At 40.3% G+C, this 288,358-nt stretch overlaps 5 protein-coding genes, 1 long non-coding RNA gene and 1 pseudogene across 6 annotated transcripts; 5 read left to right on the plus strand and 2 right to left on the minus strand.

Annotated features, from left to right (window-relative positions):
• Positions 1-4,346: 4,346 nt before the first annotated feature.
• On the plus strand, positions 4,347-9,933 carry LOC148874578 (uncharacterized). Its single transcript, XM_088962144.1, has 6 exons — positions 4,347-4,481; positions 6,906-7,013; positions 7,900-8,004; positions 8,098-8,736; positions 9,516-9,602; positions 9,700-9,933. The coding sequence occupies exons 1-6, from the start codon at positions 4,347-4,349 to the stop codon at positions 9,931-9,933; spliced, it is 1,308 nt and encodes a 435-aa protein (XP_088818270.1).
• Positions 9,934-18,323: 8,390 nt separating this feature from the next.
• LOC148874579 (uncharacterized) lies at positions 18,324-129,232 on the minus strand. The gene is made up of 14 exons (XM_088966913.1): positions 128,426-129,232; positions 127,355-127,718; positions 127,157-127,243; positions 126,960-127,050; positions 126,409-126,475; positions 107,055-107,098; positions 83,287-83,457; positions 83,047-83,145; positions 50,751-50,819; positions 46,878-47,016; positions 20,273-20,480; positions 19,976-20,133; positions 19,863-19,899; positions 18,324-18,738 (listed from the first exon to the last, which is right to left on the minus strand). The coding sequence occupies exons 1-14, from the start codon at positions 128,558-128,560 to the stop codon at positions 18,563-18,565; spliced, it is 1,845 nt and encodes a 614-aa protein (XP_088823039.1). The 5' UTR covers positions 128,561-129,232; the 3' UTR covers positions 18,324-18,562.
• On the plus strand, positions 129,133-144,168 carry LOC148874580 (pyrroline-5-carboxylate reductase pseudogene; annotated as a pseudogene).
• A 1,340-nt stretch (positions 144,169-145,508) lies between these two features.
• Positions 145,509-151,902, plus strand: LOC148874581 (uncharacterized). Its single transcript, XR_016105433.1, has 2 exons — positions 145,509-146,086; positions 151,215-151,902. It is a non-coding gene; the product is annotated as an uncharacterized LOC148874581 (long non-coding RNA).
• Positions 151,903-167,269: 15,367 nt separating this feature from the next.
• LOC148874582 (adenosylhomocysteinase-like) lies at positions 167,270-169,510 on the minus strand. Its single transcript, XM_088980315.1, has 2 exons — positions 168,679-169,510; positions 167,270-168,306 (listed from the first exon to the last, which is right to left on the minus strand). The coding sequence occupies exons 1-2, from the start codon at positions 169,387-169,389 to the stop codon at positions 167,560-167,562; spliced, it is 1,458 nt and encodes a 485-aa protein (XP_088836441.1). The 5' UTR covers positions 169,390-169,510; the 3' UTR covers positions 167,270-167,559.
• Positions 169,511-230,521: 61,011 nt separating this feature from the next.
• On the plus strand, positions 230,522-231,498 carry LOC148874583 (ubiquitin domain-containing protein 7SL RNA1-like). Its single transcript, XM_088966923.1, has one exon. The coding sequence runs from the start codon at positions 230,542-230,544 to the stop codon at positions 231,496-231,498; it is 957 nt and encodes a 318-aa protein (XP_088823049.1). The 5' UTR covers positions 230,522-230,541.
• Positions 231,499-253,019: 21,521 nt separating this feature from the next.
• LOC148874584 (protein RALF-like 12) lies at positions 253,020-253,482 on the plus strand. The gene has a single exon (XM_088964802.1). It carries the CDS (start codon positions 253,103-253,105, stop codon positions 253,325-253,327), a length of 225 nt encoding a protein of 74 aa, XP_088820928.1. The 5' UTR covers positions 253,020-253,102; the 3' UTR covers positions 253,328-253,482.
• Positions 253,483-288,358: the final 34,876 nt, after the last annotated feature.

The raw sequence follows: 288,358 nt of genomic DNA on the forward strand, positions 1-288,358 counted from the left end.
AGCAGAGACAATGCTGTGATGGAGAGGTATTGGAGGGCGCCAACAGTACGGTGATATAGTTCTCCAGCAAAGAACGGTTCCCCATGAATTTTGGAAACACTAGCATCGGCTTGAGCCAGGGTGGAAACCGGTTTGATGCCATTGAGCTGCGCTTTTGTAAGAAGATAAGTAATGTATTTTCTCTGCGAAAGAAATAAGACGGAGGATGTACGGATAATCTCAACACCCAGAAAATAACTGAGAGGACCAAGGTCCTTGATAGCAAAATGATGTCTCATATCATGGATTACAGACTGAATGTGAGAGGAAGAGGAGCCGGTAATTATAATGTCATTGACATATACGAGAACGAAGATAGTATAGTCAACCATGCGGTTAATGAAGAGAGAAGTGTCGGATCGAGAGCCAATGAACCCAATGGAGAGAAGATACGAGCTCGGCTTAAACCACGAGCGAGGGGCCTGGCGCAAATCATATAAAATATTTTTTGAGGAGACAAACATAATCAGGATGTGTAGATTCAACAAAGCCATAGGGTTGTTGCATGTAAACAAGTTCATCCAAGTCTCCATGTAAGAAAGCGTTCTGAACACCAAGCTGGTGCAATGGCCAATATTTTGAGCAACAATAATAACAAGAATGATGCGAATTGTGGTTAGTTTTACAACAGGACTGAAGGTTTCAATGATATCTGATGTGTGCGCATGTTACACATCATTTTTATTGCTTTATACATGGTTTTGATGATGATTTTCAATGGTTTTACCCTAATTGAGCAGAATTTCAGGAAACTAGGAGTTTGGGATAGTCTAGGGCGAAGAGAATCATGAAGACATGCTGATATGGTGAAAAGGGAAGCACTTCGGCCCACCAAGGAAAGAGGCCCAACTGCAGCCCAACTGAAACCCTATGGGAGAACAGCAGTTCAGCCCACCAAGAACAGCAGCCCAACAACAGCCCTAAGGGAGGCTCCAAAAAGGCGGCTGACTTTAGAGAATGGGAAGAAGGTTGAAAGGAATAGTATAAAAAGAAAACAAAAAGAGGAAATTAGGGTTTGGACCCTTAAAGACAAAACCAAAGAGAAGAAGTGCGGGAGAAGGAGAGAAGGCTGCTGAATGCGAATTGAAGAGAAGATTGAAGATTGATGCTGAAATCCTAGGTTGTCTTCTTCTTTGATTCAGCAAATTCGGTAACCTAGATTTAATTAGGGTTTCATGATTTTTCTTTGTTGAATATTTCCTTTCTATTATGCGAACCATGATGGGTTTCAATTCTGATATGTAAATAATATTTTAAGCAGATCCGATTGATTGTGATTCATTCTTGGGATTTCTTGATTAGGGTTTTCGATTAATAGAGTAATGGATGAGATTAAAAAGAATCCTATTTTTATCCCCTAATTTTCATCTTTTTACATTACTTTAGCACTTAAGTGGACTCATTACTCTTGTATTTCGATTCAGGGCAATAAAGAAGGCAATTGGAAGAAAACCGGGCAAATCGGGTGATTTTGCACAATTTTGGCGATAGTCAGTAATCTGGGCATAACTCTCAATTCCGGACTCAGAATTGGACAATTCAAGAAGATTTAGAAATACGAAAGGAATTCCCACAACTATTAAGTTTTGGGTTTTGGCATATTCGGTCCGTAGTGAGTACGAAACCGGGCCAGAAGTCAGAGCAAGTTCGTAGCTAGGCCCATTTCACAGCTGAAGCCCAACTCGCAAAAGAACTTGGAAGCAGCCCAAGTTATCAGAGATGCCCAACTAGGATGCAAGAGCCAAGAGTCCTAATTCGAATGTAACCTCCAATGAGGGAGAGAGTCTTATTAGATCTGAATTTTGAATGCAATCCTATAAAGATAAGAAGGTTGGGGATTAGATAAGAGATAGGATAGGATTAGTTCAAAGAAGATCAGGACTCCCTGAAGATAAGATGATCTCCTAGAAGGAGTTGGAAAACAGCCCTCTCCTTTGGCTATATAAAGAGGAGGGCGGACCAGCTCTAGCATCACTCACCCCAAGATCCAAGAGATCACCAAGCAACTCAAGCTACCAAGAGAGCAGTTCGGCCATAGAGAAGAAACGCATGGAGGGTTCGAAGATCATGAGCAGCTAAACTTCTCTTTTCTGGTTCAAGGGGGGAGGTTCGATTGAGTCATTGTGAGGTTCTGTATTTAATTTCAGTTCTTGTTTTCTAATTCAAGTATTAATTGATTCTGGTGCATATTTTCATTGGATGTTAATGTTAATTAGTCTGACAAACTGAATTAATGTTGTTTTTCCTATTGCTATTCATGATTTCGGTGATCCGTAATTGTCACGAATAGTGGTACAAGTAGCAATTTGGTTAATATCTTTTTGGGTCAATTGTTCGTGACAACCTTTGACCAATGTATTGACATGGTTTAACCTAAAAGGAATCGATGGAACAAGATGCAATAATTGCAGCTATCTCAATTATTGTTGTTTTGGTTTAACTGTTTTCACAAATCTTAATGCTATCACTGGTTAATATGGAACGCTATTGTACCCAGTTGAGTAGTGATAAGTGTTGATTGAATGCTGGGTTTGATCAGCTGTATTAGGAAAACACAAGGTTTATTATGGCTATCCTAATAAATCTAAGGTCAAATGCTTGAATTGCAAGATTTTCAGGGATACCTATGATCGATGGCCAATTGGCTAAACCGAACCCCTAAACCAGAATTCGATAAGGCTGATTTCTCTTGTTAGTTTGCTATTTCTTCTTTTAATTTTAGAATTTAATTTTCCAACTCAATAATATTATCCATTCGGATAAGAGATTACTGTTAGATCCCTGTGGGATTCGACCTAGTACTACTTTTACTGCAAATATCTTATTGTGGGACTAGCATTAATTTTGAGGGATTCGACAAACCTATCAAAATTTTGGCGCCGTTGTCGGGGAGCAACTTTAATTTCTTATCTATTTTCTTCTATTTGTGTTAACCTTCTTGTTTTATGACTCGTGCTTCTCAACGAGGTGAACTCGAGTACAACCCCGAAATTGAGAAGACTACCCGTTGTTTAAGAAGGAGGCGAAGCAAAGGAAGGATCGTTCACCTAAAAGGGTGAATTCAGATTTCGATCTACCAGCTTGTGATCTTCCCAATTTCGAAAAGGAGAAAGAATGGCTAACAGAGAGAGGACATTGAGGGATTTGACTGCACCGATTATGAACCAACAGCCCTTATGTATAACATATCCCACTCTTGAGGTAGCTTTTGAACTAAAATCTGGTTTGATACAACTATTGCCTATATTTCATGGTTTTTCAGGTGAGGACCCTCATAAGCATCTAAAGGAATTCCATTTTGTCTGTTCGAGCATAAAGCACCAAGGTATGACCGAGGACCAGGTAAAACTCATAGCCTTTCCATTTACTTTACAAGATAAAGCAAATGATTTGTTGTATATTCTTCTTCCCAGTTCAATACACACATGGGATGAGATGAATAGGATATTTTTGGATAAATATTTTCCTGCATCCCAGGCTGCTAACATAAGAAAAGAAATATGTGGAGTTCGGCAATTTGGTGGTGAGACACTATATGAATATTGGGAAAGATTTAAACAACTTGTTGTTAGCTGTCCACACCACCAAATACCCGAACAACTATTAATCCAATACTTCTATGAAGGGCTCCAGCCCATGGATAGAAGTATGGTCGATGCAGCCAGTGGAGGAGCTCTAGTAAACAAGACACCCGAAGTGGCCAGGGAATTAATTTCCAACATGGCCGAAATTCACAGCAGTTTGATGCAAGGACAGATGGTACCATTAGACGAGTTAATGAGGTAAGCAATGTTAAATTTAGAAAATCAGATTTCAGATTTAACTGCTTTGGTTAAGTAACTCGCTACAGGACAATGACAAACAACCAGGGTGTGTGGTATCTATTCGATCCCTGGACATCCTACGGACATGTGTCCATCACTACAGGATGGATCGATGCAGCAAATAAGTGTCGTAGGAGGATTCCTAGGCCAGCCCCAGTGAAAGTATGATCCCTACTCCAATTACTACAATCCGGGGGGGAGAGATCATCCAAATCTAAGCTAAGGGAACCAAGGAGGACAGCAAAAATATCAGCCTCACTTTTTCAGTCGACAGCCCCAATTTTCAACACCCATCATAGCGCAAGGCCAACCCCAAATTCAGGTATGTCATTAGATGATATAGTCAAGGCTCTAGCTAATAATACTCAGCAATTTCAGTAGGAAACAAGAGCCAACATTCAGAATTTGGGGAACCACATCAGCCAACTTGCCACTTCCATTAGCAAGTTGGAGGCGTAGAGCTCGGGGAAACTACCCTCATAAATGGTAGTTAACCCAAAAGAGAATGCAAGTGTGGTGGTGTTGAGAAGTGGAAGAGAGTTGCAGCCCCAACCAAGCTCACCATCGAAGGCAGCCAAGGAAGAGGAAAGACAAGGGTCAAACGACAGCCCCAATGAGGTAAAATCCGACCCCCTCTCCCTAAAGTTACTAATGTTGTTGTACCACCTTTTCCTAGCAGGTTAGAAAAGTCTAAGAAAGAGGAATATGAGCAAGAAGTGCTAGAAACCTTTAGGAAGGTGGAGATCAACATTCTTTTGTTAGATGCAATAAAACAAATCCCAAAATATTCAAAATTTTTGAAGGAATTATGCACTAACAAGAGAAGGCTGCGAATTGATGAAAAGGTAAGAGTTTGAGAGAATGTTTCAGCCGTGATCAAGAGGACCCTGCCAAAAAAACATGCTGATCCAGGTATGTTTACTCTACCTTGTGTGATTGGCAATAAACAAATCGAGCGTGCCATGCTGGACTTAGGTGCATCTATTAATGTCATGCCATACTCGATTTACTGTGCATTGAGATTAGGTCCTTTGAAGGAGATTAGAGTTGTTATTCAATTAGCTGACCGTTCTAATGCCTACCCAGAAAGGATTGTTGAGGATGTATTGGTGCAGGTTAACGATTTAATATTTCCAGCTGATTTTTACATCCTGAAGATGGAGGTAAGGGGATGAGAGATCCATCATATGGACGCCCAAAGATTGCGGAATAAAGGGGGTGAATTTCAAAAATTTTTCTCTCCCTTCAACTGGGAATCGCATTCCCTATTTTAGAAAATCATATTTTCAATGATCATTCTTGAACCATAAACTGAACCAAATCTGAATCAAAAGGAGTAGGAGAGAATTATACCTGATCCGGAGAAATAGTATCTCCCAACGAAGGTGTTCACGCCCAAGGAAGGATCCAAAGACTGCTCCCACTGAAGATGGCGTAGTGCAGGATGGAGCAGAATCAGTAGTGTTCTTCTCCAAGAACTCTGTCCTTCGCAAGAATCAGTAGGATGGTACGTGAGCACAACTTCCTTTCAATCATTTCTCAAAGAACTGATGTCAAGATCCAATCTTGACTTCTCCCACAACTGGAGATCGAACTGGCAGACAGGGCGGCAAGAACAGGGAGGTGGCAAGAGAGTATTCGCAGGGTGCAAAATTCTCTCTTCTTGTTTTCAGCACTAAAGAAAATCTGATGCGTGTCTCTAAAGGCTGCCACCCCCTTCTTTCTTTTGTTAACCTAAAAGATCAGCTCCTAATCTCATTAGGAGCTACTTATCCAAATCATATTTGGATCAGCCTTCTCTTCAGGTGATAAGGATAGACCTTTATCTTATCTGCAGATTACATTAGCTTTCTCCTAATCTCATTAGGAGGTTTCTAGATCTGAATCACATTCAGATCTGGACTCTCTGAGTGGATAGGGTCAAGACCCTATCCTATTTGCTAATCCATCTCAGAATTCGCCCCATCAGTAACTAAATAAATGGCCCAGTTCGAAATGAGCTTTAGGCCCATTAAGCTTATGTACTCACTTAACCTTCCTAACTGCTGCCCAGTTGGGCTTCCTTATATGGCGTGGGACCAGGACCTCTCCCTCAGCTACAAGGAACAGTGTTGCACTCTCTACTTGTATGGATCCCGGGAATTAAAACCATTTTGCAAACATTTGAGAAACCATAATATAAATTCTTTTATATCTCATATAAAATATACTTTGCAAAACAAATCTCAATGGTTGAAATCGGCTGCCGACAGTCTTGGTTTCTATCAGTGAGAGTGCATCCCCGATCATTACCTTTGTCCGACAAAGGGGTTGATCATGTCACTATGATCACCCACTTAGATGAATTCTCGGACTGTCCCAACATACCCAGGTTTTGACCCCGCTAAGGATCTCATTGATTGGTACATCAAAGACAGCCCAATCGGACACCTAGTGCAGTATCATAATCGAGTCTAGGGGTCGGGTGTAACTTTTCTGTTTTGCCCATCAATCTCCAAGGTCCAGGGCAATACTGGAAATCTGGTCCAGTTCATAGATTCAATTAATCCTACACTGTATGTGCCTAGGGTCTCACCCTGGCAGCTGAGACAGGCCATCCCAACCGACTTGGTGGCACCAAAGTGTCAGCCTTGTTTGGATAGGTCTCCCCAGACCGACCCACTGGCTGTGAACATTCTAAACTAACACGAGTCTCATTAAGTGTCCAGTTTAAGGGTATTACACAGAAACATACCAAGGGAACATGAATCAAATATGCACTTTTATTCATGTACAATAAACTCATAAAGTACATCATTCTGATTAAAGCTAAGGGCATACAAAACTGTCTAACAGGAGGAGGACACATCCACGAGTTCAGCCCCACTTCTATTAGGAAGGCCATTCATGAAAACGGCCAAAACCAAAATAGATGTGGATGAGGGTACCCTCTCCGTCGAAATCGACGGAGAGATTGTAAAATTTAATATTTTTGAAGCAATAAAATATCCTAGTGAATGTCATTCGATCTGCTCTATTGATACCATTGATTTGATTGTGTAGGAAGTCTTTGGAGAGGAGGACATGGATGATGAACTGGAATACAAGGCACAATCGAACAGGGAAGAGGAGTTCGATGCATCCTGTGATACTCCGGAACAGGAACAAGTGGTAAGTACTTTTGATATTCCATCAAAAATTTCACCCACAAAATTGATGCCTTCTATTTTTCAAGCTCCGGAGTTGTAACTGAAGACCCTACCTGATCATCTAAAATATGCATACTTGGGCAAGAAAGACACTGCCCGTGATCATTGCAAAAGGGTTGACTGAGGAGAAAGAGGAGAGGCTCATCAAAGTCCTAAAGGACCATAAGGCGGCGATTGACTGGACCCTAGCCGACATAAAGGGGGTCAGCCCCTCGATTTTCATGCATAGGATCCTTTTGGAAGATGGTGCCAAACCGGTTAGAGAACCACAAAGAAAACTCAACCCGGTAATGAAAGAGGTAGTAATGAAAGAAGTGCTTAAACTATTAGATGAAGGGATAATTTATCTAATTTCAGATAGTAAATGGGTAATTCCTATTCATGTTGTACCTAAGAAAACTGTGATTACTGTAGTAAAAAATCAAAATTATGAACTAATTCCCATGAGGGTACAAGGTGGTTGGCGAATGGTAATAGATTTTCGAAAACTTAACCTGGCCACTCGAAAGGACCATTTTCCCCTACCCTTCATCGATCAGATGCTAGAGTGATTAGCAGGTAAGGTTTTTTCTGTTTTCTCGATGGGTTCTCAGGATATTATCAGATTGTTATTGCGCAGGAGGACCAAGAGAAAACAACATTCACTTGCCCATTCGACACCTTTTCAAAGATGCATGATGAGTATATTTTCTGCTTTTATTGAAAAATGCATTGAAGTGTTCATGGATGATTTTACTGTTTATGGTGATTCGTTTGATGATTGCCTAAATAGTTTAAGTAAAATTCTAAATATGTGTGTGGAAACAAATCTTGTCTTAAACTATGAAAAATGTCATTTTATGGTGAAGGAAGGCATTGTGTTGGGACATGTAATTTCAGCTAGAGGAATAGAGGTCGACAAGGCCAAAATTGATTTGATTGTGAGCTTACCCTACCCTACAAATGTTAGGGAGGTTTGTTCTTTTCTTGGACATGCAGGCTTTTATCGCAGGTTCATCAAAGATTTTTCAAAAATTGCCCTGCCATTGTCCAATTTGTTGCAAAAGGATGTGCCTTTCGATTTTGGTGATGAGTGCAAGGAAGCATTTGACAAGCTTAAGAATTTATTAACAATTACACCCATTATTCAACCACCCGATTGGAACTTGCCCTTCGAGATCATGACCGATGCAAGCAACTATGCAATAGGGGCTGTTCTATGTCAACGAATAGATGGGAAGAGCCACATCATTTACTATGCTTCCAAAACATTGAATGCTGCCCAAAGCAACTACACAATTACTGAAAATGAGCTACTAGTTATTGTATTTGCTTTAGACAAATTTAGATCATATTTGCTTGGCTCTAAAGTACTTGTATTTTCTGACCATGCAGCTTTGAAATACCTACTAGCGAAGGAATCAAAACCGAGACTAATAAGGTGGATACTCTTGCTCCAAGAGTTTGATTTAGAGATCAAGGATCGAAAGGGAGCTGAAAACTCGGGGGCGGATCACCTAAGTAGGTTGGTGAAAGATGAGGACTCCTCACCCATCAGTGAGTTGTTTCTTGATGAGCAGTTGTTTCACATGAGAGGTATGGTTCCATGGTATGCTGATATTGTGAACTACTTGGTCACCGGATTCTTGCCTAATGACCTTAGCAAATCCATGAAGAACAAAATCAAGTATGAGGCAAAATATTATGTATGGGACGAACCCTATCTATGGAAATTTTGTTCTGATCAAATGATTAGGTGGTGTATCCCTGAGGAAGAGCAGATGTCGATTCTAATTTTTTGTCATAATTATGCTTGTGGTGGCCATTTTGGGCCAAGGAGGACTGCTCAAAAAGTCTTGGATAGTGGGCTGTATTGGGCAACCCTATTTAGAGATGCATACTTGTTTTGTAAAAATTGTGAAAGATGTTAGCGAATAGGTACACCATCTCGTAGGAATGATATTCCCCAAACCCCCATTCTTATATGTGAAATATTTGATGTTTGGGGTATTGATTTCATGGAACCCTTTCCTCCCTCTTGTGGTTTTTCTTATATACTTTTGGCAGTCAATTATGTCTCAAAATGGGTGGAAGCCAAAGCCACCAAGACTGATGATTCTAAATATGTTGTAGGATTTATCAAGTCTAACATCTTCGGTAGGATTGGCATTCGTCGAGCCATCGTAAGCGATCAAGGGACCCACCTTTGCAATAGAACCGTCGAAGCCTTGTTGAGAAGGTATGGGGTGCATCACCGAATCGCCACTGCCTATCACCCGTAGACTAACGGGCAAGCTGAAATTTACAATAGAGAGGTAAAATCCATCTTGGAAAAGACGGTGAATCCAGGAAGGAAGGATTGGAGCCTACGTCTAGATGATGCTCTCTGGGCATATCGAACAGCTTATAAGACCCCAATAGTTATGTCCCCTTACAGGTTAATTTTTGGCAAATCTTGCCACTTGCCGGTCAAAATTGAACATAGGGCCTATTGGGCAATCAAGCGATGCATCATGATGGAAGAAGCAGGGAAAGAAAGGAAGCTCTAGTTGCAAAAGCTGGAAGAGTTGAGGTTAGAGGCATATGAAAATTCAAGAATCTACAAAGAAAAGACCAAATTATTCCATGACAATGTACTCTTAAGAAAACAATTTAAAATTGGACAAAAGGTCTTATTGTACAATTCTCGACTCCAACTCATGCCAAGTAAGATGCGTTCCAAGTGGCTGGGTGCACTTATTGTGACTAATGTATTTCCTTATGGTGCAGTAGAGATCAAAAGTCTAGACATAGGTAAGATCTTCAAGGTGAATGGGCATCGATTGAAGTTGTTCCACGATGATGCAAATGTCTCCTCTACGGTAGACATCTCGTTGGACATTCATCGGTATTCATTGGATTAAAGGAGTAGAGAAGAACGTCGAGCATAACGACGTTAAACAATTGCGCTTGTGGGAGGCAACCCATTGTGTTTAGTTAGTTTTGTTATTTTGTTTGGTTTTGACTTTTGTGTTTAGTAGGAACCCAACAATATGAATAGGGAAGTACCCCCAAATCCTTCTACTTCATGCATAATCACATACATTGGGGACAATGTATAAGTTAAGTGTGGGGGGATTAGGGAAACCTGATGGAAATTTGCGATAACCCTAGCATGCTTTGATCATCACTTCTTAACCTTACCTTTTAAAATTTCTTCTCCTGGAAGCTTATTATTGAACGATTTCAACTTATTAGAAATCATGCGCCTAGGCTGAATAGATAGGATAGGATGCAAGTATGACTAACTAAATCTCTCTTGGCTGCATATGGTACCTCATTATTTTAATCGATCAATAGGCAAGATGCATAAGGGTTTGATTGATTTTCACATAATTATCTATAAAACATGGTAAGTTTATTCTAGAACTTGCTGTGTTAGGCATATTGAGATCACGATCAATAAATTCATGGATCAAGCGGCGAGACCCTGTGATTCTTATCCAAAAAAAAAAAAAAAAAGAGAGAAGGAAATATTTCGTGACTAATGTGAGATGGAGCATAAAATGCACTCACATCTAGAAGCGAAGGGAAAATGTGAGATGGAGCATAAAATGCACTCACATCTAGAAGTGAAAGGAAAGGGTGAGATGGAGAATAAAATGCACTCACCCTAGAACTCCAACCCAATTCTCACCTTCAGATCCTTGGAATTCATACTAAGTGGTGGAGATGTGATGCATAGCAAGTTTATGGCAATAACACACCTTGTTTTGACCTAAGAAACAAGAAAGATAATTGAATCTGGCTGAATTGGTTTGTTAAAGCAATGGGTACTTCTTCAGTCCAAGAAGGTTCAGCCGGTGGAAGGCTTGTTTCCTTGACTATCGATTTAACCTGGGACCATGAGGAATGGTGGTTTGCGATCACTCTTCGACGAGAAAAAGGGGAGAAAGAGATGAAAGGGGGAAGGTTACCAAGACTGGACTGAAGCATGCAATGGACCAGGCCTCGTATAGAGAAGAAGAAAAGAAATTCAATAGTTAGTTTCTCTTGTATTGGTTGAGTTTTGCCTTGCCCGAGGACGGGCAAAGTTTAAGAGTGGGGGGATTTGATGAGACCAAAAAGAACCCTATTTTTATCCCCTAATTTTCATATTTTCACATTACTTTAGCACTTAAATGGACTAATTACTCTTGTATTTCGATTCAGGGCAATAAAGAAGGCAATTGGAAGAAAACTGGGCAAATCGGGTGATTTTTCACAGTTTTGGCGATAGTCAGTAATCTGGGAATAACTCTCAATTCCAGACTCCGAATTAGATAATTCAAGAAGTTTTAGAAAGATGAAAGAAAGGCCCACAACTTTTATGTTTTGGGTTTTGGCAGATTCGCTCCGCATCGAGTAGGAAACCGGGATTGAAATCGGAGCAAGTTTGTAGCCAGACCCATTTCACAACTGAAGCCCAACTCGTAGAAGAACCTGGAAGCAGCCCAAATTATCAGAGATGCCCAACTTGGATGCAAGAGCCTAGAGTCCTAATTCTAATGTAACCTCCAAGGAGGGAGAGAGTCTTATTAGATCTGAATTTTTAATGTAATCCTATAAAGATAAGAAGGTTGGGGATTAGATAAGAGATAGGATAGGATTAGTTCAAAGAAAATCAGGACTCCCTGAAGATAAGATGATCTCCTAGAAGGAGTTGGAAAACAACCATCTCCTTTGGCTATATAAAGAGGGGGCGGACCAGCTCTAGCATCACTCACCCCAAGATCCAAGAGATCACCAAGCAACTCAAGCTACCAAGAGAGCAGTTCGGCCATCGAGAAGAAACGCATGGAGGGTTCGAAGATCATGAGCAGCTAAACTTCTCTTTTCTGGTTCAAGGGGAGGTCCGATTGAGTCATTGTGAGGTTCTGTATTTAATTTCAGTTCTTGTTTTCTAATTCAAGTATTCATTGATTTTGGTGCATATTTTCATTGGATTTTAATGTTAATTAGTCTGACAAACTGAATTAATGTTGATTTTCCTATTGCTATTCATGATTTCGGTGATCCGTAATTGTCACGAATAGTGGTACAAGTAGCAATTAGGTTAATATCTTTTTGGGTCAATTGTTCGTGACAACCTTTGACCAATGTATTGACATGGTTTAACCTAAAAGGAATCGATGGAACAAGATGCAATAATTGTAGCTATCTCAATTATTGTTGTTTTGGTTTAACTGTTTTCACAAATCTTAATGCCATTACTGGTTAATATGGAACGCTATCGCACCCAGTTGAGTAGTGATAAGTATTGATCGAATGCTGGGTTTGATAAGCTGTATTAGGAAAACACAAGGTTTATTATGGCTATCCTAATAAATCTAAGGTTAAATGCTTGAATTGCAAGATTTGCTGGGATACCTATGATTGATGGCCAATTGGCAAAACCGAACCCCTGAACCAGAATTCGGTATGGCTGATTTCTCTTGTTTGCTTGCTATTTCTTCTTTTAATTTCAGTATTTAATTTTCCCACTCAGTAATATTATCCATTCGGCTAAGAGACTACTGTTAGCTCCCTGTGGGATTTGACCTAGTACCACTTTTACTACAAATATCTTATTGTGGTACTAGCATTAATTTTGAGGGCTTCGACAAACCCGTCAGTAATCTTGGCCGAATTATTCTTGTTTCTTGGATTGTTTGAATTGCTTGAGAAAGGGTTTAGGTAATCAGATCAACTAATCAAGAAAACAGATTGAATGCATTTTAGAGATAACATGCATGATTCGTTTGGCATTCATTCAACAAGAATGGGTTTCCTACGAATTCTTTGTTTTTAATGCATCTATGGCGATTAAATTTCTGATAGAGATATAGGAATTATTGCTCATAGATAGAGTGGGCTGTGCTCAAGAGAGGCTGCTCATACAATTAGGGTTTAGCCAACCCAAGACTAAATTCACTTTTATGTTTATTAAATTTCAAATTATTTAGTAAATTGTTATTGATTCGTAATTTATGTATGATATTATGCTAAGTTTATTATTGTTTAAAATTTTTAATCTTGTTATAATTTGTTATTATAAATTAAGTATAATATTATTGTAATTAAATTTTACAATTATTATGATTTTTTTTATTAATTTGATCATTTTTAAATTAAAATTATTATAATAATATAAAATTATTATAATTAATTATTAAATTTTCAATGACAACATGAAAAATATTACATGTAATTGTAATAGGTATTCTAATTGTTAAATTTTAATACATTTATTATTTTACTTATTATATTATTTATTTTATTCTTATTAGTCTTTTAGATATATTTTACTCATCTTAATATTATTTGAGATAGAGAAGGAGAGATAGGGGGTTTGGAAAGAGGCATTAGAATTAGGTCGCTTATTGTGAGATAGGTTAGGAGATGTTTTAGGATGAAGTTTTAGCTGGGGAGATATTTTAGGAGAATTTTCAGGAGAAGAGAGGATTTAGTTGATTGGGAATGTGTGTGTATGTGTGTATGTGTGTGTGTGTGTGTGAGAGAGAGAGAGAGAGAGAGAGAGAGATTTTAGGGATAAGTAAGGGGATTATTGCCCTATATATGTTGTTTCCTTGTTGACTACCATGCTATATATATATATACGATTGGTTGTGTACATCAAGCTGCTCTTGACTGTTTTTTTAATGGTTTTTGAATAATTGTTGATCTGGATGGTCGTATTTTCCACCTAGAAAATCATCTGGGCAACTGCTTCCATTTCATTCCCGAATAAGAATTTTAACCAAAACCATTGACCTAGGCGGTTGAACCATTGACCCATTCAACCCGGATGGCTAAAGTAATTTTGGCTCCGGGTCTTTTTCAAAACATTTTTGTTTTGACCCATAACCCTCCGAATAGACCAATAAATGCAGGCAGAATTGATCGCAAAGTCTCCACTATAACCAGCAAGAGACTTCATCAACCAACCAGTTGGCACTCTGCAGCGGCTAAAACAAAAAAAAAAAAAGAAAAAAAAAACAAAAGTCATAGCCTTTTATTTATTGTTGTGGCCTCACCAAGATGTTAGTTCAAGGTGGGGTCACATCTATATATCAAAGGCTTTGATATTGTTGTTTCAGCACAGCACTAGGACAATGTTGTAGTAAATCTGGTTTGGTTTCTCCATTCAACAATGCTGCTTCCTTCAATCTTGGAACTATGCAAAGAATGAATAGAAAAATTTAGAGTTGGACTATGATACAAAAGGGACATGATATTTATCAAAATTCATCATGCCTCTACAACAACATAGATTTTCCCATAAATTTAATATGAACTTAAATTAATTATAATATCAATTTTATATTAGTCCTTTTTGGTTTGACAGAGAATACGAGATAGAAAGTTGAACAAATTTTGTATAATTCTTTAAGAACTTTCCCTCACTTTCTATTCTCTTATTTTTCTTTCAAACTAAACACAACCTTAATGTCAATGACATGCAAATTATATGATTCTTGAGTGCTACGCTACGTGTTGTTTAGTTAATTTGATTGAGTTGAGTAATTACTTGACTACATATCGTAGATCCAGCATGCATTGGAAACATCTCCCATACTTGTCATTGGGACATGTCCACAATACACGGTTGGGATGTGCTGTGTAGCGTTTGTGGGGCACACAATGTGGAGTGCAGATGTAAAATCCAGGATCAAACCCATGGAACTACAAGCTATTCCTTATATGGCTAGTGGGTCTCATTTGCACCCTGCTCTATCTTCACACCTCTTGGTAATCACTAATCCTGTTAGACAGTTTTGTATGCCCTTAGCTTCAATCAAAATTGATGTACTTTATGAGTTTATTGTAAATGAATAAAAGTACATATTTGATTCATGTTCCCTTGGTATGTTTTTGTGTATTACCCTTAAACTAGACACTTATTGAGACTCGTGTTAGTTTTGAATATTCACAGCCAGTGGGTCGGTCTGGGGAGACCTATCCTGACAAGGCTGACACTGTGGTGCAACCAAATCGGTTGGGGTGGCTTGTCTCAACTACCAGGGTGAGACCTACCCACATACAGTGTAGGATTAATTGAATCTTTGAACTGGACCAGATTTCTAGTATTGCCCTGGACCTTGGAGATTGATAGGCAAAACTGAAAAGTTACACCCGACCCCTAGACTCGATTTGATACTGCACTAAGTGTCGGATCGGACTGTCTTTGACGCACCAATCAGTGAGATCCTTAGTGGGGGTCAAAACTTGGGTATGTTGGGACAATTCGAGAATTCATCTAAGTGGGTGACCATAGTGACATGATCAACCCCTTTGTCGGACAAAGGTAATGATCGGGGATGCACTCTCACTGTTGGAAACCAAGACTGCCGGCAGCCGATTTCAACCGTTGAAATTTGTTTTGCAAAATATATTTTATATGAAATATGAAAGTATATATATTATGGTTTCTAAAATGTTTGCAAAAGGGTTTTAATTCCCGGGATCCATATAAGTGGAGAGTGCAACACTGTTCCTTGCAGCCGAGGGAGAGGTCCTCTCTTGTCGGACAGTGTATGATCATTATGGGCTGAGAGGTTAAGTGTAAGACCATTGAGGATAATACCTGATGGGCTAATCTTGCATTTGCCCACAGTCCCTGGGTGTTACAAGGTGGCTTGGCCCAGGGACCACTTAGGGTAAGTGTTGGGCCCTTAGAGCCCATTTGATGGGTTTCAGGGGGTGCACTGTTTTTAACAATGTATTCAACCAGGCCTTGTAATAAAAGCTGGGCCGAACCCATGTGGCTGATGTGTAGATTAATGCTAGGGTCCCACGCCATACAAGGAAGCCCAACTGGGCAGCAGTTAGGAAGGTTAAGTGAGCACATAAGCTTGATGGGCCTAAAGCCCATTTCGAACTGGGCTATTAATTTAGTTAATTAAATGGGCGAATTCTGAGATGGATTAGCAGTCAGGATAGGGTCTTAATCCTATCCACTCAGAGAGTCCAGATCTGAATGTGATTCAGCTCTAGAAACCTCCTAATAAGATTAGGATAAAGTTAATCTAATCTACAAATAAGATAAGGGTTTATCCTTATCATTAGAAGAGAAGACTAATCTAAATATGATTTGGATAAGCACCTCCTAATGGGATTAGGAGCTTATCTTTTCAAGTTAACAAAAGAAAGGAGGGGGCGACAGCCTAGAGAGAGAGAGACTAAGAAACACATCAGATCCTCTTTAGTGCTGAAATCAAGAAGAGAGAATTCTGCACCCTGCGAATACTCTCTTGTCGCCTCCCTGCTCTTGCCGCCCTGTTTACCAGTTTGATCTCCAACTGAGGGAGAAATCAAGATTGGATCTTGACATCAATTCTTTGAGAAATGATTGAAAAGGAAGCTGTACTCACGTTCCATCCTACTGTTTCTTGCGAAGGATAGAGTTCTTGGAAAGAACACTGTTGATTCTACTCCATCCTGCACTACGCCATTTTCAGTGGGAGCAATCTTTGGATCCTTCCTTGGGTGTGAACACCTTCGTTGGGAGATATTGCTTCTCCGTATCAGGTATCATTCTCTCCAATTCCTTTGGGTTCAGATCTGGTTCAGTTTATGGTTCAAGATTTATCATTGAAAATATCATTTTCTAAATAGGGAATGTGATTCCCAATTGAAGGGAGAGAAAAATTTTTGAAATTTGCCCCTTATTTCGCAATCTTTGGGCGTCTATGTGATGGCTTTCTCAACCCTTCAAATCCATCCTATGTAATACTAAGGGGGTGCACTCCAGGCACGGTGGACAGGTTTATGGTAAACCCAAGCCCAACCCAACCACTTAAAACATAGGACCTAGTCCGAGGTGAAGCCCAAACTTCCAAACCCTATTTAGGGTTTGAGAGTTAAAGTAAAATATGAATCACCTTAATAAAAGATGCACAGTAACCTAATTACCTATACACCTTTATAGTAACATATAATTGATTTAGGCACCAGTTAGTGTGCTTAAATAAGAATCGGTCCGGGTTAGGATTCTTCAAGGGTTAAACCCAAGCCAAACCTAAATATTGGAAAAGCCTGAATTTCTTGGCCCAAGCCCAGCCTGGGAACTGAAAATGCAAGCCCATCCCCTGTAATATTTTAGTCTCGGGTTGGGCTATCCCAAGTTGCAGGCTTGCAGCCATAAAAAATTAATAAAAAAGATACAGAAGAGGATAGAAGGCCATCTTATTTAACTTCTATAGGTAAATCACCCAAGTTGCTCTACTTTGTTTGGTACCTACATCAGTAAACTGTTTCGTATGATATATGCCCATTTTCAGGGCCACCAAAACACTACATACAGAATTACAGAGGGCCCCATGGATTTAAACGTCAAAAACTGTCCGAATATAACTATCCTTGAATTATTGAACTGAAACAGAAATAAAAAAAGAAAAAGAAAAACGAGTATCGATGGTTTTAGTTTAGACGCCCATACTGAAAATTGAACATACCAGTACTTTAAGTTTAAACCATGGTACAGATCTCATCCCCAGCAATAATATTTCCGGACAAAACTTTCAGACAAACCCCTGTTCTTATATCTGACAGAACAAGATCTTATTGCCATCCGAAGCGGCGGCCTATAATCATGTACTAAGATGAGTCCTTTTTCTCTTCACATAAATATACGCACAATATATAACTAATACACAATGGGCAGAATACTAATGAAAATATGTACAGTGAAAATACAGGTTTAGAAATACAAAATATTTATATTTGCACTCTTTCCAAACTAAGATTCAGTTTGGAAGGAGTACAAATACAAATATGTACAGTGCCACTACATACAAAATACAAGGTTTTGCACTCCACATATTTGCATTATACTCTTTCCAAACTGAGCTTTGAAGGGTGCCCACTTTAACCTCTTTGAATAACTTATCTAGAGCACTTCAAAACAGCTGAATCTTCAGCTCAGCCTTCCTGAACGGACCATTAGATGTGTTGGCTGTGAATGTTCAAAAGCTTAGACGTTTGAAATCTTGATGATGCATATCCAATAGTCCGTATCCTCAGTTTGAAGATATACACATTACAATTAACAAAGAACCACCTAATCAAAGGCTACAGCTCGTAAGTAGTCACCTAAAACACAATAAGTCCCTAGTTTAACCTTGAAGGTCAATCACCTAGCTTTGGAAAATTGTCGTTAGGTACCTTTGCAAACATTGAGCACAACCATGAACTATCTGATTGATATTTGAGCCAATCACATTTGGGGGCTCTTGCTTTCTATATACCTTTGATCAACTTGCAAGATACAAATTTCAACAAAAGAGAAAAGATAGGAATCAAAAATTTAGATGGGTTTTCACCAATATGCATGATTTTGTTTTTTCAAGACAAGAACAAGTTCCATGCCAGCATTTTTGTCATATTTTATATACTTAACTAGCAAACAACCCCTAGGTCCACTTAGATTTACAAAATAGAACAATGACAACGGCATTTGAATAAAAAATTGGATATGAAACAATTACAGAACAAAAATCTACCTGAATAAATTACTGGGAACCTAAACCCACGCTAGTAATCATCATCATCAAAATGGTCATCATTGTCACCACTATCTTGCTCGTATATCTGATATTCACCATCACTAATATCAGCATCTTGCCCCTTGCTTCTACCTGCTTCAGCTGATGGAAAACTGCCAAAGAGCTCTTGTAGGTAGTTCTTGGAAATGTTTTCTCCATTGGTATCTAATATAAATATAGGAAAAACAAATTCTTCTGACATGAATAAATCAAAGGGAAGTTTCAAGAACTTTGGTGGTATTTTAACCTAATCCCACATGACATATAAGTCATCAAAATGAAAAGAACTGATCATGTTATGGAAGCCACTACTATAAGGGCAGCGCAGTGCACAAGGCTCCAGCCAATGCAGGGTCTGGGGAGGGAGAGATGTACACAGCCTTGCCCCTGCACATACACAGCCATTGTGCCAAAGCCCGCCCTCTTATGGAAGCAACTACTCTAAATATAAAATCAGATTCTAATGAACTCAAAGACAAAAACACAAAATGATGCTAAGTTTACCAAGTAAACTGGATCCTCTTACACCTGCAGGTCATTCTCAAAGATGTATTCCATTTTATCTGCTGCATGACTAAGTGAGCCTAATGAAGTCCAAACACCACTATAATCATGTTGATCAAAATTATTCCAAACACTTCCATGTCTCCAATTAATATTTATTAAACCCACTGAACTATTAAACTGTTTAAGCCTATTTTGCTTAACTTTTAAGCTTGAAAGATGTGAACACCAAGAAACATACAGGGAGGTAATGTTGGCAGAACCAATGATGGATGCCCCATAAGAAACCTAGGGTCCTCAGGTATTGCTGAGGCACACAAAGACCACAAGGTACAAGTTATCAGTCTACTCCGGGCCCATTGGTCATGGGTATGTTCAACTTATTCCTTAAAGATTGGACTGGTAGAAGAGACTTTGGGAGACCCCCCATAATAATGCAAAACTGCCCCAACAGTCCATGGCCATTGTGTTGTCAAATCTTGGAGGGCAAGCATCAGCTTCCAGTGGTGAATATAGTTTGGTCATGTGGATTCCATGATCAACTAATCTTCTGGCTGATGGTCTTGCGAATAGAGGGAGTTGAGAGATGGACTTACTGTGGCACTTACCTCCCTGGCAACCACATGATTGGTGTAATGATAAAGCTGATAAGTTTGAGAACCTAGGTTCAAGTATGAGAGCAACCACTTTGTGAAAAAAAATGCCAAGGTTAGGTCCATATCGAGTCCACCACTCCACAAGCGCGCGCAGACACACACACATCATTAGGATGTTTAGAAAGATACAACAAGATTGCAGAGAGAAATCACCATCCTCACCAGCCTACAAGAAAAGAGGATATAATTAAAATTAAATAAGAAAAAGGTCAATGCAGGGACCTAAAGTTGAAAATAATTACCATGTGAAGCAATTCATAATCCTCTAATTCCTCATCATCTTCTTCATCTTCAATTTCATCATCCTCATCTTCATCATCACCATCATCATCATCATCTGGTTCATCTTTGCCATCATTGCTTACAAGTTCTGAATGATTACATTTTGTAGGTGACACTCCTGGAAGATTAATGTGTAAAGTTTGATTTAGACACTAATAGTAACATAACTAGTTGCATTATGCACAAAAGACAGACTTGAAACCCAAACTGCAGTGCTAAAAAAGTTATAATACTTTTTTACAAAATGCAAAATTAACCTGCATTTTGTTGATTCTCTTCCTTTTCTTCCTCACCAGATCTTGAGTCTTTTCTTAGGACTTGCATCCATTTGGATTTTTCAAAACGCTCAGACACAGATTTCAACAAGTCTTTTGCACCCAGTTTAGGATATACAGATAGGAACCTGGTTGCAACACGTAGTCTCAAGCTATCTAGCAAATGTGAAGAGAACCATCCTGTTGAAGACTACCAATATACAATATCAAATATGGAAATGATAACTGATTATCAAATTTTTTAATGAAAAACAGCACTTTAAATATCAGAAACATAGGAACTATAAGGTAAAACTCATTCCAAAGGGAATACAAGCACACCTACAAAATGGCAACAGAAAAGTCATGTAAGGGCCAAAAAATCCTTGTAACCTGTAGTTCTGTAAGGAGAATGGGCCGAATGGACCTTAGTATTCTTTATTTCTTTTAAGTAGTATTTAAAAGTTATGTTTCTTAGTTATGGGCCTTATGGACCTTTTATTTTCTTTAATTATTTCTTTAGTGCTGGCCGCCCCATTAAGGGCATCCAAGTAATTGTACTCAGATTTAGAATTATTAATAAAAGTGATGAAAGGAGGCTAGAGAGAGAGGTTCGAATTCTTTTCTCAAGTTGCTAAGATGACTTTGGTGAGAGTTCTTTTATCCTTAGCAGTGAGTTATGATTGGCCTTTGTATCAATTTGATGTTAAGAATGCATTCATAAATGGTGATCTCACTGAAGAGGTATATATGTCCCTTCTTCCTGGTATATATGGCAAGGAAATGCAGGGTAAGGTGTTGAAGAAATCACTTTATGGATTGAAACAACTTCCACGTGCTTGGTTTGATAGACTCAATCAAATCATACCCTCTTTGTTAGGAGAAAAGGCACTCTGGTGACATTTCTTATAGTTTATGTAGATGATATTGTGGTTATTGGCAGTGATACAGAAGAAGTTAGTGCTCTCAATAAATTTCTCAGTTCTGAATTTGAAATTAAAGATTTAGGGGAGTTACAGTATTTTTTGGGTATTGAGGTTGCTAGGTCCAACGAAGGTATCTTTATTTCTCAACAGAAGTATGTGCTAGACCTTCTTACTGAGACGGGAAAACTTGGTGCTAAACTTGCCTCTACCCCTATTGATGTGAATCATAGACTCTCAGCTAATGATGGAGAACTTTTAGCTAACAGGGGAGTGTTTCAGAGGTTACTGGGGAAACTTCTTTATCTATGTATGACTCGTCCAGACATTTCATATAGTGTGAGTGTCATCATCCAATTCATGCATGCTCCCAGAGACACACATATGGCTGCTAGAAGAAAGGTGTTATGCTACCTTAAGGGAACCCCCAGGAAGGGTATATTATTTGCTAAACATGGACACATGAAGGTAGAAGCATATACAAATGTTGATTGGGCAGGAAATGTAGATGACAAAAGATCCACATCAGGATATTGTGCTATGGTAGCCAAAAATATTGTTTCCTAGAGAAGCAAAAAACAATCAATGGTTGCTAGATCTTCAGCTGAAGCAAAGTATAGAGCTATAGCCCATGGTGTTTCTGAGTTGTTATTGGCTTAGATCTCTCCTTAATGAGATGGGTATTTCATGTGACGAACCATTAATGTTGTATTGTGATAACCAATCTGCTATTAACATTGCTCAAAATGCAGTTCAACATGATAGAGCTAAGCACATTGAGGTAGACAAACATTTTATATGGGAGAGAGTGGCTTCAGGAGAGGTGTGCCTACCTTTCATTGCATCAGAAGAACTAGCAAATTTTTTAACTAAGGAAGTCCCAAAGGCAAAGCTTCAACATTATGTAAGCAAGCTAGGCATGATTGACATCTATGCTCAGCTCAAGGGGGAGTGTAGTGAGAATGGGCTGAATGGGCCTTAGTATTCTTTATTTCTTTTAAGTAGTATTTAAAAGTTATGGTTCTTAGTTATGGCCCTTATGGGCCTTCTTTTATTTTCCTTAATTATTTCTTTAGTGTAGGCTGCCCCATTAAGGGCATCCAAGTAATTGTGCTCAGACTTAGAGTAGTACTTAAAAACAATGTTTTAAAAACTGACCCAAAGGCTATATGTGTATATATATATATATGTGAGTGTGTGTACAAATACATATTTTATCAATAAGTAATGTATAATTATGTTTTAGATATGTTAAATGTATTATTTTATGTTTAATATATATTTTTAATTCAATTTTTAATTTTTTTATATATAAAAATATTAAAAATTGCAATTTGAGGCCAAAAAAGGTTTTCTTTTCGCAAAAATAGCGGGGCAAGGCACCTACAGCACCTTGGGACACATAAATCTTGAAAAGTTACCTAAAATAAAAAAAAAAAAAAGATCATCCAAATCGGACATCAGAGTGCAAATTTATGGCCTCCGAAAGTTTGCATGCATTGAGTCTACAACCTGCAACCGGTGACCAGGTCAAATGGGTAAACGGTTGAACTAGCTGGGTTGAATGGTTTTTTACCAAGCCAACAGTTTTGACCGACTAATAGGTTTTCACAGAACCAGACCCAAAATCCTAGTCGGGTGACGGTTCGAACAGTTAAACCAGTCGGGTCAACGATGGGTTGAAAACATTGCTTAAAAGTATCAATAGAAGGAAGAACAATAAGCTAGTGGAGAAGGGGGTAAAGGAGCAAGTTCTGAAACAGCCATTTGCTTCCTTACATACTAGCAAATAGACTCCAAGAGGGTAGAGGTGGAGTTCATAGTACCTGTAGAATCAAATGAATGCAAAACAGAGACAAAGGAGTGTACAATTTAACAATGTGAACAAAGAAAAAGACATTCTCAAGAAAGACAACATTTCTAGAAATCCTAATCCACTAAGCTTGAGGGTCATTGTAGAGGAACTCCTTATGATCCAAGCTATATCCAGAGAAAGCACACAAAGCTAATGGAGGAGTGAAATTCATGCTTTCACAAGGAGGAAGATGAATGAAGCAAGCACTGCCAAAATATGAAGCAAGCACTACCCAAATCTGATTTGGGTAAGTCTCTAATTACATTAGATAATATGGATATTATCCATACAGTTTTCATGTGACTAGTCTAACTAGTTTAGTTAATGGGCTAAGGCCCATTTCCTTTTTAAGTGGTTCATTAAAATAACCATTGTAAACCTTATTGGGCTTGGCTTGGATAATGTATGGCATGAGACCCACAAAGGTCTTATATCAATCCACATGGGTTTAGCCCATGTCAAGACAAAGCGTGGGCCAAATTCACTAAACAAAGTCAGTTAGCCCCTGAGCCAATCGAATTGGGCTCAATCTAGGGCCAACACTTAAGAATAAGTGACCCTTGGTTTCAGCCACCCTATGAAACTCAAGGGCAATGGATTGACATAAGATGAAGACCATCAGGTTTCAGCCCTATAATGGTCTTCTGCTCTCGATCTCTTAGCCCTAAATGATCAATGAAGGGATGAGAGATCCATCCCATGGACGCCCAAAGAATGTGGAATAAGGGGCGAATTTCAAAAATTTTTTTTTTTCTCTCCCTTCAACTGGGAATCACATTCCCTATTTAGAAAATCATATTTTCAAGGATCATTCTTGAACCTTAAACTGAATCAGATTTGAACCAAAAGGAATAGGAGAGATTTATACCTGATACGGAGAAGTAATATCTCCCAATGGAGGTGTTCACGCCCAAGGAAGGATCCAAAATCTGCTCCCACTGAACATGGCGCAGTGAAGGATGGAGAAGAATCAGCAACGTTCTTCAAAAGAACTTGACCCTTCGCAAGAATCAACTAGATGGCTTGTGGGTACAGCTCCAACCAACCTTTTCCCAAAAGATTGGAATCAAGATCAAATCTTGATTTCTCCCAAGAACTGGAGATCGAACTAAAAGGAATGGCAATGACAGGAAGGAGGCGGCAGGAGAAAATTCGCAGTATGCAGGAAATCTATCTCTCTTTGCTCTAAAGAGAAAATATGTTGTGTGTTTCTTTCTAAAAGGGCTGCCGCCCCTTTCTTCTTTTGTAATCTTAAAGGGATCAGCTCCTAATCAGATTAGGAGTTGCTAATCCAAATCATATTTGGGTTAGAAGTCCCTTTAAGTGATAAGGGATAGTCCTTATCTTATCTGCAGATCAGATTAGCCATCTCCTAATCTAATTAGGAGGTTTCCAGATCTAAATCTCATTTAGATCTTGGACTCTCTAAGTGGATAGGGTCTAAGACCAATCCCATTAGCTGATCCACTTCAGAATTCGCCCCCTTTAATTGACTGATCAAATTAGCCCAGTTCGAAATGGGCTTAAGGCCCATTTAAGGTTACGTACTGAAAAAGCCTTCCAAACTGCTGCCCAGTTGGACTTCCTTATATGGCGTGGGACCCAAGCATTGATCTACACATCAGCCACATGGGTTCAGCCTATCCTTTGCTACAAGGCCTGCCCGAATACACTGTTAAAGACAGAGCACCCCCTGAAACCCATCGAATGGGCTCTAAGGGCCCAACACTTACCCTAAGTGGTCCCTGGGCCAAGCCACCTTGTAACACCCAAGGACCGTGGGCAGATGCAAGATTAGCCCATCAGGTATTATCCTCAATGGTCTTACACTTAACCTCTTAGCCCATAATGATCATACACAGCCCGACAAGAGAGGACCTCTCCCTCGGCTGCAAGGAACAGTGTTGCACTCTCCACTTATATGGATCCCGGGAATTAAAACCTTTTGCAAACATTTTAGAAACCATAATATATATACTTTTATATCTCATATAAAATATACTTCGCAAAAACAAATTTCAACGGTTGAAATCGGTTGCCGGCAGTCTTGGTTTCCAACAGTGAGAGTGCATCCCCGATCGGATTGTCCCAACATACACAGGTTTTGACCCTTGCTAAGGATCTCACTGATTGGTACATCAAAGACAGTCCGATCAGACACCTAGTGCAGTATCATAATCGAGTCTAGGGGTCGGGTGTAACTTTCCAGTTTTGCCCATCAATCTCCAAGGTCCAGGGCAATACTGGAAATCTGGTCTAGTTCAAAGATTCAATTAATCCTACACTGTATGTGCCTAGGGTCTCACCCTGGCAGCTAAGACAGGCCACCCCAACCGACTTGGTGGCACCACAGTGTCAGCCTTGTCAGGATAGGTCTCCCCAGACCGACCCACTGGCTGTGAACATTCTAAACTAACACGAGTCTCATTAGGTGTCCAGTTTAAGGGTATTACACAGAAACATACCAAGGGAACATGAATCAAATATGCACCTTTATTCATTTACAATAAACTCGTAAATTACATCATTCTGATTGAAGCTAAGGGCATACAAAACTGTCTAACAATCAAACACTACTCAAAGGGAAGGACCTCTTCCCCAACTGCTAAATGTAGTGTCACACCCTCTTCTTAGATGGATCCCAAGATTAAAACCTTTTGCAAACATTTTTCATAAAATAATATCATAAATATAAACCCTGATCTTCTCTTTGTCTAACAAAGGGGCTGATCACATCACAATGATCACCCACTCACTGATTGGCATATCAAAAGTAGTTCAGTCCAAGACCTAGTGTAGTATCATTATTAACTCTAGGGTTAAGTGCAACTTTCCAATTTTGCTCCAGGGTATAACTAGAAATTGGTCCATATTCAGTATTTCATACTGTTTTGACAGCTCTGTTTAAGTAGTTCGAACCACTAGAGAGTAAGGGAGAAAGAAGAAGAATTGTCAAATCTGATAGCATAAACCCTATCAGTCGACCTCTAATATGGATTAGCCTCTAATTAGTTGTACAAAGACTAAACTGCCCCTCACTTAAGTATGGGACAGGAAGTCTCTATTAAAACAGCCACATAAGCACATAACTTAACAGAAATAAAATGACTAATCTTGTCAGACAGTATATGCCCTTAACTCCAATCAGAATGATGTACCTTATGACATTTAATGTAAATGAATAAAGTACATATTTGATTCATGTTATTGTGGTGTGCTTCTGTGTAATACCCTTAAACTGGACACATATGAGACTCGTGTTAGTTTAGAATCTTCACAGTCGTTGGATAGATCTGGGGAGATTTATCCTGCCAAGGCTGACACTAATATGCCGCCAAGTTAGTTGGGGTGGCTTGTCTCAACTGCCAGGGTCAGACCTGAGGTACATGCAGTGTGGGTTTTCTTGAAACCCTGAACCGGACCAGAATTCCAGTATTGCTCTCGACCTTGGAGACTGGTGGCCCACCAGTAGTGGGCAAAACTGGAATGTTACACCTGACCCCTAGACTCGATTATGATACTGCACTAGGTATCGGATTCAACTGTCTTTGATATGCCAATCAGTGAGATCCTTAGAGGGGGTCAAAACCTGGGTATGTTGGGACGGTCCAAGAATTCATCTGAGTGGGTGATCATAGTGACAGGATCAGCCCCTTTGTCGGACAAAGGTAATGATCGGGGATGCACTCTCTCTGATGGAAACCAAAGCTGCCGGCAGCCGATTTCAATCGTTGAAATTTGTCTTTTGCAAAATATATTTATATAGAGATATGCATATATATATTACGGTTTCAAAATGTTTGCAAAAGGTTTTAATTCCTGGGATCCATGTGAGTACAGAGTGCAACACTGTTCCTTGCAGCCGAGGGAGAGGTCCTTTCTTGTCGGGCAGTGTTTGATCATTATGGGCTGAGAGGTTAAGTGTAAGACCATTGAGGGTAATACCTGATGGGCTAATCTTGCATCTGCCCATAGTCCCTGGGTTTTTATAAGGTGGCTTGGCCCAAGGACAATTTAGTGTAAGTGTTGGGCCCATTAAGAGCCCATGGTGATGGGCTCAGGGGCTCACTGCCCATAACAGTGAATTCGGCGATGCCTTGTAACAGAGGCTAGGCTAAACCCATGTGGCTGATGTGTAGATCAATGTTTGGGTCCCACACCATACAAGGAAACCCAACTGGGCAGCAGTTTGTAGTTTGGAAGGTTAGTGAACACGTGGACTTAAAGGGACTAAAGCCCAAATCGAACTAGTCTAATTTGATTAGTTAAAGAAGGGGGCGGATCTTGGATTTGGTTCAGCATATAGGATAGGGAGTTATCCCTATCCACTCAGAGAGTCCAGATCCAAATACAGATTTGGATTTGGAAATTCCTAATAAGATTAGGAGGGCTGATCTAATCTACAAATAAGATAAGGGCTTATCCTTATCTCTTAAAGAGAAGTCTTGATCCAAATACAGTTTTGGATTAGGAAACTCTTAATGAGATTAGGAGCTCTCTTTAAGGCTATAAAAGGAGGTGGAGGGCAAACCTCCATTCATCTGAACACAACTGATCTTAGATCACAGAAAGAGAGAAGACAGTTACAGTAAGACTACGCCATCTTCTGCTCTTGCGCCCTCCTCCTGCTGCCGCCATTGCCAGTTCGATCTCCACTATAGGAGCGATCAAGAAGTGTTCTTGATATCAGTTTTTGGAGAAAAACTTATCTGAAGTCGTGCTCACATTCCCTTTATCGAAATCTTGTTGAAGGATTCGGTTCTTGTGAAGAACCTGCTGATTCTGCTCCACCCTACGCTGTGTTATCTTCAGTGGGAGCAGTCTTTGGAGTTTTCCTTGGGTGTGAACACCTTCATTGGGAGATATTGTTTCTTCGTATCAGGTACCTCCCTCTCCTACCTTTTGGTTTCAGATCTGGTTCGGTTCTTGGTTCAAGATTGATCCTTGAAAAATGTAGATTATCTAAAACAATGAATGTGATTCCCATAAATAGTCAAAAGATACAGCATGGAGAACTCCAAGAAAAAAAACGTTCCTTTCAGACATGGAGTCACTCTCTCCAAGAAGATGTCTCCAAAGACTCTTGAGGAGATTGAGGGCATGAGAGATGTTCCCTATGCCTCAGCCGTAGGGAGCATCATGTATGCCATGTTGTGCACTCGCCTGGACATTGCTCAGGCGGTGAGTGTGGTAAGCAGTTTCCTAATAGGATAAGGGATTATCCCTATCAAATCAAAGAGTCCAGATCCAAATAAAGATTTGGATCACGAAACACCTAATTTGATTAGGAAGGCTTATCCTTATCTACAGATAAGATAAGGGATTATCCTTATCTCTTAAAGAGAGTCCAGATCCAAATAAAAGATTTGGATTAGGAAACTCCCAATGGGATTAGGAGAACCTCTCTTTAAGGCTATAAATAGGAGAGCAAGGCTAACCTACAGATACAATAACAAAAGGAGAAACAATAGATAGTTTGCTGATTTAAGAGAAAAGAAAATATATAGTTCAATTGCTTCTGTCTTCTGCTCTTGTTCCTGCTCTTTCCGCCCTACCTAGTTTGATCTCCACTAGTGGGAGTGATCAAGAACGGTTCTTGATATTGCCTTTTGCTAGAAAAGGCAATCTGAAGTCATGCTCACCAGCCCTCCTGCTGATTCTACTTCACCTCGCACCGTGTCATCTTTGGTGGAAGCAGTCTTTGGCCTTCTCCTTAGGTGTGAACACCTTCATTGGGGGTTTACTATTACTCCGTATCAAGTATATCCCTCTACTCCCTTTTGGTTTCAGATATGGTAATGGTTTGGTTTCAAGATTGATCCTTCAAAATGTAGTTTTTTAAAATAAGGAATGTGATTCCCACATGGGAGAGAGAAATTTTTTAAATTTCACCCAACCTTCCTGCAAGGTCTAGCCATCCATATGATGGATCTCTCATCCCTTCACCACTAGCTTATGCGACCCGGCCGCGCGAATGTGCACACCGGTCAAACCGGAAAACTGACTCATGCACAGGTCCTTGGGCTTCATAGGCCTTCAGCCTAAAATAGCCTTCGACTTCATAGGTCTTCGGCCTAAAACAGCCTTCGACTTCACAGGTCTTCGGCCTAAACAGCCTTCGGCTCCACAGGTCTTCGGCCTAAATAGCCTTCGACCCCCTATGCTCTCAGCACAAATGACGGCACCAAAACATCAGCACTGAGCGCACCTCCCGAATCACTTGTCCGAAGCAGAAATGTCGTAAACCACTCGCAGCCTCGGCCCAACTCATAAAGACGAACCAGGTAGAGACACAAAAGAAGACTCCACTACAGGGTACACCTCAGCTGTCGGGTCCACTGGCGCTCACCATTATTACTCCCATCAGCCGAAGCCAAATTTTCCTCTTCAGCCTTGGGAGTGGGGGGCAAATGATGTGGGGTGACCCAACCCAGCCCATTTGAGGCTAGGAGGCCCAGCCCACGAGAGCCAGATCAGGGAACGAGATCCTCTACAACAGGGATTACCATGCCCCCATCGTAAGGAGCCAACCGCGATGCGCCCACATGACCCTGCCAAACCCACTGCAATCCCTCGTACGGCTCCCATCTCAGGCGTTCATCTCCACCTACCTCCAAGCAACTCAAGTATAAATAGGGGTACACCCCTCCAGGTAAAGGGGGTTACAAAAACTCAAGACCTACAGCTACTGTCATAATAGCTATTGCAATAACTGCTATTGTGACTTTAGTCTAGAACTATCTACCAGGATCCTGTCCTGGTACTCTCCCTTCATACCCTGTACTAACTTGACCATCGGAGACTCTACCTCGGGTTCTCACCCGAGGCCTCTGATGAGTTTCTTCCTTGCAACACTTCAGCCATCTACCCTCGACTTCTACCGTACTCGGATTCCACCCCACCTCAGCCTACACACCTTAGCCTCAATAGCGACCTCTCCGAGTCCTCAAAGCCTTCGGCCAGCCTTTGGAGTCTAGGGGCGGAATTTTTTAGATAGTTTCGTATGCCCTTAGCTTCAATCCGATTTGATGTACTTTTGATATTTAGTGTAAATAAATAAAGTGCATGTTTGATTCATGTTGTTTGGTATAATTCTGTGTAAGACCCTAAAACTGGACACTTAATGAGACACGTGTTAATTTTAAATGTTCACAGCCACTGGATAAGTCTGGGGATATTTATCCTGCCAAGGCTGATACTGGTGTGCCGCCAAGTGATGGGATGGCCTGTATCGGCCACCAGGGTAAGACCCAAGGCACATGCAGTATGGGATTACTCGAATCCTTGAACCGGACCAAATTTCCAGTATTGCCCTGGACCTTGGAGACAGATGGGCAAAACTGGAAAGTTACACCTGACCCCTACACTCGATTATAATACTTCACTGTCGGATCGGACTGTCTTTGATATGCCAATCAGTGAGATCCTTAGCAGGGGTCAAAACCTGGGCATGTTGGGGCAGTCTGAGAATTCATCTGAGTGGAGGATCATAGTGACAGGATCAGCCCCTTTGTCGGACAAAGGTAATGATCGAGAATGCACTCTCTCTGATGGAAACCAAACTGCCGACAGTTGATTTCAATCATTAGAATTTTGTTTTTGCAAAATTTATATTATATGTTATATATATATATATATATATATATATATATATATATACGGTTTCAAAATGTTTGCAAATGGTTTTAATTCCCGGGATCCATGTGAGTGGAGAGTGCAGCATTGTTCCTTGCAGCCGAGGGAGAGGTCCTCTCTTGTCGGGCAGTGCTTGATCATTATGGGCTGAGAGGTTAAGTGTAAGACCATTTAGGATAGTACCTGATGGGCTAATCTTGCACCTGCCCACAATCCCTGGGTTTTTATAAGATGGCTTGGCCCAAGGACCACTTAATGTAAGTGTTGGGCCCATAGGATCCATGTGATGGGCTCAGGGGTTCACTGAGCTTTTCAGTGAATTCGGTTGGGCCTTGTGATAAAGGCTGAGCCGAACCCATGTGGCTGGTGTGTAGATCAATGCTTGGGTCCCACGCCATACAAAGAAGCCCAACTGGGCAGCAGATTGGAAACTAGTTAAGCATTGAACACTTAATGGGCCAAAAGCCCATTTCGAGCTGGGCTGATATGATCACCCATCTATGGGGCGAATCTGGGATTAAAGTTGGCAAAAGGATTGGGCCTTTAACCTTATCCACTCTGGGAGACCAAATTCAAATCAGATTTGAATCTGGTAACCTCCTGATAAGTTTAGGAGTAAGCTGACTTAATCTGCATATAGGATTAAGATCATCCCCTATCCAAATACTGATTTGGATTGGGGTAACTCCTAATTAGGAGGTTTCCTAATCAAGAAGAAAAGAGGAGAAACCCTAAGAGATCATAATCAGATTTCGAACTTAGGGTTGTGTGCAAGAAATCATCCTGTGAATTGAGATTGGATCTCATACACACTCCAGAAAGAAGAGAAGAAAATTCAACAATCTTCACTTCAGTTCTCCTCCAACCACCGCCATTCTTTCTTTCAAGACTCGATCTTTGAAGTATAAAGAAATCAAGAAATTGGTTCTTGACATCAGTTTTACAGAAAATACTGAAAAGATTTGGTGCTCAGAATTTCCAGTGGATTCCTGCGAAGGATTCAGTGTGTGGGACGCACTCTACTGGTTCCGTTCCATTCATTGCTGTGTCATCTTCAGCAGGTGCGGTTCTTGGTGTCCTCTTTGGGCGTGAACACCAACTTTGGGAGATATTGCTTCTCTGGATCAGGTATAATTCCCTCCTTGTTTTTTTGGTTCAGATCTGGTTCGATTATGGTTCAAGTAGGATCATTGAATATTGTATTCTAAATTTAGGGAATACGATTCCCAGTTGGAAGAAGGTAGGAAAATTTTTGAAATTCGCCCACCCATTCCGCAACCTTTTTGGCGTCCATGCGATGGATCCTACCATTCTTTCACCAAGATCATCAAATATTTCCCATGTATCACTACTCAACTTAGCATTTGTCTCCATGGGAGTTTCAGCCGGTTTTGCACCTAATAGTCATGTTTCATCTAGCAGATCAAGAACATATTTTCTTTGGCACAAGTTTACACCTTGTTTTGATCTAGCAACTTCTATACCCAAGAAATAGTTCAATGTCCCAAGGTCTTTTGTTTGAAAATGGTTTTGTAGAAAAACCTTTAGTTTATCAATCCCCAATTTGTCACTACCAGTTATGACAATATCATCCACATAGACCACTGGTAAAATCTTTCCAGCTTTTGAATCATAGCTAAACACCGAGTGGTCAACCTGGCATTGTTTCATTCCCAAACCAAGCACAAGGCGATTGTTTCAGCCCATAAATTGCCTTTTTCAATCTGCACACCTTACCATCCTCCCCCTGAGCAACAAACCCAGGTGGTTGCTCCATATATACCTCCTCCATAAGGTCACCATGAAGGAAGGCATTTTTAATGTCATGTTGAAACAAGGGCCAATCATACATAACTGCCAGGGAAATTAAGACATGGACAGAGCCAATCTTAGCCACTGGAGAGAAGGTCTCTATTGACAGTTGTTTGTGTACTCAGGTTTAGTACTACAAGGGTACTGTTGCAATTTTTCTCTTGTTTATATTGTACGACTGGGCTAGTATAAATAATAATTCTTTCACTCGCCCCCTGTATTCTGGAGGGCTTTCAGACCAGTCGACTCTCCTCTCTTCTCTCTTCTCCTCACCTCTCTTCTCTTGCTCTTGCTCAACATGGTATCAGAGCAAGTCGTCCAATCCTGAAGGGTGGTGTCAAGCAAACTGTTGTTGCATCCAGTTCGACCCAGAAGTTATAGTGACCTTTCATCTCCCATAGCTGTCTCCATCGAACTCCTAATCTGGTGTAATCAGTTCAATCCAGAAGTTACAGAATCTTTTCATCTTCCAGCCCAGAAGTTGCACCTCTTGTCTGCTCGACTGTAGAGAGGCTATTGTTTGAGGTTCGTAGAGGGAGTTCTGGTTTACAGAGAGACTATCATCTGAAACTAAAAGAGGTACTGGTCATCTTCTGTTCGACTGCCTATTGTTTGAGGTTCGTTGAGGGATTTCTGGTTTACAGGGAGACTATCATCTGAAACTAAAAGAGGTACTGGTCATCTTCTATTCGGCTGCCCTACTGATTGTCTATTAAGCCGATTGATGAACTGTTGAGTGACTGTATTCCTTAACAAAGTAACTGTACTCAACTCTTTTTTTTTCTTGGTATTATGGACTGTTGATTGTCTGTTCAGCCGATTGAATGTCCGTTCAATATTAATCTTATTGATTGACTGTTCGGCTACCCTGTTGATCTTCTCAACTGGTTGGCTATCAGGCCTACTGATTTAGGTCATTCAGACCTAGTGATGTACTGCAACTGCAGTGTTTTTTTGTTTTGATTAATAAAACAATCGTAGGTCATACAGACTTGTTCTTGTACTGCAACAGCAGTGTTCAGACTTGTTCTCAAAGAAACCGTAGGTCAGAAGGACCTGTTTCAGTACTGCAACAGCAGTGTTCATTTTTTTTGTTTGTTCTCAGTGAAACTGTAGGTCAGAAGGACCTGTTCTTGTATTGCAACAACAGTGTTCTGTTTTCTGCTCTCAGTGAAACCAGAGGTCAGGACCTATTTCTGCAATAGCCTTGTACGGCTGTACTCAATTGGTTGCTGTTTCGTTTTTATTCTGATATCATGGGCAGTGAAGATTCAGCCACATCTAGAGTTTCCTCAATGCTGAATGGAATGGGTGGGGGTGACCTATCCTTTCCTATGGCTGTTGTCCCTCTTGACGGTTTAAATTACCTGGAGTGGTCAAGAAGGATCAAATTATACATCACTACAAGGGGGAAGATAGGCTATATTAATGGGAGGATAAAAGAACCATCCTCTAGGAGTGCTGAATATGATAGATGGAATCAGGAGAACAGTATTGTTATGTCTTAGCTCTTGGTTTCCATGCAACCTCAAATAAGGAAGAATTTCATGTGGGCTGAAACTGCAAATGAAATCTGGGAACAAGCAAAGTCTACATATTCAGAATTGCGACACTATGCCAAAATTTATCAACTGCAAGCAGCATCTTCTACTTGTAGACAGGGGGAGAGGTGTTTATCGGTTTATTACTCTGACTTAACATATGTCTGGAAGGAGTTGAACCACTACCAGAGTGTGGATTGGAAGTGTGATGAGGATGCTAAGAAGTACAAGCAGCTTGTCTCCCAGCAAAGGGTGTTTGCATTCTTACATGGTTTGAATCCTATGTATGAATCTATAAGGGTTCAGATTCTCACCTCTACGGATCTCCCATCTGTTCAGGAAGTCTATGCTCTTGTACAGTCTGAAGAAAGCAAGAGAAATTTGATGAATAGCCCTGGTGGGGATGCTGTTGTGTTGGTAGCAAAAGGGGGTGTCTCTACTGGTGTGGGATCTTCCTCCCGGAAAGGAGATCTCCAGAAAAAAACAGAAGATAAGGACAAATTATGGTGCACTCATTGCCAGAAACCCCGACACACCAAAGATCCCTGTTGGGATCTTCATGGGAAACCAAAATGGGCTCAAGAGTTTACTAAGAAGCAAGGTTCAGAGGTGAATAAGAAGTCCAGACAGCAAGGTACAAAGAAACATCACATGGCCAACATGGCTACTCGGGAGAATCAGCCCCCCATTTCTACTGTGACTCAGACACATCTCACTGGACCTGACCCGAGAGAGGACATTATGAATTCCTTCTGTGACCATTTAGAGTTCTATGGTAGAGCAATTCGTCAGATGGATGCTCCTCCCTCAACCTCATTTGCATCTACGTCAAGTAACCCTGCCACTGCTTTCCATGTTGCTTCTCACACCCTTGACTCTCCATGGATCATTGATTCTGGAGCATCAAAACACATGACAGGTACGTCCTCTTACTTTCAAACCTATCACCCTCTTTCTAGAAGAGACAAGGTGAGACTAGCCGATGGATCATACACTTCCATAGCTGGTCAAGGAACTCTCTCTCTTCCTCTTGGTCTTACCCTTTCTGATGTCCTTCATGTTCCAAAATTTCTCATTCATTTGTTCTTTGTTAGTAGTGTTACTAAGTCCTTGAATTGCTCAGTGACTTTTTTCCCTTCTCATTGTGTGATTCAGGATCTGGCCTCGGGGAGGACGATTGGTCATTTGTCTTTTGAGTCTTTGAAAGTTGTATTCCCATAACTGTTTAAGTTAATGTTTGTTTCTGATTTTTCTGTCAAACGTGTTAGTTAAGTTAACATTGTAGAACTCATTTTCTTCAAAGAAATGGTAAATCTGAATCTCCTTTTCACATTGTTCATTCTGATGTATGGGGCCCTGTTACCTTACCATCTGAGAGTGGCTACAAGTATTTCATTACCCTCATTGATGATTATTCTAGATATACTTGGGTTTACCCGATGCGAACCAGGGAAGAAGTACCAAAAATCATTCAAGATTTCCAGCGGATGGTCTTCACTCAATTTCAAACTAAAATCCAAAATTTTCAATCAGACAATGCAAAAGAATTTTTTCATAGTGACCTCACAGAGTTTTTTGCTTCGCGTGGTTCCCTTCACTGTAGCTCTTGTGCCCACACGCCACAACAAAATGGTGTGGTCGAATAGAAGAACCGACATCTCCTTGAAGTGGCTCGGAGTTTACTACTTCATATGAATGTTTCCAAACGTTTTTGGCTTGAAGCTGTTCTTTGTTCCACCTACCTTATAAACCGTATGCCCTCTCGTCGATTAGAGTACAAAGCCCCACACCAACTTCTCTTTCCTAAGGCTCCTCTTCTTTCTATTCCTCCGCGTGTCTTTGGTTGCTGGTGTTTTGTACAAAATCTGTCCCTATCCCTAAGAATGTGGCAGAAGCTCTTTCAGTTCCTGAATGGACAAATGCCATGAAGGAAGAAATTAATGCCCTTCACAAAAATGGCACATGGGAACTTGTTGATCTTCCTAAGGGAAAGGTTCCAGTTGGATGTAAATGGGTGTTCACAGTCAAGCATAAGGCTGATGGAACAGTGGAAAGGTATAAAGCTCGCTTAGTGGCAAAGGGATTTACTAAAGTGTATGGAGTTGATTATGCAGAAACTTTTGCCCCCGTTGCCAAGATGAACTCCATTAGAGTCCTTTTCTCTATTGCGACTAATCTGGATTGGGTTTTACACCAGCTTGACATCAAGAATGCATTCTTGAATGGTGACCTTGAAGAGGAAATGTACATGATTCAACCTCCTGGTTTTCTAGCTCAAGGCAATGAACAGAAAGTGTGCAAGTTGAAGAAGCCCTTATATGAGCTGAAACAATCACCAAGAGCTTGGTTCAGCAAATTCCAAGTGGCAGTTCAGCAGAAAGGATACATGCAATGTCAATCAGATCACACACTGTTTGTGAAAAGAGAAGGTAAAATTGCTACTCTAATTGTATATGTGGATGACATAATTGTTACTGGTGACTGGGAGGATGAAATTCAGAGATTGAAGTTTTTTCTTGCCACTCAGTTTGAAGTGAAGGATCTAGGACCTGCCAGGTACTTCCTTGGAATTGAAGTCGCCCAATCAAAAAAGGGTATCTTCATTTCTCAAAGGAAATATGTCCTAGATTTACTTCAGGACACTGGGAAGATGGGGGTGAAGCCAATTGACTCTCCCATTGACCCCAACCATAAATTAGGTGACAGTCGTGGTAAACTTCTCAAGGATGTGAAACAGTTTCAGAGGCTTGTAGGGAGATTGTTATACCTTTCTATGACTCGCCCAGACATTGCATATGTTATTGGTGTCCTCAGTCAGTTCATGCATGCTCCTAGGTCCTCCCATCTTGAAGCAGCAGAGAGAATCCTCCGATATCTAAAGAAGTATCCAGGTACTGGCTTGTTATTTCAAAAGCACGGACATTTGAAAGTTGAAGTTTATACAGATGCAGATTAGGCTGGATCCCAAAGTGATAGAAAGTCTACCAGTGGCTACTGCACCTTTATAGGAGGGAACCTTGTTACATGGAGGAGTAAAAAGAAAAATGTGGTGGCTAGATCCAGTGCTGAAGCTGAATATCGTGCTATGGCCCACGGGGTTGCTGAAGGCATGTGGATAAAGAATTTGTTGGGGGAGTTGGTTTCTATAACACAAGTTTCGAAATTACCTTTCTTGGATTCCAGGCAGGCAGGTCAGTTCATTTTCCAGTGGCCGGTCTTCTTGTAGAAGTGACAGGCATCCGATGCTTTGTCTTTCTTCTGCTTCTTGCCCTTAGTGGCTTTCTTCTGAGGCTTCTTTGCCTTCCTCTTTCTCTTGCCTGTCTTGCTAGCTTTAACAAGCATAGCTACAGGCTCATTCTTTTTAATCAGTTCTTCAGCTCTTTACAACATATTGCTGAGCTCTTGCAAACTGGCATTCAGCTTGTTCATGTTATATTTCATGATGAACGGATTAAAGGAAGGAGGGAAAGAATTAAGGATAGCATCTATCTGGGTTGCAAGTGAAGGGAATGAGAGATCCATCACATAGATGCCCAAATATTGCGGAATAAGGGGCGAATTTCAAAAATATTTCTCTCCCTTCAACTGGGAATCACATTCCCTATTTAGAAAATCATATTTTCAAGGATAAATCTTGAACCTTAAACTGAACCAGATCTGAACCAAAAGGAATGGGAGAGAATAATACCTGATACAGAGAAGCAATATCTCCCAACGAAGGTGTTCACGCCCAAGGAATGATCCAAAGACTGCTCCCACTGAACTCTGTCCTACGCAATAAACAGCAGGATGGAACGTGAGCACAGCTTCCTTTTCAATCCTTCCTCAAAGAATTGATGTCAAGATCCAATCTTGACTTCTCCCACAGCTGGAGATCGAACTGGCAAACAGGGCGGCAAGAGAGTATTCGCAGGGTGCAGAAATCTCTCTTCTTGATTTCAGCACTAAAGAGGATCTGATGTGTTTCTTGGTCTCTCTCAAGGCTGTCGCCCCCTCCTTCCTTTTGTTAACTTGAAAAGATCAGCTCCTAATCCCATTAGGAGGTGCTTATCCAAATCATATTTGGATCAGCCTTCTCTTCAAATGATAAGGATAAACCCTTATCTTATCTGCAGATTAGATTAGCTTTATCCTAATCTTATTAGGAGGTTTCTAGATCTGAATCACATTCAGATCTGGACTCTCTGAGTGGATAGGATTAAGACCCTATCCTAACTGCTAATCCATCTCAGAATTCGCCCCTTTAATTAACTAAATTAATAGCCCAGTTCGAAATGGGCTTTAGGCCCATTAAGCTTATGTGCTCACTTAACCTTCCTAACTGCTGCCCAGTTGGGCTTCCTTGTATGGCGTGGGACCCAAGCATTGATCTACACATCAGCCACATGGGTTCGGCCCAGCCTTTGTTACAAGGCCTGGTCGAATACACTGTTAAAGACAATGCACCCCCTGAAACCCATCAAATGGGCTCTATGGGCCCAACACTTACCCTAAGTGGTCCCTGGGCCAAGCCACCTTGTAACACCCAGGGACTGTGGGCAGATGCAAGATTAGCCCATCAGGTATTATCCTCAATGGTCTTACACTCAACCTCTCAGCCCATAATGATCATACACTGCTCGACAAGAGAGGACCTCTCCCTCGGCTGCAAGGAACAGTGTTGCACTCTCCACTTATATGGATCCCGGGAATTAAAACCTTTTGCAAACATTTTAGAAACCATAATGTATATACTTTTATATCTCATATAAAATATACTTCGCAAAAACAAATTTGAACGGTTGAAATCGGTTGCCGGCAGTCTTGGTTTCCAACAGTGAGAGTGCATCCCCGATCATTACCTTTGTCCGATAAAGGGGCTGATCCTGTCACTATGATCACCCACTCAGATGAATTCTCAGATTGTCCCAACATACCCAGGTTTTGACCACCGCTAAGGATCTCACTGATTGGTACATCAAAAACAGCCCGATCCGACACCTAGTGCAGTATCATAATCGAGTCTAGGGGTCGGGTGTAACTTTCCAGTTTTGCCTATCAATCTCCAAGGTCCAGGGCAATACTGGAAATCTGGTCCAGTTCAAAGATTCAATTAATCCCACACTGTATGTGCCTAGGGTCTCACCCCGGTAGCTGAGACAAGCCACCCCAACCGACTTGGTGGCATCACAGTGTCAGCCTTGTCAGGATAGGTCTCCCCAGACCGACCCACTGGCTGTGAACATTCAAAATTAACACGAGTCTCAATAAGTGTCCAGTTTAAGGGTAATACACAGAAACATACCAAGGGAACATGAATCAAATATGTACTTTTATTCATTTACAATAAACTCATAAAGTACATTAATTTTGATTGAAGCTAAGGGCATACAAAACTGTCTAACAGCAAGGTCCAGCCCGGATCCAAGAGCCTCCAGTTCGTTGATGTATCCCATCATCCGAAGACAATGGTCGTGAACTTGTTGGCCCTTGGACATTTGTGCGGTCAAGAACTGTTTCAAGACCTTTTGTCAAGTAGAACGATTCTGCTCTTCATACATCGTCCTGAGACTGTCCAATATGTCCTTGGCAAGTTCGATCTGATCGAATTGCCTCTGTATTGGGTTGTCTAAGGAAGCAGTGATGTAGCACCGGGCAAGGGAGTTTTTCTCCCATTCCTGATAGTCTCTCTCCTTCGGGCCTCAAAAACCCTATCACCCGGACGCTCCGGAGCAGGATTTTTTGCCACTTTATCTAACTTTTCAGAAATTAGAACCAGCATAAGGTTCCTGTACCAGTCGGCATAGTTTGGGGCCTTCAACTTGTTGTCATCAAGCAATTTCGCAAATGATCCGTTTGCCATTTTCTGATAAAAGAGCAAACATCAGTCCACAACCATATTTGATTCATGTTCATTTCATAGATATGGATTTTAATCTACGTTCCATTTCCATTTATTCATCTCTGAGATTTCCCTCATTCCTCAGTGACGGAGACTACGGGTTGTCTCTAGAAATGTGGGAAATCACATAGGGTGCATGGAGCCAACTGTTTCAGCTGCATAACCCCACCACCTTTCTGTGAAGGATCATATCCACTCATCATATGAGTTTTCCGTTTGGCCTCTGCAGAAAAGGTTCAGAGCCGTTTTCAGGTAAACTTTTCTGTCCAGTGAATGCTTACCCATCATATTCGTGAACGCCAAGGTACCATGAGAGAGTTCCCATTTTCTGGTGAAGCCCCTCCCACATCGGTCTATGACGCCCTATCATCTTATGAAACACTTAGACAAGCCCAACAGCAAATGGATAGCCCATTTTCTGGTGCATTTCCTCATTACTGAAGGACCCATCCTCATGCTAATGATGGAAGGCCTTTAGAGAGTTCATCATATGAATCTCCCTATCACATGCACTCATATTAGTTGGAGGGAATAGTTAATTACGCCCTATATTGATCTAGGTCAAACCAAAGTGGCTCCCACTGACATCATAAAGCCAGGTTTCGGTGGGCCTAAATCGGCTAGGGTTCTGCGCGTAACCTCTTGAGGAGGTGTGGGGCCCACCATTGAGGGAGGTCATCCAATGACCAAAAGGGACACCATGGCAATGATGTGCATTCAGCCATGGTGTGCGCAAGAGCCATTATCGATTGAGCATGGGCCAAGCACTTATGGCCCATGTACGTAGCACATCACACATCCATACATCACATGCAAGGATAAATTGATCCAATCAATTAATTATCTGTAAAGCCCATTTGAAGCCCATTTTGAATCCATAATATTCACCATTAATATTATCTAGTTATATGGTTCAGCCCATATAGCTTTATGTGTTAAGTGGGCTTTTAGCAGTTTTAACTATTTAAAACTGGGCCTTTACAGGTTGGGCCGAATTAACCATTTAATTAAATATCAATCCTCAGGCCCATTAGTGGGAAAATTAGGGCTGACTTTCAGCCTTGATTAAACCCTAGATTTGGTCCAAACAATTTGAACCTATCTTGGTTCGAATAGGTCTAGGGTTTGATTTTTAATTAAATCTTTAATTCAAGAAAAATAATCTGAAATTAAATACTGATAAAAGAGCAATCAAGAATCAGTCTATCAGGGTTGTTCGCACAATCCTTCCTGCAAAACAGAGGTTAGATCACTGGTTGCAGTTGCAAATCGCAGATTGCAATTCTCCCATTTGCGAGATCTCCTTTTCTGCGAAATCTCCTTCTCTGCTCCGCCTTCTTCGATCCAAAATAAAATAAATAGAAATCCTAATTTCTATTAATAATTACATCAGATCGAATACCTATACATTCAGTCAAAAAAATAAAAAGAAAATATTTTACAGACCAAATGCAACAAAATAATCCATAATCTGCAAAAACGCAGGTTCCCTACGCAAAACAAGATTTCGATCTCCTCTTGTACGAACAACCCATAAATCAAGAAAATCATAAAGAATAGTTCTAAATAATAATCAGATTTATATAAAATTAATTTCAGATTATTCGCCCATAATTTTGGGAACAAATTTCCCAAAACCCATATCTGCGCAAATTGGGTAGAACGCCTTCTGCCCATTTGCACAGGTTTAGATCTGAAACAAATTGATTCAAGATTTGAAACATGGCTTTGATACCACTGAAGGAATGAGAGATTCATCGTATGGACGCCCAAATCTTGCGGAATAAAGGGGCGAATTTCAAAAATTTTTCTCTCCCTTTCAACTGGGAATCGCATTCCCTATTTAGAAAATCATATTTTCAATGATCAATCTTGAACCATAAACTGAACAAGATCTTAACCAAAAGGAGTAGGAGAGGATTATACCTGATACGGAGAAATAATATCTCCCAACGAAGGTGTTCACGCCCAAGGAAGGATCCAAAGACTGCTCCCACTGAAATTGGCGCAGTGTAGGATGGAGCAGAATCAGCAGTTTTCTTCTCCAAGAACTATGTCCTTCGCAAGAAACAGCAGAATGGCACGTGAGCACAGCTTCCTGTCAATTCTTTCTCAAAGAACTGACATCAAGATCGAATCTTGACTTCTCCCACAACTGGAGATCGAACTGGATGTCGGGCGGCTGCAGGAAGGAGGCGGCAAGAAAGATCTATGCAGGGATTGCAGAAATCTTTATTCTGTGGTTTCAACTCTGAAGAGGATCTGATTATGTGATTTTTCTAAAGGTTGCCGCCCCCTCCTTTTGTAACCTTAAAAGATCAGCTCCTAATCCAATTAGGAGCTGCTAATCCAAATCATATTTGGATCAGACCTCTCTTTAGGTGATAAGGATAAACCCTTATCTTATCTGCAGATTAGATCAGTCTTCTCCTAATCTCATTAGGAGGTTTCTAGATCTGAATCATATTCAGATCTAGACTCTCTGAGTGGATAGGGTTAAGACCCTATCCTATCTGCTGATCCATCTCAGAATTCGCCCATATTTAACTTGTTAAATAAGTCCAGTTCGAAATGGGCTTTAGGCCCATTAAGCTTATGTGCTCACTTAACCTTCCTAACTGCTGCCCAGTTGGGCTTCCTTGTATGGCGTGGGACCCAAGCATTGATCTACACATCAGCCACATGGGTCCGGCCCAGCCTTTGTTACAAGGCCTGGTCGAATACACTGTTATGGACAGTGCACCTCCTGGAACCCATCAAATGGGCTCTATGGGCCCAACACTTACCCTAAGTGGTCCCTAGGCCAAGCCACCTTGTAACACCCAGGGACTATAGGCAGATGCAAGATTAGCCCATCAAATATTATCCTCAATTGTCTTACACTTAACCTCTCAGCCCATAATGATCATACACTGCCCGACAAGAGAGGACCTCTCCCTCGACTGCAAGGAACAGTGTTGCACTCTCTGCTTATATGGATCCCGGGAATTAAAACCTTCTTGAAAACATTTTAGAAACAATAATATATATATATATATATATTTATATCTCATATAAAATATACTTTGCAAAACAAATCTCAACGAATGAAATCAGCTGCCGGCAGTCTTGGTTTCCATCAGTGAGAGTGCATCCCCAATCATTACCTTTGTCCGACAAAGGGGCTGATCCTGTCACTATGATCACCCACTCAGATGAATTCTTAGATTGTCCCAACATACCCAGGTTTTGACCCCCCGCTAAGGATCTCACTGATTGGTACATCAAAGACAGCCCAATCCGGCACCTAATGCAGTGTCATAATCGAGTCTAGGGGTCGGGTGTAACTTTCCAGTTTTGCCCATTAATCTCCAAGGTCCAGGGCAATACTGGAAATCTGGTCCAGTTCAAGATTCAATTAATCCCACACTGTATGTGCCTAGGGTCTCACCCTGGCAGCTGAGACAGGCCACATCAACCGACTTGGTGGCACCATAGTGTCAGCCTTATCAGGATAGGTCTCCCCAGACCGACCCACTAGCTATGAACAATCTAAACTAACACGAGTCTCATTAAGTGTCCAGTTTAAGGGTATTACACAGAAACATACCAAGGGAACATGAATCAAATATGCATTTTTATTCATTTACAATAAACTCATAAAGTACATCATTCTGATTGAAGCTAAGGGCATACAAAACTATCTAACACCGGTCATGTGATCAGAGGCTCCAAAGTCAATAATCCAAGGAGAGGGTTTGGATGCCAGACAAGCTATACCTGAGTGGGCAAGGGTGGCTGTAGTATGCTGTGAAGTAGCCTGGGGAAACCTCTCATACTCATCACGCGATACACTCACCATCTCCTTCCCAAAAACAGATGTAGATGTGGAAGGTGTTAGATCTGCCTGTTGGTTATCACTGACATCAACCCCACCAGCTACTGCATGATTAGCCCATGTAGAAGGAGGGCCATGGAGATCATAATAGAAATTCACCGAATGTTCGTCCCTGCCACAATGGGTACACTTCCTTGTAGAGTTACTTTTTCCTTTACCACGGCCTCCCCCTGAGTCACGACCACCACCACGGCCAAATACGGAACCACAACGACCTCCTCGGGAGACATGTCCTCCCCCTCTAGTACCACGTCAACCACCTCTAGCTATCACAAATGCTGATCTGTCAGACTGTGTGGGATTCTCTGTAGATCCCAAAGAAATCCTACGAAACTGTGCAAAAACTTCCTCAAGTGTAGGAAGAGTAGAGCCTCCCAATATTTCGACCCTAACTGGTCCATATTCTGATTTCAACCCCACTAAGAACCTAGTGACATCTAGTTGTTCCCTTTGTTGCTGAACCTTAACATCTGGAATGAGGGGATGATAGACATTGAGTTCATTTTTGAGGTTCTTCATACTGGCATAGTACTCTTCTAGGGTTTTATTCCCTTGCTGCAGATCGAAATACTCCTGATAGAGATGATATACCCTTGTAGAATTTTCTTGCCCAGAATAAAGCTTCTTGGCATGTTCCCATATGTCCTTAATTGTATCTAAGAACATAAAGTTGGCACTTATTTTGGGTTCCATACTATTCCATAACCATGTCATAATTTGGGCATCTTCCTGTTCCCAGTCATCAAACCCTAGAGAGTCAGCTGATGGTTTATCTTCCTTCACGTGTTTCACTTTCCTCTTTGCCTTGAGGAAAACTTCCACTAACTTGGCCCATGGCACATAATTCTCACCATTAAGTTTAATGGAGGTCATCTGCACACCCAAATAGTCGGAGGGGATCATCACACTCGGTTTCTAATCACTAGAACCATCTCCCGTCGCAGCCATTATGTCCCCCACTGCTATCTCTAATGCTGAACTCTCAGACACCAACCAAATACTGTTGTCAAGGCAACACTACAGCACACTGATAACAATCTCACAACTAGTCACAACCAACAACTTGATGTAGACTAACATTAAGGTTAAGAACTGGATGTTTTGACCAGATTCGGCTACCATCCAAATTAGAACATTGATGAAAGCTAGGCTGAGGTATTCGGCCACTTCTTTCAGCACAAATTTTTTTCTGTTCACACCACTACTAACAACCCAGAAATAGTAGTCACCATTACAACAACACAACACTCGAGCAACCACACACAAACCCTCTTGAAATTGTTCAGTAGAGGGTAAACACCACACGACCAGGGTTGTCACACATGCTGACAGCAATATTAGGCTGATATCCTAGGGTTGCCGCACCTTCCTAATACTTGTAATAGGGATTGGGGCAGTCCTAAAACAAAAAATAAATAACAAATTCCACAGCTATCAGATTGTGTACCTCAGATTCGCAGCCCAGAGAAGAAGAGAAAAAAAAGAGAGAGAACTTGAAGTCATAGGATGGAAATCTTGAAGCTGCAGCCTTCTCCTTCGTTTATGGCTCTGATACCATGTTTTGATAGCTCTGTTTAAGTAGTTCGAACCGGTAGAGAGTAAGGGAGAAAGAAGAAGAAGAACTGTCGAATCTGATAGCATAAACCCTATCAGTCGTCTCTAATATGGATTAGCCTCTAATTAGTTGTACAAAGACTAAACTGCCCCCCACTTAAGTATGGGACAGGAAGTCTCTATTAAAACTGCCACATAAGCACATAACTTAACAGAAATAAAATGACTAATCTACCCTTATTCGGCTAGCTCTAACACATACAAACACCCATTGAATATACTTAGTCTAACCCCAACAACTGAGACAAGTAGCTCCACCATTTCAACAGTACACCAATGTCAACCTTATCAGGATAAAAACACCCCAATTTTTTACAATGGCTGAGAACTTTCTAAACTAGCACAAGTCTCATTAATGTCTAATTTAAGGGGTAATTCAAATAAACACACCAATCAAAACATAAAACAATAATGAATTGATTTAATTAATACATAAAACTCAGTATACATCAATCTGATTGGAGCTAAGGGCATATATTGTCTAATAGATGATATCATTATCACTAGGGACTAGGACTGATAAAAAGATTGAAAGACCTAGCCACACAGTTTGAAATGAATGATTTAACTCCATTTGCTATTCCCTTGGAATTGAGGTTGCCCATTCATAAAAAGGCATCTTTGTTCTTAGAGGAAATATGCACTAGATCCTTTCAAGGATATAAGTAAGTTGGGAGCAAAGCCAACTAATACATTTATTGGTGTTAAGCATAAGCTAATTGGGTTGGATTTATTGATGATAGAAGTCCACTAGTAGGAACCACACCTTTATGAGAGCTAATCTAGTTACATGAAATAGCAAGAAACAAAGTGTAGTGGCCAAATCAAATCCTGAAGCAGGAACATAGGGCCCCAGCACATGGAGTTGCAAAAGTGTTATGGATACAGAACCTGTTAAGAGAGTTGCATTTGCAATAAACAGTCCCCATGTCACTTACTAGTAACAATAAAGCAGCCATCAACATAGCTGCCAACCCAATCCTCCATGACCAAACCAAGCACATTGAAGTTAACAAGTACTTCATCAGAGAAAAACTTGAGAAAAAGTGTTTACTCTATATGTTAATTCCAATGAGCAACTTGCTGATGTACTCACAAAGAGCATAAACTGTAAACAACAAAATGAGTTATGTAACAACTAACAAGTTGGGTGTGATTGACACTTATGACCCAACTTGAGGGGCTGTGTGGTTATTCTGTTATCTACATTTTATTATTCTGTTGCCCTAATATAAATAAGAACAGGCATTGCCCGCCTCAATTTCTAGAACCTCCAAACAGTCTCTTCTCTTCCCTCCTCTTCTCTTCTATCTTGTTTCTTTCTACTTCTACTTGGATAATAAGTTGTAATGTGAAATCATAAGGGGAAGATAAGAGACTATGCCCTTCAAGTATGAAAACATTGTCTATATTGCTTGCCATCTATACTTGATAAACTTCATTGTTACTCATAAAAAAAAAGGTACTTACTGTACAAGTAGTCTGTTCAATCGGCTTTCTGATCTCTTCTTGGATGTAATCATCAACAAGATCAAAAACTTGAAAGGACGTTTGATTCTTAGATGGAAAAACTTGAAATGCACATATCTCCTTCCATCTATCTTTCAGCCTATGAAAAATAATAAGTTAGGAAGAAATAACCTGAACAAGTTCAGATATTTTGCTAAACTAAACTTAAAAGTAGTAACATAATCATGAAAAATTACTTAGAAGTTTATTTTCAGTGAGAAGTAACACACAAACAGAAACCCTGTAGAGGTTACATATGAATTGAAATGCCTAATATATTTGACCATCTTAGATCACAAATGCACAAACAATTCATGAGGAAAAAAATGAAATGTCCTTTCTCAAACAAATAGTTCTGGCCGATAAGTTTACTTGCCCATAAACCTTCCAATGGTGGGTTTGTGGTATCAAGATAAAGTCATACAACCTGAAAGCTAAAGAACCCAAATATGCAATCCATATGACATAACCGAGAGAAACTTCCTACTCACTTCAAACTATCAAGTCACACCTGATATGGCAAGACTGAGAGCATTGGCTGATCTTCATAACCAAGAGAAAAAGATTTTCACTCTAATTGCAAGAAGTCTAACCCCTCAAATTTGGTGACAAAGCTATCGAGTCCCCTCCTCACCCCTAATCCAATTAACTACCATCTGCCAGTCTCCCTCCAACCCCTGTATGTCTAGTGAAAACATCAGCCTCAATGGTTCAGGTGTGGAAGCAAGGAAACAAACCATGGAAGAAGAAATCAAGTTTCCTCATATTCCTTTTTTATCAGTAAATTTCTTCATATTCTTCAAGTGATAAAAATTTCATAATTTTTAGGTTATTTTATTTAATTTATTTTCTAGTTTATTAAATCGGGTTAGCTTTTTTTTTGTTTCTTTCTTGATCAGTAGCAAAGAAGAATTCATTCAATAAATAAATAGCAAGTACAACAAGAGTTGTGAATTACAAACAGAAATTAGTGTGAGCATATGGTCCCTACCATCTCACCCCTTCCCAATAATGCAAACAGAAAATTAATGTTAGCTGACTTTTGTACCATTGAATTTCAACCAGCATGTCACTTGAATACCATTTAAATTTTGACTTTATTTCTAAAGTTCCATGCTGCACTCTCATCCTCTGCTAGACAACAGATCACCAATTTGGAATCACCTTCAACAACCAGCCTTTCCACTCCCATTTCTTTAGCCTTCTGCACCCCATAAACTGCTGTCATTACTTCTTCCCTAACTGAACCTCCTTCACCAAGTGCAGCTGAATATAATAACCATATGGTTTCATTTTTGTAGTGAGAATGGGCCTTTGTTTCTTTATTATTCTTTAAGTTATGTTTACGACTTGTGTCAGTAGGTAGTGGGCCTTAGTTTTGGGCCTGTTTTTATTTATTGTTTTTTATTGCTGCCTTTAGTGATGGATGCCCTACTAAGGGCACTCATGCAATTGTCTTCAATTTTTTACAACAAAAGAATAAAAGAGATCATTGGGGATTGAAGAGAGGTTTAGAACTCTCTCTTCTTTTTCTTCCCTTTCTTCCATCTTCTTCCTCTTTACTTTTCTCTCTCCCATCTTCTCCAATCTTCTTCTTCTCTTCTGTTTTTCTTTTCTTTATTGCAGATTATTGCAGGTGTGTTTCACAACTTGGTATCAAAGTGGGTTCTCACCTTCAACATCTTTCTCCTTTCTTAGCCCATAAAGTGTGTATGGAGGATTGTTAGCAACTTATGTAGCCCAGTTAGGAGGATTTTTGGAGAGGTTTTGTGGAGACTTTCACCCTTATTTGAAGCCCAAGGCAGGTTCTTGAAGTTTTTTCTCGAAAACCCTAGATAATTGGAGAAATCTTGTTATAGGTCCTAGAGACACTTTGAAGCTAGAGCTTGGGGATCAAAGGGGAGTTCTTTCATTTCTATCAAGGGAGGTTTGTGTTGGACAAGATTCTGAAACCTCTGGTAGGAGCAGTTGAACTTTCTCTCCTTCTCCCATCTTGTCGAGTCCTGTGAAACCCTAGTTTTGGGTGATTGAAGAGCAGTTATTTGCTTGAAATAGAAAATCCAGCCTAGTAAAACCTTAATTTGATTTTTGTTTGCATCCATTTCACTCAATGGAGTAAACTGGAGGAGAAGCAAAATACCCCCATAGATTCTGGGTTTGGACATGGGGGGCTTGTGAAGACTATTAGGGGCAGTGACCACTGTGAAGTTGGACGGAATCAATTATTTAGCCTGGTCTTAATCAATTAAAATAAGTGTGTATAGTAGAGGGAAATGGGGGTACATTACTAGGAGCAAGAAGAAACTGAAGGAGGATGACCCTACCTATGAAAGGTGTATGCAGGAAAACTACACAGTAGTGGGTTGGTTAGTGAACTCTATGCAGCCACATATTAATCAGCACTACTTGTGGAAGGAAACTGCAAAGGAAGTGTTGGATAGCATCATAGAGACCTATTCCCAAAAGCTAAATGTTACCTGGGCCTACAAATTGAAGAATGATGTGAATAATCTAAGACAAGGGGAGAAGCCCTTAGCCGTCTACTTCTCCATGTGGAAATCTCTGTGGCAGGAGATTGATTGATGGAAACTTTGGTTTGGGGTTGTACAAAGGATGCAAAAACACATAGGAAGTTGGTGGAGAGAAACCGGGTCTTTGAATTCCTCACCGGGCTCAACCCAGAGTATGATATTGTGAGGCAGAATGTTTTGGCAAAGGATCAGGTGACTTTGTCTCAAGCTTATTCTAGGATGAGTAGTGAGGAGAGTATAAGACAGGTTCAATCTATAGAGCCACAGGTTGATCATTATTCTAATGTCAGGATAAAGCCGAAGGCCAACAATGGGAAGAAAGACGTTATCTATGAGTACTACAAGAAACCTAAACATACTAAAAGCACCTATTGGAACTTGCACCTAGAGCTTATACCTACCAAACTCAAGAAGAAAAATAGTGGAAAAAGGATTGAGAATGTAAGTTCAAATATGGTTGATGGCGTGACTAGGATTGCTAATTCTTGTGCTTCTCCTCATATGGAACAGACCATCAATGCTCCTAAAAGCTTCCCTAACTTCAAAGCTAAAGAGGTAGACATCCTCAATCGAGCTATGGCTCGACTAAAATGGTCCTCTGTTGCTTCCTCATCTTTTGCCAAGACATGCATTGTGTCTGTCGTGAGTGCTATACAGTCTTGTTCCTCCAACTCATGGGTTATTGACTCGAGAGATTCTGAGCACGTGACTAATGACCCTTCCTTTCTTTCATAACACCATCTTGCTTCTACCCAAGATAAAGGGAAAGTAGCTGATGGCAACTTTTTAGGCCCATGTAATTGAGATAGCTTCACATGGATTTGTGAAAACCACTATAGCCGGCCCATCATGAAGTCACATGAACAAGAAAAGAAAGGGATTGCTACCCCTTTCTTAGACTTTGTCCCCACATTATTAGGTCGATGTAATTTTGCTTTGTTATCACATTCTAGTTAATATGGCAGTTAAGAGAACAGAATGAAAAAATAGGATTCATTCAGCCAACCACATATAGTTGGGAGTTGGGACTTTGGAAAAGGCTTGGATGAAAATGATGAAGTCTAGTTCCATATTAAGTCAAAATTATACTGCTGCTTCCACCAGTTCTTGTTTTTCACTTTCTTTTTTTTTTTTTTGATCAATAATTGTTTTTCACTTTCTCTTTTCTATTTTTTGCTATTATCCTCTCATTTCCAATAAAAACACAGTATCAAAATGATCAACCGCCAAAATGCATTTCCATCATAACAAACAGATGCATACAAATGAACTAAAACAACACAAAATAAAAACAAAAACTCACTCATTGGTTGTGTCAATATTGCCAAAACTTCTTAGCGGTGGTGGCACTCGAAAATCAATTGTTTGATATCTATAAAACAGAAAACCTCAAGATTACACTAATACAATTACAAAGCTTAAATCAATAACATATGAAATAAAAAGAAAAATGTCATTTTAGAACAATCATACTATCAGGCACAAAATAGAATATGATGTAGCTTTGGTTTTACATGCAACTATCAAGGGACAAGTAGAATAACATTTACTTCACTTGTTAGACATTCAACTACTTTTCTTGTCTCCTCAAAGTGAATAATAAAAAAGAAAAAAAATATTAAATATCAAACAAACACAAATATAGAGAAAAATATTTTACCATAGATCCTTTTACGATTTCTTAACATTTTTTACCTTAAAATCTTGTAGGCCTAAGTTTTTCCTTATTACATTGATGAAAGAGTTTTGTACTTGTCGAAAAAAATGATGAAAGAGTTTTTTCATCCTAATGTACAATTGTTTTAGAGTTTTTTTACAAGCATGGGTCACAATAATGGCAAGATTTAGTGAAATTTCCCCAAAACCTCCCCATTTTTCCAGGTTGCAATACTAAATTTTTCCAAGAATCATTTTTTCTAATATATCTGATATTTTATCCATATGCCAGTGATATTTCAGATTTCATTAATAAACTATACATTTAAGGTTTAAAACTTTAGAATATTAATAGAAAATTTTCAATATTTCATTAAATCATCTAAATTTAAAAAAAAAATTCTCAAATGAACAAATGAGTATTCAATGATTGGATGATTGGTTTACTATATTGATATGATTCTTACTTAGTAAGTCACTATAATTCAAAAGAAAAAGAAAACAGGCAAACAAAAAGAGGAATCCCAATCTAATCAAAATGTATGGTAACGAAAAAAAAAAGAAAAAAAAAATCTAAATGACAAGTAAATGACGTACATAATGAAAAGATGAATAGACAAAAATAGAGACATAGAGAAGAATACCTTTTCTTGGTATTTGGTGGCACACCTAGATCCCCCATAGGAGCCATTTGAATAGCACATCACCACACAATTACACCCCCCCCCCAAAGTCAGTGGTAGCAGGAATCAAATCCACGCCTCTGCTGGGACAAACTAGCTAATGTACCAACTGAGCGACCCCTCAGTTGGCTAGAAGAATACCTATTTAAGTCTCTTAATCTTCTCTTGTTGTTCTATATGGTTGTTTGCTATGGTTTCTAAGCCTAAAATTTCAATGATACTTTTAACAATTCCTTAATGTTTATTAACGACTAACTCCATTTTTTTAGAAAATTTCCTCAACTTTTTATGTTTTACAAATGTTTTAGCAAAATAAGCAAAATATCCCCGAAATTTCCCCAGCAATGCATGGGGAATTGTCTCCATTGATATCAAAATTTCAAACCGTCCTTACAAGCATTCCTCCCTAAAACTATTTGTTTACATTTAGGGGAGCTCATTCTTAAACAAGCCCGAAAGCCCGACCTGGGAAATTTGTGGTCTAGGCCTGAGAATGAGAGTAGTACCAGAAATTGTAAATGAATAAAGTACATAATTGATTCATGTCATTGTGGTGTGTTTCTATGTAATACCCTTAAATTGGACACTTAATGAGACTCGTGTTAGTTTAGAATCTTCACAGCCATTGGATAGATCTGGGGAGATTTATCCTGCCAATGCTGACACTGATGTATCACCAAGTTGGTTGGGGTGGCTTGTCTCAACTGCCAGGGTGAGACCTGAGGTACATGCAGTGTGGGTTTTCTTGAAACCCTGAACCGAACCAAAATTCCAGTATTACCCTGAACCTTGGATATAGATGGGCAAAACTGGAATGTTACACCTAACCCCTAGACTCGATTATGGTACTGCACTAGGTGTCGGATCGGGCTGTCTTTGATATGCCAATCAGTGAGATCCTTAAAGGGGGTCAAAACCTAGGTATGTTGGGACAATTTGAGAATTCATCTGAGTGGGTGATCATAGTGACGAGATCAGCCCCTTTGTCGGACAAAGTGAATGATCGGGGATGCACTATCTCTTATAGAAACCTAAACTACCGGTAGTTGATTTCAACCGTTGAAATTTGTTTTGCAAAATATATTTTATACATATATATTATGGTTTCAAAATGTTTGCAAAATGTTTTAATTCCCGGGATCCATGTGAGTAGAGAGTGCAGCACTATTCCTTGCAGCCGAGGGAGAGGTCCTCTCTTGTCGGGCAGTGTTTGATCAATATGGGCTGAGAGGTTAAGTGTAAGACCATTGAGGGTAATATCTGATGAGCTAATCTTGCATCTGCCCACAGTCCTTGGGTTTTCATAAGGTGGCTGGACCCAATGACCATTTAGTGTAAATGTTGGGCCCGTTAAGAGCCCATGGTGGACTCAGGGGTTCACTGTCTCCTATAGTGAATTCGGCCAAACCTTGTAACAAAGGCTGAGCTGAACCCATGTGGCTGATGTGTAGATCAATGTTTGGGTCCCACGCCATACAAGGAGAGCCAACTGGGCAACAGGTTAAGAGGTTAAGTGAGCACATAAACTTAATGGGCCTAAAGCCCAAATCGAACTGGGTTAATTAGATTAATTAAATAAGGACAGATCTGGGTTTGGATCAGTAGATAAGGATAAGAGGATAAGTCTTATCCACTTAAAGAGTCCAGATTCAAATAAAGATTTGGATCAGGAAACTCCTAATTTGATTAGGATTAAGATGATCTTAAACTGCAAATAAGATAAGGGATTAACCTTATCACCTAAAGAGTCCAGATCCAAATAAAGATTTGGATCAGGAAACTCCTAATCAGATTAGGAGGTTGTCTCTTTAAGGTTATAAATAAGAGAGCAGGGAGGACATGCAATAGACACCAGACAGACACAAAAAAGTGCAGAGTTCTTCCCTGTTCTTGCCGCCCCTACCCAGTTCGATCTCCACTTGTGGGAGTGATCAAGAATTTGTTCTTGATATTGCTTCTTGGCAGAAGAAGCAATCTGAAGTCGTGCTCACCAGCCCTCAACTCCATTCTTGCTGAAGAATTCGGTTCTTGCTGAAGATTCTGAAAGAATGGTAGGATCCATCTAATGAACGCCACAAAGGTTGTGGAATTGGTGGGCGAATTTCAAAAATTTTCCTACCTTCCCCCAACTGGGAATCGTATTCCCTAAATTTATAATACAATATTCAAGGATCCTACTTGAACCATAATCGAACCAGATCTGAACCAAAAAGAAACAGGGAGGATTATACCTGATCCGGAGAAACAGTATCTCCCAAAGTTGGTGTTCACGCCCAAAGAAGACACCAAGATCCGCTCCTGCTGAAGATGACACAACTGTGGGTGGAACGGAACCAACAGGGTGCGTCCTACACATTGGATCCTTTGCAAGAATCCTCTGGAAACTCTGAACACTGAATCTTTTTCAGTCTTTTCTGCAAGACTGGTGTCAAGAACTGATTTCTTGACTTTTTTCCCACCAATCTCCAAGTTCCAGGGCAATACTGGAAATCTGGTCCGGTTCAAGGATTCAAGTAGTCCCATACTGCATGTGCCTTGGGTCTTACCCTGGTGGCCGAGACAAGCCATCCCAACACTTGATGGCACACCAGTATCAGCCTTGGCAGGATAAATCTCCCTAGACTTATCAAATGGCTGTGAACATTTAAAACTAACACGAGTCTCTATAAGTGTCCAATTTTAGGGTCTTACACAGAATTATACCAAACATCATGAATCAAACATGCACTTTATTTATTTTCACTAAATAACAAAAGTACATCAACTCGGATTGAAGCTAAGGGCATTCAAAACTGTCTAACAGATTCGTCCTGCTGATCCTGTTTCACCTCACACTATCATATTTAGTGGAAGCAGTTTTTGGTTTTCTCTTTGGGCGTGAACACCTTCATTGGGAGTTACTGCTACTCCGTATCAAGTATATCCATCTCCTCCCTTTTGGTTTCAGATCTGGTCTGGTTTGGTTCAAGATTGATCCTTGAAAATGCAATTTTCTAAAATAGCAAATGCGATTCCCATATGGGAGAGAGAAATTTTTGAAATTTCGCCCAACCTTCCTACAGGGTTTGGCCATCCATATGATGGATCTCTCATCCCTTCAAAGTATTATGGATTTAGTATTCTAGTATAAAGTTCTTATAAAGTTTTTTTTTTCTAATAAAGTGTTATAGCAATGTATTTTTTTTAATTTAGTTTTGATTATGAGGTTCACTTGCTTGACAACTCTTCTTAGGTCTAGTATTTTTTTTCAAAGTTAATGTAATGAGAAGAAAATTCGTTTTGTACTGTTATGTTTGAACAAATTGTGAGTTTCTACTGATTTCTGAATTACAAATCTTGTGATAAGATTTTCATATTTTTTGTTTTAATTCTGGTTCTAATGATTATGATGCTTTTCTTCATATTTTAATTATAAATTATTTCTATATTGTGATGTATGTGGCTAGCAAAAAAAGGTGATTACAGCATTAATTCTATTGTTGTTGATGATGTAGATTTGGATGTTAGTACAACTAGTGGTGGCAAATGGGTGGGTTGGGTTGGGTGAGGGTTGAATACCAACCCACCCATGTTGACCTCCTAACCCTGACCCACGCATATGACCATCTAACCTAATGCAAAGATTAAGAAATTACAAATATTTTAGCAAAAAAAATACAAATATTAAGAAAATTAAGAAAAACAAAAATTGCAGAAAAATAATAAAAGCACAAAAATTGACATAAATTTGCTGAAAAAATACAAAAATTGTAGAAAAAACACAATTCGATAAAAATTTCAGAAAAAACATAGAAAATAATAGAATTTAAAAAAATCATATTTCAACCAAGAAAATAGAAATTGAATAAAATAAATAAATTGATAAAAATTCAAAATAATTATATATTTCAAATTTTCAACTCAAATTGCTTTTTAGAAAAAAAAAATATCTTTGTAGAAAATAAAAAAAAAAAAAATTGATGAGAAAATAGCAATTGTGCGGACGAGCTTCGACATCTGTGTTACAGAACTTGTTCTACTTCAACTCAGCTTCCATCAACAATGGCACTAGAATTTATTATTTCCATTGTTTGCATTGATGTTACAACCAGCAAAGCCCCAAACCCCATCTTTCCCATTCTCAAAGACCAAAACCTGATTTGATTCGTCGAAGATTTGAGATTTGAAAGAAATGGAGGAAATAGGCTTTTGTATGGATGTGGAGGCAGAGAACCTGATCTGATCTACCACCCCCTCCCTTCTATTCAAAACTCAATTTGAAGACTATAGATCATTAATCACTCTTGTAAATCAAATAATTTTTTGATTTCATATCAATCAATTTCCATCTGAACTCAGCTATTAGCCCAAAATCCTTGTACCAAACCCTAAGGCCCATTTTAGAGAGAGAGAGAGAGAGAAAGAGAAAGAGAAAGAGAAAGATAGAGAATGTTGTAGTTGTATAGAGAAGAGAGAAAACGTCCTTTGTTGCATGTTGATGAAATGAAACTTACCTCAAGCATTGAATGACACAGGGAAAAAATGGTAGGATCCATCTAATGGACGCCATAAAGGTTGCAAAATGGGTGGGCGAATTTCAAAAATTTCCTACCTTCTCCCAACTGGGAATCATATTCCCTAAATTTAAAATACAATATTCAAGGATCCTACTTGAACCATAATCAAACCAGATCTGTACCAAAAGACAAATGGGAGGAATATACCTGATCCGGAGAAGCAGTATCTCCCAAAGTTGGTGTTCACGCCCAAAGAATGCTCCAAGATCCGTTCCTGCTGAAGATGACACAGTTGTGGATGGAACAGAACCAGCAAGGTGCGTCCTACACACTGGATCCTTCACAAGAATCCTCTGGAAGTACTAAACACTGAATCCTTTTCAGTCTTTCTTGCAAGACTGATGTCAAGAACAGATTTCTTCACTTTCTTCTCTGCAAAGATCTAATCTTGCAATGGCAGATGGCGGCGGCAGGAGGAGATCTCCAAAACGAAAAAGGCTGAACTGCTTTTTCTGTTTTTCTGGAGAGTACGAATGAATTCTGATCTAAATTCGTAGGAGATATCCTATACCTCTTCAAGGTGGTTCGAAATCTCCTCCTTTCTTCTTGATTAAGAAACCTCCTTTTTAGGAGTTATCCCAATCCAAATCAGTATTTGGATAGGGGATAATCTTAATCCTTTTGCAGATAGAGTTACTTTACTCCTGATCTTATCAGGAGGTTACCAGATTCAAATCTAATTTGAATTTGGTCTCTAAGAGTGGATAAGGCTAAAGGCCCAATCCTTTTACTAACTTTAATCTCAAATTCGCCCCATGGATGGGTGATCATATCAGCCCACCTCGAAATGGGCTTTTGGCCCATTAAGTGTTCAGTGTCTAATTACTTTCCAACCTGCTGCCCAGTTGGGCTTCTTTGTATGGCGTGGGACCCAAGCATTGATCTACACACCAGCCACATGGGTTCGGCCCAGCCTTTAATACAAGGCCCAGCCGAATTCACTGAAAAACTCAATGAGCCCCTTGAGTCCATCATATAGACCCTATGGGCCCAACACTTACATTAAGTGGTCCCTGGGCCAAACCATCTTATAAAAACCCAAGGACTGTGGGCAGGTGCAAGATTAGCCCATCAGGTATTATCCTCAATGGTCTTACACTTAACATCTCAGCCCTTAATGATCAAGCACTGCCCGACAAGAGAAGACCTCTCCCTCGGCAGCAAGGAACAGTGCCGCACTCTCCTCTCACATGGATCCCGGGAATTAAAACCATTTGCAAAGAATTGAAACCGTACATATATATATAAATATATTAATTTTGCAAAACAAAATTCCAACGATTGAAATCAACTGCCAACAGTTTGGTTTCCATCAGAGAGAATGCATTCCCGATCATTACCCATTGTCCGACAAACTGGATGATTCTGTCACTATTATCATCCACTCAGATGAATTCTCAAACTGCCCCAACATACCCAGGTTTTGATCCCCGCTAAGGATCTCACTGATTGGCATATCAAAAGCAGCCTGATCTAACACCTAGTGAAGTGTCATAATCGACTCTAGGGTCAGGTGTAACTTTCCAGTTTTGCCCATCTATCTCCAAGGTCCAGGGCAATACTGGAAATCTGGTCCGGTTCAAGGATTCAAGTAATCCCATACTGCATGTGCCTCGGGTCTTACCGTGGTGGCTGAGATAGGCCATCCCAACACTTGGTGGCACACCATCATCAGCCTTGGCAGGATAAATCTCCCCAGACTTATCCAACGGCTGTGAACATTTAAAACTAACACGAGTCTCTATAAATGTCCAGTTTTAGGGTTTTACACACAATTAAACCAATCAATATGAATCAAACATGCACTTTATTTATTTCCACTAAATAACAAAAGTACATCAAATCAGATTGAAGCTAAGGGCATACAAAATTGTCTAACAGCTCCCACTTGCACTTAGGTCCAATCTGGTACAAGCCGGAGTCCCATACTTTCCACGTGTTTCTCAAACACCTTCTGTGTCAGTGGCTTAGTCAATGGGTCTACCACATTCTCCGCTGATGCTACCTCTTGCTATCATCCTCCCGTAGGTCCAGTGTTGTCATACAACAATGGAATGGGTGATGTGCTGAATTCCAAATTCATGAATGAACACCTTCATTCATAAGGCAGCATCACTTACGGCAATGCGCTCGGATTGGGTTGTGGACTATTAATTTGCAACTTAGGACCCCTGTTTGCTGACATTCAGGAAACAACACACGATCCTATCGTGAAAATATACCCAGATGTAGACTTTCTATCATCTGGATCCGACTGGAAATCGGCATCGGTATACCCTAGAACTTGCAGTGAACTACCATCGAATACCAGACAAAACTCTTTCGTCCTTCGAAGGTATTTGATTATGTTCTTCACAACAGTCCAATGCTCCTACCCTGGGTTTGCCTGGAATCTGCTTACTACACTCACCGCCTGAGCAATGTCAGGGCGAGTGCACAGCATGGCATACATGATGCTCCCTACGGCTGAGGCATAGGGAACGTCTCTCATGCTCTCAATCTCCTCAGAAGTCTTGAAAGACATCTTCTTGGAGAGAGTGACTCCGTGCCTGAAAGGAACGTTTCCTTTCTTGGAGTTCTCCATGCTGTACCTCTTGACAATTTTGTCAATGTAAGCAGCCTGGGATAATCCAATTATCCGCTTCGATCTATCTCTATAGAGTCGAAGACCCAGTATGTATGAAGCTTCTCCAAGATCTTTCATGGAGAACTGCTGTGATAGCCATACCTTGACCGAAGTCAACATTCCTACATCATTCCCAATGAGTAGGATATCGTCCACGTACAACACTAAAAAGGTGATCTTATCCCCACTGGACTTCCTGTAAACACAGGGCTCATCCGGATTCTGCTCAAAGTCAAACGTTTTGACTGTAGAATCAAAACGGATGTTCCAACTCCTAGAAGCCTGCTTAAGTCCATATATGGATCTATTAAGTTTACATACCATGTGTTCCTAACCAGCAGCAATGAAGCCTTGCGGCTGCTGCATGTAGATATCTTCACTAAGATCTCCATTCAGGAACGCGGTTTTGACATCCATTTGCCAAATCTCATAGTCATGGTACGCTGCTACAGCTAGCAGGATCCTAATGGATTTAAGCATGGCCACGGGCGACAAGGTTTCCTCATAGTCGATGCCTTCTTTCTGAGTATACCCTTTCGCCACCAAGCGAGCTTTAAAGGTCTCAATCCTGCCATCGGGGCCCTTCTTCCTCTTGTAGATCCATTTGCAACCAATTGCTTTTACCCCGAGGGGCGGATCCACTAGAGTCCAGACTCCATTGGTCTCCATTGAGTCCATTTCAGTTCTCGTGGCCTCCACCCACTTCTGGGAGTCTATGTCTAACATAGCTTCCGCGTAAGTCACGGGATCCTCTTCACTAGTCAAGGTTTCCACCAGGTAACTATCCTGGTCATAACCATATCGAACTGGTGGTCTGGATACCCAGGTGGTTCTTCTAGGTTGGTCATTACCTGTAATTTGTGGGACATCTCCCACTGCTCCTGAGCTTTCCTCATCAAGAACTATTTCTTGACGATGGGTGTCTAGGATGTAATCGGATTCTAAGAACTGGGCGTTTCGACTGCAGAACACTTTCTGCTCACTCGGGTCATAGAATAGATAACCCACCGAATCCTTTGGGTAGCCTATAAACAGGCAACGACTGGTTTTAGATTCCAACTTGTCCGCACTTGTTCTTTTAACGTGTGCAGGACAACCCCAAATCTTCAAATGTCTTACACTTGGCTTCCTTCCGGTCCAAAGTTCATATGGAGTTTTCAGAACTGATTTGGTTGGAACCCGATTCAGTACGTAGATAGCAGTCTCTAATGCGTATCCCCAAAAGGATGTAGGTAATTGTGAGCGTACGAGAAGTGACCGGACCATGTCTAACAAGGTCCTATTCCTCATCTCTGAGACACCATTGAGTTGAGGTGTAGCAGGAGGAGCTAATTGTGACACTATCCCATTGGCCTTTAAGTAGTCCCTGAATTCGTCAGAGAGATACTCGCCACCTCGATCTGATCGAAGGGCCTTAATTTCTCTCCCTAACTGTTTCTCGACTTCCTGTCTGAACTCTTTGAACTTTTCAAATGATTCAGACTTATATCTCATTAGGTACACGTAACCATATCGTGAAAAATCATCTGTAAAGGTGATGAAGTACACGTGTTGATTCCGTGTCCTAACACTCAGGGGACCACATACATCAGTATGTATTAGGTCAAGTGTGCCTTCAGATCTTTCAGGCTTACCGTCAAATGGCCGCTTAGACATCTTACCTTGAAGGCAAGGTTCACAAGTGGGAAGATTTTCTACAGTTAGAAAATCCAAAGGACCATCATTTACCAACCTTGTGATTCGGTCAATACTGATATGGCCAAGTCGGTAATGCCAGAGGCACGTGGGACTTACTGTATCACGATTCCTTTTCTTGGGATTTTCGACCGACGTAGTTTCGGTTAAGTTAGTTTCCAGAGAAGGATGTAGAACATAGAGACCGTTCTCTTGTTCCCCGCATGCGATGAATTTATTATTCCGTTTAACAGTAATCACATTACTAAAATAAACAGTATATCCATCAGCACACAGTTTTGAAACAGAAATTAAATTTCTTCTCAAGTTCTGTACATAAAGACAATCTTTAAGTACAAGTATTCTTTCTTTAAACACTAATTCTACGGTTCCTATTGCCGCTGCTGCAACACTTGCAGTTGTTCCCAAGAATAATGTCACTTCACCTTCACTCAACCTTCTGCTAACTTTGAACCCCTGCAGTGAGTTACACGCATGAGTTGAAGCCCCGGAGTCAACACACCAGGACACAGAAGTAACTAACATGTTAGTTTCTATGACACAAGTTTCGATGTTACCTTTCTTAGATTCTAGGTAGGCAGGACAATTCCTCTTCCAGTGGCCGGTCTGCTTGCAGAAGTGACAGACATCAGATGCCTTGTTCTTCTTCTGCTTCTTAGGAATGGTAGCCTTCTTCTGAGGCTTCTTTGCCGTTCTCTTTTTATTGCCCGATTTGTTAGCTTCAGCAAGCATAACTACAGGCTCATCCTTCTTGAGTAGATCCTCGGCTCTCTGCAACATATTGCTGAGTTCCTAGACGCTGACATTCAGCTTATTCATATTGTAGTTCATTGTGAACGCATTGAAGGAAGAGGGCAAAGAATTGAGGATGGCATCCACTTGCGTGCCAAGATCTAGCCCGGATCCAAGAGCTTCAAGTTCGTTAATGTAACCCATCATCCGAAGACAATGGTCATGAACTTTCTGCCCTTTGGTCATCTGCGCGGTCATGAACAATTTCAGGACCTTCTGTCGAGTAGAACGGTTCTGCTCTTCATACATTGTTCTTAGACTGTCCAATATGTCCTTGGCTAGTTCGATCTGATCGAACTGCCTCTGTATTGAGTTGTCTAATGAGGCAACGACAAAGCAGCGGGCTAGGGAGTTCTTATCCTCCCACTCTTGGTGGTCCCTCCTACGGGCCTCAGAAGCCCTATCACCCGGACGTTCCGGTGCAAGATTTTTCACCACCTTATCTAACTTTTCGGAAATTAGGACCAGCATAAGATTTCTGTACCAGCTGGCATAGTTTGGGCCCTTAAGCTTGTTATCGTCTAGAAGCTTTGCAAATTGACCGTTTGCCATTTTCTGATAAAATAGCAAAATCATTAGTCCACAACCTTAGTTTGATTCATGTTACCTACATAGATATGGCGTTTAATCTATGTTCCATTCCCATTTGTTCAACTCTGAGATTTCCCTCCTTTCTCAGTGACGGAGACGACGAAATGTCTCTGGAAATGTGAGAAATCACATGGGGTGCGTGAAGCCAACTGTTTCAGCTGCATAACCTCACCACCTTTCTGTGACGGATCATATCCACTCATCAAATGAGTTTCCCTTTGGCCTCTGTCAGACAAGGTTCAGAGCCGTTTTCAGGTAAACCTTTCTGTCCAGTGAGTGCTTACCCATCATATTCAGGTTACGCCAAGGTACCGTGAGAGAGTTCCCATTTTCTGGTGAAGCCCCTCCCACATCGGTCTATGACGCCCCTATCATCTTATGAAACACTCTAATAGATCCAACAGCAAATGGATAGCCCAATTTTATGGTGTGTTTCCTCATTACTGAAGGACCCATCATTGTGCTAATGACGGAAGGCCTTTAGAGAGTCCATCACATGGGTCTCCCTATCACAAGCATTCATATTTGCTGGAGGGAACAAAAACGCCCTAGTTTTAATTTAGGTCAAACCAGAGTGGCTCCCACTGACTTTCATAAAGTCAGATTTCTGGTGGGCCTTAATCGGCTAGGGGTTCCGTACGCATCCATTTTCAGGGTTGTGGGGCCCACCAAGCAAAGAGGGGTCATCCAATGACCTTGAAGGACACTATGGCAATGATGTGCATTCAGCCATGGTGTGCGCAAGAGCCACCAACGAGTCTTCATGGGCCAAGTACTTATGGCCCATGGTCGCAGCACATCAAACATCCAAACATCACATGTAAAGGAGGAATTGATCCAATCAATTAACTGCTGTAAAGCCCATTGAAAAGCCCATTTAAAATCTAAATCATTAACAATTAATGACTACTAGGTGTATGGGCTGAATCGCAGATAGCAGTTCGGCCCATACAGCTTATCTCACAGTAATGGGCCTTTTGCAGTTTTAACCCTTTAAAACTGGGCTTTACAGGTGGGCCGAATTAATCCCTGTAATTGAACATCAGATTTGGAACAGCAAGTGTGAGAAATACAGACTGAAAAACAGTCCCTATCGAACCCCAGATTCGGTCCAAACAGTTTTAGTCCAATCTAGTCCGAGAGGATCCAAAACTGATTTTCAATTCAAGAATTAATTCATAAAAGATCTGAAATTAATCATTTTGATTTCAAACAATCACAAATCAAACTATGGACTATTCGCACCACCTGCAAAACGGAGGTTAATCACAAGGGTTGCAGTTTCACAAACTGCAAATCGCAGAAAGCGATTTCTTCAACTGCAAATATCAAGCGCCGCCTTCTTCTTCCTTCTTCTTTAATCAAGAAAAAAATAACAGAAATCCTATTTCTATTAATTACATTCTTGATCAAATCCTATACATTCAGTCTAAAATAAAATAAAAAAAATTATTTACAAACTGAATATAAATAAATAGAAAGAAAAAGGGTGCGCAGACTATCTGCGCCAAATCTGCACTGCGATCTCCAGGTTCGAACAGTCCATTAAATCAAAATAAATAAAGAACAATTCTAAATAAATTTTGGATTTAATAAAAAATAATTTCAGATCAATCGCCCTTAACAAGAAACAGTTTCTTGAAATAAAGAAACAATCTGCGCAAATCCTGAAAGAACACCTTCTATCCATCTGCGCAGGGGTCAGATCTGATTTTCTTTTGGTTCAAAATTCGAACCTGTGGCTCTGATACCACTGAAAGAATGGTAGGATCCATCTAATGGACGCCATAAAGGTTGCGGAATGGGTGGGCGAATTTCAAAAATTTCCTACATTCTCTCAACTGGGAATCATATTTCCTAAATTTAGAATACAATATTCAAGGATCCTACTTGAACCATAATCAAACCAGATCTGTACCAAAAGATAAATGGGAGGAATATACCTGATCCGGAGAAGCAGTATCTCCCAAAGTTGGTGTTCACGCCCAAAGAATGCTCCAAGATCCGTTCCTGCTGAAGATGACACAGCTGTGAATGGAACAGAACCAGCAAGGTGCGTCCTACACACTGGATCCTTCACAAGAATCCTCTGGAAGTACTAAACACTGAATCCTTTTCAGTCTTTCTTGCAAGACTGATGTCAAGAACAGATTTCTTCACTTTCTTCTCTGCAAAGATCTAATCTTGCAATGGCAGATGGCGGCGGCAGGAGGAGATCTCCAAAACGAAAAAGGCTGAACTGCTTTTTCTGTTTTTCTGGAGAGTATGAATGAATTCTGATCTGAATTCGCAGGAGATATCCTATACCTCTTCAAGGTGGTTTGAAATCTCCTCCGTTCTTGATTAAGAAACCTCCTTTTTAGGAGTTATCCCAATCCAAATTAGTATTTGGATAGGGGATAATCTTAATCCTTTTGCAGATAGAGTTACTTTACTCCTGATCTTATCAGGAGGTTACCAGATTCAAATCTAATTTGAATTTGGTCTCTAAGAGTGGATAAGGCTAAAGGCCCAATCCTTTTACTAACTTTAATCTCAAATTCGCCCCATGGATGGGTGATCATATCAGCCCACCTCGAAATGGGCTTTTGGCCCATTAAGTGTTCAGTGTCTAATTACTTTCCAATCTGCTCCCCAGTTGGGCTTCTTTGTATGGCGTGGGACCCAAGCATTGATCTACACACCAGCCACATGGGTTCGGCCCAGCCTTTAATACAAGGCCCAGCCGAATTCACTGAAAAACTCAAAGAACCCCTTGAGTCCATCATATGGACCCTATGGGCCCAACACTTACATTAAGTGGTCCCTGGGCCAAGCCATCAAAAACTTAGGGACTGTGGGCAGGTGCAAGATTAGCCCATCAGGTAATATCCTCAAAGGTCTTACACTTAACCTCTCAGCCCTTAATGATCAAGCACTGCCCGACAAGAGAGGACCTCTCCCTCGGCTGCAAGGAACAGTGCCGCACTCTCCTCTCACATGGATCCCGGGAATTAAAACCATTTGCAAAGAATTGAAACCGTACATATATATATAAATATATTAATTTTGCAAAACAAAATTCCAACGATTGAAATCAACTGTCGGCAGTTTGGTTTCCATCAGAGAGAGTGCATTCCCGATCATTACCCTTTGTCCGACAAAGTGGCTGATTTTGTCACTATGATCATCCACTCAGATGAATTCTCAAACTGCCCCAACATACCCAGGTTTTGATCCCCGCTAAGGATCTCACTGATTGGCATATCAAAGGCAGCCTGATCCAACACCTAGTGAAGTGTCATAATCGAGTCTAGGGGTCAGGTGTAACTTTCCAGTTTTGCCCATCTATCTCCAAGGTCCAGGGCAATACTGGAAATCTGGTCCGGTTCAAGGATTCAATTAATTCCATACTGCATGTGCCTCGGGTCTTACCCTGGTGGCTGAGACAGACCATCCCAACAGCCTTGGCAGGATAAATCTCCCCAGACTTATCCAACGGCTGTGAATATTTAAAACTAACACGAGTCTCTATAAATGTCCAGTTTTCGGGTTTTACACAGAATTAAACCAAACAACATGAATCAAACATGCACTTTATTTATTTCCACTAAATAACAAGAGTACATCAAATCAGATTGAAGCTAAGGGCATACAAAAACTGTCTAACACACAGCTCACCCTGAGGTTAACTGAAATTTCGAATCCTGAGTAACGTCTCTAATATTTCAAAACCTAAGAAGCTCACCCTCACAACCCAATGGGTACCCTCGACCCAACCCACCCTGACCCTTTCCCCTTGACCCTAATGGGTCACTTGACCCACATTGACCCCTTGTTCAAATGGGTGGGTATGGGTGGATTATCAAGTTGGTGGGTTGGGTGGGTCATGTGGGTTGGGGTCAAGATTGCCAGTCCTAAGTACAACTGTACAAGTAATACTGATTCAGAAAAAAGTAGATCAACTGTTTAGGATGCTTTTGAAAAAATTTACACAACTTTTGTTTCTAAGCAAATGGCTATACGTAAGGCTTATAAAGTAGTTATGTCAACTGACTATATGTGTGGGACAAGTCATGCATCAAAATCTGAATGTATGTAACAAACATCAAAATCATAACACAATAGATGATGCATTTAAATGAAGCAAAAGCTTATGAATCAAAGAGATTATCAAATTCTATGTATTAGTTCCAAATGTGCAACAAATAGTGATTGATAATATTTTCTTGAAGATTGCGTTACCATTTAGTTTTCTTGAATCCCCATACTTTAAATTAACCACAAAAACTGCAAATTTGGAATTTAAAGTGCCATCTAAGCATACTATCAAGCGGGATATTATGAATCATTACAGAGTAGAAAACTTACATGATTTTTTTCTTTTTTTTTGGTATTACACAATACATACTACACATTACAGGTGAATCAGAGCTGGGAAAAAGAAGATTGCAAGTAAGGCCCACTAGTATGGCTGTCAACTAGTCGGGTCTGGGTCGGGACAGGGTGCCCCAATCCTGAACCAATTTGTTCTAAGATGAAGGAGCTAAAGGAGCTGTCCCTATTGAGTAGTAATTTCACTTGGTCCAACTTGCAATCGAACCCAATTTGTTCTAAGCTTGATAGATTCTTATTCATAGTGGATTGAGAAGCACATTAGGAGTGTTGGTTTCGAAGGCTTTACCTAAGATAACATCCGGTTATTGGCCTATCTCCATATCCAAGGAATAAGGATGAATTAAGAGAAAACGGTTCAGTCCCTTCTCAATTTGAGAATATGTGGCTTTGTCACCCAGGGTTCAGAGAAAAGGTTAAGGTATGGTGGACAAAGAGTAACCCTAGCAAACATTGGGAGGGTATGAGATTCCATCATAAGCTCAAAGAGTTTAAAGCAAAAATCAAGGTATAGAATGTACAGAATTTTGGGAAACTAGAAGAAAAAAAGCAAGAAGTAATTGATAATATTGAGCTTCTGGAGAGTATAGAAAATGAAGGAATCTTTGGAAAAAGAGAGAAGTAGGAGAAAGGGAGACTAAGAAAGGAACTAGAGGAAATCCTAATCCAAAGAACAAATAAGTTAGAGATAGAAGTCTAGGCAAACTTGGATAAAAGAGGGGGATAGAAACACTAAATTATTGCATGCTTTAGCAATAGAGGAAGAAAAAACCTTATCTTTAAAATAGAAGTTGAAGGTGAGACTATTGATCGACAAAGTGGAATTGCAAGAACCTTTGTGAACCATTTCAAGTTGATTTTTGGAAAACCTCTAATTGGAAAGCTTTGTGTGGAAGAATTAGAGTGGCCAAGGGTATTAGGAGAGAAAAGAGTTGGCTAGAAAGAAGGTTTTATTTAGAGGAAATAAAGGAAGCAATTTTTGCAAAGGATAGATCTAAAGCACCAGGTCCAAATGGGTTTACTATGACCTTCTACCAGGGTTATTGGGACATTTTGGTGGAGGATATCCAAAAGGTGTTTAATGAATTTTTTTAGCAAAGGGGTAATAAATATGTGATTAAATTCTACCTTCATTGCTTTGGTTCCGAAAAAATCTGGGGCAATTCAACTGAAGGATTCTAGGCCCATCAGTCTAATCCATAGCCTATGCAAAATTATTGCTAAGGTGCTGTCAAGAAGAATTAAATGAGTGATTTCTTCCATCATATCCTTAAATCAAGGTGCCTTTGTCATGGATAGGCGGATTGTCGACCAAATCCTTATTTCTAATTAGAGTGTGGAAGAGATGAAAAAGATCTAGAAGGAAAGGTTTCATTTGTAAGCTCAACCTAGAGAAAGCATATGACTTTGTGGAGTGGGAATTCTTGTTGGAAGTGATGAGGAACTTTGGCTCTAGAGATAGGTTGTGCAAGTGGGCTAAAGGCTGCATAAGTACTTGTCATTACTCAATTCTGGCAAATGATATAATAGTGGACCACTTTCAATCCATTAGGAGAATTAGACAAGGGGACTCCCTCTCTCCCCTTCTTATTCACCCTAGTAGCTGAAGTACTAGGTATCCTTGTCCAGAGGGCATATTCGAGGGGTTTAGTGAGAGCTTGGAGATTGGGAAGAGAAAGAGTGCCTACCACTCACTTGCAGTTTGCTAATGATACCATCTTAATTTGTGAAGGAGGTGAACTAAACTGGGTAAGGAATCTGAAGCCAGTGGTTCATGTTTTTGAGATGTCAAATTTGAAAGTTAACTTTTTTGGGTTGTGAGGTTTGCCAGTGGCCAGTGAATTTTTGGAAGTTGTTAGTGGATAGGTTGTCAAGAAGGCTAGCCTCCTAGAAAAGGAATTGTCTCTCTCTTGGTGGAAGAATAACTTTGACCAAATCACCTTTGGCCAATCTGTTGGCCTACTTCCTACTGGTCTTTAAGATGCCTATGAGGAGTTGTGGAAGGTTAGAGAAGTTAATTAGTGATTCCTTGTGGGAGCCTAGAGCGGAAAAAATGATCAAGAGGTTAGATGGGAAGTGGTAAGCAGAGAAGCAAGGATTCAGAGGGTTTAGGAATTGGGAACATTCAGAAGAGAAAGATGGACTTGTTAGGGAATTGGTTGTGGAGATTTCTGATGGATCAGGATAAATTGTGGACAAAGGTGATAAAGAGAATATATGGGCTGGCGGTTGATGGCTAGGACACCAGAGTTTCGGCCTGAGCAACTAGTGCAGCACCTTGGAAAGCTATTCATGCCATCCTTCCTTATTTTCTACTTGTCAAGTATAACTTGTACTCCAGGAATTAAGGTTCTACGAACATGTGTGGGTGGGGGAAGTACTACTTATAGATCAATTCCCATATTTATTCTCCCTTTCTAGGTCTAGGTACAAAAATAAGCCTGCCTCCACCTTTGTTTCCTCCTTTGGTCCAGGGCTTGAGCTTAATTGGGATTTAGGGTTTAGACAAGGTTTTAGAGAATCAGAGTTGGATATGGTGTTTTCTTTGGTTCAGTTACTTCCAAAGGTCTTCTTGGATCCTTCTAAGGTGGACTCTCGGATTCGGACCTTCTCCTCTTCTAGCTCTTTCACTTGTGTCTCCTTTATGAATGCCCTAACAACCTTCTCCTACTGCTATCAATCCCTTTCCTACTAAAGAAGCGTTGGTGAGACTAGTTCCACCTACGGTTGGAGCACTTTGTCGGGAAACAACTCTAGAAAGGATTAATACTTGTAATCAAATTCAAAGAAAGAAGCTATTTTGGTGCTTGTCCCCTAATTAGTGTACCCATTGTAGAGCCAATAGTTAATCTTGCTTTCACCTACTTGAAGGAATGAGAGATCCATCATATGGATGGCTGAACCCTATAGGTAGGTTGGGCAAAATTTCAAAAATTTCTCTCTCCCATCTGGGAATCACATTCCTTGTTTTAAAAAATCTGCATTTTCAAGGATCAATCTTGAACCAAGAATCGGACCAGATCTGAAACCAAAAGGTAGGAGAGGGAGATACCTGATACGAAAAATAGTATCCTCTAATGAAGGTGTTCATGCCCAAAGAAATCTCCAAAGACTACTCCCACTGAATCAGCAGTGTTCTTCCCAAGAACCGAACCCTTCAACAAGAATTCGATGGAGGCTGTGAGCACGACTTCAGATCAGCCTTTCTCCAAAGACTGATATCAAGAACTATTCTTGTTCGCTCCTACAAGAATAGAGACCGAACTGGCAATTGGCAGCAACTAGAGAAGAACGCAGGGAGAAGATGGCACAGTCACACTATTGTTGTCTTCTCTCTATGTGATCTAAGATCTGATGTGATGAGATGAGAAGAACTGAATGGTTCACCCCCTCTTCCTTTAATAGACTTAAAGAGATCAGCTCCTAATCCCATTAGGAGTTTCCATTCAAATCCTTATTTGAATCTAGACTGTCTTTAAGTGATAAGGATAGATCCTTATCTTATCTGCAGATTAGATCAGCCCTCCTAAACTCATTAGGAGGTTTCCAGATCCAAATTTAGATATGGACTCTCTGAGTGGATAGGGATAACTCCATATCCTATCTGCTGATCCAATCCTAGATCCGACCCTCTTTAACTAATCAAATTAGACCAGTTCGAAATGGGCTTTAGGCCCAATAAGTCTATGTGCTCACTAACCCTCCAAACTGTTGCCCAGTTGGGCTTCTTTGTATGGCATGGGACCCAAACATTGATCTACACATCAACCACATGGGTTCAGCCTAGTCTTTGTTACAAGGCCTGGCCAAATTCACTGTTATAGGCAGTGAACCCCGGAGCCCAACACCATGGGCTCTTAACGGGCCCAACACTTATACTAAGTGGTCCCTGGGCCAAGCCACCTTATAAAAACCCAGGGACTGTGGGCAGATGCAAGATTAGCCCATCAGGTATTACCCTCAATGGTCTTACACTTAAACTCTCAGCCCATAATGATCAAACACTACCCAACAAGAGAGGACCTCTCCCTCGGCTACAAGGAACAGTGTTGCACTCTCTACTCACATGGATCCCGGGAATTAAAACATTTTGCAAACATTTTGAAACCGTAATATACATATATATATATATATATGTATATCCGTATATAAATATATTTTGCAAAATAAATTTCAACGATTGAAATCGGCTGCCGGCAGTCTTGGTTTCCATCAGAGAAAGTGCATCCCCGATCATTACCTTTGTCCGACATAGGGGCTGATCCTGTCACTATGATCACCCACTCAGATGAATTCTCAGACTGTCCCAACATACCCAGGTTTTCACCCCCTCTAAGGATCTCACTGATTGGTATATCAAAGACAGCCCAATTTGACACCTAGTGCAGTATCATAATCGAGTCTAGGGGTCAGGTGTAACATTCCAGTTTTGCCCATCAATCTCCAAGGTCCAGGGCAATACTGGAATTCTGGTCCGGTTCAGGGTTTCAAGAAAACCCACACTGCATGTACCTCAGGTCTCACCCTGGCAGCTGAGACAAGCCACCCCAACCAACTTGGCGGCACATCAATGTTAGCCTTGTCAGGATAAATCTCCCTAGATCTATCCAATGGCTGTAAAGATTCTAAACTAACACGAGTCTCATATGTGTCCAGTTTAAGGGTATTACACAGAAACATACCATAATAACATGAATCAAATATGTACTTTATTCATTTACAATAAATGTCATAAAGTACATCACTCTGATTGAAGCTAAGGGCATACACTCTCTAACACTACTAATATCCTGCTCCTTTGTTTCTCCTATTTGGGAGTGGTTTCCCTCTTTATTTGGTTGCAGGTGGACTCCCCCTTCAAGTCTTCAAAGCCTCTTTGTCTATTCTATTGGTAGTTGGACTAAGAAGAGGGAAAGATTCTTGTGGAGGTGCACCAAGGCAATGGTTTGTTGGAAACTTTGGGAGGAAAAGAACCAAAGAATATTTGTTAAAAAAGAGAAAAGCAGAGAGAAAATTGTAAAGGTGATCACTTTGAGGGTGGCCCAGTGGGTAAAGACAATGAAGATATTTGATGACATTTCCTTAGAGACCATTGTAAATAATTGGCAAGAAATAGCATCCTCAGCTCCAAGCAGAATCATCATTCAACCTTCATGGTATCCCTATCGGTAGGCTTTATCAAGCTCAAATTTGATGGGAGCAGTCAAGGTAAACAAGGGCCAACAAGGGTTGGTGGTGTTTTCAAGCCAGAGCAAGGTTTACTAATAGCTCTTTTTTAAGGCCTAACTGGATTTTGAGACTTATTGAGATCTGAAATTTTGGCTTTGTTAGGCGAGGGTGAAAAGGACTAAGGAACTATGGGTTTGTTTGCTTTCTAGGAATAGGGACCTGGGATTGGAATTGGAATGGCCCATTCCAATTCCTACTGTTTGTTTGGCAGGAATGGGATTCCAATTCCCATTCTTAAGGAATGGGATTCCCCCATATGGGGAACGTCCATTCCAAACCCCCTAATAAAATGATAATAACAAAGTACTAATAAAATAATAATATTCATAAAATATTAATAAAGTAACAATAAAATAATAGATAGACAAATACAAAATTGAAAATTTTCAGTTGATTCCCATTCAAACTCCCAATGAACCAAACAACAACAACAACCAGAATTCGATTCTGATTCCTGATTGAACTAAACAGGTGTTAGGAAAAGGTGATTCCAATTCTGATTCCGATTCCGGTCCTGCCCGAAAATCAAATGCACCCTAAATATTAATAGGTTGATCATTGAAGGAGATTCACAAGTGGTAATTGGCTGGCTAGGGAAGGAAAATGATGGGTTATGGACATATTTCCATGAATGAAGACAATTCATGTGGTTAACTCAGGGAATTGAAGTGCATCTGTGACGCACTGGCCAAACAAGGGGTGGAAAGAAGTCATATGTTTTGGGCTACATTGTAATTTTCTCTTCGGGGAAGAGTTAAGAGAGTTTACCTCACCCCACCATTGTATTTAAATAATTTCTCCACTTCTTTATTGAAATTTTTCTGTTATTGATCAAAAAAAAAAAAAAACAGACCCAGAACCATCCTAACTAATATAAGAGAGTTTTCTTTAGTGAAAGTTTTCTGTAATTTTATGTTATTTTTATGTATGTATGTGTTAATCGAGCCAAGCTCACGAGCTTTTGAGCTAAACCTTTTAATGGTTGAGCTCAAGCTCGAATAACTAATCGAGCTTACTGATAACTTTGTATTTTGATGACTTAAGGGCATCATTTCAGGGGTATTTTAGACCTTAGACTAGCTAATATGTACCATTTTTCCGGTTGAATTCAATATTGTGACCTTTGAGGGTCCCTGTGCAAAGTCTAAGGTAAAAACTGGGAAAATTACAGAGTTTCCTGTAGATTTTGGGAAGCTAGTGCGAATTCCAGCTGAGAGAGGGGGTGTTTCTGTGAAAAACTGAGCACAGGAGGGTACCTCCTATCTGCTAAACCCAGAAAGGCACCCCTCCTATTGTATTAGCATACTCCCCTCTCCTTAGCAAACCCTAGGGCGCCTCCCCACTCATTCTTTTTACCTCTAACAAACCCTAGCCGCCCCTAACTGCTAAATCTTCACCTTCCACTCCTCCCTAACATCTAATCTCAACCATCCAAATCTTAGCAGCCCTTCATACCCTTAGATCTCTCCCAAGACAGCATCCTAGCTTTACACTTCACTCCTTAAACCTCAACAGATCACCTTAGGGTGCCACATCATACCAACCAATCACTAGGCACCCAAATCTGCTCCCTCCATTCTAGGCACCCAAATTTCAGCCCTACATAGTATTAGGCGCCCTCTCCTTCTCTTCTCAGCCTTAGGATCACCTTAGAACAATCCTAATCCTCCATTCTCAACCATAAGGCACCAATATTTCTGCAAAAACCCAGCTACCGCCCCTCTCTTTCTCTCTAATCCCAAACCTATCCTTCCTTCTCTATAAAAAGGACCCAAGGGGTCCTAAGAAGGGGTTGGATTCTACCCCCAGGTAAGACAGAAGGTTGTTCTTGAGAAGTTCAAGGGTAGAGGAAGAGGAGAACGCCCAGGCAAGAGGAGGGGTTCTGCTTGCATTTCACCTAGCAACTACTGCCACCTCTAGATCTAGATCCCAACCAGTTTCCCATAGTTTTAGATTTACTTTTTATGCGTGCTTTTATTTTCCGTTCTTTAATCTCTTGTTTTTATTTTATTTCTGCAATTTCTTTAATTTCGGCCAGATAAGACGGAAGGCCCAGCTCGAGGAGTTCAAGGGTCAAAGGATAGTTTTTTTTATTAATGTTATTTATTTATTTTTCTGCAATTTTTACTTTCAGCATTGTTAGAATTTTGTTTTAATGGATTCCAGTTCAATTAATTAAATTTTGTGTTTCTGCAATCTCAAAGCTTGTTATTTTGTCCGGATTGAAGTACGTAACAATTTTTCCCTCACTTCCCTGTGGATACGAACCCTTTTCTCACCACTAACTGCATTATGTAGTTATTTTGAGAATCAGAAAATTTATAAATATTGAAACTGGTGTTCCGAAGTGGTTAACGACACACTTCCGAACACACCACTTACCCCAAGGTCCGAACTCGAATCGAGCCTAAACGAATTCAAGCCCAAACTGTATGATTAGAGTTTGATTCGATTGCAGCCCTACTTCTAGGTAAGTGTTTGGAAAGGAATTATGAGGTTTAATCAGGAGTTCAAGGGCTAGGTCATATTCAAAGTTGGGGATGAGTAGTCGATCAAGACTACAATAAGTCTTGAATCAAAAAGAAAAAAAAAAGGTTTTGATGGAGAAAAGAAGAAGAAGAAGAAGAAAGGAGAAAAAGGAGAAGAGAAGTACACAAGGGTTTTAGAAAGGAGAGAGAGGGGATGAATTAATGAATCTGCCGCCCCACTCTTAATATTTATAAGTTTACTAACTGTAGAAAAAGGCAGAATTGCCCTTAATGCTTACATGGCAAATAAACTAATATAATAAGCTGAAATAACAAGTTGTCTGAAATAACAACCAACTACCAGTGACATAACTAACAAAGAGTACATGCTGTGCTGTCATATGAACACAGTGGGGACCACAGCCGTGGGGCCCACATCAGTATTCTCTACACTCCCCCTCAAGTTGGGAATAGATGTTTGTCATTCCCAACTTGCATAGGTCTGCCTCTAACTTCTTCCTTGGACAGCCTTGGTGAGAAGATCTGTAAGCTGCATGCTGGAGGTGATATACGGAAGACACATTTCTTGAGATGAAACCCTTTCTCTGACAAAATGTCGATCAACTTCGATGTGCTTAGTTCTGTCATGTTGTACCGGATTGTGAGCTATATTAATAGCAGCCTGATTATCGCAATACAGCATCAAGGGCTTCTCATAATCAATTCCCAACTCTTCAAGTAATGACCTCAGCCATAGAATTTCAGCCACTCCATTAGCCATCGATCTATATTCAACTTTAGCACTAGAGCGAGAAACAACACTTTGTTTCTTACTCCTCCAAGAGACAAGGTTACCTCCTACAAAGGCACAATATCCAGAGGTAGACCTCCTGTTATCAGCACTCCCAGCCCAATCAGCATTTGTATAGACCTCTATTTTCATGTGATCATTATTCTTGAATAATATACCTCTACGTGGACATCTCTTCAAGTATGCTAATATTCTCTCAACTGCAAGGAGGTGGGTAGTTCTAGGAGAATGCATGTACTGACTGATAACATTGACTGCATAACTGATGTCTGGTCGGGTGAGACAGATATATAGGAGTTTTCCAACCAACCATTGGAACATAGCTTTGTCTTCAAGAGGCTCTCCACCCTCTGCACTGATCTTGTAATTCTATTCAATAGGTGTATCTACAGGCTTGACACCCAACTTTCCAGTTTCTGCTAACAGATCTAGAACATATTTCATTTGGGAAATAAAGATCCCATGTTTAGATCTAGCAACCTCAATACCCAAGAAGTATCGTAGTGCACCCAGATCTTTCACCTCAAACTCTTGATGAAGAAGTTGTTTGGGGGACTCAATTTCACTATTATTCCCTGTCACCATAATATCATCCACATATATAGCAAGTAAGGTTAAAGAAGAGTCCACTCTTTTAATGAACAATGTATGGTCTAACTGGGCCTGTACATAGTTGAATTTTCCAAGGGCTTGTCTGAATCTATCAAACCAAGCTCTGGGGGACTGCTCTAGTCCGTACAGGGCTTTATTCAGCCAGCAAACCTTCTTACCTGTCTTTGCATCATAGAATCCAGGGGGTAAATTGCATGTAGACTTCCTCCTGTAAGTCTCCATTTAGAAAGGCATTTTTAACATCCATCTGGAACAAAGGCCAAGAATAACTCGCTGCAAGGGCTAACAAAACTCGAATAGTGGTCATCTTTGCCATTGGGATAAAAGTCTCCAAGTAGTCTATACTATATGTATGAGTAAATCCTTTTGCAACTAACCGGGCTTTATACCTTTCAATGAAACCATCAGCATTATGTTTCACAGTAAATACCCATCTACATCCAACCGGCTTCTTTCCATTGGGTTGGTCAACTAGCTCTCAAGTATTATTCCTCAGAAGGGCATCCATTCCAACTTTCATTGCATCTTTCCACTCAGTAACTGACAAGGCTTCCTGCACTGTTCTGGGGAAAGGAATATCAGCAATGGAAGTGAGAAAGGACCTGTAAGAGGGAGACAGGCGATCATAGGACAGAAACTAGGAAATGCATTGAGTCGTGGATGTGGTGCAACGCCGTTTCCCTTTACGGACTGCAATAGCGAGGTCAACGTCATCCGAAGGAAGTGATGATGAAGTAGCAATAGTGGAAGGTATCTCAGTAGGACCTGGATCTGATAAGGGGACTGTAGTACCTGGATTTGGATCCGTAGAAGGAACTGGGGCTGGCCTGGACTGCCGATGACCAAAATCAACCTGCCTCCACCACCTGTGATAGACTTTTAACTCCTGACACCTCTGACAACCCTCCCCATTACAGCCCTCATCACTCAATGGAATAGGTAAAGGAACTTCAGATGAGGTAACCCCAGTCTCACTACTCTCCCCCCGAGGAAAAAAACCCCTCATTCTTACTACTCTCCCCCTGAGGAGAAACCCTAGGGTAATAGGGTACCTCCTCAAAGAAAGTAACATCCATCGAAACAAATCTCCTCCCAGAAGTAGGTTCATAGCAGCAATAACCCTTTTGAATTTGTGCATAACCGAGAAAAATGCATTTGGAGGCCTTAGGGTCAAATTTGGAACGATGAGGTCCAAGAATCTGAACAAAGCAGGTGCAACCAAAGGTTTTAAGGGGAACAGTAAATAATTCTTCATCTGGGTATAGAAGGGTAAACGGAGGCTTCATGTCAAGAACCCATGAAGGAACCCGATTAATGAGATACACTGTTGTGAGAATAGCATCGCCCCAGAAACGGATAGGCATATTGGAGGTAAACATAATGCTTCTAGCCACCTCCAAAATGTGCCTATTCTTCCTCTCGGAAACCACATTCTGCTGTGGTGTATAAGGACAAGTGCTCTAGTGAATAATCCCATGATCAAGTAGATAAGAGGCCAGTGGCTTGGTAAAGTATTCTTTCGCATTATCAGATCTGAGGATTTTGATTTTGACCCTGAACTGGGTTAAAATCATCTGATGAAAGGTCTAGGTCGGAGCAGGAACCTCATCTTGGGAATGCATGAGGTAAACCCAAGAAAAACGGGTATAGTCATCAACAAACAACAAGAAATATCTGTACCCCCCCCATAGAAGGGAAGTGATACGGGCCCCAAACATCGGTTTGCACAACATCAAAAGAATTACTTCTTCTTTTATTACTCAAGGAATAAGATGTTCGACAATGCTTTGCAAGCTCACAACTCTCACATCTCAAATTTGACATCGGAACAGACTCAAACAAATTAGGAAACAGACTCTTCAAAGACCGAAATGATAAATCACCTAATCGATTATGCCAAAGCATAACCGGACTAACAGACTGAGAAACAAAAGGCTTCTTATCTTCATGATCTTTCCAATGAGAACTCTCTCCAAGCAGATAGATCCCATTTGTCTCACGGCCAGTCCCAATCACCTTCCTCGTCTCCAAATCCTGAAAAACACATCGGTCAAGGAAGAAGGTTACTGAAAAGTTCTGATGTTTTGTAATACTACTAATTGAAAGCATAGTAGTATCAAGCTAAGGGACATGCAAGACTGAGGATAAAAAATGGTATCAGACAACTTGGTGTCTCCCTTGCCAGAAATAGGAACAAGGGAACCATCAGTAATGGACACTTTATCTCTACCAGAAGATAAATGATAGGTAGTGAACAGTGATGGCAAACTAGTCATATGGTCAGATGCACCTGAGTCTATTACCCAACAATGTTCAGTGTTACCTGGAACTGAAGCATGGTAAACTGAGGCCCGAGAACCTGAATGAGTAAAGGCTGATGTGGCAAGAGCTGATGATGACTGAGATGACTGAGCTGAATTACCAACCTCCTTTTCGAACTGTATTAGGGCAGCCCGAACTGTTAGACAGTTTTGTATGCCCTTAGCTTCAATCAGAATGATATAATTTATGAGTTTATTGTAAATGAATAAAAGTGCATATTTGATTCATGTACCCTATGTATGTTTCTGTGTAATACCCTTAAACTAGACACTTAATGAGACTCGTGTTAGTTTAGAACGTTCACAGCCAGTGGATCGGTCTGGGGAGACCTATCCTCCTGATAAGGCTGACACTGTGGTGCCACCAAGTCGGTTGGGGTGGCTTGTCTCAACTGCCAGGGTGAGACCCTAGGCACATACAGTGTAGGATTAATAGAACCTTTGAACCAGACCAGATTTCCAGTATTGCCCTGGACCTTGGAGATAATGGGCAAAACTGGAAAGTTACACCTAACCCCTAGACTCGATTATAATACTACACTAGATGTCGGATTGGGTTGTCTTTGATGTACCAATCAGTGAGATCCTTAGTGGGGGTCAAAACCTAGGTATGTTGGGACAGTCTGAGAATTCATCTGAGTGGGTGATCATAGTGACAGGATCAGCCCCTTTGTCGAACAAAGGTAATGATCGAGGATGCACTCTCTCTGATGGAAACCAAGACTACCGGCAGCCGATTTCAATTGTTGAGATTTTGTTTTGCAAAATATATTTATATAAAGATATATATATATATATATATATATATATGTTAGGGTTTCGAAATGGTTTGCAAAAGGTTTTAATTCCCGGGATTCATGTAAGTGGAGAATGCAACACTGTTCCTTGCAGCCGAGGGAGAGGTCCTCTCTTGTCGGGCAGTGTATGATCATTATGGGCTGAGAGGTTAAGTGTAAGACCATTGAGGATAATGCCTGATGGGCTAATCTTGCATCTGCCCATAGTCCCTGGGTGTTACAAGGTGGCTTGGCCCAGGGACCACTTAGGGTAAGTGTTGGGCCCATAGAGCCCATAAGATGGGTTTCAGGGGGTGCACTATCCATAACAGTGTATTCGGCCAGGCCTTGTAACAAAGGCTGGGCTGAACCCATGTGGCTGATGGGTAGATCAATGTTTGGGTCCCACGCCATACAAGGAAGCCCAACTGGCAGCAGTTTGGAAGGCTAAGTGAGTACATAACCTTAAATGGGCCTTAAGCCCATTTCGAACTGGGCTGATTTGATCAATCAATTAAAAATGGGAGAATTCTAAGATGGATCAACTGATAGGATTGGGCCTAGACCCTATCCACTTAGAGAGTCCAAGATCTAAATGAGATTTAGATCTGGAAACCTCCTAATTAGATTAGGAGATGGCTGATCTGATCTGCATATAAGATAAGGGTTATCCCTTATCACTTAAAGGGACTTTTAACCCAAATATGATTTGGATTAGCAACTCTTAATGAGATTAGGAGCTGATCCCTTTAAGATTATGAAAGGAGAAAGGAGCGAATATAGTTAGTGATTGATGTTCAATTCTCTTCAGAGCTGAAAATCACAGAAAGAGAGATTTCTGCACCCTGCGAATTCTCTCTTGCCGCCTCCTTCCTGCCGCCACCATCACCTTCAGTTCAATCTCCAGTTCTTGGGAGAAATCAAGATCTGATCTTGATTCCAATCTTTTGGGAAAAGATTGGTTGGAACTGTACCCACAAGCCATCCAGTTGATTCTTGCGAAGGGTCAAGTTCTTTTGGAAGAACATTGCTGACTCTGCTCCATCCTTCACTACGCCATCTTCAGTGGGAGCAGATTTTGGATCCTTCCTTGGGCGTGAACACCTCCATTGGGAGATATTGTTTCTCCGTATCAGGTACACCCTTCCTCCTACTCCTTTTGGTTCAGATCTGATTTGGTTCATGGTTTAAGATTGATCCTTGAAAATATGTTTTCTAAATAGGGAATGTGATTCCCAGCTGCAAAGATGGGAGAATTTTTTTTTGAAATTCACCCCTTATTCCGCAATCTTTGGGCGTCCATGGGATGGATCTCCCATCCCTTCACAAACAGCAGCTAAGGTGTCTAGGGGCGTGCCCTTTGTGCCCAATGAGGATGCAGAATCAATGTTAACTACCATATGAGCATTACCCCTTTTGTTCCTTAGTTTTGTTGGGACTAGATGAGGGTGCAGCTTCCAACATGTGTCTTTAATATGCTTGGGTTTCTTGCAATGTTCACACACTAGATCCCGCTTATCTTCCTTCTTCATATCCCTTTTTGTATAACCCCCAAACTTAGGTTTAACTACTGCCAGGGCTGGTGGGAAGGGTTGATGCTGCACCATAACCTTTCTCCTAGTCTCTTCACTATGCACCAAGGAGTAGGCTTGGGATAAAGTCACATTGTCCCATGTTAGTATTTGTTGTCTCAAAATATCATAATCAGAATTCAGACCAGCTAGGAGTTCAAACACCCTATTAGTCTCAACTTGCTTTCTACGAGTCTGTGCATCTTTCTGACTTTCCCACTCAAGTGTTTCCAGATGATCAATTTCATGCCACAAAGATTTCAAGGTAGAGAAGTAAATGGAGACTGGTTTCTCTCCTTGCTTGAGGTTATTAACCTCACACTTCAATTCATAGGCTCTAGCAACATTAAGGGGTTGGGAGTAGGTTTCTTCCATGACATCCCAGATCTCCTTGGCTGTTTTTGCCCACAAATAGTTTTGGCTGATATGTGGCTGCATAGAGTTGCACAGCCATGTCATAACCAAGTAGTTCTCCTGAATCCACTTGGTATACATTTGGTCCTCCTTGGATGGTTCTTTCACATCTCCCAATAGGTAGCTAAGTTTTCCTCTTCCCCCAATAGCCATCATGGCTGATTGGGCCCATTCTAAGTAGTTGGATCCATCAAACTTCACAGTTGTAATCTGAAATGCAGTCTCAGACATATTACCAGAATTGCTAGTCCCAAAAACACCTTCCCCCTGATTCTTGAACTCCATTCTTGGTTAAGAATCAGTAATCAAAAACTGTTAGAGCTACTGTAATAAGAAAAACAGCACTTAAACAACTGATCACAATCAGCCTAGGTCTTCCACAAACAAAGGAAACAGAATTCTGTGTGAACTCAGTTCGGATCTGATCTGAAACCAATCGACAGTTCTGAATTTGAGGGTGAACCTAGTTCAGATCTGATCTGAAACCAATCGACAGTTCAGAATGTAAGCTGTTCCAATTCTCGATGAAGGTTCTCACCCCCAAAACAGAATTTGGAGCCGAAACAAGCCTAGAACTCGCTTATAAAACAGTCTGGAATGCTGAAACTAATTTAGGGTTTGATCATAGGGTTAAGGAAACATTGTGAGAACAGAAACAGTGCACAGCCGCACCTTCCAAATAGGTTCACAATCAAATCTGGTCGTAGGGTTAAGGAAAAAACCCTAAAAAAATCAGAGAATTCTGATTGCCTCTGAAAAATAAAGGAGAGCTCAGCCGCTCCTCCTAGATAAGTCTAACAAACCCTTGACTGATGACGATCTCAAGGAAAGATAAAAACTTACCCAGAAACTTCTGATCACCACCTTCAATCTTGGCCTAAACCCTAATATCGATCCTTTGAACCTTCTCTGATTCTTCCTGATTACCAAAACACTCTCCAAGCCTCTACAAACCTTCAGACAGTTGCTAAACCCTTCTGGTAACCTCCAAGAATCAGCCAACGAACAGTTCTTTCTAAGCTTCCAGCCCTAGGCAGTTCTCGTGTGGTCGGCTGGACTAGACACACATGAGAAACCCTAGATTGGCTCTGATACCAAGTAGTCGATCAAGACTACAATAAGTCTTGAATCAAAAAGAAAAAAGGTTTTGATGGAGAAAAGAAGAAAGGAGAAAAAGGAGAAGAGAAGTACACAAGGGTTTTAGAAAGGAGAGAGAGGGGCTGAATTAATTAATCTGCTGTCCCACTCTTAACATTTATAAGTTTACTAACTGTAGAAAAAGGCAGAATTGCCCTTAATGCTTACATGCAAATAAACTAATATAATAAGCTGAAATAACAAGCTGTCTGAAATAACTACCAACTACCAGTGACATAACTAACAAAGAGTACATGCTGTGCTGTCATACGAACACAGTGGGGCCCACATCAGTGTTCTCTACAGGATGAATCTAGTGTTAGGTTTTGGGAAGATGAATGGACTGAAGTAGGAAAACTGTGTGAGGTTTGCCCAAGGTTATACAGGTTGACTGAACAACAAGTTACAATTGATTAGTGTTACAAGAGGAGAGGGGAGAAGTTGATCTGGAATCCAAAATACAGAAGACCTTTATTGGACCAAGAAGTGGAAGAGTGTATATGCTGCTGGAAAAACTAGAAGGAATAAACATTTCAGTGGCCACAGGAGATGGTTTGTGGTGGAAAGAGAGCAAAGATGGAAAATCCTCAGTAAAGTCATTATACAAGACATTAGTAAGAGATAACCAAGAGTTGGGTCAGATAAAAGGAGTATGGAGTAACCCGGTAAGCCTTTGCTTGGTTGGTAGCCCATGACAACATTCTCACTACGGATCACTTGAAGGCTAAAGGTTTTAATTTGGCAAGCTGCTGCTATTTATGTCAAATGGAAGAGGAGACAGTTCTTCATTTGTTCTTTTCCTGTATTCTGGCAAACTTTATTTGGAATTTCTACTCTCTAAATGGACAAAACTCAAATGAAGCAAGAAAGTCAGGATTCTGAAGATGTATCGTGTTTGCAGTCTACTGGTCACTTCGGAATGAGAGAAATAGAAGAGTATTTGAGGACAGGTGAGCATTAATCATCTGGTAGCAAACAGTGGGTAAACTTGCATCAAATTGGGTTCTTCATCTTCCAGATTTCGATCAAGTGAACAGAACTGATCTGTTAGAGAACTTCTAGAGTACACTAGATTTGCAAGCTTGTAACAACGAGTTATTTATAGTTTGAGATTGTCTGGAATTTGGATTGTTATGTCAGCTTGACAGCCAACTGTCTTGCATTGTACCTCTTTTTTCAGTTTTAATGAAATTCTCTTTTATCCTTCAAAAAAATAAAAACAAAAGATTGCACAAGAAGACCTTAGATATGCATAAGGTAATAGGATTCTCAAAGTAGAACTCTTACATCCGAGACTCAGAATCCTTTCGAGGGTCATATCCTTTTCTAATCCAAAATAGGCGAAATGGACCTGTTGCAAAGTAGTATGCAATCCTAAAAAGAAGCCTACAACAATCAAGTAGGATAATCACATCAGTGCAAGCGTCAAGCATTATACATTTAATACATTATCCATAAAATAAAAATACACTAAAGAAACACAAAATTTGAATGAAAAAAATAAATAAATCTTCTGGGAATAAAAACCTTTTAAGCTGGTGAGCACCAAAATGTAGACCTTCCTCTAGCAAGCATTGATTTAGTGTATGTTTGTGCCATATAGGACGTTCATCAAAAAGTTTGGCTAAAACTGTCTGCCACTCCCAATGAGCTGAGCCTTGAGGTATGTGTTCCTCCCAGTTGACTTTCCTAGGAATCTGTATGGGCCTTAAGAAAAATAAAGGGAAGTGGAGCAGAGAGAGAAGAAGAGGGAGGGGGAGTACTAAAGGGCATATCAATCAATAAAGTCAAACAACAACTAGTTGTTCTAAAAGTTAGCATCAATGATCTGACTCCAACTCACCACTCTATATATGCCTACACTATTTTCTGCATCCTGTCAAGTTCAATTACAATGGTGAATTGCTACTTTAATGATAGTTTTAAAATTCAAACAACTCAGACTAAATGTGTGTACTGGACATAAGGTTTTGTTCTGAGAGGATGTTTGGATTGATAACTCTACCCTCAAGGACCTTTTTAAGTCCCCTGTATTCCCTCTCTTTTTAAAAATAAACCTATTCAGAGTTTTGTTTCTTTTTCCCAGCCTTCTGGTTTCAGCTGGAATTTGGGTTTTAGAAGAGATTTGGGGGATCATGTGCTTGACCAGGCAGATTTGCTCCTTAAAACTCTTGATGCTGTTTGATTGGACCCATCTAAGTCGAATACTCGCATTTGGACCCCGTACCCACTGGGATTGTTTTCTTGTGCTTCCTTCTTCTCTACCTTTTATGTTTGGTCCCTAACACTCAAACTTTTCCTAGTAAGGATATTTGGTCCAAACCCATACCTCCTAAGGTGGGAGCTCTTTGTCGGAAAGTGTCTCTTGGAAAATTAAACATGCTGCACAACTTACAAAAAAGAAGACTTTGTCTCAGTATCTCCTCTAACTGGTGTATCCTCTACAAAGCCAACGGAGAAAGGTGCTACCATTTACTAATCTCCTGCCCTTTTGTTATAGTTCTTTGGGAGAAGCTTTTTGGTCTTTCTGGTTGCAGGTGTTAGTGTCATGCAGATAAGTAGTCTTTTTTACCATACTACAGGTGGCCAAAGAAAAGAGGTACAGTCTTGTGGAGGTGCGCAAGGCCTGCTTTGGTTTGGACTGTTTGGGAGGAAAGAAATGCCAGAACTTTCAATGATAAGGAGAGGGATGAGGTTAGTGCATGGGATTGTATAATCAGTAGGGCCAAAAATTGGGCTAAATCCTTGTATCCTTTTTCACCTCTGTTTTAAGGGATAAACTGGTGGTGAAGTGGAGGCATCCTGAAGGTGTCATCAAGCTAAACTTTGGTGGTAGTAGTCTAGGCAATCTAGGGACATATGATATTGGGGAAGTTTTCAAAATGCTAAGGGTAATTGTTGCCTTATTCTCTAGCCCTATTGGAGTAGGGGACTCGGTTAACGGGGAAGTCCGAATAGTGCTACAAGGAGCAGAGATTGCTAAAGAAATGAACATTGAACACTTGTTAATTGACGGTGACTTGAAAATGATAATTGGGTGACTTAAAGAACCAGAGACAGTGACTTGGTCCTATAGGGGGCTTTGAGAAGGTTCAAATGGATAACCAAAAACATAACAGTCAGCCTTCAATGGGACAGGAGACTGGCAAATGGAATGGCAGATTATCTAGCTAAACAAGGGGTGAGGAATCAAATAAGAAATAAATGTCTACATCCTTATGTTTACAAATAGAAAACAAGGAAGCATAGCCCTTACAACTGAGACCAAAACATTTGATTTCTATTTACCCCTTGTCTTGCAAGTGAATCACCCAAACTATTTGCAGACTTCTGAACCCATAAAATCTTTAGTTACAGCCATGCAGCTCTTTTCACACCAATTTGAATTTATTGATCTCATGCCTGTAGCTCCATGGCACTTTCCTCTCATCCTTCAACCAATTTATTTCATTCTTTGAGTCTCCTTCAATTTTTAATTTCTTTACGTTCATTTCCACTGCTTTCTCTATTTGAAACCTTGCAGCCAATATTTCTGCTTTTGTTGATTCACCTAACCCAATTGGTCCTGAAAACATTGCAATGATATTAGCTTTTTGCCTTTTTCATCTCTAAATGCTCATCCATTTCCAGAGGGGCCAAGATTCCCAAAGCAGCTACCATCGGAGTTCATCTTTATGAGGTCCCTCTACGATGAAGTCCACAATTTCACCACCTTTTCCTTTTTAGATGAGAAGCCTACTACTACTGATTCCTCATGGTATCATCAAAGGAGCAGGATGAATACATGTCTAAAGTCATCAGCCAGTAAGCCACAATCACTGAGATACATTCTATGATTGCCTCTTTAGTTCTATCCTAATCACAAACAATCTAGCATTCCTTTCATTCCAAATAGTCCATACCAATACTTCCCTTGTACATCTCCACATAACTCTTCCTTTTCTTTTTGCCCATCTAAAGGTTGTTGTACTAAATAAATTAGCTACACTTAGGAAGATTCCGCCTGCACCCAAAAAGAGAAAATCCTTCCAAAATGCAAAGAACAAATGGACAAGAGATCAGTAAATGATAACATGACTCACCATTTGATCTACACAGCACACACCAATTAGGGGACAAATACCAATTAGGTCTCCTTTGTAGGAAGTCAGAGGTGTTGATACTTTCATGAAAGGCTTCCCAACAGAAAATCCCAATCTTAGGGGGAATAAAAAGGTTTTCACCGCACTTCATAGGAAAGGACTGCAATGGAGGATCAAGAAGGGTTAAGGTTTTGAAGAAAGAGGCACAAGAGAACCCACCAGATGGATGAGGAATCCAATTCTAGAATCCCATTTCCTTGCATTAAGGTAAACTCCTTCTAGAGTATTTAAAAGATTATGTGAAGAAATCTGATGTATTGTATTACTATAGTCCCTTCTGTACATAGTCTTGTTCTTTTCGTATTCTTTGTATTTCTATTTCAGATCCTCTAAGGGCTCTTTTGTATTTTCCTTTTTTTATCATTTAGTCCTCCAAGGACTCTTCTATAATTCTTAATATTATTTAATATATATGGCTCTTTGGGGTGGGGGTCGAGTAAACTGTTTGGACACCCCTGAAACTCTCTCTCCTCTCCTTCAAACTGGCTTAGTGACATGGTACCAGAGCAGGTCATGTCTACCAGCTGCTGATTCGATTTCTTTCTTGGATGATTAAAAGGTTATCTGAGAAGTATTAGAAGTATTTGATTACCATTGGCCTCTGTTTGGAGATTATTTGAAGGCTGTTTCAATCAGCCAAAGCTGATAGATCTTTTCTGAAAAGGACACCCAGCAGGTCAGCTTTTTCTTGTTTTCTTTAATTCGGCTGATTCAATCAGTATAAGACTCTATATTTGATGTCGCCCAGGCCTCCTTTAACTGGTTAATCATTTGTTTTGAAGACTGGTTCGGTCTTGATAGGGTTTTGATCCCACCTTGTAGCCAACAGTCCTGAAACATTCCTTTTTAGGCCTGACATCAATATAAACCTATTGTTATGAGATTTCTGCAGTATAATACCTTTTTTTTGTGAAGTTTTACTTCAGCAGTTGATTTAGACTTCATCTGATTTTAGTTGGGTGATTTATCACCAGTTTCTCTTCCCTCTAGCTTCGATTTCAGTACTGCAAATTCTTTTTTGAACTGTGGTTGTAATCTGGAATGGCTGAGAAGGCTGATATTATTCCTGTAAAGTTTGATGGAACTAACTACACCATGTGGAAGTTCATTTTGATTTCTTTGTTGAGAGAAAAAGGTCTGGAGGGATATTTGAATGGAAAGGTCACTATACCGGATAAAATAGATGCAAAGGCCTATTCACAGTGGAAACTTGATAATGGGAAAATAGTCTCTTGGATACTCAGTTCGATAATATCTCATATTGCAGTACCCATGAAGAGAATGTATACTGCCTGTGAGATGTATGCCTACTTTGAGAAAGTATATTATCAAATCCAATATGTCAAGACAATATCAGATTGAGGCTAAGATTTTTGCTTATTGTCAAGGAGATAGGAAGATTCAAGAATATAATGCTGGTTTCCTTGATTTGTGGGTAGAATATGAACTTGTCCACATAGAACCCTCAGATTCAGCAAGAAATGTCAAGTATCTCCAAAAACATTTTGAGAAGAGGAAGGTGAATCATTTTCTTATGAGATGGAGACCTGAATATGAAATAATCAGGTCTGACACATTGAGTAGAGGAACTCTTCCAGATTTAGATTCAGTGATGGGTGACCTTTTGAGAAAAGAGATAGACTTCTTACTACTACAAGTATTGATGGGAAATCAATGAATTCTGGAGTTGACACTGCATTTGTTGTTCACAAGGTTTAAAATGTCAATGTTGATGGAAATGTCGCTTACCAAAATATAGGACATATGTCGAAAATGTCGAGGGGAAATATTGAAAAATTAGAGACATTGTGGAAATATTATGAAATATGTGGAAATATGCAATGATATTTTGTAAAATGATGAAAAAAAGCATTAATACATATTTCTAGACTATTATCTTATTCCCAACCATTATATAAAGCTGAGAAAAATAACAAATTAGTAAATGACAATTTACTCATTTATTATGCATTTTGATGTTTTTACAAGGTTATCCGATATTTTCTTTTCTTGATTTTAATTCTGATTTATTATAAATTCTAGTATATTTATTTCACACTAGTAAATAGAAATACATTTATTCTGATTTTTTAAATATTAAAGCTATAATACATTATGTTTTATTATAAATTTATTAAACTGATTCTCCTTTTTTGTAGCATTAAGATTATGATAAATTCTGATTTATTATAAAACTTAATGAATTTATTATGATTTTTAACACTAAATTTATAATAAATTATGATTTAGTATAAAATTTAATAAATTTATTCTGATCTTTTATATTAAATGTAGAATATGATTTATTATAAAATTTAATGATCATTTTCTGATTTAAATAAATATTTTAAAAATACTAACTAGTTAATATTTTATTACTTGAAAAATATTTTATGTTTTATATTATAAAGTAATTAATTTATTCTTTTCTTTTTATTTTTGTTAATTCTTTTTTATAAATATTTTATAAAAATACTAACTAGTTAGCATTTTCTGATTTTTATTTTTGTTTTCTAATGAATATTGTAATTTTATCTCAAATATTAATTTTCTTATTATTTATTCATTTTAGTGGCATTTGTAGAGAGGGTCTACATCATTGTTGTAGACCTTCATGTACTGCAATAAGAGTGAAACAAAGATTCTATTTATAAGTTTTCATTAATGAGGTCTATATTATTAGAATAGACCCTCTTGCATTGTAACATGTTTATATAAAGGTGTTTTAAAGATTCCATTTTAGGGCTTGCTATTGTGATGGTCTATAGGCTTCCATACACCATCATGGACTATAGCAAGTCTTTAAAGTTTAAATAAACTTAAGTTAAGGCTGAGGTTTCAATTTCATTTGAATGAACTTCAGCTTCCTCAAATGTCGAAGAGGCGCAGAGTGTGTTTGCAACCAGTGAGCAGCAAACCAGCACTCAATGAAGCCCTTCAAGAAAAAAATAGATGACAAAGAGCATTCTCCTTCTCGACCTTGAGTTCACACCTTCCGCTGCTCTCTCTCTCTCTCTCTCTCTCTCTCTCTCATTTTTTCCTAGGTTTTTCATGGTTATTCACCGTGAGAGAAAGATGAGAGAAATTTCTTCAAAGTTTCATAAGCTGAACGTCCTGCTTCCAAGAAAAAGAAATTTCAGCGCATGACCACTCTTGTGCTTGGTTAGATCCTGAAGTTGTACTCCAGCTCCAGGTACACAAGCTAAAACGTAAAACCCTCTTCTTTTTTTTATCAAAAAACCCTCTTCTTTTTCCTCTTTAACATCTCTTTTTGTTTGATAGAGATGTTTGTAGTTCAAATATATGCTGAGTTGTCGACATATACTTGGAAATATTTCGATATATTATATATTTTTTTGTTTTTCGGAACGATATTGTCAACATTAACCAAAATGGTTGAAATATCAACCGACATATTGTATTTTTTTTAATTCAAGTAAAATTTATGTCGCTGGGTCTCGACACTGACATATGTCGGGCGACATTTCCAACATTTCGTGACATTTTAAACCATGGTTGTTCAAGAGAGTAAGAAATCTGTTGCTAAAGACTTTTCAAAGACTCAATGTTACAAATGTAAAGGATTTGGACACATTGTCTCTCATTGCAAGAAGAGGAATGTTTGCACCTATTGTAAACAGCATGAATACATAATTCCAGACTGACCGGTTAGGCCATCTAAGGGTACTCACAAAAGAACCAGCCACGTGCATATCAAGTATCCAAAGGACAAACCATTGACATCTCTTCTACCATAGGTGATTCTTCTACTAAGGGTGAACTGTCTACACCCATAGATGAGGAAAAAATTCAACAACTGGTATCCTCTACCATATCCTCTACTTTTTCTGCTACCGGCCTATGATCTAGTAAGTTTTCCAGTTATTGTTCTTCTCAGTCCCATATTTGGAACATTGACTCGGGTGAAAGAATGGTAGGATCCATCTAATGGACGCCATAAATGTTGCGGAATGGGTGGGCGAATTTCAAAAATTTTCCTACCATCTCCCAAATGGGAATCATATTCCCTAAATTTAGAATACAATATTCAAAGATCCTACTTGAACCATAATCAAACCAGATCTGAACCAAAAGATAAAAAGGAGGAAAATACCTGATCCGGAGAGGCAGTATCTCCCAAAGTTGGTGTTCACGCCCAAAGAATGCACCAAGTATTAGACAGTTTTGTATGCCCTTAGCTTCAATCAAAATTGATGTACTTTATGAGTTTATTGTAAATGAATAAAAGTGCATATTTGATTCATGTTCCCTTGGTATGTTTCTGTGTAATACCCTTAAACTGGACACTTAATGAGACTCGTGTTAGTTTAGAACGATCACAGCCAGTGGATCGGTCTAGGGAGACCTATCCTGACAAGACTGACACTGTGGTGCCACCAAGTCGGTTGGGGTGGCTTGTCTCAGCTACCGGGGTGAGACCCTAAGCACATACAGTGTGGGATTAATTAAATCATTGAACTGGACCAGATTTCCAGTATTGCCCTGGACCTCGGAGATTAATGGGCAAAACTGGAAAGTTACACCCGACCCCTAGACTCGATTATGATACTGCACTACGTGTCGGATCGGGGTGTCTTTGATGTACCAATCAGTGAGATCCTTAGCGGGGGTCAAAACCTAGATATGTTGGGACAATCCGAGAATTCATCTGAGTGGGTGATCATAGTGACAGGATCAGCCCCTTTGTCGGACAAAGGTAATGATCGGGGATGCACTCACTATTGGAAACCAAGACTGCCGGCAGCCGATTTCAACCGTTGAAATTTGTTTTTGCGAAGTATATTTTATATGAGATATAAAAATATATATATACATTATGATTTCTAAAATGTTTGCAAAAGGTTTTAATTCCCGGGATCCATATAAGTGGAGAGTGCAACACTGTTCCTTGCAGCCGAGGGAGAGGTCCTCTCTTGTCGGGCAGTGTATGATCATTATGGGCTGAGAGGTTAAGTGTAAGACCATTGAGGATAATGCCTGATGGGCTAATCTTGCATCTGCCCACAGTCCCTGGGTGTTACAAGGTGCCTTGGCCCAAGGACCACTTAGGGTAAGTGTTGGGCCCATAGAGCCCATTTGATGGGTTTCAGGGGGTGCACTGTCTTTAATAGTGTATTCGACCAGGCCTTGTAACAAAGGCTAGGCCGAACCCATGTGGCTGATGTGAAGATCAATGCTTGGGTCCCATGCCATACAAGGAAGCCCAACTGGGCAACAGTTAGGAAGGTTAAGTGAGCACATAAGCTTAAAGGCCTAAAGCCCATTTCGAACTGGGCTATTAATTTAGTTAATTAAAGGGGCGAATTCTGAGATGGATTAGCAGTTAGGATAGGGTCTTAATCCTATCCACTCAGAGAGTCCAGATCAGAATGTGATTCAGATCTAGAAACCTCCTAATAAGATTAGGATAAAGCTAATCTAATCTGCAAATAAGATAAGGGTTTATCCTTATCATTAGAAGAGAAGGCTGATCCAAATATGATTTGGATAAGCACCTCCTAATGGAATTAGGAGCTGATCTTTTCAAGTTAACAAAAGGAAGGAGGGGGCGGCAGCCTTGAGAGAGACCAAGAAACACATCAGATCCTCCTTAGTGCTGAAATCAAGAAGAGAGAATTCTGCACCCTGCGAATACTCTCTTGCCGCCTCCCTGCTCTTGCCGCCCTGTTTGCCAGTTCGATCTCCAGCTGTGGGAGAAGTCAAGATTGGATCTTGACATCAGTTCTTTGAGAAAGGATTGAAAAGGGAAGCTGTGCTCACGTTTCATCCTGTTGTTTCTTGTGAAGGACAGAGTTCTTGGGGAAGAACACTGCTGATTCTTCTCCATCCTGCACTGCGCCATCTTCAGTGGGAGCAGTCTTTGGATCCTTCCTTGGGCGTGAACACCTTCGTTGGGAGATATTACTTCTTCGTATCAGGTATTATTCTCTCCCATTCCTTTTGGTTCAGATCTGGTTCAGTTTAAAGGTTCAAGATTTATCCTTGAAAATATGATTTTCTAAATAGGGAATGTGATTCCCAGTTGAAGGGAGAGAAAAATTTTTGAAATTCGCCCCTTATTCCGCAATCTTTGGGAGTCCATCTGATGGATCTCTCATTCCCTTCACCAAGATCCGTTCCTGCTGAAGATGACACAGCTGTGGATGGAACAGAACCAACAGGGTGCGTCCTACACACTGGATCCTTCGCAAGAACCCTCTGGAAGCACTAAACACCGAGTCTTTTCAGTTTTTCTTGCAAGACTGATGTCAAGAACTGATTTCTTGACTTCCTTTTGCTGCAAAGATCGAATCATGCAACAGTGAATGGCGGCGGCAGGAGGAGAGCTCCAGGGACGAAGATGGCTGAACTGCTTTTCTTCTCTCTGGAGTATGAATGAGATCTAATCTCAATTCGCAGGGAGTTTTCTTTCACCAAAAACTAGTTCGAATTCTGATGTATTTTTCTCTTGTTTTTCTCCTCCTTTCTTCTTGATTAAGAAACCTCCTCATTAGGAGTTATCCCAATCCAAATTTGTATTTGGATAAGGGATTATCTTAATCCTATCTGCAAATTAAGTTAGTTTACTCCTGATCTTATCAGGAGTTTACCAGATTCAAATCTAATTTGAATTTGGTCTCCTGGAGTGGATAAGGTTAAAGGCCCAATCCTTTTACTAACATTAATCTCGGATTCGCCCCATAGATGGGTGATCATATCAGCCCAGCTCGAAATTGGCTTTTGGCCCATTAGATGTTCAGTGTTTAACTATTTCCAATCTGCTGCCCAGTTGGGCTTCTTTGTATGGCGTGGGACCCAAGCATTGATCTACACACCAGCCACATGGGTTCGGCCCAGCCTTTAATACAAGGCCCAGCCGAATTCACTGAAAAACTCAGTAAACCCCTGAGTCCATCATATGGACCCTATGGTCCCAACACTTACATTAAGTGGTCACTGGGCCAAGCCATCTTATAAAAACCCAAGGACTGTGGGCAGGTGCAAAATTAGCCCATCAGGTATTATCCTAAATGGTCTTACACTTAACCTCTCAGCCCTTAATGATCAAGCACTGCCCAACAAGAGAGGACCTCTCCCTCGACTGCAAGGAACAGTGCCGCACTCTCCTCTCACATGGATCCCGGGAATTAAAACCATTTGCTAACATTTTGAAACCGTACATATATATATATAAATATATTAATTTTTGTATGCCCTTAGCTTCAATCAAAATTGATGTACTTTATGAGTTTATTGTAAATGAATAAAAGTACATATTTGATTAATGTTCCCTTGGTATGTTTCTGTGTATTACCCTTAAACTGGACACTTATTGAGACTCGTGTTAGTTTAGAATGTTCACAACCAGTGGGTCGGTCTAGGGAGACCTATCCTGACAAGGCTGACACTGTGGTGCCACCAAGTCGGTTGGGGTGGCTTGTCTCAGCTACCGGGGTGAGACCCTAGGCACATACAGTGTGGGATTAATTGAATCTTTGAACTGGACCAGATTTCCAGTATTGCCCTGGACCTTGGAGATTGATGGGCAAAACTGGAAAGTTACACCCGACCCATAAACTCGATTATGATACTGCACTAGGTGTCGGATCAGGCTGTCTATGATGTACCAATCAGTGAGATCCTTAGCGGGGGTCAAAACCTGGGTATGTTGGGACAATCCGAAAATTCATCTGAGTGGGTGATCATAGTGACAGGATCAGCCCCTTTGTCGGACAAAGGTAATGATCGGGGATGCACTCTCACTGTTGGAAACCAAGACTGCCGGCTGCCGATTTCAACCGTTGAAATTTGTTTTTGCGAAATATATTTTATATGAGATATAAAAATATATATATTATGGTTTCTAAAATGTTTGCAAAAGGTTTTAATTCCCGGGATCCATATAAGTGGACAGTGCAACACTGTTCCTTGTAGCCGAGGGAAATGTCCTCTCTTGTCGGGCAGTGTATGATCATTATGGGCTGAGAGGTTAAGTGTAAGACCATTGAGGATAATGCCTGATGGGCTAATCTTGCATCTGCCCACAGTCCCTGGGTGTTACAAGGTGCCTTGGCCCAGGGACCACTTAGGGTAAGTGTTGGGCCCATAGAGCCCATTTGATGGGTTTCAGGGGGTGCACTGTCTTTAACAGTGTATTCGACCAGGCCTTGTAACAAAGGTTGGGCCGAACCCATGTGGCTGATGTGTAGATCAATGCTTGGGTCCCACGCCATACAAGGAAGCCCAACTGGGCAGCAGTTAGGAAGGTTAAGTGAGCACATAAGCTTAATGGGCCTAAAGCCCATTTCGAACTGGGCTATTAATTTAGTTAATTAAAGGGGAAAATTCTGAGATGGATTAGCAGTTAGGATAGGGTCTTAATCCTATCCACTCAGAGAGTCTAGATCTGAATGTGATTCAGATCTAGAAACCTCCTAATAAGATTAGGATAAAGCTAATCTAATCTGCAGATAAGATAAGGGTTTATCCTTATCACTAGAAGAGAAGGCTGATCCAAATATGATTTGGATAAGCACCTCCTAATGGGATTAGGAGCTAATCTTTTCAAGTTAACAAAAGAAGGAAGGGGGCGACAGCCTTGAGAGAGACCAAGAAACACATCAGATCCTCTTTAGTGCTGAAATCAAGAAGAGAGAATTCTGCACCCTGCGAATACTCTCTTGCCGCCTCCCTGCTCTTGCCGCCCTATTTGCCAGTTCGATCTCCAGCTGTGGGAGAAGTCAAGATTGGATCTTGACATCAGTTCTTTGAGAAATGACTGAAAGGGAAGCTGTGCTCACGTTCCATCCTGTCGTTTCAGTGGGAGAAGTCTTTGGATCCTTCCTTGGGCGTGAACACCTTCGTTGGGAGATATTACTTCTTCGTATCAGGTATTATTCTCTCCCATTCCTTTTGGTTCAAATCTGGTTCAATTTAAGGTTCAAGATTGATCCTTGAAAATATGATTTTCTAAATAGGGAATGTGATTCCCAGTTGAAGGGAGTGAAAAATTTTTTGAAATTCGCCCCTTATTCCGCAATCTTTGGGCGTCCATGGGATGGATCTCTCAACCCTTTCAATGCTATCTTTTCAGCCCACAGAAGCAACCTTATCAGCAACAAAATTAAAGGTTGGAGGAGAAAAGGAAAGGGAAGTTAAGAAGGAAGACAAAAAGGATGTATTTTGTGATCATTGCAAGATGCCCAAACACACTAGGGACACCTGTTTGAAGTTACATCCTCACCTAATGCCAGCTAGACTTAGAAACAAGAAGGGGAGTGCCAATGTAGCAACTACTACTGACAATGCATCTTCCTCCAGCACAAGGACCACATCTTTGGATGCCCTAGCAGCTGTTCAGGCTGCACTGACACAGCTAGAAAATGAAGCTAGTATTTCTGGATCTACATCTCAGTCTTCAACTACCACACCTGCTCATCCTACTTCAGCCCTTGCTCATATAGGTACAAGAGCTGCCGCATGTCAAGTTTCTGTCCTAGGTAACACTAGATCTTTATGGGTAAAAGATTCAGGTGTTTCAGGCCATATGACCAGCTTATCTACTTTGTTTAACACCTATTGTTTATCCTCTGGGAGAGAGAAAACTTCTATTGTTGATGGCTCCCTTGTGCCAATTTCTGGCAAGGGAGACATCAGATTGTCTAATGCCATCACCCTATCCTCAATTTTGCATGTTCCCAAGCTTAGTGCTAACTTGCTTTCAATTAGTAGTATTACTCAGAATTAAAATTGTTCAGTAACATATTTCCCTGATCAATGTGATTTTCAGGATCTGGAAACAAAGAAGGTTATTAGGATTAGCCGTGAGATGAATGGAGTCTACCTACTTGAACATTCACAGGGGAAGCAGAGTGAAGTGGGGAAATTGTTTCTCTCAGTCTTGGAGTAAGGTTATGCTTTGGCATAACTGCTTAGGTCATTTATCTTTTGGGTCTTTGAAAAGTCTTTTTCCAAACTTATTTGAGTCAGTAGAAGTGTCAAGTTTGAAATGTGAAAGTTGTGAGCTTGCAAAAAAAAAAACAGTAGATTATCTTATCCTTTGAGTAATAAAAGAAGCAACCTTCCTTTTGAAATTATGCATACCGATGTTTGGGGGCCATATCATACTCCCACCATTGGGGGGGGGTACAGATATTTCTTGTTATTTGTTGATGATTATACCCGTTTCACATGGGTTTACCTTATGCACTCTCGAGATGAGGTCTCTTCTCTGACCCAGACTTTTCATCAGATGACTCTAACCCAATTTGAAACCAAGATCAAGACTCTTAGATGCGACAATGCCAAGGATACTTTGCAAAATCCTTGGCATCCTATCTCCTTGATCATGGGGTCATTCATCAGAGCACCTGTCCTCATACACCTCAGCAAAACAGGGTTGTTGAGAGAAAAATAGACATATCTTAGAAGTAGCCAGAAGCATCATGCTCAACTCTAATGTTCCCATACGCTTTTGGGGGGATGCAATCCGTACAGTCGTGTACCTTATTAACATTTTAAACATGCAAACTCCATTCAGTCTTCTATATCCAAATAAGGACATATTCACTATTCCCCTCACAACTTTTGGGTGTACTTGTTTTGTTCAAATCCTTGGACCTCATCGCTCCAAGTTTGATCCCCAAGCTACTAAGTGTATTTTCCTTGGGTATACACAAAATCAAAAGGGATGTTGTTGTTATGAGTCTGTTTTAGGGAAACGTTTTGTGTCCATGGATGTTACTTTTTTTGAGGATATGCCCTACTATTATAGGGCTTCTCCTCAGGGGGAGAGTAGTGAAGAAGGGATTTCAGTTTCAGCCCCAAAAGTACCTTTACCTGTCCCAGTTACCGAGGGGGAGAGTTGTAAAGAGGGTGAGAGTTGTCAAAAATGCAGAGAGTTAAGAGTGTATCACAGAAAGTGGTGGAGACAAGTTGATTCTTTTGTTCAACAGCAATCCAAGTCAATTCCAACATCTACAACCCCAAATCCAGACACTACTACTGCTCCCACAGTTGATCCACTATTACAGATGCACAACCCTCACCATCAGATGACCTTGATCTTCCAATTGCAATTTGTAAAGGGAAGCACCGTTGCACCTCATCCACTACCCATTGCATCTCCAAGTTCCTTTCCTATGATTGTCTCTCAAAATCCTATAGATCTTACCTGGCATCTATTGCTACTATTCCTATACCCAGAAAAGCACAAGAAGCCCTTTTGATACCTGAATGGAAGGAAGCAATGCAAGTAGAGATGGATGCTCTTGTTAAGAACAACACATGGGGACTAATTAACCAGTCTAAAGGAAAGAAACTTGTTGGATGAAAATGGGTGTTTACTGTGAAATATAATGACGATGGTATTGTAAAGAGGTACAAAGCCAGATTGGTTGCAAAGGGACTCACAGAAACTTATGGCATATACTATATGGAAACCTTTGCACCTGTTGCAAAGATGAACACTATCAGAGCCCTACTATCCATTGTTGCGAACTTCTCATGGCCACTATTTCAGCTAGATGTTAAGAATGTTTTCCTCAACGGAGACTTGCAAGAGGAGGTATACATGGAGTTACCACCTAGTTTTTATAGTACAAAAGTGTTGAAGTTTGACCTGCCCTAGAATTCTGTCTTGTTCGTTGACTGTAAAGTAAAGTAAACAGCAAGAAGTAGGAGAGGAAAGAAGAAAAGAGAAAAGAGAGAAGGGCTGTTTCGAATTAGAGAAAAGTAAATCCCTAGATTCGGCCAGACCTGTTATTATATTATTAACTTATTGGAAAAGACTTGAGTGCCCTTCTTTAAGTAAGAGGCACTCGAACTAACATAACAGTACACATCAACATTCTCAACAAGTACAAAGACCGAAATACCCCTTCACTAACACCACTAACACTCCCCCTCAAGCTGGTGAGTATATATCATATAATCCCAGCTTGTTACATATGTAGTCCACTCTCCACCGACTCAAGCCTTTTGTAAACAAGTCTGCCCACTGGTTTCCCGTACTAACATATGCAGTTTCTATCACCCCATTCAGCACCTTCTCTCTCACAAAATGACAGTCAACTTCGATGTGCTTGGTTCTTTCATGAAACACTGGATTGGAAGAGATATGAACCGCTGCCTAATTGTCACAATAGAGCTTCATTGGAGTACTGATGTCATATCCTATCTCCTGTAGAAGGTTCCTCAGCCACACTAATTCACAAGCAGTATGTGCCATGGCCCTATATTCTGCTTCTACACTGCTTCTTGCCACAACTGTTTGCTTCTTACTTTTCCATGTTACCAGGTTACCCCCCAGAAAGGTGCAATAACCTGTGGTAGATCGTCTATCAGACATAGAACCTGCCCAATCAGCATCGGTGTATCCTTCTAGTACCAGTTTTCCACCACTTCTGTACAGCAAACCACGACCAGGAGCTCCTTTCAGATACCTCACAATCCTTAGCACTGCATTCCAATGTGGAACCAAAGGTTTCTGCATGAACTGACTCACCACACTAACCGCAAATGAAACATCTGGCCGAGTAATTGTTAGATAGTTTAGTTTGCCTACAAATCGTCGGTATCTGCCAGGCTCTTCAAACACTTCACCTATATCACTGCTCAGCCTCGTATTTGTTTCCATAGGTGTCTCAGCCGGTTTAGTACCCAACAATCCTGTTTCTTCCAGTAAATCAAGCACATATTTCCTCTGGCACAAATTAATGCCATGCTTAGATCTTGCTACCTCTATGCCCAAAAAGTATTTCAACTTGCCAAGGTCCTTTGTCTGAAAGTGTTCCTGTAGGAATGCCTTCAATCTGTCAATGCCCATTTTATCATTCCCAGTCACAACGATATCATCCACATACACCACCAATATTATTTTGCCAGCCGAAGAGTCAAAACTGAAGACAGAGTGATCAACTTGGCACTGTTTCATACCAAACTTCTTGACCACCTCACTAAACCTACCAAACCATGCTCGAGGGGACTGTTTAAGTCCATAAATAGCCTTCTTAAGTCTACATACCTTACCATCCTCCCCCTGAGCAACAAACCCGGGTGGTTGCTCCATGTAGACCTCGAGCAAATCACCATGCAAAAAGGCATTTTTGATATCTAACTGATGGAGAGGCCAATCATACATAGCTGCAAGAGAGATGACGACACGAATTGACCCTATCTTAGCAACCAGGGAGAATGTCTCTGTGTAGTCAATGCCATAGGTTTGGGAGTACCCTTTGGCAACCAACCGCGCCTTCAGGCGCTCAACACGACCATCTGGCAAGTACTTAACACTATACACCCACTTACAACCGACAGCCTGCTTCCCAGGAGGAAGAGCGGTGAGATCCCAAGTGTGATTATGATGCAGAGCAGAGAGCTCTTCTTCCATAGCACGGCACCACTCTGGAGAGGTAAGGGCTTCCTGGACATCCTTAGGAACAACCACGGAGGATAACAAAGATATGAACTGGCGATGGGAGGCGGAGAGGTGGGTAAGTGAAACAAAATTGGAAATAGGGTGAAGGGTGCAAGTACGCTTACCTTTCCGGAAGGCAATAGGAAGATCTAGGTCGGAGGCTGGTGTCGGAGCTGGAGCTGGATCTGTCGACGGTGATGAAGCTAGAAGAGCTGCAGCCGGTACATGCAGGCGATGTGTATACACGTGACGGATGGGTGGACGGTCAACCGACGGTGGCACCGGAGGCAAGGACGTAGGCATGACTCAGAGGAGGTGGATCAGCCACAGGAAGAGGAAGAGGAGGTGGTGATGTGGGGGAATCAGCAGCACCGGACCCCACGAAGAACGGAGTAGACTCGAAGAATGTAACATCAGCACATACCAAGGAACGACGAGAACTGGGATGATAACACTTGTACCATTTCTGAGTTCGGGAATAGCCAAGGAAGATACACTTCAGGGAACGTGCATCTAACTTGTCAGTCCCGGGACTCAAATTATGAACGAAGCAGACACACCCAAATACCCGAGGAGAAAGCGGAAACGGAGACATGTTGGGGAATAAGACACTAAAAGGAGAACGACCATCAAGGATAGACGTGGGCATCCGATTAATTAAGAAACAAGAAGTGAGCATTGCATCGCTCCAAAAGGTTTTGGAAACATTCATGTGGTGCATGAGGGAGCGTGCCGTTTCTACAATATGGTAGTTCTTTCTCTCAGCAACCCCATTTTGTTGTGGAGTGTAGGTACATGAAGTTTGGTGTATAATGCCATGTTGGTCCAAAAGATGAAGACAAGTATTCACGACCATTATCAGAACGGAAAATTTTGATGTGAATGCCAAATTGATTGCGGATCTCAGTATAAAATTTCTGGAAGATGGAAAATAATTCACTTCTTTCTTTCATTAAATAGAGCCACGTCATTCTTGAACAATCATCAACAAAAATAACAAAATATTGGTATCCATTATATGACATCACTTTATAAGGACCCCAAACATCTTAATGAATTAAAGAAAAAAGAGTCGACACACGGTTATCGACCCTAGAACAAAAGGGAACACGATGGTGTTTCCCAAATTGATAAGACTCACAATCTAAAACAGAAAGTTGACTCAATGAAGGGATTAAGGACTGCAACACTTTCAACGAAGGATGACCAAATCTACAATGCCACTAGAGAGGGGAAATGGATGACTGAAGGGCCGTTGACGTTCGTCCACTACCATCAAGATAATACAGTCCACCGGCTTCATGCCCTCCACCAATCTTCATCCCCGTCTTGAGATCCTGAAAAACACACATAGAAGGGTAAAAAGTGATGGAGCACTTAAGGGACTTGGTCAGCTTACTAACAGACATAAGATTAAATGGAAGCTTAGGTACATATAAAACAGAGGATAGGGATACAGGGTCTAGGTCAACATTACCAACACCACAGATAGATGACGTGGAGCCATTAGCAAGGGTAACAGATTGTGATGTTGAGCAATGAGTGAGAGATGAAAACACACCTGGAGTTCCCGTCATATGATCGGAGGCTCCAGAGTCGCCAAACAAGCCATACCTGAGTGTGCAAAGGAAGTTGTGTTCTGCTGCGACTTGAATTGAACAAACATCTCATACTCATCACGAGAAACACTCACCATCTCCTTGCCTGGACCATCTGAGGGAGTAGAAGGCATCGGGTCAGCTGACCGATTCTCCTGTCTAGAGTTGAAACTGGTGTCACTAGTCATGGCATGGTTGGCCCACGTCGAGGGAAGACCATGTAAGTCATAGCAATAGTTAATGGTATGTCCATCCAAACCACAGTGAGTACACTTCCGTGGACCCGAGCCACGTCCTCTACCACGAGCTCCCCCTGAATCTCTGCCTCCAGTATGACCACCACCACGGATATGTGTAGATCCACCACTACCACTCCTGCCAGGCTGGGCTCCTCGAGTCCCACTTCTGCCACCTCGACCTCTCGACACTGCAAATGCTGATTTATCGGAGACATTAGAGTCCATAGATCCAATGGAAGCCCTCCGAAGATGAGCAAACACCTCCTCTAAAGATGGAAGAGCAGATCCCCCTAGTATCTGGGCTCGTACTGGTTTATACTCAGACTTCAGCCCCACCAGAAACCGTGTCACATCAAGCTGCTCTCGCTGTTGCTGTTGAACTTTGACATCTGAAGTGAGAGGTTGATAGACATTTAACTCATTACGGATATTCCTCACACTGGCATAGTACTCCTCAAGGCTCTGATTTCCCTGTTGCAGATTAAAGTATTCTTGATACAATTGATATACCCTAGTGGTATTATCCCGACCTGAATACAGTTTCTTAGCATGATCCCACACCTCTTTGGCTGTGTCAAGAAACATGAAGTTCAAACTGATTTTGGGTTCCATACTGTTCCACAACCATGTAATGATCTGTGCATCTTCCTGTTCCCAGTCTTCATACTCCTGAGAATTAGCGGGGGGTTTCTCCTCTCTTATATGCTTCACCTTCTTCTTCGCCTTCAGAAAAACCTCTACAGACTTGGCCCAAGGGACATAATTCTCTCCATTCAGTTTAATGGAGGTCATTTGGACATTCAGGTAATCAGTAGATATCATGACACTAGGTTTACTATCATTGTTATCTGCCATTGCCAAACTCCCTTATCACTGAATTCTGAGCACTGAATTATGAGCACTACACACTGCACACTACACACAGACACTTCACCGAAATCTGCACACTGATTTCAACAGTAATAAATGCTGAGAACTGCAACACCACAAACCCTACTCACCGAAATCTGCACACTGATTTCAGCAGTATTAAATGCTGAAAACTGCAACACCACAACCCCTACTCACCGAGGTCTACATACTGATTTCAGCGATATCAAATGCTGAAAACCACACTTGTAACACCACCAACACTAATCCACAACTATAGGAAGTTTCACCATTAAGTAGACACTATTGCCATTTGAATCACACACAAACCAGAATAAACCCTAGTATAAACCCTAGCATACTGCAATCTGAAAACCCATCATGCGAACTGTACTACACCTCTCATGTATTCCATAACAGAAAAAGTATATGAAAAAAATTTACCTCATCGCCTGAAGGCCAACCACACGAAGGGCTGAGACACCACTGCACCACACGTACCAGCCCTAACTAGGGCTTAGAAACCACAGTAACCAATCACCAACGACACAATCAGAGGCATAGAAACCTCATACGGAAGAGGGCGATCACTCCTTTTTAGCCCTTTTCCCAGTCTCCAACTCACAACTGAGAAACCCAAGAGAAACCCTAATTCAAATGCGCAAAAGACAGAATTCTAGCAAGTCTGATTTAGTGAACCTAGCTCTGATACCATGTTGAAGTTTGACCTGCCCTAGAATTTTGTCTTGTTCGTTGACTGTAAAGTAAAGTAAACAGCAAGAAGTAGGAGAGGAAAGAAGAAAAGAGAAAAGAGAGAAAAGAGAGAAGGGTTGGTTCGAATTAGAGAAAAGTAAATCCCCAGATTCGGCCAGACCTTTTATTATATTATTAACTTATTGGAAAAGACTTGAGTGCCCTTCTTTAAGTAAGAGGCACTCGAACTAACATAACAGTACACATCAACATTCTCAACAAGTACAAAAACTGAAATACCCCTTCACTAACACCACTAACAAGAAGCAAGAAAGAAAGTTTGCCTTTTGAAGAAGGCCTTGTATGAGCTGAAACAATCTCTGAGAGCTTGGTTTGATAGGTTTAGATTGCCTTTGGACAAATTCGGCTACATACAGACTCAATCAGATCACACTCTCTTCTTTAAAAAGACAGGTCTTTCCCCAACTCTACTTGCGGTCTATGTAGGTGACATTGTGATAACAGGGAGTGATATTAGTGAAATTGAAACTCTTAAACAGCATCTTCACAAGGAATTTGAAGTGAAAGACCTAAGAGAATTGCACTATTTCCTAGGAATTGAGGTAGCCCGATCTAAGCATGGCATTTTTATCTCTCAAAGGAAGTATGTTTTGAACTTATTAGAAGAAACTGGAAAGTTAGGAGTGAAACCTGCTAACACACCTATTGAGCTTAACCACAAAATAAGTGTAGAAAATGGAGAACTTCTTGAGGACAGAGCTATGTACCAAAGGCTGGTTGGGAAACTTCTTTATCTCTGCCTAACTCGGCCAAATATTTCTTATGTTGTTAGTATTGTTAGCTAATACACGCATTCTCCTAGGACCACCCACCTCCTTGCAGTAGAAAGGATTCTTGCCTACTTAAAGAGATGTCCAGGGAGAGGTATACTCTTCAGGAATAGTGATCACATGAAAATAGAAGTGCATACAGATGCAGATTGGGCTGGATGTGTTGATGATAAGAGGTCCACCTCTGGATATTGTGCATTTGTAGGAGCAAATCTTGTTTCCTAGAGAAGCAAAAAACAGAATATTGTTGCTCGCTCCAGTGCAGAAGCAGAATACAGATCCATGGCCAATGGTGTTGCAGAAGTGTTATGGCTGAGATCCTTGCTTAATGAATTGGAAATTGATTATGAGAAGCCTCTGATGTTGTATTGTGATAATCAAGCTGCAATTAATATTGCCCACAACCCAATACAGCATGATAGGACTAAGCATATCGAGGTTGACAAACATTTTATCCGAGAGCGAGTTGCACATTAAGAAGTGTGCCTTCCTTACATTGCCTCAGACATGCAGTTAGTTGATCTCTTCACCAAAGCAGACACAAAAATCAAATTAGAGACAGATTTACACAAGTTGGGCATGACAAATATCTACTCCCAACTTGAGGGGGAGTGTAGAAATAGTTAGTAGCCATGAGTGTGGGGTTCCATTCCCACACTTAGGCTCTAGTGTGTGTGGTTCCATACCCACACCTAGTTATTTTAATTATTTTTTAAGTTGGGTCGGCTAGCCTTATCCATGTTATGTTTTGTTTTGTTAGGACTAGAATTTATCTTTGTTTTATTAGGACTAGAATTTATCTTTTATCTCCTATTCTTGTAAGGAACCAAAACTATATAATGAAGTTTATGGGGCGTCAGAATTCATCAACCGAACCCCTTTTCTCCTCTCTTCTCCTCTCTTCCTCTTCCCTTCTTCTCTTCAAAACCTAGATCTTTTCTCCCCTTTCTTCTTTAAGACAGAAATCCACTAGCTTTCTTCAAGTATGAGCTATTTATCAGCAAGATGTGAAGAATGCCTTTCTTCATGGTGAACTAAAGGAGATAGTGTGCATGAAACCTCCACCTGGTACAATTGTGATCCCTCCCTGTCTATCAGTTGAAGTCCCTATATGGCCTTAAACAGGCTCCCCAGGCATGGTTTGAGAAATTTCGGGATGTTGTTGGTGCAAGATATAAACAGAGTACTTCAAATCACTCTCTTTGTCCATCAAAGATCTCAAGGAATCACAATTCTTCTGTTGTATGTCGATGATATGTTATTGACAGGAAATGATGAGGATGAAATTCAGGAACTCAAATCTCTTCTTCACAATTCCTTTCATATGAAAGACTTGGGTCCCCTTTTTTCTTGGGATTAAAGGTTCAACATAGTAATCAAGGCTACTTTATTTGTCAACAGAAATATGCTCCTGATCTTATTAAACTTGCCGGTGTTACAAACTCCAAACAGGTTGATACACCTCCAAAGCTTAACGTTAAGTTGTCTAAGACAGAAGGTAACTTGCTTCCTGATGCTACTCAAAATCGGCAACTTGTTGGTTCTCTCATTTCTCACCATAACCTGTCTAGGCATCTCTGGTGCGGTTCAAGTTGTGAGCCAATTTGTTTCAGCTCCTCACCAACCCCACATGACTGTTGTACATCAGATTATTCGTTATGTTCGTGGTACTTTATCTCAGGGACTATTCTTTTCTTCCTCTTCTCCTATTCAGTTGAGGGCCTATGCTGATGCAGATTGAGCAGGTTGCCTTGAAACCAAACGGTCTACCTCAGGGTGGTGTGTCTTTACGGGAAACTCCCTCATTTCTTGGAAATGCAAGAAACAACAAATAGTTTACAGAGGCTGAATATAGGGCTATGTCTTCTGTCTACAATGAGATCGTTTGGCTCCAATCTCTCCTTGCTGATCTTGGTGTCCATCTTCCCATTCCTATTCCTCTCTATGCTGATAACACTAGTGACGTAAAGATTGCATCCAATCCAGTGTTCCATGAGAGGACTAAACATATTGAAGTCAATTGTCACTTCATTAGAGATTTGTTTCTTGCTAGATCCATCTCTCTTCCTCATGTAGCTTCAGACTTGCAGGTTGCTGATATATTTACGAAGCCCATGACAAGATCTAGACATCTGTTTCTTGTAGGCAAACTGATGCTTATGTTCCAGCATCAGTTTAAGGGGGAGTATGAAGAAACCTGATGTGTTGTATTACTATAGTCCCCATTGTACATAGTCTTGTTCTTTTCATTTTCTCTGTATTTATATTTCAGCCCCTCTAAGGACTCTTTTGTATTTTCCTTTTTTTATCTTTTAGTCCTCCAAGTACTCTGTAATTCTTAATATTATTTAATATATATGGCTCTTTGGGATGGGGGTCGAGTAAACTGTTTAGACATCCCTGAAACTCTCTCTCCTCTCTTCCAAACTGGTTTAGTGACAGATTAGCCACCAACTGAAACTCAGACACTCTAAATTTTCTCCTAAACCCCAAATTCCAATCAAAACCTTTCAAAGAATCTGAAGAAACAATGAATTCAGAAACAGAATTTCCTTTGAAGTTTCACATAGAGAAAAGAAAAGGGTACATATCTTTCAAAGGCATCTCCCCAACCCAAAGATCTCCCCAAATTTTGAGTTTTTTAACTTTGTCCCTAAAAGGGACATCATTCCCGATTTAATTAGAGAAAACACACCAACTATTGCCTTCCAAGAAAGGACAATGTAGCCACAAAGTACTAGTTTATAAACCTACCAACTTAAACCAAGAAAAAGGACTATAACAACACTATCAAGAATTGAACTACTAAAGATAGAAGGCTCTAGGAAGAGGAGAGGGAAGAACAAAGGGAACAGAAATCTAGAGAAAAGCCTTAGGCATAAAATGGAAGCATAGATCACATCACCTCAGCAAGATGTTCACATTTGACACCATAGATTAAATTTCTCATGTTAGAGGTCACAAGGACCTTCAGCTTTATCTCTAAACCAACCATGATCACCTGCAAATCCCTTTCAACCTCCATGTGACCTACACGTAAAGTTTTGTTGAGCCTAGTCCTTGAACAGTGTTTTTTTCTCTCTTCCCTATAGTGCTACACAAACCAACAGAACTGAGAAAAAGAAAATAGGATCTTTCTTAATTCAATCCCAAAGGTACCTTCAAACCATGAGGATCTTGGACTCCCTAAAAAACAGCCATCAAAATTCAGCATCACTACTCCTTTGGGATGAATCTGTCTATTGTTACATGAACTCACAATGTGACCACCAAAGAATCATGTTGTCTAAACGCACCTATAATATAATAATTCATTAATTCACTTTTGGGCATAAGATGCTTGATGGATGTAGGAATATCATGTGCCTTAGAAAAACATAATTTTGTCACTTTAAATCCTAGAGCTCAAATAAAAGCAACTGAATTATAAATTCTTTATAAACATAGATGACAAGTACAAGTAGCATAGAAAAACAACGAGGATATCTTCAATGTTGAAATCAATGGCGATGCATGGTTCAATATCCATCTGCAACGAAAGAGAACAACAAGCGTCTTAGTTATAACATAGTGATCCCCACCATTATGAGATTACAACATAAGCTGAAAAGAAATGTTAATGTTAAACATTTAAATTTATAGAGCAAACAATCATTGGATAGAAACACTTGGAAGCAAGGGATAGTAAAGTAGAGAAGCATCAAAGGTGTAGAAAGATTCTGATTGCAAGATAACTCTTAGCTCACTTGCCAAAATTCTCTCTCAATTTTCAACCACCTAAAAAGAATGCTGGTCTGAGTCTTGGTACCAATGATCCAGAGGAGATTAAGTATCAAGAAATGGAGCACCCTAGACTGAAGGGCAAACATGACTGTCATCTATGTCGGAAAGGACAGACAGACATTGGAGTTGTTGGATGCATGTTTGATTGGCAGATTCATTGGTACAGAGTACAGACCAAGAATCCCAGATCAAGAACAGGTTCAGGAATGGGCTGTAAAGGTGTGCTTAAGAAGGTGGTGAAAGGATGAGAGATCCATCCCATGGACGCCCAAAGATTGCGAAATATGGGGCGAATTTCAAAAAAAAATTCTCCCCCTTCAACTGGGAATCACATACTCTATTTAAAAATCATATTTTCAAAGATCATTCTTGAACCTTAAACTGAACCAAATCTGAACCAAAAGGAATAGGAGAAAATTATACCTGATACGGAGAAATAATATCTCCCAACAAAGGTGTTCACGCCCAAGGAAGGATCCAAAGACTGCTCCCACCGAATATGGCGCAGTGCAGGATGGAGCAGAATCAGCAGTGTTCTTCCACAAAACTTTGTCCTTCGCAAGAATCAGTACAATGGTACGTGAGCACAGCTTCCTTCTCAATCTTTTCTCAAAGAACTGATGTCAAGATTCAATCTTGACTTCTCCCACAACTGGATATCGAACTGGCAAACAGGGCGTCAGAACAGGGAGGCGGCAAGAGAGTATTCGCAGGGTGCAGAATTCTCTCTTCTTGATTTAACCACTAAAGAGGATCTGATGTGTTTCTTGGTCTCACTCAAGGCTGCCGCCCCTTCCTTCTTTTTGTTAAATTAAAAGATCAGCTCCTAATCCCATTAGGAGGTGCTTATCCAAATCATATTTGGATCAGCCTTCTCTTCTAGTGATAAGGATAAACCCTTATCTTATCTGCAGATTAGATTAGCTTTATCCTAATCCCATTACGAGGTTTCTAGATCTGAATCACATTTAGATCTGGACTCTCTGAATGATAGGATTAAGACCCTATCCTATCTGCTAATCCATCTCAGAATTCGCCCCTTTAATTAACTAAATAAATAGCCCAATTCGAAATGGGCTTTAGGCCATTAACCTTATGTGCTCACTTAACATTCCTAACTGCTGCCCAGTTGGGCTTCCTTGTATGGCGTGGGACCCAAGCATTGATCTACACATCAGCCACATGGGTTCGGCCCAGCCTTTGTTACAAGGCCTGGTCGAATACACTGTTAAAGACAGTGCACCCCGAAAACCCATCGAATGGGCTCTATGGGCACAACACTTACCCTAAGTGGTCTCTGGGCCAAACCACCTTTTAACACACAAGGACTGTGGGCAGATGCAAGATTAGCCCATCAGACATTATCCACAATGGTCTTACACTTAACCTCTCAGCCCTTAATGATCATACACTGCCCAACAAGAGAGGACCTCTCCCTCGGCTGCAAGGAACAGTGTTGCACTCTCCACTTATATGGATCCCGGGAATTAAAACCTTTTGCAAACATTTTCGAAACCATAATATATATACTTTTATATCTCATATAAAATATACTTTCCAAAACAAATCTCAATGGTTGAAATCGGCTGCCGGCAGTCTTGGTTTCCAACAGTGATAGTGCATCCCCGATCATTACCTTTGTCAGACAAAGGGGATGATCCTATCACAATGATCACCCACTCAGATGAATTCTCAGATTGTCCCAACATACCCAGGTTTTGACCCCCAATAAGGATCTCACTGATTGGTACATCAAAGACAGACCAATCCGACACCTAGCGCAGTATCATAATCGAGTCTAGGGGTCGGGTGTAACTTTTCAGTTTTGTCCATCAATCTCCAAGGTCCAGGGCAATACTGAAAATCTGGTCCAATTCAAAGATTCAATTAATCCCACACTGTATGTGCCTAGGGTCTCACCCCGGTAGCTGAGACAAGCCACCCCAACCGACTTGGTGGCACCACAGTGTCAGCCTTGTCAGGATAGGTCTCCCCAGACCGACCCACTGGCTGTGAACATTCTAAACTAACACGAGTCTCAATAAGTGTGCAGTTTAAGGGTATTACACAGAAACATACCAAGGGAACATGAATCAAATATGCACTTTTGTTCATTTACAATAAACTCATAAAGTACATCTATATTGATTGAAGCTAAGGGCATACAGAACTGTCTAACAGCTCCCACTTGCACTTAGGTCCAATCAAGTACTAGCCGGAGTCCCATGTTTTCCACGTGTTTCTCAAACACTTTCTGTGATAGTGGCTTTGTCAATGGGTCTGCTACATTTTCCGCTGACGCTACCTTCTGAATCAGGACGTCCCCTCTACCAACAATCTCCCGCAGTACGTGGTACTTCTCTCGATGTGCTTCGACTTCGAGTGGGCTCGTGGCTCCTTAGCCTGAGCAATGGCTCCATTATTGTCACACAACAATGGGATGGGTGATGTGTCGGACGGAACTACTCCCAACTCATGAATGAACTTCTTCATCCATATGGCTTTTTTGGCAGCCTCACTTGCGGCAATGTACTCAGCCTCGGTCGTGGAGTCTGTAGTGGACCCCTGTTTGGTGCTTTTCCAGCAAACAGCACACGATCCTATCGTGAAAACATATCCAGATGTAGACTTTCTATCATCTGGGTCTGACTGGAAATCGGCATCTGTATACCCTTGGATCTGTAGTGAGTTACCGTCGAATACTAGACAAAACTCTTTTGTCCTTCGAAGGTACTTAAGTATGTTTTTCACAGCAGTCCAATGCTCCTGCCCTGGGTTGGCCTGAAATCTGCTTACTACACTCACTGCCTGAGCTATGTCAGGACGAGTGTACAGCATGGCATACATGATGCTCCCTACGGCAGAGGCATACGGAACGTCTTTCATGCCATCAATCTCCTCAGAAGTCGTGGGAGACATATTCTTGGAGAGAGTGACTCCGTGCCTGAAAGGAACATTTCCTTTCTTGGAGTTTTCCATGCTGTATCTTTTGACTATTTTGTCAATGTAGGCAAATTGGGATAACCCTATTATCCGCTTCGATCTATCTCTATAGAGTCGAAGACCCAGTATATAGGAGGCTTCTCCAAGATCTTTCATGGAGAATTGCTGTGATAGCCATACTTTCACCGTATTTAACATACCTACATCATTCCCAATGAGTAGAATGTCATCTACACACAGAACCAAGAAGGTAACCTTATCTCCACCGTACTTCCTGTAAACACAGGGTTCATCCGGATTCTGCTAGAACTCAAATGATTTGACAGCAGAGTCAAAACGGATGTTCCAACTTCTAAAACTTGCTTAAGTCCATAAATAGATCTATTAAGTTTACATACCATGTTTTCCTGTCCTGTAGCAATGAAGCCTTGTGCTGCTGCATATAGATATCTTCAGTAAGATCTCCATTCAGGAATGCAATTTTGACATCCATTTGCCAAATCTCATAATCATGGTATGCTGCTACAGCTAGCAGGATTCTAATGGATTTAAGCATGGCCACAGGCGAAAAGGTTTCCTCATAATCGATACCCTCTTTCTAATATACCCTTTCGCCACCAGACGAGCCTTGAAGGTCTCAACCTTACCATCGGGGCCCTTCTTCCTCTTGTAAATCCATTTGCAACCGATTGCTTTTACCCCGGAGAGCGGATCTACTAGAGTCCAGACGCCATTGGTCTCCATTGAGTCCATCTCTGCTCTCATGGCCTCCACCCACTTCTGGGAATCTACGTCCAACATAGCTTCCGTGTAAGTCACGGGATCCTCCTCACTAGTCAAGGTTTCCACCAGGTAACTATCCTGGTCATAACCATAACGGACTGGTGGCATGGATACCCGAGTGGATCTTCTAGGTTGGTCACTACCTGGAACTTGTGGGACATCTCCCACTGCTCATGATCTCTCCTCATCAAGAACATCTTCTTGACGATGGGAGTCCAGGATATAGTCGGTTTCCAAGAATTGCGCATTACGACTGCAGAACACTTTCTGCTCACTTGGGTCATAGAATAGGTAACCTACAGAGCCTTTTGGGTAGCCTACAAATAAGCAACGGCCGGTCTTGGATTCCAACTTGTCTGCACTCGTTCTTTTAACGTGTGTTGGACAACCCCAAATCTTCAAGTGTCTGACACTTGGTTTTTTACGGTCCAAATTTCATATGGAGTATTCAGAACCGATTTGGTTGGAACCCGATTCAGCACATAAATCGCAGTCTCTAATGCGTAACCGCAAAAGGATGTGGGTACTGAAAGGATGAGAGATCCATCACATGGACGCCCAAAGATTACGAAATAAGGGGCGAATTTCAAAAATTTTTCTCTCCCTTCAACTGAGAATCACATTCCCTATTTAAAAAATCATATTTTCAAAGATCATTCTTGAACCTTAAACTGAACCAAATCTGAACCAAAAGGAATGGGAGAAAATAATACCTGATATGGAGAAGTAATATCTCCCAACGAAGGTGTTCACGCCCAAGGAAGGATCCAAAGACTGCTCCCACTGAAGATGGCGCAGTGCAAGATGGAGCAGAATCAGTAGTGTTCTTCCACAAGAACTCTGTCCTTCGCAAGAATCAGTACAACGGTACGTGAGCACAGCTTCCTTTTCAATCATTTCTCAAAGAACTGATGTGAAAATCCAATCTTGACATCTCCCACAACTGGAGATCGAACTGGCAAACAGGGCGACAAGAACAGGGAGGCGGCAAGAGAGTATTCGCAGGGTGCAGAATTCTCTCTTCTTGATTTCAGCACTAAAGAGCATCTGATGTGTTTCTTGTTGGTCTCTCTCAAGTCTGCCGCCCCCTCCTTCTTTTTGTCAATTTGAAAGATCAGCTCCTAATCCCATTAGGAGGTGCTTATCCAAACTATATTTGGATCAGCCTTCTCTTCTAGTGATAAGGATAAACCCTTATCTTATCTGCAGATTAGATTAACTTTATCCTAATCCCATTATGAGGTTTCTAGATCTGAATCACATTCAGATCTGGACTCTCTAATGATAGGATTAATACCCTATCCTAACTGCTAATCCATCTCAGAATTCGCCCCTTTAATTAACTAAATAAATAGCCCAATTCGAAATGGGATTTAGGCCCATCAAACTTATGTGCTCACTTAACCTTCCTAACTGCTGCCCAGTTGGGCTTCCTTGTATGGTGTGGGACCCAAGCATTGATCTACACATCAGCCACATGGGTTCGGCCCAACCTTTGTTACAAGGCCTGGTCGAATACACTGTTAAAGACAGTGAACCCCCTGAAACCCATCGAATGGGCTCTATGCGCCCAACACTTACCCTAAATGGTCCCTGGGCCAAGCCACCTTGTAGCACCCAGGGACTGTGGGCAGATGCAAGATTAGCCCATCAGGTATTATCCTCAATGGTCTTACACTTAACCTCTCAGCCCTTAATGATCATACACTGCCCGACAAGAGATGACCTCTCCCTCGGCTGCAAGGAACAGTGTTGCACTCTCCACTTATATGGATCCCGGGAATTAAAACCTTTTTGCAAACATTTTAAAAAGCATAATATATATATTTTTATATCTCATATAAAATATACTTTGTTTCCAACAGTGAGAGTGCATCCCCGATCATTATCTTTGACCGACAAAGGGGCTGATCCTGTCACAATGATCACCCACTCAGATGAATTCTCGGATTGTTCCAACATACCCAGGTTTTGTCCCCCGCTAAGGATCTCACTGATTGGTACATCAAAAACACCCCGATCCGACACCTAGTGCAGTATCATAATCGAGTCTAGGGGTCGGGTGTAACTTTCCAGTTTTGCCCATCAATCTCCAAAGTCCAGGGCAATACTGGAAATCTGGTCCAGTTCAAAGATTCAATTAATCTCACACTGTATGTGCCTAGGGACTCACCCCGGTAGCTGAGACAAGCCACCCCAACCGACTTGGTGGCACCACACTGTCAGCCTTGTCAGGATAGGTCTCCCCAGACCAACCCACTAGCTGTGAACATTCTAAACAAACACGAGTCTCAATAAATGTCCAGTTTAAAGGTATTACACAGAAACATACCAAGAGAACATGAATCAAATATGCACTTTTTTTCATTTACAATAAACTCATAAAGTACATCAATTTTGATTGAGGCTAGGGGCATACAAAACTATCTAACAACTCTGAGTGTATGAGAAGTGACCGGACCATATCCAATAAAGTCCTATTCCTCCTCTCCGAAACACCGTTAAGTTGTTGTGTAGCAGGAGGAGCTAATTGTGATACTATCCCATTGTCCTTTAAGTAGTCCCTGAATTCGTCAGAGATATACTCACCACCTCGATCTGATCGAAGGGCCTTAATTTCTCTCCCTAACTGTTTCTCGACCTTTTGTCTAAACTCTTAGAACTTTTCAAATGATTCAGACGTGTGTCTCATTAGGTACACGTAACCGTATCGTGAACAATCATCTGTGAAGGTGATGAAATACACGTGTTGATTTTGTGTCCTAACACTCAGGGGACTACATACATCAGTATGTATTAGGTCAAGTGTGCCCGTACATCTTTCAGGCTTACCGTTAAATGGTCGTTTCGTCATCTTGCCTTGTAGGCAAGGCTCACAAGTGGGAAGATCTTCTACAGTTAGAAAATCCAAAGGACCATCCTTTACCAACCTTGTGATTCGGTCAACACCAATGTGGCCAAGTCGATAATGCCACAGACACGTGGGATTAACTGTATCACGAGCTCTCTTCTTAGGGGTTTCAGCCGGTGTAGTTTCGGTTATATTAGTTTCTAGAGAAGGATGTAGAACATAGAGACCGTTCTCTAGTTCCCCATATGCGATGAATCTGTTGTTTCTTTTAATAGTAATCGTATTACTAAAGAAGACAGAATAACCATTTGCACACAGTTTTGAGACAGAAATCAAATTTCTCATTAAATTTTGTACATAAAGACAGTCTTTCAGTACAAATGTTCCTTCTCTAAAAATTAATTCCACGGTTCCTATGGCCGCGGCTGCAACAGTTGCAGTAGTCCCTAAGAAGAGTGTGACTTCTCTTTCACTCAGCCTTCTGCTTACCTTGAACCCCTGCAGTGAGTTACAAGCATGAGTTGAAGCCCCGGAGTCAATACACCAGGATGCAGAAACCATCAACAAATTGGTTTCTATAACACAAGTTTCGAAGTTACCTTTCTTGGATTCCAGGTAGACAGGACAGTTCCTTTTCCAGTGGCCGGTCTTCTTGTAGAAGTGACAGGCATCCGATGCCTTGTCTTTCTTCTACTTCTTGCTCTTAGTGGCTTTCTTCTGAGGCTTCTTTGCCTTCCTCTTTCTCTTGCCTGTCTTGCCAGTTTCAACAAGCATGGCTACAGGCTCATCCTTTCTAATCAGTTCTTCAGCTCTCTGCAACATATTGCTGAGCTCTTGTAAGCTGACATTCAGCTTGTTCATGTTATAGTTCATGATGAACGGATTAAAGGAAGGAGGCAAAGAGTTAAGGATAGCATCTATCGGGGTTGCAAGCTCCAGCCCGGATCCAAGAGCCTCCAGTTCGCTGATATATCCCATCATCCGAAGACAATGGTCGTGAACTTGTTGACCCTTGGACATTTGTGCGGTCATGAATTGTTTCAAGACCTTTTGTCGAGTGGAACGATTCTGCTCTTCATACATTGTCCTGAGACTGTCCTATATGTCTTTGACAAGTTCGATCTGATCGAACTGCCTTTGTATCGGGTTGTCCAAAGAGGCAATGATGTAACACCGGGCAAGGGAGTTTTTCTCCTCCCATTCTTGATAGTCTCTCCTTCGGGCCTCAAAAGCCCTATCACCCGGACGCTCCGGGGGAGGATTCTTTGCCACTTTGTCCAACTTTTCAGAAGCTAGGACCAGCATAAGGTTCTTGTACCAGTCAACATAGTTTGGGCCCTTCAAGTTGTTGTCATCAAGCAATTTTGCAAATGATCCGTTTGCCATTTTCTGATAAAAGAGCAAACATCAGTCCACAACCTCCTTTCTCAGTGACAGAGACTACGGGTTGTCTCTGAAATGTGGGAAATCACATAAGGTGCATGGAGCCAACTGTTTCAGCTGCATAACCCCACCACCTTTCTGTGAAGGATCACATCCACTCATCATATGAGTTTTCCCTTTGGCCTCTGTCAGACAAGGTTCAGAGCCGTTTTCAGGTAAACCTTTCTGTCCAATGAGTGTTTACCCATCATATTCGTGAACACCAAGGTATCGTGAGAGAGTTCTCATTTTCTGGTGAAGCCCCTCCCACATCGGTCTATGATGCCCCTATCATCTTATAAAACACTCAGACAAGCCCAACAGCAAATGGATAGCCCATTTTCTGGTGCGTTTCCTCATTACTGAAAGACCCATCCTCATGCTAATGATGGAAGGCCTTTAGAGAGTTCATCACATGAATCTCCCTATCACATGCACTCATATTAGCTAGAGGGAACAAAATTACGCCCTAGTTTGATTTAGGTCAATGGGCTCTATGGGCCCAACACTTACCCTAAGTGGTCCCTGGGCCAAGCCACCTTGTAACACACAGGGACTGTGGGCAGATGCAAGATTAGCCCATCAGGCATTATCCTCAATAGTTTTACACTTAACCTCTCAGCCCTTAATGATCATACACTGCCCGACAAGAGAGGACCTCTCCCTCGGCTGCAAGGAACAGTGTTGCACTCTCCACTTATATGGATCACGGGAATTAAAACATTTTGCAAATATTTTAGAAACCATAATATATATACTTTTATATCTCATATAAAATATACTTTGCAAAACAAATTTCAACGGTTGAAATCGACTGCCGGCAGTCTTGGTTTCCAACAGTGAGAGCGCATCCCCGATCATTACCTTTGTCCGACAAAGGGGCTGATCCTGTCACTATGATCACCCACTCAGATGAATTCTCGGATTGTCTCAACATACCTAGGTTTTGACCCCCGCTAAGGATCTCACTGATTGGTACATCAAAGACACCCCGATCCGACACCTAGTGCAGTATCATAATCGAGTCTAGGGGTCGGGTGTAACTTTCCAGTTTTGCCCATCAATCTCCAAGGTCTAGGGCAATACTGGAAATCTGGTCCAGTTCAAAGATTCAATTAATCCCACACTATATGTGCCTAGGGTCTCACCCCGGTAGCTGAGACAAGCCACCCCAACCGACTTGGTGGCACCACAGTGTCAGCCTTGTCAGGATAGGTCTCCCTAGACCGACCCACTGGCTGTAAACATTCTAAAATAACACAAGTCTCAATAAGTGTCAAGTTTAAGGGTATTACACAGAAACATACCAAAGGAACATGAATCAAATATGCACTTTTATTCATTTACAATAAACTCATAAAGTACATCAATTTTGATTGAAGCTAAGGGCATACAAAACTGTCTAACAGGTGGTACCCATCAGCTGGAACAGTCAAGGAACTTTTTGGGAGGTAATTCTTTGGATTAATTTAATTGGTATTCCTTGAAGTGCATGGTGTCTTCAAACCTTCATCACCATTGGAAATACTTTTGGAAGGTTCAGGAGGATTGATCATAAGAATAGGTTATGGGAGAAAACCTATGAGGAAAGAATCCTAATAGAAACTAAAAATAAAGAAGTAATTCTTACATCAATGCAGTTAATTTTAGCAGGAGAATACTTCAATATTGATCTAGTTGTAGAAGGGAAGGATCAAACGTGTTGCAAGGTAGTGTTTGACTTGTGTTTAACAGATGTGAGTTTGCAGGAACATCAGAGAAGACAAACAGTTGGAAAACCCAGTTTGAAGAGGAGAGTTTTACAAAAGGCAAAAAAGTAATTAGCAATAGGGACGAACAAGTTTCATAAAAAGAATAGCAGCAAACAAATTATTTCCAATGAACAAAGATGTTGCATAGGAAATTAGAGGAGATGAATGGTTGAGACCACACTAAAAAGGTATCTAGTACCAAGACTCATGCATCTGATAAATGAAATAAAAAGGGCAGTTGGAGGGCCCAAAGAAGAACTGGGCCAAGATATGGGCCTCAGGCTCATAGATATAACGTTAGAAATATAAGTAGAAGGCATTTGTAGGGTCACGCTACTGAAGTAAGGTGGAAGATCTAACAACCTAATAAATCCAGTAATACATATTGAAGGGACAAGGAGAAATAACCATGGTTTATAACCAAATAGAACAAAGATAATAAGCAAAGAAGAGTTGATATGGGAGAAGCTAACAAAGAAGTCCAGGCTGAAGATGATGCAGGCAATGCAGTGGCAAAACAGTAGACTGAGATCAGAAAGGAGATTGAAGAATGTGTTGTCTCAGGTTGTGGAAGGAAATCACATTCAAGAGATAGCTGAGGTGAAGGGTACAGAAGAATATGTTGAAGGTCCAAAGAGTACAGCTGTTAATTTTAATGAAGATGTACAAGTTGATGCAGAGAAGGTAGACAGCTCACATAATACAGATAAGGAGGTACTTAAAGGTTCTCTCTCAGTGAATCATAGGATGTCAAGGGCAACGAGTGGTGAAAGAGAAGATGAAGGCTTAAAATATAGTCTAAAAGATCAAGATATCCAAGAAAAGGCATCTGAAGCAAGAAAAGATGCTCCCTCTGGTTCTGGTAGAAGAGTTTAAAGAAGAAAATTCTACCGCACGAGACCAATAGAGGACAGTAATTCTGGGGAAGCTACTCTTGAAACTACAATAATTGGTCAAGATGGTGTAGTAGAGGCGCCTATAAATGAGGCAAGTAAAGTCAGAAGCGAAGTGGACTTAAAGGAGATCGTTAGGAGGAAAGTACAGATTAGGAAGAAGTTGGATATATTTCATTTGGGGTGGTTAAGAAGCAGCTAAGAGAATTTTTGAAAGCCTAGAGCAGAGTTCTCAAGGCGCCAAGGTGAACCTAGGCAATAGAGGAGCACCTTGTTGCCTAGTCACCTAGGTGAAATGTTTGTAAAATAAAAAAGTATAAATCCTAGGGTAGTTCCCTTAGGCTTCATAGTAATAAGCAGTGATGTTTAACTAATAATTACCATAATCCTCATGAAATAAGTATAAAGCCCATATCAAAAGATAGAAAATCAACATAATTATGAGAAGAAAAATAAGAAAGAAAGACATGCAAACCATAAGGGATGAGCCCTTGTTTTGATCCTAGCAAGAAGTCCTATTGGTTGCTCTTGTGTCTCAATTGGATAAAATCTTCAAATTATTGCTTACTTATCAATTCAAGTTTTAAAGTCCTAAAGTGTTCAAGACCATGTCACCGGCTTGTGTGTCGATTGAACCCAAACAAATAAGAAAATAATTAAAAGAAACTAGTATAAGAATAAAAGGGCACCCAATGCACGAGGCTCCCGCCAATGTGGGGTGTGGGGAGGGACAAATGTATGCAGCCTTATCCCTGCACATACAGAGAGGCTGTTTCCAAGATTTGAACCCCAGTCACCGAGATCACAATGGAGTAACCCAACCATTGCACCAAGGCCCACCCTCAAAGTAGTATAAGAATAATAATATTAATACTATAAATCCATAATATGAATAATTTAGACTAACAATACCTATTGTATTTTTTTCAAAAAGAAAAGGAAAAATTTATTAATCAAAAGATGGAGGAAGACATAGTTATCCATTGTAATACTATTAATAAAATAAAATAAAAATATAAAAATATTATGTGGTGTCTTACATATAAATATGTTGGTGTTTGGGTGTGGCAACCCTCCAAGAACACCTTATCACCTAGACATCACCTACGCACCCATCTAGGCATCACCTTGACAACTATGGCCTAGAGGAAAAAAGAAAGAAGAAAATTAAGATAAGTGGAGAGAAATAGGGAGGTGGTGGGAGATTTTGATGATTAAAGAATCAAAATTGTAAAAAATAAAAAGAAAAAAAAAATTGATATGATATGAAGGAACAAAAGCTGGGGATCTAATATTGGTGAGTTGAAGATGATAGAAGAAAAGGGTTTATCAGGTGGAAATAATTACTAGATGGGACCCAAAAGTTTTCACCAAAATAGAGGTTTTTAAAAGATTATTTTAATCAATTAAATTTCAGAGCAAAGAAGATGGAGAAAATTTGTTGCTAACCAATGTGCATGGTCCTAATGAAGAGACTGAGAGTATACTTTGGATGGAACTAGAAGAAATTGGGGAGCAACTTCAATATTGTTAGAAGAGTACATGAAATAAAAGGGGAGAGAGATCACAGACTATCTTCAGAGATAAGGATATTTGAAAACTTTATTTCATCAATGGGTTTGATTGATCCCTCAATGAATGACACAAGGTACACTTGGTCTAATGGACAAGAACTACCTACTATGCTTAGGGTGGATAGATTTCTATTTTCATCATCATAGGAGGAACTACATGTAGATTTGGTTCAAGATGCCTTGGTTAACCCTCTTTCCGACCATAAACCAATTTTATTAAGAGAATTTTTGGTGGAGAAGAGATTGGTGCTTTTTACAATTGAAAACATGTGGTTGAAGCATCCTGAATTTCTTCAATTAGTAGAAAATTGGTGGGAAGAATTAAGCATGAGAAGTGGTAGAACAAGAACACTTGTTGAAGTTACAAGATCTAAGAGGCAAGATTAGGAACTGGAACAAGAACTCATTTGGTAACATTGAAGTTAGTGGAAAGGAAATTCTAAGTAAAATGGTGCAGTTGAAGAGGATGGAGGAGTTGGGGCAACCAAGTAGAGTGGCCAAAGTAGAAAAAGAAGGATTTAAGGCAGGGATGACTGAGTTAATTCACAAGAAGAAGTGTATCGGAGGGGCAAATCTAGGGATTTGTGGAACAAGGCAGAAGACATAAGTATAGCACATTTCCACTATTATGCTAAAGCTAGGATAAAAACAGAATAGCATTTCAAGACTGAAGGTGGAGAGGGAGTGGTTGGTTAATCAAGAGGAAATTGTTCAAGCTACAGACATACAATCAAAAAAAAAAGAAAAGAAAAGATCCCATATGTTGAAGATAAAGAACAGTAGACTGGTAGAAGGTTATTAGTTTCACAATTTCCCATCAAGTCCTCTATTGGCTCTTATTCTCATGTTCCTACTCCCCCTCCTCCTCCTACTCATCCTCCCGCATTTTCTTCCCATCTTATTATCCAAAGGTGGTACTAGAGACAAAGACTCAGGGACATGCAAGTTGTTTCTACACCTTCAGATGAACCTCATGCACCTCCCATCACTACTAATGTAACAAGTCAGCCCTCTTCTACCACTTTCGATACCTTCCCTAACCTTGATCTCCCTATTGCTCTTCGCAAAGGCAAACAGAAATGTACAGCTCAATGCATTTCCAAACACCTGTCCTATAGCCTTCTTTCCCCTTCCTACTATTCCTTCCTTGCCTCTGTTTCCACACATGTGACTCCCAGATCTGTCCTAGAAGCCTTGTCCAAACCAAAACAAAGGGATGCTATGGAACAAGGCAGAAGACATAAGTACAGCACATTTCCACTATTATGCTAAAGCTAGGATAAAAACAGAATAGCATTTCAAGACTGAAGGTGGAGAGGGAGTGGTTGGTTAATCAAGAGGAAATTGTTCAAGCTACAGACATACAATCAAAAAAAAAAGAAAAGAAAAGATCCCATATGTTAAAGATAAAGAACAGTAGACTGGTAGAAGGTTATTAGTTTCACAATTTCCCATCAAGTCCTCTATTGGCTCTTATTCTCATGTTCCTACTCCCCCTCCTCCTCCTACTCATCCTCCCGCATTTTCTTCCCATCTTATTATCCAAAGGTGGTACTAGAGACAAAGACTCAGGGACATGCAAGTTGTTTCTACACCTTCAGATGAACCTCTTGCACCTCCCATCACTACTAATGTAACAAGTCAGCCCTCTTCTACCACTTTCGATACCTTCCCTAACCTTGATCTCCCTATTGCTCTTCGCAAAGGCAAACAGAAATGTACAGCTCAATGCATTTCCAAACACCTGTCCTATAGCCTTCTTTCCCCTTCCTACTATTCCTTCCTTGCCTCTGTTTCCACACATGTGACTCCCAGATCTGTCCTAGAAGCCTTGTCCAAACCAAAACAAAGGGATGCTATGGAACAAGGCAGAAGACATAAGTACAGCACATTTCCACTATTATGCTAAAGCTAGGATAAAAACAGAATAGCATTTCAAGACTGAAGGTGGAGAGGGAGTGGTTGGTTAATCAAGAGGAAATTGTTCAAGCTACAGACATACAATCAAAAAAAAAAGAAAAGAAAAGATCCCATATGTTGAAGATAAAGAACAGTAGACTGGTAGAAGGTTATTAGTTTCACAATTTCCCATCAAGTCCTCTATTGGCTCTTATTCTCATGTTCCTACTCCCCCTCCTCCTCCTACTCATCCTCCCGCATTTTCTTCCCATCTTATTATCCAAAGGTGGTACTAGAGACAAAGACTCAGGGACATGCAAGTTGTTTCTACACCTTCAGATGAACCTCTTGCACCTCCCATCACTACTAATGTAACAAGTCAGCCCTCTTCTACCACTTTCGATACCTTCCCTAACCTTGATCTCCCTATTGCTCTTCGCAAAGGCAAACAGAAATGTACAGCTCAATGCATTTCCAAACACCTGTCCTATAGCCTTCTTTCCCCTTCCTACTATTCCTTCCTTGCCTCTGTTTCCACACATGTGACTCCCAGATCTGTCCTAGAAGCCTTGTCCAAACCAAAACAAAGGGATGCTATGGAACAAGGCAGAAGACATAAGTACAGCACATTTCCACTATTATGCTAAAGCTAGGATAAAAACAGAATAGCATTTCAAGACTGAAGGTGGAGAGGGAGTGGTTGGTTAATCAAGAGGAAATTGTTCAAGCTACAGACATACAATCAAAAAAAAAAAGAAAAGAAAAGATCCCATATGTTGAAGATAAAGAACAGTAGACTGGTAGAAGGTTATTAGTTTCACAATCTCCCATCAAGTCCTCTATTGGCTCTTATTCTCATGTTCCTACTCCCCCTCCTCCTACTCATCCTCCCGCATTTTCTTCCCATCTTATTATCCAAAGGTGGTACTAGAGACAAAGACTAAGGGACATGCAAGTTGTTTCTACACCTTCAGATGAACCTCTTGCACCTCCCATCACTACTAATGTAACAAGTCAGCCCTCTTCTACCACTTTTGATACCTTCCCTAACCTTGATCTCCCTATTGCTCTTCGCAAAAGCAAACAGAAATGTACAGCTCAATGCATTTCCAAACACCTCTCCTATAGCCTTCTTTCCCCTTCCTACTATTCCTTCCTTGCCTCTGTTTCCACACATGTGACTCCCAGATCTGTCCTAGAAGCCTTGTCCAAACCAAAACAAAGGGATGCTATGGTGACTAAATTAGATGCTTTGCATAAGAACAATACCTGGGAAATTGTGGATTTGCCTAAGGGAAAGAAACCAGTTAGCTGTAAGTGGATGTTCACTATCAAGTATCATTCAGATGGTACTATTGAAAGATTTAAGGCCCGTTTGGTTGCTAAAGGATACACTCAGATGTATGGTGTTGACTACCTGGAAACTTTTGCCCCAATGGCCAAAATGATTTCAGTTCAAGTTTTGATATCTTTAGCTACTAATTTTCATTGGTCACTTCATCAATTCAATGTAAAAAATGTTTTCTTGAATGGGGACCTACACGAAGAGGTTTATATGTCTTTACCTCCAGGGGTGTATGGGAAGGAGATGCAAGGGAAGGTCCATAAACTAAAGAAGTCCCTTTATGGCCTTAAGCAATCTCCTAGAGCCTGGTTTAACAGATTTCGGGCTGCTCTTGTTACTTTTGGGTGCACAGACTCAGTCGGATCATACCCTGTTTGTTAAGAGGAGAGATTCCTTAGTGACCCTTCTAATTGTCTATGTTAATGATATTGTGGTTACTAGTAATGATACTCAGGAAGTTGTTCGTCTCAAAAGTTTTCTTAACATTGAGTTTGAAATTAAAGACTTGGGAGAAGTCAGATATTTCTTGGGAATTGAAGTTGCCAGATCTAAGGATGGTATTTTCATTTCTCAACGGAAGTATGTTCTTGATCTTCTTGCTGAGACTAGCAAACTAGGTGCCCAACCAGCTTCTACTCCAATAGACCTCAATCATAAGCTGTCAACTACTGATGGTGAACTATTGACTGGTAAGGGAGTGTTCCAGAGACTGGTTGGAAAGTTATTATACCTTTGCATGACTCGACCAAATATTTCCTATGCAGTTAGTGTAATTAACCAGTTCATGCATTCTCCTAGAGATACACATTTAGAAGTTGCTAAGAGGGTTCTATGCTATCTAAAAGGGACTCCAGGGAAAGGTATCTTGTTTGCTAAGCATAGACACATGAAGCTGGAAGCATAGACTGATGTTGCCTGGGCTGGATGTATTGATGATAGGAAGTCCTCTTCAGGTTACTGTGCTATGGTAGCAAGGGACATTGTATCGTGGAGTAAGAAGCAATTTGTAGTGGTTAGATCCTCAGCTGAAGCAAAGTACAGGGCAATGGCACATGGAGTTTTAGAACTTTTGTGGTTAAGTTCACTTTTAGAAGAACTAGGTATAGACTATGAGATGCCAATGATGTTATATTGTGACAACCAGGCCGCTATCAACATTGTGCATAGTCCTGTTCAACATGACAGAACTAAGCACATAGAAATTGACAGGCACTTTATACGAGAGAGTTGCTTCAGGAGAAGTCTGACTATCATTTATTGCTTCTGAAGAACAGTTGGCTGATGTTTTGACAAAAGGTGTTCCTAAAGGAAAGTTTGTTCACTATATAAGCAAGTTGGGCATGATTGATATCTATGTTCAGCTTGAGGGGGGTGTATAGAGACTGGGCCGAATGGGTCCTAGCCCATTAGTGTCTTATTGACTAATTCTTTCTTGTTATTCGTTCTTAATGGACCTTTTCTTAATGGGCCTTTAATTCTTGTTTATGTTTTCTAAGTATGCCGATGAGGTGGACGCCCACTTAAGGGCAGACCTGTAAATTATGTAACTTAAGTAAGATTAATAAAAGATTAGAGTGGGAAAAGAGGAGATTATCGAACTCCTTCTACTTTCTCCATTCTTCCTTCTTCTTCTTCTTGTCTTCTTCTTTTTCTCTACTTCTTTTGCTACAATCTAAATTATTCTACTATTTTTTATTGGTCTAAATCACATCTCTCCCCATTCCTTTCCTCCATAGACTTGAATGATTCCTTCGCAAACTCCTTCCTTCCCAAGAAGAATAGACCCAAAGTTCTGCTGACTTCCACTTCCTTATTCAGTCCTCCCCTGAATCCTCTTTCACCCCCCCCCCCTTTTCTCTGTTTTCTTATGAGGGAAAAGTTCTACATCTTTTCCTTTTGTAAGTTCTAACCTCACCCCCACTCTTACTTCCTACACCCTCTCTTCCCCCTCCCTCATTCCCTGCTCCTTTCTCCCCTTCTTTCTCCTCCACTAAACCATTATCCCCTTCTCCTCCTCTGTCCCTTCCCAGCTCTTCCTTGTCTCTTGTTTCATTTGCCCCTACAAACCCAATCACCTCATCTCCTTGACAGCTTTCCCCCTCTTCTTCAGCTCTAACTTCATCTCTTTCCTGCACAGTCCTAATCACCTCTCCACTATTCTCTTCTTCCATCGCCACTTTTTGCTCTAGAAAGTGTAGTGATGCGACAAATTGAGGAAATTAAGATGCAAAATGTCAAAGTATTAATAGAACTATAAGATACTAACATTCAAGATGTATTGGTCTATGCTAATAGTAAGACTAATTTGAAGCTTCTAACTCTAAGCCAGCTGAAAACATGAAGGATGAATCGGATATTCCAGTTGGCATTTCAGATCCAAGGTTTGTGCTGGGGAACACATTGAAGAATTATCAAAAGACAGGCAGACCCTTCAGTCAAGATGGTTATGGAAGGCAATTGTTCAAATAGACACACTTTTTTTCTTTTCTTAATAGATCAAATAGACACACTTATCAACACTAATAGTTCAAACAGATACTACATGAAAATCCTTTCTTGGTTATGTACAAGAAGTCTATCCTACAACCCATGTTTTTTGAAGCCACTTAAGAAATTTTCATAACTAGGGTTTGTTCTACCATAGGACCTAACAAACTTTCATCTTCAATTTCTTTAAAACCCAAGGACAAGTTTTTTTAACTAGGGGAGAATGATGCAAGAACCAATGAGTCACACATAGGTTTTCTTATTTCATATTTATTTATGGATTGTAGAGTTATTGCTGTTTTTAAGAGCCCAAAATTTACTTTAGGTGTTGGGGAAGAGAGGTATTGATGTTACTTTCAGTAGCCATCTTCTGATTGTTTGAGTCATTAGTAGTTTATCTAGTTAGATTAGAAGTTCTGCATTCCTAATTACATTAGGAATTGGTGTTCCTAATTAGATAAGTAGTCATACTAGCATGCCAGAGTCATTTTAGTAGGTTAGAGTCATGGTCCTAAGTCAAGTAGGATTTTTCTTATTTCTAGTTTTAAGTTATCTAAAACGTCTCTTATTTGAGTCCTAATTTAACTGGGATTCATCCAATTTCTAGCATTGCTTAGTTTGTTCCAGAGTAGGAAAACAAGCAAAAGTTGCTGGCCAACCTTCCCCACTTTGCCTATAAATATATTTTGACATCAAATAATAAATTTTGAGCTTTCTACTTCTAACACTTAAGTGATCTAATTTTCTCAATGGTGCTGATTCCTTCAAGAAGCTCTTTGGTGCTGACTCCAAATAGTTCTTCTAGCTGTTAGTTCCTGGACAAGTTCAGGTGCTAATTCGGTAATTCCTAGGTTATTTTTATCTTCTTTCTCTTTTTTCAGGTCCATACCACATCAACTATGACGAATAGAAAAACAGTCTAACTTCGTTAATCTGCAAGTATAGCTCAAAGAACTTCTTTTCCTGTTTTGTTTTGCTCTCTGCAAACTTAGTCTGAAAAGAAAATGAACCAGTATACAAGGACCTTAGCATAATTCATAAGGGTACACCAAAAGTGATTCATGGAAAGAGACTAAAACTACAACTTTTAATCATCAGAAACATATACCTCCCAACGATTTTGTACAACTGCCTCCTGTTTCTTTTTCGAGCTCAACAGTCCTGATGGTCTTAAACTGAAAGGTACAGCACAACAAACAAAATATATGAAAATCAGAAATGAATAAAGAAGAGTCTAAGTATTTCATGGAGCAATATATAATTTGGCTCACATATTTCAGTACTTTAACATCCAAGTACTTCAAAACCAAACAATTAATATGAAGGTCAAAGGATAGACCAACATTCTGCTTGACTTGTAACTCTAGTTTAACAGTGTAGCTTAACTGATTTAGATTTCAAATGAACAAACAATTGAAATTTTAACAGAAAAATGAAAAGAAACTCATTAAAGGGAAAGAATAAAATCAGGATAAGTTCAGATCAGTCTTTCATTTGTTGAAAATTTAAAAGAAGCATAAAAAGACTTGCATCTTGAGATGTATCTGAATTGTGAACTATAACTGAAATCATCAGAAGTGAGGTTCAATATTAAAATAATTAACAGATGATAAAAAGAGTATCCATAACATGTAATTATGAAAAGCTAAAGCATCTTACACTAATTTCTCTGGAATGTTCTTGGGCGAGAAAACTGGAGGTACCAGCATCATCAAATCCTCTAGATCAATGTCTATAAGACCACCCTTCTCTGTAAGATGGTATAAGAAAGAAGACAAAATAGAAGTTATTAATAAAACATCAAGTAAAATTAGTCTATGTTCCGAATTTTAAACCAAATACAGTATAAACTTCACCAAAGCGTGGTTCCACTTCTACCCAGCGTCTCTTCCTTCTGGCTACATCACCATGAACAGCAAGAACATGTTGGTAGTCTACCATTCCTTCAATAAGAAACCAGAACAACTCAGTTCTAGAAAACACAAAGGAGAAGGGAAAAAACAACATTTCTAGAAAGAAAGAGGTACAATAAGTACAAATATTTCCGTCCTAACCATTAAATTGATAAGCTTCAGAAACTCGAGCAACAATATCCGCATATAGATTTATCAACATTTTTTTATGCATCTGGACTTCTTTATCTTTATTAGAAGATGTCGATTCAATTTCAGGTAGATTCCTTTCTTCCACTTCTTTGGATTCACTATCACATGGAACTGGGACTGAACTAGTTGCATCTTTTGACAAACATTTAGACATGATACTGGAAGCTACAGCATTTTGGTCAGCAGAAAATTTCTTTTTTGATATTTTAAGAAGAAAACCACTACAGCGGTGAAGCTCCCCAAATGCAGGGTGTGAGTATGGGTCTTCAGGGCGGAAACGAAGTTCCAAGCAGTTTGATTGTGAACTGCGCACCTGCAATAGTGACAGGCACAGATTAGGAGAAAAAAAAAACTGAAAACTTCATATTTCTTTTCTTTCCAATAATAAAGAACCATTTTCCTCTATTTGTATCAGTAACTTGCCCTTTAACCATTTAAAAACAATGAACAAGTTAAGCACATCTACAATTAAAACAAAACCAGCATGAATTCTAATCTCTAAGTAGCACAAGACTTAAGCAACTTAGTAAAATTCTTCTGTTTCACAATTTATTTGCTATACCAACTTCCCAATTTTTGGCAGCAATTTGGTGATCATAATAAACAATAATAGCATAAACAGCAAAGACTTCACATAAAACTTCGGGGATAGTTCAAGGAGGAAATAAAGGTAACTGCAACTTTAAAATTGCGATACAAAAAAAAAGAAAAAAAAAACATGTATGCAAAATGCTGAATGGTCAAAAACACTTTAGACCATCGGATAGAAAAAAAAATGCTTCAGAATAGACTTAGGATTGGCTACAAGCAGATTTCTCAGTCAAATTACTTGCTAAAATATAAACCATGAACGATAATACCCTAATGGGGCTTCTAAGCTGCGGGGTAGCTCATGTTCTAAGAAAAACATGAGCAGTGAATTCCATCATCGAATCAGATCAAGGAAAAACCCCAAAAAATAAAGAAAAAACCTAAAAAATAAAGACTCAAAAGATAAATTTTCTTATTATGAGTTAATACTTTGGTGATTGCTTCGGGTCCGCCAAGAGTCTCAACGGCACGGGAGGTAGACGAAGGGTAGCCTGGATAATGCACGGCAAAAACCTTGGCTTCTGGCAGAGTCCCTGAAATAGTCCCATCTTTTATGGCTCCCATGTTCGCTCTTCTTCTCGCTGCTGCTGCTATAAGGTCGAAGACTGTTTTATTGGAGCCTAAATATGCTGCACTTAGTACGCTGAATTCGAGGCTGTTCAACAAATAAGAACAGCCCACATCTGTTCATCACTTGTAAACGAGCTAATTCTGTATTCTACCTTAACAATTGTCAATTGTTCTGACGCTTTTGCTTTTAAAACTATAAATCTCCATATGAGTTCTTCGAATTAGCTCATTTTTTCATCTGCGTCTTCTTTTGAACCCGCCAAAATTCATTTGATTCAGTCCTCACGGGAGTCAACCTGTATCACACTCTCACGGCTGTTGTGCCTCTATATGTATCTATGATTCTTTTTTTGCAGTCCGGTGAAATAGTGGAAGATACTCAGCCTTGATCATTGTTCTGGTATCAACCGCTTAGGTGTTCTCCTTGCCATTCCTCTGCTTTCTTTTCGCTCAATCTCTACTAACAACCCATGCAGATGCAGCATAAACTTACGATTCATAGCTACTGATACTGTCTTATCTATCCTTGCAATCTGGTCCAGAATCAGCTGGATAGGCTCGCTTGAATGGTCGATAACACACTTTCTCCCTCTCTACTCCCCCGCATTCCCGCAACGTTCCTGTAATAAGGGATCAAAAACCCTGTTTATAAGGGGAGGTTTTAGTATTTAGAAAAAATGTCAAGGGAGGTTTTAAGTCTTTTACCTAAGGGTGTTAATGGACTGATTTTGTAAAAAATATCAATTTGAAGGATTGGATGGACCAACAAGACATACTAGATTGGATTGGACCTGGTCCATAAGTAACAAATTTATATTGGATTGAGTTGGACTAAGCGAATATCTGGTCCATTGATATAAGATAAAATAGTGTTACCAATCTAAATCAAAATGAATTTGAACAGATAAGATGATCCAAACATTGAATTAGACCGGTTTAAATTGGTCCAAAACATTCATTGGATTGGATTAGACCTAGTCAATTTATAATGGACTCACATTGGACTGGATCGGATTGGACCAAATCCAGTCCAATTGGCAACCCTACTTTTACCCATATAAATATATATTATAATTTATAATGACTTGAACCTCCTTGGACCTTTATGATAAATACTAGAACCTTTTCTCTCTTTTCAAAATGTAACAAGGCCTCCCCTATCGGCTGACGTCATCAAACAAAGACCTCCTTTATGTTAGCAATTGCATATACGTTCTTACTAAAAAATTGCATGTGACCTCACATATGGCTATTTTTTTTTAGAAACCCAATAATACACTATGATAGTCATTTACAATTTTAAAAGACAAAGGAGAGACATTCAATTCCTAACAAAGACAAGGGAAGAAGAGAGTAGGAAGACATAGTGTCATCAATGTCAAAGACTACAAGTGGGAAGCATCAAAAAACTTGTAGAATTAGATCATACATTTGGGAAGAAGGTTGTAGAAGAGGAAATCGGTGGTGACATGGGAACCAAGAACTAAAGGTTTAGAATGTCAAAAGCCTTAGCAATGATGATTTAATTCCCATTGACAACTACAAGATTGGCTTCATTGGAGCTGGAAAAATGGCAGAAAGCATCGCTAGAGGAGTGATTAGAGCAGGTATCTTGTCCTACTTCAAGGATTTGAACTACTTGCAAGGATGTTGATTACAACAAAGGTTTCACCACTTTTGGCATCATAGTTTTCAATCACAAATGGGAGGTAGCTAAAGACAATGATGTGGTGATTTTCTCTACATACCTCAAATTGTTAAAATCTGGCTTTAGAGTTAAAGCCATTGCTTCCAAAGAAGAAAATTTTTGTATCTATTCTACAGGAATAAAATTAATTGATTTTCAAGATTGGTTGGTCACATGCTCACAACCCAATTACAAGGGTGATGCCAAACATTCCCGTTGTAGTTGGTTAAGTAGCAATAATAATGTTCTTGGGAGTAGCTACTAAAAAAGTAATATGGTGAACTCATAGTTAGTTTGTTTGGAGCAATTGGAAACACATGGAGAGCTAATGAGGAACTATTTGATGTAGTTACTGGTTTGAGTGGTACTGGTCCTTGCAATAAATATTTGGTTGTTAGAGAAGTAGCTGTGGGTTTACCACGAGATCTTGCATTGGACCTAGCTTCTCAAACAGTTCTGAGAGAAGCATATATGACCAATAACATAGGGAAGCATCCAAGTCAATTGATTGATGATGTTGCATCACCTGGAGGAACTGCAATTGATGGGATGCATGAGTTAGAAAAGAGTGTTTTTTGTGGTGTCCTAATGAATGTTGTTGTTGCTTCTACCAACGTAGCCGAGAAATATCTTAGAGTTAGGTGGTGTTGGATAATGCTTTTCAATGATCTGGTGTCTGAAAAATTTGCTTTTTTAGACGCTAGACTCACTTGGTGTTGCGTATGAAGATTGGTCTGAAATGTGTTTTCGAATCTGAAACCAGAAGCTTGTGGCCTGGCTCTTAACCACTCAAACACATTTCAGAAGGTTGAAAATACCCCCAATAATTTTGAAATGATGCAATTTGCCCCTGTTTAACTCCAAACCTAAAAACCTAAGCTCATTTGTGTTTCCTCTCTTGAACGAGAAAGATGATCACGTCTATAAATTGCTCTAGGTATGTTCACGACCTCAACTCTTTATTTTCTTTCCATTTTGCTTCTTCATTGTCACACATCTAATCTCTCACGTTGCTTCTTACTGCATTCTTCATTTTTTAGGGGATAAAGTAGCATCTTTATGCCAGACGCCTAGCCAATAGTGAACAAGCGGCAAAGGTATGCGTTTCTTCTTCCTCTTCTTCAAGTGATACTTCAATATATATATATATATATATATATATATATATATAGAGAGAGAGAGAGAGAGAGAGAGAGAGATTTTTCTCTTCCCGTACCTTATATCATAGGAAACCCAGTTCAGATTTTTGAGATAGACAGAGAAAAACGCTGATCACCTTGTCATCATAAACTGAACTGGGAGAGACAAAGGTAGTCATATTTTGATTTGTTCACAGTTGTTTGATTTGTTTAAGATATACAAAGCTGCATTTTGATTTGTTTATCATAGTTGTTTGATGTGTTTGAGATAGACAAAGCTGCATTTTGGTTTTATAGTTGCTATTTATTGGGAAATTTTTTCTTCTTTATAAATGGTTTATCATAGTTGATTTGTTTATCATAATAAATGCTTCCATTGTGAGGATCTATCTCCAGCAAGGGATGTATAATAAAAAAAGGATGACTGATGCAAGATACTCCTAATATATATAGACATCCATATTATTCTTCTTTAACCCCAGATATCAATAAATGAACTATGACCTCCTCCAAGTGGTACTCTTGGCTTGAATACATAAGAAAACATCAAATAAGGGTAATGCTTGAAACAAATTCTCTGAAAAAAGAACAAAAGATATTGACTTGTCAGGTGTCAAAATAACTAATACTAAAATGTGGAGAAGAAGTTGAGACTGTTTTGAGGTCTGTTTAAAGGTTGTTCTTCTCTGTACATACTTAGTACTATATCTTTGGATTTTCAGCATTCAGGTTGGTTTTGTTTATCTTTTCTCTCAGCTGCTTGGTTTAGTCACCTTGGGCTTCTAGATTATGAGTCACCCTAGACTTTGGAACTTATCCATTCACTTGGATTGGAGTTCAAACCTGATTTGAAGGGTTTTGATCCCTTTCCTACCATCAGTAGGCCTGCAACTTACCTTTTCTGGACTGTTACATCTTAGAACTATTATTCTGTGGTTATTTCTTCAAGGTTTTGATCCTTCCCTCTTTGCCCAGTTATTTTATTTCATCAAATTATTGGATTAGTGACTGGAATAATTATGTTTGAGGGTTTTGACACATCCTTCAGCCCTGTTTGAACTTGGTCTTTCCTTCTCTGGACTGTTATTCGATCTTCTAGTATGTTGGAAGTTGTTTTCTAGCGAAGGCTGATTCATTTTGTGCTGGACCTCTTCGTCTCCTTGTTATTTACTGCATCAAACTTGTTTTAGGTTGGATTTTTGCAAGTTTTCCCAATTCCCAAGCAATGCACTAGGTACTTGGAGAAGAAGTTGAGCTTTCTTTTTAAGTCTTAACAATATAGGTTATATTGAAATTTGCACTAATGCAAATGTATGAGAGTGCAAATGGATTTGGGGAAAATTCTTGCTTATTTTTGTTTAAGGTGTTATTTGATTTTAGTTGTCTTTTCCTTTTTGTATCTGAAAAAAAGATGGGTTAATGGACCATGATATCAAATTTGGAAATACAAATATTTTTAAACCATAAATTCAAGAACAAATTTTTTATATTAGTTTAAAAAACAAAACAAAAAAAAACATATATAATCAAGAACATGTACATGTGTTCTTTTTTTCATTTTAAGAATTAATTTGTTTTCAAAACTAGATGGGTTCGATTTGTTGTTGAAACTTGAAACTTCCAATGTTCCCACCAACAACATGAAGGAGGTCTAACTAAAGCTCATCTAGAATCTTTAATACAACAAGAAAACAATTTACTTTCTTTCTCAATATGTTGGAGGGAGATTCAAATTTACAAGAATCTCTCTCCTCCCTCTCTTGTTTTTTGTCATTTCCTCTTCCCACCCTTGAATGACTCATTGTCCCACATTGCTGGAGAAAGGAGTGGAAGTGGAGTATATTTATAGTTTTGCTCCCTCTATGGGTAGGGACCCATAGGAGGAGATGACGATAGATATAGAGGACTATAGATATTCCATGCATGTGAGGAGGGGGGTTGGGGGTGCTTTTCATGCGTGCGCCGAGCCGAGTCGGGCCGGGGTGTGGGTGCGAGTGCGGGTGCGGGTGCAAGTTCTGGCTGACCTAGTCTACACACCATTTTTTTAGACATTCTTGTTTTTTTTTTTTTTGAGAGATCTAAGCATCAATCTTTTGTGGTTCGCGGAGGTTTGGTAAGTGAGTGCACACCTACCAGTGGCCTGTGGGCTGTTTTATCTTGGCGACCAGTTTACGATCACCTAGCTGCACCATAGGGGCAAATACGGTTTTAAGGAGAGTGACCAAGTGGCATGATTCAACCCTCCATCTTCTTGCAATTCCCAGTTTCGAGTTCCTGCAACAACTTCACACCACTACAACTTTGGTTTGGAAAGTGATTACCGATAAGTTCATTTTGCTCTCTTTACTACTTATTACAACACCGTATGAGTTTAATGGTCACCTCATTGTCAATGATGTGAACATCAACTTCAATATCTTTGGATTTCCTCTAGAGCCATGAGCTCTTCAGTGTGCTCCCTATCAGTGAGTGTACCATGTTGCTTCATCGATGAGTCCTCCATATCTCCTACTGCTTCATCATTAGTCTTGAGCTTCTTTCTCCCTCGTCTCCCCCCATCTCTTCTTTTCCACTAATATCTTGAGTTCATCAACTATTCTTAGTATCTCCTTGATGTAGTCAATTGTATCTCCCACTATGGAGGCCCTATCAGCCTTGGATACAGGAGACAAATTAATTGAAAAAACAAAGATCCAAATTAAAGAAATCATGAATAAAAAACCTCAAGTTGAGTAGTCACTACCTTTGTAGGATTCGGAAATAGAAACCTCAAAGCCTTAAATTTCTCATTCAATTGTTCTCTCCTTTGTTTCTTAGATAGGATCTAACACAATTTTAGGAGATGATCTCGAAAGCTACTGCTGTACTTATCTTGTACTCGTTGGGTCATGTGCAACACAAATGCAGTTAAATCAATTAATTGCATTTGTGTTTTGTAGCTTGATGTTAATATTTTAGGTTCAAGTCTTGTAATATGTATTTTGCAGCTTGATGGTTGTCATATCCATTTATCTTATTCCTTATTTTTTTAACCAAATGAAAAACATATCAGATGCTAGCCAAATGGTGGTGAAGCTAGCTATTTCAAGTTACTTACTGTTTTGAGTTTTTTTCTTAGTGATAAATCTAATAGTTTGATAGTTTACAAAGAGGTGTTTGACAAATGAAAATGATTGGTTTTGTGCAATGATATTTATAGGGACTTAGGAATGGCTTCGGGGGATAATTATGATAAAGCTTATTGGAAGGACCCAACATTACATAAGCTATTGTTGAACCTATGTATTGATGAAGTGACTACCCATGGAAGGCAAGAGGGATCATTGATGAAAGAATTTTAGACACGGATTCAAAACAAGTCAAACGAAAAGAACTAAAAGAATTTTTCATAAAAGCAACTAAAGAATGGGTTTGATTATTTGAAGAGAAAATATCAACTATGGGTGACACTTATCAATAGGATGGGAAATGGATACAACCCAACCACTGATACAGTGGACTGGACAAACAGTGGAAATATTTCTTAAAGGTGTTGATAGGTAATATATTTGTGTGTAGGATCTAATAGGATGGCTTGTTTGTTTATATGGTAACATGCCTACCCAAATGTAAAAGTATTTAGGCATGCATGGTTGTAGTTTTCTGATGAGTGCAAAGCATTGTTTGATGGGGCATGTTTAACTAGAGAAATTGGCTACACTCTGTTGGCAAATAGGTTGAGACCATTGGCCTCTACCGGTGTAACAACTAGTTCACCATTTACTAAATTTAAGGGTGAGACACTAGAGGGTGGTCCTATTGATCTTGATGACATGCTTGTCACACCTCCTACAAGGTCCTAAACTCAAACACAACAAACATTTGAAGAGTTTACAAGTCCAAGTGAATGACCCTCTAAGAGTCTAAAGAGGGGCACTAGTGAGATTGATATTAAGATGGAGAACCTTCTTGACATTCTGATTGTTGAGGATGGAGGACCAACTATAGAAGAATGTATGCAAAAACTCCATGAAATTGGTTGGACAACCATAACTCTTATATACTTTGAATCTTCAATTATCGTTGTGGAAAACCCAAAAGTTAGGAAGGAGTGGATCCGTTGGTGTGGAAATTGTGACACACTTGATGGGGAGGTGATGAAAAGGTGGATATCACTATATGCTAAGAGGATGATCCCCTCATAGGAGTTGTCTGTCGGTTTTAGTCGGTTTTAGTCGTATTTGGACTTGATGTTTTGGTTAAACAAATGGATGAAACTCATTTTTTTAACAAGTTTGGAATGATAATGTTTGTTTCTAGGACTTGATACACTTGGACACATGGAATATGCTTTTTTGGTTTTTTTTTTTTGATATTTTTGTAAATGTTATATATGATATTATTTTGTGACACTTGATGACTTGATATAGGTGATATTTGATATTTCTCTTTTGACATGGTTAAATATTTTCTTTTAGATTAATCTCAATATAGAATGTAAACCACCAAGTACCCAACAAATATGTTGACACTTAGGATGAAGAGGTTGGGTATGATTAGGGCTGTCAATTGGATTGGACTTGGTGCAATCCGATCAAATCCAATATTGGTTCATTTACAAATGAATTGGACCAAATCCATACAAACCAAGTCCAATCCTGTCCAAATAAAATGAAAATGGACCATAATGGGTCCAATCCAATCCAAATTGAATCAAACACAAAAATAACATGAGAAATCCAAAAATTATATGAAAATGCTACAATACTTGCTACATTCCAATCCCATCCAATTAAAATGCAAATAGAGACTAGATTGGGTCCAAACCAATTCAAAGTGAATGAATAAAAGCACTTCAACAAAAGTTCTTTCATAAAAGTACATTTGTAAAAATTCTTTCATAAATGTACTTTGATAAAAGTACTTTCATAAAAATGCTTTCGCAAAAGTACTTCTACAAAATGTTTTTATAAAAGTACTTTCTTAAAGGTGCTTAATGGTCCAAATCAAAATCATTTTGGATGGATTAGATTAACCAATATGACATATTGAACTAGACTAGTCCAAACTTAATGGTCCAAAGTATTTATTGGATTGGATTGGACTTGGTTGATTGGTAATGGATTTGAGTGGGCTGAATTGGATTGAACCAATATCCGGTCCATTGATAGAAGAAAAGAATATAGGTGTCAATGGACCAAGTTTGGGTTGGAAATTATCTAAATTGAAATCAATTTGAACAGATTAGACAGTTCAAGCATTGAATTGGACAAATCCAAAATGGTCCAGAATGACTCATATTGGACCGGATTGAGTTAGACCAAATTTGATTCAATTGACACTACTAACGAATAATAGAAAATACAAAAAATAAGAGAGATCTAAAAAGGAAAGTGGATAAAAACTAGAACATTCAAATTGAACTGGATTTGGTCCGATCTGATCCAGTCTAACATAGATCCGGCCATTCGCAAATGAACTAGACCCAATCAAATCCAAATCCATACAAACCAAGTCCAAACTGGTCCAACAGAAATGCAAATGGACCGAATTGGGTCCAATCCGGTCCAAATTGAATGAAATTTAAAAAATTACATGAAAACCCCAAAAATTATAAAAATCTACAAAAATATATAACAAATTCACAAAATATAAAAATGCAAAAATATGGCTGCAAAAGATACAAATAGTTTATCCAAACGAAAATACAAATATTAAGAAAACTATTGAAAAATACAAGTATTAATGAAAACACCAAAATTGCAAAAAAAAATAATGAAAAACACAAAAAATGATATAAGTTTGGAGGAAAAAAGGAAAATGATAAAGTTAACAAAATGTTGTTTTAAAAAGTGGCAATTGAAAGAAGTACCTAAATTGAAAAAATAAAATGATTCCATTTCAACAAAAAACTTGTGGAAGAATAAAAAATGACAAAATTCAATAAAAGTAATTTTCAAATAAGAAAAAAATGTATAAAAACATAGAAAAACATAAAAAAACATAAATTATAGAAAATGGAAAACAAAAATAAAAAATTGCAAAAAATTATAGAAGTTGCAAAAAAATTACAAAAAAGCAAAAAATAACAGAAATTATAAGAATTTTCATAAAAGTAATAGAAATTATAAAAGACAACAAAAAATATAGGAAAAAACAAAATTTGCAAATAAAAATACACAAAATTGTATAAATAAAAAAAAAAAAAGCAAATGGTGCTGTGGAAACACCAAAGAAATGATCGAGAAATGGTGCCTTGTGAGAAGGTTTGGATGAACATAGATTTGGGTTTGCACCAAATCTTGAACCTTCGTTGCTGGTTGTCGCTGCAACTAAGAAAAAAAACAAACAAAATATCATTTGTGTTCTATAATGGCTAAAAGACTAGAGAGGCAACACAAACCTAATATTAGTCATTGGTTGTCGTTGCAATGGTAAAAAAAAAACTCTTTGGCCTTGTTTTGCAATGTCGGAAAGATGGATCTACTTTGTTTCCATTAGAGGTGAAGAAAAAAACAATGTAGGCAACGATGGAGCTATTAGAACCATTGTTTGTCAATCGTCGGCCTCCGCTGTATCTCCCCCATCTCTTTCCATTGGTGTTGAAGAAAAGCTTTGCCCCAGCTAAAACAAATAGTGAGGAAGCACTATTGGATGTGGGAAAAAGTGATTCTGTAGTAGAGCTTGTAGAGAGAGTGGTTGGACGCTCTAGGGAGATAGAAATACAAAGCGTCACCTGTCGCTGGAGAAATAAAGGGATAGAGAAGTAGTGCCACCGGAGACATAGAAAGCATTGTCGAAGAAATATAGTGCCAACAGAGAGAATGCGAGAAAGAGAGTGAGCGAGACTGCGGGAGAGATAGAGTGATGTTGCACAGATAGAGAGATTTGGAGTGATACCATTTGAGCGTGGATACATCCCTAACCTTCGAAATTAATGATTTTGAATTGGACCTGGATTCATCGATTTTTGTCGAATTTCGATCCGTTAGTTGTATCAATCCATTACATTCGGACCAATCCAACCTGACTTAGTTCCTTGGACCGTCCAATCCATCCAAATCAAATTCAGTTTGGATGGGGTCTAATCCAAAACTGGTCCATTGACACTCCTAGGTATGATTCTCATCCTATATTGGTATATAAAAAAAAACTTTACAAAGATGTATTCCAAGGATGTCAAATTATGAATCTGCACTACCTGAGAAGAGCTATTAAATGGAAATGACAAACTATCAAGGTGATGAGGATGCTAGTTGAAGCATATGTATGCATATGTGGCCATTTTTGTAATCACGAATGGTTACATGACAGCCGATACATATTAGTGGAAGAGAAGATAACTATGTTTCTTTTGTTTTAAGTCATAATAAAAGGTTCTCTATTCTGAAAAGACGATTCCCGCACTCCACTCAAATAGTGTATAGATACTTCCATCAAGTGTTAGCTGTTATGATGGAATTTGCACAAGAAATGATCCACCCAACTACATTTAACCCAAACCCAAACATCCAAGGGCACCACAAATAACTCTGACAAGTATTCAAGGTAAATAATTGACAATTTCATAGGGGTTTCATAATTTTGATTAGGATAGGGGGTTGAGTTCGAAACAAATTTTATTAATTTGCTTTCATTTGTTGTTGAAGGGTGCTATTGGTGCTTTAGATCGAACACTTGTTCATGTTGTGGTACCACAGGAGAAACAACTAGCATATCAAGGAAGAGGAGGAAAAGAATGTTTCAAAAATGTATTAACTGTTTGTGATTTTATCACGGTGTTTACATATGTTTATGCCGGTTGGGAAAGAACGACACATGACACTAGGGTTTTACATGAGGTTGCACACAATCTTAACAACAACTTTTCGTTTCTAGTAGCTTGTAAGAATGGTGTTCTAGGGGTGTTCATTCTTTTTGGTAATTTCATTTTTTTTAATAGATAAATTTGATTGACACAGACAAGTACTACCTATGCGATGTTGCATACGCTAATACAAGATACTTTATGGCATCAGAATGTATGATATTGGGCAGTAGACTTTCGGCGTGTGCATGCTAGAACTAAAACAAAACAATTTAACCAAGCACATGCAAAGCTTAAAATGTAATTGGGAGATCATTTAGTAAATTGAAAGCTCAATTTCCAATTCTTAAATGGATGACACCTTTCAATTTTCATGTCTAATGGGACATAGTCATTGCATGCTTTGCTACTCACAGCTATCTAAGAAGGGAATCAATAGTTGATACCCTTTTTAATGACTACATTGAATTTAATATGCAAGTGATTAATGAAAATGTAGATGAAGTAGAAACAAAAGAGCATGGCGATGGAGAGGAAATTGCACAAGAATTATTAGATAGGAACATGCATTGAATTAGTGATAGAGTTGCTTGTTTGTTTGTAGTGTACTATTATGGTTATGTACGTGAACACACTTTTTTTTATGTAGGGAAAAATGGTTGTTAGGGGTTCTCCAATCATGTGCGCATGTGGGGCTAGCTTATGGCGGAACTTTACAAGGTTGGGACAAATGAAAATCGGGGAAAAGTTTTCTTATGTTGCCCACTGTGGGAAAAGCATACACACTTTTTATTGGGAGGATCAATTGATTACCAACCTAGTGATAGAGCTCAAGGAGTTCAATCAACCCACTTCATGGACATTAGAAACCTCAAATATCGCAACTTCTCAAGGAAGAGATAGCACTTGGATGTCGCGTGCATCTCTTATATGCAATGTCATCCAGTTTGTTATTATTGTCATTTTATTTTATTTTTGTTTATTATTGTTGTGGCTGTTGTATAGGGTAGTTATGAGACATGAACATATGGCAATCACTTTAATATGTGTAAACTTATGGACAAGCATATGATATTCCTTGGAGAGATCAAACTTATGAATTTATCCTTAAAAATTATTAGGGCATCTTTCAATATAATTCAAAATGCCAAACTTACCCTTCTAGTCTTTCCTAGACCCATCATTTTTAAAGAGTAAAGTTACTTTATTCTTTTCAATCTAACTCGGAGAAATTTTTATTAAAAGCAAAAAATTCTTTTGGGGGTATTTTAATAAATTTTTATATGAATTGATAGATATAAGGGTAAAATGGGTACTTTTGAGAAATTAAGGCATTTGTCCAATGTTTTCCATCTAAGACAATAACAAAAGGGAGGTAACTATAGGTTTTTTCTATACCATAATTGAGGTTTTTGTGAAAACGAAACCTTTAGGGAGGTTTTTATATTTTACCCAAATAAAAAATGGGTAATACAATACTACCACACATTACTTTGGGTGTAATGACAATTAGCATTCAAACTTTTATTTATCATAAATACCCATTCTGAACTTTCAGGTTCGAGCACTTTGCCCCCACCCTTAGCATTATGTTAGTTAACTTTATTGTCTAAGACATTTCAAAAACCTCAAGTTACCCTTATAATCTTTGGGATTTTTGTACTGCAATCCCCCTCAGAAATCTGATTTGCAGGCCCCTCCTAGTCTACTAGTAACCCCCCTATAAACTGCATCCTTCTCGTGGATTTGGCATCAATCCACAATTAGGATTCAGTCCACCCATAGAGTGGAGCTCTAGATTTCTAGGGGTGGACTGAATTGTAAAAACCCCTTTATCTTTTCATGAGAACATTTTAAAGAAAATTAATAAAATACAATAAAAATGAAAATAAAAGAAAATTAATAGATTATAGAAGGGTAAATTTCTTAAACTACCCTTACGGTTTAGCTAATTGACTGAGTGTACCTTTACTATTTGAAAATTGATTGACACTACCCTTACTATTTCTGACAATTGACTAACTTTACCCTTACTTCTGTTAACATCCTTTAATATTCCATCAAAACTCCTACACACGTGACATATAATTTTTTTAAAACCCAATTTTACCCTTATTGTCTTGAGAAGCAAAACAAACTAATCAGTCCTTAGCCAATAGTGGTGACTGCTCACTCCACCTCTAGCACCTTCATTCGAGTTGCATCGACGACGACAAAACAATGGTGTATCATGAAGAAGTGGCAGACTCTAAATCATCCAAATATTCCCTAGAATAATCTCCACGTGCTTGCAAGATTCTTCGGAGGAGCTTTTATTGGTATTGGATGGTTGTTTGGATTGGCAATCACTCTGGCAAGGGCATTTCTTTCCCATCAGAACACAGTATCCGATTGGAGAATCCATTCAAGGCCCTGAAGTCAGTGTGGTTTTTGATAACCATGGATTCGATGTTCAATACACCATGGAATCTACCGGAGGAGGGGTGACGAAGCCATGGAATCTGCTAGAGGAGGGGCAGTGACTTTGGAGAGTGGAGGAGGGAACGCTAGAGGAGAGGTATTTGCAATGAGAAAACAGACGGTATCGATGAGAGAATCTTTCAGGTAGCCGACAACGTAACTTTGCATGCGCCGGAGGTTAGTAGTGGGCTAATAGACCCAGAAGGTCTTTGCATCTTCCTAAGAAGAATTTCAAGTTCCTGGATTGACTTGGTGGTGGGTGTTGAATCCAACGAAAGATAAATGTCCTACTCAAATTAAATATTTGTATATAGTGATGAGCAAGGTCGTCTCCATAGGGATTGGGTGGATTTATTTCCAAATAAACGAAGTAGGGGGGTTGTAAAGATAATGAAATTAAGATGAAATAAAAGAAAACAATAGAAAGCAAGGATTAAATCAATGGGAGATAACTTCTGGTTGAAGGGACATGTTTAGCTTTGACTCTTATCATTGATCATCGATGCAAGGATAAATTCATATGTTTATGAATAAATTGGTTATAGCCATTAACAAGTTCTAACAACCAACCTCTACTCGTATTATTCGGAAACCAAAACAAGATCTTTGATTGCTTTTCTTATTAATAGACAGACCTAAACAAGCTCTTAGGATTTAATTTATTAATAGCATTAAGAGGGGAGAGACCCAATTCTGGTCTACGATTTCACAAGATTAGACCGTTTAAACCATATCATATATCTTCCTAACATAAATAATTTTTTTTATATAATCAATTATGTTAATTGCCACCATGATTAAACCTAGCAATCATATACGAAATTGGAGGTGCAATCGGCCATAGATTATTCTTGTTGAATGAGCAAGGGTAAGGGTGTCTTCTTGCTTAATCAATAAAAATAATCTTCACAGAAAATTGCAGAAAACATACGAATACCCATAAACAATGAACTAAAATAAAAATCAATTAGATCTCACAATATTTATAGAATCAAAGCTTCCCTAACTTTTCAACCAGAAAATAAAACCTTACACACACTTCATGATGAAATTGTAACTTCCAGATGAGAGGGGGCGAACTCTACTTCTTCCTCCTTGGTTGCTGATTGCTCTCTTCGAAGGTTGAAGCTCTCTTGGAGGATTTGATGATGCCTTGGGTGCTAGTCCGCCCCCTTTATATAGACTTAGGAGGGAGCTATCTCCTGCTCCTCTTAGGAGTTCTTTCTCCATTGGGAGTTCAGTTCTCTAATAGATAATGCCTAGATTAGATCTAATCTATCATATCTCTTAACTGGTAATTTTAATCCCCCTTATCTTTCTAGAAATACAGTAGAAAATTGAATATGATAAGACTCTTTGATGATTCAGCCGAATTCTTATTCTTGCATGCTAAATTCGAATTGGGCTTTCTCAACGATTTGGGCTACTACAAGGCTTCTTTGTGAATTGGGCTTCTCTGCGAGTTTGCTTAGATTTCGGGCCCGATTTTGAAAGTTGTGGAGTTTTTCCTTATCTTTGCAATGCATCTTGAATCATCTCAATCGGAGTCCGGATGGGAGAATTATGCCCAAATTACTATGCAACGCCGAAACTGTGCAAAATTATCCGATTAGCCTTGTTTTTCACCTAATGCCTCCTTTCGTGCCTTAAATCAAAATACAAGAATAATGAATCCAATGAGGCACTAAATAAGTATAAAAGACTGAATATTAAGGGATAAAAATATGATAATTTTCATTCTCATCACTTGGACAACATCAATTAGCTAGTATAGCTGATTCTTTAAGGCTTCCAATAGTCCTAACCAAGGCATTCACGGTCCATGTAGCTAATGGAGAGCGACTCCTCTGTCAAGGGCGATTTGATAAGGTACCAGTAGTCTTACAAGGAATTCCATTTTCGCTTACATTTAATTCACTACCGTTGACTGGGTTGGATATGGTTTTAGGAGTTCAATGGTTGGAAATGTTGGGGTTTGTAGTTTGTAACCGGAAGCATTTGACAATGGATTTAAAATGGAAAATCAAGCACACAGGCTACAAGGAATTCAAAAGGGGCTTCAAGCCAACAATTCGTGTTTAAACGTGCACATCACAAGCTTGTCAGTTGGTTCTATGGCCCTTTTAAGATTGAACAAAAACTGGGCAAAGTGGCTTATAAACTGTCTTTGCCTTCGGAAGCCAAAATACACCCTGTTTTTCATGTTTCACTCTTAAAGAAATTTGTTGGGACTCCCTCACCTGCTAATGTTGAGTTGCCACCACTTTCAAATGAAGGCTTTATTCAGATTGAACCTGAGAAGATTTTAGAGATACATTGGATAAAGCAGGGCTCTAAGTTCTTAGAAGAATGTTTAGTTAAGTGGAAACGGTTGCCCATTGAAGATGCTACTTGGGAAAATGCGGTACTTCTCAAGACTCAATTTTCTACGTTGAACCATGAGGACAAGGTTCCTCCTGGTGGGGGAAGTATTAATAGACCTAGAAGGTCTTTGCGTGTTCCTAAGAAGAATCCCAAGTTCCTGGATTGACTTGGACAGCATTAGTTAGCTAGTATTCAGGAATAAATTGTTACGGTGGGCTAGTATTTATGTTTTGAATTTGTTTTGAGTCAATATTTTCCATGACTTTGTTTCCTAGAGTCAAGGTCAGTCTGCTAGAATTCAGGAATAAGTTGTTACGTGGGCTAGTATTTATGTAATCACTTTAGTATGGAATAGAGCAAGCTGATCTATTTTTTCAAGTGGTCTATCTTTCACTAAAAGAAAGTCTTTTATTACTGGTTTGCATTGAATCTGATTGGGACCTATCATGGGCGGCTTGAGACCTTGAGCGGAGATCAAGTTAATCTCCAGGAGATGAGTTTCCAATTCTAGGTGGGTTTTTGTAACTGACTATGTCACTCCGGGTGGGGTTTTTGTAGCCGACATGGTCGACATGGGTGTGGAGTCGATCCAGGCGACAACGTAAGTCTGCATGTGCCAGGGGTTAGTAGTGGGGGGCTTGAGGCCTTGAGCGGAGATCAAGTTAATCTCCAGGAGATGAGTTTCCGATTCCATGGCGTTTCGACAGGAAAGAGAAGAAGAAGAAGAAGAAGAAGAAGAAGACAAAGAAGGATAGCAGAAAGAAAAGAGACGGCCCATCGCTATTGCTAGAAGTCACAATAATGACGATCTGGTCTTAGACTTAAATAGGGGAGGTGAGATTGATGGGGAGGAAGAGAGAGAGGAAGAGGGAAAAGAGAAGAAATTGGAAAGGGGTGCTACTGCTTTGCGTCCTCTGTATTGAGTGGCAGTTGCAGTGACCGCCAATGACAGAGAAGGTAAAGATTCAGGTAGCTGAGTTTGAGTTTTTGTCTTTTAAGGCAATTCTCCGAAGAGATGGTGCTGGATACGATAGTGTTGAACTCGAACAAACAAATAAGGATGGATTGTTCATTGGTTAATTCAAGTTTTTGTCTTAAGTTAGAGTCAAAGGGTAAAAGGGACATTTGAGTCATTCTATCCATATTTAAGGACACCACTAAGGACTAGTCAATTGTTAGAAAAACTAAAGGTAGGGTTACTCAATTTTAAAACAGTAAAGATACACTTAGTCAAAACTTGTAGTTTAAAAAAAAATTATACATTATAGAAAATATATGACAAATATAAAAAATTAAAGGAAAAGAACATAAATTATAAAAAATAAAAAATTACAAAAAATATAACAAAGAACTGAGATTAAGCATTTTAGTAATTTTATGTTTACCGTCAATTCCTTTACAAGGTACAGGAATCTAAAAAATTGAGGGTGGATCTTTAATCGTGAATGAAAGTTTGGGGGAGCTAAGTGTCATTACTCCCAAAGCACTGGGTGGATGTCTATAATTTACCCCCAAAAATAATAAATAAAAGATCTAAAAGAGTGGTTTTTCTATCTTCCCTTCGATAGAGGCGTGTCCGTCCCAATGCAATACCTTTCCTAAAATAACTTGCAGAAGAGTATAACAGAGAACCACCCATCAACAAAATGGTCAAAGCAAAACCCAAATCATTCTCCTTGAATATGCTCTGCTTGGCACTGCTTTATCTAGAAACCCATCTCTTCTTTTGCAGTGGATTTGACACTTCAGGATCTAATTCATTGAGAGTCGGTGAAATAGAGGCAATGGTGAGTAGGCCTTGCACGGGGACGATCAACGAATGCCTCTGGGCAACGAAGATGGAGGCGGAGATGGACTCGGAGACTAATCGGAGAGTGTTGATGATGCAGACGAAGTATATCAGCTACGAGTCGCTGAAGCAAGACATTGTTCCCTGCTCAAGACCCGGCTCTTCGTACTACAACTGTCCACCGATGGGACGGGCCAATCCTTACAATAGAGGGTGCGAAGTGATAACGGGCTGTGCTAGAGACATCAGGGACATCAGATCTTAACAATTGTGACCCATGAAGGAAATGGGGATGGTGAGATCTTCTTGCATTTTAGTTTTATATACATTTATTTAGAGACCCACATCAGCATTTCCATATTCCTCTGTCCAGATATATGTGTATCAGTTTATCTTTTAGCTTGTTTTCGACGGAGATTTGGAGTTTCTTTTTAATGGCTGTTAGAATCAGTTAAAGCCATTTTAAAGTACATAAACAGTGCCATTATCGGTTGTGTGTATAATAGGTTATGTATTACATATTAATTTGACTTAATTGAAGGAGAAAAGAGATGTTGCTTGTTGCTGAGAATTGAGGATGACTGCAATTTTCAATGCACTACATATCAGACAATCACTTAGATATGGCATGTCCAAGTAGTCAAAATCTCACTCGAAATTAGTTACCAAAAAATATGGATGTTATCTCAGATCTGGTTCTTAGAATAGTTTAATATTTTTCTGGTTTTATTGGCGGCTGATCTTCTCTTTGGTGTCCTCTACGCATTGAAGAGTTTAGGTTGGGGGTGTGTTAACCCACGATAGATTTGGAGTTTGTACTCTTAACGGATTGGTTGTAGGCATGGGCTCTCTTAAATTCTAGAAACTCTCAGAAAATGTCTGGTTTATTTCCACCCTTAGTTGCCGATGTTGCTACTTTCTCTTTTTCTTAGGCCATGTTTGGTTTGAAGGAAAAGGTAAGGAAAAGAAGAGAAAGGTAGGGAAACCTTTACAAGGTTTATATGGGTTTCCCTACCTTTCCAAACACAGTTTTAGATTTTATGGGTTAAGTAGATAATTAACTACCTTGACTTCAAGGAGGGCCATGGTGAGCAGGATTCTATAATGGGTCAAAATAGGGTTCAAAAATTACAATCCCTTTGGGCTTACCAGAACCTAGACTGAATATGACTGTTGTTAGTCATACATGCACATGTAAATATAGAAATACACAGAGAGGTTTTCCTAGTAGGTCAGTCGCGTTCTTTTATAGACGGCCTACCTTGGTTTTCCAGCCAATAAAGAATGTCCATCAACTAAAGTATCCTCAACATTTGTCATGTCGTCACCTTCTTGGTCCATGTCATCCATATACACCTTGTTCAGCCCTGCCTCTTGTATTTACAGAACCTGTAGAATTTGTGGTCTGTATGGCTATCATCACCCTATGTCTCAGTACTGCAATTTTAAATGTTAAAAACATAACAAGGGCGTAGTTTGATGGTGGAAAACCTGTGATTTTGCACTGTCTTCCATATACACCTTGTTCATCCCTGCCTCTTGTATTTACAGAATCTGTAGAATTTGTTGTCTGTATGGTTATCATCACCCTATGTCTCAGTATTGCAATGTTAAATGCTAAAAACATAACAAGGGTGTAGCTTGGCGGTGGAAAACCTGTGATATTGCACTGTTTTTCTAGTCAAGGATAAAGTAAACCCGGAGTTAAGGGTTTTTATTGTCATTATTTATGCTTTTGCTTTAGATAGGATAAATCCAAGCAATGCAGCTTTCTTTAACTTCTTATGCATATATGCCATCCAAAATTATTGATGAAAATATTTTTTCTTGAATTACAGTGAATGATTTTGCTTGTTAATAATGGTTTCTGTAAAGGATCTACGGCCTTGAGGTCTAAGAAAAGAAATAAAAGAAAGATGCAAAGATATTATCTTGAAGTAAAATTTGTAATTTTGAAAAGGACAGCAAAATCTGAAGACAAATGACCTGGTTAGAAGACGTAAGGGGATGAAGAAACCAAACATCCAAAAAATGGATAAGCCCTTCTAGGAAACCTAGATGAAAATGTCTAAACTGTTCTAAAGTATGATAAGCCAGAGATGAGGTGATCTTCTTTTAATAGAATGAAGGACAGGATTTGCAGATCATTTTGGTTTGTAAGACAGGTCCAAAGATAGACTTCATTAACTTGTTCCAACTACTGCTATCAGCCTAACACTGCTGCTGCTGCTGCTACTTCTACCACCTTGATGAGAATTTGGGAAGAAAAGAAAGAGCTCTAATTGGACATTTCTTTTAAATTGCAAGTCTTAAAAATCTTTGTTCATTGTTTGAACCAACAGATTTGTTTCCGCTTCCCTAGCTCATGTAGAACCTTCAACTTTGACTAGCTTCCCCCTTTCTTGTTACCGAGGAAAGCCCTAGCACAAACCCGGAGATTTTCTTTTGTCTAGTTTCCATTTAAACCTTTTCATCGTGCAACATTGTTGTTGACTTATTGGACATTCATGTTAGGCACATGGTAATTGCTACTTAATCAGGTTTAATTAGGTTTATAACATTGGATGTCTCCTTCATCCAATTAGTTTTTGAACACCTTTGATATATATAAAGTTATGAGAAACATTCAAGCTGAATCAGTGGTTTATAGTAGCTTCCCCCCAATTGGTTTAATTATGCTTCTTCTCTAGATAATTCCACCAGTTTTTGTCTGTGGGATGATGGTTTTACCAACCAAACTGCCCACTAGATATAGGACTTTTTCCGAGTGATACATGCCATCCAGAGTCTCAGTTTTTATGGAGAAGGAAACCAACAGAAGGGCTTGTTTTGGGCAAATTGCAAGGATTGTGACTGAAATTTGTCCAAAACGGGGGTACTTGTGCCTGTGGGACCTTTTGCACGCAATCTTGCTGCCCATGAAAGATTTCTGAACCAGTAAAATTTTTGCAGCAAATCAGATAAGCCAACTAAAAACCCCGTCTACACAATTCTCAAAAAAATGTCTACACCCAATCTAAAGTGATCATGTGTACACTACTACAGTCTACACCAACCCTATATCCATCTCATATATGCATGCATCTGTGTGTATTGTTTGTATGTATGTATTACAATATTCAGGTAACAAGTTTTAAGATTTATTTTGTATGTCAAAAATTGGTCGTAAACTTAATTTCATCTTTATTCAACTCTTCTTTTGTGCTGAGTAAATTTCTAGTTTTTAACCCCCCTCCAGTAACCCCAATCATCCTTTTATTCTCAAGCCTTTAATTACATAAAAGGAAATTATCTGTCCATGCAACTACCATTCTCTAAATAGTTATTTTCTATAATTAAGAAGTGTCCTATAAAGCATAAAGTGGGCAGTAGCCAGTAGCTCATATACATAGACTCTACACGGTTGCTGAGGTAGAACCATTATAGCAGATACATATTTTGTTTCCTCTGTATATTGAATGAAGCATGGAAAATGATCCATTCTTAATATCTACAACGATCATATTCTAGCTCCTAGGTGTTGAAAATACTTTAGAATGGACACGAGAAATCCAACTGAAATTTAATCTTTCTATCACCATTGGAAATTGACAACTTTTTCTTTCAATAGTTTCATGGTTTCTGTTCCTTCCATGTTCCTCAAGAGGCAAAGACATGGAAGAGAGTGTGAGATTCCACAAGGTATGATTACTTAGGTCATAGTCCCTTGATAGCAATGATGATGTCAAGGCAAGGTTGGTATTGGTAAGTCTAAATAATCCAATTCCTCTTTAATAATGCTATAAAATGGAACGAGACCTCAAATAGATGGGAAGCATCTCTTTTCAACCCACAGCTATGTTGTTAATGTCTCACCCCAATGTGATCAATTGGATGATAGAATTTTGCCATGCACCTCTGACCATGATCCATAGGGAAAGGAACCCCCATGTTCTTTTTTCAACTTTATGTGGGGACCAAGGAAAATTTATTTTCCTAGGCACCACTTACTCAAGAAAGTAATACCTATCTCCTAGATGGGTAAATAACTTTCTCACATAGGGGGGAAGTTGCCAACACTTGAATGGGACAAAAATGCCCCTTTTAATAATGAATTTCTATGGCTAAAATGGTCATTGCTTTATTTATTTGGGAAATAAAAGAACATGGATAAATGCACTTACCTGGGTAAGTGTTTCCCAAGATAAACTTACCCAGGTAATTGCATTTACCCGGATAAGTAACTTACTGAAAAGTGAACGGGGCCTTATATTATGTTTGGTTTGAAGGAAAAGGTAGGGAAAGGAAGGGAAATGTTGGGAAACCTATATAAGGTTTTAAATGTTTCCCTACCTTTTCAGATTTATGTGGTGTTCCCATTTTGACAAGGGGCGGGAGGTTGGTCAATGAAAATTTGGTTCCCAATACTTGTGTTCTTTTTTCAGATTTATGTGGTGTTCATGGAAAAATTATTTTCCCTGGATATACCCATATCCTAGTGCATAAATAAGTTTCCCACTCATATTTCTGAAAATGCAATCACTCATATTTCTGAAAAGCAAACAAAGCCTTAAATACAAAGATATTCCCAATGGAGGAAGGGGTTTTATGGAGGCACACAATCAGTTTGGATTATTTGCTAAAAACAAAATCAGTTTGGACTATTTCGTAAATCTTAATCAATAAGGTGTAATCATTAGATATGTTGACAAGACTATGCTTCCCAATCAATTCATAAGTAATAACCTCTTTTTATCTTTACCTTTGAGAAGACTGCAAATATAACTCCCATCAATTCATAAGTCATAACCTTGAAAAGAGTGCAAATGCAAATTTACTTTTCGAATAGAAAGCTTAGAACGACCATATACAAAACTTTGCATTGAATACATGTATATTTTGGCTTATTCTAAATTGAGCGCTTAAACCGTAGATACATACTTGTTTTTTTTTTTCTGTGTAGATACATACTTGTTGGATTGTCTATTAGATATCAATTTTCAGGGTTACAAATATCTAAATACAATGAGTTATGTGCTTGCACCAGTTTTAAATGTTAGGGGTTTTTATAGTTAAGTTCACCCATAAGGTGGAGTTAGGATTTCTATGGGTAGATTGAATCCTGACAGATTATCATCCTAAATAAATATAAAAAAGAGTTTCCATAGAATAAAATTCTCGATACAAGATTTTTACATATCCAGATCATTTACTTCTGACCTTGCTTACACTCTAAAGCTTCAACCTTCAACATTCAAGAGCATGAAAGCAGGATTTGGGCAAATTACCAACGTGTCATGCTAAAACAGATGCCAATATGCTAAAACAAATTGATAGAATCAGTTTTCAGGGTGACCAAAATACAAAATACAAGGATCTAGAGGGTCTTATGGGAGTCCAAATCTTTGTTTCAACTGTGACGAGCGGTCTGTGCCCGGACACAGGTGCAAGACCCAGAAGCTGTACCGGCTCGTCGCTAACCCAGCGGATACCGACGAAGGCGGAGAATCGGAGCTGGAGCTGGAAATGTCCTTGCACGCGATCAATGGGATGGAGAGCCCCCAAACCATGCGGGTTCAAAGCACGATTGGCATCCACCCTGTCACTACTTTGATCTATAGCATGTCCTCCTACAACTCCCTGCACCCGTGTGTCGCCCAGAAAGCCAAAGTGCCGGTGACGGCGGACACCAACTTCTCGGTGATGGTGGCCAGTGGGGAAAGGCTAGCTGCGTCGGGGCGCTGTGAGAAAGTTGTTGTTCGGACTCAGAGACCCTATTCCGAGCAGATTTTTACTTACTCTACCAGGCGACGATGCGGTCTTGGGAGGTCAATGACTACATACTTTCGGTGATGTTACCTGGAATTCTCCAAACTAACTCTTAGTCTTCAGATTGAGCGCGGAGTGAGCATCATGGGTTGAGGAAGGAGACAAAGGTGGTGGAAGCAAGGAAGGAAGGCACAACGGGACCTCACCAAGTCATCTATTTATTGTAAGTTTTGGCGTTGCTCCAACTTTTAAGCCACCCTTTCCGATTTTTAAGGCCTGGTTTGGAGTATTATTTTTTATGAAAAAAATGTTTCAAACAAACACGTATTTCTTAGAGCACAGTTTTTTCTGATGTGGTGCTGATATGTCGCCATTTTATGGAGCAACAACATCGATGCCAAATAGACTCAAAATAGAGGCCGAGGCAAATGGAGTCTCCCTTTGAATCCAAATGCTTCTGGCTGAATATTCATATGTTTTTATAGATTCGTTGGGTCTACCACCCTGAAGGAGCAGTGACCATGACCAAAGAACTAATGGCCAGGTCAACCTAGGAAATAATCATAGAACAATTGTAAAATTATTGCATAATAGTAAAGATTTTATTTCAAATCAATACGCCCAAATCTTAGAATTGAATTCTCAGAATACTGCTAATTTGTGCAAATCGGGTAGAACAGTCTTTACCGAATTGTGTTGCTTTAAATCTAGTCTAGATTTGGTTTAAGACTTGAACCTGGCTCTAATACCATTGAAGGGAAATGAGATCCACCATATGGATGGCTGAACCATGCAGGGTGGTTGGGCGAAATTTCAAAAATTTCTTTTCTCATTTCTAGGAATCGTATTTCTAGTTTTAGAAAAACTGTATTTTTTAATGATCATTCTTGAAACAAATCGGACTAGATCTGAAACCAAAAGAATGGGAGAACTGATACAGAATCCACACATGTAGCTTCCAATGTAGGTGTTCACACCCAAAGAAGGTACCAAAACCCGTTTCCACTAAAGATGGCGCAGCTTGAGATGAAGCATATCCAACAATGCAGTTCTTCAGCAAGAACTACAATCCTCCAATAAGGGTCAAGCAAGGGATGGTGAGTACGAATTAAATCTGATTTTTCTTGCAAAAATAAGAATCAAAATCCAATCTTGATCAGTCCAAGAAACTAGAGATCGAATAGGGTAGGGCGGCATGAACAAAGGGAGAGAACTGAGAGCAGAAAAGATGAAACTGAAGCAATCCACCCCCTCTATTTATAAATCTTAAGGATCAACTTCTCCTAATCCAAATCTTTCTTTGAATCTGGACTTCTTAAGTGATAAGGCTTATCCCCTTATCTTATCTGTTGATCCAAACCCAGATCCATACTCATATTCACCCCATGTCAAGTGACTATTTAAGCTATCATGTGACACCATATTAATCTTAGGCCTTAGGCCCATAAAGCAAGTGGGCTCACCTCCCCTTTTAATTGCTAGATAACTTGACTCTCTTTATATGAAGCATGACCCTAACATTGATCTCACAAAAGCCATATGGGTTTAGCCTAGCCTCTGTTACAAGGCCTGACCGAATTCACTATTGTACATAGTGAACCCTTGAGTCCATCAGTATAGCTCTTAATGGGCCGAACATTTAAACTAAATGGTCATTGAGTGCAGTCACTTTATGAAGGCCCAAAGACTATGGTTCTTAAGTGAGATTAGCCCATCAGGTATAAAAGCCCTAAATTGTCTTACACTTAAACTCTCAGCCTATAATGATTAAACACTGTCTGACAAGAGATGACCTCGCCGTCGACTACAAGATATACTGGAGTAACAAGTTTGAAATCAACCGCCAGTAATTTATGTTTCCATCAGAAAGAATACAATCATCGATCATTCACTTTGTCTGACAAAGAGACTGATTCTGTCACTATGATCACCCACTTAGGTGAATTCTCAAACTGCCCCAACTATTAGACAATGTATGCCATTAGCTCCAATCAGAATGATGTACCTTATGACATTTAATGTAAACGAATAAAGTACATATTTGATTCATGTTATTGTGGTGTGTTTCTGTGTAATACCCTTAAACTAGACACATATGAGACTCGTGTTAGTTTAGAATGTTCACAGCTGTTGGATAGATTTGGGGAGATTTATCCTGTTAAGGTTGACATTGATGTGCCGCTAAGTTGATTGGGGTGGCTTGTCTCAGCTGCCAATGTGAGACTTGAGGTACATGCAGTGTGAGTTTTCTTGAAACCCTGAACCTAACTAGAATTCTAATATTTCCCTGGACCTTAGAGATTGATGGGCAAAATTGGAATGTTACACCTGACCCCTAGACTCGATTATGATACTGCACTATGTGTCGGATTGGGCTGTCTTTGATATGCCAATCAGTGAGATCCTTAGAGGGGGTCAAAACCTGGGTATGTTGGGACAGTCTAAGAATTCATCTGAGTGGGTGATCATAGTTACAGGATCAGCCCATTTGTCGGACAAAGGTAATGATCAGGGATGCACTCTCTCTGATGGAAACCAAAGCTTCCGACAACCAATTTCAATCGTTGAAATTTGTTTTGCAAAATATATTTATATAGAGATATACATAATATATATATTATAGTTTCAAAATGTTTGTAAAATGTTTTAATTCCCAGGATCCATGTGAGTAGAGAGTGCAACATTGTACCTTATAGTCGAGGGAGAGATCCTCTCTTGTTGGGCAGTGTTTGATCATTATGGGCTGAAAGGTTAAGTATAAGATCATTGAGGATAATACCTGATGGGCTCATCTTGCATCTGCCCACAGCCCTTGGGTTTTTATTAGGTGATTTGACACAGGGACCACTTAGTGTAAGTGTTGGGCCCATTAAGTGCCCATGGTGATGGGCTCAAGGGTTCACTATCTCCTATAGTGAATTTGGCCATGCCTTGTAACAGAGGTTAGGTTGAACCCATGTGGCTGATGTGTAGATCAATGTTTGGGTCCCACGCCATACAAGGATACCCAACTGGGCAGCAGTTTGGTGGCTAAATGAGCACATGGACTTAATGGGCCTAAAGCCCAATTCGAACTGGTTTGATTTGATTAATTAAAGAGAGGCGGTTCTGGGATTTAGATTAGCAGATAGGATAGAGAGTTAACACTATCCACTCAAAGAGTCTAGATCCAAATAAAGATTTTGATTAGGAAACTCTAATAAGATTAGGAGGGTTGATCTTTATCTACAGACAAGATAAGGGATTATCCTTATCTTTTAAAGAGAGTCCAGATTCAAATACAAGATTTGGATTAAGAAACTCTTAATGGGATTAGGAGGACCTCTCTTTAAGGCTATAAATAGAGGAGGAGGGTGAACCCCAATTCACCCAAGCTGATTACAGATTCAAGAGAGAAGACAACTCCAATAAGATTGACGCCATGTTCTGCTCTTGCCTCCCCCTACTGCTGCCGCCATTGCTAATTTGTTCTTCACCTGCAGGAGCAATCAAGAAGCGTTCTTGATATCAGTTTTTGGTGAAAAACTGATATGAAGTTGTGCTCACTCACCCTCCATTGAATTCTTGTTGAAGAGTCCAGTTCTTGCTGCAGAACCATTTGCTGATTCTGCTCCGCTCAACACTGTGTCATCTTCAATGGGAGTAGTTTTTGGCGTTTTCCTTGGGCGTGAACACCTTCGTTGGGAGTTACTGTTACTCCATATTAGGTATTTTCCTCTTCTACCTTTTGGTTTCAGATCTGGTCCGGTTTAGGTTCTAGATTGATCATTGAAAATGCAGTTTTCTAAAACAGGGAATATGATTCCCACATGGGAGAGAGAAATTTTTGAAATTTTGCCATACTTCTTTGCAGGGTTCGGCTATCCATATGATGGATCTCTCATCCCTTCAACATACCCAGGTTTTGACTCTCGCTAAGGATCTAACTAATTGGCATATCAAAGACAGTATAATCCAACACTTAGTGCAATACCATAATTGAGTCTAAGGGCTAGGTGTAATTTTCCTGTTTTGCCCACTAATCTCCAAGGTCCGGGGCATAACTAGAAAATGGTCTGGGTTTAGTGTTTCAAGTAAACACACATTACATGTGTTTCAGGTCTCACCCTACCGGCTGAGACAAGTTACCCCAACAGACTTGGCAACACATTAGTGTCAACCTTGACAAGATAAACCTCCCCAGGTCTATCCAACGGCTGAGAACATTCTAAACTAATATAAGTCTCATAAGTGTCTATTTTAAGGGTAATTACACGGAAGCATACCAGATATGATATGAATCGATTATATACTTTTATTCATTTATAATAAATGTCTAATGTACATCAATTTGATTGGAACTAAGGGCATACACTATCTAACAATTTTGACCAATGGATGAGTGTCCATTTTCAAAAAGAAGAAAAACACTCCTATAAGACATTCATGGCAATTTTGGCCAATGGATCAGTGTCCATTTTCAAAAAGAAGAAAAACACTCCTATAAGACATTCGTAAGAAGCAATGCAGTGGTGATATGAAGAGGTGGTCAAGTTTGATTGTCCCAAGGTTAAAGAGGATTTTTTTTCTCTCTAAATTGATTACATATCAATTTAATCTCAAACTTAACGTAGGGTATGTTAAACGTTCTCTTTTCTCTGTTAGAGATGAGAGGTCTTTTAAGTCCAATTTGAAAAGTGAGGGAATGTTTTAATATTTAGGTGAAATATTAAGAAATGTTTAATTATTTTAGCTTAAAAATAATTACCCTTTGTCACACTTATTTTTTTAATATATATGATTAATTAATATATATTTTTAGATAATCTAAAAAGAAAATACTAATCAAATAAACTAAATAGAAAAGAGTTCAGCCACACTAGGGGAGATCCCCACCAATAACAGTCACCACCAAAACATTTGGCCTTTTGTGCTAATATATGAGTGGCTTTTGTGAAGGTTCTAGAAATGTAAATATATTTAAGGTTCACAAAACCTTCATAAGCTTTTAAAATTTTGATTCATCAGACCATTATGTTTCCAATGTATCTCTTTCCCTTGGAATTGTATAGACTGTATTGCCTCTTTAGCGTCAGAAAATATAGATAACTCCAACCATTATCCAGCGCAAAAACCAAATCTTTATATCTCGCCTTCAATTCAGCACACAACAATTCCCAACAAACCACCTACAGCCACCAAAAATTCTTTAATGTTATAATAGATACAGAAATCATATGAGCCATAAAAAGCACCACCCTTCATAAAGGTGCCAGCATCACATTGAATTATAATTCCATCATATTCTCTACCCATTGTTAATGCTTAAAGTCTGAGTTGATATATTATTACCCATATCATCTTCATTATTTCTCATCATTCCATTTAAGACGAAGTTCACCGAAGACATCACCCAGTTTACATGTCGTCTAATATTTGAAAAAATGGCATCATTCCTGGATTTACCAAACAAAAATAAAATGCCACAGCAATCCATTGCAGTATCTATTGAACTCATTTAACATCAAGCCTGAATTCATCAAGAAAATTAAATACTGAGATATATATAGAATGAGAACATTCCTCTGCGATCAATAGAGTCCAATGACTGGTATACAAGACAGTTTTAGTAAAGGGCAAGAACAAAATAAATGACTAAGAGATCGTAAAACCAAGGATTTAAATATTGATATGATACGTTTAATATGGGGTGTATTGTATCGATATCGGTATTGGTTACTAACGATATGAGATACACTATGAATATAAGTGTATCTTGTCAATCGTTTATATCAGACGTATACGGATGCATATCGACTTGTATTGCATTGTATCGGCCAATATGTATGATACACGTTGCGTCTATCAGCTTTGTCAAAAAATACAAATGAGGTGATTCAAACGCAGATCACCTAACGCATTTAGAACTCGTTATGAGTCTAAACCACTAACCCATGTTTCATTTCGTGATATAAAGTGAAATAAAATAAAATTTTTAACTTTTTGTATTCACATGCAATTTAAATTAAAAGCACATATTTATATTTAACAACTCTAATTAAAAGTTAAAAAATAACATTTAAAAATAGTATTTTATAAACTAATATAATAAATAATGTATCATATCCACATTTATTATAAAAAAGATGATTTTTAATATCAAGAAATTTGTAAAAATAGAATATTAATAATAGAATAATTATTTTAATACTTAAAATTTATAAATTTGCACATGCTATAAATCTTAAAATTTTTGTATACTTTTACTAGTTATTAACTAATATTTTAATTTACATTAACAAGTAATGACAACATATTTATTATTTACAAAAAATAAAAATATTATATTCAAAGTATTGAAGAATATAATATTAATTTGAATCTATAAAATCCACTAATCCACATTTATTTTAGAAAATGATTTTTTATTTCATAAAATTTATAGAAATAAATATATTAATAATGGTATAATTATTTTAGTAAGTAAAAACTATGAATTTGTATATGATATGTATCTTAGAAATTTTAACAAATTTGATATACTTTAAGTTAAGATTATTTTTTTATAAATTATTAATTTATATTTTAATTTGCACTCTAACATTTAATATTTAGTTGATTTTTTCTTAATATTAAATAAATTAAAATAGTAAAATAAAAAATAATTAATATAATAGTTAAAATATAATAGGTGCTTATGTTTAGTGTCTTGAACTCTTGTTTGATGCAATATAAATAAAATTATGCATCCCGTTACATTAATCGTAATATATTTCTTCATATATATCCTAAATATTTACATTTTCTATGTATTTATATACTATTTTGTGATCATTTTGATATGAAATTTAGTGTATGTATTTCCTTAGCATATCCATGTGTTTCCATCTTTTTCATCCGTATCCATACATTGTCCAATACAATACCTAAAAATGATACTATAATCCTTGCATAAAACACAATCAGTTTCCACATTAATGCCTTTATCAACCAAATCCATTTTTGAAACGACAAATTTCCTAATTAATCTCCACAGGAACAGTTTAAACAAAATTAGGGGGAATTTTTAAATTCCAAACTCTTAATTATTTTTAACATGTTTTGGTCTAGAGAGGCATTATTTATACACCATTCATTTTCAAGAAATTGCTTTATTGTAAGTTTTCCATTATGACTTTCTGTCCATATCCAAATATCCTATTGCCTATTCCTCATAATGGTTGTACTGAAAATTGACTCCCCCTCTTCTCTACCAAACACTTCTATAACCAGTTGCCTATTCCAAATTGCTACATCTTCCTGAACCAGATCTTGAATCACCAACTTACTACTCTTAATGGGAGATCTATATTTATCATTCTCATAGATCCAAGGGCTATTCCAAACATTAAGGTTTGATTGATTATGCACTTGAACACCAACCTTGTAGAAAATATCTAAGTGCCTTAGCAATTCCCTTCCAAATAGGAGAAGCAGACTGTACAACTTTTAAGGGAAATCTAAAATGCCTTTGGAAGATATCTACCTTGAAAAACCTTTACCCATAACGAGTTTTTATCAGTTAGGAATCTCCAAGTTAATTTATATCTTAAATCCATGTTCAGTGTTGCAGCCTTTCTGAACCCCAATCCACCAAAGATTTTTGCAGCACATAACTTTTTCTTTGTGATCCCTCATTCCACCAAAAACACCTTTAGATTTTATCTATTCCATTTAGGCCTAGTTTGGAAGGAGTACAAATACAAATATGTACTATGCAAATACATAGAAAATAATACAAAATATAAGGTTTTGCACTCTAGTTAAATTTGTATTTGTATTCCTTCCAAACTGAGCCTTAGGGATTTTTTTGAAAATTGGAGGACACTCATGCAAATGCACAGGGACTCTTTGCAAGACTGATTGCACTAAAGATTTTTTACCAGCATAGGACAATACCGGCGATTTCCAACACAAATTGTAAAGATGTTGCTTTCTGTTTCTTCCAAAGTAGGAGAACCCCAAAGTATTTACTGTTAGACAGTCTTGTATGCCCTTAGCTTCAATCGGATTTGATGTACTTTTGTTATTTAGTGGAAATAAATTAAAGTGCATGTTTGATTCATGTTGTTTGGTATAATTCTGTGTAAGACTCTAAAACTGGACACTTATAGAAACTTGTGTTAGTTTTAAATGTTCACAGCCATTGGATAAGTCTGGGGAGATTTATCCTGCCAAGGCTGATACTGGTGTGCCACCAAGTGTTGGGATGGCTTGTTTCGCCCATCAGGGTAAGACCCAAGGCACATGCAGTATGGGATTGCTTGAACCTTTGAACCGGACCAGATTTCCAGTATTTTCCTAGACCTTGGAGACAGATGGGCAAAACTAGAAAGTTACACTTGACCCCTAGACTCAATATGACACATCACTAGGTATCGGATCGAGCTGTCTTTGATGTGTCAATCAGTGAGATCCTTAGTGGGGGTCAAAACCTGGACATGTTGGGACAATCTGAGAATTCATCTGAGTGAGTGGTCATAGTGACAGGATCAGCCCCTTTGTCGGACAATGGTAATGATCGGGAATGCACTCTCTCTGATGGAAACCAAACTACCGGCAGTTGATTTCAATCGTTGGAATTTTGTTTTGCAAAATAAGATATATATACGGTTTCAAAAGATTTGCAAAAGGTTTTAATTCCTGGGATCCATGTGAGTAGAGAGTGCGGCACTGTTCCTTGCAGCCGAGAGAGAGGTCTTCTCTTGTCGGGCAGTGCTTGATCATTAAGGGCTGAGAGGTTAAGTGTGAGACCATTTAGGATAATACCTGATGGGCTAATCTTGCACCTGCCCATAGTCCCTGGGTTTTTATAAGATGGCTTGGCCCAGGGACCACTTAATGTAAGTGTTGGGCCCATAGGGTCCATGTGATGGGCTCAAGGGGGTCATTGAGTCTTTCAATGAATTTGGCTGGGCCTTGTAATAAAGGCTGGACCGAACCCATGTGGCTGGTGTGTAGATCAATGCTTGGGTCTCACGCCATACAAAGAAGCCCAACTGGGTAGCAGGTTGGAAACTAGTTAAACACTAAACACTTAATGGGCCAAAAGCCCATTTCGAACTGGGCTGATATGATCACCAGTTCATAGGGCGAATCTGAGATTAGTGTTAGTAAAAGGATTGGGTCTTTGACCTTATCCACTCTAAGAGACCAAATTCAAATTAGATTTGAATCTGGTAACCTCCTGATAAGATCAGGAGTTAACTAACTTAATCTACAGATAGGATTAAGATTAACTTCTATCCAAATACTGATTTGGATTGGGACAACTCCCAAAAATATTGGGAGGTTTCTTAATCAAGAAGAAAGAGGAGAAAACCCTAGCAGAAATATCAGATTTTGAATTAGGGGGTTTGAGTAAGCAAGAAACACATCATGCAATCTGAGATTTGATCTCTCATAGACTCCAGAGAGAAGAGACAATTCTACCCTCTTCATCCCTGGACTTTTCCTCCTTCAGCCGCCACCACTACCTGTTGGAAGATTGGATCTTTGCAGCAACAGGAAGTCAAGAAAGCAGTTCTTGACAATAGTCTTGCAAGAAAGACACTAGGATTCGGTGTTCAAGGTTTCCAGAGGGTTCTTGTGAAGAATCCAGTGTGTAGGACGCACCCTACTGGTTCTGTTTCATCCACAATTGTGTCATTTTCAGCAGGAGCGGATCTTGGTTACTTCTTTGGGCGTGAACACCAACTTTGGGAGATATTATTTCTCCGGATCAAGTATAATCCTTCCTGTTTCCTTTTGGTTCAGATCTGGTTTGTTTATGGTTCAAGTAGGATCATTGAATAATGTATTCTAAATTTAGGGAATATGATTCCCAGTTGGAAGAAGGTAGATTTTTTTTTTGAAATTTGCCCCCCATTCCACACCTTTCTTGGCGTCCATTAGATGGATCCTACCATTCTTTCATTTACAATCCTTTGTGAGCTCAAACATTTTCATTTGTCTTCTAACCATTTTAGCACCCTTTGGGGGAATATTTCTACTAAACCAAATCCCAGAATTTTGAAAATTTATTTCTAAGCTCGAAATTCTTCCTACACTTCTATAAAATCAGCTGCCTCCTCTCTATTAGTCTTGCCAAACAACAAAACATCATCCGCAAACATTAAATGAGAAATGCATGGAGCATCTCTATGGATTTTTATCCTTTGACATCTATTTTGATCATTGGCCTTTGCAATCAATCGATAACCCTTCTGTTCCCAAAACAAATAAATAAGGGGATATAAGATCACCCTGTCTAATGCCTCTAGATGTTTCAAAGAAACCTTCTGGGGAACCATTAACTAGCACAAACATTTTAATAGAGGATATACAAACCCATATCAGCTCACACCACTGTCAGAAAATCCCAAAGACTTCAAAACCCACATTAAATAATTCCACTCAATGGAATCATAGGCTTTAGAAATATCAAATTTTATTACCATTAATCCTCCGCCGGTTTTCTTCTTTTTCATAAAGTGGATCAGTTCCTGAGCTATAATTAATAATATTATCATGGATTAACCTGCTTGGAACAAAATCCAATTGAACAGGGGAAACACATTTTACCAAAAATGGTTTAAGTCTGTTCGCTAACACTTAGCTATAATTTTATAAAGCACACTACACAGATTTATTAGCCTAAAATCTCTAACCTTAGAAGGATTATCATGCTTAGGAATCAAAGTAAGAAAGGTATGATTAATTCTACTTGAAAACTTTTTGTTTTGGAAAAAATCACAAATAAACTCGTACAAGTCATCACCCATCAATTCCAAAAACGTTGATACACCATAGCAGGTATTCCATCAGGCCCAGACATAACAACTCCTCTGACTTCTTTGGATGGCAACGCTGCTAATTAAGGCTTCATTTTCACTTTCTGTTATGATAGATTCAAACAATTGAGGAACCCTTCAAAATTCTCATATCTTTGAGATTGGAACACAAACTTGAAATATTGCACAAAATTCCTTGAAATTTCTTCATGATTAGAAATCCGTTCTCCTTGTTCATCTTTAATCCAAGAGATTATGTTCCTATGTCTCTTGAACAGGGTTGCTTTATGAAAAAAATTAGTATTTGAATCACCACACTTAAACTACAATTGTCTTGACTTTTGCATCCATAAAGATTCTTGTTGATTTATCCACTTAATCCTCAACTTTTCTAGTTGTTCTATCATGGAAAATTTTTCCATTGAATCTTGCTCCTCTAATTTTGTCAACTGCTCACTAACCCATTCAACCTTCTTATCCACATTCCCAAACACCCATTTATTCCAATGTTTTAAGTTTCTTTTAATACCATCTATCTTAACATTTATCCTATGACCAGCAAAACCTATTACTCTAACCTGCCATCCCTCCGTAATTATTTTAACACATTCATCCTCTTGCAGCCACGATTCAAAAAGTCTAAATGGTTTGGGTTTGTTGACTGATTGTGTTTTCAGATTCAGAGCAATGGATTTATGGTTTGATCCACATCTTGGATTGGCTTGCGCTTCAAGAGGACTGAACCAATTTAAGCATTCATCAGAAATAAAAATACGATCGAGTCTCCTTTCAATTCTGGCTAGACCTTGCTGACCATTACACCAAGTCTTTGTAACCCCTTTTATGTTTAGTTCACACAAATGGAATGTATTAATGAACTTTAAAAAGGCATTTCTAAGAGTTCCACTCCAATTATTCACGTTCACAGAAGAAGAGTTTTCCTCTTGCTCTGTAACAGCTTTTAAGTCAACATTGAACTCCCAATGACAATGCATGGCATATTTTCATTAGGCTTAGTTTGGAAGAGTAAAAATGCAAATATGTAGAGTGCAAATACATACAAAATACAAGGTTTTGCACTCTACATATTTGCATTTGTACTCCTTGCAAACTGAGACTTAATAAAATTTTCTAGCAACCAAGTTGATCAGCTGGAAATGAATTAACGGATAAAATAATATACTTTGATGAGGCATTCAAAATATCTGCCTTAATATTTTCTTTCCAAAAGATTGCTAACCCACCAGCTAATCCTTCAGGAGGCACCAAGAAGTAATTAGGATATCTTAATCGTCTAATAAGATTCTGGACTTTTAAATCAGGATTTTTAGTTTTAGAAAGAAAGATGATATCCGGTGCTTTCTTTTTACTCAAGTTTCTAAGGTTCTGCAATACATCCTTCCTAGCAGACTTTCTACAGTTCCAACTAAAAATCATAAAAGAATTTAACATAGTTGTCAAGGTGTTGCCTAGGCAACTAGGCGCCTGCCTAGTTGACTTTTAGCAATTAGGCACCTGCCTATGCGATTAAGTGCCCGCCTAACCAACAAAAATGACAGGACAGGCGCCTTTTATAATATCATTTATATTGTTGAATCGTATTAATGTATGCATTAATACATTTATATCAATTAGACTTTGTTTAAATGTTTTATTATTGAAATTTAAAAGATCAAAGGGTTTCGAGAAGAGAAAAAGAAAGAAGGAAAGAAAAGAAAGAATAGAATAATAAAGTTCTTTTTTTTTTCTATTCTCTCTCTCTAATTTAATAAAATAGAAACTCCATCCTTATTTTTTTCTATTTTACTTTCCATCTTGAATATTTATCATATAAAGTTAATAACCTTCTTTAGTTGCTAATTAATATGAATTTGCTCTATTAAATACTTATTATAATAGTATCATTTTTGAAAATAATGAAATTAATATATGTAAAAGATTTTTATCTTTTAGATGTGATGATTTGCCACATTTTTGGAGAAAATTTAATATTCTTAATAAAGAGAATTTTTATTTTTTCAATTAGCATAAATACTGAATGGTATATAAACTAGGAAACTAGTCAAAAGTCTGTTTTTTATGTTATAAAATTTTTATTGCCCAGGCGACTAGGTGCTCCAGTGTCGCCGAGAATCGCATAGACACCTTGAAAACTATGGAATTTACTTTAGTAACGCTAAGATTCTTTTTTGGATAATCCCCCTGTTGACAAGCACCACTCGATTCACCAATTTCCTTAATGCCCATACCCTTATTGCCAAGGCCAATTCCCCTGTATTCTCCTAGCGTTTGTTCTCAAAACACCTCTTTCCCTAACTTCGGACAAACTATCCAAACCTTTTTACCCAAACAAGAAACAAACAACAATCTGATCCCAATACTCAAACTAATTAAGAAGATCTACAAAACCTCCTCTAAAAACCAAACAAAAAAAAAACATTAACAAACTTGTATACACGAGGAAGACATCCCCTAAAGACCCCGCATGAATTGATTCAAACCAAGGAGAAGCTTACCAGTCTGTCTGAATCAATAATCAAAACAACGGAAAAGAGGGTTAGGGTTAAGAGATTCAAACCAAGCAACTCTCTCCCGCATGAATTGATTTTCCCCCTAAACAAAACAGAAGCGTATGCCGACTGACTTCTTGACAAGGAAGATCGAACCCCTTAGACTTTATCTCTTCACCCGGTTTATATTCCAATGTTCTTTCTTAGAGGAGAAATTATTCATCATCTTAATCGTTCTTTTTTTCTTTTAATTTTTTTCTCATGCACAAAACTTAATATATGATTTCAATGAAAGATTGGGAGTTAATGTCTTAAATATAAGATTTAATAAGAGCTAAATGAATGAGGTGAAATGTACTAGTTCAAATTATATTTTGTGTCCTTACCATTAAAAGGGAACCAAATTAAAAAATAGAGATATTTTAGTCAAGGATAGAGATGAATCTATGTTAAATGAAATTAATATCTTAAACATAAAACTTAATAAGAGGAATTTGGATGAGGAAAATATTGATTATTCAATTACATTTCTGTCCTTATAAATAGAGAGGAGCCAAATTCAAAACTTTGGGTATTTTAGTCAAACAAAAGTTTCACACTCTCATTCGCGCTTTTAATAGTAGCATAGATACAAATAATATGATCAATTAATATAAGATTTAATGAAAAATGAGATTTTTTATGGGACTTAATATACTAAATATAAGACTTATAGAGGTTCTATAACGTAGATGAGAAATTGTTCAACACCATGGACAAAAATGTGTGTACTGATCCATACCACACCTTAACGGGTGTTTTGCAAGGTGTGGCACATTTCTGTCCATATCTTGTGTTTGATTCCATGCACCTCAATTATAACATGTGAGATTATCAATGTGGTTAATCATTAAAAACACAATACTTATTTTTTATTAATATATATAATAGAAAAAAACAGTAATACATTACAAAAAAGTTTAATAATTTATAAAAAATAATATTAATAATAATTAATATTACTAACAATAATATTAATAATATTTAATAACAAATAATGATATTAATATTAACTAAAATTAGTAATTATATTAATTAAAAAATAATTATTAATATTAATAATCAATGATTAATAACATAATGTTAACAAAAATTAACAATATTAATAATAATATTTATAATATTTGATAATAAGTAATAATATAGTTACTAATTACTAATAATTAACAATGATTTATAATATTAATAAAAAATAATATTTAAAACTTATTAATTAATAAAAATATTATTAATAATATTACTAATATTGTTTTGTGAAGTTATTGACAAATTGACATTATGATTATTTATTTATGTAAAATAATAAATAATAAAATATACATTTATCTAATTAAATGTTATTACTTTTTCCATGGTTTTTAAAACTAGATCGGATCGAAAAAATCGAGAACCGGTGACCGGTTCTATTTTCCACCAAAATTGGATTTTGACCAGAAAACATTGATTTGGTTAGCAAATTGCTGACCTGGGCAATTGAACCGTTCGAACCATTCAACAGTTTTGACCATTTTTTATTTTTTTTTCTTTTCTGTCAGAACAGGTCAACTGTTCAGTTCAAACGGTTGGATTGGAAAAACCGGGACTGGTTCTGTTTTTTGCCAAAACTGGATTTTGGCCAAAAAAACGTTGATTTAGTCAACAAACCACTGATCCAAGCAGTTGAACCATTCAACGGTTTTGATCGCTTTTTTTTTTGTCAGAATGGGCCAACCATTCAATGTATTGACACAAGATAACAGTGGTTCAATCCTAAATAAACATCTGTGATAAAAAAAATCCAGATGAACATCTATTCAAATAGGTGATGAACAGATGTCAAGGAACTGGGGCAATTTTGACCGGTGTTGGACACCTTCTAGCGGCAAGGCAGACTGATGGGAGAGCAAGGGCTACAATGATTTCCTCAAAAAAAGAGCTATAACAATAATATTTCTTAGGATGGAATAAGGATGCAAAGCAGGGAATCAATGGCTCTTAGAATTTTTCACCATTGAGTGGAACAATCCACAATTCTTACCCGTGAAAGAGATTTTGCAATATAGTGTGGACTGTTTCACGAGATATTGTAGTTCGGTCCAATACTGAACTGAACGATGCAAATGAGCTGTAGTGTGTTTTCAAACACAATATATTGTGGATAACCACGATACCGAACACCATCTTAATGAGTAGGAATGGAATAAAAAATCTAATAGTTTAAATTTTATTTTGAGCCATGCAAGTAAAAGGGACCAAATTAAAAGATAGGAATATTCTAGTTAAGAATACGATTCAATTAATACCTTAAAATAACTTAAAATAATATTTAATAACAAGGATTTGAATGAATAGAAAAGTAATTCTTCAAATTATAGTCAAAATTTTTGTTTAAAAAAAAGTTTCTCACTCTCATTTCTAAATCTTAAATCTTTGTAATAATTTTAAATTCTAAACACGTAGACGAGTATGAATCTAAAGGCACATCTCTGTAAATAAGCATCACAAACCTCCACTCCCTCAAAACCTTATTAAAAATTCAAGACCGTCTTGTTAAGATTCTAACATATACCAATTCTCCCCTCTCCTCATCAGCTCCTCACCACTACTAAAAATGTAATCGAAAACTACCAAAACCAAAATCGAAGAAAACTGGAAATCCATAATCGTGTGCCTTCCCAGTGTTCTGTTTTCTTCTTCTTCCCTCAATACCTGTAGTGAGCAGGCTTGTAAGGGCCCTCAACTGGGATACTGATGTATGCCGCCTGCTCTGGTGTAAGCTTGGTAAGCTTGGCCCCAAGCTTTCCGAGGTGAAGCGCGGCGACCTTCTCGTCGAGGTGCTTGGGTAGAACGTAGACCTTCTTTTCATACTTTCCGGTTCCCTTCTCCTTCCAGAGCTCAATCTGGGCGATAACTTGGTTCGTGAAGGAGCAGGACATGACGAAACTGGGGTGTCCGGTGGCGCATCCCAAGTTCATGAGCCGCCCATCGGCCAAGACGATGATGCCACTGTTGGTATCAGGGAAGACCCACCTATCTGTCTGAGGCTTAATTGTGATCCTCTTCACACCAGGGTAGGTCTCGAGACCGTGCATATCTATCTCATTGTCGAAGTGGCCGATGTTGCAGACAATGGCGTTATTCTTCATCTTTCTCATGTGGTCGACCATGATGATGTCCTTGTTACCGGTGGTGGTAACGAAGATGTCGGCTTCGGATAATACGTCCTCGAGGGTCTGGACAGGGATACCTTCCATGAGAGCCTGGAGGGCACAGATGGGATCGATCTCAGTCACGATTACACGGGCACCCGCCTGCTTGAGGGCAGCAGCACAGCCCTTGCCCACATCTCCGTACCCGCAGACGACTGCAATCTTGCCAGCGATCATGACATCGGTGGCCCTCATCAGCCCATCAGGGAGAGAATGCCGGCATCCGTAGAGGTTATCGAACTGTAATAATAATAGAATAATGAATTTTGTTAATGTAACGAGTATTAATTAATAGTAAATGAAAATAAGAAAAAAAATTCTTAGAACAGTCAGATCTTTTTAACTTGAATCTCTCCGTTCAAGAGTGACAGCTTGGAAATCCTATTTTAGTCTCTAACGACTTCACCGGAACTGTAATTTCCCTTCCAGCAATCGAAACTCAACAAAGATTTGAAGAATCTTCGAATGGTAACAACAGGAGATCAAAATGAATATTCTATACAGAAAATCTGGACTAAAATTTTAACAGAATGAAAGCAAAGCATAGTGAAGTGTAAAACCTACATCTTAAACAAATTTACAAAAGATCGAGGAAGCGCAGTGTAACAGTACCTTACTCTTGGTGACAGAGTCGTTAACGTTAATAGCTGGAAAGAGTAAAGTTCCAGCGGACTGCATCTGGTAAAGCCTCTTGACACCTGTGGTTGTCTCCTCGGAAACACCCACTAATCTTTCCTTCATCTTGTGATACTTCTTGGGATCGGTTGTCAGCCCATCTTTGATGAGCGTGAGCACGATCTGGAACTCGGCGTTGTTGGTCGACGACGGATCGGGAAACTTCCCGGTCTTCTCGAATTCTTCCTCGGCTTTCATTCCCTCATGGATGAGCAATGTGGCATCCCCACCGTCGTCGACGATGAGATCGGGGCCGCCACCGGGACCCCAGTCAAGGGCCCTCTCAGTGCACCACCAGTATTCCTGAAGGGTCTCACCCTTCCAGGCAAAGACGGAAGCACTGTCGCGAGCGATGGCAGCGGCAGCGTGGTCTTGGGTGGAGAAGATGTTGCAAGAGCACCAACGGACCTCGGCCCCGAGGGCGGTGAGGGTCTCGATCAGAACCGCTGTCTGGATCGTCATATGGAGAGATCCAGTGATCTTTGCACCTTTAAAGGACTGGGAGGGGCCGAATTCAGTTCTGCAAGCCATCAATCCGGGCATTTCGACTTCGGCGAGATCGATCTCGAGCCGGCCGAAATCGGCCTGGGACATGTCCTTGACCTTGTATTCACGGCCAGAGGAGGTCTTGTCGACGAACAACGACATGGTTGCAGATATATCTGAGATCTACTCTGCTTGGTTTCTCTCTGTCACTCTGTGTCTAGTTCTCGCTCTCCGCAAGAGGATGCCGAGACGAGAGTGATGTACGTGTAGGCGATGAAGGTCTCCAGGTGAAAAGCTATATATAGACGGTTCTTCTTAACGGATCTGGTGAAGATGAGCCAACCGATGCGGAAGGATATGTAGGACCCACTTTCCGCTTACGATTTCATTATTAACCAGATCCAGCTTTCTACGTTGGGATGTTGGCAATGTCAATGACCCATTGATTTGCACAAAATTCCTTGTCAGTGGGTCGGGTTAAGCGACAAACCAGCACTGACTATATTGGGTCCTTAATCGGGTTACGGGTCGGGTTAGAGTTGAGGTACGCCAATCTGTATATTAAAATGGAAACGTTTCCTTCCTTTTGAGGTCAATGTCATCTCCTCAATTCAACTTTTCAACTTCTCATCAACTTTAGACAAATCTCTTGAAATGAGGTAAGCAACTTGTATAACCAAAATATTCTCAGTTCTCATCATATTCATCCCTCATCTCATTTTGTGTTTGCTTCAATAGGTTCTCTTTCAAATGTTCAGGTACTCATCCAAATCTCTTAGTCCGTTAGTCATTCCAATTTCTCTATTCTTTGTTCAAGTTGTGGTATGAAGTGCACATAGTCAATTATCCCACACGAGAGTAGCTGACTAAATAATAATCAAATTTTACTTCTAAAATTGACATACTTCAAAACACTCAAGAGGTCGACTTAGTAGAAGATAAATATTGAAGTTTAAACTCCCTTTTTCCAAGAGATACAAACAAATAGGCATGCCCGCTCTGATATTTTAGAAGCAATATAGATCCATGTTTGTTTTCTATTAATTATTAAAAATGGAAAAAGAAAAATATACATGAAATAACCTGTCAACACCACCACTTGGACGATGAAATTAACCATCCACCAAAATCAAATCAAATGGAAAAATTTGTAAAATTTCATTGGAAGCTCATAATATCAATGGAGAAGCAGCCTTTTCAATGGTCATCTAGTCACACTAGGAGAAAAGCCTCCTTAATTAACAATTATCTTTAGGTTGCGTTTGGAAACGATGCAAATAGAATGTAAATGTAAATAGTGCATTAATTTGTCCATAAAAACGTAAAGTTAGGTATATTAGTTATGAATTGACAAATTTACTTTCTTACCAAACTACTCTTAGTTGTAATGGATGCAAATAGGAATTCCTATGGCTCACTTTGAAAGGAGTACTACAAATGCAAATATGTACAGTATAGATACAAGCAGAATAATACAAAATACAAGGTTTTGCACTTCATATATTTGGGTTTGTACTCCTTTCAAACCAAGCCTATATAGAAATAAACCTTTTTAAATATTAATCACTTTGAATACAAATTTAATTATCCTTTATTTTAGGTGTAAACATAAAGACAACTTAGAAGGACCTTGTCATTACAAGATGATCGAGGTGAAGCCATTTTCCTTGGGTTTGTATCAGCCATAAGTAGAACATGTGACTAGGGGTTGTAGGTACATAGTGCTTGCTCTCAACCCTTCAGAGTACAGAGAACACTAAATTGATACCATATGGACGCTTACGCTCAGTCTATAGCTCATCTGTCCCCTGTGATGAACTTATAGTACACCGCATGTTTGCAATAAACACATGGTTCATCACACGACTGCGATGAACCTACGCTTGATACAAGCCCAAAATAGATTCTAGTTAAACTTGCGATGAATTTTATATGTATTAGGTTCTCCGATGAACCTTGAAACATGCGTGACTATGAGATAGACTTCAAACACACATGGCCCGACGATGAACTTCGAAAGGTCTCGGGTCTTACGACAAATCCTGGATTGTTACAGAATCACAATTCATTAAGAACCGGGCTAGCGCTTAAATATTAACCGTAAGTGTAATTTTAAGTAGTGTGCATAATAAGAAGCCACATAGGTTTAGTAAAAGGTCACTTATTACGCAATGACATCACTAGTGCCACGTCTGTTAAGTAAGGTGTGAAAGGTAGTAGCACACATGGATTATGATAATCCTCGGGTGAAAGGAAAGTCAACCTTTGAGAGATCTCATTTGAACACGTGGCAAAACACTAGTAATGATCCTTAATGACCGACAACGGATCTAATATTCTCTTTCCTAGTAGAAAAACGAGCACTTTTGTCTCCTTCCTTTCGGGACCTCGGGATTCCTACCTATAAATAAAGATCCTCCTCATAATGAAATTCATTCATTCAACTCTTGATCAACCCTATCATTGGATTCCCTGCTTAGCCGTTTCATAACTCCCCTTGCCCTAGCCTCCCGATTGATTCTCTACTCTCGGTCTTCCTTTGTCTTTCAAGGAGACCATCCCTACCTAGCCTGACCACCTCCTACTTACATTAGAATCTCTGGTTCCTTCCTTGATCACAGAGGATGGCCGCCCATAGAATCAACATTTTACCAATCCCCAAGGAACACATCACAATTCCCAAAGATACCAACCTAGAAATCAAGAATCAGTACGAGGCGAAAATGGCCCACTAGGCTGATATCGAAATCCTTTCGAACAAGGTGTGCGAGTTTGAAACCCGTTTTGAGGCTTAGTTGAAAAAATCGAGCAGATGCAGGATGAAAAAAGGGATTCCCTGCAAATCCTCCTCCATCGGTCAGATCAGACCGAACAGTATTCTTTCACCCTAGCCGCTGCTCCCACGAACATCCCTACCAGCCATCACGCCTCTAATCCAATCTTACTACACCAGAACAACCTAATAGAGTTGGTCCCGCGCCCGTGCAAACAGGGCAACACCCCATGGGCCAGCCCAGGACTCTATCCCAAATAGACCCAACAATGGAGGCTCCACTTAGTCGGGATGAGCTGAGGGAATATGTTTAGTGGTTAGTAGTAGAAAGTCGCAACCGAGCCCAAGATTCGGTTGTCCTACAGAAACCTACTCCGACTGGATCTTATACAAACCTTACCCCACCGACAGAAGCACATAAGCAAGTATGAAGACGCTCTGGGGTCCTTCACCCTTGATGGTGACCTAAAGGTCTGAGAATTCTCAAAGTCTTTGGTGGGGCTAGCATACACGTGGTTTGTCAACTTTACTGCTGGGAGCATTGATTCGTGGGCCGAACTGGATAAGAGATTTTTGTCCAAGTGGTTTACCCTATAAAGGAAATTAACGATGGCTAACCTAAGAAACATGGAGCAGTGTTCTGGAGAGGACCTTTTGGCATACATCATGAGGTTCAAAAAATTACCAACTTTGTCTTTGACGAGCACGCCACAAAAAAGGGCTTCGTCGAGTAGTGTGTACAATGAATACAAGCTGCCTATAGAATAAGCATCGAAAACGTAGAAGTGGAAACGTTCAATCAGTTGTGGCGGTGAGCAGAGAGGATAGTGTGCATAGTTAAGAACATCGTGGCCCAATCCACACCGATACTAGGGCAATTTGGTAGGAACGAGCCCTATGCAGTTGACCACAGGCCCCGCGACAACCTAGGGCCCTACTATTGGAACAACAATCAAGGTAGGAGAAGTAATTTGCTAATGCCTCCTCCTTTTCCCTATGCTAAAGAGGAGCTAATAATAATAATGTACAAACTAGTTGAGGATACGTTAATCAACCTGCCGCAACCACCGGCGGGGGTAGACCCGGAGAAAGATAGATGCGGAGGAAGGGGGTGCAATTATTACCAGTCCAACAAAAGGTGAAATTGGATGAATTTGTGAAGTGTGACCCCGCAAGAGTAGAAATCGACCCCCTCCCGGCTCATGCCCAAGGGGGAAGCATTAACATGGTAGGGTCACCGGGTCTATAACAAAAGGATTCATCGAACTACAGGTCGTAATTGGATGATTCTCGATACAACATGAATTACAAGTAATTTCTAAAAGAACCACGTATCATACTCCACTGGGGCAGCCGTTGATACATGACTTGGCCCTAGTCCTGTCAACGTACCACCAGTGCTTAAAGGCTAAACATAAAGGGCGTATAATAAGGATACCGACGACTAGAGTTTACTTCGACAAGTCAGAGGCTCATCTTCAAGATGCAATTTACTATACTGAATTGGTCGACGAAGGAGAAATGAGGATAGCCAAGATGGAGGGACTACAGTTACCGAGCCTTAGGAAGAACGAGCCCTCGGTAGTGCCAGAAAAGAGAAAGAGGAGCAGATGTGTGTGGATGACTGGTGATGATGGGAGGAGTTATTACACCATCATCACAGACTACAAGGATGGCGAATCATCGACAGCCAAGAAAGCCATCCCTAAGGTATGATTTTATAGATGATTCATTTTATGATATTTGCTTGCTAGAATAAAGGGGTGACTTAATCACAAGCTGTAACTGTCATCATCAAGTAGTTTCCAAAATATATATGTTTTCTTTGGGTCTACCCAGAATCGTCTTCAAATCACATACTTTAAACAAATGTAACTTTCTCTTAATGAAACTGTATTTACAAATGATGCTTCAACTATAACCATTTCATTGGATCATTTTCACAAAAAGACATCGCAGTAGTTTCATCACAAAAAGATGCATCGCAACCTGAACAAGTACTTCAAATGTTAAGTACATAATACTAATAATTGAATGAGGAAACACTAAAACTCACTCACGATAACAGGAATAGAAAAAAGAAACCTTAAAATATTGCAATGAGATCCAAGCACCTCCCAAGTATATGAGGGATTCCATCGATGTAGTGGAGGAATCCTTAAAAGATATCAACATGGCCACAGAGGGAGCAGAGAAAAGGCCATTGTACATATCAACCAAACTAGAACCCGATCACAGAATTCTAAGGTGTTTTTGCTTGGTCGTACGACCACATTCCAGGTTTGGACTTGGCCCTTATTAGACATTCCCTATGTATAGATCCCAAGGTCAAGCATGTAAAGCAGCCCCAGAGGGTTTTTAAGCCAGAAGTAGCTTTGAAGATCAAGGAAAAAGTAGAGCGGCTTCTAAAAGTAGGGTTCATCAAACCCATAGTGCACCCTCAATGGCTAGCCAATATAGTGCCAGTTAAAAAGAGGAATGGACAACTCAAGTTAGTACTTCAAGTTTAGTTGCCTGACCTTAGTGCTTCACTGAAGACTAACCCCTCCCAACCTTATCGCAGGTGTTGTGTTGAATTTAGGTATCCAAATAAAGCCTGCCCCAAGGATGAATTTCCCCTACCAAACATGGAGCTTCTGATAGATTTGACAGCGGGGGACCAACTCTTCTCCTTCTTAGATGCCTACAGTGGGTACAACCAGATCTTCATGGACCCCGTAGATGCACCTCACACAACCTTTAGAATGCCTAGTGGGAATTTCTATTACAAGATATTGCCCTTCGGCTTGAAGAATGTTGGGGCCACATATCAGAGGGTGATGTTGAGTGTCTTCCATGACATGATGCACAAGGAAATTGAGTGTTATGTGGATGACATAGTAGTGAAGGCAAAGAAGCAGGAAGATCATCCTAATGTATTAAGAAAGGTATTTAGTCGATGTAGAGTTTTCAACATAAGACTCAATCCCTTGAAGTGTGCATTTGGAGTACAGTTCAAATAGTTTTTGGGATATAGAGTGGACCAGACTGGGATTCACTCATATGAAAACAAAGGAAAAGCAGTCCTAAATCTCTCACCTCCAACTAATGAATCCCAGTGAAATTGGTCAAAAAGTCTGTAGACTTCAAATGGACAGAGGAGCACCAAAGAGCCTTTGAACATTTGAAGGGTACACTAGCTAAGGGCCCAACCATGTCACCACCCAGAAACAACCAAGAATTCAAAGTGTACATCGCATCAAACTCAGAGGCAATAGGATGTCTGCTGGCACAAGAAGATAATGAAGGAGGTGAATGCCCGATATACTATGCCAGTAGAATTTTAAAGTCGGCTGAAAAGAATTACTCCCACATGGAACAATAGTGTTTGGCGCTAGTATTTGTTGCGCAAAAGTTTAGGCATTACATCTTGGGTCAGAAGGTGAGGTTAATCGCACACAGTGACCTGATAAAGTTCTTCATGGATAGACCCCCTCTCTCTGGGAGATTGGTCAAGTGGATGACGTAGTGGTGAAGGCAAAGAAGAAGGAAGATCATCCTAATGCATTAAGAAAGGTGTTCGGTCGGTCCAAAGTTCCCAACCTAATACTCAATCCCTTGAAGTGTGCATTTGGAGTACAGTCTGGGAAGTTTCTGGGATACAGAGTGGACCATACCGGGATTCACTCAGATGAAAACAAAGTAAAAGCAGTCCTAGATCTCCCACCTCCAACTAATGAATCCTAGTTAAAGACCTTTTAAAGAAAAGTTTCATACCTTAGGAGGTTCATCCCTAGTCTAGCACACACAGCAACGCCGTTGATGAAATTGGTCAAAAAGTTTGTAGACTTCAAATGGACAGAGGAGCACCAAAGAGCCTTTGAACAGTTGAAGGGTACACTAGCTACGGGCCCAACTATGTCACCACCCAAAAATGGATGAGAATTCAAAGTGTACATCGCATCGAACTCAAGGACAATAGGATGTCTACTAGTGCAAGAAGATGATGGAGTCGAATGCCCGATAAACTACGCTAGTAGAACTTTAAAGTCGGCTAAAAAGAATTACTTTGACATGGAACAACAATGTTTGGCACTGGTATTTGCTGCGCAAAAGTTTAGGCATTACATCTTGGGTCAGAAGGTGAGGTTAACCACACATAGCGACCCGATAATGTTCTTCATGGATAGACCCCCTCTCTCTGGGAGATTGGTCAAATGGATGACATAGTGGTGAAGGCAAAGAAGCAGGAAGATCATCCTAATGTATTAAGAAAGGTGTTCAATCGATGCAGAGTTTTCAACCTAAGACTCAATCCCTTGAAGTGTGCATTTGGAGTACAATTCGGGAAGTTTTTGGGATACAGAGTGGACTAGACCAGGATTCACCCAGATGAAAACAAAGTAAAAGTAGTCCTAGATCACCCAAAGAGCCTTTGAACAGTTGAAGGGTTACACTTACCAAGGGCCCAACCATGTCACCACCCAGAAACGACCGAGAATTCAAAGTGTACATCGCATCAAACTCGGAGGCAATAGGATGTCTACTAGCACAAGAAGATGATGAAGGAGTTGAATGTTCGATATACTACGACAATAGAACTTTAAAGTTGGCTAAAAAGAATTACTCCCACATGGAACAACAGTTCCTAGTGCTGGTATTTGCTGCACAAAAGTTTAGGCATTACATCATGGGTCTGAAGGTGAGGTTAATCGCACGTAGTGACCCGATAAAGTTCTTCAGGGATAGACCCCATCTCTCCAGGAGATTGGTCAAGTGGATGATGCAGCTCAGTGAATATATGATCAAGTATACTCAACCTCGGGCCATTAAGTGTCAAGCAGTGGTGGACCTCCTGGCTGCCTTCCCCACCAATGACAACTTTCCTATATCAGAAGAAGTCCCGGGAGAACTCCCCATGATCATAGTAGTTGAAGGAGGTGAATGGATCCTAACTTTTGATGGAAGCAACACTAGCACCTCAGCCAGTGCTGGAATCATACTAACATCACCCACCAGTAATACCTCTACCTACTCATTCAAACTCCAGTTCCCCGACTCTCATAACATAGCCAAATATGAAGCCTTAGTCTTAGGGCTGACTATAGCGAGAGATTCCAGAGCAAAGAAGATCAAAGTAAATGGATTGGGTGGATTTATTTCCAAGTAAACGGATTAAGGGGGTTTGTAAAGCTAAGGAAAACAAGAAAATAGCAGAAAATAACAGAAAACAAAAGATTAAATCGATGGGAGAAAACTTCCAGTTGAAGGGTGATGAGACCAAAACGAACCCTAATTTTATCCCCTAATATTCACTCTTTTACATTTATTTATCACTTAAATGGACTCATTACTCTTGTATTTCGATTCAGGGCAATAAAGAAGGCAATTGGAAGAAAACAGGGCAAATCGGGTGATTTTGCATAGTTTCGGCGACAGTCAGTAATCTGGGCCTAACTCTCAATTCCGGACACCGAATTGGACAATTCAAGAAGCATTAGAAAGATGAAAGGAAGGCCCACAACTTTTATGTTTTGGGTTTTGACAGATTCGGCCCGAATCGAGTACGAAAACGAGCCCAAAGTCGGAACAAGTTCGCAGCCAAGCCCATTTCACAACTTAAGCCCAACTCGCAGAAGTACCTTGAAGCAACCCAACTCGAATTCAAGAGTTAAGAGTCCGAATTTCGAATGTAATTTCCAAGGAGAGAGTTTTATCAGATCTAAAGTCTTGAATGTAATCCTAGAGAGATAAGAAGATTGAGATTAGAGCATTAGATAAGAGATAGGATATGATTAGTTCAAGATAAGATCAAAACACCCAAAAGATAAGATGATCTCCTAGAAGGAGTTGAAAAACAGCCCTCTCCTTTGGCTATATAAAGAGGGGGGCGAACCAGTTCTAGCAATCACTCATTCCAAGATCCAAGAGATCATCAAGAAGACCAAGAAGCAGGAAGGCAATTCGGCTATGGAGAAGAAGAGCATGGAGATTGCGCAGATCATGAGTAGCTAAGCTTCTTTTTCTGGTTCAAGGGGGGAGGTTCGATTGTGTCATTGTGAGGTTCTGTAGTTACTTTATTTTCTTTCTTTTTAATTCAAGTATTCATTGGTTCTTGTGCACATTTTTATTGGATGTTAATGTTAATTAGTTTGGCAAAGTGAATTAATGTTGATTTTCCTACTGCTATCCATGATTCCGGTGATCCGTATTTGTCACGAATAATGGTACAAGTAGCAATTAGGTTGTTATCTTTTTGGGTCAATTGTTCGTGACAGCCTTTGACCAACGTTTTAACATGGTTCAACCTAAAAGAATTGATGGAACAAAATTCAGTAATTGCAGCTATCTCAATTATTGTTATTTTGGTTTAACTGTTTTCACAAATCTTAATGCTATCATTGTTTAAATGGAACGCTATCGTACCTAGTTGAGTGGTGATAAGTGTTGATTGAATGCTGGGTTTGGTCAACTGAATTAGGAAAACACAAGGTTTATTATGGCTATCCTAATAAATCTAAGGTTAAATGCTTGAATTGCAAGAATGCTGAATTGTACTTAGGATCGATGGCCAATCGATTCAACCCGAACCCTTGAACCAGAATTTGGTATGACTGATTTTCTCTTGTTTGCTTAGTTTGTTATTCTTTTAATTTTAGTTATTTAATTTTCCCACACAATTACTTTACCCATTCGACTAAGAGATTACTGATTTGCTCCCTGTGGGATTCGACCTAGAACCACTTTTACTGCAAATATTTTATTGTGGGACTAGTAATAATTTTGAGGGCTTCGACAAACCCGTCAAAATTTTGGCGCCGTTGCCGGGGAGCAACTTTAATTTCTTAGCTATTACCTTCCTCTTGTTAACCACATTTATTTTATGACTCGTGCTTCTCAATGAGTTGAACTCGAGTACAACCCTGAAATTGAGAGGACCACCCGTCATTTAAGAAAGGAGGCGAAGCAAAGGAATGATCGTTCACCAAAGAAGGTGAATTCAGATTGTGATCTTCCCATCTTCGAAGAAGTAGAAAGAATGGCTGACAGAGAGAGGACATTAAGGGAGTTGGCTGCACCAATTATGAACCAACAACCTTTATGCATCACGTACCCCACTCTTGAGGTAGCCTTTGAACTCAAATCTGGTTTGATTCAATTATTACCTCTGTTTCATGGTTTCCCAGGTGAGGACCCTCACAAACATCTAAAGGAATTTCATGTCGTCTGTTCAAGCATGAAACCCCATGGTATGACCGAGGACTAGGTAAAACTCATAGCCTTTCCATTTACTTTAAGAGATAAAGCAAAGGATTGGTTTTATATTCTCCCTCCCAGTTCTGTATGCACATGGGATGAAATGAATAGGATATTTTTAGATAAATATTTTCCTGCATCCCGGGCTGCGAATATAAGAAAAGAAATATGTGGAGTTCGGCAGTTTGGTGGTGAGACATTATATGAATATTGGGAAAGGTTTAAGCAACTTGTTGCTAGTTGTCCCCACCACCAAATTCCTGAACAATTGTTAATCCAATACTTCTATGAAGGGCTTCAGCCCATGGATAGAAGTATGGTCGATGCAGCCAGTGGAGGAGCCTTGGTGAACAAGACACCCGAAGCGGCCAGGGAATTAATCTCCAACATGGCCGAAAATTCACAACAGTTCGGTGCTAGGACAGACGGTACCATTAGACGGGTTAATGAGGTAAGCCATGTAAATTTAGAAAATCAGATTTCTGACCTAACTGCTTTGGTAAGACAACTCGCTGCAGGACAAGTACAAACTACCAGGGTGTGTGGTACCTGTTCGATTCCTGGCCATCCTATGGACATGTGTCCATCATTGCAAGATGGTTCGATGCAGCAAGTCAATGCCATAGGAGGATTCCCGGGCCAGCCCCAATGAAAGTATGACCCCTACTCCAATTATTACAATCCGGGGTGGAGAGATCACCCAAACCTAAGCTACGGGAACCAAGGAGGACAGCAGCAATACTAGCCCCATTTTTTCAGTCGACAGCCCCAGTTTTCAACACCCATCACAGCGCAAGGCCAACCCTCGAATTCAGGTACGTCATTAGAAGATATAGTTAAGGCTCTAGCTACTAATACTGAGCAATTTCAATAGGAAACAAGAGCCAGCATTCAGAATTTGGGGAACCAAATCAGCCAACTTGCCACTGCTGTTAGCAAGTTGGAGGTGCAGAGCTCCGAGAAACTACCATCACAAACGGTAGTTAACCCCAAGGAGAATGTAAGTGCAGTGGTGCTGAGAAGCGGGAAGGAACTGCAGCTAGAACCTACCTCACCAAGGAAGGTGGATAAAAGACAAGAAGAAGACAAGGTGCAGGACTCAAGAGTTAGAGAGAACGTTTCAGCCATGATCAAGAGGACCTTACCAGAAAAACATGCTGATCTAGGTATGTTCACCCTACCTTGTGTGATTGGCAATAAGCAAATCGAGTATGCCATGCTAGACTTAGGTGCATCTATCAACGTCATGCCATACTCGATTTACTATGCTTTGAGATTAGGTCCTTTAAGGGAAACTAAAGCTGTTATCCAATTAGCTGATCGTTCTAACGCCTTCCCAGAAGGGATTGTTGAGAATGTAATGGTGCAGGTTAACGATTTAATTTTCCCAGCTGATTTTTACATTCTGAAGATGGAGGAGGACACGATCAAAAGTTCAGCCCCACTTCTATTAGGCAGGCCATTTATGAAAACGGCCAAGACCAAAATAGATGTGGATGAGGGTACCCTCTCCGTCGAAATCGGCGAGGAGACTATTACATTTAATATTTTTGAAGCTATGAAGTACCCAAATGAAGACCATTCAGTTGACACTATTGATCCAACTGTGCAGGAATTTTTTGAAAAAGATATGAATGAGGAGCTAGAATCGAGTGCACAATTGGATATGAAGGACCCTATTCCAGATTTGAACCCGCTCATGATGGATGGAAGGGGGGCACACCGAAAGCTGAAACCACGAGAGCTAAAGTAGCAAAGGAGGACGTCGAGCATAACGATGTTAAACAATTGCGCTTGTGGGAGGCAACCCATTGTGTTTAGTTAATCTTGTTATTTTGTTTGGTTTTGATTTTTGTGTTTAGCAGGAACCCAACAAGACAAACAGGGAAGTACCCCCAAATCCTTCTACTTTATGCATAATCACATACATTGGGGACAATGTATAACTTAAGTGTGTGGGGATTACAGAAATCTGATGAAAATTTGGGATACCTTATCTTCTTGAAATTTCTGCTCCCTGGGAACTTATCCTTGAACGATTTCAACTTATTAGGAATCATGTGCTTAGGCTAAATAGATAAGATAGGATGCAAGTATGACTAACTGAATCTTTCTTGGCTGCATATGGTACCTCATGATTTTAATCGATCAATAGGCAAGATGCATAAGGGTTTGATTGATTTTCACATAATTATCTGTCAAACATGGGTTGATTATTCTAGAACTTGCTGTGTTAGGCATATAGAGACCACGATCAATGAATTCATGGATCAGGCGGTGAAACCCTATGATTCTTGTGAAAAAAAAAAGAGAAAGGGAGTTTGAAACTAAAATCGTGACTAATGTGAGATGGAGCATAAAATGCACTCACATCTAGAAACAAAAAACAAGTGTGAGACGGAGCATAAAATGCACTCACATTTAGAAATGAAAGCAAGTGTGAGGTGGAGCATAAAATGCACTCACATCTTGAAAAGAAGGCAAGGGTGAGATGGAGCATAAAATGCACTCACCCTAGAACCCCAACCCCATTCTCACCTTCAGATCCTAGGAATTCACACTAAGTGGTGAAGATGTGATACATAGCAAGCTTATGGCAATAAGCACACATTGTTTTGATTCAAAGGAAAGTAATTGCATCTGGCTGAATTGGTTTGTTAAAAGCAATGAGCACCCGTGCAGTCCAAGGAGTTTCAGCCCTGGAAGGCTTGTCTCCTTGACTATCGATTTAACTTGGGACCATGAGGAATGGTGATTTGCGATCACTCTTGGACAAGAAAAAGGGGAGAAAGAGATGAAAAGGGAAAGGTTACCAAGTATGAACTAAATCATGAAATGAACCAGGCCTCATGTAGAGAAAAAGAAAGATTGAAAATCAATAGTTAGTCTCTCTTGTGTTACTTGAGTTTTTGCCTTGCCCGAGGACGGGCAAAGTTTAAGTGTGGGGGGATTTGATGAGACCAAAACGAACCCTAATTTTATCCCCTAATATTCACTCTTTTACATTTATTTAGCACTTAAATGGACTCATTACTCTTGTATTTCGATTCAGGGCAATAAAGAAGGCAATTGGAAGAAAACAGGGCAAATCGGGTGATTTTGCACAGTTTCGGCGACAGTCAGTAATCTGGACCTAACTCTCAATTCCGGACACCGAATTGGACAATTCAAGAAGCATTAGAAAGATGAAAGGAAGGCCCACAACTTTTATGTTTTGGGTTTTGACAGATTCGGCACGCATCGAGTACGAAAACGAGCCCAAAGTCGGAACAAGTTCGCAGCCAAGCCCATTTCACAACTTAAGCCCAACTCGCAGAAGTACCTTGAAGCAACCCAACTCGAATTCAAGAGTTAAGAGTCCGAATTTCGAATGTAATTTCCAAGGGGAGAGTTTTATCAGATCTAAAGTCTTGAATGTAATCCTAGAGAGATAAGAAGATTGAGATTAGAGCATTAGATAAGAGATAGGATATGATTAGTTCAAGATAAGATCAAAACACCCTAAAGATAAGATGATCTCCTAGAAGGAGTTGAAAAACAGCCCTCTCCTTTGGCTATATAAAGAGGGGGCGAACCAGTTCTAGCAATCACTCATTCCAAGATCCAAGAGATCATCAAGAAGACCAAGAAGCAATAAGGCAGTTCGGCTATGGAGAAGAAGAGCATGGAGATTGCGCAGATCATGAGTAGCTAAGCTTCTTTTTCTGGTTCAAGGGGGGAGGTTCGATTGTGTCATTGTGAGGTTCTGTAGTTACTTTATTTTCTTTCTTTTTAATTCAAGTATTCATTGGTTCTTGTGCACATTTTTATTGGATGTTAATGTTAATTAGTCTGACAAACTGAATTAATGTTGATTTTCCTACTGCTATCCATGATTCCGGTGATCCGTATTTGTCACGAATAATGGTACAAGTAGCAATTAGGTTGTTATCTTTTTGGGTCAATTGTTCGTGACAGCCTTTGACCAACGTTTTAACATGGTTCAACCTAAAAGAATCGATGGAACAAAATTCAGTAATTGCAGCTATCTCAATTATTGTTATTTTGGTTTAACTGTTTTCACAAATCTTAATGCTATCATTGTTTAAATGGAACGCTATCGTACCCAGTTGAGTGGTGATAAGTGTTGATCGAATGCTGGGTTTGGTCAACTGATTTAGGAAAACACAAGGTTTATTATGGTTATCCTAATAAATCTAAGGTTAAATGCTTGAATTGCAAGAATGCTGAATTGTACTTAGGATCGATGGCCAATCGATTCAACCCAAACCCTTGAACCAGAATTCGGTAAGACTGATTTTCTCTTCTTTGCTTAGTTTGTTATTCTTTTAATTTTAGTTATTTAATTTTTCCACACAATTACTTTACCCATTCAGCTAAGAGATTACTGATTTGCTCCCTGTGGGATTCGACCTAGAACCACTTTTACTGCAAATATTTTATTGTGGGACTAGTAATAATTTTGAGGGCTTCGACAAAACCGTCAAAGGGACAAGTTCAATTTTGATTCGTAGCATTGATCCTTGATGCAAAGATAGATTCATATGTTTATGACTAAATTGGTTATAGCTATTAACAAGCTCTAACAGCCAGCCTCTACTCTTATTATTCGACAACCAAAACAATTTCTTTGATTTCTTCCCTTATTAATAGGCAGTCCTAAACAAGATCTTAGGATTTAACCTTTTAATTGCATTAAGAGGGGAGAGACCCAATTCCGGTCAACGATCTCATAAGCTCGGACCGTTTAAACCAGATCATACATTTTCCTAACATAGATCAAAAACTTTTTTTCAATCAATTTATATTAGTTTCCACCATGTTCGAGCCTACCAATCATATACGAAACTGGAGGTTCAATCAGCCATAGATTATTTTCATTGAATGAGCAAGGGGCCCTTTTGCTTAATCAACAAAAATAATCCTCACAGTTAATTTCCGAGAAAACATATGAATACCCATAAACAGCGAACTGAAATGAAAATCAATTAGATCTCACAATGTTTATAGAATCAAGGCTTCCCTAATCCTTCAACCAGAAATAAAGACTTACAGACACTTAATGGTGAAATCGTAGCTTACAGATGAGAAAGGGGGGCAAACTTTGCTTCTTCCTCCTTGGTTGCTGATTTCTCTCTCTGAAGACTGAAACTCTCTTGGAGGAATTGATTACTTGGGTGCTAGTCTGCCCCCCTTTATATAGACTTGGGGAGAGGGCTGCTCTCCAACTCTCTTAAGGAGATTATCCTCAAACTGGAAAGTCCTAGTCTAATTTGAACTTATCCTACCTAACTCTTGTCTCTTATCTTTCTAGGATTACAATTTGAAAATTTAAATATAATAAAACTCTTTTATTGAGATTACATTCAGCTTCTATTCTAATGGGACTTTTGGATCTTGAATTCGAGCTAGGCTTCTTTAACAATTCGGGCTTGCTTCAAGACTCTTTTGCGAAATGGGTTTCAGCTTGTGAAATGGGCCTTGCTACGAAATTTCTCCGATTTGGGGCCAAATTTCGTCTTTGATGCAGGCCGAATCTATAAACACCCAAAACATAGAAGTTGTGGGCATTCTCCTTATATTTCTAGTGCTTCTTGAATTGTCCAAATCGGAGTCTGGAATTGGGAGTTATGCCCAGATCACTGGATGGTGCCGAAACTGTGCAAAATCATCCGATTAGCCATGTTTTCTTCCAATCGCCTTCTTGCTTGCCCTGCATCGAAATACAAGAGTAATGAGTCCAATTAAGTAGCAATTAAGTATAAAATACTGAACATTGTGGGATAAAGATATGACAAATTTTATTCTCATCAAATCCCCCCACACTTAAACCATACCCATCCTTGGGCAAGTCAAAATTCAAGTAAAAATAAGACAAGAATAAACTAGCTATCCTACCAATTTTTAAACTCAACTCTCCTTCATCTTTCTCCAAATATATTCTAGGTTAATTATTGTGAACCGTTAAATCAGAACAACCAAGTCATACACGACTCATCTATTAGTCAATCCAATTTTTGCTACTACAAACCAGGTAGAAAAATAGGGAAAACATCTTTCTCTTCTATCTCCTTTTATTTTCTTTTTATTTCCTCTGAAGAAGTGAGTGCATTTTATGCTCCATCTCACTTTTGGATTACTTGGTCAGTAGGTGCATTTTATGCTCCATCCTACAGTTTGAATTGCTATTTAGTAGGTGCATTTTATGCTCCGTCCTACTATCTATCAGATGACTTGGTTGGTAGGTGCATTTTATGTTCCTTCCTACTATCAGATTTCTTAACCGGTAGGTGCATTTTATGCTCCATCCTACCATTTGTAGCAATGTTTGCCCTATTTACTTAAACCTGAATTTAGGACTAGCTAAAAAAAGGGAATGGCTTCAGATGGGTCATGTACTTTTCAATTGTACTTTATTACTAGGTGCACAAGAATTTTCCCAGAATATTGTTTCAATTGAATTCAAAATAGTTGAGTGTTTTTTTTTGAGCTGAAAAAAAAAATAGTTAAAACCTATACCCCCCACACTTAAAACTTAAGAAAAGGTGGAAATGACTACACGATAAATGCAAAAATAGGAAAAGAAGAAACAAACTTCCCTGTTTTTAATCATAAACTAGATCCTCCAGGTCTTGTAGTTGCAACTTCCTATGTTTTCTCCTCTCATCCATCATGGGTGGGTTCAAATCTGGTATAGGGACCTGGATCCATGCATTTAGGGGGTGGTCTTTTCTAGAGAATGGATGAAACATTTTCTCCTATATGAACTTTCTCATTGCCTTTCAACCTTCTTTTAGTAGTGCACAACTCCTTGAGGAATTTGGCAGAGCAGGGTATTTGCTTAATTGCATCCAGGATGGGGATGTTTACCTCAACTTTGTGGAATGTCTCGAGAATGTCCTTGTCTTGCTCCTCCTTCTTGGATTTTGCGAATCGGGTAGGAAAAGGTGTAGCGATGACTATGGTTTGGGGTAGCTTTCCGCTTGAATCCGTTTGGGGAGATGGTGTCTCCTTTTGGGTTGTATCTTTGGATGCTTCTTGATTGGGTTCATTCAGATCCTTCCTGTATCTCAACGTGATAGCGCTGGCATTCTGTTTCGGGTTGGTCATGGTCTGGGAAGGTAGCCTCCCTGATGATTTGGATTCCATTTGACTCATAGCTGTTGCTAACTGGCTGACCTGATTCTCCAGGTTTTGGATACTTGTCCTCGTCTCCTGTTGAAATTGTTGAGTATTAGTTGCAAAGGCTTTCACAATTTCATCCAGAGACATACCTGGATTGGAAGAGCTTGAATATGGTGGAACCGGCGGCCTAGCTTGATGCTGATGTTGGAAGCCGAAGGGCTTGGTTCTATAGTTAAGGTTGGGATGATCCTTCCGTTTTGCATTATAGGTATTCGAGTAGGGATCGTATCTCTTTAGCGGGAATCCTCCATTAGCGTTATCTTGTTTGTAAGGTTCATCTTGAAGCGTATGGCACATGTCAGTTGGATGTCCTGGAGTTGAGCAAATCCTGCAAGCCTTCACCGTTTGTGTATTACTTGTGGCCATTTGATAGACAAGAGAGGTCAGGCTTGCAATTTTTTGTTCTAGGGAGGAGATGTTTACCTCGTGAGTTGTTGGAGGGTTGAGCCTATGGCCGAACTATTGAGAGTTGGCTTCCATGTTTGAGATCAATTCTCTTGCTTGTGTAGGAGTTTTGTTCACCAACACTCCTCCGCTTGTTGCATCGATCATACTCCTATCCATTGGTAGTAACCCTTCGTAAAAATATTGGATAAGGAGCTGGTCTAGAATTTGATGTTGCGGATAGCTGGCACACAGTTGCTTGAATCTCTCCCAGTATTCGTAGAGAGTTTCCCCACTGAATTGTCTTATGCCACAGATCTCCTTTCTGATGTTAGTAGCTCGGGAGGCAGGGAAGAACTTCTCAAGGAATTGTCTTTTCATATCGTTCTATGTAGTGATGGAACCGGAGGGTAGGTAGTAGAGCCAATCCTTAGCTTCATCAGCTAATGAGAAAGGAAAGGCGCGTAGTTTGATCTATTCCTCGATAACACCTTGAGGCTTCTTGCTTGAGCATAGTACATGGAATTCTTTTAGGTGTTTGTGAGGGTCTTCACCTGTAAATCCACAGAAAGTAGGGAGTAAGTGTATAAGACCAGATTTGAGTTCGAAGGGTACCGCTAGATCTGCATATTCGATGCAGAGAGGTTGTTGGTGCAGATCTGGTGCGGCTAGCTCTCTAAGGGTTCTTTCTTCATTATTGGCCATGACTTCTTCTTCAGGATGGTTGGATGGCTCAATGATTTTTGCAATCGACTTCACTCCGAAAGTTGGGAGTGATGCTGATTGGTTACGGCGTTGCTTGACTTCTTTCCTCAATTTGCGAACTGTGTTCTCGATCTCAGGGTCGTAGTGGAGTTGACCTACATGAGAAGAGCGAGGCATAAACCAAACAAAAGGAAATAAACCTACTTAGGACTCCAATCCCCGGCAACGACGCCAAAATTTGGTGGGTGCTGAACCCAGCCAAAGATAAGTAGTCTTGCTCTAGGTTAATAATTTGCAAATAGTGATTAGCAAGGTCATTCTCCACAGGGATTCGGTGGATTTATTTCCAAGTAAATGGATTAAGGGTGTTTGTAAAGCTAAGGAAAACAAGAAAATAGCAGAAAATAACAAAAAACAAAAGATTAAATCGATGGGAGAAAACTTCCAATTGAAGGGACAAGTTCAACTTTGATTCGTAGCATCGATCCTTGATGCAAAGATATATTCATATGTTTATGAATAAATTGGTTATAACTATTAACAAGCTCTAACAGCCAACCTCTACTCTTATTAGTCGACAACCAAAACAAGCTCTTTGATTGCTTCACTTATTAATAGGCAGTCCTAAACAAGCTCTTAGGATTTAACCTATTAATAGTATTAAGAGGGGAGAGACCCAATTCTGGTCAGCGATCTCACAAGCTCGGACCATTTAAACCAGATCATACGTTTTCCTAACATAGATCGAAAACTTTTTTGCAATCAATTTATGTTATTTGCCACCATGATCGAACCTACCAATCATATACGAAATTGGAGGTTTAATAAGCCATAGATTATTTTCATTGAATGAGCAAGGGCCCCTTCTTGCTTAATCAACAAAAATAATCCTCACAATTAATTTCACAGAAAACATATGAATTGTTAAACAATTTTGTTTGCCCTTAGCTTCAATCAAAATGATGTACTTTATGAGTTTATTGTAAATGAATAAAAGTGCATATTTGATTCATGTTTCATTGGTATGTTTCTATGTAATACCCTTAAACTGGACACTTAATGAGACTCGTGTTAGTTTAGAACGTTCACAACCAGTGGGCCGGTTTGGGGAGACCTGTCCTGACAAGGCTAACACTATGGTGCCACCAAGTCGGTTGGGGTGACTTGTCTCAGCTGCTGGGATGAGACCCTAGGCACATACAGTGTAAGATTAATTGAATCTTTGAATTGGACCAGATTTCCAGTATTGCCCTGGACCTTGGAGATTAATGGGCAAAACTGGAGAGTTACACCTGACCCCTAGACTCGATTATGATACTGCACTGGGTGTCAGATTGAACTGTCTTTGATGTACTAATCAGTGAGATCCTTAGCGGGGGTCAAAACCTGGGTATGTTGGGACAATCTGAGAATTCATCTGAGTGGGTGATCATAGTGACAGGATCAGCCCCTTTGTCGGACAAAGGTAATGATCGGGGATGCACTCTCACTGATGGAAACCAAGACTGTTGGCAACCGATTTCAATTGTTGAGATTTATTTTGCAAAATATATTTTATATGAGATATAAAAGTATATATATTATGGTTTCAAAAAGGTTTGCAAAAGGTTTTAATTCCCTGGATCCATATAAGCAGAGAGTGCAACATTGTTCCTTGTAGCCGAGGGAGAGGTCCTCTCTTGTCGGGCTGTGTATGATCATTATGGGCTGAGAGGTTAAGTGTAAGACCATTGAGGATAATACCTGATGGGCTAATCTTGCATCTGCCCACAGTCCCTGGGTGTTACAAGGTGGTTTGGCCCAGGGACCCCTTAGGGTAAGTGTTGGGCCCATAGAGACCATGAGATGGTTTTCAAGGGGTGCACTGTCCATAACGGTGTATTCGGCCAGGCCTTGTATCAAAGGCTGGGCTGAACCTGTGTGACTGATGTGCCGATCAATGTTAGGGTCCCACACCATACAAGGAAGCCCAACTGGGTAGTAGTTTGGAAGGCTAAGTGAATACATAACCTTAAATGGGCCTTAAGCCCATTTCAAACTGGGCTGATTTGATTAGTCACTTAAGGGGCGAATTCTGAGATGGATCAGCTGATAGGATTGGGCCCAGATTCTATTCACTTAGAGAGTCCAAGATCTAAATAAGATTTAGATCTGGAAACCTCCTAATTAGATTAGGAGATGGCTGATTTAATCTGCAGATAAGATAAGGGTTTTCCCTTATCACTTAAAGGGACTTCTAATCCAAATATGATTTGGGTTATCAACTCCTGATGGGATTAGGAGCTGATCCCTTTGAGATTATAAAAGGAGGGGGTGGCAGCCTTTAGACATGCAAGTTACACACTCCTGTCTTCAGAGTTGAAATCACAAGAAGAGAGAATTCTGCACCCTGCAAATACTCTCTTGTCGCCTCTTTCCTGCAGCCGCCTCCTCCAACAGTTCGATCTCCAGTTCTTGGGAGAAATCAAGATTTGATCTTGATACCAATCTTTTGGAGAAAAGATTGGTTGGAGTTGTATTCACAAGCCACCCAGTTGATTCTTGCAAAGGGTCAAGTTCTTTTGGAAGAACATTGCTGATTCTGCTCCACCCTGCACTGCGCCATTTTCAGTGGGAGCAGATTTTGGATCCTTCCTTGTGCGTGAACACCTCCATTGGGAGATACTGATTCTCTATATCAGGTATAATCCCTCCCTACTCCTTTTGGTTCAGATCTTGTTCAGTTTATGGTTCAAGAAAGATCATTGAAAATATGATTTTCTAAATAGGGAATTCGATTCCCAGTTGAAGGGAGAGAAAAATTTTTGAAATTCATCCCCTTGATCCGCAATCTTTGGGCATCCATATGATGGATATCCTATCCCTTCATGAATACCCATAAACAATGAACTGAAATGAAAATCACTTAGATCTCACAATGTTTATAGAATCAAGGCTTCCCTAACCCTTCAACTAGAAATAAAGACTTACAGACATTTCATGGTGAAATCACAGCTTCCATATGAGAAAGGGGGGGGGGGACTCTACTTCTTCCTCCTTGATTGCTGATTTTTCTCTCTGAAGACTGAAGCTCTCTTGGAGGAATTGATGCCTTGGGTGCTAGTCCTTCCCCCTTTATATAGATTTTGGGAGAGGGCTGCTCTCCAACTCCCTTAAGGAGATTATCCTCAAACTGGAAAGCCCTAGTCTAATTTGAACTTTTCCTACCTAACTCTTATATCTTATCTTTCTAGGATTACAATTTGAAAATTTAAATATGATAAAACTCTTTTATTGATATTACATTCAGCTTCTATTCTAATGGGACTCTTGGATCATGAATTTGAGCTGGGCTTTTTTAACAATTTGGGCTTGCTTCAAGACTCTTCTGCGAAATGGGCTTTAGCTTGTGAAATGGGCCTTGCTGCGAAATTTCTCCGACTTGGGGCCGATTTCGTCTTTGATGTGAGCCAAATCTGTAAAACCCTAAAACATATAAGTTGTGGGCCTTCTCCTTATCTTTCCAGTGCTTTTTGAATTGTCCAAATCGGAGTCCAGAATTGGAAGTTATACCCAGATCACTGGATGGTGCCGAAACTGTGCCAAATCATCCGATTAGCCATGTTTTCTTCCAATCGCCTTTTGCTTGCCTGGATCAAAATACAAGAGTAATGAGTCCAATTAGGTAGCAATTAAGTGTAAAATACTGAACATTGATGGATAAAGATATGACAAATTTTATTCTCATCACATTATATAGAAGACTATAGAGGTTGGGATACTACTAGCCTGTGATGAAGACAAATGCAGCGAGGATACAAAATGATTGTGAGAAGTGCACCCCAGAAGTAGACAATAGAGAGTGCTTTGCGGTGGGAGAGGCAGACTAGAGGAGCATGTACGTTAACTACTTGGAGGACAACACATTGCCACTTGACCCAACAATGAGGAGAAAACTTTTATCAAGGGTCAAGAGATTCTACCTTCAAGAAGGAATACTGTACAGGAAGTCTCATATTGGAAAGCCTCTGTGATGCCTAGCCAATGGGGAAATAGATGAGTCACTAAAAGTAGCCCATAGCTCCAAACCCGCCCCACACCAAGGACAAGTGACTTTATACAACCACATCTTACATTTGGGTTTTTACTGGCCCACTATGGTAGATGATACTCAAAAACATGTGTGCAGGTCTCACAAGTGCCAAATACATGCCGAAAGGGTACACCAGCCTGCCAACTACCTACACCCTGTCATCACCCCATAGTCTTTTCACACCTGGGGCGTAGACTTGATAGGCAAAATCCACCCACCTTCTTGGGGATATTGTTTCATCATAGTGGCCACAGACTATTTCACCAAGTGGGCAGAGACTATACTATTGCGAAGGATCTACATAGAGAACATAACCAACTTCCTTAGGCAACATGTAGTTCACTGATTAAGGGTTCCAATGAGGATTTGTATAGGCAATGGACTATCCATCAATAATCAGGAAGTCCGAGACATTTTAGGGCAGCATGGGGAGAGACTAGGCACATCCACGATGTACTATCTGCAAGGACAAGCAAAAGCCACAAACAAAGCCTTACTAAGGATGCTGAGAAAGATAGTGGTTGACAATCAGAAGGACTGGTCAGAGAAGTTCTCAGAAACCCTCTGGGCTTATCACACCACAATTAGGAAAAGCAATAGGCAACACCCTATTCCCTAGTGTACGACCAAGAAGCAATGCTACCAGCAGAGATATTGTCGGTCTCTGCTCATGTAGCCTTCTTAATGGGGAAGAAATTCAAAATAGAAGACATGGACCAGCTACTCAGCAAAAAGTTAGAATGCATTGACGAGGAAAGGGAAAAGGTGTTACAATAGCAAATCATGTATAAACAAGCCTTAGCTGCGAACTTTAATAGACTAGTGAAGCCCAGAAAATTTAGAGAAGGAAACAAAGTCCTCAAGACGTCGCTCCATGTCAAACAAGGCAAATCTACTGGAAAGTTCACTACTACTTGGGATGGACCATATGTGATCAAAGAAGCCCACCTGTGTGGCTACTACGTTTTAAAAACTATAGATACCGGGGAAGAAGACGAAATGGTGAATGAAAACTGGTTGAAGCCCTACTTTGAATAAAAATTGTACAAAATAAGTTATCATTGTCCCATGTATTTGCTTTAAGGATAAATGTATCAAATGTATTACTTATTTTTCTTGAAAGTCTTGCAAACTCTAGTGTGATCAAATCTGTCATGCTTACACTTGTAAATAACGTGCGATGAATTCTTGCTGCATCTATTAATAATTCATATTTTGTGAAGGAATATCTTTTGCGGTGTACTCTAAGTTCTCCATGTATTCTGAAAAATACGATAAAAATTATAATTCTTTGCCAATACATGTTTTGTTCACATACAATCTATGTACTAACCCTTGGGTATGTCTCCCATATATACATATACATATACATATATGCACTTGCTCCCTTGCCGGTTCTAGGATGTCGTGGCCGGTTCCACTATGTCGTGGCCGGTTTCACGATGCCGCATGCTCCATTCAAAGGCCTTGGCAACCCCAGGCACACTGTTATTCCCTGGCTGGTTCCAGGATACCGCGGTCGGTTCCGCGATGCCGTGGCTAGTTCAATGATGCTACATGTTCCATGCGAAGGCCCTGGCAACCCTAGATGCGCTCTTATTCCCTGGTTAGTTCCAGGATGCTGCGGCCGGTTCCATGATGCTGCACGCTCCATGTGAAGGCTTTGGCAACCCCAGGTGTGCTCTTATTCCCTGACCGGTTCTAGGATGCTACGGTTGGTTCCGTGATGCCGTGGCTGGTTCCATGATGCTGCATGCTCCATGCGAAGGCCCTGGCAACCCCAGGTGCATTGTTATTCCCTAGCTGGTTCCCGAATTTCGTAGCCAATTCCGAAATGCCGTGGCTGGTTCCACGATGCCACATGCTCCATGCGAAGGCCCTGGCAACCCCAGACACGCTCATATTCCCTGGCAACCCTAAGAAGGCCCTGACAACCCCAAGCGCACTCTCATGCCTTGGCAACCCCAGGCGCACTAACACATCCCCTGGCAGCCCTAGGGAGGCTTTGGCGACATCAGGTATGATCTTTCTCTAGTCTATAAATGCAGACACTTCACCTACTCATAAGTGCAATAGTCTAAAGGGGGGACACATCTCACTCATCTCAAACCTTGACAATAACACTTTGTTGAGGAACAACACTAATTTCGACCAGTGATATCTCACTTTCACGACAAGGCATAGACGGCCTATCATGTGATCGTCAAAACCTTACCACAAAGGCAACAAATGTTTGAAGTTCATAATTAACCCCTAAGGTTAGCCACCTTCCCAAACATGGTTGTGATGAAGCTCTAACTGAAAGAATGGTAGGATCCATCTAAAGGATGCCAAGAAAGGTGTGGAATGGGCGGCGAATTTCAAAAAAAATTTCCTACATTCTTCCAACTAGGAATCATATTCCCTAAATTTAGAATACATTATTCAAGGATCCTACTTGAACCATAAACAAACCAGATCTGAACCAAAAGGAAATAGGAAGGATTATACCTGATCCGGAGAAATAATATCTCCCAAAGTTGGTGTTCACGCTCAAAGAAGTAACAAAGATCCACTCCTGCTGAAGATGACACAGCTCTGGATGGAACGGAACCAGCAGGGCGCGTCCTACACACTGGATTCTTCACAAGAACCCTCTGGAAACCTTGAACACCGAATCCTAGTGTCTTTCTTGCAAGACTATTGTCAAGAACAACTTCTTGACTTCCTGTTGTTGCAAAGATCCAATCTTCCAACAGCTAGTGGTGGTGGCTGAAGGAGGAGAATCCAGGGACGAAGAGGGCAGAATTGTCTCTTCTCTCTGAAGTCTGTGAGAGATCAAATCTCAGATTGCAGGATGTGTTTCTTGCTTACTTAAACCCCCTAGTTCGAAATCTGATATTTCTGCTAGGGTTTTCTCCTCTTTCTTCTTGATTAAGAAACCTCCAAATATTTTGGAAGTTATCCCAATCCAAATCAGTATTTGGATAGAGGCTAATCTTTATCCTATCTACAGATTAAGTTAGTTAACTCCTGATCGTATCAGGAGGTTACCAGATTCAAATCTAATTTGAATTTGGTCTCTTAGAGTGGATAAGGTCAAAGACCCAATCCTTTTACTAACACTAATGGGCTTTTGGCCCATTAAGTGTTCAGTGTTTAACTAGTTTCCAACCTGCTGCCCAATTGGGCTTCTTTGTATGGCGTGGGACCCAAACATTGATCTACACATCAGCCACATGGGTTCGGCCCAACCTTTATTACAAGGCCCAGCCAAATTCACTAAAAGACTCAGTGACCCCCTTGAGCCCATCACATGGACCCTATGGGCCCTACACTTACATTAAGTGGTCCCTGGGCCAAGCCATCTTATAAAAACCCAGGGACTGTGGGCAGGTGCAAGATTAGCCCATCAGGTATTATCCTAAATGTTCTTACACTTAACCTCTCAGCCCTTAATGATCAAGCACTGCCCGACAATAGAAGACCTCTCTCTCGGCTACAAGGAACAGTGCCGCACTCTCTACTCAAATGGATCCCGGGAATTAAAACCTTTTGCAAATCTTTTGAAACCATACATATACATATATGTATATATATATATATCTTATTTTTGCAAAACAAAATTCCAACGGTTGAAATCAACTGCCGGTAGTTTGGTTTCCATCAGAGAGAGTGCATTCCCGATCATTACCATTGTCTGACAAAGGGGCTGATCCTGTCACTATGACCACTCACTCAGATGAATTCTCAGATTACCCCAACATGTCCAGGTTTTGACCCCCACTAAGGATCTCACTGATTGACACATCAAAGACAGCCCGATCTGACACCTAGTGATGTGTCATAATCGAGTCTAGGTGTCAGGTGTAACTTTCCAGTTTTGCCCATCTGTCTCCAAGGCCTAGAGAAATACTGGAAATCTGGTCCGGTTCAAGGGTTCAAGCAATCCCATACTGCATGTGCCTTGGGTCTTACCCTGATGGCCGAAACAAGCCATCCCAACACTTGGGTGGCACACCAGTATCAGCCTTGGTAGGATAAATCTCCCCAGACTTATCCAATGGCTGTGAACATTTAAAACTAACACAATTTTCTATAAGTGTCCACTTTTAGGGTCTTACACAGAATTATACCGAACAACATGAATCAAACATGCATTTTAATTTATTTCTACTAAATAACAAAAGTACATCAAATCCGATTGAAGCTAAGGGCATACAAGACTGTCTAACAGCTCCCACTTGCACTTAGGTCCAATACTTTCCACATGTTTCTCAAACACCTTCTGTGTCAGTGGCTTAGTCAATGGGTCTGCCACATTATCCGCTGATGCTACCTTCTGAATTAGGACGTCCCCTCTACCAACGATCTCCCGCAGTACATGGTACTTCCTCTCGATGTGCTTTGATTTCGTGTAGGCCCGAGGCTCTTTAGCCTGGGCGATCGCTCCATTGTTGTCACACAACAACGAGATGGGTGATGTGCTGGACGGAATCACTCCCAAGTCATGTATGAATTTCTTCATCCACACGACTTCCTTGGCAACTTCACTTGTGGCAATGTACTCGGCCTCAGTTGTGGAGTCTACAGTGGACCTCTGTTTGCTGCTTTTCCAGCAAAACAACACACGATCTATTCGTGAAAACATACCCAGATGTAGACTTTCTATCATCTGGATCCGACTGGAAATCGGCATCGGTATACCCCAGAACTTGTAGTGAACTACCATCGAATACCAGACAAAACTCTTTTGTCCTTCGAAGGTATTTTAGTATGTTCTTCACAGCAGTCCAATGCTCCTGCACTGGGTTAGCCTGGAATCTGCTTACCACACTCACCGCCTGAGCTATGTCTGGGCGAGTGCACAATATGGCATACATAATGCTCCCTACGGCTGAGGCATAGGGAATGTCTCTCATGCCCTCAATCTCTTCAGAAGTCTTGGGAGACATCTTCTTGGGGAGAGTTACTCCATGTCTGAAAGGAACATTTCATTTCTTGGAATTTTCCATGCTGTACCTTTCGACAATTTTGTCAATGTAAACAGCCTGGGATAATCCAATTATCCTCTTTGATCTATCTCTATAGAGTCGAAGATCCAGTATGTATGAAGCTTCTCCAAGATCTTTCATGGAGAACTTCTGTGACATCCATACCTTGACCGAAGTCAACATTCCTACATCATTCCCAATGAGTAGGATATCGTCCACGTACAAGACTAAAAAAGTAATCTTATCCCCACTAGACTTCCTATAAACACAGGGCTCATCCGGATTCTGCTCAAAGTCAAAGGTTTTGACGGCAGAATCAAAATGGATGTTCCAACTCCTAGAAGCCTGTTTAAGTCCATATATGGATCTATTGAGTTTACATACCATGTGTTCCTGACCAGCAGCAATAAAGCCTTGCGGCTACTGCATGTAGATATCTTCACTAAGATCTCCATTCAGGAATGTGGTTTTGACATCCATTTGCCAAATCTCGTAGTCATGGTATGCTGCTACAGCTAGCAGAATCCTAATGGATTTAAGCATGGCCATGGGCAAAAAGGTTTCCTCATAGTCGATGCCTTCTTTCTGAGTATACCCTTTCGCCACCAAGCGAGCTTTGTAGGTCTCAATCCTGCCATCGGGGCCCTTCTTCCTCTTGTAGATCCTTTTGCAACCAATTGCTTTTACCCCGGAGGGCGGATCTACTAGAGTCCAGACTCCATTGGTCTCCATTGAGTCCATCTCAGCTCTCATGGCCTCCACCCACTTCTGGGAATCTATGTCTAACATAGCTTTCGCATAAGTCACGGGATCCTCTTCACTAGTCAAGGCTTCCAACAGGTAGGTATCCTGGTCATAACCATATCGGACTGGTAGTCTGGATACCCGGGTGGACCTTCTAGGTTGGTCACTACCTGGAACTTGTGGGACATCTCCCACTACTCCTGAACTCTCCTCATCATGAATTATTTCCTGACGGTGAGTGTCCATGATGTATCCGGATTCTAAGAATTGGGCGTTTCGACTGTAAAACACTTTCTGCTCACTTGGGTCATATAATAGATAACCCACTGAATCCTTTGGGTAGTCTATAAATAGGCAACAACTGGTTTTGGATTCCAACTTGTCCGCACTTGTTCTTTTAACAAGAAACCACTTCTTGAAAAAAAAGGAAAGCAATCTGCGCAGATCATGGCAGAACATTTTCTGTACATCTGCGCGAGGTCAGATCTGATTTTCTTTTGGTTCTGAAGGGGATGAGAGATCCATCACATGGATGCCCAAAGATTGCAGAATAAGGGGCAAATTTCAAAAATTTTTCTTCTCCCTTCAACTGGGAATCACATTCCCTATTTAGAAAATCATATTTTCAAGGATAAATCTTGAACCTTAAACTGAACCAGATCTGAACCAAAAGGAATGAGAGAGAATAATACCTGATACGGAGAAATAATATCTCCCAACGATGGTGTTCACGCCCAAGGAAGGATCCAAAGACTGCTCCCACTGAAGATGGCGCAGTGCAGGATGGAGTAGAATCAACAGTGTTCTTCACCAAGAAATCTATCCTTCGCAAGAAACAGCATGATGGAACATGAGCACAACTTCCCTTTTCAATCCATTCTCAAAGAACTGATGTCAAGATCCAATATTGACTTCTCCCATAGCTGGAGATTGAACTAGCAAACAGGGCGGCAAGAGTAGGGAGGCGGCAAGAGAGTATTCGCAGGGTGCAGAATTCTCTCTTCTTGGTTTCAACACTGAAGAAGATCTGATGTGTTTCTTGGTCTCTCTCAAGGCTGCCGCCCCCTTCCTTCTTTTTGTTAACTTAAAAGATCAGCTCCTAATCCCATTAGGAGGTGCTTATCCAAATCATATTTGGATCAGCCTTCTCTTCTAGTGATAAGGTTAAACCCTTATCTTATCTGCAGATTAGATTAGCTTTATCCTAATCCCATTAGGAGGTTTCTAGATCTGAATCACATTCAGATCTGGACTCTCTAAGTGGATAGGGTTAAGACCCATTCGTCCCTTTAATTAACTAAATAAATAGCCTAGTTCGAAATGGGCTTTAGGCCCATTGAGCTTATGTGCTCACTTAACCTTCTTAACTGCTGCCCAGTTGAGCTTCCTTGTATGGTGTGGGACCCAAGCATTGATCTACACATCAGCCACATGGGTTCGGCCTAGCCTTTGTTACAAGGCCTGGTCGATTACACTGTTAAAGACAGTGCACCCCCTGAAACCCATCAAATGGGCTCTATGGGCCCAACACTTACCCTAAGTGGTCCCTAGGCCAAGCCACCTTGTAACACCCAGGGACTGTTGGCAGATGCAAGATCATCCCATCAGGTATTATCCTCAATGGTTTTACACTTAACCTCTCAGCCCATAATGATCATACACTACCCGACAAGAGAGGACCTTTCCCTCGGCTGCAAGGAACAGTGTTGCACTCTCGACTTATATGGATCCCGGGAATTAAAACCTTTTGCAAACATTTTAGAAACCATAATATATATACTTTTATATTTCATATAAAATATACTTTGCAAAACAAATCTCAACGGTTGAAATCAGCTACCAGCAGTCTTGGTTTCCAACAGTGAGAGTGCATCCTCGATCATTACCTTTGTCCGACAAAGGGGCTGATCCTGTCACAATGATCACCCACTCAGATGAATTCTCGGATTGTCCCAACATACCCAGGTTTTGACCCCCGCTAAGGATCTCACTGATTGGTACATCAAAGACAGACCGATCCGACACCTAGTGCAGCATCATAATCGAGTCTAGGGGTCGGGTGTAACTTTTCAGTTTTGCCCATCAATCTCCAAGGTCCAGGGCAATACTGGAAATCTGGTCCAGTTCAAAGATTCAATTAATCCTACACTGTATGTGCCTAGGGTCTCACCTCGGTAGCTGAGACAAGCCACCCCAACCGACTTGGTGGCACCACAGTGTCAGCCTTGTCAGGATAGGTCTCCCCAGACCGACCCACTGGCTGTGAACATTCTAAACTAACACGAGTCTCAATAAGTGTGCAGTTTAAGGGTATTACACAGAATCATACCAAGGGAACATGAATCAAATATGCACTTTTATTCATTTACAATAAACTCATAAAGTACATCAATTTTGATTGAAGCTAAGGGCATACAGAACTGTCTAACAGCTCCCCTTGCACTTAGGTCCAATCAGGTACTAGCCGGACTCCCATGCTTTCCACGTGTTTCTCAAACACTTTTTGTGATAGTGGCTTTGTCAATGGGTCTGCTACATTTTCCGCTGACGCTACCTTTTGAATCAGGACATCCCCTCTACCAACAATCTCCCGCAGTACGTGGTACTTCCTCTCGATGTGCTTCGACTTCGAGTGGGCTCATGGCTCCTTAGCCTGAGCAATGGCTCCATTGTTGTCACACAACAATGGGATGGGTGATGTGTCGGATGGAACTACTCCCAACTCATGAATGAACTTCTTCATCCATACGGCTTTTTTGGCAGCCTCACTTGTGGCAATGTACTCGGCCTCGGTCGTGGAGTCTGTAGTGGACCCCTGTTTGCTGCTTTTCCAGCAAACATCACACGATCCTATCGTGAAAACATATCCAGATGTAGACTTTCTATCATCTGGGTCTGACTGGAAATCGGCATCTGTATACCCTTGGATCTGTAGTGAGTTACTGTCAAATACTAGACAAAACTCTTTTGTCCTTTGAAGGTACTTAAGTATGTTTTTCACAGCAGTCCAATGCTCCTGTCCCGGGTTGGCCTGAAATCTGCTTACTACACTCACTGCCTGAGCTATGTCAGGACGAGTGCACAACATGGCATACATGATGCTCCCTACGGCAAAGGCATAGGGAACGTCTTTCATGCCATCAATCTCCTCAAAAGTCTTGGGAGACATCTTCTTGGAGAGAGTGACTCCGTGCCTGAAAGGAACATTTCTTTTCTTGGAGTTTTCCATGCTGTATCTCTTGACTATTTTGTCAATATAAGCAGATTGGGATAATCCTATTATCCGCTTCGATCTATCTCTATAGAGTCGAAGACCCAGTATATAGGAGGCTTCTCCAAGATCTTTCATGGAGAATTGCTGTGATAACCATACTTTCACTGTAGTTAACATACCTTCATCATTCCCAATGAGTAGAATGTCATCTACATACAGAACCAAGAAGGTAACCTTATCTCCACTGTACTTCTTGTAGACACAGGGTTCATCCGGATTCTGCTCGAAGTCAAACAATTTGACGGCAGAGTCAAAACGGATGTTCCAACTTCTAGAAGCTTGCTTAAGTCCATAAATGGATCTATTAAGTTTACATACCATGTTTTCCTGACCTGCAACAATGAAGCCTTGCGGCTGCTGCATATAGATATCTTCAGTAAGATTTCCATTCAGGAATGCAGTTTTGACATCCATTTGCCAAATCTCATAATCATGGTATGCTGCTACAGCTAGCAGGATCCTAATGGATTTAAGCATGGCCACAGGCGAAAAGGTTTCCTCATAATCGATGCCCCCTTTCTGAGTGTATCCTTTCGCCACCAGACGATCCTTGAAGGTCTCAACCTTACCATCAGGGCCCTTCTTCCTCTTGTAAATCCATTTGCAACCGATTGCTTTTACCCCGGAGGGCGGATCTACTAGAGTCCAGACTCCATTGGTCTCCATTGAGTCCATCTCTGCTCTCATGGCCTCCACCCACTTCTAGGAATCTATGTCCAACATAGCTTCCGTGTAAGTCATGGGATCCTCCTCACTAGTCAAGGTTTCCACCAGGTAACTATCCTGGTCATAACCATAACGGACTGGTGGCCTGGATACCTGAGTGGATCTTCTAGGTTGGTCACTACCTGGAACTTGTGGGACATCTCCCACTGCTCCTGAGCTCTCCTCATCAAGAACAACTTCCTGACGATGGGTGTGTAGGATATAGTTGGTTTCCAAGAATTGTGCATTACGACTGCAGAACACTTTCTGCTCACTTGGGTCATAGAATAGGTAACCTACAGAGCCTTTTGGGTAGCCTACAAATAGGCAACGACTGGTCTTGGATTCCAACTTGTCTGCACTCGTTCTCTTAACGTGTGCTGGACAACCCCAAATCTTCAAGTGTCTGACACTTGGTTTCTTTCCGGTCCAAAGCTCATATGGAGTATTCGGAACCAATTTGGTTGGAACCTGATTCAGCACATAAATCGCAGTCTCTAATGCGTAACCCCAAAAGGATGTGGGTAACTCTGAATGTATGAGAAGCGACCGGACCATATCCAATAAGGTCCTATTCCTCCTCTCCGAAACACCGTTAAGTTGTGGTGTAGCAGGAGGAGCCAATTGTGATACTATCCCATTGTCCTTTAAGTAGTCATTGAATTCCCCGTATGCGATGAATCTGTTGTTTCTTTTAATAGTAATCGTATTACTAAAGAAGACAGAATAACCATCTGCACACAATTTTGAGACAGAAATCAAAATTCTCCTTAAATTTTGTACATAAAGACAGTCTTTCAGTACAATTATTCTTTCTCTAAAAATTAATTCCACAGTTCCTATGGCCACGACTGCAACAGTTGCAGTAGTCCCCAAGAAGAGTGAGACTTCTCCTTCACTTAGCCTTCTGCTTACCTTGAACCCCTGCAGTGAGTTACAAGCATGAGTTGAAGCCCCGGAGTCAATACACCAGGATGCAGAAGCTACCAACAAATTGGTTTCTATAACACAAGTTTCGAAGTTACCTTTCTTGGATTCCAGGTAAACAGGACTGTTCCTTTTCCAGTGGCCGGTCTTCTTGCAGAAGTGACATGCATCCAATGCTTTGTCTTTCTTCTGCTTCTTGCTCTTAGTGGCTTTTTTCTGAGGCTTCTTTGCCTTCCTCTTTCTCTTGCCTGTCTTGCCAGTTTCAACAAGCCTGGCTACAGGCTCATCCTTTCTAATCAGTTCTTTAGCTCTTTGCAACATATTGCTGAGCTCTTGTAAGCTGACATTCAGCTTGTTCATGTTATAGTTCATGATGAACGGATTAAAGGAAGGAGGCAAAGAGTTAGGGATAGCATCTATCTGGGTTGCAAGGTCCAGCCCGGATCCAAGAGCTTCCAGTTCGTTGATGTACCCCATCATCCGAAGACAATGGTCGTGAACTTGTTGACCCTTGGACATTTGAGCGGTCATGAACTGTTTCAAGACCTTTTGTCGAGTAGAACAATTCTAATTTCATACATTGTTCTGAGACTGTCCAATATGTCTATGGCAAGTTCGATCTGATCGAACTGCCTCTATATCGGGTTGTCTAAGGAGGCAATGATGTAACACCGGGCAAGGGAGTTTTTCTCCTCCCATTCTTGATAGTCTCTCCTTCGGGCCTCAGAAGCCCTATCACCCGGACGCTCTGGGGCAGGATTCTTTGCCACTTTGTCCAGCTTTTCAGAAGCTAGGACCAGCATAAGGTTCCTGTACCAGTCAGCATAGTTTGGGCCCTTCAACTTGTTGTCATCAAGCAATTTTGCAAAAGATCTGTTTGCCATTTTCTGATAAAAGAGCAAACATCAGTCCACAACCTAATTTGATTCATGTTCATTTCATAGATATGGATTTTAATCTATGATCCATTTCCATTTAGTCATCTCTGAGATTTCCCTCCTCTCTCAGTGACGGAGACTATGGGTTGTCTCTGGAAATGTGGGAAATCACATAGGGTGCATGGAGCCAACTGTTTCAGCTGCATAACCCCACCACCTTTCTGTGAAGGATCACATCCACTCATCATATGAGTTTTCCCTTTGGCCTCTGTCAGACAAGGTTCAGAGCCGTTTTCAGGTAAACCTTTCTGTCCAGTGAGTGCTTACCCATCATATTCGTGAACGCCAAGGTACCGTGAGAGAGTTCCCATTTTCTGGTGAAGCCCCTCCCACATCGGTCTATGATGCCCCTATCATCTTATGAAACACTCAGACAAGCCCAACAACAAATGGATAGCCCATTTTCTGGTGCGTTTCCTCATTACTGAAGGACCCATCCTTATGCTAACGATGGAAAGCCTTTAGAGAGTTCATCATATGAATCTCCCTATCACATGCACTCATATTAGTTGGAGGGAACAAAATTACGCCCTAGTTTGATTTAGGCCAAACCAAAGTGGCTCCCACTGACTTTCATAAAGCCTGATTTCGGTGGGCCTTGAATCGGTTAGGGTTCCGCACGCAACCTCTTGATGAGGTGTGGGGCCCACCACTGAGGGAAGTCATCCAATGAGCAATAGGGACACCATGGCAATGATGTGCATTCAGCCATGGTGTGCGCAAGAGCCACTGTCGAATGAGCATGGGCCAAGTACTTATGGCCCATGTACGCAGCACATCACACATCCATACATCACATGCAGGGATAAATTGATCCAATCAATTAATTATCTGTAAGGCCCATTGGAAGCCCGTTAAAATTCCCTAATATTAACCATTAATATTATCTAGGTATATGGGCTGAATTAGGGTTACCCAGTTCGGCCCATATAGCTTTATCCTTTAAAATGGGCTTTTGTAGTTTTAACTATTTAAAACTGGGCCTTTACTGGCTGGGCCGAATTAACCATTTAATTAAATATCAATCCTTAGGCCCATTAGTGGGAAATTAGGGCTGACTTTCAGCCTTGATTAAACCCTAGAATTGGTCCAAACAGTTTTGAACCAATCTTAGTTCGAATGGGTCTAGGGTTTGATTTTTAATTAAATCCTTAATTCATGAAAATAATCTGAAATTAAATATTGATAAAAGGAAAAACAAAAATCAGTCAAACAGGGCTGTTCGCACAATCCTTCCTGCAAAACAGAGGTTAGATCACATAATGCATTTTCACAAACTGCAAATCGCAGATAGCATTTCTCTCATCTGCGAAATCTCCTTCTCTACGAAATCTCCTTTTCTGCGCCGCCAACTTCGATCCAAAATAAAAATAAATAGAAATCCTATTTCTATTAATAATTACATCAGATCGAATACCTATACATTGAGTCTAGAAAATAAAAAAAATTATTTACAGACCCAAAATAAATCAAGAACTGCAAAATTGCAGGTTCCCTGCGCAAACCAAGAATTCGATCTCCTCTTGTACGAACAGCCCATAAATCAAGAAGATTATAAAGAACAATTATAAATAATAATCAGATTTATTTAAAATTAATTTCAGATTATTTTCCCATCTATTTTGGGAACAAATTTCCCAAAACCAAATCTGCGCAAATTGGGTAGAACGCCTTCTCCCTAATTGCACAGGTTCAGATCTGAAACAGAATGGTTCAAGATTTGAACCATGGCTCTGATACCACTGAAGGGGATGAGAGATCCATCACATGGACACCCAAAGATTGCGGAATAAGGGGCAAATTTGAAAAATTTTTCTTCTCCCTTCAACTGGGAATCACATTCCCTATTTAGAAAATCATATTTTCAAGGATAAATCTTGAACCTTAAACTGAACCAGATCTGAACCAAAAGGATTGGGAGAGAATAATACCTGATACGGAGAAGTAATATCTCCCAATGAAGGTGTTCACGCCCAAGGAAGGATCCAAATACTGCTCCCACTGAAGATGGCACAGTGCAGGATGGAGCAGAATCAACAGTGTTCTTCCCCAAGAACTCTGTCCTTCGCCAGAAACTACAAGATATAACGTGAGCACAACTTCCCTTTTCAATTCTTTCTCAAAGAACTGATGTCAAGATCCAATCTTGACTTCTCCCACAGCTGGAGATCGAACTGGCAAACAGGGCGGCAAGAGTAGGGAGGCGGCAAGAGAGTATTCGCAGGGTGCAGAATTCTCTCTTCTTGATTTCAGCACTAAAGAGGATCTGATGTGTTTCTTGGTTTCTCAAGGCTGCTGCCCCCCTCCTTCTTTTTGTTAACTTAAAAGATCAGCTCCTAATCCCATTAGGAGGTGCTTATCCAAATCATATTTGGATCAGCCTTCTCTTCTAGTGATAAGGTTAAACCCTTATCTTATCTGCAGATTAGATTAGCTTTATCCTAATCCCATTAGGAGGTTTCTAGATCCGAATCACATTCAGATCTAGACTCTCTGAGTGGATAGGATTAAGACCCTATCCTATCTGCTAATCTATCTTAGAATTCGCCCCTTTAATTAACTAAATAAATAGCCCAATTCGAAATGGGCTTTAGAACCATTAAGCTTATGTGCTCACTTAACCTTCCTAACTGCTACCCAGTTGGGCTTCCTTGTATGGCATGGGACCCAAGCATTGATCTACACATCAGCCACATGGGTTCGGCCTAGCCTTTGTTACAAGGCCTGGTTGAATACACTGTTAAAGACAGTGCACCCCCTGAAACCCATCAAATGAGCTCTATGGGCCCAACACTTACCCTAAGTGGTCCCTAGGCCAAGTCACCTTGTAACACCCAGGGACTGTGGGCAGATGCAAGATTAGCCCATCAGGTATTATCCTCAATGGTCTTACACTTAACCTCTCAGCCCATAATGATCATACACTGCCCGACAAGAGAGGACCTTTCCCTCGGCTGCAAGGAACAGTGTTGCACTCTCGACTTATATGGATCCCGGGAATTAAAACCTTTTGCAAACATTTTAGAAACCATAATATATATACTTTTATATTTCATTTAAAATATACTTTGCAAAACAAATCTCAACGGTTGAAATCAGCTACCAGCAGTCTTGGTTTCCAACAGTGAGAGTGCATCCTCGATCATTACCTTTGTCCGACAAAGGGGCTGATCCTGTCACAATGATCACCCACTCAGATGAATTCTCGGATTGTCCCAACATACCCAGGTTTTGACCCCCGCTAAGGATCTCACTGATTGGTACATCAAAGACAGACCGATCCGACACCTAGTGCAGTATCATAATCGAGTCTAGGGGTCGGGTGTAACTTTTCAGTTTTGCCCATCAATCTCCAAGGTCCAGGGCAATACTAGAAATCTGGTCCAGTTCAAAGATTCAATTAATCCCACACTGTATGTGCCTAGGGTCTCACCCCGGAAGCTGAGACAAGCCACCCCAACCGACTTGGTGGCACCACAGTGTCAGCCTTGTCAGGATAGGTCTCCCCAGACCGACCCACTGGCTGTGAACATTCTAAACTAACACAAGTCTCAATAAGTGTGCAGTTTAAGGGTATTACACAGAAACATACCAGGGGAACATGAATCAAATATGCACTTTTATTCATTTACAATAAACTCATAAAGTACATCATATTTGATTGAAGCTGAGGGCATACAAAACTGTCTAACAGGTTCAAGATTTGAACCTGGCTCTGATACCACTGAAAGAGTGGTAGGATCCATCTAATGGACACCAAGAATGGTGCGGAATGGGGGGCGAATTTCAAAAAAAATTTCCTACCTTCTTCCAACTGGGAATCATATTTCCTAAATTTAGAATACATTATTCAAGGATCCTACTTGAACCATAAACAAACCAGATATGAACCAAAAGGAAACAGGAAGGATTATACCTGATTCGGAGAAATAATATCTCCCAAAGTTGGTGTTCACGCCTAAAGAAGTAACCAAGATCCGCTCCTGCTGAAGATGACACAGCTTTGGATGGAACAAAACCAGCAGGGTGCGTCCTACACACTGGATTCTTCCCAAGAACCCTCTGGAAACCTTCAACACCGAATCCTAGTGTCTTTCTTGCAAGACTTTTGTCAAGAACAGTTTTCTTGACTTCCTGTTGCTGCCAAGATCCAATCTTCCAACAGGTAGTTGCGGCGGCTGAAGGAGGAGAAGTCCAGGGACGAAGAGGGCATAATTGTCTCTTCTCTCTGGAGTCTGTGAGAGATCAAATCTCAGATTGCGGGATGTGTTTCTTGCTTACTCAAACCCCCTAGTTCGAAATCTGATATTTCTGCTAGGGTTTTATCCTCTTCTTGATTGAGAAACCTCCCAATATTTTGGGAGTTATCCCAATCCAAATCAGTATTTGGATAGAGGTTAATTTTAATCTTATCCGCAGATTAAGTTAGTTAACTCCTGATCTTATCAGGAGGTTACCAGATTCAAATCTAATTTGAATTTGGTTTGTTAGAGTGGATAAGGTCAAAGACCCAATCCTTTACTAACACTAATCTCAGATTCGCCCCATGAACTGGTGACCATATCAGCCCAGTTCGAAATGGGCTTTTGGCCCATTAAGTGTTTAGTGTTTAACTAGTTTCCAACCTGCTGCCCAGTTGGGCTTCTTTGTATGGCGTGGGACCCAAGCATTGATCTACACACTAGCCACATGGGTTCGGCCCAGCCTTTATTACAAGGCCCAACCAAATTCACTGAAAGACTTAGTGACCCCCTTGAGCCCATCACATGGAGCCTATGGGCCCAACACTTACATTAAGTGGTCCCTGGGCCAAGCCATCTTATAAAAACCCAGGGACTGTGGGCAGGTGCAAGATTAGCCCATCAGGTATTATCCTAAATGTTCTTATACTTAACCTCTCAGCCCTTAATGATCAAGCACTGCCCGACAAGAGAAGACCTCTCTCTCGGCTGCATGGAAAAGTGCCGCACTCTCTACTCACATGGATCCCGGGAATTAAAACCTTTTGCAAATCTCTTGAAACCGTACAATATATATATATATATATATATATATATATATATATATATATATATATATCTTATTTTTGCAAAATAAAATTCCAACGATTGAAATCAACTGCCGGCAGTTTGGTTTCCATCAGAGAGAGTGCATTCCCGATCATTACCATTGTCCGACAAAGGGGCTGATCCTGTCACTATGACCACTCACTCAGCTGAATTCTCAGACTGCCCCAACATGTCCAGGTTTTGACCCCCACTAAGGATCTCACTGATTGACACATCAAAGACAGCCCGATCCGACACATAGTGATGTGTCATAATCGAGTCTAGGGGTCAGGTGTAACTTTCCAGTTTTGCCCATCTGTCTCCAACGTCTAGGGCAATACTGGAAATCTGGTTCGGTTCAAGGGTTCAAGCAATCCTATACTGCATGTGCCTTGGGTCTTACCTTGATGGCCGAAACAAGCCATCCCAACACTTGGTGGGACACCAGTATCAGCCTTGGCAGGATAAATCTCCCCAGACTTATCCAATGGCTGTGAACATTTAAAAACTAACACAAGTTTCTATTAGTGTCCAGTTTTAGGGTCTTACACAGAATTATACCAAACATGAATCAAACATGCACTTTAATTTATTTCCACTAAATAACAAAAGTACATCAAATCCGATTGAAGCTAAGGGCATACAAGACTGTCTAACACTAACTTAAGCAATTTTTTATACTATGACTGAGCCTCAACTGTATTGCCCATGGAGGGCCTCAACTCGTCAGGGCATGGCAACTCTCGACCCTTGCATAGCCAACAACACTTTTCCGAAAATGGCACTCACTGTGATTACAGATATCCTATGGCCACAAGGAAAGTCAAGTCGTCTACTCGTGTGGTAACCATGACTTATCACAAAAGAAATAAAGGTATAAAGTTCGAAATTGACTCATGTGAGTGGAGAGTGCGGCACTGTTCCTTGCAGCCGAGAGAGAGGTCTTCTCTTGTCGGGCAGTGCTTGATCATTAAGGGCTGAGAGGTTAAGTGTAAGACCATTTAGGATAATACCTGATGGGCTAATCTTGCACCTGTCCTCAGTCCCTGGGTTTTTATAAGATGGCTTGGCCCAGGGACCACTTAATGTAAGTGTTGGGCCCATAGGGTCCATGTGATGGGCTCAAGGGGGTCACTGCCGCCGGAGTGAACGACCTCGCTGGGGAGAAGCCTCTCAGGCTTAGAGCTAAGTCTCTTCCCATGGCAGAAAGGAGAGGTCAGCCACCCTCGCCTCGCAGCCTGTGGGCAGGTCAGGGGCCTCCCAACCAGCCAAGCCCGCATCACCCCAGCACTCACAGTTCGAGCTGCAGATGCCGACGAGCTCACCGAACTGCTACTCGTGTCTCGCCTGAGTTCAAAGGTAAAGAGGAGGTGAGCTCAGGTGAAGTAAAAGCTACTCCTCTCCTCTCAGTTCCTTCCCCACTGTCTCTAGAACTTCTTGCTGTCCCCATGCCAAGAGACTTCAAGCTCCCACCACTAGACAAGTACGATGGATCCTTCGATCTGAATGATCATGTGGACGCCTTTCAGTCCTAGATGCACCTGGCAGGAGCCAGTGAATCTTGTATGTGTGTGGATTTCTTTACCACCTTCAAAGGGGTAGCCCACCCATGGCACCGAAACCTCACGCCCGGTTTGATAAGAAGCTGGGCACAATTCGTGCAAGTCTTCACCTCTCACTTTGTCACCAGTAAGAGGTGCCCAAGAACTCAAGAAAGCCTCCTCGGCATAGCTCAAAAGGAAGGGGAGTCCATTTGGAGTTACATCAAGCAGTTTAATGACGCTTGTCTTCAGATACCCGATCTGGACTCCACAGTTCGCCTCACCGCAGCCATGCGAGGTTTTACGCACAAAGAGTTCAAGTGGCATGTGGTCGTTAACCAGCCTAAGACTGTGACCGAGTTCCTCAAGCTCGCAGATTAGTTTATAGGGTCGGAGGAAGAGATCAACCAGAAGGGCGAGCAGGCCCTCGAGAAAAGGAAAAGGGAACCAGAGCCCCCAACTCAAGGCGACAACAACAAGAAGAAGGACCAAGCTTGGGGGGCAAAGCCAAATTAGCCTTTCTGAGCACCAGCATCAGAAAGGGACTACACGCCCCTCAACACGAAGCAGGCCAAGATCCTCATGGCATCAAGGATGCCCCGTATGTGAAGTGGCCACCTCGGCTGAAGGCAGACCCTAATGTAAGGAATAAAAATTTGTATTGTAATTTTCATAAAGACCACGGTCACAACACCGAGAATTGTGAAAACCTCCATGACAAGATAGAGGAGCTCATCCGTCGTGAATATCTGAGGAATTTTGTACAAAATAATAATAATAATAAAGCAGGTCGACAGGGGGAGCAGAGTAGAGAAGCTCCTGAGTCCAGCAGGCAGACAGAGAAGCTGTAGAAGCAGCCCCCTGAAGAAAGACCAGTTCGGGGGACAATCGACGTGATAGTCGGAGGATCAATTGTGGCGGGCTGCACCTCAGCCGCAGCTCACACATTAGCTCGCGAGGTTGCCAGGGAGGAAGAGAACCCTCCAAAGCGGCCAAGGGTGGAAGACCCAATCTTCTTCACAGAAGATGATGCGTGCGGGGTCCACTACTCCCATGATGATGCGCTCGTCATAAAGATAAAGATCAATGACTTTGAAGTCAGGCGCTGATGGGATAGGATATCCATCACATGGACACCCAAAGATTGCAGAATACGGGGGCGAATTTAAAAAAATATTCTCTCCCTTCAACTGGGAATCACATTCCCTATTTAGAAAATCATATTTTCAAGGATCATTCTTGAACCATAAACTGAACCAGATCTGAATCAAAAGGCGTAAGAGGGAGGATGTACCTGATACAGAGAAACAATATCTCCCAATGGAGGTGTTCACACCCAAGGAAGGATCCAAAATCTGCTCTCATTGAAGATGGCGCAGTGCAGGGTGATGCAGAATCAACAGTATTCTTCCAAAAGAACTTGACCCTTCGCAAGAATCAACAGGATGGCTTGTGAATACAGCTCCAATCAATCTTTTCCCAAAAGATTGAGATCAAGATCAAATCTTGATTACTCCTGTAGAAAGTAGGAGATCGAATTGCTGGAGGTGGCAGCTGTAGGAAGGAGGCGGCAAGAGAGTATTAACAGGGAGCATAAATTCTCTCTTCTTGTGATTTCAGCTCTGAAGACAGGAGTTGTGTATTGCATGTCTAAAGGCTGCCGCCCCCTCCTCCTTTTATAATCTTAAAGGGATCGGCTCCTAATCCCATTGGTGATCCAAATCATATTTGGATTAGAAGTCCCTTTAAGTGATAAGGGATAACCCTTATCTTATCTGTAGATCAGATCAACCATCTCCTAATTTAATTAGGAGGCTTCCAGATCTAAATCTTATTTAGATCTTGGAATCTCTGAGTGGATAGGGTCTGGGCCCAATCTTATCAGCTGATCCATCTCAGAATTTGCCCCTTTAAATGGCTAATCAAATCAGCCCATCGAATGGGCTTAAGGTTCATTTAAGGTTATGTATTCACTTAGCTTTCCAAACTGCTGCCCAATTGGGCTTCCTTGTATGGTGTGAGACCCTAAATCCATAATATCTCATGCAGGGATAAATTGATCCAATCAATTAATCATCTGTAAGGCCCATTGGAAGCCCGTTTTAAATCCATAATATTAACCATTAATATTATCTAGGTATATGGGCTGAAGTAGGGTTACCCAGTTCGGCCCATATAGCTTTATCCTTTAAAGTGGGCTTTTGGCAGTTTTAATTATTTAAAACTAGGCCTTTACAAGTTGGGCCAAATTAACCATTTAATTAAATATCAATCCTCAGGCCCATTAGTGGGAAAATTAGGGCCAACTTTCAGCCTTGATTAATCCCTAGATTCGGTACAAACAGTTTGAACCAATCTTGGTTCGAATGGGTCTAGGGTTTGATCTTTAATTAAATCTTTAATTCAAGAAAATAATCTGAAATTAAATACTGATAAAAAAAAATCAATAATCAGTCAAATAGGGCTGTTTGCACAATCCATCGTACAAAATAGAGGTTAGATCACAGTTTGCAGTTTCATAAATTGCAAATCGCAGATTGCGAATGTCCCATTTGCAAAATCTCCTTCTATGCGAAATCTCCCTTTCTGTGCCGCCATCCTCGATCCAAAAATAAAATAAATAGAAATCCTATTTCTATTAATGATTACATAAGATCGAATACCTATACATTCAGTCTAAAAAAAAAAGTTATTTACACACCAAATGTAATAAATAAATCAAGAAACTGCAAATTTTGCAGGTTCCCTGCACAAACCAAGAAATCGATCTCCTATTGTACGAACAGTTCATAAATAAAGAAAATTATAAAGAACTATTCTAAACAATAATCAAATTTATAAAAAATTAATTTCAGATTATTCGCCCATTAATTTTGGGAACAAATTTCCCAAAACCCATATCTGCGCAAATCAGGTAGAAGGCCTTCTGCCCATTCGCGCAGGTTCAGATCTAAAACAAAATGGTTCAAGATTTGAACCTGGCTCTGTTACCACTGAAGGGATAGGATATCCATCACATGGACGCCCAAAGATTGCGGAATAAGGGGGCGAATTTCAAAAATTTTTCTCTCCCTTCAACTAGGAACCGCATTCCCTATTTAGAAAATCATATTTTCAAGGATCATTCTTGAACCATAAACTGAACCAGATCTGAACCAAAAGGAGTAAGAGGGAGGATGTACCTGATACAGAGAAATAATATCTCCCAGTGGAGGCGTTCACACCCAAGGAAGGATCCAAAATCTGCTCCCACTGAAGATGGTGCAGTGCAGGGTGGAGCAGAATTAGCAGTGTTCTTCCAAAAGAACTTGACCCTTCTTAAGAATCAACATGATGGCTTGTGAATACAACTCCAATCAATCTTTTCCCAAAAGATTGAGATCAAGATCAAATCTTGATTACTCCTGTAGAAAGTAGGAGATCAAACTGCTGGAAGCGGCAATTGCAGGAAGGAGGCGGCAAGAGAGTATTCGCAGGGAGCAGAAATTCTCTCTTCTTGTGATTTCAGCTTTGAAGACAGGAGTTGTGTATTGCATGTCTAAAGGCTGCTGCCCCCTCCTCCTTTTATAATCTTAAAGGGATCAGCTCCTAATCCCATTAGGAGTTGGTGATCCAAATCATATTTGGATTAGAAGTCCCTTTAAGTGATAAGGGATAACCCTTATCTTATCTGCAGATCATATCAGTCATCTCCGAATCTAATTAGGAGGCTTTCAGATCTAAATCTTATTTAGATCTTGGAATCTCTGAGTGGATAAGGTCTGGGCCCAATACTATCAGCTGATCCATCTCTGAATTTGCCCTTTTAAGTGACTAATCAAATTAGCCTAGTTCGAAAAGGGCTTAACGCCCATTTAAGGTTATGTATTCACTTAGCCTTCCAAATTACTACTTAGTTGGGCTTCCTTGTATGGTGTGGGACCCAAACATTGATCTTCACATCAACCACATGGGTTCAGCCCAGCCTTTGTTACAAGGCCTGGCCGAATACACTGTTATGGACAGTGCACCCCCTGAAACCCATCTCATGGGCTCTATGGGCCCAATACTTACCCTAAGTGGTCCTTGGGCCAAGCCACCTTGTAACACCCATGGACTGTGGGCAGATGCAATATTAGTTCATTAGGTATTATCCTCAATGATCTTACACTTAACCTCTCAGCCCATAATGATCACACATTGCCCGACAAGAGAGGACCTATTCCTCGGCTGCAAGGAACAATGTTGCACTCTCTGCTTATATGAATCCCGGGAATTAAAACCTTTTGCAAATCATTTCGAAACCATAACATATATACTTTTATATAAAATATATATTTTGCAAAACAAATCTTAATGATTGAAATCGGCTGCCGACAGTCTTGGTTTCCATCAGTGAGAGTGCATCCCCAATCATTACCTTTGTCCGACAAAGGGGTTGATCCTGTCACTATGATCACCCACTCAGATGAATTCTCGGACTGTCCCAACATACCCAGGTTTTGACCCCCGCTAAGAATCTCACTGATTGGTACATCAAAGACAACCCAATCCGACACCTAGTGCAGTATCATAATCGAGTCTAGGGGTCGGGTGTAACTTTCCAGTTTTGCGCATCAATCTCTAAGGTCCAAGGGAATACTGGAAATCTGGTCCAATTCATAGATTCAATTAATCCTACACTGTAGTGCCTAGGGTCTCACCCCAACCGACTTGGTGGCACCATAGTGTCAGCCTTGTTAGGATAGGTCTCCCTAGACTGACCCACTGGCTGTGAGCAAACTAACACGAATCTCATTATGTGTCCAGTTTAAGGGTATTACACAGAAACATACCAAGGGAACATGAATCAAATATGCACTTTTATTCATTTATAATAAACTCATAAAGTACATCATTCTGATTGAAGCTAAGGGCATACAAAACTATCTAGCAGGCACATCCTCATCGACTCAGGCAGCTCAGTAGACATCCTCTTTAAAGCAACATTCGACCAACTTCAGCTCCAAGAGAGGGATCTGAAGCCTACAAACACTCCCCTGGTAGGCTTCAACAGAGAGGAAGTCAGGCCCCTGGGAAGGATTACAATACCTGTGGAACTCAGCACTTGGCCTAGCATAGTGAGGCTCAACCACAATTTCTTAGTGGTCGCAACCCCCTCCCTCAGTAGACATCCTCTTTAAAGCAACATTCGACCAACTTCAGCTCCAAGAGAGGGATCTGAAGCCTGCAAACACTCCCCTGGTAGGCTTCAACGGAGAGGAAGTCAGGCCCCTGGGAAGGATTACAATTCCTGTGGAAGTCAGCACTTGGCCTAGCATAGTGAGGCTCAACCACAATTTCTTAGTGGTCGCAACCCCCTCCCTGTATAATGCCATAGTAGGTCGGCCGATCACCCATGCCTTGTGAGTTGTGGTCTTCACTTACTACTTGGCCATGAAGTTCCCCACGGACTTTGGAATCGGGATAGTGCGAGGTGACCAGCTTGAGTCTCGCAAATGCTACATCACCGCCCTCAAAGGGAAAGCCAAGGTGGCCGATGACCTCAAGCTGGAGCGACCTACGGAAAAGAGCGAGGAGCGAGCTGTGCCCATAAAAGAGACCGTCTCCATCCCGGCATCGACGAAGGACCCGACCCGGACCCGACCCAAACACTTCAGATCGGCGCTTCCATTGAGGAGCCTCTGCGATCTAAACTGCTACGCTTCTTATTTGAAAATTTAGATGCTTTTGCATGGTCTTCGGTAGAAATGCATGGCATAGACACTGGCATTATCACTCATAAGCTTAATACTAATCCTATAGTTAGGCCCGTTAGGCAGAAGAAATGCAACCTAGCCCTAGAGCGATGGAGGGCAGTTGATGAGGAGGTCGGGAAGCTCCTTGCAACCAGTTTTATAAGGGAAGTCCATTACCCGAGCTGGGTGGCCAACCCCGTTCTGGTGAAAAAGGCTAACGGTAACTGGCATATGTGCGTCGACTACATTGACCTGAACTGAGCTTGCCCAAATGACTACTTCCCACTTCCCAGGATCGACCGTCTGGTGGACGCAACCTCAGGGCATGAGTTGCTGAGCTTTCTAGACACCTATTCGGGCTACAACCAGATCAGGATGGACCCGGTTGATGAAGAAAAGATTGCCTTCATAACCGAGCTTGGCCTGTACTACTACAAGGTTTTGCCCTTTGGGCTAAAAAATAACGAGGCAACCTTCCAAAGACTTGTAAATAAGTTGTTTGAGCCATTGATTGGCTGAAAAATAGAGTGCTATGTAGACGACATGGTCGTCAAAACCCAGTTTTTGCATGAATTAATACAAGACTTGAATACATAGATTTACCATGAAGTTGAACCTGAACAAGTGCAGCTTTGGTGTCACCTCTGGTAAGTTCCTGGGGTACATCGTTAACCGGTGCGGCATTGAGTCTAACCCGGACAAAGTAAAGGCCATCCTAGTCATGAGACCACCCCGAAAAATGAAGGAGGTGCAGAGGCTGAATGGCCGAATAGCTGTTCTGAGTCACTTCATGTCCAAGTCGGCAAACCGCTGCCTACCTTTCTTTAAAGCAATTAAAAGCAAAGGGTTTGAATGGACCCTAGATTGCTAGCTCGCGTTCGACAAGCTCAAAAAGTACCTCGCTAGCATACCGGTCTTAAACTAGCCTGAGCAGGGCGGTGTTTTAGAGTTGTACCTCTCAGCAAGTGATGAAGTTGTCAGCTTGGTACTAATAAAAGAGGTAGATCGGGTCCAATGATCTATCTACTATGCCATAGCAGGGAGCAGAGACAAGATACCCAGAGATAGAAAAGCTGGTCTAAGTACTGGTTATTGCAGCCCGAAAGCTCTATCCATACTTCCAAGATCATACTATTATTGTCCTCACCAACAAACCTCTAAGGCAAGTCCTACTCAAGCCCGAGGTCTCTGGTCGACTGACGAAGTGGGTCGTTGAGCTCAGCGAGTACGACCTCCAATACAAGTCGTGAACTGCTATCAAGGCCCAAGCCTTAGCAGACTTCATCGTGGAATGCACTTTCAGCTCCGAAGTCCACAGGCCGGTTGAGCATGAGGCCCCTAGTTCGGGCGAGCTTGAAGCTCCTAGGTCGGTTGAGTCTGAGCATCGTGAGGTAGTAGCCAGTGCGACATCTCTCCTAGTTAGACCAAGCGTGAACTAGGATGAAGTGCCCTGGATTCTTCACGTACATGGCTCCTCAAACCAGTAGGGCAGCAGAGCCGAAATCGTTCTGTACGGCCCAAGTGGCACGAAACTGGAGTATGCACTACTCTTTGAGTTTGCGGCATCCAACAATGAAGCGGAGTATGAGGCGTTGATAGCTGGGTTGGCTCTGGACAAAGAAGTGAAAGCCAAGCATATCGTCATCTGTAGTGATTCCCAGCTCGTGGTCAATCATGTCACAGGCGAATACGAAGCTTGCAAACCAACTACGATTGCCTACTTAGCCAAAGTAAGAGAGACTCTGTTCAACTTCCAATCACACTTCATCAGACAAATCCCGAGGTTGGAGAATGCTGAGGCCGATGCCCTGTCTCGGTTAGCCAGCACCAATGATAATACCATGAGAACCGTGTAATTAGAGAACCTGCCTCGGCATAGCATTCTCGGGGGGCAAAGGAGGTCGCTCCTGCCGTTCAAGCAGAGCCGAGCTGGATTGACCTGCTTGCGAGCTTCCTGCTACATGGGACCCTCCCTGCAGATCGTAATGTTGCCAGAAGGGTAGAGCGTCAGGAGCCAAATACGTCATGATAGACGAACGACTGTACCGGAGATCCTACGTGTTCCCCTACTTGCGCTGCTTGCGACCTTCGGAAGCCGAGCTCATGCTCCACGACACTCATGAGGGCCTGTGCGGCGGACACTTGGCGGGCAGGGCCCTCACCCAAAAAGCGCTACGACAAGGGTACTACTGGCCAACAATGAAAGCAGATGCTATTGAGCTCGTCAGAAAGTGTGACAAGTGTCAGAAGCATGCCAATATCCACCATCATGAAGGGATAGGAAATCCATCATATGGACGCCCAATATTGCGGAATAAAGGGGGAGAATTTCAAAAATTTTTCTTTCCCTTCAACTGGGAATCGAATTCCCTATTTAGAAAATCATATTTTCAAGGATCATTCTTGAACCATAAACTGAACTAGATCTGAACCAAAAGGAGGAGAGAGAGATAATACCTGATACAGAGAAATAATCTCTCTCAATGGAGGTGTTCACGCCCAAGGTAGAAACCAAAATCTGCTCCCATTGAAGATGGCGCAGTGTAAGGTGGAGCATAATCAATAGTGTCCTTCCTAAGAACTTGATTCTTCCCAAGAATCACTTGGACGGCTTGTGAATACAACTCCTACCAATCTTTTCTCCAAAAGATTGGAATCAAGATCCAATCTTGATTTCTCCCAAGCAATGGAGATCGAACTGCTATAGGCGGCGGCTACAGGAAGGAGGCGGCTAGAGAGTATTTGTAGGGTGCAGAATTCTCTCTTCTGTGATCTCAGCTCTGAAGACAAGACTTGAGTCTGTTGGATGTTGTGTTTAAAGGCTGCCGCTCCCTTTTCCTTTTATAGACTTAAAGGGATCAGCTGCTAATCCCATTAGGAGTTGCTAACCCAAATCATATCTGGATTAGAAGTACCTTTAAGATAAGGGATAATCCTTATCTTATCTACAGGTTAGATCAGCCAGTTCTTAATCTAATTAGGAAGTTTCCAAATCTAAATGTCATTTAGATCTTGGACTCTCTGAGTGGATAGGGTGTGGGCCCAATCCTATCAGCTGATCTTATCTCAGAATTCGCCCCTTAAAGACTAATCAAATTAGCCCAGTTTGAAATGGGCTTAAGGCCCATTTAGGGTTATGTATTCATTAAGCCTTCCAAACTGCTGCCCAGTTGGGCTTCCTTGTATGGCGTGGGACCCAAACATTGATCCACCCATCAGCCACATGGGTTCAGCCAGCCTTTGTTACAAGGCCTGGCCGAATACACTGTTATGGATAGTGCACCCCCTGAAACCCATCAGATTGGCTCTATGGGCCCAACACTTACCCTAAGTGGTCCCTAGGTCAAGCTACCTTGTAACACCCAGGGACTGTGGGCAGATGCAAGATTAGCCCATCAGGTATTATCCTCAATGGTCTTACACTTAACCTCTCAGCCCATAATGATTATACACTGCCCGACAAGAGAGGACCTTTCCCTCGGCTGCAAGGAACAGTGTTGCACTCTCGACTTATATGAATCCCGGGAATTAAAACCTTTTGCAAACATTTTAGAAACCATAATATATATACTTTTATATCTCATATAAAATATATTTTGCAAAACAAATCTCAATGGTTGAAATCGGCTGCCGACAGTCTTGGTTTCCATCAGTGAGAGTGCATCCCCGATCATTACCTTTGTTCGACAAAGGGGCTGATCCTGTTACTATGATCACCCACTCAGTTGAATTCTCAGACTGTCCCAACATACCCAGGTTTTGACCCCCGCTAGGGGTCGGGTGTAACTTTCCAGTTTTTCCCATCAATCTCCAAGGTCCAGGGCAATACTGGAAATCTGGTCCAGTTCAAAGATTCAATTAATCCCACACTGTATGTGCCTAGGGTCTCACCCTGGTAGCTAAGACAGGCCACCCCAACCGACTTGGTGGCACCATAGTGTCAGCCTTGTCAAGATCGGTCTCCCCAGACCGACCCACTGGCTGTGAACATTCTAAACTAACACGAGTCTCATTAAGTGTCCAGTTTAAGGGTATTACACAAAAACATACCAAGGGAAGATGAATCAAATATGCACTTTTATTCATTTACCATAAATTCATAAAGTACATCATTTTGATTGAAGCTAAGGGCATACAAAACTGTCTAACACATCAGCCTACTGCTGACCTCAAGTATCTCACCAGCCCGTGGCCTTTCGCGCAATGGGGCATAGTCAGACCGTTTCCACCAGCGACAGGTCAGAGGAAATTCTTAGTGGTAGTAGTGGATTATTTCACCATGTGGGTAGAAGCTAAACCTCTCGTGACAATCACAGCTCAAACCGTACAAAACTTTTTTGGAAAAATATAGTGTGTCGCTTCGGGTTACCTCTGGTACTGATTTCTGATAACGATAAGCAGTTCAAGGATATTAAATTTCAGAACTGGTGCCAAGACATGGGGATCTGACAGAACTTCACTTCAGTTGCACCCTCAAGCAAATGGTCAAGCAGAAGTCATGAAAAGAGCCATCCTCTATGGACTAAAGGCACAACTAGACCGAGCTAAAGGACTATGTGTAGATGAGCTACTCAACGTTCTATGGGCTTACCAAACTATAGTGAAGACTGCCACAAGATAAACGCCCTTCAACCTCACCTACGACACAGAAGCAGTCATCCCATCCGAGATCGAGGTTCCCTCGCTACGACTAGAAGCGTATGACGACAAGGCAAATGAAGACGAGCTACGTACCAACCTCGACCTACTTGACGAAGTAAGGGACCTCACATATATCAGGACCGTAGCCTACTAGCAAAGAGTAGCTCGGTACTATAACGCCAGAGTCAAGAAGCGGAACCTTTGCGTTGGCGACCTGGTCCTTCGTAAAGTTTTGGTACCTGAGCCTGATGTTGGCAAGCTCGGACTGAATTGGGAAGGACCCTATCGAGTGAAACGGGTGCTCGGGGAAGGAACATATGAGCTCTAAACCATAGAAGGGAAACAAGTACATCGGGCATGGAATATTGTCAACTTAAGGCAATATTACCTATAACTATTGAGTAAACCACGAGTCACTCTCAGAGCCTAAGGGCCAAAATGTCGAGTTAACATAGACTTCGGTGCGATAAGACCCAGTCGCCTCTATGGCATGGGCGAACTCCAAGAGTGGACTATGAGTCACTCCATTAGCCTAAGGGCTAAAACGCCGAGCTAACTAAGACCTGGGCACTGTTGAAGACTTAACCGCTTCATTGGAAAAGGCTAAGTATTAAGTACCGGAGGCATAGGCAGCTCGGGTCTGAACCCTATGAAACGTAGCTCGTCTCGATATACTGATTGAACCCAACAAGGAATAACCTGTAAACATATAGTTCCGGCATGCATTATAACTACTTCGGGGTATACTATAAAAATACCTCAAGCACCAAGGGACAGCTCGGGGTAACAACTACCAAGAAATCCTACTTCGGGTATGTAGCTCTAACAGCTCGGGTGATAAAATCGCTTCGACAGAAAGTAAAGAACACACCATACTTAGTAGAAAAAGATAAAAATTCCATTACTAATTTATGTAAATAAAAAACAGGCTTAACAGCCCGGGAAGATTTCAGCAAAAACAAATAAAAGTAGGGCCCAACTGCCCAAGAAAATATTTAAAACCGGGTTCTGACACCCGGGAACCACCAGAATTCATTAGAGAAGAAAAATAGAAGAGCAACCGGCCTCAAGGATCGACCGCCTCCACCTCGTCATCATCCTCCGAAGAGTCAGCCTCCTCCTCCTCCACCAGGTTCGCCGTCTCAGGATCCTGACCCTTCATGGTTATGCTGTCGAGGTTGAGCCTGGAGAACTTCTTGCCGACCAACCAGCGGTAGAGCTTAAATTCAGAAAGGTAGGAGCTTGAGCCATACTCCACTTGGAGATCGTGGTACTCCTGGGAGTCCTTAAAGTCCCACACCACCTTAGCCCACTCGGCCTCCACCATGGTGTCAAAGTTCAAGTTCGGTCCTGAAGCGTGGACTCCAAGTCTTGAACCTGCTGGCGAAGAAGCTCCCTTTCCGTTGCCACCCTCGATGAGTCCTCCCGGTAGCGAGCGTTCTCCTCAGATAGTTGGGCGATTTGTGCCTCCTAGTCTCAGACGAGCAGTTCCTGGGCCTTGCTCCCCTTTTGAGCCTAAAGGACTTCGCCTCGTGCGCAGTCGAGCTCACCCTGGAGCTTCTGCACGGTTGACCTTTGAGCATGAGCATCGCCAGAGTGAATGTTGGTCTGGAGGGCCATGGGATGGATGGCGGAGTTCACCTGCCAACAAGAGACTAAGGTTATAAAAGAGAAAAGAAGAGAAAAGAAAGAGAAGGAAGGAAAAACTCACTTACCACCATGCAGTGGGCGGAGACAAACCTAGCGAGCTCCTTGGAGTCCATCTCTCCCCAGCTGGCAACTTCCTCGTGGTAGATCGCCCTTCGGCTCTTTCGTGCAACCACAATGTAGTCATTAACACCCTCCCAGTTCCCGGTAGGGAACTGTGGGAAGGGAAAAAGGCGGGATGGCCCAGACGAAGGAAACTGCCCTTGCGCCGGGAGCTCGGGCTTTTTTGTTGCGCCACCTTCCGTGGCAACAACCTTGAATGGAACCGGTGGAACCTCAGGTGGTGGAGAAGCAAAGACCAGGTCAGCAGACTCGAACTCAGTACCCCCGGAAGTGGAGGCTCGGCCAGGACGTGACCTCTTGGCCTTGCGCTTTTGGTTGCTGGATAAGATGCGGCGTACGTCAACACTAGACATGATGGCTGCCAAAAATCACAAGGTAGTCTGACTAATGGAACATACCCGGGGAGATGGGAAGGGCTTGCGCTTTTTTACAAGGCACTACGCGACCTAAAAGGCAACCTACCCGGGGAGATGGGAAGGGCTTCTCCTCGATCAAGTAGTCTAACTAATGGAAGCCAACTGCTGCCCAGGACTGCAGAATTTTCTAAACTTTGGGGTCCAACTCAACCCCTAAATCTTGGATGGCGGCCCTCCAGTGAGATGGGAAGGGCCACCCTTTGGGGTTGCGAACAACAAAATAGTCCCACTTACAAGTCAGGATCCTGTTCGGTAGCTCATATAAGAGCTTGAAGTCGCGGCGGGGAAAAAAATAGTAGGAACACTTTTCTAGAGGCGCTCCGGGAGAAGCATTCTTGATGTAGAGAATGGTGGAAAGGATGTCAAGATTAAGGGGAAGACAATACTCATAAAATAAAGAGATAGTCCCAACTACATTTCGGATGGAGTTGGGGTGAAGCTGGTCAATAGTGACGTTGAAGTGGTTCAAAACCTCCACTATCAGAGGATGCAATGGAAGATGCAGGCCAGCCACAAGTTGTTCTTGAAAGATCACTATCTCATCAGGACCGTGCTCCCAGGGATAGTAGTCGGAAGGGAGACTATAGATGAGGTCTCTAGGGAGATTAAATTGGAGAACCAAGGACCTAAGTATCTTCATTCACATGGAGGAAGGACCAAAGCTATCGTGCTCCCAGCCCCGAGAGGTGGAAGTCGTCTTGCCAGAGGCCACTCGAGCTTCCAGAGCCTGCCCCCAAGCTCCCCCTGAGCTTGAGTGGGCGTCATCCTAGTCATCACCTCGGGAAAAGACGTGGTATTGATACCCAAACATACTAACAAAATGATAAGACTCACCAGGGAAGAAATGAACCGAAAAGACGGTGTGAGCGGAAGAAGAGCTCGGGCAGCTAGGTGAAGACGCGACCTTAGGATCCGAATGCAAGGCAAGTTAGCGTAAAAGAAATGAGGCCTGGGTCCTCCCATTTATAGCCATTGTGCCCTCAAATCGATGGATCAGATTAAAACGGATATGACGGTTCGCAGTCAGGCTGACCGCACACCTCCTGAAGCTGAAACGTGACTAGCTGCACGTCTCCCATGATTGAGGTAATGACGGCTGCACGTCTTCTGTAACTGAGACTGCTTCTGCATGTTCTTTTTGGCATTCAAAAGGTCCAAAGACCCCCTGACATCTGTGCGTGCATTTAATGCGATCAGTCAATCAAGTTTGAACTTCGGGTCAAATCCACCCGTCACACTTCATGAACTCCTCATGCTAATGTAGCACCCTTAGCCCGAGGAGTGGGGGGCAATTGATGGAGGGTGATTTGACCCAACCCCTTAAGACGGTGACACGTGGATATGACTCAGCACGAGTAATAGCTCGGTACCACAGACTGACTGCGACTAAGTAACGAGCCCGCAGGACTGCTCGCTATGTCACAGCTCGCCACAGGGTGAGCTCGCTATAGCGCGAGCTCGAGGACCCCCAATGTACTGAATGGAAATACTCCAAGACAAGTCTATCCCAGCTCGCGAGCTATGATAGCTAGCTCGCTCTAATACTTAGGTAGAAAAACTGCCTCAAGGGCCACTTCAAGAGGAATCACCTCGCAGTACCCTCAGGAGCTCACTACAAGGTAGCTCGTGACGTGATAGCTTGCTACAAGGCAGCTCGCTACTAAGCGACGCAATGTTTTCAGGAAGCTTCTATCTGAGAAGACCGTACCTGTCAGACTGCGCCACGTCTCCTAATTGATGGCGCAGTCCCTGCCAGTCCGACAGACTGCACCCACGTCTCTTGACAGAGGGTGGCGTGTCTGTCCTTCTGGGACGTGTCACTCATCCAATTGGGTAGTACTCTACAACGGTTACCTTTGTAGCCCTGGCAAATAACGGCTATGACAGAGGTTCAGTGGCGGTTATGCCCGATTTGACAAAACGTTCATATTTAAGCGTCCCCTAGTTGAACGAAAAAGGGCTCTCTTGAATATCTTGAGTATCTTGAACTTACTCGAATTTTCTCTCAGCTAACTCAGTGATCTAGCGTGACCTACACTCTTAGCCTTCTTTGTACTCTTTACTACTTTCTCCAGCGTTCTAACTTAAGCATCGGAGTATTCCTACCGGGCAAGTCCCCCAGGAATCCTTCACCGTCTTCTTCTCAGGTACCGTCCATCGCCAGCAAGGAGCCAGTCAGTTGCCAGGTAGGAGTGCCCGGATTGCGCAGCATCAATGTTCAGAGCCTACCCTACCACTGGATCATGGTCTATAGATGGTAACCATCCACCCTGAATGATGACTGAAGCAAACTCTGCGACAGAGCGGGAGATGGAGTATTTGTCATTTCTACGACGACCCTGGATTTGAACGGGGCATACGACTTCATAGCCCAGGGGGGCAACATCATTTTTGTTGCAGTACTCCACGAGTTCCTCCCGGATCAGTGCAAGCTCTCCGTCACCCAATAAGCCTTCAACTGGCGATACTACTCCAAACCTCGTCGTTTCCCTCTCACGATGAACCCCCAGGTCGGCAGGGACTTCTGCCTCCACAGCAACAGCAGGAGCAGGGGCCTCCTCGCGCGGAGCCTCCAGCACTGATGTTTAATGCAGCACCTCAACATCGACCTAATGTGATTTACACTGGGCTGATTTAGGGGCCTCCACATGAACTCCTCCCTGTGCATTAGCAGCTGGGGAGATGCCATCAGTGCCTGTGCCTTCGACTGCCTTTTGATCTTGAGTGGGGGGCTGCACTGACCCCAATTCTTCCACCGGTCACTTGATAACTGGCGCAACTGGCACAGTAGGTTGCACCGCTTCACGAGGATTTTGTGATAAGGAAAAATACATCAGTGTGCTAAGTCAATCATAAAATAATGAAAAACAAATCTACACATACCTCTCCACCCTCACCATTGGAGGGGGCTTTCGGGACCTCTACACCCGGTAGACCATCATCGTCTCCATAAACTTCAGAACAGAAACGAGCATGAGTCAGTCATAAACAATAAAATTAATCACAACAAAAATGAGATAGTAGAAGCAGAAGGGATAAGTTCCTTACCGAATCTTCCTCCCCAGGCCCTCTCTTCCGAGGGTGGGGAGCCATCTTCTTTATGCGGCCACTTAAGAAATGGACACAAGTGACCTTACCAGGAGGCACCACAATTGTTGACTCTACCGATTCTATGTCTGGTGTCAAAGCAAGGGGTTCTTGTGTGGCCTTGGTTCAGCATTCTCAAACCTGCGATGAAGCCTCGTCCGAACTAACGGGCTGTTGAAAAACTACTGGCTGCATTGGATGAGACACCGTTGCTGACCTCGGCCTCTTCACCATAGGAAGGTGGCTACTCTCTCTCTCTGCCCAAATTGGGCGCTTCCCCTCATGCTTCGTCCTCACTTTCTTTGGCGAGTGCGATGGAGGAGTAGCTAGACTCTCACCCCAATTGGCAGTGTGACCTTCAAGGGGAGCTAAGACATGACGAGGGCAGGGGTTTGTCCTCATCAACTCCTAAAAACCCTCGAACAACGTGCAAAGGTATGCAAAGTAGAGGGACTTACAACCTTGAACCTTAGAATACCCTACAACAAGGAACCTTGAAGTCATAGGGAAAGCAAGGTCATGGTGTCGGACCTAGAAAACATCTTCTCCCAAGGACCTCAAGAATTGGGTGCCCATGTCATCATAACCGAATTGCCTCAATACTTGGTCTGGGTGGTATACAACTAATTGTGCTTCGCCGATGCGATCAAAGTAAGCCACCACACCAAGCTAAGTTACTAGTCGCGCGACGCCCACAGTAGGATTCTTCATCTCCACAGCACAGTGCTGATCACCGCCTTCTGGAACAGGCATGCTGACACAGAATGGTGTGGCATGACGAATGGCTTGGGTGTATGGCCTTCACACAAATCCATTGAGCGAACCTAGCTTCAAATCAATCTGGCTCATTTTAAACTACTTGTGTCTATTGGCCTGGAGCTAGCGCTTTCCCCGGCAAACCTCAACACTTTTTCTTTAGATTTGTCTCCCTTCATGGTGGCCACGTCTACGCGCATAGGAGAGAGATCACGAGGTGTGACGTTGAGGCTAAAAGTTCACATAGAAACATCCACAAAAAGGGGGCACAGACACAACTGATATGCCTTTTGCAACTGGGGTCCATTATTTGCTAAACGATGCCGTCCATCTGTTCATATAAATAACCTGGGAATATAGAGGCTGAAGGTAATTGGTGGCTGCTGGCAACCAGGACAGCGAGGGGCACCAAAACTACATGCAATCCATAGTCAGGGAGCCCCAGGAACAGAATCGGGAGGCAATGTATAGAATGAAGGCGGCAAGGTGGCACTGGCTGTCCGCCCCATGTACCATATAAATAGCCTAGGAACATAGACTCAACATGCTGGAGATGTTGAGCAAACATGGAACCCCCAATGGGCAGTGCCAATAACGCAGCCATGTCTTCCACGGTAATGGTAAACTCCTTGAATGCGTTGACGAAGGTGTGAGTCTAACAGCACCAATGTTCCAGGAGAGGCTTTACATATTTCACCCCTTCTCTCCCTTTTAGATTGGTGTAACAATCCGCAAAGCAGAGAAGACCAGAGTCCTGCAACATTTGGCAGTACATCGGGTTTTTGAGCACAAACTCTATCCAGGCATTGTAGCAGTTTGGAGATTTTGAGTTGTCAGTCCTAGGTTCTTGACACTTATATGACACTGACCGGTTTGGCTGGCTGCAGAGGCACATTAACTCTGTGCCAGTGATAACAATCCACCTTCGCCCCTAGACACTGGCATCGGGGGCCAAAATCTCCATCCCCCATTGGCAGCCATGGCCGTTTCCCACTCCAATAACAACTCCATAGTGTCCACTTCCCTGACGAAGTCGACAAATGGATAGTTAACCTTTTTTTGTTGAGGAGCCATGACAAGCAGGCAATGGTTACAATGGAAAACAAGAAGGAAAATACAAAGAAGGTTGCAAGACAAGCGAAAAGACATAGTAAATAAACAAACACACAATAACAAGAAAATAAAGTGTAGATTCGATGCGACACCCATACCTTTTATAAACAGTTCTCACATGTTGGGAATGACTAAAAAAATTTACAGATATACCCTTCAAAAGGCAAGATGAAATAGTGCATTAATTTAAACAAAGTGCCACGTCATTAATCGCCACTTTAAATATCGGATATCATGTCTGTGCCAACACGCATGAATAGATTGCATTTATTACAGCATGACAGTTAAGAAAATGCTAGTGATACCCACCGCGTCACGTTATTTAATGTATTCCACGACTTCCATTAGTCACCGAATATGATTAACCATTGAACCTACACCATCAATTGACACCATGCATCGCATCGCCCTGACACACGGGGGTTACTGCCCACACTAGTAGATCAATGTTAATGTCATTTGCTAATTTCCTTATTGTTAATGGTCAAGGGAGCTGAAACTTGCAAATCCGATGTAGAATTGCCCACTAACAGAGAAAATCATCAAAAGATAGGGGTTAGACCGTAGAAGAGATGAAATCCAATCATAGAACAAACACTTAACTCTTACCCAAAACGACTAACATGCAAAGATACAAGATCCGATCACTTAAGTAACTGACTCCCAACCTGTTAACAAGTAGGGGGCAAACAAAAGCCCAAATTAACTTTCCTCTAATCACACAAAATCACAAAATAGAGTAGATCCCCAGACCCAATGCACAAGTATTTACTGATCCATTGCAAAACTTTAAGACAAATGTGAAGGCAAAATGCTTATTGATAAGAATCCACTTACTGATAAGTAGGGGGGCTAATGTAGGTATATAATGCTCACTTAGCCCTTGAGTATAGAGCACTAAATTGATACCATATGAACGCTTGCGATTGGTCTATAACTCATCTGTCCCCTATGATGAATTTATAGTACACCACAGGTTTGTGATAAACACACAGTTCATCACATGACTAAGATGAACCAATGCTTGATACAAGTCCAAAATAAATTCTAGTTAAACTTGCAATACATATCCGGTTCTACGATGAACCTTGAACATGCATAGCTCTGGGATAGACCTCAAACACACACGGCCCAACGATGAACTTAAGAAGAGCACGGTCTTACGATATAACTCGTGTTCAAAGTATCCAAATGCAAAATTTTTCCATGTCAGCCACCATGAGCTGCGCGTGAATTTCACTGCTTTAGTATCCAACTCTGTTTAGATTTCAGAAGCAGCTTTCTTCTAGTTCTTGAAAATCTCTTGCTTTTAAGAAAACTTGGACAGCATTTCCCTATCCTTGTCGGCTTTGTTACGATAACCTCGCTAGTTATCTAAAGTTTTCATTTAAGAGATGGGCTCTAATCATTTCGAAAGTTTACTATACATCTTATTTGTTGAGAGAGTAGTGGCGAGTAGTCTTTCCAACACAAAGTAATAGCGGCGACCCCCTCCATCTCTCTCTTATCTTCTCTCTCCCTCTCCCTCTCTCCCTCTACCTTTTTTACTCTTCTTCTTCGTCCCACTCCCTACCACTGTCACCGCCCCTGTTTCTTCCTCTTGCAGCAGCGATTTGCCATCTCTCCCTCCAGGCTTATCTACTTCTAATGGCGGATCTGAGCTCAGTAGAAACCTCTTCTCCCCCTTTTGTTCTCTATCTCTTTCCCATCTCATCATCACCGTTGCAACGGTGGATCTAAGCTCGGCAGAAACCTCTCCTTCCCCTTTTGTTCTCTATCTCTTTCCCGTCTCATCACCATCGTTGCAACGACAGATCTGAGCTCGGCAGCAACCTCTCCTCCCCCTTTTATTCTCTATCTCTTTCCCGTCTCATCACCGCCATTGCAACGGCGGATCTAAGATCGACGGAAACCACTCCTCCCTCTTTTGTTCTCTATCCCTTTTTCCGTCTCATCACCCGTTGCAATGGTGGATCTGAGCTTGGCGGCAACCTCTCCTCCCCCTTTCCTTCTCTATCTCTTTCCTGTCTCATCACCACCATTGCAACGACGGATCTAAACTCGGCAGCAACCTCTCCTTCCCCAATTGGAGGGAAGGAATTTTGAGGGAGTGATGAAACGGCACAGTTGTTGTCCGTATAGACTCAGGGAGTGATGAGACGACACTGTTTCAATCGGGGAGTCACAAATACCTCAAAATTCCTTCCCTCCAATCATGACCTGGTTGTTCATCTCATCACCCCCCAATGAGTCTATACGAACTTTTGATGAGCTCATCACGCTTATCTCTTTCCCGTATCATCACTCCCCCAATGACAATCCCTGATTGGTTGTTCGTCTTCTTCGTTTGGATGGCGACAATGAACAAAGCTCCCAATACAAAGTAGTAGTGGGAGCTCTATACGAACTTTTGGGTGGGTCAGAGCTGGTAATAGAGCAGTTGCTGATTTGGTTTCCTATGAAAGCTTCAACACCACCCAGTCTCACCATTGTTCATTCATCGGTGAAGCCATTTTGAATCTGCTAGATAATGGACCCCCCCTATGTAATTTTCTGACGGAGGAAGGTAGAGGAGCTAAGGGTTGGGGTGAAGGAGGAGGAGGAGAAATCCGGTGGAAGGTCGTTGATGTGGAAAATAAGTCGACTGGGGTATTTTAGTAAAAATATATGTAAATTAATTTATAAAAGGGTAAAATGGGTATTTGGAAAAAAAATTATGCATGGATAAACGTTTTTCGTCTGAATTAGTAACGGAAGGGAGGCTTTTATCAAATTTTTCTAAAAATTCAGAGGAGGTTTTTACTAAACTAAAACTATAAGAGAAATTTTTATGATTGTCAGAAACATCATGGGAGGTTTTTGTCCCTATTAATTATAATATTATTGTGTAATTACACACTATAATAAATGTGTGTATACACACTAATAGTACACACACTATTAGTGTGTGTATAAATGAAAAACCTATTAAGTAATTGTGTGTGTAATAATAGTGTAAACTCAGTGTGTATACACTAATATACTAAATGTGTGTACACATTCACTAGTATATTGTGTGTATACACTAGTATAATAGTGACGTTATTCACATTGTCACATAATGAGCTTTAAATGGTTGAACATTCTAGAAGAATAGTACCCCGATCACTAGATTATTGGGTTGCAGTTAACCTTACCAATCTTCATACACACATTTCTCCCAAGGTATCGGGTTGTAGTTAACCTTACCAATCTTCATCCATGAATATAGAACAAACTCACAAACAGAAGGTGCAGAAGGGACCCAGGAGAGTTCTGTAACTCTCAGCCATGGATGTGACATTCGAGATCCCAAAAGGAAAGCAGTTCACCATTGAGGTGGGTTTCTTTGACACTGTGATTGAGATAAAAGAGAAGATCAACAAGAACCAAGGGATCCCCGTTTCCAAACAAACCTTGGTTTTCAATGGCAAAGTCATGGCCGATGATAAAAACACCGAGTTCTATGAAGTCCTACAAGGGTCTCGCATTCAACTAAAGCTTGAACCAGAATCTGCAAAAACTGTTGTCAAGGTAGAAGAGTCGGTACCATCAACCAAAGTTCAACTCCGTATAAGGGTGCTCCCCACCAAGAAACAGTATTCCCTTGGAATGGATGTAAATGATAGCGTTGGCCAATTGAAAGAGAAGATTCAAGAACTGGAAGAGGTTCCTGTTAGTCGACTTGTATTACTTCATTCCGACATCCAATTACAAGATGCTCATCTATCACTTGGTGATTATGGACTCTCCGATCTATCAGAGGTGACTGTCATTTTTAAACCCTTCTCTTCTACCACACCACCACCACCAACGCCAACGCCAACTCCTACTCCAACTCCAACGCCAATGCCAACACCAACGCTAACACCAACACCGACGCCAATGCCAACGCCAACGCCAACGCCAACGCCAACCCCAACACCAACACCAACGCAACCACCACCAACAACAACAACAAGTGCAGGAGGTAATTCGGTGAATTCGAAAAAACTGAAGTTGTTGATTCTGCCTAAGTGTGGTACGAAGAAAATTCAAATAGAAGTGAACCCTTCAGATAATGTTGGGGAATTGAGGAAAGAACTGCAAAGGTTGCACCAAAATCGTCACTTTCATCTTCCTAGTGAAGGATACTTCTTTATCTATAAACAGAACGTAATGGATGATGATCGCTCGTTTCGTTGGCACAATGTGCGACAAGGTGACACAATAGAGATCTTTAATGGGAGTGTAACCGGTGGATCCTGAATCTTCTCTTTTATTAATTGTTTTTGAATTTTCTTCTTATTCTTCTTCTTCTTTTTTTTTTTGACATAAGATAATACAATTAATGTACGCAGAAATTACTGTGTGATTTTAATCTGCTTAATTGGTTTCTTAATTAAAGCCATATTAAGTTCAATTATCATCCAATACACGACCTAATATTATCTATTATGTTGCTTCAATATATATTTGGGCTGCAGATGGATTGGATTTATATACACAAATGACAAATTCAGCCTAACCTTCCTAAAAACATTTTTATAATCTATTAATTATCAAAAAATATAGTTCAATGTGGTGATTTTGAAGGGATGAGAGATCCATCATATAGATGGCCGAACCCTATAGGAAGGTTTAGCGAAATTTCAAAAATTTCTCTCTATCCCATATGGGAATTGCATTCCCTAATTTAGAAAATTGCATTTTCAATAATCATTCTTGAAACAAAACCGGATTAGATCTGAAATCATTAGGAAGTGAGGGATATACCTGATACGAAGTAGTAGTAACTCCCAATGAAGGTGTTCACGCCCAAGGAGAAAACTAAAACCCGCTTCCACTGAAAATGACACAGTGCATGTTGAAGCAGGATCAACAGGATGACTCGTCAGCAAGAACTGAGATTCTTCAGCAAGAAGCGAACAGGGGCTAGTGAGCACGACTTCAGATTGTTTCTTCTACCAAGAAGAAATATCAAGAACACTTCTTGATCACTTTCACAAGTGGAGATCGAACTGGGTAGGGGAGGCAAGAACAGGGGAGAACTCTACAGATTGCTGTGTGTTGAAACTGAGGAACTTGCCTGCTTATTTATGGTCTTCTTTGTATCAATCTCCTAATCTAATTAGGAGAGAGTTTCTTCATCCAAATCTGATATTTGGATCTAGACTCTTGAATGGATAAGACTTATCTTATCCTTTAGCTAATCCTAATCAGATTATAAATCAGATCTTACCCCTTTTAATTAACTAACTTAAGCCTATTTCAAATTGGGCCTTAGGCCCATTAAACTTATGTGCTCACTTACTCCTTAACCTGCTGTCCAGTTGGCTCTCTTTGTATAGCGTGGGACTCTTATATCGATCTACACATCAGCCACATGGGTTCAACCCAGCCTTTGTCGAATTCACTGTAGGAGACAATGAACCCCTGAGTCCATCACCATGGGCTTTTAATGGGCCCAACATTTACACTAAATGGCTTTTGGATTCAACCACCTTATGAAAACCCAAGAACTGTGAGCAGATGCAAAATTAGCGCATCAGGTATTACCCTCAATGGTCTTATACTTAACCTCTCGGCACATAATAATCAACACTGCCCGACAAAAGATGACATCTCCCTCGGCCGCAAGGTACAATGCTGCACTCTCTACTCACATGGATCCCGTTTGCAAACACTTTGAAACCATAATATATATATATATATATATATATATTGCAAAAACAAATCTTAACGTTTGAAATCAACTACCGGTAGTTTAGGTTTCTATTAGAGAGAGTGCATTCTCCGATTATTCACTTTGTCCGACAAAAAGGCCGATCCTATCACTGTGATCACCCACTCAGATGAATTCTCGGACTGTCTCAACATACTCAGGTTTTGACCCCCTTTAAGGATCTCATTGATCAGCATATCAAAGACAAGCCAATCCGACACCTAATGCAGTATAATAATCGAGTCTAGGGGTCAAGTATAATATTCCAGTTTTGCCCATCTATCTCCAAGGTCCAAGGCAATACTGGAATTTGGTCTAGTTCAGGGTTTCAAGAAAACCCACATTGCATGTATTCCAGGTCTCATCCTAGCAACTGAGACAAGCCACCCCAACCAACTTGGTGGCACATCAGTGTCAGTCTTGGCATGATAAATCTCCCTAAATTGATTCAACGACTATAAAGATTTTAAACTAACATGAATCTCATAAGTATCCAGTTTAAGAGTATTACAGAGAAATACACCAAATCACATGAATCAATTATGTAGTTTATTCATTTACAATAAATGACATAATGTACCTCAATCTGATTGGAAGGGCATACACTATTTAACAGATTTATAGATTATTGTAGCTTGATTCCTTCACTTGTGAACCTTTAATTTTATAAAAAATAATACTTTTAAATCTCTCGTATCTCTTTAATAAAATAGAGAAAATAGGTCATAACTCCATCAAATGTTAGAAAAAGTAGCAGACCCAACGCGTTTCAGATTGGGAATTAATGTCTGGCTATTTCACGCATTTTGGGTTCACCAAGTTGAAAAGAAATACTTTAATTGCTTCTAAAATGGAGCGTGGGAGCTAGGTTCTATTTCACCTTATCATATTAATTATGATGTTGGTTTAACTTCAACGACCAGGTTTAAGCGCTGGTTTTGTCGTGTACAATCATAAGATGCATGAGTTAAACATGCAACTCACAACAGTCTTTCCTTTTAGCATGACTTCCAGAGGTAAAATAAAACTTCGGTTTCTAAGAATAACGCAATCAAAATATGCATGAGAGCACTTCAAGAAATATTATTTTTAGCGGCTGTTTTTGGGTGATAGAGAAGCGGTTTCCGCTAGAAATATTGGTCATTCCCACTTCTCTCCCGCACCTCTTCCTCTTCATATTTCGTCTTCTTCCTACCTTCTTTGTCTCTCTCTCCTCTCACTCGTCGTCTCAATTCTCTCTCTCTTTGTTGCACAGTCTTCCCGTAATATAGTGATGGTGGTTGTATTGTTGCAAATGCTATTTGATGTTGCTCGATCTAAGGTGGTATACGAATCGAGGAAGGAAGTCAGATAGTCATTGCCAATAGGGCGGATCCGAGGTGGTAGGATGGAGCCGTGTTTCAAGATCTGTGATCAAGAAAGGATCTCAGAGGCCCGAGGAGTTATCCCTAAGTAGATACTCCGATGCTCAAGTCAATAGAAGGTGGTGGATGGTCGGGCCGAGCAATAAGGATGCTGGTCCGAGCAAAGTAACGGTATGAGTGCTAAAAGTTGGAATCCCTTACTTGAGCGGGAAATACCTTTTTATAGCCAGAGATCTGTGTTCTGGACGGGTTGGTCTTCCAGGGTTGCCAGGATGAGGTTAACTGCCGAGGTCTCTGGGATAGAGTCCCGTTTCCCAGCAGAGTTGTCCTCATCCTCCACCTATCTTTGGTTGCACTTATCTGCGTGACATGTATATGACATGACTGAGAGGATAAGATGGGGGGCTACAATAATAGTGTAGCACGGCCATGGCTGCGGAGCTGCCCGGGCCATGTTGACATGGCCGGGATGTCCGAGTAATGATTGGGCAGCCACGTATTGTCTAAGGTCAGCTCAACCATTACACGAACACCACTCCTCCAGTTCTAAAGTCGAAGAATGAGGTGCTCGACTGAGGTGTAGCATGACAGGGTGCTTTATTTCTCGGCTGAGGGACTCCAAGTTGAAGTCCCAACTGAGCGTTTTGTTCATCTCACATTCCTTGGCACTTGGTAGAATTCGCCATCTGCGCAATGTGGGTTGTGGCTGAGGAGTTCTTCAATCATCAGCTACAGAACTTCGAGAATTCTAATTTCAGAATTCGAACACCATTCCCCTAGTTCTGGAGTTGAGGAGAGGAGTGCTCGGCCGAGGGATTGCATGGTCGTGATAGGAGTGCTCGGTCGAGGCATTGCATGGTCGTTTACCCCGGTTAGGTGTCGATGAGATAAGTTGGGCTTCGAAGCCTAGGCCTCTCTAATGCTTGGTTGTGCTGCATCGCGGAAGGACTCTTTGTTCTTCGACTGAGGAATTAATACCCAACATTTCGGAATCCGAACACCACTCCCCTGGTTGGGATACAATGCGGGCTCTCTTGGTCGAGGCCTATCGTTGGGTGCCTTAGGGAGACTAAAGGGATTGGTTGGACCGGTGGTCTTGGGCAGACCATGGAGGTACGTGGATTTGGTAGGACCGACACAATTAACGCCTTTACCGTTGCTTATCAATAAAGTCGCTTCTGTTCCTAAGGCCTCGCATGTGCAGTGATAGTCACGTCGATTGGTTTTCTTGAGCTTTGTGAGAGAGGCGTTTGATCCCCACTGTTGATCTGGCTTCAATTTGCACATCCGGGGGTTATAAGAAGGGGAGGAAGGGCATTTCTCCTTCGCCATTTGTGAGAGGAGTTGCTTAGATAGCTCAATAAGGGTTATTGGCATTGTTCAGCTTTTGCTCTGATTCTGTGGCTTCAAGCTTGGTAAGATGTCTTTCCCGTCTTCCCATTCCTCTTCTTCTTCTTCTGGTTCTTCTTCTAGTTCAAGTGCCTCCAACTATGAGACTAAGGTCAGGGAATTTGAGGCTGCTGAGGTCGAGGAGGACGAGGTAAAGTGGAGGTAGAACTTCCCGCACGGGCTGGTCATTGATTCAGGACCACCCCCTGCCTTTTGACTCTTGGGGACATGGCTCGAATCCAAGCCCTGTATGACATTCCTGAGGAGTTTGGGATGAGGTGCCCACAGGCTGACGAGAGGCCAACGGATGCTCGACCGGAAGAGGTATGTGTGTAGGAGAGCAGCTTGGAAGCTAGGCTAAGGTTTCCCTTGAATGAAAGGGTAGCCGGGGTGTTTGAATGGTATCGAGTGTTGCCAGTGTAGCTAATGCCAAACTCTTTTAGATTTTTGTTCGGCCTTATGTCGTATTACACCGTTTGTAACATCGAGTTGACCTTGGATATGGTGAGCTATCTCCTCTAGCTAAAGCTTCACCAACAGTGCTACTATTATTTCTCGGCCAGGAAGGACATCAGAGTGTTGGTTGGGGCCCCATTCTCTGTGAAACATTACTTATATATTTATTTAATAATTATTATGAATTAATATCAATATTAAATGAATATATCTGAAATAATAATTGTTAAGTATCGGTTATTAATTAGCAGTAATTAATTAATTACTTGTAATTAATGTTAGCAAAACATTAAATTTTAGGTCTCTTGGGAATGTGAACTGATTTAAAATGAAACAATTTAAACTAGACAAATTTAAACCGATCTATTGTTTAATTTTAGTGGTAATAGTTAAATATCAATTAAATAATATTAATTAATAAGAATATTAAATATTGATTATTAATTTCGATATTAAATTTGAGTAATTAATTATCAGGAATTTAAATTAGCTACTATGGGTTTAAATTCATTCAACTCGGGTTTACAAAACTAGATCGAAATAATTAGGTTTAACATGTAAGCCGAACCGTTATAATCCAGGTCAACCCGACCCGACCCACTTAACCAACTTCACCTTCTTAAAGTTCAATAGTCGTCGACTGGCCACAGATGGGTGGATTATCACCCATTTCAACCAAAAACAAAAGTAACTTAAACATACGAAAAATGAAAATAAAAAAGAAATGAAGAAGAAAAAGCATTAAAAAATTGAAGAACAAAAAGACGCCATCGACTGGGCACAACCGATTCTGTAAATTGCCGGCCGAGCATAAATGAACTCTATCCTATCAACATCAAACCACGGCGGCTGGCCATAAACAATCGTCGGTGCTCGGTGATCATTAAAACGCAGATTGAAATAACCTCGAATGGCCACAACTGTTTTTTAAACTACCGGCCTAACATAAATGAACTCTATTATCCTATTAACACCACGCCACTACGGCTGGCCATAAATGACTGCCGGTGGTCAGCGAACATTGAAACACAGATTCAAATAGCAAAGAACTATAACAGAGGACTACTATAAATGACTTGAAACGACTATAAACAGAGATTGAAATAAGTATAAAACAAAGAATTTATTAACACAAAATTATTGAAGAAACAAAAATAACAAATTGAGCATTAAATAACGTTGAAGCACTAATAAAAAACAAATTGAGAATTTACTAACTCATTTTCCCCCCACTCTCGAGGTCGTGGTGGAGGTCTCGAGGTCGTGGTGGAGGTTTGAGCTGAGGACCTTGGCTTCGGTCGAAGAGGGGACGTCGGTTGTATTGGGAGGCACTGTTGGACCTTCTAGACAAAGATCTCAGCCACGGCTTATTGGGGACAAGTGTGGCGTGACCTGCGGTGGCATCGACTTGGTCTTCGTTCCCTTCTCTGAGGGATGCCGTGCGGGCTCCTTCTATCAATGGACAAATCCGTGGAGGCTTGCCCCATCAATGGGCGGGGGAACCTTGCCCCCTGCCCTATTTTCTTGCTGGTGTAGAGACAAATCCGTGAATGCCTCGGCCTTGGCTAGGGGTGTCGAGGGCGTGATGATTAGGGGATTCGAGTTTGTGATTTAGCCATTTACGGGGTGGAACTTGTCGTTGTCAGTCTGTGAACCGTGAGGGAGATGGGTCTCACTGACAGGTGCAGACCGTGCATGACACGGGTTTCTGAATTGGCGGACCGTGACTGTGCCCACGATGGGGACCGGTGAGCATGGCGAGGGGACCGTTCAGCTCGCTCGGTAGGGACCACCAGAGGGACCTCATAGGGAAGAGTCTCGATATCTGGAGGTACCTTAACTCGTCCACCGGAAAGTCCAGAGGCAAACACAACACCTCAAGCTTCATATCCTCGATCCCCTCTAAGTAGGAATCGGCCCCATAGTAGGCGAGGGCTTGCTGATACTCCTCTGACGTTTTTTAGATGAAGAAGGCATTATTAGAATCTGCTTGGGCTTCCACCACATCCTTGTCAAGACGGATGTGCTCGAGCTCAAACTTCTTTAGATGATCCTAAAGCTCAGCGATCCGAGCCTTCACCATCTTCAAGTCATCCTCCAGCCTCTGTTGGAGTTGTTTCTCCTCACCTAGAGCTGAGAGGGCCTTATCCTGACTACTCTCGGCCGAAGAAACTCACACCGTGATCTGCTCATTCTTCTCCACTGCCCTCTTGACACAGTCAAGGAGGAGCCCAACTCGGTCCCCCAAGCTGACGTAGTGCTGATAGGCCTGCAACAAGAGTGTTCCGTCAGCAAAGTTAACCAAACAAAAAGGCAACCAATGAAGCAATGGAAGAAGAAACGTACCTCGGCCAGAAAATCCATGTCCTCGTCCCGGATGGTGAGAGGATCCGCGTCCATCATGGCAAGACGATCCCCCTAAGGGATCATCCCCTTGATCAAAGCTCTACCAACCCCCTCAGCATCAATGGAGTCCCCTTCTCGGACATTTCACCGAGGGTGGAACACTCGTCGCACGATGAGCTCCCCCTCCTCTAGGGGCTCTACAGAAGCTGAGGGCCCAGTCATGGGCCCCTTGGCTGGAGGCCTTCTTATTGCAGCAGCAACCTCCCCTCCTCGTTCTCCACCCTCAGCTAGGCAGTCCCTATGCGCCAGCCTCTTCCTCGGAGGGGGATGAGGCACCTTTGTTAGACAGTCTTGTATGCCCTTAGCTTTAATCGGATTTGATGTACTTTTATTATTTACTGGAAATAAATTAAAGTGCATGTTTGATTCATGTTGTTTGGTATAATTCTATGTAAGACCCTAAAACTGGACACTTATAGAAACTTGTGTTAGTTTTAAATGTTCACAGCCATTGGATAAGTCTGGGGAGATTTATCCTGCCAAGGCTGATACTGATGTGCCACCAAGTGCTGGGATGGCTTGTTTCGGCCATCAGGGTAAGACCCAAGGCACATGCAGTATGGGATTGCTTGAACCCTTGAACCAGACTAGATTTCCAGTATTGCCCTAGACCTTGGAGACAGATGGGCAAAATTGGAATGTTACACCTGACCCCTAGACTCGATTATGACAGATCACTAGGTGTCGGATCAGGCTGCCTTTGATGTGTCAATCAGTGAGATCCCTATTGGGGGTCAAAACCTGGACATGTTGGGGCAGTCTGAGAATTCATCTGAGTGAGTGGTCATAGTGACAGGATCAACCCCTTTGTCGGACAATGGTAATGATCGGAAATGCACTTTCTCTGATGGAAACCAAACTGCTGGTAGTTGATTTCAATCGTTGGAATTTTGTTTTGCAAAATTAATATATATATATATATATATATATATATATATATATATGTATGTATGTATATGTATGGTTTCAAAAGATTTGCAAAAGGTTTTAATTCCCGGGATCCATGTGAGTGGAGAGTGCGGCACTATTCCTTGCAGCCGAGAGAGAGGTCTTCTCTTGTCGGGTAGTGCTTGATCATTAAGGGCTGAGAGGTTAAGTGTAAGACGATTTAGGATAATACCTGATGGGCTAATCTTGCACCTACCCACAGTCCCTGGGTTTTTATAAGATGGCTTGGCCTAGGGACCACTTAATGTAAGTGTTGGGCCCATAGGGTCCATGTGATGGGCTCAAGGGGGTCACTGAGTCTTTCAGTGAATCCGGTTGGGCCTTGTAATAAAGGCTGGGCCGAACCCATGTGGCTAGTGTATAGATCAATGCTTGGGTCCCACGCCATACAAAGAAGCCCAATTGGGCAGCAGATTGGAAACTGGTTAAACACTGAACACTTAATAGGCCAAAAGCCCATTTCGAACTGGGCTGATATGATCACCTGTTCATGGGGTGATTCTAAGATTAATGTTAGTAAAAGGATTGGGTCTTTAACCTTATCCACTCTAAGAGACCAAATTCAAATTAGATTTGAATCTAGTAACCTCCTGATAAGATCAGGAGTTAACTAACTTAATCGGAAAATAGGATTAAGATTATCCCCTATCCAAATACTGATTTGGATTGGGGTGACTCCCAAAATATTGGGAGGTTTCTTAATTAAGAAGAAAGAGGAGAAAGCCCTAACAAAAATATCAGATTTTGAACTAGGAGTTTTTGTAAAAGCAAGAAACACCTCCTGCGAATTGAGATTGAATCTCTCACAGACTCCAGAGAGAAGAGACAGTTCAGCCCTCTTCGTTCCTGGATTTCTCCTCCTCCAGCCGCCGCTATTCCCTGTTGGAAGATTGGATCTTTGCAGCAACAGGAAGTCAAGAAATCAATTCTTGACAACAGTCTTGTAAGAAAGACCAAAAAGATTTGGTGTTCAAGGTTTTTAGAGGATTCTTGCGAAAAATCTAGTGTGTAGGATGCACCCTGCTGGTTCCGTTCCATCCATAGATATGTCATCTTCAGCAGTAGCGGATCTTGGTTTCTTCTTTGGGCGTGAACACCAACTTTGCGAGATATTGTTTCTCCGGATCAGGTATAATCCTTCCTGTTTCCTTTTGGTTCAGATCTGTTTTGATTATGGTTCAAGTATAATCCTTGAATAATGTATTCTAAATTAGGGAATATGATTCCCAGTTAGAAGAAGGTAGGAAATTTTTTTTTGAAATTCGCCCACCCATTCTGCACCCTTCATGGCATCCATTAGATGGATCCTACCATTCTTTCAGTGGTATCAGAGCCACAGGTTCAAATCTTGAATCAAAAGAAAATTAGATCTGACCCTGCGTAGATGGACAGAAGATGTTCTGCCAAGATCTGCGCAGATTGCTTTATTTCTTTTTCAAGAAATGGTTTCTTGTTAAGGGTGATTGATCTGAAATTAATTTTGTTAAATCCAAAATTTATTTAGAATTGTTCTTTATTTATTTTGATTTAATGGACTGTTCGAACCTGGAGATCGCAGTGCAGTTTTGGCGCAGATGGTCTACGCACCCTTTTTATTTTTTTTCTCTATTCAATTCGGTCTGTAAATAATAGATTTTTTATTTTTCTAAACTGAATGTATAGGATTTGATCAAGAATGTAATTAATTAATAGAAATAGGATTTCTGTTTTTTATTTATTTTCTTGATTAAAGAAGGAAGAAGATGGTGGCGCTGGAGATTTGCAAATGGAGAAATCGTCTATTGCGATTTACAGTTTATGAAACTGTAACATTTGTGATTAACCTCTGTTTTGCAGGTGGTACGAACAATCCATATTTGATTTGTGATTGTCTAAAATCAAAATTATTAATTTCAGATCTTTCATGAATTAATTATTGAATTGAAAATCAATTTTGGACAATTTCGGACTAGATTGGACCAAAACTGTTTGGACCGAATCTGAGATTCGAAAGGGGCTGTTTTTCAGTCCTTTTTCTCACACTTATTATTCCAAATCTGATGTTCAATTACAGGGATTAATTCGGCCCACCTGTAAAGCCCAGTTTTAAAGGGTTAAAACTACAAAAGCCCATTATTGTAAGAAAAGTTGTATGGGCTGAACTGCTAACTGCAATTCAGCCCATACACCTAGTAGACATTAATTGTTAATGCTTTAAGTTTTTTGATGGGCTGTTCAATGGGCTTTATAGTAGTTAATTGATTGGATCAATTCTTCCTTTACATGTGATGTTTGGATGTTTGATGTGCTGTGACCATGGGCCATAAGTACTTGGCCCATGTTGACTCGTTAGTGGCTCTTAAGCACACTATGGCTGAATGCACATCATTGTCATGGTATCCCTTAAGGTCATCGGATGATCCCCTCTCTACTTGGTGGGCCCCACAACCTTGAAAAGGGATGCGTACGGAACCCCGAGCCGTTTAAGGCCCACCAGAAATCTGACTTTATGAAAGTCATTGGGAGTCACTTTGGTTTGACCTAAATTAGAAATAGGGCGTAATTTTGTTCCCTCCAGCAAATATGAGTGCATGTGATAGGGAGATCCATATGATGGACTCTCTAAAGGCCTTCCATCATTAGCACAATGATGGGTCCATCAGTAATGAGGAAACACACCATAAAATTGGGCTATCCATTTGCTGTTGGATCTGTTAGAGTGTTTCATTAGATGATAGAGGCATCATAGACCGATGTGGGAGGGGCTTCACCAGAAAATGGGAACTCTCTCACGGTACCTTGGCGTAATCTGAATATGATGGGTGTGCACTCACTGGACAGAAAGGTTTACCTGAAAACGGCTCTGAACCTTGTTTGACAGAGGCCAAAGGGAAACTCATCTGATGAGTGGATATGATCCGTCACAGAAAGGTGGTGGGGTTATGCAGCTGAAACAGTTGGCTTCATGCACCCTATGTGATTTCCCACATTTCTAGAGACATTCCGTCGTCTCCATCACTGAGAAAGGAGGGAAAATATCAGAGATGAATAAATAGGAATTGAACATAGATTAAAAGCCATATCTATGTAGGTAACATGAATCAAATTAAGGTTGTGGACTAACGTCTTTGCTGTTTTATCAAAAAATGGCAAACGGTCAATTTGCAAAGCTTCTAGATGATAACAAACTTAAGGGCCCAAACTATGCCGACTGGTACAGAAATCTTATGTTGGTCCTAACTTCTGAAAAGTTAGATAAGGTGGTGAAAAATCCTACCCCGGAATGTCCGGGTGATAGGGCTTCTGAGGCCCATAGGAGGGACTACCAAGATTGGGAGGATAAGAACTCCCTAGCCTGCTGCTTTGTCATTGCCTCATTAGACAACTCAATACAGAGGCAGTTTGATCAGATCGAACTAGCCAAGGACATATTGGACAGTCTAAGAACAATGTATGAAAAGTAGAACTGTTCTACTCGACAGAAGGTTTTGAAATTGTTCATGACCGCGCAGATGTCCAAAGGGCAGAAAGTTCATGACCATTGTCTTTGGATGATGGGATACATTAACAAACTCAAAGCTCTTGGATCCGGGCAAGATCTTGACACACAAGTGGATGCCATCCTGAATTCTTTACCCTCTACCTTCAATTCCTTCAATGCGTTCACAATGAACTACAATATGAATAAGCTGAATGTCAGCATCCAGGAATCAGCAATATGTTGCAGAGGGCCGAGGATCTTTTAAAGAAGGATGAGCCTGTGGTTATTCTTGTTGAAGCTAACAAATCAGGCAAGAAAAAGAAAAAAGCAAAGAAGCCCCAAAAAAAAGCTGCCAAACCCAAGAAGTAGAAGAAGAACAAGGCATCTGATGTCTATCACTTCTGCAAACAGACCGGCCACTAGAAGAGGAACTGTCCTGCCTACCTAGAATCTAAGAAAGGTAACATCGAAACTTGTGTCATAGAAACTAATATGTTAGTTACTTCTCTGTCCTGGTGTGTTGACTTCGGGGCTTCAACTCATGCGTGTAACTCACTGTAGGGGTTCAAAGTTCGCAGAAGATTGAGTGATGGCGAAGTGACACTATTTTTGGGAATGACTGCAAGTGTTGCAGCTGCGGCGATAAAAACCATAGAATTAGTTTTTAGAGAAGGAGTCCTTGTACTTAAAGATTGTCTTTATGTACAGAACCTGAGAAGAAATTTAATTTCTGTTTCTAAACTGTGTGCTGATGGATATACTATTTATTTTAGTAATATGATTACTGTTAAATGGAATAACAAATTCATTGCATGCGGGGAACTGGAGAATGGTCTCTATGTTCTACATCCTTCTCTGGAAACTAACCTAACCAAAACTACGTCGGTCAAAAATCCCAAGAAAAGAATTGTGATACAGTTAATCCCACGTGCCTCTAGCATTACCGACTTGGCCATATCGGTGTTGACCGAATCACAAGACTGGTAAAGGATGGTCCTTTGGATTTTCTAACCGTAGAAAATCTTCCCACTTGTGAGCCTTGCCTTCAAGGTAAGATGAGTAAGCGGCCATTTGACGGTAAGCCTGAAAGATCTGGAGGCACACTTGACCTAATACATACTGATGTATGTGGTCCCCTGAGTGTTAGGACATAGAATCAACACATGTATTTCATCACCTTTATAGATGATTTTTCACGATATGGTTACGTGTACCTAATGAGACACAAGTCTGAATCCTTTGAAAAGTTCAAAGAGTTCAGATAAGAAGTCGAGAAATAGTTAGGCAGAGAAGTTAAGGCCCTTGGATCGGATCAAGGTGGCGAGTATCTCTCTGACGAATTCAGGGACTACTTAAAGGACAATGTGATAGTGTCACAACTAGCTCCTCCTACTACACCTCAACTCAATGGTGTTTCAGAGAGGTGGAATAGGACCTTGTTGGACATGGTTCGGTCACTTCTTGTACGCTCAGAATTACCCACATCCTTTTGGGGATATGCATTAGAGATTTCTATCTACGTGTTGAATCGGGTTCCAACCAAATCAGTTCCGAAAACTCCATATGAACTATGGACCAGAAGGAAGCCAAGTGTGAGACACTTGAAGATTTGGGGTTGTCCTGCACACGTTAAAAGAACAAGTGCGGACAAGTTGGAATCCAAAACCAGTTGTTGCCTATTTATAGGCTACCCAAAGAATTCAGTGGGTTATCTATTCTATGACCCAAGTGAGCAGAAAGTGTTCTGTAGTTGAAACACCAAATTCTTAGAATCCGAATACATCATGGACACTCACCGTCAGGAAATAGTTCTTGATGAGGAGAGCTCAGGAGCAGTGGGAGATGTCCCAAAAGTTCCAAGTAGTGACTAACCTAGAAGGTCCACCCAGATATCCAGACCACCAGTCCGATATGGTTATGACTAGGATAGCTACCTGGTGGAAGCCTTGACTAGTGAAGAGGATCCTGTGACTTACGCGGAAGCTATGTTAGACATAGAGTCCCAGAAGTGGGTGGAGGCCATGAGAGCTGAGATGGACTCGATGGAGACCAATGGAGTCTGGACTCTAGTAGATCCGCCCTCTGGGGTAAAAGCAATTGGTTGCAAATGGATCTACAAGAGGAAGAAGGGCCCCGATGGCAGGATTGAGACCTACAAAGCTCGCTTGGTAGCGAAAGGGTATACTCAGAAAGAAGGCATCGATTATGAGGAAACCTTTTCGCCCGTGGCCATGCTTAAATCCATTAGGATCCTGCTAGCTGTAGCAGCATACCATAACTATGAGATTTGGCAAATGGATGTCAAAACCACGTTCCTGAATGGAGATCTTAATGAAGATATCTACATGCAGCAGTCGCAAGGCTTCATTGCTGCTGGTCAGGAACACATGGTATGTAAACTCAACAGATCCATATATGGACTTAAGGAGGCTTCAAGAAGTTGGAACATCCGTTTTGATTCTGCCGTCAAAACCTTTGACTTCGAGCAGAATCCGAATGAGCCCTGTGTTTATAGGAAGTCCAGTGGGGATAAGATTGCCTTTTTGGTATTGTACGTGGACGATATCCTACTCATTGGGAATGATGTAGGAATGTTGACTTCGGTCAAGGTATGGCTATCACAGCAGTTCTCCATGAAAGATCTTGGAGAAGCTTCATATATATTGGGTCTTCGACTCTATAGAAATAGATCGAAGCAGATAATTGGATTATCCCAGGCTGCTTACATTGACAAAATTGTGAAAAGGTACAACATGGAAAACTCCAAGAAAGGAAATGTTCCTTTTAGACATAGAGTAACTCTCTCCAAGAAGATGTCTCCCAAGACTTCTGAGGAGATTGGGGGTATGAGAGATGTTCCCTATGCCTCAGCCATAGGGAGTATCATGTATGCCATACTGTGCACTCACCCGGACATAGCTCAGGTGGTGAGTGTGGTAAGCAGATTCCAGGCTAACCCAGGGCAGGAGCATTGGACTGCTGTGAAGAGTTTTGTCTGGTATTCGATGGTAGTTCACTACAAGTTCTGGGGTATACCGATGCCGATTTCTAGTTAGATCCAGATGATAGAAAGTCTATATCTGGGTATGTTTTCACGATAGGACCATGTGCTGTTTGCTGGAAAAGCAGCAAACAGGGGTCCACTACAAACTCCACAACCGAGGCCGAGTGCATTGCCGCAAGTGAAGCTGCCAAGGAAGCCGTGTGGATGAAGAAATTCATACATGAATTGGGAGTGATTCCGTTCAGCACATCACCCATCCCGTTGTTGTGTGACAACAATGGAGCGATTGCCCAAGCTAAAGAGCCTCGGGCCCACTCAAAGTCAAAGCACATCGAGAGAAGTACCATGTACTGCAGGAGATCGTTGGTAGAGGGAATGTCCTAATTCAAAAGGTAGCATCAGCGGATAATGTAGCAGACCCATTGACTAAGCCACTGACACAGAAGGTGTTTGAGAAACACATGGAAAGTATGGGACTCCGGCTTGTACCAGATTGGACCTAAGTGCAAGTGGGAGTTGTTAGACAGTCTTGTATGCCCTTAGCTTCAATCGGATTTGATGTACTTTTGTTCTTTACTGGAAATAAATTAAAGTGCATGTTTGATTCATGTTGTTTGGTATAATTCTGTGTAAGACCCTAAAACTGGACACTTATAGAAACTTGTGTTAGTTTTAAATGTTCACAACCATTGAATAAGTCTGGGGAGATTTATCTTGCCAAGGCTGATACTGATGTGCCACCAAGTGTTGGGATGGCTTGTTTCAGCCATCAGGGTAAGACCCAAGGCACATGCAGTATGTGATTGCTTGAACCCTTAAACTGGACAAGATTTCCAGTATTGCCCTAGACCTTAGAGACAGATGGGCAAAATTGGAATGTTACACCTGACCCCTAGACTCGATTATGACACATCACTAGGTGTCAGATCGGGCTGTCTTTGATGTGTCAATCAGTGAGATCCTTAGTGGGGGTCAAGACCTGGACATGTTGGGGCAGTCTGAGAATTCATCTGAGTAAGTGGTCATAGTGGCAGGATCAGCCCCTTTGTCGGACAATGGTAATGATCGGGAGTGCACTTTCTCTGGTGGAAACCAAACTGCCAGCAGTTGATTTCAATCGTTGGAATTTTGTTTTGCAAAATTAATATATATATATATATATATATATATATATATATATATATATATATATATATATATATATATATATATATATATATATATATATATATGTATATGTATGGTTTCAAAAGATTTGCAAAAGGTTTTAATTCCCGGGATCCATGTGAGTGGAGATTGCGACACTGTTCCTTGTAGCCAAGAGAGAGGTCTTCTCTTGTCGGGCAGTGCTTGATCATTAAGGGCTGAGAGGTTAAGTGTAAGACCATTTAGGATAATACCTGATGGGCTAATCTTGCACCTGCCCATAGTCCCTGGGTTTTTATAAGATGGCTTGGCCTAGGGACCACTTAATGTAAGTGTTGGGCCCATAGGGTCCATGTGATGGGCTCAAGGGGTTCACTGAGTCTTTCAGTGAATTCGGCTAGGCCTTGTAATAAAGGCTAGGCCGAACCCATGTGTCTGGTGTGTAGATCAATGCTTGGGTCCCACGCCATACAAAGAATCCCAACTGGGCAGCAGATTGGAAACTGGTTAAACACTGAACACTTAATAGGCCAAAAGCCCATTTCGAACTGGGCTGATATGATCACTTGTTCATGGGGCGATTCTAAGATTAATGTTAGTAAAAGGATTGGATCTTTAACCTTATCCACTCTAAGAGACCAAATTCAAATTAGATTTGAATATGGTAACCTCCTGATAAGATTAGGAGTTAACTAACTTAATCTGAAAATTGGATTAAGATTATCCCCTATCCAAATACTGATTTGGATTGGGGTGACTCCCAAAATATTGGGAGGTTTCTTAATCAAGAGGAAAGAGGAGAAAACCCTAACAGAAATATTAGATTTTGAACTAGGGTTTTTTGTAAAAGCAAGAAACACCTCCTGCGAATTGAGATTGGATCTCTCACAGACTCTAGAGAAAAAAGACAATTCAGCCCTCTTCGTCCCTGGATTTCTCCTCCTCCAGTCACTGCCATTCCCTGTTGGAAGATTGGATCTTTGCAGCAACAGGAAGTCAAGAAATCAGTTCTTGACAACAGTCTTGCAAGAAAGATAAAAAAGATTCAGTGTTCAAGGTTTCCAGAGGATTCTTGCGAAGAATCTAGTGTATAGGACGCACCCTACTGGTTCCATTCCATCCACAGCTGTGTCATCTTCAGCAGGAGCGGATCTTGGTTTCTCCTTTGGGCGTGAACACCAACTTTGGGAGATATTGTTTCTCCGGATCCGGTGTAATCTTTCCTGTTTCCTTTTTGTTCATATTTGGTTTGATTATGGTTCAAGTGGAATCCTTGAATAATGCATTCTAAATTTAGGGAATATGATTCCCAGTTGGAAGAATGTAGGAATTTTTTTTTTGAAATTCGCCCACCCACTCCGCACCCTTCATGGCGTCCATTAGATGGATCCTACCATTCTTTCAACCTCAACCAACCTCTTTTGTTTGGTCTCCCTTTGTCAACCTCTTGCCTCAGTCGCCTCTTCCACTAGCTACAGCTTGAGGTTGAGGTGTCCTCTCGGCAGGTGTAGGAACAAGCCTCCTCTGGGTTTTTCTCCCCGAAGTACCCTCGCTCGGGGCATTCTTCTTGGATTGCACCCTCTCCACTAGAAGCCTCTTCACGTTGATAGGCAGTTTTGCAAAGAAAGCAAGAGAAACATCAGTACCTCAAGAAAGTGAGAAGTTTGACGTGTTAAAAGCCGACAGTAGGACTTCTCCTACCGAGGCAGGCAGGACTGAGCCCGGTGAAAACTAAAGAAAACTCCTCCGTCACTAGGGGATTGGCCCGGATTGCCCCCAACACCAGAATGTGGGTCGTCGTTGTGGCTTCATTGTCTCGAAGAAGAGGCATGGGCTTCTCGGCAGCTAGGTACATCTCCCCTAGCCCATCCTAAACGACCAACCCTCGAGGTTGGAAATGACAAAGAACTTGCTCTTCCAGTTGTGCATGGACGAGGGGTTATATATGGGTTAGCCTCTCTAGGGCTGGAACTAGTATACACCACCCTCAGTGGGGTGTAGCCTCGGTACGAACAAGGCATAGAAAATTTTTTGGGTCAGCTTCATGTCCTGAAGCCGAGCCACCACCAGTAGGGCAATGATGGTCATAAGGGCATTGGGAGCTAACTGGCTGATCGTGGTGCTGTACCACTTTACCAGCTCGGTGATTAGAGGATAGAAGGGAAATTTGAGGCCAAACTCCACAAAATGTTGGTAAACAAAGATCTCCCCTCCTCCGGTGTCCATGGCCGATCACTAGTATCGGGAACCCTAAGCCTATAGGACCGAGGGATCTGGTATCTCCTAGACAGGGTCTTCACTTGGTCATAGTGAAGAGTACTGCTGTGCTCCGAGTGTGGAAGACGTCGTATTGTCACCCCTCAGGTAGTGTATTTGGCCATCGTCCTTGGGCTACGCTTAGGGACCTCCTCCCCCTCTACCACCTCGAGAGATCCCTCAACCTCCCTTGGCAGTGCCGATGCGGAACTCTCATGGGGAGAGTCATCATCCCTCCAGTTGCACTTGGCGCCTTCAGAGGCAATCCTCTCCCTCAGCACCTCGACCTCACGCCTCGGGGCTGGGACCTTGGCTACAGAAATCTCGGTTGGGAGTGATGGGAGACAGGGTTTGATATGAGCTCACCCCCAAGGAGTTTGGGAGTTCATAACACTCAAAGGAAAGAGTGCTTGGAAGAGAATGGTAGGGAAAAATGCAACTAAGGCCCCTACTTAAAGAAAAATGGATGGCCCCGATCGCCTTCGATCCAACGGTTACACAGCGACCACCTCTACGACCCTATCCACTGATCGACATGCTTCACTTGCCTCAGAAAGTTAAGGGAGTTAGGTTGAGGCCGAGCTTTGCCACCAAGGTGCTCAGGGCCTCTTCCCTCACTAGAGGGGGAAAGAGAGTTTCCTTGGCGCTTCTGGCCTGCTCTTTGTCCCCTTAGGAATTGATTGGACGAGGTCGAAGTGAACTGCCGAGGTGCTTGGGGTTGTGCCCCACTTGATCTTTGCCATGCTAAGTGAGTTAAGCCGAGGTGGCATGTTGGGGTTGAGCTTCATGCTGAATCTCTGCAAGGTCTCAAAGGTCTCGGCCAGGTTTGAGGTATGTTGGTCGACTTTCAAGCTCTTCACCACCATATCATCCACGTAGGCTTCGACCTTTCTTCCCATTTAGTGCTTGAAGACCTTGTTGACGAGGCGTTGGTAGGTGGCCTCAGCATTCTTGAGGCCGAAGGGCATGACCTTGTAGCAATATGTGTCATGCCTAGTGATGAACGAGGTCTTCTCCTCATCCTCGGGGTGAATCTTAATCTGATTATAACCAAAGAAGGCATCCATGAAGTTGAGTAACTCATACCCTATGGTGGCATCAATGAGGTGGTCTATCCTCGGCAAAGGAAAACTGTCTTTGGGGCAAACTCAGTTGAGGTCTGTAAAGTCAATACAGATCCTTCATTTCCCATTAGCTTTCTTTACCATAACAACATTTGACAACCAGTTAGGGTAGTATACCTCTCAGATGAAATCAACGTCGAGTAGCTTGTCAACTTTCTTTCTTATATCCTTCCAATGCTCCGATGCAAAGTTCTTTTTTCTTTTCTGAACTAGCCTAGAGCTCGGGTCCACACTCAGCCTGTAAGTAATGACCGAAGGGTCAATTTCGGGCATACCAATGGCAGACCAAGCAAAAATATTGGCATTAATTCTGAGGAAACTTACTAGTTTGGATAGGCTTTGTGGGGGAAGGTTGGACCCAACATTGGATTGTATTCTTAGGTTTGGCCTTATCTAGGGCGACCGAGACAAGGTCCTCAGCCGGTTGGCCTCAACTTGTTGGTTCCTCCTTGAGGTCAAGGCCCTTAAGTGGTAGGGTTTCCTTGTTCTTGTCCTTCAATGCTACCACGTAAGACTGGCAGGCGACCTGCTGATCCCCCTAAATGACTCTAACGCCGTGCCAGGTGGGGAATTTGTGGGCGAGGTGGTAGGAGGAGATGGCTGCCTTAAGTGCATGGAGGGTCGGCCTCTCGATGATTGCATTGTAAGGGGAGCCAATCCTTACGACCAGGAACTCGTTCATCCACGTCACCTACTGAGGCTCTGTCCCTACCGTGATGGGTAGGGTGATTCTTCCTTTTGGCCTGACCATGTTGTCGGAGAAGTTGACAAGTGAGACATCGGCAGGCTGAAGTCGCTCAGGTTCCAGTTTCATCTTCTCAAATGGATCGTAGAAGTGGATGTTGAGTGAGGAGCCGCTGTCTAATAGAATCCTCTTCACCATGAAGTTCTCTACGACGGCCGAGATCACGAGCACATCATCATGGGGGACTTTGACCCCCTTTAAGTCCTCATTTGTGAATGCAAGGTCTTCTTCTTGCTTTGGCTTCTTGAGGGTTGGCCCTTGGATGTTTAGTTGTCTGGCATAGGCCTTGCAGGCTGAGGCCGAGGCTCTGTCCAAGGCCATGCCCTTGGCGATTATCGTCTATGATGCCGAGAAGTTATCGATGTGGTGCTAGTGCTGCTATTGGGAGGACGAGGCCCCGACCTTGCCCCCGATATACTGCTTGAAAGTCTTAGCGGCATTCCCACAGACGGCTCCAATTGTTGCTAGTCAAAATGGGTTGAGGGCAACACTATCAATTTACTCCCAATCCAAGATGCTAAGGTGCGGTGAGGCCGAGGCTCTGCCCGAGGCTGGTCCTACAAGAATGAGAACGTTAGAGGCCTTGGGTGGTTACCCGAGGCAGAGACTTTGATGGTCAAGTTAGTACTAAAAGGGGTATAAGGTAGGCGAGGCCTGAGGTGTGAACACTCAGACAAGGCCGTGAAGGAGAAAGAGTTCTCAAGTGCTTGTTCTTGAGTTCAAGTTCCAATCCCTTACCGTGACTATAGATTGAAACAATTGGCTATAGACTTCAGATTTTATTCATGGAATATGGCCATGGTTTTCAATTAGTTCTATATTAAAACCGTGGCTATATATTGAAACAATTAGCTATGGTTTTGCAAGAAACCAAGGCTATAGACTTCAGCTTTTAGCCACGGTTTGTCGAAAACTGTAGCTATAAGTTAATGTATTAGCTTCGATTTGTAGAAAGTCGTAGCTATAGGTTAATGTATTTAGTTTTGGTTTGTAGAAAACCGTATCAATAAGTTGAAGCATTTAGCTTCGGTTTTGGAAGAAGAATCATGGTTATAAGTTGGTACATGCTTTAGCTATGGTTTCGTAATAAACTGTGGGTATAAATGGAAGACTTTAGTTACGATTTTGTAATAATCCGTAGTTATAGATTTAATATATAGCTATGGACAACTTAAAAACCATAGCTATATGCATCTTTTAGCTATGATTCAGTTTGTGGCTAAACGGTCATATGATTTGCATTTTTAGCTATGATTTTATTGACCTTTAGCCATAATTTTGTCCGTAGCAAAAGCTCATATTTCTTGCATGTAGTGAACATTCCACTAATTAAAGATGTTATTCTTGTAAAACTACAACGTTGGTTGCATGACTTTAGCCCATCCTATTAGTTTATATGAAATCATGGCTGTCTTCCTGAGGTAAAGACCATCGTATTCATTTACTTTGGCTCATATGCCTGTTCTAATATTGTCTTGCATTGGCCAATGAGATGGTCGTAATCTAATTACCCTTATTAGTAGCCGCTCTAATTCAACTGAAGATGCTATTTAAGAAAACAAAGATTTGTTCATTTTATATATATCTAGTTGGATCCATTGCTTCCTCTATGCACAACGAAATTTTACTAAATAATCCACAATATTAACAAATCGACCTAGTCAATTTAGGCATTATTCTTGTTCCAATTGAAATGAATTAATGGCTGTCATTCTCATCCAAAACCCATTTATGTAGCACTCAATTATATATAAAGCTTTTAAAGGCAGGTGAAAGGTTGTGAGTGGAAAGGTAGATTGGGTTCTTTACACTAAAAAGAAGGTAGAATAGAGAGAGAAGAGAAGAGCAAAATGGAAATGAGCAGGGTGAAAGCTTGTATGTTACTTGTATTCTTAATCAGCACAATGTGGATGAACGAGAAGGTTGAAGCAAAGTTGTTAAACATTGATCCATGTAAAGGACCCAACCCTCCACCTCATTGCCTTCCACCAGGTACAGATCCAAAATCCCCTCCTCAACAAGCTAATACATATAATCGTGGCTGCAGTAAAATATTCAGGTGTCGTGGAAATTAAAATATTATCATCTGATGAAGAAAGTTCAAAGGCTAGCTCCATTTGGTTGCACTTTTCTCTCTCTCTCTCTCAAGGATCAATGTATTGTATTACCTCTTGCATCCAAGTATTATGTTGTTCAAACATCTATTAATAAAAAATTTCTTCAAAAATAACAGTTATTATTTGTTACTTAATTACTTATTTATTTCTTCTTTTTTATGATTATTTCTATTAACATTGGGAGAATTAGAACACGGTTGTCTTCATTTGCTTAATGCAGCCTAAGCTAACCTACAGAATACCCGAATCAAATTCATTATATTCTTGGGTTTTTGGGTGAACGATATTCTATACCTAAGGCTGCATTTGTAAAAATACAAACGCAAATTTCACCAGTACAGATGCGAATGAAAATGGTTTAAGAGAATGCAAATTGAAACCGGATCTCCATATACATATTTGTATTGATTCCGTTTGACTGTAATGAGGCAAAGTCACAATGCATTTTCGTGAATCTTTTTAATCATAAATTATTACAAAAGCAAGTAATATAGCTTTTCACAAGTCTGGAAATGCCAATATAGTCAAGTAAAACAATATGTGTGAGCGATCTATTGAACTAAAATCGACGTATGGTTGATTTATTCAAGTAAAATGATCCTATTCTTCATCTATTCAAGCAAAATAGACCGGCTACCAATCTGTTCAAGAAAAACAGTTATAAAACAGATCTACATCTTACTAAGGATTAAAATATTGGTATCGAGTATCATATCAGACAAATTGGATATGGATACCGGATACAGATATGCTTTGCAAACGCATGGATACAGACGAAACATGTGATAAACTTGGACACACTAGAAAACACATAAATTTCATAAATACACTAATAACACTAAATTTATGGTCAAACAGCCATAAATAATGTATAAATATATAAGAAAGCATACATAAAAATATATCATACAATGCATTAATTAAGTGTCCAAGATGGACTTATTATATTTATCATAATTATTATATCAAGTATTTTCTGTTTTATTATTTTTACATTTTAACACTAACAAAAAAGTTAACCAAATATTAAATTCTCAAATATAAATTAAATTATCATTTAATAATTTATAAAAATATAATTTTAACTTAAAATCATTTTTTCATATAAATGTAGATTAATGACTTTGATAAATTCAATTTAATATTATATTTTTGAATATATTGCAAACAAATTTTTATTTTCTGTAAATAATAAATATGTTGTCATTTAATGTAAATTAAAATATTAATTAATAATTATAAAAATATATAAAATTTGTAAGGTTTCATATCATGTGCAAATTTATAAATTTTGAGTAGTAAGGTGATTATTCTACTATTAATATTTTATTTTTATAAACTTCTTGAGATTAAAATCATCTTTTGATAGAAATACTTTTAATGTAAATATAGAATTAATATATTATTTATTCCATTTGTTTATAAAATACTAATTTTAAATCTTATGTATTTTAATTTTTAATTGGGGTTGTTAAACATAAATATTGGTTATTTATTTGGATAGGTGTTAATAAAATTTGTTATTTCGTTAAATATTACAATGCATGGTATGGCCAAGTGTCTTGACGGAGAGCTTAAGGCTCTTGTGCCACGTGTGCAGTGTCCCATGTTCAAATCACTCTATTTGCGCAAGATTAGAATTTTTAATTAAAGCGCTACGTATCGGTCAGTATCACCCCGTATCGAACAATATTTAATTCCTTGCATCTTACAACTATACTAGATCTATTACTGATCCATTTAAGTAAAAGAGATTAATCCTTCTATATTCTCATATCTATAAAACATTATTTTCAGCAATAATAAAGAGTTCAGACCTACAACCATAAATAAGAAAATGGTACTGATGAGGGCGGATTTGGCCTCCAATGACATTATGACACATGGCACCTAAGTGATGATTTGGAGTCCCAGATCATGGCTCGTCTTTACTCCGACTGGTGACCTGCCTTTACCATCGACCTGGCGACCTGCCTTTATGTCGACCTAGCAACCTTGACCACAACTTTCGTCAGCTTGTAGCACTTCATCTAGGGTCAGCCTGTAGCACCTCGTTACCGGCCGAAGTGACCTCGACACGAGGAGCGACCTCCCTCCAGGGCATGCCAGCTTGGTTGAGGTCCAAGTGGTGACCTATGAGACGTGCTCGCCGACAAATTCGACATGCATATCCCGACACTCCCACGTTTCTCGGAAGTTGGCCCACGTACCGAATATTTTGGAGGATGGCCAACGTGCATGGTGGTTACCTCTGAGGATTTCAGACTGGTTAGGCACAACCTCCTAGAAATCTCGGATGCGATGCATGAGGGCCACACCAAACAATGCCTATATAAAGGCACCAACCCCAAAGACCCAAGGGAGAAGGTACACACGATTACTTTCTGACTAGCTTACTTCCATTCAAGTTTTCAGCTCACAACCAATGTACAATACTAACTTAAGCATCGGAGTGCCCACCCCGGGTAAAGCAACATGGGCACTCTAACATTGATTCCTTGTAGGTTTCTCTGAAGTGCTACTCAGCTCAGCAATCAACCTAGCTTGACACCCGATGTACCCCAAACTCGACCTAATCAGCTCGGCATCCAAGTCTTCATTCGGCAGAAATCCTCCACTTCATCCTCTGAGTCATCGGCCACTTGGTAGTAGTCCGAACAACAGGGTGCTGCCAAAACACCCTTCATCAATTGATAAAAATACTTGATCAACTGAGGAAAAAATATGCTCACCAAAAAGTGTAATTAGCTTGGTAGAGAATGTGATTGGCCAAGAAGAAGGAAACCTATACGTCAAGAAACACGATCAACTAAAAAAAGTAAAACAGGCTTACTAGAAAACATTATAAGCTTTTCAAAAGACATGATCGACTAAGAAGAAGAAAATGTGCTCACGGAAGAATGTAAACATCAATGGTTGAGGTATGGGAAAGCTCCAATGGTTTAAAGTTGATGAGAGCACATAGATCTTTTATTTACCTCGACAGTTGATGAGAGCTAGCAAAATGTTGCTTCTATTGGACCAGATAGCCTTACCAAAGAGGGGGGTTAATTGGGCATAACTCAAAAGCTTCTCCAGAAAACCAGATCTAGGCCTTCTTCAAAAGATTAAAATTAAATGCAGTGGAATGAAAGCCTTTGTGTCTGTGTATTTAAAAACAAGAAAGTAAAATAATAGTTGCAAGTATGTTCTTTGTGCAAATACAAAGCAATTAGGAAAATGTAAATGAACAAGGAAAGTAAAGTAACTACTTTCAATATAGCAAATAACTAGAAAAACTTAAAACAAGAACAAAATAAAGCACACAAGATTTTTATAGAGATTTGGCCAACCCCGACCTACATCCTTTTGAGAGTTTCCACTAAAACTAACTAATCAACCTGGGCACCAACAAGCTGTCAATTGGTAGATCTTACAAGTCTCTACCAAACTTTGATTTCTTCCTCCTTATTTAGTTGATGTAGCAAGTCTTCATAGGTTGCTCCTTTGCTTCTTGTTCTTTGTAGTTTTGTCTTTCTTGGAGCATCCTTTTTCTTTAAAAAAGTGATGATGATAATGTTGTTCAACTTCTCATTAGTAAATTTTTCTTTCTTTATCATGATATATTTAACAAGATAATGTCTCAGAGAATATTATTTAAATTACTTGCAATCTTACCACAATATTAGTACTCTCAATAAGTTTGTTATCATCAAAACACATAGGGTCAACATTCTCCCCCTTCTTGATCATGACAAGTCATTGATGAAACAATGATAACAAATATTAATTAAGCATAGATAGAGAGTAGTAAGACAATTCTCCAAGATTATATGCTATATACTACAATTTAGCTCAATGATACACAAATATTTTATCATTCAACAAGATAAAACAATTTAAGTACAAAGATAAAATTTAGACAATGGATATCACAATTTTAGTGCAAGATAGCCATCATATAATCAAATGTAAACACTTAAGCACATTATCTTAGCAAGTTTAGTCAAACTTAATAAAAAAAAAATATACAAATTTAGCACAATATATTCATTCAATTGTCCTTTAGCTCCCTCTAAAGCATGCAAGGGATTCTCATTAATCTCCCCATGAAACATATACATTTGGAATATATTTCTCAATTCTCCCCATGTCAAGGTGCCTTGTAAATCTCCCCTTAAAGTATGTAGAATTGTTTCATACTTGGTATAGATGGATGCTCCCCCCGCCTTTCTTCCTGAGAAGATGCTTTCTTCCCATAACATCTCTCTCTTATGTTTTCGAAGCAACAACTCACAACCTATAATGAAATCATTTTTTTCAATCAAGCACAAATTTATCTCCTTTTTGTCATCAACAAAAAAAGGAAGGGAAGTAGAGCAAAATCATAATCCAGTTAAGTATAGATAAATAGAATGAACTCATCATAAATATCATTAGTTGATGAGTAAGACCATGAACATATTGAGCTCTAAAGAACTTCAGGTTTGGAATTTTGATTAGCATAACCAAGTTTAGTGTGATCATTTTTACTCCCCCTACCATAGATGCTTCTTCTAAATGGAGCATTTCATATTCCTCTTTTCTTCCCTTTTCATTCATTTCACAAGAGAAAGAAAAACACATAGGGAAGTAAAGAAAATGATTCTAATGTAAGGAATCATTTTGAAAACCATACAAAATATATGCATGCTTTCAAACACTAGGGATCATGTTAAGCAATTGTCTTGTATCATGAAGAATGTATGCTTGACTAGGAAATTCAATTAATGGCTATGGGTTCACACAATTTTATTTGCATTTTTATGATTAAAGCTCAATGTTGGATTCTAGGAATTTTGGCAACTCAATATTTCTAATTTTTCTTCATACCTTTCTTTATCATTCTTTCTTATATCATAAATATTGATGAAGGGATGGCGAGTGCAAACTGATTTTTTTCCTTTGTGTTTTCTTAGTGAAGATAGAAAGAGTAAGTTAATACGATCTCATAAAGAATCCTTTGGGCTTTCCTTTGGGCTTGCCACCCTTACCCAGTTTGATCTCCACTTGTGGGAGTGATCAAGAATTGTTCTTGATATTGCTTCTTGGTGGAAGAAGCAATCTGAAATCGTGCTCACCAGCCCTCTACTCCATTCTTTTTGAATAATTTGGTTCTTGCCAAAGAGCCGTCCTACTGATCCTATTTCACTACACACTGTGTCATATTTAGTGGAAGTGGGTTTCGGTTTTCTCCTTGAGCATGAACACCTTCATTGGGAGTTACTATTACTCTATATCAGGTATATCCCTCTCCTCCATTTTGGTTTCATATTTGATCCGGTTTGGTTTAAGATTGATCATTGAAAATGCAGTTTTTTAAAACAGTGAATGCAATTCCCAGATGGGAGAGAGAAATTTTTAAAATTTCGCCCAACCTCTTTGCAGGGTTCGACCATCCATATGATGGATCTCCAATCCCTTCAAATCTCACTTAAGACTGTTTCCCTTGGGCCTTCATAAGATGGCTGGACTCAAGGACCATTTAGTGTAAATGTTAGACCCATTAAGAGCCCATACTAATGGACTTAGGGGTTCACTATGTTTAGTAGTGAATTCGACCGGGCTTTGTCATAGAAGCTAGGCTAAACCCATAGGGCTTTTGTGGAGTGAATGTTAGGGTCCCACACAATACAAAGAGAGCCAAGTTAGGTAGCAATCAATAAAGGGATGTGAGCCATCTGCTTAATGGGCCTAAAGCCCAAAGATTAATTGGATTAATTAGCATGGGCAAATTTGGGTATGGATATGGATTTGGATTAGTAGATAAGGATAAGAAGATAAGTCTTATCCACTTAAAGAGTCTAGATCCAAATAAAGGTTTGTATTAGGCAACTCCTAATTAAATTAGGAGATCAACTCTTTAAGATCTATATATATAGAGGAGGCTGAATTGCTCCAAGTTTTACACACTTGCTTTCACTTTTCTCTCTCCTTCTGTTCTTGCCGCCCTAACCCTAATTTGACCTCCATTCTTGAAATGATAGAGATCAGTTCTGATTCTGATTTTTGCAAGAAAATATCAAATCTAACTCATGCTCACCTCCCTTGCTTGATCCAAGCTATTGGATTGCAGTTCTTGCTGAAAGACTGCATTACTGAACCTGCTTCATCTCAAGCTGCGCCATCTACAGTGGAAGCGGGGTTTGGTACCCTCTTTGGGCGTGAACACCTACTTTGGAAGCTACATGTGTGGATTCCGTATCAGGAATTCCCCTCCATTTCTTTTGGTTTTAGATCTGGTCTAGTTTGGTGCAAGAATGATTCTTGAATAATGTAGTTTTTCTAAAATTAGGAATACGATTCCCGAAAGGGAGAAAAGAAAATTTTGAAATTTTGCCCAGCCACCCTATATGGTTCAGCCATCCATATGATGGACCTCCCTTCCCTTCAGTGGTATCAGAACTAGGTTCAATCTTGAACCAAAAATAAACCAGATCTGAAGCAAGAAGCAAATCGGTAGAACAATTTTACCTGATTTGCACAATTAGCAGATTTTTGAGAATTTGGTTCTCAGATTTTGGGTGTATTGATTTGAAATTAATTCTTTATTATTCTGCAATAATTTCAGAAATTTTCTATCATTATTTCTTGAATTCTTGGGCTATTTGTGTGATGGAGATCGAATTCTTTAATGCTGCTAAGATTTGCGCACCCTACAATTTTATTCATTCATTTCTTGTCTGTAAATATTTTTTTTTATTTTTAGAAAAAAAGTATAGGATTTATTATGATGTAATTAATAGAAAAATATATTTTTTATGTTTTTACGTTGGAAGACTTGCTGGAATGCATGGAGGAGAAGAAGAAATTTTGTAGAAAATAAATTTGCAATCTACGATTAACCCTCTTCTTGTAGGTTTGCAGTTTGTCCGGATCAGATTCGGACCATCACACTTGAAGCCCTGTGATATGTGTTTTTCTTGCTGTGATTGAATGTCAATTTCAGATGTTAATAATTTTATATCAAAATCTTAAAAATTGTAACATGTTTTGGACACCCAACCCTAGGCCGAATTGACCCAATTTGGTCCAAATTGGTTGGACTGAACCCATGGTTCGATGGGGTCTAATCTCAGTCCCATGGGTCACGTTTTAAGTGACTTAAATTCGGTTATGGGCCAAGGGTTTAATGGCTCATTGCATGATATAAATCAGCCCTACCTTGTAAGACCTAATTTTGCTAAGTTAAAGCAACATCAACTAAGTTCAGCATAACTACTATATGGGTCACACTGCTTTTTGCAGTTTAGCCCATATACCTAGATGTTATTATTTGATAATACATGGGATCAATGGGCTGATTGTGTGTTAACTTAAATTAATTAGGATCTTTACATGTTATTGATTGATTGGATTAATTTGTGGATGTGAATGTATATGATGTGCTGAATATGATTCGTACATTGGCCATTAGTGCTTGGCCCATGTTTAATCATATGTGGCTCCCTACGGACACCATGGCTGAATGCAGATCATTGCCATGATGTCAACAGATCATTTGATGATCTCCCTTCTTAGTGGGCCTCTTGATTAGTTTCCTCCCCAAGAGGAGCCCAGCGGAACCCTAGCCCATTTTGGGCCCATTTGAATCTAACTTTATGAAAGTCAGTGGGAGCCACTTTGGTATGACCTAAATTAAACCTAGGGATCATTTAAGTTTGTTCCCTCCAGTTAATAGAAGTGCAAGTGATAGAGAATTTCTAAAGGCCCTCTGTCATTAGCAAGAAAGTGGGCTGAATTGGCAATGAGGAGATGCACCAAAAAATGGGGCTATCCATTTGCTGGTCTAGTTGGTTGAATTGCTTCATGAGATGATAGGGGCATCATTGACTGATGTGGAAGAGGCCTATACTAAAGGAAAGACTCTTTCCTAGTACCTTGGGGTCCACGATATGATGGGTCAACACTTATTAGACAAAAAGATTTAACCTAAAATGGCAATGAATCTTGTCTAATAGAGGCCAAAGGGAAAGCTCATTGGATGAGTGGATATGATCATCCACTGAAAGTGGTGGGGTTTTTAGCTGAAATAGTTGGCTTCATGCACCTATGTGATTTCCTAAATTTCTAGAGACATGCACTGTATCTCCATCACTGAGATAGTAGGGAAATCTCAAAGATGAATAAATGGAGATGGAACATAGATAAAGGACCTTTCTATGTAATTAACATGAATCAATTTTAGGTCATGGACTAATATGTGTTGCCTTTTATTAGAAATGGAAAATGAACAACTCACTAAGTTGTTGGATGATAATAAGCTTAAGGGACCCAATTACGTTGATTGGTTTCATAACCTTAACCTGTTTCTAACATCCGAGAAATTGGACAAGGTTGCTAAGAACCCTACTCTGGAACCTCCAGGTGATAGGGCTTTTGAGGCTCCCAATACTACATCATAGCATTTTTAGATAATGCTATCTAAAGGCAATTCGATAAGATCGAAGTCTCTAATGATATCCTAGATAGTCTGAAGACTATGTACGAAGAGCAAAATCATCCTACCCATCCAAAGGTCCTCAAATTATTAATGACCACCTAGAAGACCGAGAGCCAACAGGTCCATGACCATTGTTTAAAAATGATGGGTTATATTAACGAACTAGAGATTCTTGGTTCTCAGCTAGATGAGGACACCAAAAATGATGAATCTTAAACTCTTTGCCTCCCTCCTTCAATCAGTTTGTCATGAACTACAACATGAACTAGCTAAAAGTTAGCCTCCAGGAACTCAGCAATATGTTGCAGAGGTTCGAAGCACTGATAAAGAAGGATAAGCTAATAGCCATGCTTGTTGAAGGTGGCAAGTAAAGCAAGAGAAAGAGGAAAGGCAAGAAGATGCCTCAGAAGAAAGCAAGCAAGCTGAAAATGCAGAAGATGAAAATGCAGAAGAATGACAAAGCATCGGATGCTTGTCACTTTTGCAAACAGATCAGCCACACAAAGAGGAGTTGTCCTCAGTATCTGCAAACCAAGAACAAAGAAGGTAATTTTGAATCTCTTGTCTAGAGATCAATTTGTTGGTCACTTTAGAATCCTAGTGTATTGACTCTGGGCTTCTACTCATGCATGTAACACATTGTAGGGGTTCAAAGAAAGCAGAAGGCTAAGTAACAATGAGGTGACTCTTTACATGGGGACTTCTACAACAATTGCAGGTACAACTATAGGAACTATAGATCTAGTTTTTAGATAAGGAATTGATAAACCTAAAGATTGTCTTTATGTACTCTCTTGAAGAAGAAATTTAATTTTTATTTCAAAATTGTGCAAGGATGGTTATTCTATTTTGTTTACTAATACGATAGCTATTAAACTGAATAACAAATTCCTCACTTACAGAGAAGTTGAAAATGGTCTCTATGTCCTTTGTCATTCTCTAGAAACAAATATAATTGAAACTATGTCAGAAATTATCCCCAAGAAAAGATCACATGATACAGTAAATCCTACGTGCCTATGGCATTACTGACTTGGCCACATCAATATAGAACATATCACAAGATTGGTAAAGGATGGTCCATTGGATTTTCTAACTGTAGAAGATCTTTCAACTTGTGAACCTTGCATTTAGGGTAAGATGACAAAATGGCCATTCATGGGAAAGACTGAAAGATCAACAAGCACACTTTACTTGAAACATACTGATGTATGTGGTCCCATGAATGTTAGGACACGTAACCAGCATGTTTATTATATAAATTTTACCGATGACTATTCTCACTATGGTTACGTATACCTAATGAAACATAAGTATGAATTATTTGAAAAGTTCAAAGAGTTTAGGCAAAAGGTTGAGAAACAGTTGGGGAGACAAATCAAGTCCCTTCGATCAGATTGAGGAGGTGAATTTCTCTCTGATGAATTCAGGGACTACATAAAGAACAATGGGATTGTATCACAATTGTCTCCTCCTGCTACACCATAATTAAATGGTGTATCAGAGAGGAGAAACCAGACTCTAATAGATATGGTCCGTTCACTTCTTGTCCACTCAGAACTACCTATATCCTTTTGGGGATACGCATTGGAGACTGCGATATACGTATTGAACTGGGTTCCAACCAAATCCATTCCTAAGACTCCCTATGACATCTGGACCAGTAAGAAACCAAGTGTAAGACACTTGAAGATTTGGGGTTGACTGGTACAAGTTAAAAGAACAAGTGCTGACAAATTAGAATCCAAGACCAGTCGTTGGCTATTTATAGGTTTTCCCAAAAGCTCTATAGGACACTTATTCTATGACCCAAGAGAGCAAAAGGTGTTTTGTAGTCGAAATGCCTACTTCTTGGAAGAATATTACATCCTGAACAATCATCATCAAGAAATTGTTTTTGATGAGAAAAAGCTCGAGAGTAGTGGGAGATGTCCCATAGGTTCTAGATAACACCCAACCTAGTAGATCTACTCGAGTTTTTGGGCCTCCAATTCATTACGGATGTGATCAAGAAAGTTACTTAATGGAAGCCACGATCAGTGAGGAAGATCCCCTTACTTATACGAAGGCTATGTTGGACATAGATTCCTTAAAGTGGGTAGGTGCCATGAGAGCTGAGATGGATTCAGTGGAAACCAATGGAGTTTGGACTCTCATAGACCCACCCCGTGGTGTGAAAGCAATTGTTTGCAAATGGATCTACAATAGGAAGAAGGGCTTTGATGGTAACGTTTAGACCTATAAAGCTCATCTTATAGCAAAGGAGTACACTCAGAAAGAGGGAATCGATTATGAGGAAAACTTTTTGCCAGTGGCCTTGCTTAAATCCATATGGATCCTGCTAGTTGTAGTAGTACACTATGACTATGAGATTTGGCAAATGGATGTCAAAACCATGTTTATGAATGGAGATCTTACTAAGGTATCTATATGAAACAATCACAAGGTTTTATTGTTGTAGGTCTGGAACACATGGTGTGTAGATTTAACCGATCCATCTATGGACTTAAGCAAGTTTCAAGAAGTTTGAAAATCCGATTTGACTCTACATCAAATAGTTTGACTTTAAACAGAATCTGGATGAACCTTGTATTTATAGGAAAGTAGTGGAAGACAAGGTTACATTCTTGGTTCTGTATGTAGACAACATTTTACTCATTGGGAATGATGTAGGAATGTTGAATACGGTGATGGTATGGATTTTGCAGCAATTCTCCATGAAATATCTTGGAGAGGCGTCCTACATCTTGGGACTTCAACTCTATAGAGATAGATCGAAGAGTATAATAGGATTATCCCACTTTACTTACATTGACAAGATTGTCAAAAGATACAACATGGAGAACTCTAAGAAGGGATTTGTCCCTTTCAGACACGGAGTCGCTCTCTCCAAGGGTATGTCTCCCGAGACTCTTGAGGAGATTGAGGGCATGAGAGAGGTTCCCTATGCCTCTTCTATAAGGAGCATCATGTATGCCATGTTGTGCACTCGGCCAGACATTGCTCAGGCCGTGAGTGTAATAAGTAGATACCAATCAAACCCATGACAGGAGAACTGGACAACTGTAAAAAACATACTCAAATACCTTCAGAGGACTAAAGAGTTTTGTCTAGTATTCGAAGGTAGTTCACTATAGATACTAGGGTATACTGACGTTGACTTCCAGTCAAATCTAGATTATTAAAAGTCTACATTTAGTTACATCTTTATGATGGAGTCCTATGCATTTAGCTGGAAAAGTAGCAAACAAGGGTCCACAGCAAATTCCACGACTGAGGCCGAGTACATTGCCACAAGTAAAGCTACCAAGGAAGCAGTGTTGATGAAGAAGTTCATTCACAAATTAGGAATAATTCCATCCAGCACATCACCCATTCCAGTGTTGTGTGACAACATTGGAGCCATTGCTTAGGCTAAGGAGCCAAGAGTCACTCGAAGGTAGAGGGGGATGTACAAATTGTTGGTAGAGGGGACGTATGGGACTCTTGCTTGTACCATACATTGTGTGACAACATTGATAGGAAGTACCATGTACTACGAGAGATTGTTGGTAGATGGGACGTACAGATTTAGAAGGTAGCATCAGCGGAAAATGTAGAAAACCCATTGACAAAGCCACTGACATAGAAACTGTTTGAGAAACACATGGACAGCAAGGGACTCCTACTTGTACCCAATTGGACATAAGTGCAAATGGGAGCTATTAGACAGTCTATACCCTTAGCTCCAATTATATTGATGTACATTAAACATTTATTTTAAATGAATAAAAGTACATAATTGATTAATTTTATACTTGGTGTGTTTCTATGTAATTACCCTTAAATTGAACACTTATGAAACTTGTGTTAGTTTAGAATGTTCTCAGTCGTTGGATAGAGTTAGGGAAGTTTATGCTGTCAAGCCTGACACTAATGTGCTGCCAAGTTGGTTGGGGTGGCTTGTCTCAACTACTAGGGTGAGACCTGAAGCACATGTAGTGTGCGTTTGTTTGAAACATTGAACTGGACCATTTTCTAGTTATGCCCTGGACCTTGGAGATTAGTTGGAAAAATTGAAAAGTTACACCTTACCCCTAGACTTGATTATGGTACTACACTGAGTGTTAGATTGAGCTATCTTTGATATGCTAATCAATGAGATCCTTAGAGGGGGTCAAAACTAGGGCATGTTGGCGCAGTTTGAGAATTCACTTAAGTGGATGATCATAGTGATAGGATCAGCCCCTTTGTCGGACAAAGTGTATGATTATGGACTACACTCTCTGATGGAAATCAAAACTATCGGCAGTCGATTTCAACCGTGTTTGAGATTTATTTTGCAAAATATATTTATATGAATATATATATATATAAATATATTTATAAAAAGGTTTTCAAAATGTTTTAATTCCCAAGATCCATCTGAGCAGAGAGTGCAACATTGTACCTTGTAGTAGGGGTAGCAATTTTACCCACAAATGCATATGGGTCAGGTTCAGGGAATTTTCTTTTGCCTTGGACCGGGATAGGGCGGGGATGGGGTCTACCTATAAATCCCCGAGCCTGACCTGACCTTGTTTTTTATTTACAAATATACCCTTATATATGTTAAAACGTATTAGCCCTAAACCTAATAGGAGTCGAGTTTTTTTGTTCGGTGTTTAGTGTTTACTATGTCTATGTTTCATCTTCCTTCAACTGTTCAATAGGTTACCCTTTAAAGAACCGCTAGCTATAGTCAAAGTCCTTCAAGTCTTCAACCTTCGCACAACTGTCAATCGTCCAGCGTCGCCGCCACCGTAGCATCGAGGAATCGCTGACCGCCGTAGCACACTACACAGAGGTGTGGCTTAGTTTGCACTCTGCAATCATTTAGTTCAATCTTTGTCTTCAAGACTTCTTACCTTCTCAGTCCGCAGCTGCAATCTTCATTCGATCTTTCTTGCCCTCCATTTGTCCGCTGACCATTGGGCGCCGCCACTTCCTTAGTAGCAAACTTCCCAAACTCCCAGTCTTCCTTCATTCTTCTACGTTTTTTCAAATTGTTACCCATTATAGTTTTACAGATTTACATTTTGTTTTTTTCTTATCACACAGCCTAAAATGATTAGCTCAAGGAAAAAATCACAAGTGTTCCTTTCTCTCACTGACTCACTCCCTCATTCCCCTTCAACTTTTCACATCCCTGAAGCATGTAATGAAAACTGTGTAATAAGATACAATAAAACTAAAACAATGCATGCAAAGCTCCTTCTACAAAAACTAAACTTCAACTATTCATGTAGTAACCAATAACCATGGGAATAGTCGTTCCCTTGTCTCCTCTATGGGTTGTAGAGTGCGAAGTGCCCCTGCTAAAATGACAACATGTGCTTGATCTACAATCTGTAGAATTTCCATAGATAAAATTGGGTTGAGAAAGTAAATATTTTACTGCAACAAGCATGTGCTAAATGCAGCAATCTACAAACAGAACCTGAGAGAAAATCTTCTCTCCAGCAAGCATAACATATTTCAAATATCCTTCTTGTTGTCCAGGGTAAGTGGATTTTTTCCTTGAGCTACAACATGGTTAAAAGTAACAATATGTCTTAAGCTATTCTCTGAATTGAAAACCCAGTTGCTAGATCTGTAGATTCCCATTATAGGTTGTGAATGGAACCAATTCAATTACTCTCTGAAAAGTTGAATTGCATGTGATTACCAATTCTATCCTCTAATGTACAGGGTAGTCTGCTGCATTAAAAAACAGGATAATCAATACCTTGAAATTTTTTGTTTCTTAGTTCATTTGCTGGTATATAGAGCAATTTTTGCTTCTGGTGTATAGGGTAATCTGCTGCATTAAAAAACAGGATAATCAATACCTTGAAATTTTTTGTTTCTTAGTTCATTTGCTGGTATATTGAGCAATTTTTGCTTCTGATGTATAGGGTAGGGTAATCTGTTGCATTAAAAAATAGGATAATCAATACCTTGAAATTTTTTGTTTCTTAGATCATTTGTTGGTATATAGAGCAATTTTTGCTTCTGATGTACAAGGTAGTCTGCTGCATTAAAAAATAGGATAATCAATAAAGCTTTCCTTTTCATTAAAAAAAAAATTCTGTCTAGACCATTCAAGTTTTAATTTGGTTCCCCTATAGAAAATATATAAATGTTGAGAATCCCCAGGGCTTAGAGAAACTTAAAAAGATGCTATTAGAGTCTTAGTTTTTAATGCATTTTGATCCATCCAAGTTGATGATCAATTTAAGGGAGAGGGCTAAAGAAATATAATTTCAACATTATGCTTGGTCATGCAAGAAATAAAATTTCTACACATTGCTTATTTCCATTCACATAGAAGGAGAGTGACACTTCATCTAACCATCTGTTTCTAGACATGATTGATGAAAATAGGAATGGACCACATCCTGCCTTATACTAACCCTTTTTAGGGTTTAGGGTTGGATTAGGGACTTAGGCTGTTAGGGTTAGGTTTATTTGTCTAACACTTTTAACTACTTATAAAATATATTTTTTTCTTTAAGGTTAGTCTTGAATCTTGATGTCTGGACGAGGAGATAATTCGGACTCTCTACCAGTACCAGCTGGCCAAAGTGCTATCCCGTCTCTTGCTTCAACCCCAAATGAAAATGATATAACTACAATAGCTCCTCCATCTTCAAGCTCTGGGAATGATGTTGGCAAAAGAAGTTCAAGTACCACAACTTTAGAGGCACCATCTAAAAAGAGAGTCATTTCTATTGTATGGGAACATTTAAAAAAAGTAATTATTGATGGACAAGTCAAGGCAGTTTGTAATTATTGTAATAAAAAGCTTGGTGGGGAATCAAAAAATGGAATTAAACATTTGCACGAGAATTTGCATAGGTGCCCAAGGCGTAATCAACAGGATATAAGGCTGAGGGGATAGGATATCCATCACATGGATGCCTAAAGATTGCCAAATAAGGGGGCGAATTTCAAAAAATTTTTCTCTCCCTTCAATTGAGAATCAAATCCCTATTTAGAAAATCATATTTTCAAGGATCATTCTTGAACCATAAACTGAACCAGATCTGAACCAAAAGGAGTAGGGAGGGATTACACCTGATCCAGAGAAACAGTATCTCCCAATGGAGGTGTTCACGCCCAAGGAAGGATCCAAAAACTGCTCCCGCTGAACATGGTAGGTGCAGGGTGGAGCAAAATCAGTAGTGTTCTTCCAAAAGAACTTGACCCTTCGCAAGAATCAACTGGGTGGCGTGTGAATACAGCTCCAACCAATCTTTTGAAGAAAAGATTGGTATCAAGATCAAATCTTGATTTCATCCAATAACTGGAGATCAAACTGCTAGAGGCGGCGACTGTAGGAAGGAAGCGGCAAGAGAGTATTTGCAGGGTGCAGAAATCTCTCTTCTTGTGATCTCAGCTCTGAAGACAAAAGTGTGTTGGTTGCCTGTCTAAAGGCTGCCACCCCCTCTTCCTTTTATAGACTTAAAGGGATCAGCTCCTAATCCCATTAAGAGTTGGAGCTCCAAATCATATTTGGATTAAAAGTCCCTTTAAGTGAATAAGGGATAACCCTTATCTTATCTGCAGATCAGATCAACCATCTCCTAATCTGATTAGGAGGCTTCCAGATCTAAATCTTATTTAGATCTTGGACTCTCTAAGTGGATAGGGTCTGGGCTCAATCCTATCAACTAATCTATCTTAGAACTCACCCATTTAATTGACTAATCAAATTAGCCCAGTTCGAAATGGGCTTAAGGCCCATTTAAGGTTATGTATTCACTTAGCCTTCCAAACTGCTACCCAGTTGGGCTTCCTTGTATCGCGTGGGACCCAAACATTGATCTATACATCAGCCACATGGGTTCGGTCCAGCCTCTGCTACAAGGCCTGGCCGAATACACTGTTAAGGACAGTGCACCCCCTGAAATTACCTTTCTTGGATTCCAGGTAGGCATGACAGTTCCTTTTCCAGTGGCCGGTCTTCTTGCAGAAGTGACAAGCATCCGATGCTTTGTCTTTATTCTGCTTCTTGGGTTTGGCAGCCTTCTTCTGGGGCTTTCTCTTTGCCTTCCTTTTCATGCCCGATTTTCTAGTTTCAATAAGCATGGCAATGGGCTCATCCTTTTTAATCAATTCTTTGGCCCTCTGCAATATATTGTTGTGTTCTAGCAAGCTGACGTTCAGCTTGTTCATCTGTGTTACCAGATCTAGCCTAGATCCAAGAGCCTCCAGTTCATTGATATAACCCATCATCCGGAGACAATGGTCATGAACTTATTGGTTCTTGGACATCTGTGCGGTCATGAACTGTTTCAAGACCTTCTGCCAAGTAGAACAATTCTGCTCTTCGTACATTGTCTTGAGACTATCCAATACATCATTGGAAAGTTCGATATTATCGAATTGCCTCTGAATTGGATTGTCCAAAGAGGCAATGATATAACAGCGGGCAAGGGAGTTTTTCTCCTCCCATTCTTGGTATTCTCTTCTTGTACCAGTCGGCATATTTTGGGCCCTTAAGCTTGTTGTCATCAAGAAGCTTTGCAAATGATTCGTTTGCCATTTTCTAATAAAAGAGCAAACATCAGTCCACAACCTATTTGATTCATGTTCATTTCATAGATATGGATTTTAATCTACGATCTATTTCCATTTATTCATCTCTGAGATTTCCCCCCTTTCTTAGTGACAGAGACTATGGGTTGTCTCTGGAAATGTGGGAAATCACATAGGGTGCATGGAGCCAACTGTTTCAGCTGCATAACCCCACCACCTTTCTGTGAAGGATCATATCCACTCATCATATGAGTTTTCCCTTTGGCCTCTGTCAAACAAGGTTCAGAGCCGTTTTCAGGTAAACCTTTCTGTCTAGTGAGTGCTCACCCATCATGTTCGTGAACGCCAAGGTACCGTGAGAGAGTTCCCATTTTCTGGTGAAGCCCCTCCCACATCGGTCTATGACGCCCCTATCATCTTATGAAATACTCAGACAAGCCCAACAGCAAATGGATAGCCCATTTTCTACTGCGTTTCCTCATTACTGAAGGATCCATCCTCATGCTAATGATAAAAGGCCTTTATAGAGTTCATCATATGAATCTCCCTATCACTTGCACTCATATTAGCTGGAGAGAACAGTTATTACGCCTTAGTTTGATTTAGGTCAAACCAAAGTGGCTCCCACTGACTTTCATAAAATCAGATTTCGGTGGGCCTTAAATCGGCTAGGATTCTGCACGTAACCTTTTGATGAGGTGTAGGGCCCACCATTGAGGGAGGTCATCCAATGACCAAAAGAGACACCATGGAAATGATGTGCATTCAGCCATGGTGTGCATAAGAGCCACTGTCGAATGAGCATGGGCCAAGCACTTATGGCCCATGTACGCAGCACATCACACATCCAAACATCTCATGCAGGGATAAATTGATCCAATCAATTAATTATCTGTAAGGCCCATTGGAAGCCCATTTTAAATCCATAATATTAACCATTAATATCATATAGGTATATGGGCTGAAGTAGGGTTACCCAGTTCGGCCCATATAGCTTTAACCTTTGAAGTGGGCTTTTGGCAGTTTTAACTATTTACGACTAGGCCTTTACAGGTTGGGTCGAATTAACCACTTAATTAAATATCAATCATTAGGCCCATTAGTGGGAAAATTAGGGCTGACTTTCAGCCTTGATTAAACCCTAGATTTGGTCCAAACAGTTTGAACCAATCTTGGTTCGAATGGGTCTAGGGTTTGATCTTTAATTAAATCTTTAATTCAAGAAAATAATCTGAAATTAAAGAAATGATTAAAGAAAATCAAGAATCAGTTAAACAGGGCTATTCACAGAATCCATCATGCAAAACAGAGGTTAGATCACAGTTTGCAGTTTCATAAACTGCAAATCATAGATTGTAGTTCTCCCATCTACAAAATCTTCTTCTCTGCGAAATCTCCCTTTCTGCGCCGCCATGTTCGATACAAAATTAAAATAAATAGAAATCCTATTTCTACTAATAATTACATCAGATCAAATGCCTATACATTGAGTCTAAAAGTAAAAAAAAAAAATTATTTACAGACCAAAGGTAATAAATAAATCAAGAAACTGCAAATTTTGTAGTTCTCCCTGTGCAAACCAAGAATTCGATCTCCTCTTGTACGAATAGCCCACAAATCAAGAAAATCATAAAGAACTATTCTAAACAATAATCAGATTTATATAAAATTAATTTCAGATTATTTGCCCATCAATTTTGGGAACAAATTTCCCAAAACCCATATCTGCGCAAATTGCATAGAACGCCTTCTGCCTATTTGCACAGGTTCATATTTGAAATAGAATAGTTCAAGATTTGAACCATGGCTCTATTACCACTGAAGGAATAGGATATCCATCACATGGATGCCCAAAGATTGCGGAATAAGGGGGCAAATTTCAAAAAAAATTTCTCTCCCTTCAACTAGGAATCGAATTCCCTATTTAGAAAATCATATTTTCAAGGATCATTCTTGAACCATAAACTGAACTAGATCTGAACCAAAAGGAGTAGGGAGGGATTATACCTGATTCGGAGAAACAGTGTCTCCCAATGAAGGTGTTCACGCCCAAGGAAGGATCCAAAAACTGCTCCCATTGAAGATGGCGCCGTGTAGGGTGGAGCAGAATCAGTAGTGTTCTTCCAAAAGAACTTGACCCTTCACAAGAATCAACTGGATGGCGTGTGAATACAGCTCCAACCAATCTTTTCTCCAAAAGATTGGTATCGAGATCAAATCTTGATTTCTCCCAATAACTGGAGATCGAACTGCTAGAGGCGGCGATTGTAGGAAGGAGGCAGCAAGAGAGTATGTTGGTTGCCTATCTAAAGGTTGCCACCCCCTCTTCCTTTTATAGACTTAAAGGGATCAGCTCCTAATCCCATTAGGAGTTGGAGATCCAAATCATATTTGGATTAGAAGTCCCTTTAAGTGATAAGAGATAACCCTTATCTTATCTGTAGATTAGATCAGCCATCTCCTAACCTGATTAGGAAGCTTCCAAATCTAAATCTTATTTAGATCTTGGACTCTCTAAGTGGATACGGTCTGGGCCCAACCCTATCAGCTAATCTATCTCAGAATTCGCCCCTCTAATTGACTAATCAAATTAGCCCAATTCGAAATGGGCTTAAGGCCCATTTAAGGTTATGTATTCACTTAGACTTCCAAAATGCTACCCAGTTGGGCTTCCTTGTATGGCATGGGACACAAACATTGATCTACACATCAGCCACATGGGTTTGGCCTAGCCTCTGCTACAAGGCCTGGCCGAATACACTGTTAAGGACAGTGCACCCCCTAAAATCCCATCTCATGGGCTCTATGGGCCCAACACTTACCCTAAGTGGTCCCTGGGCCAAGCCACCTTGTAACACTCAAGGACTGTGGGCAGATGCAAGATTAGCCCATCAGGTATTATCCTCAATGGTCTTATACTTAACCTCTCAGCCCATAATGATCATACACTGCCTAACAAGAGAGGACCTCTCCCTCGGCTGCAAGGAACAGTGTTGCACTCTCTGCTTATATGGATCCCAGGAATTAAAACTTTCTTGCAAACATTTCGAAACTAAATATATATATATATACTTCTATATCTCATATAAAATATATTTTGCAAAACAAATCTCAATGATTGAAATCGACTGCCGGCAGTCTTGGTTTCCATTAGTGAGAGTGCATCATCGATCATTACCTTTGTCCGACAAAGGGGCTGGTCCCGTCACTATGATCACCCACTCAGATGAATTCTCAGACTGTCCCAACATACCCAGGTTTTGACCCCCACCAAGGATCTCACTGAATGGTATATCAAAGACAGCCCAATCCGACACCTAGTGTAGTATCATAATCGAGTCTAGGGGTCGGGTGTAACTTTTTAGTTTTGCCCATCAATCTCCAAGGTCCAGGGCAATACTGAAAATCTGGTCCAGTTCAAAGATTCAATCAATCCTACACTGTAAGTGCCTAGGGTCTCACCCTGGCAGCTAAGACAGCCCACCCCAACCAACTTGGTGGCACCAAAGTGTCAGCCTTGTCAGGATAGGTTTCCCTAGACCGGCCCACTGGCTGCGAACATTCTAAACTAACACGAGTCTCATTATTTGTCTAGTTTAAGGGTATTACACAGAAACATACCAAGGGAACATGAATCAAATATGCACTTTTATTCATTTACAATAAACTCATAAAGTACATCATCTTGATTGAAGCTAATGGCATACAAAACTGTCTAACAAATGCAATAATGTTTGGGGGCAAGTCAAAATAAGAAGGATGGAAAGTTTAAAGTCACATACAACACCTTTGATCCAGAAAACTCAAGGAGAGAACTTGCTAATATGATCATTCTACATGACTATCCTCTCTCTATGGTCAATCACATTAGATTTAGGAGGTACTCATATAGTCTACAACCTACATTTATTGTGGTTTCAAGAAATAGAATTAAAAAAGATATTTTGAAGATTTTTGAGCAAGAAAAGAAAAAGATAATTAAGTTGTTGGAGAAGAATGAGAGCAGAATAACCATCACAACAAACATGTGGACTGCTAATAATCAGAAGAAAGGTTTCATGTCCGTCACAACATATTTCATTGATGTTGATTGGGTTTAACAAAGTCAAATTATAAGGTATGCCTTTTTAATATAATAAATCATTAATAATATTTAGTATTCTTAAGTAAGTTTTGCCATTTTTTATATTTACTTTTGTTGCTTAGTTTTATTTTTTTTGTTCTATCTATTGTTATAGGTTTGTTTATGTACCTTGTCCACACACAAAAGAGGTTCTTGCAAATATGTTAGTGGAATGATTTTTAGATTGGAATATTGATAGAAAGTTATCTACAATTACCGTTGATAATTGCATTACAAATGATGTCATTTTCAATGATATTATGGATAAACTTTCTATGAATTCACTTATGTTGGATGGAAAATTCTTGCATATGCATTATTGTGCACATATACTTAATTTGATTGTACAAAATGAATTAGTTGTGATTGGAGATGCTATTGAAAAAATTCGTGACAGTATTGTGTATTGGAAAGCAACTCCCAAAGGAGAACAAAAGTTTGAGGAAACATCTCAATAGTTGCAAATCCAAAGCACTAAGAAATTGTTTCTTAATTGTAAAACTAGATGAAATTCAACATATGAAATGGAGATGCCATTGAAAAAATTTGTGATAGTATTGTGTATTGGAAAGCAACCCCCAAAGGAGAACAAAAGTTTGAGGAAACATCTCAATAGTTTCAAATCCAAAGTAGTAAGAAATTGTTTCTTAATTGTAAAACTAGATGGAATTCAACATATGAGATGCTTTATACTGCTTTGATTTATAAGGATGTTTTCTCAAGCCTAAGGCAACGTGAATCACAATATAAATGTTTTCCAAGTGAGAAAAAATGGGAGTTGGCAAGGGAAATTTGTGTGAGGTTAAAGTTGTTTTATAATGTGATTGAATTATTCTTAGGAACTAAATATCCTACAACAAATTTATATTTTCCCAAAGTTTGTGATATCAAAATAGCATTATCTCAATTGGCTTAGATGTTCATGTGAGGTTGTAAGGAAGATGTCATTGAAAATGTTGGAGAAATTTAACAAGTATTGGTGTGTGATTAATGGCATTTTGGGTGTGGCAGCAATATTCCAAGATATAAGATGAAGTTGATGGAGTATTATTTTCCTATGACATATGCAAAGGGTGCATTGGATGAGATCGAGAGGATTCTTTAGTTGTGTTATGACTTGCTTCATGAGTATCAATCCAAATCCAAGTATAAAGAAGTTGGACATGGTAGTGAAACTTTAGTTAGTCCAGTTTACACATCTGAAAACATTGATATGGAAGAATAAGATCCGCTTTCCAATTATGACTTGTTTGTTAATAGGAGTTCAAGTAATTTGATTGTGAAGTCAGATTTGAATCATTATTTGGAAGAAAATTTGTTACCTAGAACTCAAAATTTTGATATTTTAGCTTGGTGAAAGTCAAATGGACTCAAGTATCATACCTTACAAATAATTGTCAGGGATGTGCTAGCTATTTCTATTTCCACAGTTGCTTCAGAGTGCCTATAGCATTGGGGGAAGGCTAGTAGTCCACATCATAGTAGACTTCATGCCAACACATTGGAGGCATTAATGTGTTCTCAAAATTGGTTGACGTATGAAATTCAAGGTAATGTTATTTAAATTGAATCTTTATATATTGAAAAAAAATTATTGATCATCATTTCACCTTTATTATTAACTTTTTTCTTTTATGTAGATGCTCATGTTGGTGAGGATCCTTGCACTTATAACACCATCAATAGTGATGATTCAGATATAGATGATGAGGTATTTAAATAGTGATGATTCTAATATAGTTTTAACTTAAACTCCATATACTAACTGTTTTTTTTTTTTTTATTGTTTTAGGAAAGTGGGACTGTGGATTGAAGTAGAAAGTTGTTTGAGTGAGATGGAGTTGCATTTGTGTCCTTTGGATCAGGTAACACATTTTCCAATTTGTTGGAAACCAATTTGGCATGATTGTTTTAAAGTAATTTTAGAGAAAACCAGTTTTCTTACATGAAATATTGTTTTCTACTTGAGCTGATTTTGGAAAATACAGGTGAAATCAAAGCTATAAACCGCATGCATATATTTTTTTCCAATTTGTTGGAAACTCCATATACTAACTCCCTATAAACCGCATCCGGACCATGAATTTGGCATTGATCCACAATCCGGATTCGTCCCACCTGTAGGGTGCGCCTTAGATTTCTAGGGAGGATTGAACAATATATTTTCTATTCCTTGCAAATGATAAATGTTATGCTCAACTCTATCTACTATATTCTATTAAGCAAGAGTACCTAATTTCTACTGGTTCATTCCACCATGAAATTTTTGTTCAACATATGAAAATGAAGGGATGAGAGTTCCATCACATGGATGGCCGAACCCTGCAGGAAGTTTGGGCGAAATTTTAAAATTTCTCTCTCCCATCTGGGAATCGCATTCCCTATTTTGGAAAATAGCATTTTCAATGATCAATCTTGACCCAAACTAGACCAGATCTGAAACCAAAAGGGAGGAGAGGGATATACCTGATATGGAGTAATAGTAACTCCTAATGAAGGTGTTCATGCCCAAGGAGAAAACCAAAAACTGCTTCTACTGAACATGATATAATGTGAGGTGAAGCAGAATCAGCAGAATGGCTCTACAACAAGAACCAAACTCTTTAGCAAAAATGTAGTGGAGGGCTAGTGAGCACAACTTCAAATTGCCTCTTCTGGCAAGAAGCAATATCAAAAACGATTCTTGACCACTCCTACAATTGGAGATCGAACTGGGTAGGGGCGGCAAGAGCAGGAGAGAAAAGAGTAGAAGACAAAAGTAGTCAAACTGTGTGGTCTTCTCTTTGTATTCAGTGAATGATGTATTTGGAGGTTCGCCTTGCTCTCCTATTTATAGCCTTAAAAAAAGAAACTCCTAACCCCATAAGGAGTTTCCTAATCCAAACCTTTTATTTGGATTTGGACTCACTTTAATAGATAAGGATAATCCCTTATCTTATTTGCAGATAAATATCAACCTTCCTAATCCAATTAGGAGTTTCTTTGATCCAAATCTTAATTTGAATCTAGACTCTTTAAGTGGATAAGGATAACTCCTTAACTTATCTGTTGATCCAAATCCCAGATCCGCTCCTATTTAATTAATCTTATTAACCCAGTTCGAATTGGGCTTTATGCCCATTAAGTTTATGTGCTCATTTAACCTCTTAACCTACTGTCCAGTTGGCTCTCCTTGTATGGCATGAGACCCAAACATTGATTTACACATCAGCCACATGGGTTCAGCCCAGCCTTTGTTACAAGGCCGGGTCAAATTCATTGTAGGAGACAATGAACCCCTAAGTCCATCACCATGGGCTCTTAATGGGCCCAACATTTACACTAAATGATCCTTCGGTGCAACCACCTTATGAAAACCTAAGGACTGTAGGCAGATGCAAGATTAGTCCATCAGGTATTACCTTTAATGGTCTTACACTTAACCTCTCATCCCATAATGATCAAACACTGCCTGACAAGAGAGGACCTTTCCCTCGGCTACAAGGTACAATGCTGCACTCTCTACTCATATGGATCCCAGGAATTAAAACCTTTTGCAAACATTTTGAAAGCATAATATAGTTTATATAATATATTTTGCAAAAAAAAATTCAACGGTTGAAATCAATTGCCGGCAATTTAGGTTTCCATCAGAGAGAGTGCATCCCTGATCATTCACTTTGTCCGACAAAGGGGCTGATCTTGTCACTATGATCACCCACTTAGATGAATTCTCGGACTGTCCCAACAAACCTAGGTTTTGACCCCCTCTAAGGATCTCACTTATTGGCATATCAAAGACAGCCCAATCCGACACCTAGTGCAGTACCATAATCGAGTCTAAGGGTCAGGTGTAACATTCCAGTTTTGCTCATCTATCTCCAAGGTCCAGGGCAATATTAGAATTTCGGTCCAGTTCAGGGTTTCAAGAAAGCTAACACTGCATGTACCTCAAGTCTCACACTGGCAACTTATATAAGCCACCCCAACCAACTTGGTGGTACATCAGTGTCAGTCTTGGCAGGATAAATCTCATCAGATTTATCCAATGGCTGTGAAGATTCTAAAATAACACGAATCTCTTAAGTGTCCAGTTTAAGGGTATTACATAGAAACACACCATAATGACATGAATTAATTATGTACTTTATTCATTTACAATAAATGTCAAAAAGTATATCAATCTAATTAGAGAGCTAAGGGCATAACTTTCTAACAGAAAATATAAGTCAAATCAAAACTTGAGATTAACAATCATGACCAACAACCAACATAAGCATCCCATCTACTCAACAAAATTACTACTTGTATATTCGGGGTAATGGGTAATGAAGCCCTTGCACTCCTTTCATTAATTACTACTTTTGGTTCAATGATGTTCTGGGCAAACTCTTAACAGAACAGCTACTTTGTAAACATATGTTCCTTGCACCTGCGTATTAACTACAGTCCAGTATAAACCTGAGCTAGAGAGGTTCAATTTGCACCTTCAAACACTACAAAATTTGCACCCCAACTCAAAGACTTGTCTCTGCTAACAGGTTCAATTTGTCTTCTATTCACTAAGTGAGTCCATCCCACTTGAATATCTTTATGGTGGGAGTTTGTTTAGGAGAAAGACTTGTCTTGAACAACCTGTTAGCAAAGACTTGTCTTTATTACACTTGTGGCTGTAATCAGGTCGGATTCAATTTAGATCCAATCACATCCAAATCTGATTCAACTATTGGAACTTCAAATCCAAATCTGACCCGAAATTTAATTGGATGGTGGGGGTGGGGTCTCAGTTCGGATTCGGATTTGATCCGTGTCTACCTCATTGGTTTTAAAATAAAGAAAATAAAAAAATAATTATTTTTATCTTATATATTGGTTTACTATTTATAACTTTTGTATATCAACCGGTGACCCTTTGTGACAGGGAGAATTCACCCTATGGGTGATTTTGATAATTTCACAAAGCAAATCAACCAGTTGAACCATCAAATCTGCTATTAGATCGCTGTTCGTTTTTTTTCTTGGTTAAATAACAAAAAAAAATCATAATTTTTTATTGCTGATGTGGCATTTTCTGTGTTTTTCATATTTGGCAGAGCTCCATCTTTTGGTGTTTCCAGAAATTCTCTTGGATATGAAATTCAAAGTGACTATTCTCTCTACTGCTTTCTGAGGAATTAGGCACTCCAAAGTGATTGGCATGCATTTGGTTTTTCCCACAGTTTTGTTTTCTGGAGGACGTTTGTCATCTCTCTAGATCTGCTGGTTACCTATGAGCAGGATTCTTTTTTTTTTTTTTTTCCTGCAGAATGCTTGATTTGCTGATTACGATTTAGTGCAATGTTATTTCCCTCTTGGTATTATTGTACGGCTTTATAGACATTGTCCTCTATGTTATTTCCCGAAAATGTTGGACAGAAGCAGATTATAGTATACACTGTAATGTGATTATTTTCCTAAATCATTTTGAGTCAATTTTGAACAATAGTATATGCAGTAATGTGATCATTTTTAATTTGATTTTTTAATGCTATTCAATACCCAATTGTATCTTAACTGGTTTCGAATCTGAATATAAATAAGTCAAATTAAATCTGATTTTTAATGCTATTCAATACAGTCATTGTGGCAGGGAAATATCGCGGATTACCCGTCTCTAGATCATTGGTTGCACGGCAGGTACATTTCGAGGATCCCATCCCTGATGGGGCTGAGGATGGGGGTTGAATATTCACCTCGATACCGGGTATGAGGCGGGGATGGGTGCAGGGATTTTAGCTATGGGACGGGGACGGGGGTGCATGCCCTACCCCGTTGCCATCCCTACCTATCAGTCAAGGGAGAGGTCCTCTCTTGTCGAGCAGTGTTTGATCAATAAGGGCTAAGAGGTTAAGTGTAAGACTATTTAGGGATATTATACCTAATGGGCTAATCTCACTTAAGACCATTGTCCTTATGCCTTCATAAGATGACTGGACTCAATGACCATTTAGTGTAAATGTTGGGCCCATTAAGAGTCCATACTGATGGACTCAGGGGTTCATTGTGTTTAGTAGTGAATTCGGCCATGCTTTGTCACAAAATTTAGGCTGAACCCATATGGCTTTTGTGAGTTCAATGTTAGGGTCCCACGCCATACAAAGAGAGCCAAGTTAGCCACAATTAATAAAAGGATGTGAGCCGTTTGCTTAATGGGCCTAAAGCCCAAAGATTAATTGGATTAATCAGCATGGGCGAATTTGGGTATGGATATTGATTTGGATCAGCAAATATGGATAAGAGGATAAGTCTTATCCATTTAAAGAGTTTAGATCCAAATAAAGATTTGGATTAGGAAACTCCTTATTAGATTAGGAGATCAACAAACAGCTCCAAGTTTTACACACTACTTTCAGTTTTCTCTCTCCTTTTGCTCTTGCTGCCCTAACCCTAATTCGACATCCATTCTTGAACTGATAGATATCAGTTTTGATTCTAATTTTTGCAAGAAAATATCAAATGTAATTCATGCTCACCTCACTTGCTTGATCCAAGCTATTGCATTGTAGTTCTTGCTGAAGGTCTGCATTGCCGAACCTTCTTTATCTCAAGCTGCACCATCTTTAGTGGAAGCGGGTTTTGGTACCCTCTTTGGGCGTGAGCACCTACTTTGAGAGCTACACATGTGGATTCCATATCAGGTATTCTCCTCCCTTTCTTTTGGTTTTAGATCTGGTTTGGTTTGGTGCAAGAACGATCATTGAAAAATGCAGTTTTTCTAAAACTGGGAATACGATTCCCAAAAGGGAGAAAATAAATTTTTGAAATTTCACCAGGCCACCTTACATGGTTCGGCCATCCATATGATGGATCTCCCTTCCCTTCATGTTCTCGATCAGTTCCACCTCTGATTTTTGCAAGAAAAATTAGAGAAATTTTGTGCTCACCTCCCTTGCTCGATCCATCCAGTTGGATTGCAGTTTTGCTGAAAAATGCATTGCTGAACTGACTTTATTCAAAGCTGCACCATTTTCAATGGGAGCTGGTTCTAGCATTCAGTTTGGGCATGAACTATACCACTTTGGGAGCTACATCTGTGGATTCCATATCAGGTATACTTCTCCCTTCCTTTTGGTTTCAAATCTGATCCAGTTTCGATGCAAGAACGATCATTGAAAAATGCAGTTTTACTAAAACTAGGAGTTGGATTTCCGAAAGGTTTCATCCAACCATCCGGTTTCGCTGAACCATCCAGCATGGTTCGGCCATCAATATGATGGATTACACCTTCCTTCAAGAAAATCCAAAGGTTCATCCTTCACCAATCTTGTGATACGTTCTATGTTAATATGGCCAAGTCGGTAATGTCACAAGCAGGTCGAATATCATGTGTTGTTTTCTTGGGGATGTTTACCAACATAGTTTTGGCTATGTATTTTTCCAGAGAATGATGGAGGACATAGAGACCATTCTCAAATTCTCCATATATAAGGAATTTGTTATTCAATTTAATAGTAATCTTATCACTGAATAAAACAGAATATCCATCCTTACACAATTTAGAAACTGAAATCAAATTTCTTCTAAGTAACAGTACATAAAGACAATCTTTTAATGTTACAATTCCTTCTCTAAAAAATAAGTCTACTGTTCTAATAGCAATAGCTGCAACAATTGCAAAAGTCCCCAAGTAGAACACCACCTCGTTGTTGCTCAGCTTTCTACTTTCATTGAACCCCTACAATGAGTTACATGCATGAGTGGAAGCCCTAGAGTCAATACACTAGGATGCAGAAGTGGCCAACATATTGGTCTCTATGACAAGATAGGTCTCATCCAAATATTTATTTGGATCTAGACTCTATCAGTAGATAGGTCTCATCCTCTTATGAGAATGAGTGCTCCAAACCCATTTTCGCTCATGTCACATGATTGCTTAAGCTATCATATGACATCTTGATTAATCTTTTTAATCATGGGATTTAGGCCCGTTAGGCAAGTGGCTTATGTCCCAAGATAGTTTCTGGCCCATTTAGGTTCAATTTGTATGGTGTGGGACCCCATCAATGACCTCACATAAGCCCACATGGGTTCGACCCAACCTCTGTGTAAAAGCCTAACTGAATTCACTACCAAATGCAGTGAACCCCTGAGTCCATCAATATGGGCTCAAAATAGGCCCAACATTTACAACTAAATGATCTTTGAGTCCAACCATCCTATGAAGGCTCAAGGATAATGGACTTAAGTAAGATATAATCCAAAACGTAAACAACCCTTAATGGTCTCTTACACTCAACCTCTCAGCCCACAATGATCAAACACTACCCGACCAGGATGTTAGACAGTGTATACCCTTAGCTCTAATCAAAATGATGTACATTATGACATTTATTGCAAATGAATAAAGTACATATTTGATTCATGTTATTGTGGTGTGTTTCTGTGTAATACCTTAAACTGGACACATATAAGACTCATGTTAGTTTAGAATCTTCACAGTCGTTGGATAGATCTAGGGAGATTTATCCTACCAAGGCTGACACTGATGTGCTGCCAAGTTGGTTGGGGTAGATTGTCTCAGCTGCCAAGGTAAGACCTAAGGTACATGCAGTGTGAGTTTTCTTGAAATCTTGAACCGGACCAGAATTCTAGTATTGCCCTGGACCTTGGAGATTGATGGGCAAAACTGGAATGTTACACCTAACCCCTAGACTCGATTATGATATTGTGCTAGGTTTCGGATTGGGTTGTCTTTGATATGCAAATCAGTGAGATCCTTAGAGGGGGTCAAAACCTGGGTATGTTGGGACAGTCTGAGAATTCATCTAAGTGGGTGACCATAGTGACAGGATCTACCCCTTTGTCGGACAAATGTAATAATTGGGGATGCACTCTCTCTGATAGAAAACAAAACTACCGGCAGTTGATTTCAATCGTTGAAATTTGTTTTGCAAAATATATTTATATACGGATATACATAAATATTACGATTTCAAAATGTTTGCAAAAGGTTTTAATTCCCAGGAACCATGTGAGTAGAGAGCGCAACACTGTTCCTTGCAGCCGAGGGAGAGGTCCTCTCTTGTCGGGCAGTGTTTGATCATTATGGGCTGAGAGGTTAAGTGTAAGACCATTGAAAGTAATACCTGATGGGCTAATCTTGCATTTGCCCACATTCCTTGGGTTTTTTATAAGGTGGCTTGACCCAGGGACCACTTATTGTAAGTGTTAGACCTGTTAAGAGCCCATGGTGATGGATTCAGGGGATCAATGCCCATAACAGTAAATTCGGCAAGGCCTTGTAATAGAGGCTAGGCTGAACCCATGTGGCTGATGTGTATATCAATGTTTGGGTACCATGCCATACAAGAAAACCCAACTGGGCAGCAGTTTGGAAGGTTAATGAGCACATAGACTTAATGGGCCTAAAGCCCAATTTAAACTGGTCTAATTTGATTAGTTAAAGAAGGGGGCAGATCTGGGATTTGGATCAGTAGAAAGGATAGGGAGTTATCCCTATCCACTCTTAGAGTCCAGATCCAAATACATATTTGGATTTGGAAACTTCTAATAAGATTAGGAGGGCTGATCTAATCTGTAGATAAGATAATGGCTTATCCTTATCTCTTAAAGAGAAGTCCTTATCCAAATATAGATTTGGTTTAGGAAACTCCTAATGAGATTAGGAGCTCTCTTTAAGGCTATAAAAGGAGGAGAAGGGCGAACCTCTAGATACAACATCTCATCACAACAGATCTCAGATCACAGAAAGAGAAAAGACAACTACAGTAAGACTGCGCCATCTTCTGCTCTTGTGCCCTCCTCCTGTTGTCGCCATTGCCAGTTCGATCTCCATTGTAGGATCGATCAAGAAGAGTTCTTGATATTAGTTTTTGGAGATAAACTTATATGAAGTTCTGCTCATATACCCTCCATCAAATTCTTGTTGAAGGATTCGGTTCTTGTGAAGAACCTGTTGATTCTGCTCCACCCTACACTGTGCCATCTTCAGTGGGAGCAGTCTTTGGAGTTTTCCTTGGACGTGAACACCTTCGTTGGGAGTTACTGCTACTTTGTATTAGGTATATCCCTCTCCTACCTTTTGGTTTCAGATCTGGTTCGATTTAGGTTCAAGATTGATCATAGAAAATGTAGATTTTCTAAAACAGAGAATGTGATTCCCACATGGGAGAGAGAAATTTTTGAAATTTTGCCCAACCTACCTGTAGGGTTCGTCCATCCATATGATGGATCTCTGATCCCTTCATGGGAAGGACCTCTCCCCTAACTGCAAGGTGCAGTGTTGCACTCTCTACTCGGATGGTCCCAGGAATTAAAATCCTTTTGCAAACATTTTTCTTGAAATCGACTACCAGTAGTTTTAGTTTCCATCAGAGAGAGTGCAGTCTCGATCATTCACTTTGTCCAACAAAGGGGTTGATCTTATCACTATGATCACCTACTTAAGTGAATTCTCAAACTGCCCCAACATACCCAAGCTTTGACCCACAATGAATCTCAATAATTCGCATATCAAAGAAAGTCCAATCCAACACTCGGCGCAATACCATAATCAACTCTAGGGGTTGTGTAACTTTCCAATTTTTCCCATCAGTCTCCAAGGTCCAGGGCATAACTAGAAAAAGGCCTGAGTACAGTGCTTCAAACAAACACACACTACATATTTTTCAGGTCTAACCTTAGTAGCCGAAACAGGCTGCCCTTACTTCTTTGCCAGCACATTAGTGTCAGCCTTGGTAGGATAAACTCCCCAAGTCTATCTAACGGCTGAGAACATTCTAAACTAACACAAGTCTCATAAGTGTCTAGTTTAAGGGGTAATTACATAGAAACACACCAATGATAACATGAAACAATTATGTATTTTTATTCATTTACAATAAATGTATCTGTACATCAATCTGATTGAAGCTAAGGGCATATATTGTCTAACAGATTCCCCCAGTTTGATGGTTAAAAAAGTCGGAGAACCTTGTACCACGATCATGTTCGAAGCAAAGGACTTGGAGCAGTTGCTACAAACTGCAATGCATCTAATCTTTGACCTCCAATGATTTCTATTTCATGGGGGTTTTGTTTAACCTCTACTTTTTCCATCAAGCTATGATGTGTAATATGAAAAAACATTCTTTAATGACTTCAATTGTGTTTGTGTACACTGTCTCATCTTGATTGAACATGTGTAGCAGTAGTTTAACTACAAACCTAGAAGAAAACTTAGACTTGTCTTGAATGAAGCCTCCAAATCCTGCTCTTGATTGAAGATGGAAAAAGAAATCTCAGTCTTACTGAAAAAGAAAACCCATATTTAAAGAAAGATTGAATCCCACAATTCAAAAAGTTTTACCGTGAAAATTCGAGGAAGCAACTCGGAAATGAGTACTTTCATATAGATTTTTCACCCCTGGCTGAAGCTTGAGGAAGGAGGTCTTCTTCTATATAAATTTAGGGTTTTATCATGAATTTGTTTGGAGTCCAAGGTCAACAAACTTTTATTTTCACTCCTTTTTTTGTTCACTTTTACCCTTTTTTGAAGTTAAAAAAATAAATAAAATATTAATCTAACGGGTGTTTTACCGTTTGGTGTTACTCCACACAAAGCCCCCTAATAAAATATTAATCTACGTCAAAATTAAGGTGGCCTACACTATGAAGAAAACGTAACCTAATCAACAAACAAATCCCCCTAATATAAAGGTCGTCGGACCCTAAACCTTAGTATCCACTCAAGCTTGACTGAATATGCCATTTGATAGACACAAAATACGGAAAGAATACATTTAATTTCCTGCTACCAGGTCACATGCAACCCCAATGAAATGCCAACATATTTGCTCTTAAAATAAAAATAACAAAATAAATGTTGAATAATTTATTGTGAATGCTGCTCCATCTTTGCATTTTATTGAGGGATCTTCGGGCTGTTCTAAAATAAAAAAGTTGATAATTTTGCATCTAATAGGATCCAATGATCCATTTCGTGTACAGCTTATAAATTTTAGTAAATAAGCCCTCAATATTTGGCAAATCAACCCAGTCAACTCAGACACTATTCTTGTCCGATTGAAATATATGGCTGTCATTCTCATCCAAAACCTATTTATGCAGCACTCAACCGTTTACATGTAAAACTCGTCATAGGCAGGTTAGAGAGAAAAATAGAAGAACAGCTTCATGGAAATGAGCAAGGTGAAAGTTTGTTTTCTACTTGTTATCTTAATCAACATGGCGTGGATGAACGAACAAGTTAATGGCGCTTGGCTAGACCTCGATCCATGTAAAGGACCCCATCCACCGCCTCACTGCGCAGAGGCCGCAGACCCAAAATCCGATGCTCATGAAGTTACTCGATTTGATCGTGGCTGCAGCGAAAGAGATAGGTGTCGCAAATGAAGATGGTTTATAAAGGTTCCAACTGATGCCACTCCACTGATCTCTCAAGGATCCCTACAAGCCCTCTTGCATCCAAGGATTATTCTTCAAGCTTCTATTAATAAAGCATTTCATCATTGCGTTTTTATTTACTTTATTCATTTTGTTTGTGAGCGTTTCTATTAGATTACGTCCTAGGCTGCATTTGGTCAGAGTCTTGGCATGATATTAAAATTTTCATGGTGTATAGGGGTTTGGGCACATAGTAACTTGACTACGTATTGACTGGCATTGTTCAACCTACGCTAACTAACAGCATTGTCAAATGGGATTCATTCCCTTGGGCTTTTCTTATATACAATATTTCACAGGCAACTTAAGGCTGTATTTATATGCAATGCAAATGTCAACTGAATACAAAAATTTTGCACTCAAATTTAGTTTTTTTTTTGCATACGCTTTTTTATAATTAATTATGACTTGCACTCTCAACGTAAAATTTGCACTCTCCAATTGAAGTTTTCTTCATTAGACGTGTATGTATTCACTTAAACAAGGTTTTAAAAGGTTAAAAGGCATAATTGAGGTGTAATGGCCAAAAAAGATGAGGCGTAAGCCTCAAGGCATTGCAAGGCGTAAACATCAATGTTTAAGGAAAAAGTTAATTAAAGTCTGTAAATTGATGAAAATAGCATATAAATGCTAAATTACAATAATAGAAAGTACACATATCCATAAACTATAGAAGTTTATAAGCAAAAAATTTTGGCATTTAGGCATTAAATAAAAAAATAACTAATCATCTAACAACTACAAACATTTTACATTTCATCTAAAAAACCAATTTAGAAAAAGGAAACAACTTAGTTGATTTGATCTATTATTAGTATTATTATTATTATTATTATTATTATTATTAAAAAGAGAAAAGATCCATTATAGAAGAAGAAATGAGAAAATAACAAACGTAGAACATTACATTTAGAATAATAAGAAAAATCTCATTTGATTTATCCAAAAGAAAGTAAAAACTTGAATAATCCTTTTGCATTGAACTCTCTTAAAACACTTAGAAATATTAATGGAATTTGATTTTCTCCCGGGAATTAAAACCTTTTGCAAATCATTTCGAAACCATAATATATACTTTTATATAAAATATATTTTGCAAAACAAATCTCAACGATTGAAATCGGCTGCTGACAGTCTTGGTTTCCATCAGTGAGAGTGCATTCCCGATCATTACCTTTGTCCGACAAAGGGGTTGATTTTGTCACTATGATCACTCACTCAGATGAATTCTCAAACTGTCCCAACATACTCAAATTTTGACCCCCGCTAAGGATCTCACTGATTGGTATATCAAAGATAGCCCAATCTGACACCTAGTGCAGTATCATAATCGAGTCTAGGGGTCACATGTAACTTTTCAGTTTTGCCCATCAATCTCCAAGGTCCAAGGCAATACTAGAAATCTAGTCCAGTTCATAGATTCAATTAATCCTACATCTAG

This window comes from Nelumbo lutea, chromosome 1, assembly GCF_056320005.1.
Source record: "Nelumbo lutea isolate HS-2025 chromosome 1, American lotus-T2T, whole genome shotgun sequence".
NCBI lineage: Eukaryota > Viridiplantae > Streptophyta > Magnoliopsida > Proteales > Nelumbonaceae > Nelumbo > Nelumbo lutea.

Bases quoted from the DNA above. Each gene is read 5' to 3' on its own strand.
- LOC148874578 (XM_088962144.1), top strand. From the start codon at position 4,347: ATGGTAGTTAACCCAAAAGAGAATGCAAGTGTGGTGGTGTTGAGAAGT. The intron at 4,482-6,905 runs GTAAAATCCGAC...TTGATTGTGTAG, and splicing joins CAAACGACAGCCCCAATGAG to GAAGTCTTTGGAGAGGAGGA. The intron at 8,005-8,097 runs GTTTGTTCTTTT...TTGTTGCAAAAG, and splicing joins ACCCTACAAATGTTAGGGAG to GATGTGCCTTTCGATTTTGG.
- LOC148874579 (XM_088966913.1), bottom strand. From the start codon at position 128,560: ATGGGAGCCATAAAAGATGGGACTATTTCAGGGACTCTGCCAGAAGCC. The intron at 126,476-126,959 runs GTAAGATGCTTT...TGTACCTTTCAG, and splicing joins AACATTCCAGAGAAATTAGT to TTTAAGACCATCAGGACTGT. The intron at 20,481-46,877 runs GTAAGTACCTTT...GTATATTGGTAG, and splicing joins TTGAACAGACTACTTGTACA to TCTTCAACAGGATGGTTCTC.
- LOC148874582 (XM_088980315.1), bottom strand. From the start codon at position 169,389: ATGTCGTTGTTCGTCGACAAGACCTCCTCTGGCCGTGAATACAAGGTC. The intron at 168,307-168,678 runs GTACTGTTACAC...TTATTATTACAG, and splicing joins ACTCTGTCACCAAGAGTAAG to TTCGATAACCTCTACGGATG.
- LOC148874583 (XM_088966923.1), top strand. From the start codon at position 230,542: ATGGATGTGACATTCGAGATCCCAAAAGGAAAGCAGTTCACCATTGAG.
- LOC148874584 (XM_088964802.1), top strand. From the start codon at position 253,103: ATGGAAATGAGCAGGGTGAAAGCTTGTATGTTACTTGTATTCTTAATC.